Source organism: Mercenaria mercenaria, chromosome 3 (assembly GCF_021730395.1).
Source record: "Mercenaria mercenaria strain notata chromosome 3, MADL_Memer_1, whole genome shotgun sequence".
Lineage (NCBI taxonomy): Eukaryota > Metazoa > Mollusca > Bivalvia > Venerida > Veneridae > Mercenaria > Mercenaria mercenaria.
In genome coordinates, this window is record NC_069363.1 from 59,255,811 (window position 1) to 59,544,168 (window position 288,358).

The window sequence follows — 288,358 nt, forward strand, 5'->3', positions numbered from 1 at the left end:
ATAACCATTTAATTACTTGTTCAGATTGTGCGCTTTCATGCCGTTAACTGCACGTAACAAGAAGTGCTTACTTGAAGTTTGGTTTCATAGTTCCAGCAACTAAAAGTCTGTCCAACAGATACCACTATAGAAAATGGTGTTCCATCAAGATAGCGCATCCAGCCATACATCTAAACAAACACTGGACTATCTCCAGTCTTATAACTGGAAATGTGGATTTCTTAGCTACCGCAATAAATCGATTAGAAAATCTTTATACACTGGCTCGATAGCCTATGATATATGGAAAAGACGAGAGCAGACGTGCCTACTAATTAAATTATTTGATGACTTAAACTTGATCTCAAACTTGATCTTATGGACGAAGCTGGACTTATTAAGTATTAATACTTTGCCGTCTTAATCGTAGTGATTATTTCCTACTGAAATAGATATCATAACAATTAATTCAGATCACTGAAGATATATGCATGTTTGTAATGTGTTCAAGTAGAAGTAGTTGAACACGTCTCGTATAAGTGAAAGTTTATGTAACATATTTCATTGCAAAGGATATGTTAGAATTAAGGATGAATGATATTATTGCCAGCACAAAACCTATTATAAAACATGTGACAGTACCTGTTTCGATAAAAGTATGTGGCGCTTATATAAAATCAATGTTCATTGAAACTTATGTACCAGCTGTATCATTGAATAGAAAATAAAATATATTTCAATTTAGAAAAGTACAAGCTAGAAGATGCATACATTGAAAAATTGCGTGCCTGCAATTTTGTCAAATAATGCACAATCATATGGCCGATCATTAAACAATTTTATTGAAGATGCATATTCAGTTCCTTAATCTAAACTTGCTTTTAAAGACACATCTGACAGTACCGTGCATGTGCAAACTTGTTAGAATAAAAATAACAAGGACCCCAGATTTCTCAGGATTGTATAGGCAAAACATTTCCTACGGACAGAATTTCTTTAAACTTTGTTTACTGACTGAGAATTAAGTTTAAAATTGAAATATGTATTAAAAATATAGGTACCGGTGCTTGGTCTTGAATTATCTGCCCTTAAAAATTAGAAAATATTAAAAAATCTCATTTTCAAGGGCAGATAATTCAAGATTAAGGCAAGGAAACTGTGCATTTTAATTTATATTTCTGTTTTAGTCATCATGTGCATTCAGTAAACAAAGTTTAACGAAATTCGGTCCATGGGAAAGACGAGGACTTTGAGGCATCATTATGTCATGTTCATAGTCAAGGACATTTGCCACAGTGTCTATATTGATATGGGGCAAGATTTTCTTACGGATAGAATTTCTTGTTTAAACTGTGTTTACTGACAGAGAATCAAATCAAAAGCAGAAATATAAAATAAAGCAAATCATAGGTACCCAGCCTTGATCATGAATTGTCTGTCCTTGAATGTCGGAAAATACTGAAAAATCTATTTTCAAGGGCAGATAATTCAAGATCAAGCACCGGTACCTATGATTTTTAATACATATTTCCGTTTTAAACTTGATTCTCAGTCAGTACAGAAAGTTTAAAGAAATTCTGTCCGTAGGAAAATTTTTGCCTGTATACACATAGGAAACTGTTAGATGTGTCTTTAAGTTCAACTTTTCTTTTCCAGATTTAACATAAAAAAGAAATTTGTATAATAACAATTTATCAAACAAGAACAATCGTCCAACTGAAAAAGTGACATTAAAAGAACACTGGCGCCCATTCATTACTTAATGTCTGACTTTTTTATCTTGTACTTTATTTGGATTTTAAGCTATGTCAAAGGCGCGCTAATCATTGAAATCATGGCAAATTACCACTACGGGAATTATGAGATTTTTTTTAATTACATCAAATATTATGGTGTAAAATGTACAATAAAACCACTTCCACTAATAGAGATTTTCCACCCGTACAATTAGTACAATCCTGAGAAATCTGGGGTCCTTGTTATTTTTATTCTAACAAGTTTGCACATGCACGGTATGGATTTTCCAATGAGTTATCTGGTAGGTCGATATGGAAGCCCTGGAGGGACAATTGATTCCCGTACTTCCCACTTCTGACGTCTAACTTTTGCACTTCTCACTTCCAACTTCTTGACTTCCTACTCCCTACTTCTAACTTCCACACTTCCGACTTCTAACTTCCACACTTCTGACTTCCAATTTCCTGACTTTCGACTTCTGATTTCCAACTTCCACACTTCTCACTTCCAACTTCTTGACTTCCTACTTCCTACTTCGAACTTCCACACTTCTGACTTCTAACTTCCGCACTTCTGACCTCCAACTTCCTGATTTTCGACTTCTGATTTCCAGCTTCCACACATCTTACTTCCGACTTTTTGACTTTTAAATTCCCTCTTCTAACTTCCGCACTTCTGACTTCTAACTTTCTGACTTTCGACTTCTGATTTCCAACTTCCACGCTTCTTACTTCCGACGTCTTGGCTTCTTACTTCCCTCTTCTAACTTCCGAACTTCTGACTTCCACACTGCTGACTTCCAACTTCCTGACTTCCGACTTCCGCACTTCTGACTACCAACTTTCCCTCTTTGGAAGTCGGAAGTAAGAAGTGTGGAAGGCGGAAGTAAGAAGTCAGGAAGCTAGACGTCAAAAGTGCGAAAGTTAGAAGAAGGAAGTAAGAAGTCAAGAAGTCGGAAGTGGGAAGTACGGAAATCAATTGTCCCTCCAGGGCTTCCATCGGTCGTTGCCAAAAAACCTACATGGTTCACAAACAAGTCTGGATCCAGCTTGATAAGAGGCAAGTAGCTCATCTTAAAACGGCTAAGTCATTTTAAAGAAATTAGGTGTCAGTCATTCTTCCTCTGTTGCTTAATTGTCAACAAATCATATGAAAAAAAACCAATGTGATTTGCGATAATAATGATTACATTGCCTATATAATATTGTTCTTTATTCAATTCTGATACGAAAATATCAAGCTTTGACGTAAGAATGTATAAAATTTTCTGGCATATCACCTGCCATTTGATAATCACGAATTTCTCTTTAGCCGGTAATAGTGGTGGGGGAGGTTGGGCGGTGGCTGGGCGGGGGAGTGTGGGGTGGGGGGCGTTGTCTGCGTGAGGATATCTTTACCTATCATGTAGTGATTCTTTTTCGTGTAGTTCTTATAACCTTGTTTAGGTAAAATTGAATGGAATACATGATCCCCTAAGATCATCATAGGATTTTCAAGTGACTGAACAGAAATGTATTTGATACAACAATTATATAACACCTAACCTTACTTACATTTCAAGTTCGAGTTGATTATGTTGACCCTATTTTATTGACTTCACCAAGAGGCAAGTTCACAGCAAAATGGCAAGACTGAAGATATAGACGTGAAAAATTGTATATCTAATGTTACTCATCATTCTCAAATGAATTATTCATTAACTTGGTGTACGAAAGTAGATCTTGAACTTTTAGACCGTTCTTAATGTCATAATTTCAATGTGTACCATCACATTTCCATATAACTGATGAATGTATTTACATTCGCAAAATGTTTACCTCATATCAGTATTTAGAGTAATCCGTTCGATTATATTATGTATCATTTTAAAATACACTATTGTCTCCTTATATGAATGTATATTTCTCATTCATAAAAACGAATAGAAGAGATTTTACAACTGTTTCAAATTAATTCATCAGTGTATGATGCTCATGTGATTTTGTTGTGTTTGAGGTACAACCATGAATTTTTTTCCCGTATGTTTTTCCTTTATCCTGACGACGAAAAATATAAGAATTTAGTAGGTACGAGTAGACAAATCCAAAATTATTTGCATGTAACATGGTATTGCATGTAACATGGTATTGATTTGATATCTTATTGTTTCACATAATATCCATCCATCCAAGTTCATCAATGATAATTAACTGAAAAATGTTTATAATTATTCTTAAAGATATCATATATATGACTGATTATGGTAAGTTTAAAAAATCGCTTTGTTTCATGACATCCATCGGGGAAACACGAAGACCAGCCTATTATCATATCGATCATGTAAATTACATATATCTTGGACCCGAAGAGTAATATTACCACAGTGGTGGTAATCGTGACAGCTTATCTTTAAAATATATCAATGGTTTAGGGAGATCGAAATAACAATGACCGACATTATATTTTAAATTGTTCCAAATGTATATTTGAATACAAACGCGTCCTTATAGTAAACATTATACTATATTTATATTTGTAAACAAACGCGTCATTACATTATATATTGTACCAAATTTATAGTGTATACAGACGCGTCCTAAAATACTGTATAATGGCCACGTCACGGACGAGATGTTTTAGCATTATTGTAATGCACAATAAGTATTCAAATTTTATTACCAATATATCAGCTTATTAGATTCATCCCCTGTTTTGACTAATTACAATACTGCAAATTGCTCTAATTAATGTCAGGTGATTGAAGCAATAGGTTTGGATAGAGAAAACGAGAGTTTCTTTTATTGTTTTATTTTTTGAGTAAACTGTTGTTAACTAGAGAATAGAAAAACCTTTTTTTAAAAAAGATATCGAACTGGAAGATAGGAATAACAGAAAACCTTTCATTAAACCATGAGTGATTTCCCACCCTTAGTTTTATCTCTCAAAAATCTTCATATGCATTGGTTTTGCAAGTATCTTGGTTGTACATGTAGTGTGTAACATAACTAAAACATTCATAACAATGGTTTTGCTGGAAATTTTGTTGTTTTATTGAACTCATTGAAGTCAAATAATTTCTATTGTTTAAATTTATTGTTGGTAATGAGGGCACCAAACCTTAGTGCAGTCCAAGTGTTGTAGTACACCGAACAACCGTCTAGTTATATGGACAGGGATTATAAGTTATGCAGTTAATAGCTCAATCACTGAATTTCATACGTTGCCTAGTTATCCGGAAGAACTTTAAATACGATTAATACTTTTCGCAAGTATATTGATGTTTTACTTAAATAACACTTGACAAATCGTCTTCCAAAGCTATTGTTGTTTTTGTTTCTTTAATAATCGAGAATATCAATTTCAAGATTTGCGAACCTTCAGTGTACAAAATGTATTTGGTGGAATTTAAGAAATCAACAAACTGGTTATTTCATTCATTCAACGACAATAACAAGACATTGGAATAAGTACTTAAAAGTCAGCAACCTTAAGATTATACCATAAAATGTTAATATATGCATGTCCTAGCGGAAGTAAAATTACACGGCAACATTTGCTACAAAGTGAATGCTTTTGTACAGCGGCGTTAACTTACTTAAACACCCGGTGCTACTTCGAAATAACATGCAAACCACATTCGATTTATAATATAATTATATATTCCTATTTCGCTGACAATTTAATATTTTTGTGCTAAAAATCTGCTAAAATCGTCCATTCGTCAGTAGAACAAACAGATATTTCAGCTGTTTTAAATGTTGGAAGACCTCAGGTGCTCATGCAGAACGGGATCTAGTAGGATTAACGACCGTCCGAAAGCCGACTGGATGGCTGCCTGTCATGAAAGTATTCTTCATCACTAGCAAGGTTTCATGGACTATAGCATGCATTTCTACTTCCACCATCAAACCGAGCCTACAAAAATTTCATTTTTGTCGTGTTGGGCGACCTGTGGAGTTTCCACTTTTTTCTATTTCAAACCAGCAGCGGCGAGGAGTAAATGAACTTTATTGACACAATAAGCTCCCCACTTAATGATCGAGATGGTATGATATTTGTCCCATGTTCGAATTTGCTGTGCCTTACTGACGTTTTTCTGTGTGCTTTTGTTTATGTAAGTTTATTGAGCACATAGTTCACGATATCAATGTTTTTCACTTACCTATCTTTATATGAGCATATTTGTGTTCCTGTGGTTAGTGTTGCGTGAGTAACTGATTCTCCTGGCGGTAAGTAGTTTCATTTTTGATACTTAAATTATCTTATAATATGGGATCATCGTGGGGGTTGATAATTCCGATTTGGCCCCAGTAAACTAAATTTAACTTCTGAGTGGTGCTGTTGCCACCGACCGTTCTAAGGCGGTATCCTGCTGATTTCCTTCTGCTGTTTGAGCTGCTGCGTTCTCCGAATGTGACGTTTCTTGTTCCTGTTCGACTTCAGTACTTGTTTTTACCATCCTAATATGGACACTGACCTTCCGCTAATGACCCATATAATAGCCAAATGTTGCAAATTGAAGTATTTTGGATACCTATGTTCTTAAATAATACATGTTTATTATTATTTAAAGTTTGACTGCTGGTAGTGCCATAACACCTTCAAACAGTTTAAATCAACAAAGTTACACAAATTCAAAAGTGTAATACTAGTAATATATATCTGTCTTCATTGTTTTTGTTTGTATAATAACACATAGAATATCAGTTGACCGGGTAACTATGGAAGAAAGGTTACATGTTAAACAAATAGAACTATTACGCCACTTGCAGCTATCAGATGGTGATTTTCCACCCGTACAATTAGTACAATCCTGAGAAATCTGGGTTCATTAATATTTTTATTTTAACAGGTTTGCATGTGCACGGTAAGGATTTTCCAATGAGCTAACTGGTAGGTCAATGACAAAAACACCTACCTGGTCTACGAACAAGTCTGGATCCGGCTTGATAAGAGGCCAGCAGTTCATCTTAAAACGGCTAAGTCATTTTGAAGAAATTAGGTGTCAATAGTCATACCTCCTCTGTTGCTTAATTGTCAACAAATCATATGAAAATACCAAAAGTGATTTGCGATGATAATGATTGCATTGACTGTATAATATTGTCCTTTATTCATTTCTGATACAAAAATAACAAGCTTTGACATAAGGAATGAATTAGGCTGGTCGCGGTCGCCAGGTGGTCGCTATTCAGGCCTTTTTATGAGCATTTTTCTACGGGGGGACCAGAGACCGGTCGTGTTCGACAGGTGGTCGCTATTCACGGGTGGTCGCTAGCACAAGTTTGACTGTAATTAAAATGTACTTGTTGGATTTTTGAAACAACCGTCTACAATATTTTTCCGTTACAGCATTATTTTGTTGTGGGCCTACGATGCATGGCTCTATGGGTGTGTTTGGGGTGCTCGGTGCTTCCGGGAAATCTATCCTTACCTTTTATCTTTTAAAGATATAAGTTATAGACTGATTATGGTCAGTTTAAAAATCGCTTTGTTTTATGACGTCCACCGGGTAAATACAAAGACCAGCGTATTACGTGGGTCCTGCAAAAAGTTCTGTCACTAATGGGCTTCAGTAGTTTAATCCCAGGTAGTTTTTAAGCGCTTCATTGCACCTGAATGGTGCGTCCAGTAGCAAACGATATCCGTTTATTTCGTGCAAATTGCTTTTCAAATGACCGAGTTATTTCAAATTGAAATACATGCAGTCATATACACTGACCAATTTAATTGTCACATTGTAAAATGGACGAAAAGACCGTAGCTATATTAAATGCCGCATTAGGCTTGATATAGATTCAAAGCATATATCTGATGAATTATGTGGTATATATGGATCTCAAGCCATTTCAATGCGCACAGTTGTTAGGTGGGTTAAAGCTTTTAAAGCTGGGAAATTATCTGTCGAATATGATACCCGTTCTGGTAGGCCTAAAACCTCCGTTACCAAGGCAAACATCGCTGCTGTGAAAGCTGTGGTCGATCAGGATGCGCGATTGTCGGTGAAAGATATAGCGAGTTGTATTGGCATATCAGACGGCAGTATGCAAACAATTCTGGAAAAGCGTTTGGATCTGAGAAAGGTTTGCGCTAGGTGGGTACCTCATTTGCTCACTGCGGAGCAAAAGAAACAGTGCCTTTAATGTGCACGGGATCTTTTGAAAATATACAAAGGCTGTGAAAGTCGATTTATTTCTAACTTGCTAACAGGTCACGAAACCTGGGTGCACATGTTTGAGCCACAGTGAAGGGCCGATAATAAGCAATGGAAGAGAAAAAATAAAAAACGCCCCTGTATCGCCAAGAGAACGATAAGTTCGAAAAAAAGATGTTGTACGCAATTTGGCCAGTCGTTCAAGCGCCTTGTTCATCTGGTCATACAGTCACTGGACGATTCTACAAGAACTCTAAACTGAAGAAAGTGAAAAACATTAAGAAATCCGAACCCAATGACAGAACTTTCTGCAGGACCCTCGTATCATATCAAACAAGTAAATTACATATATCTTGGACCTATGTGTAATATTACCACAATGGTGTTATTCTTGACAGCTTATCTTTAAAATGTATCATTTGTATAGGGAGTTTGAAATAACAATAACCGAATAATTTCGAGACGTAACTACCCAATGTAGAGCATCGATACACGACTTCGGTCACCCGTGCGTTATAATTAGTAGTGTTTAACAGGGGGAAAATGAATAGCATTTCAGAAATAACGGTTGCTCTGTGTTTTGCAGTCCAAGTGTTGTAGTACCGAACAACCTTCCAATTATACGGATAGGTATTATAAATTATGCAGTTAATAGTTCAATCACTGAATTTCATTCGTTGCCGAGTTATCCGGAAGAACTTTAAATACGATTTATACTTTTCGCACGTGTATTGATGTTTAACTTAACAAACACCTGACCAATCGTCTTCCAAAGCTATTGTTGTTTTTGTTTTTTTAATAATCGAGAATATCAATTTCAAGATTTGAGAACCTTCAGGGAACAAAATGTATTTGATGGAATTTAAAAAACAAATAATTTTATTCGTTCAATGACAATAACAAGACATTGGAATAAGTACTTCAAAGTCAGCAACCTTAAGATTATACCATAATATGTTAATGTGCGCATGTCATAGCGGAAGTAAATGTTAAGAGTACACGGCAACATTTGCTACAAAGTGAACGTTTTTGTACAGTGGCGTTAACTTACTTAAACAGCCCGTGCTACTTCGAAATAACTTGCAAACCACGTTCAATTTGTAATATTGTCGTATTTTCCTATTTCACTGACAATTTGATATTTATGTGCTAAATAATCTGCTAAAATCGTCCATTTATCAGTAGAACACTGTTTTGAATGTAGGAAGACTTCAGGTGCTCATCCGATCATTATTGCAGAACGGCACTTAGTAGGATTTAACGACCGTCCGAAAGCCGACTGGGTGGCTGCCTGTCATGAAAGTATTCTTCATTTAAAGTAAGGTTTCATAGACGGTAGCATGCATTTCTACTTCCGTCCATAACCGAGCCTGCAACATTTTCATTTTTGTCGTGTTGAGCGACTTGTAGAGTTTCCATTTTTTTGTCTATTTTAAACAAGCAGCGACGAGGAGCAAATGAATTTTACTTGCCTTTAAACATGAAAAAAATATGTTACCATGGAAACACGAGTCCCGCGACATGTATCTTTTAAGCTTTTAATAGAAGCTAGAGACTTCTACGAAAACTGATTTAAGCTGAAACATCCTTCTTTGTTCTTTAATTTAACTACGTTTAGAGGCCCATGTACTTCAGATATACGAAAGGTATAGAGACAAACAAACACGAACTTTTAGCAGCTAAAACACTGTACAATGAGATTTATTCTGTACTGATTGTGACTTTTATACCAGTGTCAAGCTGTATTTGTGCGGATTCCAGGTCAGTAATATCTTTTAAAGCGGTCTGTGAACTCTCATCACCTGATTTTGTGTTACTTATTACAGCAAACGTTAACATTTCAATTTTATTTTTGTCTTTATTTGTACTTGATGAAACTGAAGATTCTTCGTTAATGGCGTCCATACTAGGAGCTGGTGTTATTTTTGGCATTGGAATAATAGAATTCATGCGACTGCTCTCTTCATTTATCGTTGTTGGAATGCTTATTGTCGCTTCCATAAAAGATTTCTTGTGGTATGCTTTATCGTTATCAGTATTTTGATTTTGAAAAGTTGGTTGGTTTATCAAAACTTCATGACAATGTCTTGAAATAGGAATCTTCTTTTCACATACATGATCATTGATAAGTTCCTTTCGAAACATATCTTTATAATTTCTCTGTTGGTTATAGAAATCATTATTTCTGTTAGATATTCTTGTCGATGTTGTTGACTTGAAACTCGTGCGATTAGATCCCGATGTTGACTTAAGACTGTTATTGCTCGATCGGGAAAATCTTGATGCAGGTTTGGTTGTGGACAACATCCGGACGAAGGGTCGTCTGGTTAGAGCTGTTGTTGTGTTTGGATTATTTCGTGTACATCGCACTATCATATTTTCCTGAAAAGTAAAAAATATTTGTTAAAAGACTTTTAAAAAGACATGTATGCATCAAAACCCTTTCTACATTGCAAGTTTTAAACAAAGATATTGTTTTTCATTAAAGCATCCCATGGTCTACGTCTTAGCGCTAAATACAGTGCAAAATCAGGTTGAAGCAGCAACTGTAGCGAATAAAGAAGGCAAAGGTTAAGGCTTCTCAAATGTAAAAACATGAATGCCAATTACGTAATGTTCTGCATACTTTATAGACACACTTTTGTAGTTATTGGAAATGTAATATGAGTATTTCTGAAAAGACAGCTCGAACTCGCCATCTTCTGTGTTTTATTTCATTATATTGTTTTTGCCCTAAGAAATACCAAAAAACACCTTATTCGACCAAACGCTTCCTTCTTATTGCATTTCTAAAGTTTTACGGGTTTGATTGTGTAAGCACTGACATTTAGCCTGCTGGTGGTAAGTGATTCTGCGTTTGCGACCAGCGTAGACCAACATGTGCAGGCTGATCAGGGTCTGCACTGCTCGCTATTCAGTCAGTAAATGTTCAGTGAACACCCCTTTGAATAAAAAATGGTACTGCCGCCTGAATGATGGACCAGTCCATTTCAGAAACTTCGCAGAGTAAAGGCTAATTTAGTTTTCCTATAATTTTTTCATCATGCCAGTAATACGATCAGATATTTGCAATGTAGTTAATCTTTTTCAATGAATAAGTATTATACACATTTCTGCATTTCTATGACGATTGAGAAATGTTTAACAAATAGATTGAAGTATATCTGAATAGACAGCTCATTCTTGCCTTTTAATGCGTTTCATTTTAATATATTTTATTTTTGCAAATAAAAATACAAAAGGACTTTTGTTACTTAACGCTTTCTTTTAAGTGCATTTCCTAAATATTACGACTTTTATTTCTAATCCCTTAGACGTAACTAATTAATTTTTCGTGTAACAATTTCGTCATGCATGCTTTTCAGTTGGAAGACATAGTAAGATCAGAAATTTGCATTGTAGGAAATCTTTTTTCTGGGTATAAATTTTAGACATATTTTTGGACAATCAATGTGTGCTTTACATGTATTCTGACGCAAAATAGAAGGTTGAAATTTATGTCCAAATTACCTTCCTTTCATTGACTGTTCATTACTTACTACGGAAATTTAATTATGGTGCACGCAAATCTGGAACATGGCTGAATATGAATTATATACACTTAATTGCTAGTGGTTGTCTGTACGTTTTGTTAGAAGGCTCACATATACCATTCCATCCCTTTAACAGGGTAACCATGCATTAACTGAGTTTGTTTTGAAATCATTTTTTCTTTCAAGTGTAATATCAAAAAAGAAGATGTAAACAATTGAGCATGTCATGTTCACCTTAATTCTTTGCGAACTGAAGATAAACACTGTTCATACCTGACACACTGCAATTTCATTCCTCTCAAAACGCACAAAGCAAGGAAAACGGAAATGTTTGAACGTGAAATCATGTATGTTTACGTTAAAGTAAATTTCGGGCTTTCACTACATAGAAAAAAAAAGCCGAGATACTTTTGGAAAATCGGGCAAAATAATTTTATCCCACTGCTACATTCAAATATTCACGTGCGTTACATGAACGCAATAAAAATATTATACAAATGATATAATAATACATTACTTGAACTTTCAGAATTCAATATCCTTTGAGCTACCATAAAAATGACAAAGTCTACACTTATACATCAGAATTACCTGTCGGGCAGGCTTAAATCTTCGACGTCTACACTTGAACATTCTCAGTAGAACACAGCGGAAACTTTTGCTGGAGTAGAAGTATAAAATTGGATTTAAGGCACTGTTGGAATGTCCAAGAAAAATAGTGTAAGGCAATGCTACAAGCAGATGTGTGTGCTCAGGATAAAAATCCAGATAAAGACTAACGCAGTAATATGGTAACCAGCAGATTGCGAAGAGCACAGCAAGAGCTATCAACATTTTTGCCACTCGTTTTCTGCCCTTCATCATCTGTTTGGCCATTACTTGACTTGTGGCGGACTCCGTCCGTTTCAGATCCTTGTTTTCATTAAACAGTTCACTTCCTATTAGTCCATAGCAAGTACATATAATACAACCGGGTATTATATAAACTATTGCAAACAGTGCTAAATCATAATGCTGTCGCTGGGCATCGTCTGACCAATGTTCTCCACAAAAATATACAGGTTCGGTAGGAATGATATCCATCACTGAAATTTCTCTCACAATCAAAAGGGGAACCATAAGTGCTATGGACAGCAACCATACAATCAGTATGAGTTTAATTGCCACGGCGTTTGTGCTGAGACGTCGGAATAGCATTGGGTGTCTTATGGCTAAATATCGGTCTATGCTAAGAAGTGCAATGGTGAATACACTGGCAGCCACTGTTACACCTGGAAGGAAAAAATATTAGGAAATTTCTGTTAAATATTTGTATTAAAATCAAGTGAAACATACAATTCTTTAAAATAATATTTTATTCATCTGTATATATGTGGATGTATCTGACGGGTATTAGATATACAGTACAACCAGTTTATTGGCCTCACATTTTCAAAAGAGACAGCTTACCATCTATTTAATACAGTCGATAAATTTCTGTCTCTGGCAATGATATTGTTAATGTTTATTACAACTTGTTTCTTTCAAATAGCACGGATGAATTTAAGGCTTTACTGTCGCTTTGATTCTTTTGTTAATGATACTACTGGGGAATTTAAATGTTTGTTCAAGTAATTGCAACTACTATTAAGAGATATAAAAGCTTTTATTATAAATGGCAATAACGGCTCTTGAAACAGACGATGCAGAAACGTTATATCCGTTGATAATCGTCATACGACAGTCAGTATATAACGCGTTGTCCTTCAAATGTCTGTGTGTTGTTTCTGAAGTCAACAAATGAAATAGTTTCACAAAAATTTATACCCGGTCCTTCCAAATGAAACTTAGATTCAGTGTTGTTATATTTTCTTGGTCCTTTGGGATCATGGAGTCCATTCAACATTTGTGTAACAGAGTTCCACTTAAGCCGGTGCTAGGGAGCATGAGAGATGATGCAAATTTCATTACCTCTCATGAACAGACTAAATTAAACCGAGTCTGCTATTATTATTCTTGGTTGCATTCTTTGCTTCCGAAGGATCTTTTTACTGATTTTATTAAGATTAATATATCACATAAATGTTTGTTTTCAATTCATTTTTTCCGAGACAACAAACAATTGTGGCAGTGGCAAATCTTTTAGTAAATCATAGTCAGAAAACATATCCATGTGCTAGAGTTATTTAATCAGGTCAGATTATAATCACTAGAGAATGGAGATTTCTTTCGATAGTAAAATCGGTTCGGTGCTCCTGTGATTGTATTCACAATTCTCAGGATACCTCTCGTAATGTAGAACAAAGCAAAATGTTAAGCTGTCCACAATAAAACAAATTAAATTGAAAAAAAAAACAAGTTGTCATGCATGTGTAAACCCTGTCTTTAACCTTCTTTACCATTCTAAATTTCTAAAATGGACTTATCCATCATTCGGTTTGGGCAGCATCACTTATTACTCGAAGGGGTGTTCACTGAAAAGTTACTGACTAAACAGCGAACAGTGCAGACCTTAATCAGCCTGCACTTGGTCTGCACTGGTTACAAAGGCAATTAAACTACTTGCCACCAGCAGGCTAAAGGTTAAAGCAAACATCGAGTAAAGCCCCAAAGGCAGGATTTAAAATGTTTAAACAAAAAATAATAATTTATTAAATACAAATAATTCCAAGTAAACGTGTGTTCACACCGACTTTTTGATTGTTTTTCAATGATTTTGCTTTCCGTGTGAAAACAACATTTTTTTTTTATCAAATTTTGAATCGAAACCAATGGCATTGGATAGCAAAGCATAAAAAAACGTACTGATATTTCGAATATTACTCATACTGGTTTCGGCATTGACACAACGCTGAAATATGTGCTTGCAAAAATGATTTTAGAGGCTCATCAATTATGAACGTTTAGGCTTAAACAGTTAAATAGCTTTTATTAATAGATATTGGAAATGGTGTAATGTAATTTATTTAGACTTGTATATACATGTTATCGTTCAGTTTACATCTGTGCACCATACATGATGTCGTTTTGACTTGCAGGTGATGTGACAGCAGTACAAACTCAATTATCTTACATTTCTTCAGTAAAATATTCTTTCATACAATAGTATATATCTGTTAACATTTGTAGCTGTCGTTACTTCGGAAAAAAAAATGATGATTTCAAATATATTAATTTTTGACATACAAACGAGAGTAGCCTTTGAACGATTTTGTTAATACATCTGGATAAGAAATTGGCAGACCAATTCATACGCATCTTAATCCATCGTTATCATGGTTATTTACCTTGGCAAAAGATTACTAGGACACGAAATATCATAAAAAAGATAATAAAATTTTAAACTCCGGGTGAAATTATTCAAACAGTATTCATCATTTAAGTACATGTATGAAATACTAAGAATTATAACACAAGTTTGATTATTTTTGGATTAATTAAAGACCCTCCATGGAAATATGTTGGATCAGTATGCTAAATCATAATCTGAGTCCCCCTTTTTCTTATGCTGACCCTACATATTTGGATGGTCACTAACAAACCCCATAACTTTTATATTTTATCGACCACTTATTTTCAGCAAACAACATACGGAATGTTGAAATTAATATTTAAAGTTTACGTCAGAAAGATTTGAAACCAAATGTTATATCAGACAATTCTGTAAAGAAAAACACAGATGCTATGGAATAGTTCCATGATGACCCGGAACAGTACTGGATTCAATGTATAATGTTAAGTACTTCATTTCAGATGTCGATACCTTTCAGACAACAAGTACAGTTGTCTATAAATTATATACACAGGTGTTCAAATTTACAAACTGAAACTGAAACTGAAACTGAAACTGGTTTATTTGCTTAAACGCCTATTTCTACATTTAAAACATATTCAATGGCGTTTTACAATACAAGTTGAAATAAAATATTAAATATAAAATATTTTAAATAAGATTAATTAAAACGAATCAAAATAGCAATTATTAATTTAAAGTCAATGATAATACTATATTTTAAAATACTACTAACATACAATTATCACAGACAAACATTAAATTTATATCACTGTCACCAGCATCATTGTTTAAAACTCAGTCAAAACTTAGAATAATGCAAAGTAGTCTCTGAAGAAATGCGTTTTCAACCTTTTCCTAAAGCAGTCAATTGAAGAACTTTGTCTGATGTTCAACGGCAAATTGTTCCACAACTTTGGCCCTATAGTACTAAAGCTTCTATCACTAAAAGTTTTTCGCTTGTTGAAAGGGACGATGTAACAGTTAACTGATGACTCCGAGGATCTGAGGGAGCGCTGGGGGATTTTCGGTGTTAAGAGTTCAATCAAATATGCAGGCGCATTTCTAACATGGCAATTGAACATGTACGTCAAGATCTTAAAGTTTATTCTGGCTTTGATCGGCAGCCAGTGCAAATCGTAGAGTGCCTGCTTAGAACTGTCTCTTCTTCTACGATTCAGAACTAACTTCGCACACAATTTTGAATGCGTTGCAGTTTTGCGATGTCACAATCAGAAATACCGTATAAAATAACATTACAGTAGTCTAAATGCGAAATAACCAGCGATAGCACTAAGGTTTCAGTTGCATCCTGAGTCAAATATTTGCGAATGTTTTTGATTCGGAAAAAATTCAACATTGCCGTTCTACACTTTATTTTTATATGCTCTTTGAAAGTTAAAGTTTCGTCCAAATAGGCCCCCAAATATCTGATGTTACTCTGTCTCTTGATTTTATCACCACAAATATCTATCTCGTGAATGTTTAACTTATTCAACTGAGGGGCACTTCCAAAGGCAATATGTTCAGTTTTTGAGGAATTCATTTTTAGTTTGTTACTGTTCATCCACTCATTTGAATCTGTAGCAAACTCCTCTAGTTCACCAATGGATTTAGCCTCGATGGATGGTTCGGGCTTAAAACGTGTGCTTGCGGTGTGGTCGTCGGCAAAGCCAAAGACGGAAATGGACGGGGGAACAATGTCAAAAATCGTTCCTGCGTACGTGAGATAGAGCCACGGCCCTAAACAGCTTCCCTGGGGGACACTACACGTAAGCTCACGTGCTGATGACACTGTTTGATTCACACTCACGCGGCAGCTCCGTGGCCTCAGATATGAGTTCAAAGTTCTAAAATGGAATTCTCCTAAGAGGAGACACCAAAGCTACTTTAACTAATCTAAATGTCTATAAGTGTACAAGTATTGCTGAACAAGCCAGATTTCTATCGTTCAGTTTTTAAAGAATATAAACCAGTTTACATTTAAGTTTCATCACAGGCCTTGTGATTTGGTCAGAGACTTCAAGAGTAGCGGTGGAGTTGATTCAAACTTTCACTAATGGTTCTGCATATTTTTGTAATTAGCATGATTCACATCGACTACTGGCCAATTATGAAAACAACCGTGACGCGAGCGAGTCGAGACTGCAAAATTATAATAAATCATATACCCCTCTAAAGAGCTTTTTTTGTTAGTCTTAGAACAAATTCAGTCGTCAGAATCAAAATGAAACGAAGCTCTCCGAATCAAAAATGTATTTCTTATAAATTTCTGTAAAACCAATCAGAGAACCAGTAACACAAAAAAACCAACTGATGTTTATTAACGGTGCTGTTGCAAAAATCAAGAGCTGAGAAAAATATTGTACACTCGTCAAGGATTAGGCATGTGTCATCGATTATCAAGTTAGAAGATTGACAGAAAGATTGTCTAATATATCAACTGACAAGATCACAAATGTTTCAAGTGAGTTAAACATAAGATCATAAAGACTGAGGCCTTTGGAATTTTAAACACTCCAGCTTAATATCTCCATAAGGATAACCCGCAATCCTCCATGAAAGAGACGCATTAATTCAGTTAGCGCGAGATATCAGAGACCGATATTAAGTAATTGTTGCTGCTTGTACGTAACTATGAACAAACCAAGTTACATTATATCCAACGTCATAGTCACCATGATAAATTTATGAGATAATTACAGCTATTATATAACTGCAATTACCACTTTAACGAAGACTGTGTGTGTCAATACATGTATTTAATTTGAAATTCCTTTGGGAAGTCTATACGGTTAACTTTAAGCTGCTGCAGAAATTACATGGACAGACTATAGTTTATAGCTATTTCAAATGTCTGAAAAAAGAGATGTACCCATTGTCACAGTAGAATCCATAGCTAATATATACCAAAAGCATTTAATTTAGTAACTCTGATTTGATATATTTCAATCCGTATGTATACATTTTAATACTCAGTATTCTGTCATCCGAACCCATACAAAGCACAAAATAGCGCAAAAAGTGTAAATGACACTGGACGAAGAACACCGTTAAACCTGTTTTGCATACTGTGTCAAGATATAACAAATATTTAACTAAAATTCTACGTACTTGCCTCTATGAAACAAATAATACAGGTCACATCGGTTCGCAAATAGTTGAAGTCTAATCACTGATACCATATCAAATAAATATCAGCAGTACCTTTATCTATATAACAACTGACTGTTTGACAATATTGTGTTAAACAAGAAATGGCGGAAAATGTTTGATAAAAGTAATACATACGTTTCAAAATGTTACATTGATATGCCCGTACATACTGTATCAGAAAAGTATATAAACATTCAGCTGAAGATAACGGGCATTTCAAAAGATACAAAAAGGCAAAATCTACCAACAGAAACATGTTTATTTTACCATCATGTACAATGGCGTCTTATAAAGCTTTCATATTCTATCCAGCATATGGGAAGTAATACATATTGATTGTTCCTACAAAATTAATTATAGATAATCACATCTGTACAGCCTCACACTGATAACCTAATAATAGACATTTGCTCGTAAGAATACTTACATCTCAAATCTGTCTTACAATACATCAAAATTTAACAGCTTCCTTGTCATATTAATAATATGTGTTAACGGCTTTATTTTTCAATGCTTACTAATATTGTACCTTCACGAAAACAAAGTAATATCTTATAAGTAGCTGGAGATGCTTATGACACTTTTTCTGTCTTTGGAATGCTAATTGTTTTCTCATCAATATTTTATCAAGTATGCACTTCAGGAATAATGGAAGTCGTTGTGAAGCTAATGAAGCTTTGCTGAATAACAAAATATATCAGACAGGAAATTAGACCGTCAAGAAATACACTTTGCTTTCTAGAGAGAAAGGCCTAGACACCTGAAAGCACCGAATGCTTTGTCACCTCGTCAGCCTTATAGTCCCGTCTTTGAAGTGCAAAATAATGTCAGTGAAGCATCGTCCATAGGTTACACAATGTCGTTTAAATGTATTCTTGGACTAGAAATAGAATAAGTTTATGACAGAAACTGTAATGGTGTCCTTGGCGATTAGTTGTGCTTTTTGTGCCATTGCAAAAACACAATACTATCATGAATAAAAAAGTTGCATGTCTACATGATAGATGCTTTTAAATACAATTTTTATTCTTGCATTTTTATTACAATATATATCAGAGCAAAAGATATATTAACAACAAAAGTAAGATAGAAGCTCGAAGAAATGTGTTTATAATTAGAATGTACCTTGAAGAAATCCTGTCATTTTACACATAAATTCTCCATAAAGCCATATCCTGTACAATGCCTGTCCAACCGCCACAGGGATACAAATTATTGTTACTGAAATGAAAAAAATATAATATTTAAATTTTCTACCAATTGAGACTTTACAATCTAAATCCCAATATATTTATATGACGGCTTTTGCAGTATTCATTCAAATCGTTTTCCCTCCAATCATGTTTTATTTCTTAGAAGTATTTACTCGAAGAATTGCTCTTTTCAAACTTGGATCACCATATGAGCCGTGCCATGAGAAAACCAACATAGTGGGTATGCGACCAGCAAGGATCCAGACCAGCCTGCGCATCCGCGCAGTCTGGTCAGGATCCATGCTGTTCGCTAACGGTTTCTCTAATTGTAATAGGCTTTGAAAGCGAACAGCATTGATCCTGACCAGACTGCGCGGATGCGCAGGCTGGTCTGGATCCTTGCTGGTCGCATACCCACTATGTTGGTTTTCCCATGGCGCGGCTCATATATCGTAATCTCGTGTTCTGCTTCAGAAGCTATTACGAATGCATTTAGTTTCGGAAGTATATTTAGCCTTAGGCGTACAAAGGAAATTACCTCTCCTAAACGAAACAAGAATAGAAATGCCAAATGAGTTACTTATTGATTCAACATTAAACAAAGCTAAACAGCTATAAAAAGTATGTCAAAATAGCAATGCAACCACGGGTTTAATATTTCCAGAGCATTTTATTGCCTAGCTCGGCCTCCGATAGCCCCAAGATTGGATATTAGAAACTTAACCAAATGTCTTTCCTAACATGAACATATTAAAGTATTTAACGCTTAAGTAAAGACTTTCATGTATACTTATTATTCTGTATTTTGAAAGCGGGGCATGACAAATCCTTTACTCTTACAGAAGGTAATACAAATTAGGGCATGCCACAATAGATTGTTGTAAACATTTTATTTATAATAACAGTTATTTTAACTTGGTGTCAACGTAGCAAATACTACTTCACACATTTTGAAAACTGTAATTAAAGTACGATGGTCATGAAATATATATTAAATAAATCTATATTTACATTTGTAATGCATCGTATTGTTGTATCCTTGAAAATGCATTGAGCATATATGAACACATTTATTTCAAGAATTAAAAACGTTTTTCAAAAGATATGTTTCGTTCTTTTTGTCTAGGGTCCATTGACGAGATTCATTAAGACACAGGAACTAATAGGTATTATTGCAAATGACTTGTTCATTTCCATTTCTGTATGACGTCATTGTCAAAATGTAGCATAAACTAATTTTAAAATAGACTGTGATATTTTCTTTTGAAATGTACAGCGACTGTTGACAAATATCAAATTTTAATTGTCTGCAAATATTTTCGGAAATAGTCGGGCATCTTGAGGGCAATTATTTAAGAAATAATAAGTTCCCAAACGTAGTTCAAGGGGGGTATTCGATCTACTCCTTACCATGGAAAAAAAATGGCGGCCAAAACTGAAAATGTGAGTTTTTCTTACATTTTTTCTTTTTCAAGGATATCTAGACAATAACACATGTCTATCAACCTGCTCCACTGTTTTCTCTATCTACCGGGACCTTTCACTTTGGAAACAGTACTGTAATTTGTCTGGAATGCTGGTCATGAGATTCGAATCGATGGAAAATCCTCCGGTAAACACGGGATAAGGAATAGTGCGACTTGCAAAAATGGTCTTTTTTACCTAATATACCGCAGGTTGTAAGCTGTTTTTCCGATTTGAAGGAATATTACCACATACTTATCTAATACTGTTGGTTTTGAGCAGATCACAGTTCGTACTTTCACAAAAACAAAATTTTTGTCTGATGGTAAGGAACAGTGTGCGAAAATTAGAGGATAAGGTGCAGTGCAATTTTTTTTCAAACGGATTTTACAGTTTTCTCTCATTGTTTCTGAGATAACCAGTTGACATTTCTCTACCATGTAATAATTAAAGAAGTCTGAATCGTGACCCTTGCTGTTAAACTACATTAATACTGCAGATGAACCATAGTGTAAACCCTTCCCTCGTTAAAAGTCATGACAAACAATCGAGTGTTCATTATTGTGGTCGTTTAAAAATAGGCTCCAGAAGCAAATTAAACATTCTGTAATTTCAATGAATACATGTTTATACTTGTTACCTAATGTCAAATGGATTTATCTGATCCATAATCCAAAAAATGTACTAGAGACAATTTAAAATAATACATACGTTACTGATGCCATGTGCAAGTTTTATACAAAAATTCACAACGCTCGATCGCTTTTATAGTTAATGATGGATTTTTTATTAAATGCAAAGAATACATATTCCCTAATTACTAATAACTGCATCATAATATGTATGTTTGTGTTATTACAATTCCTAAACAATAAAACAGATATGACGCCGATGAAGGGATACTTACGTTATGGATCTAATTCCTACTATGAATATATGAGCTTGACATACAAAGAATAGCGTTTTTATGTCTTTAAAGGTTATTTCTAACATGTTATAACATTTGATACAAGATACACTTAGTAGTGATATATTTTTCACTTAAATCTTCCATATGTAAAGATTCCACTTTCTATGATACAAACGTTACCTTTATTCTAAGACATTGAAAATCACAGCAATTCATGTTGAGCTAAGAGTAGTGTTTTTTTTTTCACGCCAAAACTGTGCACGCATTTTCAATAAATCTATTATGAAGCAGAGGTCCTTCTTAATTTAAATGGCATAAGAAATGGCAAAATGATACGTGATCGATACTAGCGTTACCAGTCTTATTTAAAATAACATAAACAAGAAAGTGTCACTCAGTTTTAATTGACAGTGTCATCAGTTTGTATCGTCTACGTCATAAGATGCAGATTTCACACATGTAAAGTCGCACATTTGTCCTTGAAGACGTGTTGTCTTTTTCTGAAAATGTTCAACGGGCTCCGCTGGTAATGTTCGGTTTATATAGGAAGCTAATTTGATATTCCTTAAAGTAAAACCTATTTGTGATTATATGACAATTATATTTTTTGTTTCAATTAAATTTATGTTGTTATACATATTGAGTACGCCATAAACACAGTACAAACTATTGATACATACGTTACGTATGGTAACGTATGTATCCTTTCGTACTTGATATCTTACTGACTGACCATTTTATACAACATGAGGCTTCTTTTATTTTTTGAAGTCAAGGTTCCAAGATAAAACGCTCGAGCGTTTTAATTTCCTGAAAAGTTTTGTTTTTATTACTATTTTTGTTCAAAACGTCATGCAAATTCTATTTTTAAAATCTGATAATATATGCTTTAATATTAATTTCTTGTTAAAAAAGTTTTGTTTACAGAATTGGTCGTATGTCATAGCATTTTCATCATTATCATAAAGATAGATGCTTGACATTTTTTTTGAATACAAAATGAATGGAAACAGCATACCATTGGTACCCATAGCACAGTGATCGGTAACGCATGTATCAATACATAGGTTATTGGTGTAATGTGTGTGTATATCAGTAATAATAACTCACTGTTGACTTGGGGTTACTGTTAAGGTAAAAATCTTACAGTAAAAGGGCATAAAATTTTGTTCCAACCGTGATATATCTTGAAATATTTTTTACGAGACTGTAAATATATTTGAAAAAGTCTTTACTGTAAAAACAGACTTAATAGAACTGTTAATTCTGAATGAAATTTAATATGTAGAATTGTCGGTTTCTGTTGATGCTTGGTTCATGAATGTTGTTGTACTCAAATAAAATGATCTTTTCTTCATTTTTTTGGAAAAGTTCCGACACGGTGACTTGTGGTTACATTTAAATTTTAATATTTGAATAAGCACTTTTTCTTCTTATATACAACTTAATGTTGTGTGATTCATGGATTTAATGACAAAAGCACTTGTTATAAGGGCTGCCACCTTACAAATATACAAGAGAACGAGATTATCAACGCCGCCTTTGAAATTATGAATAATTAATTTGACAATCGTAAGAAATAATTAATTTGAATAATTAAGTATTTGTGCTTTTGATTTACAATGGTCGGCTTCAATTTGATGGCAATCTTGAACACGGATTTTGGTGCCCGAAAATGAATTGATTCGTTATTCTTAATTTGCGATACATACGTTACCATCAGCATATTTCTGATCAGATGGTTATCAAGATTGTACAGTCATATTGTGCATAAGATTATGCTGATTATATGTCAACGGTTTTACTACAAAGGAATAACCACAATATTTGTTGTTTAAAAGTATTATAGTAAAGTTGCATATTTTATGTTTTGACAAGTTTAATACATGTTATAGTTGATTGACATAAATGTTTCCAAGAAAAGCTTGATAATTAAATGAACTTAAATTCGTGGTTTAAGATGCATAATGTTGGTAAATAACAATCATATTGCCGCATATTAAGCCTTACTTGAATGTATTTTTTCTCATACCCATGTAATTCAGTGTAATGATACGTTACTTTGGCAGTGCAGCTTAAGATACAAGCAGGACACATAAAATATTCAGATTGCTCTTCCAAATGTATATGTTAATGGCATCATAAGAGTATATATATATGATTTTATGAGCTAATTATGTTTGCGATTTGCCTTTTGTCAATGTTAAATATGTATTGTAACGGTTAAATGTTCGTTCAATAATCTACTAGCGAAACTTGCGAGGTAATATCCCGTAATAACTCTAAGCCAACGTTAACTTATAATGTAAGATTTAACCATAATTATGAAAAGTCGTATGCATAGTTAAAGCTTCAACCACGAATAATTTCTTGTCTGTATGTATCCATAAAATCGTGAATTAGTGCGCCTTAATGTCGCATAACGTATGTATACTAACGCAAAATTACAAAGAAGAGCGGTATATTTCAACAATGCATAACGCCAAAACAAGTTAAGTGGTGTTGCTGATTTTTCACTATCTTTATAAGTAGAACACATTGTATTTTAAGTAGGTTTAACTTTTTAAGACAAAAATATTTCAACATTTTTGTAAGGCAATTGCTTGTTATTAACGACTTTGGGCGTTATACCGAATAGAAATTTATAGCTACTTAAATGTTGGCGAGGGATACTATATTAAGTTCTTGCTAAACTTTTGGCTTTCAGTACATCACGTGTCTGATAGGCAGGCGTATACCTTTTAAATCTTCCTACATTAAACAAGAGATAGTTATAAATGATCACCAAAATATTATTGTAACAGAATTTTACTTGATTGTCTCTGAAAAGAGTGAAGAAAAAAGTCGCTTGAAGAAGTGAACTGCACCTTATCCTCTAATTTCCGTACACTGTTCCTTACCATCAGACAAAAAACTGTGTAATTTAAAATTACGACTTTTAATCGGCTCCAGACTAACCATGATGGAAATATATATTGAAATTTTACTTCTTATCAGAAAAATAGCTCACAACTATTTGAATAATTAGGGAAAAAGACCATTTTTGCTAATCGCACTATTCCTTATCCCGTGTTTTCAGGAGGATTTTCTATCGATTCAAATCCCATGACCAGCATTCCAGACAAATTTCAGCACTGTTTCCAAAGTTAAAGGTACCGATAGATAGAAAAAACAGTGGAGCAGGTTGATAGCCATGTGTCATGGTCTAGAAATCTTTGAAAAAGATAAAAAGTAAGAAAAACTCACATTTTCAGTTTTGGCCTCCATTTTGTTTCGGTGGTAAGGAGTAGATCGAATACCCCCCTTGGTAGTTGATCGTAGAATAACCCGAGTTTTGAGTTCTTATGCGTAAGAATATATCACGAAAGTCGTAGGCCTGAGTGATATATTGTTTCGCATAAGAACGAAAAACTCGGGTTATTCTACTATAAATCACACTTGGGAACTTCTTATTTCGATTCTAACACATATTAGTATCAACAGTGTTAGAAAAAATGGTAACTACTTTTTACGACCGTGCTACGCACCTGGATCGGATGACGTCATTGCATGCAAGTGGTTTATTGCAGAATAACCCGAGATAGATTTTACTCTACATGTAACTATGTAGGTTATTTGCTGGTCGTGTTAGAACAGTAATGAATACGCATTGAACTGTAGATTGTCAAGTGTGTAAGGCAACTGAGAATGATTGTGTTTATAATATATTGCATGACTCTCTAATATCTTCTCTAGTTATTGTTAAAACATGTGCTAAATTTTATTTTAAAAAAGTAGGCAAGTTTGATGAAATGCCAGGTCTTGAAAATGTACTCGTCTTCAACATGTAAAAACATTCGAATTTTGTAAATACAAGATAGCGATTTTGTATGACACGAATGATAAAAAATGCTTCTGGATTGTTGGGGAATATTTTCTGCGAAAGCAAATTTTGTAGCTACCATCTTTTGCAGCTAAAAGACAAGAAAATTATCCTCAAAATCTCTCCAAATTGCAATGCTAACATAGCCTTAGGTACATTCATTTCTCCAGACTTACAATAAATTATAGGCTTTTATATATCTTATTATGGAAACAGACAGATCATTTAACAAGACACTCGTTGACTGAATAACCTCTTTGAACAACAATGGACATAACAATGTGTAAATGTCCACTGATTGATTAAACCAGATTTTAACATGTCAGGATTTTATTCCAATTGATTTCCGGGGTATATGTCCAACTTGTTAATTTTGTTAAATGACATAACTGCTTTTATATCAAACAATGTTTGTTATTGAATATGAGGATAGACGATTAATGACCTTAGCAAAAGGAGACAAGAGTTTTCGTGTTAAATATATACTTAACACCCAAATTTAGCTACAATCGGACAGCCGCATGGGTATAAAATCGCGAAGTTTATTATTCAATACTATTACATTTTATTTTCTGTCAAAGACTTTGCAAGCGTAGATATGTATAAAGATACTTTGAATAAGTGGAATCGTGACAAATTTACTGTCAGTTTATCTGTAGTATGATATTTCAGACAGTATTATAGAGCTTCACACTAACCGTTCTCTCAATCAAACACTTCAACATATGAAGTTTTATCCATCCATCCACTCACCCACCCGCCCCGTCAATTATATAACTGTTATATTTCCCCGTATTGAAAGTTTTAAGTCCTGTATAATACCACAAAAATACAGGGAATACAAAATACAAATGTAGTTCTTAAGAGCACAAAATAATCTCTTTCACTGCGATAAGGAGATGCTGTTGATTGATGTTTTCAATCCAGCGGAACTGTTGACACGAAACTTTCCTTCATTACTATGATAAGGCTTGAAGACGAATGTTAATCGATGTCATTCCCTGACACAGTAAAACAATAAGGTTCACATGTACATTCGATTGTATGACAGTCTTTTTACAATTCTCATTTGTCTTTGAATGTAACCACTTCTGTCCAGCAGTTTAATTAACTGATGAAATAAAAAGATGAGAAAACACATATGATACTTTTAATTAGTGCAAAATATCCTTGTGAATCACACTTAGTATTCTGTTTTTTACTTCTAAAGTTTTCAAAACAGTAGTGGGTTCACAGGAAAAAGGTGCAAATTCGTGTGCTCAAGCTGTAGAGCGTCCGCTTTGATTGCGGGAGGTCGTGGGTTCGATCCCCGGCCGCGTCATACCAAAGACTTAAAAAATGGTACTAGTAGCTTCATCGCTTGGCGCTCAGCATTTAGAGGATAGTGCTAGGACTGGTCAGCCCGGTTTCAGTATAATGTGACTGGATGGGGTATCATGCCACGTGTCTATGGCGGGATATTCCAGTGAGGCAGCACTATAAAGTTGGGCATTGTGCTCACTGCTACAAGTAGACACCGTCGTTTATATGGCTGAAAAATTGTTGAAAAAGACGTTAAAGCCGAACACACACACTCACAAGCTGATGAATATCATACTATAAGCCTTCAGATTTCTATATGTAATGCACTAGAAACTAATCATTTTCTCCCAATGATATTATCAACAGTGCTTACAATTCGTAATAACCAGTTATTTCCTAGACTATATAGAATTCTTTTATAAGTTTTTTTTAAGTTTATAGGAAACATTAGTTTTCAAGTGGATAAATTTAGGTTTGGAGTATATGCATTTCAATTTGATAAAAGATTATTGGTATCGACATAAATACACGTGTGATATTTGCTTTAATTTATATAAAATTAAACATAACTGGTTACATGCACATTATGACTAAATAGGAAACACTCTAGCCACTTTAACAAGCAATTATGTTAAAACAGTTTTTCTTTCTTTCGAAAACTCGCGACTGGTTGTGTTAACTTGTTCTGTAATTTTATGTGTCGTGTTGACTGCTAGGTATTAATTTAACGACTTAATTGTCTTTTGTTTCCATTGACATCGTATTTGTTTCAAGAAATGTATTTCTACACGTGTTTTCTTTGATTTATTTTATTTCTGTCGAGTTAAAAATGTCGTGGTAAATGCGGAACCTTGATTTATGCCTAAGATATTTAACACTTTTAATAACATTTTTCAATAATAACAATACATTTTTATATGTAATCTTTAGCATTGAATTTCCTATTTTTACTATATCTAAATCGGCACTATGTATTTACTTCTTCAAGTTGCAGTTTAGCAAAAGGAATTGATTCTTCATTTTTAAAACATATTTCTTACGTAATTTAAAGATTTAGTGTTATGGTGCGAAAAATAAAACGCGTGCGTCTCTTTAACTATCTACAAGTAGTTTGTCACATTGAATTCTTTTTCTTTAATAAATGATGTTAAATTATTTTGTTTATTCTATACGTATTTTCCTCTCCTAGTCCGTAATTCGCATTTGTACCATGTAATGGACAATAAAAATCCATATTGAGTACAATATATTCCATATTCGACGGCCCAAGTGGTTCTGTAGTGGATGTAAAATATTCTAAATGAAGAACTCATTATCTTTTAAGACTGAATAGAGTTGGTATAGATCTAATATCCCTTTACTCGACTAAAAGAATTTTCCCATTTATTTTCAAAGCGATATCATTTCAACAAATTTGGTTTGAATTTCCAAGTTACAATAAATATAAAAGCTTTTGAGCAATAAAATTCAACATTTAATTTAGAAGACGCTGCATGCGATGCTTCTGTATACGCGTCAAAGATGAAACCGTGCCTGTCTGTTCTGCAGTTTTTTTTTCTTCTGAGAATTAATAGCTTGAAATAGAAATATTATTTAACAGTGCCCTGAACAATACTGACATATTTGGATTCGTACTCATCCGAAAAAAAACAACATATTATATATTTCGATAAACACGGTATTGATAGTTCTTACAACGTTTCCATCAGCATGATCAATGTCGATATTAAATCACGAAGTCCTGTGTATTCTACATTTTCTGCCAATTATTCTTTTTATGTATAATTACTTTTATTTTACTTTTACTTGAGGAATTAAATAATATAATTGAAATTACGTTACACGTATTTAAACAAAACGCATGTTTACCGAACAATAATCATTCAATTAAGGAAAAATAGTTCTGTTCACACAATTCATAATATTCATATAACGTTAAGACTTTCAAATAAGTTCTGAATGAGATATAAAACAATTATCAACAGAGATCTTACCAGATAGATCTGCTACCGCCAGGTTACAGAGAAACAAATTTGTCAAATTCCGAAGTCTTTTTTTACTCAATATAATCATGGTAAGAAATCCATTTCCAAGTAGTCCAGCTATGAATGCGGGTATATACAATATCACCAGGCCGTAAGCTACAGATTCTTTTAGATTTACGTGTGCCAAAAGGTGGTCTTCTAGTAAGTCTCGGACTAATGTTTGATTTAATGTAAAATTTAATGTTGATGAATTGGAAAAATTGCTGAAACCAGTTTCCGCAGCGGAAATAATATCCTGAAACTCCATATTGAATTTTCAATTTTGTTTCTTTAAAAAGCAAAATCCTAAAGTCAGTTCAGCCTCCTTGAAACATCCGTGCCAAGGGATTCTAAATTAACAATGTCCAAGCAGGTGTATCAGTGATAAATGATGGCCTCCTATGTAAAGATTTCCGATAGTGAGTGTGGTCAGATAGTGATCTGTCTTCACAATTATTTGCTCTGCCATATTCCAGTATCGGAAAAGGAATAAATCAGTGTACCTACTAGTAGTATATTCCGAGCAAATTTCACATAAGATACAGAGAGGCAAATCAAATAATTGGTTTTCAGTATCTATTGACTTTGTTTTTTTTCACAAATGACGAAGCAATATAAACTGGGGTGAGATATAAAAAGTCTTGATATTTTTTCCTGGTCCTAATGATATCTGGTACCGGTTTCGTTTTGTAGAATTAGCACTCGGTATATTGGCGTTAAACACATTTTTAGTGTTCCATTAAACCTAAATGAAGTAATTAATGATTTTAATGTACAAAAAGATTAAAAAGCTTATTCAAAACTTGCAGAAGCATGTTTAAAAAGTTTCTTTTAAAATATTTATTTTTGCAAGAGACCCTGCTATTCAACGGCTTACCGGACTCCTTTACTTTCAAGTTTTTTTTATATAAAAAAAATAAGGTACGTGGAACACAGACAAGACGGATCAGGTTTCAATACATTTAATATAATACCGACGTTTCGACTATTCAATAGTCTTCATCAGGCTATATTGTTAGAAAGCATAATTTATACTTTAGTGTGTGTAGTTAAACAAGTTTCACAAAAATATATATAAAAAGTATTTACACATTTTTACAGTTTCGTCACCTTGTGAAAATTGCTGATTTTTTGACACATTTTACACGTCTGGTTGATTAAGAATTGCCACAAAAGAAAACAGAAATTAAAAAAATGTTGGGATAACATCCCCTAAAGTCCTCTTCGTTCAACTGTTATAAAACATATATGGATTGAAAACATCAAGCGATATTTATTCTGATTCATTTTTGTTATTGAACCCGATATTTTAGACCGTCGCTCTTGTCTGTCTATTGTCTGTAATTGTTCTACCGAGATTATTTATTTGACGCACTTATCTATGTTTAATAACTTTTGATTAAATAACTAACCGTTACAAAGAAGATTTCTTTCTAAATATTACCATTATTTTCTATTGTCAGGTCACATGATTTATTAAGATCACCTTATCTAAAGTAATATTATAGTTGTGATATAGTGATCAGCTTGTGTATAGTTACAACCATTTCTTTGAAGTACATGCTAACCTGATTGTGCTTGGGAAGGTTTTCAGAAGGAATTTATGAAGTACATTAAATGTCTTACAGAACACTATTAGTATAACAATTCATACCCATGTGGCTCAGTGTATGTCTGAATCTGTACTTTTATGATGGAGACATTTTATGTAATTTCTTTTTAACAAAATTACATAATGGCATTGGGAAATTTATGTATCCATTTTCATGAACATTTCACTAATATAGCTACAAAATATAAAGTATGAGTAAAATCCTAGATGTAATTGTTTGCTTGGTTCGGATGTTATTCCTTTCTTTCAACAATAGTTCAGTTTTATAATGGCAGGCAGTTAACCTGCGCAATGTTCCTGGATTCTGTACCAAGACATACGACCCAATCGGGAATCGAACTCGGGACCCCGCAAACCGTAGATCAGCCACTTCCTATTGAACAAACCGCTAACGGGTCCACAAACATAGTTCATACAACAATTCATCAAAAATAAAAGATTACAAAGCGCAACAAATCAAAATTTAAAATATTCTAAAACTTTATGCTTTCATTCTAACATACATACACCAACCAGGTCAAGTTTTTCTCTAAATTCATAAAACGTCTTTCATATTACACTTTTTTTTGTCAATGAGTGATATTGAAAACTCATTTTATCATGTGCAACTCAAATTGTATATATAATTATGCACTGTGAAAACAAACATACGCTTAGACCTCTTTACTTCCAAAACGGAAAACGGGGACAACAAGAGGTGCTCTATTTTATAGTTCAACGCAGCCACAAAATGCCGTAAAAAACCAGATAAGATAAACCTTAATGAAAAGTATAACGTTAAAACGAAACGATAAAAGGTAAAATAAACCCAAAACGGTGTTGACAGATAAATTTTATCATTTATTAATAATTTTCGTTATTTGGCAAATTAAAATTTTTCAGAGTAGTTCGTTGCCCTCTCCTTCAAGTCTTGTATTGTTTGAAGATTACCTGGAGAAATGTTTCTCAATATATTGCTATAGGACTGTCATATCTTAAGTGAAAATAAGTAAACACGTTCAAAGCTGCTCTCTCATTTACGGGAGTCTGCAAAAACGACATATAGAAAACAAGATTGGCAAGGATATATTAAGGACTTGTAATGTCAATAGCATCACTGAACATTAATCTTCAGATTATTTCCATTACCATAGTTACAAGCAACAATTATCGTTAAAAGATTATTATAATATTTTCTTAAGGTCGTTGCTACCAATCAGCAAATAAGATGGAAAGGTAGATGACCAAAATGTGTGTCACTGTTGACACGTGTATAAAAAGCTCATTGTTTGATCAAACATTTCACAGCATAACCTTTACAAAATGAAACTGTTGATGCCGTTATGGCAATGAGCTTCGGACACCTTGAAAAATAAAATATATACCATTCTCCATATATATTTATAGAAGAAAGTTTTCCTGTGGACTTAAGTTATTGCATTTAATTTTGTACCGTAAAATCATTTAATTTCGCTGGCATTAAATTCCGTTGATTTGTAAAAAAACGCACTATTTCATGTGTACATGTTTTCGTGGATTTTAAATTTTTAAGATAGATAGAAAATTTGCTTAATCGTCGGGAGTTAATTTTGTCGAAAATTAGTCCCTCATGAATACTTTGACTTCACAGTGTAGGATTCGTACATTTTTAACAGTATATGTTGCAACAGAAATGTTGATTGCAAAATTAGTTTTGATTTTGCAATTATGGACCGTACTTTCTGCTGGCATGAGAAATCTTTCGAAGAACTCTCAATGCGCACGTACAATCAACTATTAGCATAACTCAGATATTAACAGAAAGTTTTTCTTGTAAAATTAAGTTAGTTACATATGTTTTGAGTCGAATCATGTCCTTGTTAATCAAAGATATGATGACACTATTGAATATTTTGTCAGCTTTATGATGTAATGCAAACATCTGGTACTGAGAATTTCTGTAAGTTCAGAATACTGTCAATGATGAAAATATCTATTTAATAGCTTATATCTTTGTATGTATGTTAACGTTTTTACCTTCGGAATTTAAAAGCTTTTATAAAACTTCATTGCAGCTTTATTTGCAGATTTTTTTTTGAAATTATGCTTGAAAAAAAAAACGATGTAACTCACTGCAGACTTGGAGCGGTCTTCTGCGCATGCCCGAAAGTGATTGTCAATCGTAGCGCACGGCAAAAATATGCATATTTTTGCATGTCCGCATGCATTTAGTGTACAATATGCATAAAATACTGACTAAAGGTTAGGGTTAGTATCACCATGGTTACAAAATATATACATTTATGATATTTTCGTTCAAATTTAGTTAATCCGGTATGTACCGGAGTCTGTAATTTATACCGGCGCTCCAAGTCTGCATTGAGTCACAGTCGAAACAAAAACAACATTCATACGACTATTTGTATTTTTCATTCTGTTAGTGCCTTCTTGTTCAGGCGGACAATAAAGTGTTCATTTAATGAATGAGGAAGAAACAAAATCTCAAAATAATAAATTTCTATAATCGTTTTATTTATCACGAGGACTCAAGTAATTATTTTAAGATATATGTGTTTTAGGTTTCACGAAAAGACTATACAGTGAACAAATTAAATCTCTTTCAGAACATTAAGCGCCTCATATCTCGCCTACATAGTAACGTTTTTTTTCCTGGAGCTTTACATTTATAATGGAAATGTAATAAGTATAAGCTGGAAAAGTAGATGTCCGCAATGTGGGTCACTATTGACACGTGTATACAAAACTCATTGTTGCATCAAACATTTCACAGCATAACCTATACAAAATGAAACTGTTGATACCGTTGTGATGATCTTCAGACATCGTAAAAAAAATAAACATATACCTTTCTATAGATGTATTTATTTATTTAAGAAAGTTTATCTATTAACAAAATTAGTTTTGATCTACGTTACTTATACTAGTTAAATTGTCATAAAGAATTAAAGTGATATTTCGGTACAATTCAGGTATAATTGCATTACATATTTATGTTTCTCACTCTGCAGAAAGATACAATTTAGAAAAAAAATGAAATTTTGTTTTAAACATATTTTATTTCCAAATAATGATGTACATTTTAGATAATAAAATACATACATGAAATTGGATTGAACTCGAAGCCAGTAGGCTTATTGAATTCCTCTCCATGAAAATGACATTTTGCTTCGATAATCACAATATAAATATATTTGAAGTCACAAAGACATGTGCAAAATCGCCTGAACAAAAATGGACATGATTATGTTTTGTCTATAGTGAAAATAAATAGTTTTGAAAAAAAGTGGTTTAACGCACTGGCACCAGAACAGAAAGAAAATGCCTCTGTGCATGTTATACCCCACCCCAAGGTATTCTATAAGAACCATGGTCATGAACGGGAAAATATACTAACCCGTTTCAATCGTACATTTCTCAACTTAAACGCGCAGTTCGGTGAATGGGTACCTAGTATATTGAACAAGCGATAATTTATCTTCCATCGTGCACCAGTCACATAGTCTCAATATTCCATATTGCTGAAGCTTCACCAGATATGTCTCTAAACACATTTCTTTCATTTCAACCCATTACTTCACTCAGTAAGTACCTGTTTCCAAACAAATTACTATAAAAAGGATCTACTTGAATAATATTTGATACCGCATATATTTTCGCAAACACATGGAACATAACAATGGAGCAATGGAAAATATTGTTCTTTTCAGAACATTACAAGTATTATATTGTCATCTATATGATGCTGAAAGATCATCTGCTATAAATATTCGCGTACTTTTTATCTTCATTTTCGCTTAATGTATGATCCAAAACAGCAATAATAGTATGGAAAAGGTAAGGACAAAAAAATATATTATGTTATAGTTACGGACACCTCTTAGAAATAGGCAATAGGACTTTCAACGCGTTTATGGATAAACCAGACGAACATGGCGTACGTGACAAATAGAATAATCGAAGAAACAACTTCTCTGACCAAACACCCTGTTGTATGAAATGGAAAATATATTAATACAATAAGAACAATATAATTCAATGTTAAGGCAAATTGATATAATCTGTTTAATCAAATTAATCAATTTTAGTTTTAAATTATGATAAATAAGAATATAGAGACAATTTTATTTTATCCTGTGCTCGAGTTATTGCTCATTATTTTGTTTTTTTCTTGACACAAAAGTGAAAAATGATACAATTATATGAAGTATGTCGGGTAATATATATATGTATACCTATGTTATATTATATATATGATCTGGATGGTTAGTACAGATGTCAGAATCTAATATTTTATAATCGCCATGCATCGGGTAATCAATATGGGTCATAAGAATCATTTTTATTATTAATTGTAGCATAGTACAAAATTTCCAGAAAAGTCCGTTTTTATAAGAATGCCATGTGCAAAGAATCTAAACACGGGACTTATCTGAGAGAATGGTATTTTACTTGCAGAAGCGGGGGCTCGAACTCACGACCACTTGTTTTGTATTCCAGCGTGTTACGACTTGTGTCCACCTTTACAAAACCTAGAATACCTTTATTCGTATTTAATTTACCATTGTTTACGTGGGTAGAGCAGACTCAGCATAATTATTTAAGTTCTTTGTCGATCCCAACATAAGTTATATCTTAATAATGAAATGACAAATTGCTTCTCTAGTTTGCATGTATTGCAATCGAAAAGTTTCGTGTCAACCGTCACGATTTAACACTAATGAATGGGTTTTGTCTACTTATAATAATGTCACAACATCTTAAGACATTTATAATTACGAAGCACGTAATCATCACGAAAGCCTTTAATGAACACACAAAGGACATTTTCGTTTGAGAGACAGGTTTTTATTGTACCACAAACTATTATATTCGCTCTTTGCTACCTCCATCCAGATCACGTTCTTGAATCGTTCATTGATGCAATTTTATCTTATAAAATTTGATTTCACCTGCATAAAGTGTTATTTGACATAAATGTGAAATAATTGAAAACTAGTTTGAAAGCATTTTTACATTATATATACATTTTTTGTACTTGACAGAGTAAACCAATATAATTAAAGACAGCCGGTTGCAAAGCTGTCTTTATTTACATTGACTGTTCAAATTAAGTGACTACTATGTTTTAATATATTTATGTGAAGTCGACATCACTTAAATTTAAGAACATATCTAGAATTTATACCTTCCACACGATCGATCATGGACAGTTATAACAACCTACAGAATATACTTATCCGGGTATGAAATATTTTTGAGGGAGTTTATATTTTGCTACATTAAACACATTAAATATAGTTAGAGTAACAAGAACCAAAATATACTTTGCTAAGAAGATGTGATAGTATAAAGCCAGTTGACATGACAACATCGTTGTCAAAAGTAAACGAATTACAAATGGACTATGCTCACCGATAGAATAACGTGCTTCAGTCCGTAAATAAATAGATAAAATAAAATTATCATTCTTCAACCTGGCTTGCCCGAGATAACCAAATATCTACAAGGAACACTCAAGATGCTCCTTTCATTGAATGTTGTTATATGTTGAATAGTGCTTCATTTGAAAAAGTGTAGCTGAACGTATAAGAACAGTTTGGAATTTTCTGAATTTTGACCTCTTAGATACTTATCTTACACGTAAGCGAAACTGTAAAACATGAAATTGCAGTCTCTCTAATGTTAATATTTTTCCATTTTTATGATTTAGACTGAATACAACGAAAAAGCGTTTACATCTTTTTTCTTGAAGTGTCTAATTACTCGTAGCAGACAGCTATCAGACAGCGATAACTAGTTTGGTATTGCAGGCACTTGTCTGTTTTCTATTTGGTAATTATTTTGATCGGCTGCAGGAGCAAGTACTTGACATTTGGTTAACGTTAAATGAACTAAATATAATCATCGGCCAGACAAGCAGTATACCTAATGTCATTCTTTCTTCGACAGCATTTTTATGTCTAGCAGTGTGAAGAATAAAAGTTGATACGGGGTGAAAAGCTTGAAATACTGTTTCTTTGAATGTTTGTCTAGATCAAGTATAAGTGTAACCTTCAAAATGAGTAGAAATAGTTGTCAGAATTTTAAAGATAATTTAACGGAAAGCTCAAAAAGCTGGTTCACAGCAGTACATATTACTGCAATAAAAATAGATTAAAATCTAGCAGACATGTGAAGAAGTACTGATTAGGTAACATTTGCAGATGTTTCTAAGAAATGAGCGAAATACAAATTCTAAATATTTCTGAATTATAAGCAAAATCACAAACTTAACAAAACAGTGATTTCCTTTAAAACAGCGAAGTACAAGTCAAGCCAAAATATCAGAACTACAATTATCTGATTTTCGTTATACTAACATTCAATCATACTAATATGCAGCTTGTATCCGGGCATATGCCAGAAAACAATGAATACAGAGTATGTGATCTAGTCATGTAGTGACTCAGCAGACGTCATGTGCATACAATGACTGTAAAGATGGAAACTGATAGTTCTTAACAGTCAAAATAACATTGCATCGTCTTTTGCATAAAATGTAGTTTCCTGCTGGCGTCTATTTGATTTCTGTAATTTGTTATTACTTACTGATATATAGATGCTGTGCCATATTACCTAGATCAATGGGTCGTGAGTTCGATCCCCAGCCGTAGAGTTTGTTCTTCTTGACGATAAAAGACATTTTGTTTAAAGTATTTTTCGTCCTCCAACTCCGATTCATGAGGAGAAGTTCGAAGTTACTTGCGGAGAAAAGGTTGCTACTGGTAGAGAATGTGCGACACTGGACAGGTCAATTGCCCGCCGCTAATAATATTTTGTTGAAAACATGGCGCTACATAAACCAAATATAACCCCTGTAAAATGATTTTATTTCAAAGTCACTAAAATAGTCTTGTTTGCTGATTCGTGTATTCATTTACTGGTCGAATATCTTTGTAATTTTCTGGATGCAAAGGCTCATGTGAGTGATTTTCAATTTTCAATCTTCTGATTGTTTGATTTTCTTGAAGTTCGAAATTAAATAACTGTAACAGTTTGAAAATAACAATATCGAGAAAAAACTGTACCGTTTAATTCGTTCTAAACACATCCCTTTATTATGAAAACATGACGTATTTGAGTAGGAAGTCCTGACGGAATATATAGTAGAGTCTAACATGTTTAGTGTCCTTTGGGAAATTCGTCCGCATTCAATTAAAAAAAATCCTTCAATGATTTTATCCTTAAAATTGACGTAGACCTGCCTTTTTGATAAATGTGATAATATTTGATATTTTTCAAGACGTTGGTTAATAAATTAGGTAACTTGTGCCTCTTCTTTTGTTTTATATGCATGAAATTGTTAAAAAAAAACCTTGCTTGTTTTCTTTCTTTTAAGTATTATTTCTGCGATTTACAGCCACTTATAATGCTACATGTAATTGTTATTAATACTGTGTTCTGCATTGGTATTAGAGTTCTGCGAGAAAATCGCATAATAGTCATCAGAAATGACATCGAGACAAATCACAGAGTTCCAGAATAACGGCAAATACCACCATAGGGCATGTTTAGGATGTAATATGCAACAGATAACATAAAAGCATTAATTTAAGTCTATTATAGATAAATACAACAAGGCAGTCTGAAAGACAGCTAAATTCCCCGCCACTGCTATGGATAGTGAAAGGGTAAACCTTTGATTTTAGCTGTGACCTTTACCTTGAACTGACATGGCTGACTCATACATTCTGCACAAGGTCTTGATGAGGTGATTATTTGACCCAAGTTTCATGAAAATCCTTCGAGGGGTTTAGGAGATACAGAGCTGAAACCTTTGACCTTCAGTTGTGACCTTGACCTTGAGTTGACATGGCTGACTCATGAGTTCTTGATGAGGTGACCATTTGACCAAAGTTTGATGAAAATCCTTCAAGGGGTTTAGGAGATACAGAGTGGACACAAAATGGAAGGCTCAAACCTTCGACCCTTAGTTGTGACCTTGACCTTGAGCTAGCATGGTTGACTCATAATTTCTGCACATCGTTTTGATGAGATAATCATTTTACCCAAGTTTTATAAAATTCCTTCAAGGGGTTTAGGAGATTTAGAGCGGACACGAAATGGAAGCTCAAACTTTTGACCTTCAGTTGTGACCTTGACCTTGAGCCGACATGGCTGACTTATAACTTCAGCACATTGCCTTGATGAGGTGATCGTTTGACCCAAGTTTAATGAAAATCCTTCAAGGAGTTTAGGAGATATAGAGCGGACACAAAATGGAAGGCTCAAACCTTTGACCCTAAGTTGTGACCTTGACCTTGAGCTAGCATGACTGACTCATGGGTTCTGCACATCGTCTTGATGAAGTGATCATTTGACCCAAGTTTCATGAAAATCCTTCAAGGAGTTTAGAAGATATAGAGCGGACACAAAATGGAAGGCTCTAAACCTTTGACCCTAAGTTGTGACCTTGACCTTGAGTCGGCATGGCTGTCTTATGGGTTCTGCACATCGTCTTGATGAGGTGATCATTTGACCCAAGTTTTATAAAATTCCTTCAAGGGGTTTATGAGATATAGAGCGGGCACAAAATGGCAGGCTCAAACCTTTGACCTTGAGTTGTGACCTTGACCTTGAACCGACAAGGCTGACTCATGGGTTCTGCACATCGTCTTGATGAGGTGATCATTTGACCCAAGTTTCATGAAAATCCTTCAAGGGGTTTAGGAGATATTGACCGGACACGATTTTGTTACGGACGGAAGGACGGACGGACGCAGACCATTCCTCCATCATCCCTCCGCCACGTGATGCCAGTGAATTGTTTACTGATATATATATATATATATAATTATAATATTCATTTATTTATTTATTAGGGTTTTACGGCGCACGAACACAGTATAGGTTATATGGTGCCAATCAGGACTACAAATTTTGGTTTCACATCTCATTTACATCGAAATAAAAACATGAGGTATGGAAACAAAATGTGCATACCTGCTGGAATCACAGAGTTACAGCAAAACCAAGTGTTAAGACCATATTAGTCGCCTCTTACGATCATGCAAGGGTAAGGCAGTGGTTCAAATTCTTTTCATACACAGATAGTCCCAGAACCACATTGGGCTATAATTATAATAATTGTGTGCTTTACAACAAAAGTATGCAAAACCTCATATAAATAAAGGTTCATGTAAAACACCTTTTACAACTTTTTTCCCTTGCAATATTTTTTTTCTCATTTTCCCTCATACAATGCTTTTGTTAAATCAGTGTACAGACGACTGCTAAATAAAATATTTTTATACTTTTAGAAATGATGTAAGCAAGGCGCTGTGGGTGGGGGGGGGGTGCGGTAAACTACATTGATTGACCTCTTTTCTTTAGTACATGTACAGATCAGCTCTCGCGAAAAACCCACTTTCCGTTTTTTCTCGAAGGAAAAATCTTGCATAGCGAGGAATTCCTCCGAGTACTGCCTAGTTCTGACTCGGAGTACCGACTGTTATAGTTTTATTACTTTAGCGGAATTTCGTCGAGTCACTCCGAGAAATTACTTGACGGAACTCCGAGTCGAAATTATACTATAATGATTTCAGGTATTTTATGACCACTCCGCGCGACTCCGAGTCTGTAATAAACAATAAATCGGTCATTTCGAGTGCCGCGAGATGATTTGACGAAACTTCGAGGCAGTATTTCCTTACTTGGATGGATTGTTTTTGTATAATTAGCTTGTTCTTTTAATTGAATGTATGAAACTCTTGTGAATTTTTATAGAAGTATATTTGTGTATAAAAAACTAAATTATTAATCATACGAAATTAAACAAACTTTCGAATCACCGCCGTTAAAGGCAAATCATTTGTTAAATTTTGATATTTAAATAATTTCTGACATTGCAAATTAAATTTAGGAAAAAAGTCGTGTAATTATTTATGCACTAAATTAATAATAACTTATACATGTAAATAAAAAGAACGTTAAAATAACACCCGCTAAAAGTAAATTGTTTAGTATGATATTCAAAAAACATGCAAATTAGATTTAGAAGTAAATTTATGTAGAATGTTCCAAATGAGCGCCGTTAAAGGAAACTGCTTTTGATATAGAAATAATTTTTGACTTTGCGAATTTATTTTAGAAATAAAGTCATGAAAATGCACTAAATTATGAATAATTTATAACTAGATAAACTTTAAGAATACGCCCGCTAGAAAAGTAAAATGTTAAGTATTAAGAATTATTTAAAACTAAACACAATTTCAAATAAGTGCCGTTAAAATAAATAGTTATTTGTTAAATATTATATTGAAATAGTTTCTGACAGTGCAAATTAGATTTAGAAATAAATTGATGTAAAATGCACTAAATTAGAAACTGTATAAGAGTCTAGATAAACGTTAAGATAATGACCGTGAAAGAAAATTGACCTTTATTAATTAATGAAAACTATAGGAGAAATGATTAATTTTCATTATGAAAATGGTACTTCTTTTATTTATTTGGAAGGAATTATAAACAGGATAAAAATACTACTGCCGTATCCGCTCAAAAAGTGATAAAATAGTATAAGTAAACAGAAAAAAATTGGTTTATTTAAAGAACGATAAAATACTTCAGTATTATTTTTATTTACAAATTCTGTGTTATTTCGCTTATCACTATGTAAAATATAATCACCCTGATTCGAGTAATTTGAAATCTGTCCTCGAAGTTACTCGAAGGCCAATTTAAATTTGTATAGGTAATTAATTATTCGTCTCGGAGTCACATGAAGGAATTCCGTCAAGTGACTCGGAAACAAAAGAAACCAATACAGGTGTGTATTCCGCTAATTGGATTTCATCTCGAGTCACTTCGAGGATTTCCTTCGAGTGACTTCGCATAAATCCTCGGAGTCAGATAGCGAAATTCCTTGACGGAAAATGGCTGACTCGAAGAAACTTCTTTGGCCATCCTCCGAGGATCGAGTAGAATCGGTTTTCCGCGTGAGCTGATCTGTATGTTAAAGGAACGCTCTTGACACGCATGTAGCGATCAATAAACTCATGTTAAATCTAAACATTTCTATAGTGGTTATAACTGTGGTAATATACTTTAAGCCTACATTTATTAAAAATGACATTACATTCACCATCTAAATAGGCAATATATTAAGCATTTTTTGCCTTCACGCAATTGTTCTACAAAAGTACCATATCCAAGTGTAACAGGTTATAGTTTACAGCTAATTCTGTTAAACAATATAACTGTATTTCAGCTAACAGGATTTGAATATATTTTACTTGTTTGTTGCAATTATTGCGGTTTTGTTTAAAGATATTTTATACTAACTAACCGCTCAATATTATTTATTTCTTGAAATGTTTTTCATCTTTATAGGACAAATCTGATAAGACGAAAACATTTTATACTTAATGTGTCTAAGGTACAGTTTTTTTTTCACATCGATGTCATTAAATTTGGCGTAGAGTGTGTTCACGAGATTAACATCGGGAGAATTTGTCTGTAATTAAGAAGTTTCATAATCTGCTGCCTCAAGGGTGTTGTAGCAACTTCATTGCGAAACATTTTGCCACGGGAACACTTTGAGAAGCGATATACTTCTAATTTAGCTGCTAAGATGACATACGTATTGTAACGTTTTCCCACTTGGACAATTGTCTTGACGCAGTACTGTTAATGCAAAAATGTAGTAATATTAAGTGTCAAATGGACTGTATATATATTCTTGAGTGTTAAATAAAACAGACAGTCAGAAGTTTGTATGACTTGCAAATACATTTCAATATGTTTGCTCCATTATGTCACTGTCAACCAATTACAGGAATTTAGTTACTGTTATCTATGTCACGGCGACATCTACGGTTGTTAACGCTTTTCGCTTTGCTTTAATTTTCATCTTTCTTATATGCATATGCAGGTAAAGAAATCTAAATTATGGACACACGATAGTGTGGAAAATATATGTCTAAAATTGGTGACTCGGTGTTTTAACCTAGTTTACACCAGTGTTTGTAACTATTCATAAGATAACAAGAAGAAGATTTATTCCATAATACACAGAAGCCGCTTTGAAATTTAACTATTGCACTGTTGCAAAGCTATTGGATAACGTCTCAAGAACTCATATTGCCGTGGGAACAAATTGTAAAACAATGAACTCTAAATATAATTCCTAAGAAGATTCTTTTGACTGTCATTGTCCTCTAAACAACTTATGCATGCAAAACAACTTGTCGAAATATTATTTTTTGGTGTACGTGGGAGATACTGCTTGAAAATCAGGAGTTAGGTCAGTTGGCTGTTTCGGTTTATTAACTTTGAAACTCGTGTGTGATTGTTTGTTTGCAAAGGACGGTATTTGACATTTTATAAGATATGTAATGTGATATAAGTAAAATTGTTCTTCATCCTTTTCATAAAACAAGTTTGATATGCAAATAAAAATCTACATGTGTGTATATGGAAGAGAACAACATAATTATATAAACACCATTGTGTTTAATTTTAGAAAGTAATGAAGCTGTAGACTGCTAGGTACAAATTCTAAAGTTTGACTATTTTTCCAAACAAAACTGTTTAAATGGCCTGCTAAAGATGTAGTGTAACACAAAGTACTCAAACACTAGAAATGAATTAATGAGAAAAAACATAATTGAGCCTAGCCTTGTTTCAACCTAAAAACATTTACAGACATATTTTCTTTGAATCTGATGTTTAATGAATATATACGATATATAAAATAATGGAAAAGGTATTCCGAGCGCCGCTAGAAAATGGTTATTTCAGGACTCTCAAAGATTCGTGCAGAAGCTAAAGACATTTTTTTTTTCGTTGAGACTGTGTCCATAGTATCTAATAGTTTGTTAAATAATGAAGCAAGATTATTCATTAAGTTTTCCAGTGTTAGTAAAATCTTATAGTCGGCTTATTATGTCTTTATACCAACATTACTACAGATGAAAGTGTCTTGTTTAACTATCAAAACCGAAAGCTGAAATGCCATGAAACGTAACCCAAAGGGGATCATTTTACATCCTCGCATTTGTACCTGTTTTGTGTGTTGTAGACCACTGTATCTGCAGCGTAAGTGCACTGAACTAAGCAAATGTTATCTGAGCCAAACTACGCATCACAAGGCCGCTATTGCATCGACATTTTAGCAAAAGAAAAAAGCGTATTGCTTTTTGTGTCTATCAAAAATATACATATGTATCATAATGAAATAGAAATACAGTAACAATATATATTCTTATTTCCTTTTTGATAATATTAATGAAGGGAAGCTGGAGTAAGGAATTAACTTCTTTCATTTATTTCAAAGAATTGCAATGGACAAGCATCTTTTTGGATGTCAATAGTGTAGTTTCCAGCTTTGTTATCTTTCGACCATAAAAGCTTTTAAAACACACACACTAGGAAGTTATTTCATGGCAGCGAGTACTACTTCCTATTTTGTTTGAAAATGTTGCCAAAATTACTGCCTCATTGAACGCTTCCTATTGCAACTGAAGACATTCCATTTCCTTTGCATCACGATTTTATCATTATGCTACATCTATATATAAATGACCCAATCTTTTCAAAGTAAACACAAAATGCAGCATTTCTGTTTCATTTTGTTACTTAAAAGTCTGTTTTTACATCGATTTATTTGAATTAAGATTTTTTTAAAGAATTTAATGAGACGTTGATATTATCATTTAACTATGCTCTCAGACTGAAAACATTAGCACGAAAATAAACAATTAGAAGAAATCCATTGTAGAAAAAAGCAAACACGCAAACCCGACAACTAAAAAGTATTAACATGAGAACAAAATACCAGAAAGGGAATCGTCTGTGACATTTGTTGTGTGATAGTGTCCAATAAAAGTGCACTTTGAATTTAACATCCATTTTAAATAACACGAGACAAGATGTTACCAGGAGAAAGTAATTGTGTGAATCATTGCATTCACTTGTTTATAGTTTTCACTCGGGAAAGAGGTGTTTGGGGCGGGGATGTGGACTTGTGGTTGCGGTAATATAGATTGACAAGTGCAATAATTAAAATATTCACAAACCAATAGACAAGCAGCTATCTGATTATTTAATCCTGTATGAAAACCTTATTTACGTTTATATACTGAAAGTCATCAATAATTATACTTGACTTTCACAAACTATAATCATACACAATATAGACTTTGGCTATTTCCGTTGGAAACATTTCTGTTGCCAAAATCAGATGCTTTCTTAAAAAAGATATTTAGAGCATGTGTAGGTTTCATAGTGACACATAAATAAAAGAAGAAGACATATTTGCTTTAACACCTAAAATGCTCTTGCATTCAATATTTCAATATAAATCAGTCAAGTTTTGTCCTGAATGCAATATTTTCATACCGGACTACACATTATACTAAACACAAGATATATCGCATTGCAAATAGGCATATGCTCGGAACTAAATTGACTATTTGTTAACATATGTCCGTTTAATCTCAGTTTATAAAAAAAAAACATGAATAAATTATGTCGTCAATGACGGTATACGCTTAGTGACATTTGTACTATATTTAAGACTCTAATCTACACTATAATCCGGTTAACGGTACAACTGTATTTAAATATAACAACTATGTATAACAACTACATGTACATATTTGTATTGCGAAAAAATTCAACATTTCAAAATTTGATAAAATAAGTATTTACAGACTTTTGGTGTACATGTCAAAGTAAAACAATATGATGAATTCCATTTCCTTTTACATATACCTTTAGTTCATTTTTAATGCACTTACTGCTGAAAAGCAATATCAATATTTGTTTCAAGTAGAAAGAAAGAAATTAAGTATAGATTCCATGATTTGCATCTAACATTTACGAAACTGCTGTAGTTCCGAGCATATGCCTCAACATGTTTTCACGGGTATTTGCTAAATAAATAGTTTGGCGGTACGAGTCAGATATAAACATAATAATGGCCAGCTCCATGATCAGCTAATCTTATTCATAAATTCATAACTTAGATATTTTTTTTCAATAACAGCTATTCTTTAGGAAAAAAATCATCTTTCAGCGTTTTTGTGGAATGGTAACCAAGATAAATGTAATTTATCTGAAGACAATTACTTATCAACATATAATGAATTTCTTTCTGTTTTGTTTGCTTTGGATATTGCGCGCCGTTTTTACAGTATTTCGAATAAACAACGGCGGGCAGCTAACCTATTAACAAGACTTAGTATTCTTTGATTCTGGGACAGTACTAATTTGCTTTCATGTAACTGCCAATTTTGCCAAAGCATTTGGGGTGGGAGTGGGGCGAAATGACATAAGAAATAATGTCTTTTATCAAATCGTCACGGTGAACATACGCCACGCCCGGGGATTGATCTTTCCATTCCATAATCGGTTAATTGTTTTACAATAAGTTCTTCGTTTTAAAACCCTTTCAAAGTTTTGCTTCTAGCTGTAAGTCTACCCACAAGGCAAGTGCTCCTTCGAATCAATATCATATTTATCATTCCATCGAAGAAATATTAAAGGAAGTACCGACAATGAAAACATCAACAGACAATCATTGATTGATCTACCGCCGTTTAGGGAAATTTAGATATATCTTGACAAACGATGCTTGCCAACCAGGATGGTGTTTACGGTGATTTTACCTATGTCATATACCATATGCCATATACACATAAACCGGAGCTTTGTTGCTGTGCGTCCCTGAACCGTCTTGACGTCATTTCTGTTTACAGACGTTAATTTCTCGCTCCTTGTTTAAATACGTTTATTTACTATGAAATAAGAAAAAGTGCTACAAAGGTAGTATTGCGTTTGCTTTATTTATTGAATAGATTTGTAAAATACGGAATACAACAAATATAATCTTCCACTGATTGAAGATGCAGATGGGAATATCCGGCTCTCGAGTAACTAACCGCATCTACAACAGGTCACAGATTATTATATAAAAAACGGGAAGTAACACGTCCCGCGGAATAACTGAAGAGTGCGTTGTTTTCGCGAGAAATAGCCTATACAGAGTGTGTGAATTAGGTTAAGCACCATTCTGAAACGTCTTTTATATAAAATAATAATTTAAATGTATTCGAACTCCTTCTCGGTATCTGTATGACGCCAAATATATGTCGATGTGACGTCAATTGTCTGTGTTTTCACGGAAATGTGTATGCAATTGTCATATTGTAATAAGTGTTATTTTAGATAATCTTCTCAATTTTCGAGAAATAGAAACTGAAGGGGATCGGTGCGTATTAACCGGTTTAAACTCTGACCGTTCTAAGACAGAGCACAACTTTGTTCATTTATTTACTTGTGTTGGCTTTACTGTCTATGAATTTTTTACTTTGTCTATTGTCAGTCTGACATATATTACTGTAAGGTTTTATTAGGAGTTTGCTGCGTTCCTGAAGCTAGACGGGTCCTGCTGTATATTTGTCCTTGCTTATTTCAATTCGCAACTGAAATATATTCAGATAGCTTAATGCCTTACAAATAATTCAGAAGAACAACTAAGAAGATTTGTTCTTAAAATATGCAAAGCAGAACACATTCCTTAACAAGTTAAGTCAGTTCCTTGAATAAAATTTCGTTAGTGGAATTACCTTAATATTATATATCCGTATAATAATTGTAATGTAAGACTTACAAAGCAATACAGTTCTTTTGAAATTTCAGATCGCTTGATAATACTATACCACAACCTCATAAATGCCTATTTCCTTGACAGAATAGATTTACTAAACAGCTAAGAATAATACAAATAATAATATGAATGTATTTCAGCGTTCCATCATTCTCGCATACCAGAGATTCCTTAGCTGGAGTTCGTCTTGGAATTTTACTGAGCCTCGGAAGGATAAGAATAGCGCTCCGCGTGCATATGATACCTGTATTACAGATTTATGCAAAGAACACTGTATTAGAATATTATTTAGAAGTAAACCTAAATAAAAATAGTTTGAACGTAGGTAATGTAGAAAAGTATTAAGTGTGCAGATTGAAGTGACATAAATGTAATATTTATTTTAATTACATTTATCCAACAATAATGTGATTTTGAATACTTTTTCATGTAAAATATTGCTCCTCTGTAAAAAGTTGTTTTGAAGAAAAACGCTTAAAGAAAAGAATTTCTTTGTATTAAACACAATAAATAGAGTATCCCAATGTGAAACTGCTAAATGGTACCGCTTTAGATACATAGCTACTGGTACAAATAATATTCCTTCTAGTTATAGATTTTTTGTCTGGTGCCTTAACATTTGTTTTATTAATACTGTCAAAATTATTTTTGACATTCCAGCTTCGACCAAAATAGATCACACATAAATCTAATGCAATACTTGGTTGAAATGAATTCAAACAGAGGAAAATAATTGTTACGGTATATTAGAAGTGCAAAAATCATTTATAGATATTAGTTTATTATTTCCGCCTGATGATGCATATATCTATGTTGATGTAACACTTTTGTGAAATCTTTGCTGAAGTCAATTGCAATAAATAAACTAGTTTAAATTAATGATAAATCACCAACATTACACTCGCTTTCTGTAGAAATCATATTATCAAACTGCAATGATATGTTTTAATTTTTTTTTAATTTCAGGGTCTACTGAAAATTAATCATATGTGGTTGATTACACTGTTTTCCATTCCATAATTTTCACTCGTACGGAATTAATATAAACGCGAATGGATATGAATATTCTTTCAAAATTACACACCAGTAAGTGCAAAGATCTATATTAAATTAAATTATTACTCTTAAAATATCATCATATCATCACGTCATGACTTTGCGTATGGCGTTGCAAAATGGCGTGTGATTAAGCGGGTAAACAAGTATAATTTGTTGGTTAAATCACTGAAAACAGCTTTTACTCGATTAAACCAGACTATCAATGTGTGCTGCTCGTGTATATACATGTACTGTATCCAATGTTTATTCAGTTAAAGATACACCGACCCATCTTTCAATGAAACAAACAAATATCTTCTATCTAATTTGGGAAAATGCGATCTAAAAACTTCTTTTATGATATGTCTATGTTGGTCAAATAGGATTCGTCTTGAATATCTTTATGTTCGATAGTAGGTTCTACATGTAGGTTATTAGGCAGATACAATTTTCTAATGATAAAAAAAGAAGAACTTTCCATTTCCAAGACAATTTCTGCGGTAAAAGGTAATAGAATTGTGCAGAACATGTAAAATACAATAGTTGCATATTATAAATGGACACCCTTTATCCTTCCGTCAAAAGATATTGCGTATGTAGGAGGAAGCGAAAGAAATGACGACGACATATTTTTTTATTTTAAAGACATGTTGCTATTATACAAAGAAACAACTATGATATTTCTATAAAACGTTTGCGTCAAACAATGCAACTTTGCGTTTACAACATTACTGCCAAGAAATGATAAGAATCCTCTGATATCTAGATATTTTCATTCCACAATAAGCTTTTCTATACTGAGACATCACTTAAATATTATAAAAATATATTTCACAATGCTGATGTAATTTTCTTTTGTTAAAAGGTATGTAATTTAATTTGCAGTTATTGGTGGTGTTTTTACATTTAAGACGTCAAAACGTGGACTGTTCCGATAGTACTTTGTACTATGTTTATTAAATAACCTATAGTTGTATGCTGTGTAATGTCATTCTACTTTAATAATTACAGTAGCAAGTGGACATGTTATTGGTTATAACGGCACCAGTTATACTATGTTGCGCATTGAGGGGACAAAGTTATTGCACCAGTCTACGTATTAACTGAACAACCCTCGTGCGAATATTGTAACCATTGTAAGTTTCCAGTTATGGCTTTGAAAATCACCATGGTAATGAAATACTGTGTTACATCATACTAATATTGCATCTTTTCCATGACACATTCAAAGGTGCTTTGCATTCGTATACACACATATACATATACAGTCAAAGGCGCCAGATCATCCTCTGTCAGTGCAGTTACAGAGCGGTCTGACCAGAGAGACAAAGCGAGACAAAGTCAACAGGACATACTGAGAGAGACGTTTGAGATACAGAAATGCTCTGCGAATATGACAAAGCTCCTTATGAATAGAAACGTACCCGATGAAGAGCAACTGTACCCGCCAAGCTTCTTTCCTGGGAAGAACCAGTACTGGCATTTTAGGTCGGGAGATCGAGAGGTCAAAATCTATGCGATAATGATTCAACTAAAACATTTTCCTGTAATTCCACTTATTTCAAACTCTTAAATACTTTCCAGTTTATTTCTGTACGTTAATTGCCCTGAGATGCATGTGATATTTCATGATTCTGCTTGGTTATCTTGCTCTCATTTTCAAGATGTCATGACTTGATACTATATGAAAATCTCATGATAAATGATTCCGAAATAGGTAGTATGTCATTAAAAAGCAAGATGTTTTGGTAAATGTCTTATCGGTCCATTGATTTATTTTTGTTTATATGTAATTTTATTAACGCTCAGAATGCTAAGGGCATGTTTTGGTATTATTCTATCAAAACAATCTGTTCGGACTCATTATATGTTTTTATTTGTTTAGTTGAATGAAACTAAAGATAACTTATATATCATTTTCACACTAAAGAAAACAATCCAACATTTGTATAAAATTATTATTGTCGTGAAATTGATAATACGTACTACGCAATGCGTGGTAATTTACTTATTTCGAAAACAAACTTCAAAGACATTTAAAAATTTAAGATAATTTATATAGCTCATTTTGAAATCCCAATTCAAAGACACTTATACTTATTCTATAAGGTAATCTATTTAGATTATTTCGAAAATCAAACCCAAAGAAATTTTATTGATGTACAGAGGAGACGGCAATAATTACTTAGCGATAATTTGTTTCCCGTTTCAGACACTTGCCTGTATTCAACTCTTAATTACGACATCTTGCCACGGGAACACATTGAGAAGTGATATACTTCTAATTTAGTTGCTAGGATGACATATGTATTGTAAGATTTTCCCATTTAGACGATTGTCTTGACGCAGCACTGTTAATGCAAAAGGGTAGTAATATTAGGTGTCAAATGTTCTGTATAGTTTATTTATTCTTGAATGTAAAATAAACCAGTAAGAGGTCTTTATGACTTGTAAACACATTTCAGTATGTTTGCTAAATGAGGCCAAAGTCAACCCACTGCAGGAATTTAGTTCCTGTTACCTATGATAAGCGGCGACATGTAAGATTTTTTTTTTCGCTTCGCTTTAAATTTCATCTTTCTTATATGCAGGGAAAGAAAACTAAATTAAGGACACACGACAACACATTTGGAATATATATGTCTAAAATTGGTGAAAAATTGTTTTAATCTAGTTTACACCAGTGCTTGTAACTATTCACAAGATAATAACAAGACGATTTATTACATAATGCACAGAAGCCGCTTTTAAAATTAATGTGATTACTTGCACTGTTGCAAGAGGTATTGAACTCACATTGCCATGGGAACAATTTGTAAAGCAATGTACTCTTAATATAGTTCCTAAGAAGATTCTTTTGATACAGTTACTTCTGAAGCGTCATTGTCCTCAATGCTTCTTATGCATGGCTTTGAAAATCATCATGATAATGAAATATTTTGTTACACCATATTTATATAGTACCTTTTTCAAGACACGTTCAGATGCTTTGCATTCGCATATAAATATGTACATACTATGGCAGTCAGTCAAAGGCGCCAATTTATCCCCTGCCAGTGCTGTTACAGAGCGATCTGACCAGAGGGACAAAGCGAGACAAAGTCAGAAGGACATACTGAGAGAGACCTTAAAGATAGAGAAATTCTTTGTAAATATAACATAGCTCCTTGTGAACAGACGGCCTGTTTTTTTAACGTGCCTGTACCCGCCAAGCCTTCTTCATTGGAAGAACCAGTACTGGCATTTTAGTTCGGGAGATCGAGAGGTTAAAATTTACGCGATAATGCTATTGTTAGCTCTTCTCTACTTAATAAGCAATACGCGGTAATTTACTTATTTCGAAAATAAACTTCAAAAACATTTCACAATTTAAGATAATTTTTATAGCTCATTTTGAAATCCCAATTCAAAGACACTTATACCTACTCCATAAGGTAATTTATTTCGAAAACAAAACCCAAAGAAATTTTATTTATGTACAGAGGAGACGGCAATAATTACTTAACGATAATTTGTTTCCCGTTTCAGACACTCGCCTGTATTCAATTCTTAATTAGTTCGATCGGCTGACATTTGGTAAATATCATTTAAAACCGCCTCATTTATATATAGAAAATGCTCAGGAATAAAGTAATTTGTGAGAATTGTTATCAACATCGCCAAAATGTAATGTAACAGAAAAATATCTGCACTGCACACATCAAGAGCAGAAACATTCATCAAAAACCAAAAAAAAAAAAAAACCCACTCGCAAATCGATGTGATAGATATTAAGATATAAACAACAACTTTGCGTAACTATAATAAAATCAATATAAATGTTTGTGGACGCTTACACCTTCAACACACACAACAGCATAACATACGAAACGCTTACACCTTCAACACACACAACAGCATAACATACGGAACGGAATGCACAAAAAGTCAGTATCATCTCCTTAAGAGCAACAGTAAAAAGCAGGGGCAGAAGTAATTGACGTGCAATATGCTGAACTAAAAATACCTAAAATTTTAAAAGTGTTAAGGCTTCGTGTCATTTCAGCTTAAATATTTGTCTTGCTTGTCTTACAATTACACTAAAAGCCAAAACATTATTTTTAGTAATCTTAAAGTCTAGCATCTAGGTCTACAAAGGGGTTTAAATTTTTTTCGTTTTTCAGATTGACGCCCTGTCATAAATTTCACGGACTTACTGTGGATCATTTAATAGGGAATTTAATTATAACTGTATTTTGCTGCATCGAATTATAAATCTCAATCAGTTTGAGATAAGAGTATTACTAAGTTGTCTTCGATATACAACGTGTTCTCCACAGAGGTTTGATATAGCGTGATTCATGATGATGAGAGGCAGATACAGATGTGATCTGAAAGTTATTTTGTATATTAACATCTTATTGATCATCAGACACCAAAAGATATCACGCAAGGTTCACTGTCTTGTCTGTGTCTTGGTAAATTAAACAAAGTCAGTGTTTTCTGGGTTATGAATATGTGGATTTGGTAATATCCGCGTTGTGTTTAGTAAGAGATTTCATTAGGCCAATTACTTTCACTTTTGCGGCGTACGCCGTTTCGCCGCGGAAAACCAGCCAGTCCCGACACTGCCCGGGTCTAGCGATAAGCGCCAAATCATATATTTTCGCGATATAAAATCGTGTAAACATCCAGAAATTTTGGTATATACCAGAAAAGGTAGAAACACACTGCAAGAAATATTTTGCTTACTTATTATGAACAGGCCAATATAGAAAATCATAATAAATTGGATTTTTTTTATTATTTGCAGCTCACGTGGCCGAAGCGTTTGTTTATTAATAAACCAGCAAGATGTTTTTTCCTGCCGCTTACGTGACCGGCATGTCCCGGGTTGAGTGAAACGAATTGGCCGATTATAAGCAGCATTATTTCTGGTGTTAAGAATTCATGAAACATGACTGAGATTGATATTCATGTACAGTATACATCAGGAGTGATTTTTCAACATTGTACACACCATCATTTTACTTACTGAATGCATTTAAAGAAAGAGAAAACCCAAAATGTCAGTTTTGCCTCTGTTTAAAAGTGGTTACACAGCTATATAATTTTATACTGAACAAGTACATTTTGTACATGTACTACAGTACATTTTGTACATGTACTACATATGAAATGCCTAAAAGTATCTGAATAGACAAAAATGAAATATAACTTTTTGTTAAGGCATTTTCATCGTTGTATCTTCATTTGTGTAAATGTTCATATACTTTGCCTAAAACATTTCGCATTGTGAATTGCTGAAATACCTTAAAACCAACCTCTGAGCTATTTATTGTGCATGGCTATTAAAAAAGACGTTCTTCGCGATTCGCTCTTTTAGGTTTTGTCTTCAGTATTCTGTTAATTGAAAAATTGTTACGAAAAGTCCAAATATCTTAATGTAGGCATTTACCAAGAGCATTTTATTTTCAAGGGAAATAATTGTGGTCTGACAGTATTATTTTGAAAATCACAGTTGAGATTTTTTATGTGTGCACCGGTACAGTTTTGCGGGGAAGCGAAAGTTGCCATGGAATTTTGTCTTCTTCTAAAAACAAGGTAAGTTGACAGTTTTTGTTGAAATATATATCTGATAGCTGACACATAGGAGAATGTTTTGGTTTATATCCATCTTACAGACTTTTTTGAAAATGAAGAGAAACAGGGGGAATTCTGTAAATTTCTTCTTATATGCAAATGAGCTGAAAATGTATTGAAATGACTAGATCAGAAGTTTATGCCTTTCCAGTAAGTTTTTCCTTACCTTTGACGATAGTTATTAAAACGTATAGATATCAACCCCTTTGCTGATATTAGTACCTAAACTTTTCAGCCTGTGAATAGCTGTGGAAATTTGGGACTTCCTTTTTTTGAAGATATAAATAGATCTAAGCTATATGTAGACTAAAGTTTTTTTTCAGTATAACAGCATGTAGAGAACCCTTACATACAGTCAAATATTATTGATATTGCCAGGAAATATAATGCATTTTTCAAGTGCTTGCTGTTTCTTATGTTGTGCATACTTGATATAGGTCATTGTCAATGTCAACTATCATTATACTGACATTTGAAGTTGTTGTTTTTTTCTAAATTACCTCCCTTATATATGCATTTTTCTTCATTCATTTTATTGATAATTACTTCCCTTTATGTTTAGCAAAAATTCTCAGATTGCATTTAATTAACTCCCTTTATTTAACATGAAAAATTCTCTTGTGTAATGATTATTTGTATATTTTACTTACAGTGTCTGATACATGTAGTTGCAGTCTGTCTGGAAGCTGTAGAAGTAACAAGAAAGAGGCTGACATAGTGGTATAGTTTGTTTTATATGAAGTTTATTGATGGCATTCATGTCATGATGATATCATTAAAATACAACATACATTGATTTTCTGACAGTCATGTGTTATTACATTTGAACTGAGACTGTTTTATAATCAGGTTCATGATACTTTTTTTAATATACATTGTATACAATAGTTGCATTTTTTTCAATATTAATTGCAGCTTTATAAATTAGAACACTTCAGGTTCATGTTTGATATAGTTTATTAATGATTATAATTTTAATCATACAATGAGTTATGAGATATTTTATTAATTGTAATATATTTAGATTAATAAATGTAAAAAGTCTGTATTAAATGCATAGGTCATCTTTTGTACAAAAATAAAGGAAAAAAAAATGTTGTATAATTTTCATTTTCAGTTTTGGTAGGGAAAAGTTTGAGTATGTACATGTACAGTTGTTTGACCTGTCTTACCCTGTGGCAGTCCAAGAAGATGTTACCATTATGAAAAATGCAGGAGGTATTATGCTTTTCTGTGTTAAACAAAGGTCTAAGAGCATTTATATGCTGTATGGCTACATTCTTGCTCCTGAAATAACTGTACAAGACAGCTATAAGACTGACATTCCTGACAAGATGTGAACCTTCTGGACTTTATGTCAGCCTGGCATAAACATTTCTTTCCTGTAGCTTTGTGTATCCCTCAATTTACTAAGTACATATCTCCATTAAAAATAATGATAATAGATATGGTTTAGTAATAAATGTGTTTGTAATGTCAACATTTCAAAAATAGAATGAACATGTACTTTGATAATAAATATTGAAATACAAATTTCAGTATATTGTATCAGTCAGCAAGAACATGAAGTACATTTGTATCTTTTTATTAAGATAATTAAAACAATTATATTCAAATGCTTTGACACTGATTTTATGTTGATTTCCTAGATTGTGTGTGAATTAATGTTTTACAATATTTCAGATCTTTAAGACAATGGTTAGTGCAGAAGGGACATAAAAGTTATGACAAAAGTAACAGATATAAATAAGGTAAACTACTGTGGTAAAAAGACATGGCCAGTGCTGCACATCACAAAGGCAATATTTGAATTTAATTTTTTGTCACTTATGAGTTCTGTAAAGCTGATTTTGCAATATATATAAAATGATTAGGATTATTTTTTTTACTGTGATCTTTTTTTCACATGATTTTGTCAAGACTGACAATTTGTTCATTGGAATAAGATAGTTAAAGGCGGCATTGTGTCACATAAAAATATGTCTGCATAGTTGCCTAACATTAAATGTCAAATTGTAAACAAGGAAATTCTAATTTTGGAAAATCCTTTGATGTTTTTCTTCATTTAGCTCAGTTGAAGGAGATGAAGTTTGAAGCAATTTTCACAGTACAACCTCTGCAGAGTAGCTCACTCTGAAGCAAAAACCTCTCTATAACAACATCATGAGAATTTCCCTAAGCTGAAATATAACTATCAAATTTATTTCTCCAGAACAACAACCTCAAAATAACTAAAATATTTGTATATCCCACAGGGTATTGCTCTACAGAGTGCATTGTACTTATAATATCTATGATTTCAAATGCTTTAAGAAAAACAACACTTTCAACAAGGAGAAAAGTGAACATATATTACTCATAAGGTGAAGTTTTGGCAGTTCTCAAGTTCATTGTTTTTGCATGCTATATAAATACACTTTAGGTAGTTTTTCATTATTACATCATATACTAATCAGAGGTTGTAGGTTGTTGTTGGAGCTTTTAGGTGAGATCATAGGTGAACATCATCAGATTTATCTGTTTATTTTTTTCACCATTTTATTGAATATGTACATTGAATGTTATAAAATTTGCAATCTTTTCAGACAGTCCTATTAAATAACTTGTCATTTAATGGATCTAAGTATATGTAAAATTTAAATAAAGCAGCAAGCCAAGTAGCAACACAATCTTGCTGCTTAAAACAGGTAATTCCTTAGACAAGTTGAAATTAGACAAAATGTCAATTTGTAGAGTTACCTGACTTGCTGCTTGATAATATATTTCTAAGATTAGAATATCTGCAAATGTCTAAAATGATGTTATAATTGTTTTAAAAACTATCATGTTTTATTCTCTTTATGTAATAAAGTTTTACATTTGTATTTCCAGAAGTGCTACAAGTGTGTTGTCATGTGAAATGGAATTTACCCCAACTGTGCTGCTAGATGTATATTCAAGTGCAAGACAGCCATGCACCAGCTGTAAACTGAGATGGACCCATATAATAAATATATTGACTTTTCTATGTATTATCATCTGTACAGAATGTGTTCATGACAAGACTGTATACATATATTGTTAAATCATTTTTTATTTCCATTATTGCACGCATGTAAGAAGCAAGCATTTAACAATTGCATTCATAGAAGTGTTAAAATGTGATCAATCTAATTTAAAGAAACACATTTAATTGGACTTTTTAAGTTTCATAGTATTTGTGGTGGAGACTGACCCAGCCATTCAGCAACTTTTACTGTCTGTGTGTCATTTCTTGTATGTTATAGTTTTCTTAATAATACATTAAATGTCAAAGTTATGGTAAGATGAACTCATTCATCACTTGTAGATTAATGTTAAAGCAGTTCAACATTTTACCATAAGTTAACTAATATTCTATTTAACCAGAGTTGTCACATATTTTCATATAAATATTTGTACAATACAGTCTAATCTAATCTACATATGATGTTCCACAATTTTTTAGTTATATTTTATGTTGATATTTTATGTTGTTTTCATGTCTCAACATATAATTACTAACATCAAAGAAACTTAAGTATTTTACAATTTGGTTGGTATAAATGGTTGTTTTGTTTATATATTTTATCTTTTTCCATCCAGGAGAATAAAGAAATATACATTTCAAAATATCTCATCAATCCAGATAAGTACACTACATAATCAAGATAAAAGAAAAAAGAACAAAATATGTTGGTGGAATTTTATTTTCAAAAATTTGATATACAGTCTTTGTAGTATTTACTTCTTTAGATATGCTGGACTGAAATGGGAATAACAACATACTTTAAATTTTTGTAGTCATAAGTTAATATGGGAATTATTAACTTAACTTAAAAAGATTTTATCTCACTGTTATGCCATCTGAGCTTTAATATTTTTCAACATTGTCATTGGCAACAAGGCTTAAAATTATTTGTTGTGTATACCTTGCATTCATGTGTGATAAATGCTTTTATGGTATTCTTTAATATAATTTATGCTTTTCATCTTACCATGGATTAAAAAAATATAAATTTATTTGTCTGAAAATTAAGGTAAAACTACTGACTGATTAAATTGCAATATAAGAAAGCTTATTTGAGATAAAGGGAGGTAATTCCATAAACAAATATGTAGAATGTAGATGATAAATGTAACGAAGGGAGGTAATAAAATATTGTGAAGTTATTAGTCTTCATTTCTTTGATGAGCTAATTAATTGTTTTACATTTTGGTTTATTAACTACAAGTATGACCTAACATGTGTACCTGTCCTGAAGGAAAATAAAATAGGTTGTTTGATGTCCTTGTACTGTGAAGTTGTTCCTGTATTTGTTTACATTCCATGTGTGAATGAAATGAAGAAACAGACTTTAATGAGGGTATCCCGGGAAAATACCTAAGTTTATTTTTATATCAGCAAATTTGATGAGATAGTCATTCAGGAGTTGTCTATCCTATTTCCAAAAATGCTATGGGGACTAAATTTTTTGGAGTAAATATCTCTTTTAAAAAAAAAACACAGCATTTTAATATTGTATATATATTATCTGATGCACTTAGCAATATATATTTGGAGTCAAAATGTTAAAAATTCCGGTTTTAATTTTTTAGTTATAATGTCTACTTAATGTTTTAGAAAATGTTAAACATCGAAACAAAATAAGATTGAGTTCTCATAAGCTTTTAATTGAAACAGGAAGACACAGAGGTATAGACAGAAGTCAAAGAATATGCACATTATGTAATACGGGTGACATAGAAGATGATTTCCATTTCATAATGATATGTCCGATGTATAGCGATTTGAGAATTATGTATATTTCAAGGTACTTTACTACTAATCCTAGTGTTCATAAATTGATACAATTGTTAAATGAAGGTAAAAAATCAGTACTGCAAAAGTTAGCACTATTTTGGTAAATTAAACAAAGTCAGTGTTTTCTAGGTTATGAATATGTGGATTTGGTAATATCCGCGTTGTGTTTAGTAAGAGATTTCATTGGGCCAATTACTTTCACTTTTGCGGCGTACGCCGTTTCACCGCGGGAAACCAGCTAGTCCCGACACTGCCCGGGTCTATCGGGCGTTCGCCGATGTGCGCCGGCAATAAGCGCCAAATCATATATTTTCGCGATATAAAATCGTGTAAACATCCAGAAATTTTGGTATATACCAGAAAAGGTAGAAACACACTGCAAGAAATATTTTGCTTACTTATTATGAACAGGCCAATATAGAAAATCATAATAAATTGGATTCTTTTTTTTATTATTATTTGCAGCTCACGTGGCCGAAGCGTTTGTTTATTGATAAACCAGAAAGATGTTTTTTCCTGCCGCTTTCGTGACCGGCATGTCCCGGGTTGAGTGAAACGAATTGGCCGATTATAAGCAGCATTATTTCTGGTGTTAAGAATTCATGAAACATGAGTGAGATTGATATTCATGATTATTTTGAATTTGCGAGTGGGTTTTTTCGCGAGTGTTAGTTTAAGTAAAACCATCGCGAATATTAATCAATGTACTGTATACATCAGGAGTGATTTTTCAACATTGTACACACCATCATTTTACTTATTGAATACATTTATAATTTTATACAGAACAAGTACATTTTGTACATGTACTACAGTACATTTTGTACATATACTACATATGACATGCATTTCGCATTGTGAATTGCTGAAATACCTTAAAACCAACCTCTGAGCTATTTATTGTGCATGGCTATTAAAAAAAGACGTTCTTCGCGATTCGCTCTTTTACGCTTTGTCTTCAGTATTCTATTAATTGAAAAATTGTTACGAAAAATCCAAATATCTTCATGTTTTAGAAAATGTTAAACATCGAAACAAAATAAGATTGAGTTCTCATAAGCTTTTAATTGAAACAGGAATAGCGATTTTGGAATTATGTCTATTTAAAGGTACTTTACTACTAATCCTAGTGTTCATAAATTTATACAATTGTTAAATGAAGGTAAAAAAATCAGTACTGCAAAAGTTAGCACTAATTTGTATTAGAGCCTTTGAAAGACGCAACAATGAATTAGATTAATGTTTCTTTATTACTATATGACTTTATGATATTGTGTTATTGACATGCTCAGGTCCCGTTTTTCTATTATTATTATCATGTATTCGCTCTCCCTCTGTCTCTCTCTCTCAACGCATGCATTGTTATTTACATGTATAAAACATGTTGTTATGACGATGAGTATTGTGCTCAAGTCTAAATAAACTATATGTTCTGTTCTGTTCTGTTCTGTTCATGCTTGTATTATGTTTTTAGCTGTTTCTCACTTTAGTTCGTTGCTTTTGTTTTTGTAGCTTGAGTTATTAATTACGCTTAACCTCAATGCTGTTATACCAAATAAATTCTATCAGCAAAGAAAGCAACCAAGAAAAACAACAATAGAATCAGTCCGAATGAATCTGTTCATAAGGCCTTAGTTTCAGCACGTAAGTTTTCGCGGTACAAGAAATAAGCATGAATATGCCTACTGAAATTGGTAACAATGATGATAATTTAAAAATTGTTAATGTATTATATGTGTTAATATGTAGGGTAACAATTCTAAGAACACTTAATTGGTTAAAGTAAACGATATATCTATGTAAACTGTATATTGAAAGTTAAAATAAAAAGATATACCCAAGCATAAGACATATTTGCCAAGGAAGAGAAAAGCAAATATTCTGATCTAAAAGTGGTAGTTTCTTAGACTTCGGAATTGATCGTTTTTATTTCTATGCATAGGTTTTACCTGCAAAATCTATATATTGACATTTCCCAGAATTGTGAGGCAAAACATCATATAACTTATTAAGTTTTAAACTTTTTTTAAATACACATTTAATTATTACACTACACTGACTAAAGATTCTATTTTCCACTGACATAATGTGTAACAACTAGACGTCCGGCCTCATATTAAACCCGCTTTTTATCTGAACAAGTGTAAATTAAGAAATGTTTCTGACAATAGTCTCTAAGAAAAGTAGGTTTGGCGTTACAGTTAATAGAATGTTGCCTAGAATGCTAAGGTTATGTTATTGTGTAGAAGATCAATAAAGGCAAACAGGAACCATATCCTTCTAATTGAGCTCGCTAGCACAATAGGCGACTAATTGTCTATTAATGATTAATGTATTATCTTACATTACGCTCAGTTAATTATCGTTGTCATATTTATAGGCTATTCAATGATTTATTATTATCAATAAAACGGACTGGCCCAGATGTTTGCAGGCTAAAAGCTCTATGTTAACAAGACAGTATCGAATCTGTTTAATTCTTAAAGATCCACCACAGAATAACTGTATCCCTTTGTGTTTGTCCATTAGTCATCTTCTAGTATAGTATTTTATCAGAATGATTTCATGAAGTTTATTTTGGGGAAAGAAGGTCATTAGATTGTTGTGGCTCTTTTATAAGAAGAAGGAATGCCGTTAGGTAATTAATGCATCAACAAAAGCCACGGCGCGAGGTTTTATTACTTAAATGTAAATAAAAAAGAAAAGTTACTAAATTATTCGCTAATGTAAGCCTGTGAATATGCATTTCAATATTTGTTAGCTTCCTGTCATACCGTTATCTACTATGTCAGGGACGTAGCGTGATCAGTTTAGATGTTACTCAAGGCAAGAGTGTGGGGGAGAGGAATCCCCTCCTCAGGCTGGGTCCGGGGAGCCTCCCCCGTGGAAATTTTAGAGTAAACCTACAGAATGGGTGTTTTCTGGTGACTCTTCTCACCAAAACTATGCTTCCTCAGTTTAGAACAAAATATTCACAAACGGCTCGGAATGTAAAGAAAGGTCTATATAAGTTGATGAACTATACAAATCGGGGTCGGGGAGAGGGGTGGGGGCTGGCATTTTGGAAGGAATTGAACTAGGCTGTTTATTTATTCAGGACGAAATTTGTTATTCACAAATTAAGCAACATGAGCTCTTTTTCCAAACTTATTTGTTGTATACAAAATTTGCATCCACTATACATTCACTATACATTTTACTATGGAAAGACAAAAGAGTTAAACATTGCTGTAATAATATCAATGACGGCCCTTTCCGCGAGATTGCACGCGTAATCTGACGTCCTTCACCAAAAACGTAAACAAAATGGTCTCGTTCCAAACATTCTTTCAAAATTGGACGCCAAAACATTCAAAAAGAACATTTAATAATAGCTTTAACTACTTTTTCTGACGTCAAAGATCACAACTGAATGATACGACTGTATAAATTATCAATGGAGTTAAACATATTTTAAATAAAAACCAGGAACTGTAATTTTATCGGAAGGCGAATTATAGTTGAACGTGGGCGGGTCTTTTTACTGTGACTAGAAGATCGATATCTTGACATTTATTTTGATTTTCTGATACTGGAAAGCAAATCAGTTATTTTATAGCAATCTGTCGTAAAATTGAATGGTATTTTTGTGCGTTTATATGGGCATGAACCACACTGGAAGGCTTCATTACAATCAATCAAGAGAATCGCTAGGGCCTAAGCGCGATTCATGAACTGCAAGAAGTCCCAGAAAATGGCATTCAATTCTTAAAGTACACATGTGTGCATACGTTTTACAACAGAATATATGCAAATCACCTTGCAATAAATACTCTAAACTGCCTAGGAACGGATTTGACTTTATACTTCAGCCTTAACATCTGTCACAGGACTTTTGTCTCTGTATCATTATTTACTTGATTTCCAATGATGTAGACATACATTTCACGGAAATTGTAAGTTTTGAAAATCAATATTCATGGCAAGGGCGATTGTTATATTTAAATGCAACATGCAACTTGTAAACATGCAACAGATGGCTAAAAAACCCTTGGTCTAGAAATCAATACAACAGTTACAACAGTTTTCTTTAACTGCAATATTTACAAGAGAACTTACCGTAAATGCAAGTTATGAGCATTTATTACATATGTGTATCCTAGGTTTAAAGAAATCGAGGTATTACCGTATTTCAAAGGTATTGAGGTGTAGGATGTATAATTATTTCAAGCGTTAAATAATTTTGATTGATGTATTTTTCCGGCAATAAATTTTGGGAATTTTGGTGTCAGGGCAAAAGAAGAAGGTGACTGGTGTTGTAACTTTGTTTCTCTATACCCTATAGGAATTGAACCACGAGGGCGTTAGCCCGAGTGTTTAAATACTGAAGCATCTGAACCGTGGTAAATTAGACAATAAATCACAACATTTCCTTCTTTGTTTAACTGGAAATCAAAAAGAGCCATGTTAGAATACTTGAGAATTCATAGATGTTACAGATACAGATACAGTTGTTTATCCTTCTTAATTTTACTAGTGATGGACAATTGCCATTAAGCAAATTATTCTTATGGTCAATAGCAGCTATAGTATATATGCATCTGAAATCATATGTGTATTTAGAATTTTAAATATATTTAGATTTAAATAGGTATTTACAATAACAAGTGCAACTGGAGCAAGAAAAAACAAATTTTAGAAATTTTGATAGAAATGTTGATAAAAGAGCAACAGCAGTCTGCCGTCACAAAAATTATAACAAAGTCAAGGACCAAGACAACAGCAAACTCATATGCTATGACATTGTCCCTACCTCCATACGTCCATACCTACTCCTCATCAGTTTTTTATTGCTTCTGTGGCGTTTTTAGCCTTTCTATTTTTTTATTTTTCGATCTTAAATGATACTCAGCTGAGTAACCGAGTATGCCACGCTACGCGCATGTTATGCCAACCTATTTTTGTCAAAATATGCCTTTAGCATTTCTCTTTATTTATTTCAATGAACGCGCCATGTGAACAGAACATGTGCACATTGACTATATAGGACTAAAGGACATGTACTTTTTACCAGCACAGTGCCTTAAAAGAAAGCACGACAAAAAAGAAAATGTTGCAAGTTCAGTGTGATTGAACAAGTTCATAGCCGGAAATGCATGGTATCTTCCACGCTCTCTCGCCGAATTGCAAGTTTCTGTCCACGCCCTCTCAAAGTTTTTTATTATTATTATTATACCAGATTTATTGAGCGCCCTTGACATATGAATTATACGTTCAAGGGCGCTTTACAATTGTGACATATCGCAGATATGTAGGAAAATCACAAAACATGACATATGCAATCATAAAACTGAAACAGAATAATTTTATTAAACATCTATTTTTATAAATGATATATTCAATGGCGTTGTACATAATAATAATAATGATAGCTATTATATCAATATTAATAATGACAATGATAATAATTATAGCCTTATAGTTTATACCATAAGTATTATCAAGTACTGAACAGAGACTGGAATACAAGTAAAGATCTTATCTTTTGAACTGTGTTGTATGAAGAGAGTGTCAACCAAACGTACGTTTTGAATATGAAGTTAATTTCGAATAACAGGAAAATACGTTGCTGTGTTCACCAAGAGTGTTTTATCGTCTGAAGCAGGTAACATGACAGCAATACAAGACAGTGAAAGACTAAATCTTTTCCCGGAGCCTAAAAGCTCCAAATTGTAGAAGACTGATATAAGCCCAATACGACACACACTGAGAATATTTAAAGTTAAGTAAATAAATAACTGGTGATCTAAAATACGTTCATTGCAACCAGGTTTGGATTGATATGTCTTTGTACTTTTTAATACGTTTCTTCTACCTTTAAATATGTTTTGAATACTTTTCAGTTTAAGCAGGTAAATCCAACGTATATCGAAACCAAACGGCTGTTTAGAAAAGTCCGCAAAAAAAGCGCATCTAAAGAAAACTTTAATTGTTACGTGTATAGCCCCATTTAATACGTATTTCTACGTACATTTATATTGCCGTTTAACTACGTTTCGAAAATGTGATAATACCTAGCCCTTAAAGGAGTCTAAGTAAATATAACCATATGAAAATATATCTCATGATCCGATGTTTGCTTAAATTCAAAATCAATTTCTGGGAGTGTTCCATCTTGTTTTAAACAAAAAGCATTTAAAGTGGTTTGTGCGATTAACTTATATATTTATGCCTGACCTGTCTTTTAAGCGTTATACCCGAAATGTCTCTAAATAATCAAACTCTTCATTTAGAATTTTTTCATTTCACTTTATTTATAGAACGATTCGATGACATTTGCTACATCACATATTTTAATACTAATAAATAATTTTAGAAACACCTATAGGTTATTTCGTAGTGTAGTAAATGTACCTAATGTAGTAAAAATGAATACAAGTACTTAGTGAACAATTACTTATTGATACATATGTTAGTTTTTTTATCAATTATTCGTTAAATATTGACAATTCCGTGTTCGATCTCATCATATTAAAGACTAGCTTATAATAGTAATAATGATAATAATAATAATGGCAATAATAATAATAATAATATAACTTCCTTTAAATCAAATGATTCTGCCACCCACGGTCATTGATTACAATCTGGACAAAGAACAAATAAATAATATCTACATGGACATATGCGTCTAACAATGCTTATCTTTAGAATACTTTAAAAATGTTTCATAACGCTATACAAATGTCATGTACTTGTTTACCCATCCGATCAAACTAATTATCCACCAGGAAACAGACAAAAACTTAGTTTCTAAATCAACAAACTAATTATCAGTGACAGATCGATCGCTTTCTCCCTAGCAAATTGAGATATGTCTGGACAAAAGAATCAAGCTCACGTTTGATTTGTTTTTAGTCTGAAAGGTCAAGAGAGTGCAGTCCATAGATTTTGTTTATTCAGTTTGCCCCAAAACCCTTGGACTTTTCTTCTTTAACTAAATAATTTTGTGTGCTATGATAAAAAGGTTTCCTTGTGCAAAACGCATTGCGTTCATCATGTTTTCATTCGTTATCAACACATATGTTTACTTTTGGTAAAGGTTGTTGTCATAAACACATTATAAATAATGGCCGTCACAATATGGGATATAAGTATTAAAAATAATTTCAAGCAAATGTTGAAGATTTAATGTGTGGTCTATGGAAATGTTACTTACATATTTTACTGTTTCCCAAAAATATTTTTAGATATATTCGGTCAAGAAAAAGATCAAGGATTTAATATGAAAAGTCTAGTATATGAGCGGATAACAAAGAAAGTAGAAAACGTAGGATCCATAAAACGGCTGATGCCAAAAGCCATGCAATGAAATGGTCGATACAATACAGAAAACTTGTTTTGTCAGAATATTTGTATATTTCTAGGACGTTTGAAAGCCATTATTGGTTTGTTTTCATTTGAAGCACTGACTGCAGAAATTGGATAAGAAATCCAATATTTCAATAGATAAAAAGTATCAAAAGAAGATTTAGTGTTATGTATTCCGATCCTCTGTGACCACAGAGTCCATTCAAGATCTGTGTAATAGAATTCCACTTAAGCATAAAAGGTTTGTATTATGTATAAGAAAATGGTTTACTGAGAATTGAGCAAAACATATCTGCTAGACTATCAAAAACGTAACAAAAATCATTGGCCATCATTTAGATATTATAGTACTATTGATCAATCAAAAAAATTGCAATGACACAAATAATAATTCTACCTGCATTTACCTTTACTTGCTTTTTTCTTGCTTTTATTTATGATGCGTGACATAATACAAATAACATTTTATCTAAATTTCAGCTTAAATAGTGGATCTGAGTTTATTTTATAAGACTTAAAACATTTTCTGTTGTCATATAATATGCATGTATTTGAATACCTTTTTGTATTGAGATAAGTTCTTCCTGCAATAATCTAGTAATAATTGGGGTTTAAATATTTATCAAAGGCTTGTTAGGCAGGACTATGGATATCGAATATTAAGAAGTTTCTGACAATCTTAAATAACTTGCCTTAAAAAGATCGTCAAAACTTATGTATTGTACTCGGTCTTAAATGTTATATATAAGCATAAGCAACCAGCGTTAATTTTTAATCTTTTTTCATGATTTAAGAGTTTAGGTACTATCTTTACGTCATAGAGAACCAGATATGGAGCTTATTTGAATCTCGCGTAACTATTATTATAATAATGACCCCAGAATGTTCTCTAAAATAGTATTGTTCATTTCATTACTGCAGTATCTTGTCATTGGCTGCATATTGTATTTCTTGATTCTGCTTGAATAATTAAAAGCGTTGCCACCTTATTTTCTGTTAAGCGTCTAAACAATTAATATATCAAATTACCGAAGAACTTATATGAGCCGTGCCATGGGAAAACCAACATAGTGGGTTTGCGACCAGCATGGATCAAGACCAGCCTGCGCATCCGCGCAGTCTGGCCAGGCTCCATGCTGTTCGCTTTTAAAGCCTATTGGAATTGGAGAAACTGTTAGCGAACAGCATGGACTCTGACCAGACTGCGCGGATGCGCAGGCTGGTCTGGATCCATGCTGGTCGCAAACCCACTATGTTGATTTTCCCATGTCACGGCTCAATTATGTGTTTCATTTATTATATCATCTGTATATTTGGATGAATACAATTGTTGATTAATTTGGATATCTTTTCTGAGATATGAAACCAGATTTCATTTTTCTTTTATATATGATGTAAGACACTGAGCATACTTTCAGCAGGGTCTAAGAAATCTGGGAGTTGATTGGTAGCAAGCTGAGCTACCGAAATCATTGCAATTTTGATTTGTTTATTGGTTGGGCAGGGCTACACTACAATCACCAAAAACATACAAAATAAAAGGCGTAACATATAAAACGGAACGGACAAAAACAAAGTTTAAAACAATTGGAGCTACACTTAATATACAGGAGCAGAAAACAGTTTAATGTAAGACATTCCATTTATAAGACTGTTCTACGTTTCTAGAAGAACATAATGCACTTTTAGCATTGCATCAACATTAAAAAAGATCGGCCAAACGTGCTTTAACTAGAAAAAATGAGTTACGTAATATACAATTGAACCAACAGCTAAAAATTATTTAATCGAAAGCAATTATTTTCAGTAATTAAAGGACTAGAATCGAGGCCTACAAAGTTGTCATTAATTCAGTTCAATCACATTATCCGCCTGTTATTAAGTTCACCCAGGAAAACATTATATAATGCAAATAACAAGATCGGGTTGTGAACGTAAATCGATATGAAAAATGGCCATGCAATTTAATATTGTTGCATCTTTGATATAGAATGTAATGATCACCTTGGAGGTTTATTATGGTACCATTCAATGCATGATTTCCGGCTGACAAAGACGTTACATGAGAATTATTCTGTGAAAACCATCAAGCTGATCATCAGACGCCAAAGGGCATCATGTTACGTATGGTATATTTCTGCTAATTAATTAAACAGAATTCCTTGTGTTTTCTGGTTTAAGTGAATAATTATATGCCTGGAGTGAATTTTCTACATTCTTACTCTAATTGTACGTATTTTAGAATATAAAACCCGACACATTAGCTTCACCATTGTTCAAGATGGCAATTAAATGCTTAATTAAAAAAGCAGTATATGGCATGTTTTACATAGCATATCTAAATAAGCAAACAAAAGAAAAATGAAATAAACATTTTATGGCACATAACTATCTTTCTGTTTACATAATCTTTGGCTGAAACATCTCACGTTGTTCATATCAAGCATAGAAATTCTTTTACGTAATGTGTCAGTCACACTACACCGTATAGCGTTAACGGACGCCCAACGTATAGAAAAATTGCGGCAGAAAGTTATCCGGTGAGAAAAGGCATCCCCCGCTGCTGCTCGGTGCTCTCGCGATAGATGTATGAGGCGCATAAAACGCACAATGACCGCAAGATCACCGCACATATACAGGACGAACAACGTTCAATTAACGGACACCGTACTTGTAACGGATTTGTACCTCGTAAAACGTAGGCGCAACGCATGAGAAACTGAAACAACGTTCTTCGAACGTTTGACGAATGTATTTCAGTTATCGTCAGTTGAACATACGTTTTATCCGTTGCATGTCCGGTAGTAGTCCGGCCGCAAATCAGGTCCACCGGACAAGAACGGTTGCGAACCAGACAAGTAGAGAATAAGGAACGCACGAGTAACGAACACAACGCATACCAGCGCATTGCTACCGTACATCTAACGGACAACTTTGTCCGGTGGTGTACGTTCCAAATTTTGAACATGCTCAAAACCTTCCACCGGATGGAATGAACATCGCAAGACAAGTAGCGCAGGCGCCGCATGAGAAACGGAAAACAAACGCATGCGAACGGACAAGAACGGATTGAAAATTTTGTTATACATTGGACGTCCGTTAATGCTATACGGTGTAGTGTGACTGACCCATTAACATTTTAATCATTGTCTCAAACATTGACGTTTTTGCCAGTCACTGTTGCATTGCTTTGTCGTCTCTAGCACTCTTTTGTTTGAAAAAGGGGTTAAGGCAGCTGATCAAAAATTGAGAAAGAGTATTCTCCTATGACGTGTAATGACAACATGTCAAAGCATTCATCTGATATTATTTAAAAGACATACTGTCTAAGTAAGTTATTTGCATAAACAGTTTTCTCTATCTCTATTCTTCACTTTCAGATGGGTCATTAGAATAAATAAATCATTACGTTTTGAGAGAGACCGCTAATGTTCGATGTCAATATGAACAACTGTTACAGCATTTCACTGCCACTGTCACTAAAATGTAAAAATAAATAAACAAAACCTATCTTTATGATCTTTGAACTGTTTTTTTTTTTGCGTCACAACCCTTGCATTGACGAGTTTAGTCAATTGTGAACAAGAATATTTTCCATTTCTGTCTGACAATAAATATTTTTTGTAGCATCATGAAATAAATGCTAATTTGCAGACCAACATTACGAAAGTCTCGGAATGTTATCGTTTGTGACACGCAACTTGTCATTCAGATGTATCCTAGTAAGCATGTCTTTGTCTTGGTAAAGAAAGACAATCAAATGCATGATATACAAATGGGAGATTATTTGACTTTGGAATTAAAATCTTTGTAACTCCATTCTGACAAATACATCGCTTTACTTTCACTTTCTAGGGTCACATTATCTTTCAAAACCCTTACAAAATAAAAAAGAAATCTGATTAGTTTTTGTAGTAACTACAAAAGTGGAAAGCCATAGGTCGCTCAACACGACATACACGAAAATATTAAAGGCTCAGTTTGATTGAACCTTTTCACGGACGGTAGTGGAAATGCAAGCTACAGAACTCAACATTTACACATGTTATAACTACCGGAATATAATTTAGAGACCTCCGCAGATGTATTCATACGGCGATGCACATGGAACCTTCAATGATGCAAAGAGTGCAGCTTATGGTCCCAAGATATAATACTGGCTTTTCCCTAACCGAGAAAACAATGGGCAGAACTTAACAAAATGGAATTTAGAGAGTGATCTGTGGTTACGGAGCCTGCATAATTATCACAGAAACTGCCAAAAGACAAAACTTAAAAGCAGGCACCATAACCCCCTTATTATTCAGGTTAATAATATCATCGTTCTTTAAAACGCATACTTTTATACTGAACATCTTAATCGCGTTCACCTTTTTGTAGATTTGTTTTATATTGTTACCGAAGAGGTTTGATGTTGAGCAGTTCTCCTCATAAAACTAATAATTCTAAAGCTATTTGCTTCTCTTTTGGTTTTACATCTCTCTATATCTAAAACATTATTTTTCATCTAGACAGCACAACATCTGATGGAATGTATATGGTAATAACAGATTTTGTCATTACTATTTTTGTGTTTTACATGTTATGCTTTTTATTACATTACTTTTGCCTGTGTAAGAAATAAACTTGACGGCGATGACTTTGATTTGCACTGTCTTGTATCTGGAAGATGGTATTGAGTAAGGTTAGAGGTTAAAGAGTAACATTTGCAGCCAGTACACTAGTTTAAACTTTAAATGCGATGCCTTGCTCTGTTTCTTCTGCTTTATCTAAGATGTTTTATTTTAGCATTCATTTTATGCATTATACTTGTGCTCCGTGAGCTTGCACATATAAATTTTACATATATCCCTATTTGCAGTTTTGAAGCGGTCTTTAATTATAGGAATTTCTCGTTCTTGTTTGCCTTATCAAAGGTACGATATGATCGCATTGTTACGATTTCCACATTCATAATTGTGTCCATACTAAGGGAAACATGCTTTATAGATACGTGTAGGAAACGCAAGCTTCCAAGTCTTATCGTCGATGAAAAGCTTTGATAACAGAACATATTTATTCTAATATTGCTAAAAGAGAAAGAGGACTTTATTTTCAATGAAACTGACTAGCATTGTAAGTGTCTATTTTTATGTTTGCATTCAGTTATGATAAATGTGAAATACCAGTCGTATGAATTAATTTTGTTTTCTTTTTCATAACACCTATTATTAATAAACGATATGCGTTTAATTTGCTTTGTGCTGGGGATGATTATAGATGTGACTTATAAATGATTTGTGTTTCCCAAACAAGCAGACGCAGCTGCTTGCAGCTTTAAATTTCAAATTTATTGTAATTTCCTTAATAACAAAGATAAGATAAATTTGTTCGTGCATAATTTATATTAGACAGCATCTTGTCTATTTATTTGTTAAACCTTTCGATGCCGTAATTGCTCAAAAAGACACCACGTGCCATCAAAAGAAGCAAGGTTTTACCATTATTAAAAATGAAACAAAAATAATCTTCACAGGCGGCCGATCGTAATAATGAAAATCTACTCAAATAATGTTCATGTAAGATCAACTGTAGAAAATAAACACAAATTTTATACAATTAGTTTACGATCATAAAAGCTTGAAAAAAATCAATTCATTTGTCAAGAAACAATTGACTGTCTCCATCAGACAACAATAACTTCGTGATCAACTTTTCTAGGTTTTTTCCAGATTACAACTTAATTTGATTGCTGTAGAAACAAGTGCTTGACATTTCATAAATGCCATGCAAACTAATTATAAATCATTTAAGTAATAATAGATAAGCGCTGCTCAGACACATACATCAATGTGAACTACTTCGTTCAAGTTCATTTCATATTCCTTTGTTCCCAAAAGAGCAGTACGAGGTTGAACGCAATACTGTCGTAAGTCCTTCTTCATTTAATAGGAGTTACTACAGTATTGCGTTCAGCCCTCGAGTAGAAGAAACTTGTTACAAGGGCTTATTGTTTATTTGCTATTTTGACATTTCTGCGAAAAGATGTTATAAAATATGAACTTTGGTGTTTATGCCTGTATACTTTTTGTTATGAATTAATCTTTTCATTTCAAACGTTGAATTTAAAAGAGCAAGAAATGGATATTTCTGTTTTAATTTTTATCTAAAAATCAAAACAAACAGTGCTTAGTTATAACAAGTGAATGAAGTAATGTCATGCAACTTGAAGGCACCTAATTTTCTCTACAGTAACTGCAGTATAACATAATGAGCTGATATCCGTCAATGATGTATACAAAATTGTACTATATATACAATAGGTTATAACACAACACTTGGATTACAATTTGCATATACAAAAATCTGAAGTTATTGATTGATTCACATCTATAAATATATGAACATTTTGATTTTCGTTTTGAAATTGATGGGGAAAAAATGAGAAAAAAAATACAATGAATCATTATATTAAAGGGAAGTAATTCTGGAGAAAATACACAAACACAATGTTTTCGTTAGGTCCATATGACACATGAGCTGACATAAAAATATTTTACAGACAGGACATGAAAAGATCAATGTTGACTTTTGACCATTAGGTGTGACATTGACCTTTGCGTTAGAGGTCTGCTATTGCACAAGACACATTTTCTCGTTATGGGGGAAAAATATTAAAATTCCCTTAATTGACATAGTTATGGACCAGAAAGGATAAAACTTCTTATTGACCTGTGACCTCTGACTGTTGTCTCATTATGGAACATCTGTGCCAAGTAATGTTAAAATCCCTTCATGGATGACAGAGTAATTGACCAAAAGGAAGAAAAGTATCTGCCTTTGACCTCCAAGTGTGACCTTGACATTTGAGCTAGGGGACTGGGTATTGCGCATGACACGTCGTCTTACAATGGGGTACATTAGTGTCAAGAAATATTATTATCCCTATAAGGATTGTTGAGTGACAGACCGGACAGGACAGCTGTTGGCCTTTGACATCCAAGTGTGACCTTTACCTATCAACAAAGGGTCCGGGTTTTGCGTATCATACGTTGCCAGGAAAAGTTTTGAGCAAACCCATATTTAAATCCTGTTTTGCATAAAAAAGATATGTACTGGACAGGAGAAAAGCCTATTTGTACACGATTCATGCTTATACTACGTTATCAAAGGTACTATTTCTGTAACTGTTCATGTTTCCTAAAGTAATTAAGCATGTATATGTATAACATTTTAACGTTTACCATTCACATATTCCTACATTTACTATATCTGCAAATAGAGACAAAATAGCCCAATAATGTAGTTTACTGTACTGTTTTGTTTTGTTTTTTTCATGCATAAACACTCTTTTATACATGAACAATGTGTTCAGACATCTGTTATTTAACGATTAATAAATTGTTGAAACATTGAAATAACTTGCTTCTATTTATTGACAAGTAAAAGACACTGTTATCGGCAAATTAAACTTTTATTTCTACGTTTATGATTCAACAGTTGACACTGCAAACGCCGCTTCAGAAAATGGGAGACAATGACAAAAACCAACATAGTGCGTTTGCGACCAGCATGGATCGAGACCAGCCTGCACATCCGCGCAGTCTGATCAGGATTCATGCTGTTCGATAATGGTTTCTCTCGTTTCAATACGCTTTGAAAGCGAACAGCACGGATCCTGACCAGACTACGCGGATGCGCAGGCTGGTCTGGATCCATGCTGGTCGCAAACGCACTATGCTGGTTTTCTCATGGCGCGGCTTAAATAATTCACAATGAAAACCTGTGATTTTTTAGGTAAAGAGTAAAGTGCAAAAATATCGGAAATAGCTTTTTAGCAATGTGCGGCCCGGCCCACCTTTTTCCTTTTAAGTATATGTATATTTGTTGTCTTCTGTTGATGTAAATAGTAAGCGATAAAATTATAATCTAGAGTACCGAAAGAAGCATCATAATTATAAATGTCATTGTTCTGTCTGACATTTCTTTGAACTACGTCTGACAGAGTGTTTGTAAATGACAATACATGAAAGTATCGGGAAGACAACGTTTACGCTAGATAAGCATTGCAATGACAAGTCAGTTTATCCTTTCAGCTCCTTTGAACATTTAAACATCAAGCGCCTTTAACAAACTTCTTACTTTTGAAAAATTGAATAATTATGTTTCATTGTCATTTAATGATTAAAACAAAAACTGAGATTTTATTATCTTAAATGAGCTTGAAAATTAATCGATCTAATTCCTCTATAAAAATTATTTCTTTGTTAAATCTAAGCCATCTAATACTATTTGGTTTAAACCTTAAGCTTTGTTATTGATCACTTTTGACTGATTTGTTTAAAGTTTTGTTTCAGCTATGATGAAGAAAAATGTCGAAATGAAATTTAGCTAAACATTAAAATTGAGTTCACGACATGCAGATAAGGTGATTATGTATACCCAAATGATTGTTGACAACTAATACAACTTGGCAATGCCGCACGCCTAAATACCTGTAATTAAATATCATAACACTTTCAAATAGGGTACTACATGCATTACAATGGTACGATAATGTTATTCATGTCTAGGCTATATTGTGAACTCTGATACCTTATTTTCGAGACGGCAAAACATCATGTTTACTAACTGGACTATGGGTAGTGTTTATATGTGAAAAAGCAAGAAGAATGAAAGACAATTACTTAAGCAAAAATAGAGCTTCGATACTAGGAATTAAGATGGACTCTTCATAATCGTTTATATTTTCATTTGTGCAGTTCGTCTCAAATAATTATCTACTTTATTCATCTTTCATTAACATATTTTATTACTTGATATAGCAAATTCTCATCTAATACGTTTAATTTTTATTACATACACAAACGTACCATCTGTTTAGAACACCAATAACATTTGCTTAAGATATGACAACCACTTCCTTGCCTTCCACATACAGATGTTTATAAGCCTCAGAATCATTAAGGGAATCATGTTTTAATTATTCACCACAAGTTATAATCATAGATGAATAAAGTATAATTATGTACAAGCAAAGAATAGTTGCTGCCAGTGCATTAGACATGAATATGAAGAGGTAAACGACAGAACTATTAACACAATTTTATTGATAATAATTTGTGTGGCTTGTTCTTGCATAAGGTGTAATGTTGAGCCAGTATGTGTACGTCTAAATATTTCTTTGTTTGTTGTTGATTCACAATGCAAACCTTCATTCACAGTTTGACAAAAATGGTAATAAAAGACAAACGTGATACTAGTTCGTATGGATATTTGAGCTTCAATATTCAAAACGAGTAGCTTCACAAATATTTGTATCTAATACGAAATAGTTTTCTTTTTGTAAAACAACACATATATTTGTTAGAACAATGCTAAATGTTTAGGTTGCAATGCATGTAATATCCCTTGTTCAGTAACTGAACTTTCTCGTAAAAACGGCATTCCTCTTTTACAGAGATTAGATGATCATAAAAATAGTTTAATCAGATTGGCAAGCGCATTAGAAAGGAAAGACATTGCATCAGAGGTTCAGCATAATCCTAAGACTAACCAGGAAACCATGATAGACGAGCTCGGGAGTAGGAGATTATTATGCCTTCAGCCGATTACGAAAGAATCTCATCAATGTATTTTCATAAAGGACTCTGTATTCCCGCTGTGAAATATAGCATGTGACAATTACTTTAAAGCAAAATTCTCTACGATCTTACTTATCGCATTTTATGCAAAATTCTCTACGATTGTACTTATCGTATTTTATGCAAAAATTCTTGACGATTGTATTTATCGCATTTTATGCAAAATTCTCTACGATCGTACTTATCGCATTTTTAATATGCAAAATTCTCTACGATTGTACTTGTCGTATTTTATGCAAAATTCTCTACGATTGTACTTATCGCATTTTATGCAAAATTCTCTACGATTATACGGATAGCATTTTAAAATGACTTCATGCATTATAGGAGGAGACTTAAAGAGGGATAAGAAAGATAGATATTTATTCAGGTTAAACCATACATTTACAAATTATGATCACGGTAATTTACACAGTAAAACAGTTATTGAATTTAAAGCATTTAATATTGAAATATTATTAAAAACACATTACAAGAATAAATTGTAAAATGCCTAGATATTAATCACCTTGGCAAGGACAATGACTGTAAAAATATTTGTCTAATAGTAGCTAATTAGAAGGACATTGTATAAAAATAGACGTTTACAGTATTGTACAGCTGCGTCAACTAATTAATACACCCCCACTCCGCAATATGTCGAAACGAATTGCACACCTCGACTATTTTCGGACAAAAAATATAATATACTTCTTAGACACATAATGAGACGTTTGGGCGTTCAGTTTATTTAATGACATTGCGAATCCGCCTACAGACAGCCTCTGTGGGGACAGCGGAATACAATTACTTTACAGAGTGGGTAGAACAATTCCCTATCCGTGTATCTGGTGTTTAAAGACCCTGATTCTGGAATGCGAGGTATGTGGCCCATGGTGATGATAAGGTCTGCGTATTGGCGGTAAGAGCTAATACACATGACTGGAACATTGATAGACTAGCTTCTGTTTATCATAATAGGCTACTGTATGGCTACTGTGTAGTATACAGATTGCATGTGATATTTCTCACCTTTATAGCAGTCCAGTTCTCACCTTTATAACGAGTTTAAAAAGCCTGATTAAATTAGGGCTAAACAAACAAAGTGTTAAGATACAACAGTATTTTTTTGTTTATAAATCAAGTTTTATTACAATGATATTCTTTAAAAATGCAACTGAACGCTTCTTTAATTTCTAATGAAATCCGCAATGATCAATTTTTCTGGCTTTATTTTGTTACTTAGATAAAAAGATCATAATAATTGAATAAAAATATACTTGTCATTTCTCTTTTTCAGTTTTAAATAATTATTTTGTTTTTATATCAAATAAAGGTTAGAGTTTTCTAAAAGGGTGAGAATGGCTTTGCTGTAAGAGCTATAATTTAATAGGTCTGGACATTACTCAACATGACTGAGCAATTACAATAATAGTATATTATCAACTAAAATAATTTTAGGTATATTCTGAAAAAAAGCTGCATTTCAATCAATAAAGTGCAAAACACAGGAAATAACCAATTATCTGTACATATATAAATTATGCTCATCTGACACGGACTACATGTCAAGTCTGCACGGGTTTTATGGACCCTTATCAGACTGGACCAGCAGGATCCTGTTTATTGGGGATTAAGATTTCTGGCATTTATGGGGTGGGTGCGTGGTGGGGGGAGCGGTTACTTATAGAGGAGATTTTCTTTGCCTTTAACGACATTTCATAGTGTGGGGATGTGTCTGAGGAGTTTAGACTTAAGAGACAAAACCGTTATTTTTTTAAAAACTCGGTTTTTCTCATAAGGTAAGAAACAGTGAAATTTCAAACAAAGTTATGAAGATATACATGTTTTAAAACCGATGATTCGTTCATGGTAATTGTCAATACAACCAAATACCATTAGTATTTCAATAGTGGTGCAGGATATTATAGAATACAGACATACATTTACAACTTTGAAAACCCAAGGCCGTAAAAGTGAACATTCGATTTATTAAAGATAAATAAATAAATAAAACCATTTTTTTGACTGGCATCTAATCCAAATCAAAATTCAGTATATCATTACAAAAAAAAAAATAAATAAATAAAAACAAAACAAAACATGATAAACATTTTTCATATTTGCAAATAATAATAAATTGGTAACATTTATTAATTTTCTTTGTTAAATCAGCGATTTTTGAAGATGACAATGGTGTGCAACTTGCAATGTTTTTCGAATTATTACAGAGATATGTTAAGACATTAACGCAGCTTTTGACTACTTTAATACCAGTAAAATGCAATTTATGATAATATGACTCTCTGTTTACACTCACGAAGACAATAAATGTAAGGTAATATCAATAAATATTCTCAAGTGTTTGTGTTTTCTGACTTGAAATAAAGAGAAATGCAGTCAAAAGAATATCTGATGTAAGTAGTGCACTTACATGCGTTTTTTTATTATTATTTGTCAATTCTTAAACTTCTATTTCTTCAGTAGCTTTTCAACGCTTCCTATATTCTTCTTTGGGCTATGTATGTTATGTACCAAAAGAAGAACGATCTGCTGTTTGATCCACCTAATTTGTAACAATAATTTTCGAGAAATATGGCTTTATTTTGCAAAATTATAAATGTCTCTGATGTTGGTAGAAGGGTGTTTTTTAATTTTCAAACATCTTTGAAATGTAAATTGCATTCTGTCTATTGTAAAAATTCGATCAAAACCTAAATTCTGAAAAACAGTCAAGAAATCTACTTTTGTCCGTGCACCAAGCACAAGTTGAGATTTTAAACTGGTCATTGTTCACCAGACGCCATTGTTGAGTTTAAACCCGGCATTGGTGTATCAAACATCACTGCATTTAAACCCGTCGATGATACATTCGTAAATATTACCAGAGTCACTCAAATTCCCAATGTTCTAAAGTTACAGGACAATATAAACATGTGAATGAAGTATTGCCATGCAATACAAAGTCCCCTACTGGAAGACACCTAATTTTCTCTACTACAGTATAACATAATGAACTGATATCTATCAATGATGTATAAACATCATTGTTGTATATATACAATATGTTATAACAAAACACTTTGATTAAAATTTGGCTTCTAAGTGTGACCTTGATCTTAGACCTATGGCCCGGATTTTGCGCATGTCATGTTGTCTTATCCAGGGGAATATTTGTGCAAACTGATATTCAAATCCTGCTTTGCATGATAAAGTTATATTACATATTCAATAAAATGATTTTAGAGGTAACTCTTTTGGATGTTATTTACAAATAATGCAAGAAAACCACAAGAAAACTCTTGCCGCAGAAGGGTATTAAGAAGGTTCTTGTCAAGTAGTAATAACATTTTAGTTTACAGCGAATAGGAAATCATTAAAAATGAAAACTGATTTCATTATATAAATTTGATTTCACAACTAAGATTAATAGGCTGCATCTAAATATGAATTACTTTGCACCACTGACCCACTGATCATGATGTTTTCATGGGTAATTATAATGAAACAAAATAATTGTAACACTTCTATAATAAAGTAAATTAAAAATGCACATTTGCTAGAGATACCTCATTGCCAAAACACTTTTTTCAAATTCGTATTGCAGGTCAGATTGTGAGAAAATCACAGTAGAACTAGAGCTGATTTTGAGAAAAGCGCATGTCTCCCACAACTGCCTAATTATCTGGATAAGTATTTATCTGAGTCAATCATGCAGCAATGAGTTAGAATGCGGATACTGGCATCAACCATGGACCAATCACTTAGAGTGCGGATACTGGCAACGATTTTTGGTTCAAGGGCCAAAATTCCGAAGTGCCCGGCCTATTTGACTAGTTATCGAACTTGGCCGAGGACTTATTGGCAAACACATTTTGTTAAAGTTTGGTGAATATCGGATGAGAAATGTTCGGCTTAAGAGTGTGGATAATATTTGTGACAGACGGACGGACACACAGACAAGTGTAAATCAATATGTCTCCCACCACAGTGGTGTGGGAGACATAATATTTCTGGCAGAATAACGAAATATGATGGCATAACTAGAGAAAACACTAGAGGCAGATGGTTTAAAAATACAAGTGTATTCTGTCTGAAAATTATTTATTTTTACTGTTTTGCTTTAGTCTATAATGCTTACTTTTCACACGAAACATTGTGTAATGCCTGCATGCATGTTTTCTCGTCTATATAGGTACATTATTTAAAGTGCATCATATCATGCCTTTTCTTCGCTCAAAGTAATTAAATACCATAATAAAGCCATTAACACTTTCTTTGATGTTAGCAGACATAATTACTTAGAGCAGTTTATCTCTTTAAAACTGTAAGATAAAAGTGTAATCATTACGACACAGGAAAAGATGATTTTCGTTGAAATGACAAGAATGACGCGACGAGAGCAATTTAAAGCCTCTGTGTTAATGTCAAAAGAATTGTTTTAGGGCACAAAGTTTAGCAATTTAAGTTACTGGTCAAGATTATGTCAAGATTATAAACATTGCTGGTGACGGTGACCAGTTATTTACACTCCTACAAATACATTAGGCATATTTTCATAAAGCTACAATTTTGCATTTTTATTACCAGCTAAATTACAGATGTAAAACTTAATTCGATCTTTGTGACAATGGTCGTCTTTCCTTTAATGGATATAGTAAAGTATGAGGGGTGTCATTTACCTGAAAAGTTGCTTAATCTATAATATGGGGTATGTACAATCAGATTTCTCAGTTTTTAACATATCTTATTTGCGATGTATGCAACCTTTGCGAATATGCTCACGTTTCATTTGACTATGGTTTGTTAACAATTAGCTGATGAAATTGATATGAAGATTTAAATAGATTTTAATACCTATAAAAAATTAAGCAAATTCAATGTGACTACCGAAATATGTGTGTGACTTAGAGGGTCAGTTTAAAGGGTCTATTCAGATTTTTTTATTTTGACTTTTGTCTCTGCATTGTAAGTATTTATTTTAAAGATGCTGTTGTCTTATGTCTTTAGGTAATGACTTTAACAAGCGAATTATTTCAGCTAGGCGGAAAGAACTAACATATTTCCAAGAACACGATTTTCATCTAAATAATGTTCCAATAAAACTCCTTACACCTCTCTGACTTTATAAAAGATACCCTTTCAATAAAATGCACAACACACGACATTTCAAGCACGTTGTCTTAAAGCTTTAACCGAAATGGCATTTGAAACTTAATCTGTTGCTGTTGCTGGATTTAAAAAGATAGGATTTGGCTTTGCTTTGAAACAATAAAACTATGTATTTACAAAATGCAAACTCGTTAAATATTGCATCAGTTTTAACAAGTTCATTTCATTCGACAAGTAGGTTTATCTATTGTCCACCAATTTAATGTATTTCATTTCTTGTGGTGTTCTTGTCTTTATTTTGACTTTGGTTATAAAAGTCGATTTATCGCTAAACATAGCTCCGTCATCAACAAAGAAGAAAACGGGAAACATTAATGACACATCGTAAACCATGATTAAAACTTCATTCCTATATCAACTTAAAAATCATTTACAACTTTTTATACCCGTGAAAACCCTGCTGACGATAAATTTAATGTAGCAAAATACTTTCCCTTATTTTGATCACATTAGTAGTTGATTGTGATCGCTGAGATGATGATGTCATTCAAAGAGTTATTCTGTAATTATTAAATGGCGAACAGGAGTCTGATCTATCAATAAGTTATCTTTGACCTGGGCTTATTTTCAATGACGTATATATTATTTCTCTACATATAGTAACGTCTTATGTGCAAATACATTATTTCCGTATTCAGTTTGAACTTTAACTTTACTACAGTTTTAGGCATAAAAAAGAAATTATTAGAAAGGACTTTTTGTGGAATGGCATATAGCAGAAACAACATTCCTAGCGTACTGTGAGATGCAACATGCCATTGACCTGGATCTGAGCCTAAGCTAAGTTTAAATATATTTATATTTCAATTGTAATATCTGCGCAGATATTTTCATATGCATTATATTTAACAACAGAATGAACATTGTCAAAGGGAAACATATCAACTTCATTAACATGATTTACAAGGATTTAAATATATAACATGAATCATATACAAGTATACCTCAAATAATTTTGCAAGACTTAGAATAAACCGGTGCTAGGGGGCGTGGACAGTGTTGCATTTTCCATTACTGCTCATGAACATACTCAATCAAACCGAATCTGCAATTGTCACTGTTTGCCTTGTTCTCGGTGCTTCCGAGAGATCTACTTTCTAGATTTTATTAGATACTAGGCGTATGTTCCGGTAACTGGCCGTTTCGACCAAGTTATCTCAATGTCAACCACCGAGCCGCACATTTATATGAAAGATTCTCGTGAGCACTCAGTCTTACATTTACATAATTGGTTAAGCAAATCATGAAAATACAGCATCTGATACGTATCAGTTTGAAGATCAAATACAAAGATATCGAAAGGTATATCGCTGAGTGTCTATAAACGGCTGTGGATGTGTCTTCTAACCATAACGGTACACCTTATCGGACAACTATGACCTTTGGTATGCCAATATGACACACACTAGCCGTATCAATGAAACTGTTTTCCACGTGTTGAAAACGGGAAGTTTAAAATAGTTTTTTAAAAAGTTTTCAAATTACATATAAAATTATATTGTGTTGCTTACCGGACAGATCAGCAAATGCTAGATTGCACAAACACAAATTGGTAGAATTGCGGAGACTTTTCGTTCTGATAATAATTGCAACAATGAAGCTATTCCCAAGCAATCCGGCAATAAATGCCGGAATATACATCATAACTAATCCAAGGGTGATTGTTTTCTCTTTTTCCGCTGTGTCCAGTAAATGGTCTTCCAGTATATTCCTAACAGCGGTGGCGTTTAATGAGCTATTAATTGATTTCCCGTCTGATGTTGTGATACTGTATATGTTTTCCACAAAACTTGCATTATTTTCCCGTGTATCCATACTTCCTGAATTAAGATTATTACCAGATCAATAGATCAAAGTCAGATAATATCAAATCTGTTGCTTAAATCCAATATCTTTATGAAACAACAGATATTGCCTTTTTCCTAAACTGATTTTAGTTACTAATTTACCTAAAGCAACGTAACAAGTACCTTCTTTTATACTTTATTTTGCCAACATAATTGTATTTTCCAATAACCATTGCTACGAACTGACTCTCTCTCTCTCTCTCTCTCTCTCTCTCTCACTCTGTCATAAGATAACAAAATAAAATTTAGTTGAAACTAACAATATTTACTGCACAATTGCTAAACACTAATGATTTTTATAAAGACCCCGTGAATACGATAAATGACAGTCTGAGAACAATGACAGTAGCGTAGTAATTACAGCCAGTCACTTGTCACTATACAATACTTTTGCCTTCTTATTGATATCCAGACATAATCACCTGGTTGGTCTGGTATAATTAGTATTGGTAAGTTATATAGATGTTTAACAGTAAGTTCTAGACTTTTAATTACATTACCAATTTTTGTCGTCATTGTATTAGAATCTGATAAAACAAAGAGCTCAATCAACCGTTTTGGTTTTGCTTGACGAAAACGGAGATAAATAACGGACAATTTAAGCCAACAACCCTTCAGCTACTGTACACAAACATATACGTATGTTTGCAGCATTGTTTCTTTTGTAACATGTTTTTTTTTCGACACAAAAACTGTCACAATTCATCAAATTTTCAATATACGTTAATGGCTTCTTCGTGACACCTCCAGGTTATAAAAACAAGATATAACAAAAATTAAAATCCTTTACACACAATCTGTTTCGGAAGAAAGTTACAGTCTTAATTTGCTGTCATTTGTAAGTTAGTTACACTTCATCTTTCTGTCCAGCGTAATGGTGAACAATAACCTGTATACAATTCAGCTTGTAATGATGGAACAATATTTCATTTTGTGATGGTACAATAACCTGTTTTCAATTTAGTTTGACACTACAGTAACAAATATAATATTTTAATCCTAGATATTGAGATTATTCGTCTTTGTACTTGAACACCATTTATCCTTATGATTGTTTAATCTCGTCTCAGTCCTTGAAACATAGCAAAACAATAAAATATACATATTTTTGGAAAACAGTAATTTCGAACTCGAAGTGTTTCCAAATTTGTTTCCCAAACTTGAATTTAAAAAAATGTAAATTATAAATATTTGTAAAACCGTTTGATGATGACGTATACATTCCTGTAAGCTGGAACCAATGTTCGGTGATAATTATTATAAACACGTTAACTTAAAACACACAAAAGTCATTTATATTTATTCAAAATTGTTTATACCAATATTTCACTTCACGAATAGTTTGAATGAAATAATATATGAACGATCAAGCTCCTTAAAGGCAAATACCGACACCCAAGAATTCTTCCATACATTGTAGGCAGTTCACATTCTTTACTAAAAATAGAGCCAGATTTAAGATACATTGCTGAACGGAAACTCACAAAAACAGTTAGTAATCAGGTTACCAATGCTGAGAAATACCACAAGTTGAGAGTTCTCATTTACAAGTTTTATTTGCCAATTTGGAATAAATATATTTGCCGAATATTACTTTCCTGACAGCCTAGTTGTTATAGTATGTGACATAGGAGATCTATTTTCCTGATAAATATTGTACGAATATTTTTTTGAAATTGTCTCTTGTCCATACTTATTGTGACATGAATTAAAAAATCACTGTAACATATGGGTCTAAGAGAATATAATATCTTCACTTATTTCTAGATAAAATAACTTGATCTTGTTGATTTGATGAAAGGACTGTACTGGTGGTAATTCTCTGGAAAAGATCAATTCATACGAGCTATTAGAGTAGTAAATTAACTCTTTATAGTCTTTAATAACATATTCTTAAATATCCATAAAAGTTGCAATTAAAGGAAACAAACTTTAAGTTTGTACATATTCAAACTGTATTACCTCGTAAAACTGAATATATTTCAACGAAATGTCCCAGTAATACATTGTAAATATTGCAGAACAAATTAAATGACATTCTTGAAACATTCAATTATAGAATGATCCACGTAAAAACAATCGTGAAGCGAAAGTACCTCCCCACAAATGCATGTTTATTCTGACTACACCTATCAGAAGTGCAATAATTTCAGATATGTTTTGTTATTTCCCAAAGCGTCTTGCCGTAATATTACTGTGTTGTGACAATTACTAAGACGAAAAAAGCACATTTTGTAAACTGGCAATTAACCTGCGGTGTAAATGAACATATGAATCACCCACGAACCTTATATAATCAAGTAATACAGGCGTCGCCAAAATGTTACGGTGTTCTTGCAGGTCAAATATTCATTTTTACTTTAAAGGTTTCAATGGTTACAGCTGTACAAATGCTTGAATATAATTGAATGATAATTTATAGAATGCTCAATGCCATTTAATATTAAAGTAGGGCTGTTCAAATATTATCATAATGTAAATCCAGGCTAGATTTTTGTAATGTAAATGTTAGTTAGAACATTGCAGAGCGTCAAATATACTGCAAATAAGAATGATATTTTATAATCATGATAAATCAGTTCTCTTGCTCTGCAAATGGGTCTTTGACTTGGAGAAATAACATCAATCAATAGACCGTTAGATAATTGCTCTGGAACTGTGTTGGCGTTTTCAATGGGAATACATTGTTACCTTTCGACGATATTTAATTATTCTTGGACATCATAAATGTCGTATTTTTAGGGGAAAATGAGAGTATATTAACCTTTTAGTCAATGCGTGGCCTTTTCCAAAGAATCTTGTCATAGATTTTATTTATGTATTCAGACAAAATTTAATTATACCCAGCTAAATCGAAAAGCGTCTTATCTTTTAGCGGAAAGATATAACCTCAATTATTGGTAGAAGAAAAGATTTTTTTTTCTTAGACGTAGTCAATTACAGTATCTATGTTTAGATATTTTTCTTAAGATACATTATATGGTCTACATGCATCACAAGAAACAAGGCTTGTCAGATTTTACATTACATTTATATGACATCAATATTTTTAGATCTTTGTATTACAGAAATGTTATCGCACTTTGCTACCGATATCGTAAAAATAAACATTTCACAGAACAAGTTTAGCTTCTTCCCGGTTTTAGCACTTACATTGTACCACTTCTGATGATGAGAATGAGCTTGACACAGATGTGCTTAAAAAATAAAATAATCACTATGGATCATTATTTTTGCATTATTTTAAATAAAATTTAGTTTATGGATGAAAAGTGTTGTGGCCAATTCACGTATCTGTCACAGTGATCGATTGTGAATATATTTCCAAGTAAGAACATGTATGTTCTTTCCCTATACAGACACAACTTAAACCTAAGATAGTATTATTATTTTACATTTTGAATTCAAATGGCGTTTAGATGCGCTAGACACTGATTTATTCTGATCTCACATTATTTGAGAGTTAAACTGAAAGGTATTTTAAAAACTTCCGTTAATCGTCATAAAACTATACATGTTAATAATGCTAAACGTGACTGGTCGAGAGGGCTAAGGCGTTTTCCTACGGAAATGAAAACACATATTTCGATTCCTGGCTTCTTCCATTGCGGTGTGTCATTGGGCAAGGCAATTTCTCACATTCGACCCGGCTCTAAATGGGTAGCAGTGTATTCCTGGGGGTAAGGTATAACTGGTTTTAAATGTTCTTTAATAATATAGTCTCCAAAATGCTAGACAGAGCTTTTTTATTGTTTCACAAAGCGTTTCCTGTATCTTTACTTTTTGGTAATACTTAATTGTCATAGGGAAATCGTTTAGCCTGATTTAAACTCGCAGTATCTAAACGTATAAAATCACTACCTTTACGTTTTTGTAAACAAGAGGGTCATGATGACCCTGGATCTCTTACCTGAGTAATATGAGCTACATGTTTCAATATCAAAGTGATGCTAAAATATTAAGAAAGTAGGTCAGCAGGTCACATTCGTGGTCACTGAAAGTCAGTTTTAAGATCGGTGTGCAAAACAGTACATGTCAGCCAAATTTCAAGGCTGTATCTTAAAAACAAGAAAGTAGGTCAGTAGGTCAAGGTCACAGTTAGGTGAGCCCTAATCACTTGGTGTTATCAGGTAATTATAATTAAACAGTCTAGGAAATATGATCTGATATTTTTTAAATATGTTTTCATATATAACTCATATAAGTGAACACACACCCCCTCCGGCGGGGCCTCTTTTCACCCGAGGGGCATAATTTGAACAATCTTGTTAGAGATCCACTGGGCAATGCTATATACCAAATATCAAAGGCCTAGGCCTTGAACTTTCAGACAAGAAGAATTTTTTTCCTATGTAAGTCTATGTTAAACTTTGAACACCCAGGGCAGGGCCTCTTTTCATTCCAGAGACATAATTTGAACAATTTTGGTAGAGGACCACAAGGCAATGCTACATATCTTGTGGTTTCAGACAAGAAGATTTATAAAAGAATTCCTATATAAATCTATGTAAAACTTGGGACACCCGGGGTGGGGCCTCGTTTTACCCCAGGGCACAATTTGAACAATCTTCATGGAGGACCATTAGATTATGTCACATGCCAAATATCAAGGCTCTATGCCTTGCGGTTTTGGACAAGAAGATTTTTTCCTTCCGGTTGCCATGGCAACCAGAGTTCTGTATGGAATTTACTTTTTTGAATAATTTTGAAAGGGGGCTAGCCAAGGATTATTCCTGTAAAGTTTTGTGTAATTCTGCCCAGTGGTTTTCAAGAAGATATTTTTAGAAAATTTTGACGTACGGACGACACACGACGGACGACGGACATTGAACGGTCACAAAAGCTCACCAACATGAGCTTATTTCAAGCTATTAATGTAAATTAAATTATCTTTTTTTACAGGATGTTCTTTAGCGCTTGACTAATTTAATGTTAAAAAGTTACAAAACGGTTCTCTTACACAAAAAAATAATAGTGCATGACTTTCACAACTGTGTAGGAGTAAATATTAAGAATTTTGCAGTACTGAAAATTAGTTCCTTTATTTGGTTTATTAGACGTATTTTGCAGACTGCAATACTTGGACTTCGGATTTAACAAAACTTTATATAGTTTTCTGCAGCAATGGCATACTGGATATATACAAGTTACGCAGAGGGCAATTTTTATTTCACATATGGCAACCTCTGGAGTTTCGTCGATAATAAAAATATTTGAGAACAAGAATTATTTTCTAATTATGAAATATATTAGGTTTTTTTCCCTTAAAAAGGGCTTATAGTTGATTATTTTATTGAATAAAATGTAAAGCAGCCTTTAGATACGGACATACATTAAATTTTGTGAATTCTTTTTTTTTGTAAGTATTTGGGATCCTCGTGGCATGTCTTGATTTTTAATGAATGCGTTTTCTTAAAAAAAAACAAGTAAATATATATACATTCTAGAACAAAATACAGTTGAATCTAGGTATCTCAAATTCCAAAGATTCGAGCGTTTTACTTCAAAATTCGACTTAAAATGGTACTTTGTGCGCGTGTTTTCGAAACGGGACTTGCCTTCGAGATAGCCGGAATATTGAGTTAAGCTGGTTTTACGTGTATAACTCACTGCTTAGTTACTTAGCAAATGCCGTTTTAGTCTGTATCTATATCATTGGTTTACATAATCAAAACAGTGAGAAGGTCCCCAGTACAAGTAAAATTAGAGACTTTTTACTCAGGAGCTGTTAAGTTACATAAAACTTTAAGTATATGCATGCACTTACAATATATGTTGTATAACGTATACAATACTACGTAATTACAAAATGCTCATGAAGCAGGTAAAAACTTATAAGTCAAACCTGTCTGTAACGTCTACTCTTTGAAATGAAAAAAAGTGGTCTTCATAGACAAGTGGTCTCACAACACAAGTAAATTTTCTTTATTTATAGCTAAACAGGAAGAGAAAAATATTCGCCTATTTAAAACGGTTTTATAGTAATGACCTACTCAGAGGTGGCCTTTAGCACAGATTGCCATCTAGACATGAAAATAATGACATTTACCGTCATTGACATTTGTCAATAATTGTTTGGTGTCTTATGTTCAAATTAATATCAAATACGATATCCTTGTACTGGAGAATTTTATAGCACCATAAATCGAGCAACCTGTTCATGGATTCATAATATTTGGTGGCGCATTCAAATACATGTGCTATTTCTTTTAATCTAGCGAAACAAAAAAAAAAGATTATTGTGAAAGTATATTAATTATTCTTATGGAAATACCTAAAATGTTTTGTTACACTCGTGTGGTATCTATTCATGATACTTAACAGAAGGTATCATTAAAAGTGTTTAATAGTTATGGTAATGGGAATTTATGAAGGGAAATTCATGTAATAATAATATAAATATCACATTCTTCTGTTTTGTTTTTTTTGTTTTTTTTTTTTTTGGGGGGGGGGGGGGGGGGGGTGTCACAATAACTTATCAATACTACACAATTATTCGATATTGAGAGTGGCTAATTACGTGCGTTGATTCTAATGTAAAAGCTTTGTTTCCTTTTATATTTATATATATTTATGTTTTCTCATGCAACACAGTGGTTCACTCAAAAAATACAGTGGACAAAATCTTAACTAGCAAAACAAATCACTCGTCTGTTTACTTGTTGTGATCACATGATATCTGAGTAGAGATAGTCACAAGATTATTCAATTTCAAAATTGACATTTTGATCCATAACGCTTTATAATAGACGTATTAGTGGCTTAATATTTTATTTATCGGAAGAATGCCTTTTTCATCGTTTATATTATTTCTACTCCTTTGTGGTCGGAGATTAAATTCAATGCCAGTTTGTATTAGACATAGGCATTTAAGAACAGCTTCACTATATCGAGTCTTCTTTTTGTTTTGGTGTTCTCTGCATTGAAGAGAATTATTTCTAATATCGTCTAATAGATGTGATTAAAATAATGCATCATATATTTTACTTTTCCAATGTATTAAATGTTCTTTCACAATAAGAATTTACTTGATAAAGATTGAAGGTCATCAAAGTGAAAAGTGAACACTCTTGCTGATTAATGAGCCGCACCATGAGAAAACCAACATAGTGCATTTGCGACCAGCATGGATCAAGACCAGCCTGCGCATCCGCGCAGTCTGGTCAGGATCCATGTTGTTCGCTTTCAAAGCCTATTGCAATTAGAGAAACCGTTAGCGAACAACACGGATCCTGACCAGACTGCGTGGATGCGCTATGTTGGTTTTCTCATGGTGCGGCTCATTTGTCTTTTCTTGAAACAAAACAATCTGCGTTAAATTACAGTTGCGTTTTTGCTCAAAGCATTTACATTTACGTAAAAGCTTTCAAATGGAGCTATATAACATATACAAATAACAAAAGACTTCTCTGCGAGACTTCTCTGCGAGAAGATTTGGCGACTGTGTTCAAGATATTTGCCATATAATTGTGATTTATTCTATGCATTAGATAAGTACACTCTTCTTTTAAAAGCGTAAACAAACATATGATCGCTGAATTTGTGTCATATGATAAATATAAATATAATGACTTGGAGGCACTGACCTCCAGATCGTACGACAACACAAATGGAAAATATTTAGTTAACAGAAAATTATTGCTGTATGAATCAAGAAGGCTGGACTTCAGTTCCTTTAAAATGGGGTTTATTGTAGAAAATGTTTTGCTTAAAAATTCTAGATAGTTTAGTTGAAAAAGTATCAAAAGAGCAGCCATGCTGCTACTAATATTTACAGTAGAAAAAGGAAGCCGTGTATATAAGAATGTGACATAATACTGCACTCTTTCTAGTATAAATTATTGTATATGCGGCTATGAGTTAACCCGAATGAAAGTATTGAAAACGGCCAAAATGCTTCCTAACCGAAGAAATATTTGAAACATAAAGTGCATACATAAAAACGTACAGATGTCGGTCGGCCGGATGTAGACCTAATCAGTTTTATATTCAACATAACTCACTATAGATTGTTTTTAATTTTGCTTGCAAAATACCCTTAACGGAGAAAAGTATACTGTCCAGTTCAAAATGACATGCGTTATAACATTTTTATGATAATGTAATGAGCTAGGTACTATCTTGTATATGTTACCAGTTGGCTTTCTGTTCTAGTCTGTTCCATTACAGGAAAAGGGAAATTCATTCCAATAAAATGCTATGATGTAGATACAAGGTCTACCAGAAAATAACACCCCAAACTTTTATGAATAGAAATTTCTTTCTTTGATGCTCTGCTTTATATAATTTAGCCACATGAGATCTAATTATAAAGTCTACTAACGTAAGAAACATAGGTTTACAACACATTACATAATATTATAATGCTGCTGAAAACGTGCATGGCATGTATCCCCCACGTTGCAGTGCTTTAACATATTAAAAAGACATTCATATCCTTACACGTAAATATAACCAGACATGTTTCCTGATAAACAGACAAGATAACATTGATACAGAAGACAGAACAAAAGATAACTGACATATATACTGTCTAGACTGTCTTAGCAATCACACTGGTTTCATGGTCTTACTACACTATATGGCATTAATACGTTATGCTGTACAATCCGCCAGTTTATATGTTTCACTAAACTCTTTCTTAAGCCATTTTTACTCAATTCACTGACAAATATTGCATATTCCCTTCTAATAACGACTTTACAAATTGTTCATAGCATTAAATCATCTACCAGGCCTACGTATTGGCATAGAGTTTTCTCGCTACCTTTATTATCATAATCAGTAATCTTATCACTCTACTCGCGGTTAGAAGAGATGTCACCGCCAATTACTTGACTACATGATTTCGCGATAAAGAAACGAATAATCGGATAGGGATGCCGACGACAAAAAAAGCAGAATGCTTTTTACATAATTTCATAGAAAAAGAGAAAGAATTAGACTAAAAAACTGTAAAGTGGCGTTTTACAAGTTACCAAGAAGCGCCGGTATCGGTAAAATAAAAGCAACACAACCGACAAATCGAAATATAAAGTTTTAGACATGTATACGAATATCGTAATGTTACACAGGTACGTCATGACAAGGCGCTACCAAATACCATAAAAACCGGCTCATGATTTGTCAATAAATTGAATATCCTTATTAAATTTCCGCATCCATAACTATCTGAGAATGAATTGGTCATTTCTATGTTTATTATCTTAAGGTCATTAATTACTTAACCGTTATTATGCTGGGCACGTTTGATTCTGCCTTTACAACCAGTGTAGATCATGATCAGTCTGCAAATCCGTGCAGTCTGATCATGATCTACACTGTTCGCCATTCAGTCAGTATCTTTTCGGTATGTACCCCTTTTAACAGTTAATGGTACTGTCCAAATTGAAAGATGGACAAGTCCATTATAGAAATTTAGCAGGGTAAGGGTTAAACAACATCGAAATGAATTAAATAATTTAGTAGTTTGAGGCTGCATATATCTCTCACACATAATATCGTCTGATTATTATACTGATCTGTCTTCGTTGTTTATCGCTCTATCTCAAAAATAGTAAAGTGAATTTGAAGCAAAAAAAAATTTAAAAAAAAAAAAGGTTTAAAAAATGGTAATTGGGCAGAATCTACTAAACAACAGGAAACAAATCAATCTTTTTTTCACCATTTTCAACCTGCAGTGAGCAAAATATGCTGATATATCAAAGTTTCTGATCGATTTTCTCAAAATGTTGAAAATGGTTGATAGAGCAACGTTCTACTCAGGCGACGGATGACTATATACGGGTTATCACGTTAATAAGTTGTGAAATAGATTTATACATCGTTTGACCTGTTAAGGTACAACAAACAGTTTAAGATAATTAATCTTTAGCCTGCTGGTGGCAAGTGATTCTGCCTTTGCGACCAATGCAGACCAAGATCAGCCTGCACGGATATGGTCTACACTGTTCGTTATTCAGTGAATAAATTTTCAGTGAACATCCCTTTGATTAATAAGTGGTACTGCCAAAATTGAATGATGGACCAGTCCATTCTAGAAATTTAGCAGGCTAAGGGTTAATATACAAAGTCGGAAACATCTTATTTACTTACAGTAAAGCCTCAGTCATTTGATTACAACTTTCCATTGATAATTGTTTGTTACAAGAACGGCATGTCAAAACACTTCCAAGGACGTTGTTTACATATTAATGAAACTCCCTGGACTTTCGTCAGATTTTTTAAAGAAGTATCTGCCAATTCCGATGCACAACACGTAACGTGTCAAACACTGCATCATAGAAATAACCTGAATTGACATTTGGAATTTAATGTTATGCTTGCTGCGGAGATAGAGACATTTCGACGTGCAATCTTGTCTCTGTAATTGTTTTGTATGAAAATGTGTTTTTACAAAATTTAAACTCTTAAATCATATATTCAGTTAAAATTCACCATTTAATAAGCATCACTTATGTAACCCATCGAATTTATATTGCACTTCTTATGGTGTTTCTTGACATTATCTTGAGATCATCATTGCTGTTGCATTGTTTTTATGCTATGATTGCAATGCAAGCATTTGAATGGGTCAGTTAAGGCTGTTTTGTTAAGTGTTTAAAGTCCTTGTCAATGGAATCACTTGTCTCTCTAATCTATAAGTTATCGCCACGCTGTTAATGATATGAAATTGATTTAATTACAAATATCTTTATCAACGCTTGAAACGGACTGTAACAAGTTTCATTTTAAGACGTAACGATAAATAAAACGATTTATCACATGTTTGACGTCGTGGTAGTGAAATAAAGCCATTACATTAATTTGATAATACACTAGTGTAATAAAACATTGACGTTGACGTCGTTTATTGATAGGAGACGTTTTTGTCTGTAATAGGTAAAGAAAGAATACATTTTGATGTTTGTTTGTTTGTTTTGGATTTAATGCCGTTTTTTCAACAGTATTACGGCGGGCAGTTGACCTAACCAGTGTTCCTGTACCAGTACAAACCTGTTCTCCGCAAGTAACTGCCAACTTCCCCACATGAATCAAAGGTGGAGGACTAATGATTTCAGACACAAAAATATTGATGTTTCAACAGGAAAAACTTACATGTGATAAAAAAGGATATTACATTTGTGTCTTTCCACATTGAATTTATTATACTCGTTGAATAAAATTGATAATTGCAGTCAGTGATATTAGTTTATTCCAACAACATCAGAATATGATTATGTTTTACTACGTATTAAACTCTCACGTCATTGAACTTGTTGATAACTTAATACGCAGAATATTTAGCAAAACTGCACACTGTAAGTAGAAATGGAATACTGGCGCATTACTATTTTCATTATTTGTTATTACTAGTGACGATATTAAAGCTACAGAGTGCACAGGCGGAAACAATCCTCTATTCCAATGTAAAAAAGTTTGTGTTTATTCATCGCATTTTCCCGACATTTTAATCATTTAGATTTGGCCCCCCGTAACTCTATCAACACTTGTACGATACGGATATTAGTCTCATTTATTAGTACGTTTGTACTCAGCAGTCCACCGGAATGTCAAACAATTTCACAAACGGACTGCCATGTTTTCTATGAACGGAGTTCAGTAGAGATATTAGTCAAGACGTTTTCGTATCTACAATGTCATATAGATCTGTTATTGCATCTAATAACTTGTAATAAGCACAAATGCTATTGTTTATTTCTTTTCCTATTAGGCGTAAAAAATTGTCTTTTTCCGGTATCCCGACCTACCCTAAATATTTGGCCCGACCCTAAATGTTTTTGCTAAATGCCTTGGAGAATATTTTTTCAACAAAAAGTTGCAAAACTGCACTTTTTATGCTTTAAACATGGTCAGTGATGTTAGAAATCAACTTACTGATGCTCTAAAGGCATAACCCCTTTATTTGTATTCAATTTTTTACACAAAAATAATTTCCGAAAAGTCTCACTTAATAAAAAAAATAAAAAAAAATAAAAAAAATTCCGACCTACCTACCCTAAATTTTTAAGCATGTTACAAAAGAATTTTTTTAGGCCTTATTAACGACATTTAATATTTCATTAAGTATGCCTTTAAATATGCTACGACAGTGGTCAATAGTCCTTAAATAAAACAATGTCAGAAAACTGAAACATGTTTGGAAAGAGTGAATACAATGCAGTCAAACTTGTGGGTATTGCTTGTTTTTCCTGACAATGTATAATACGTATGAAAGTTAATGACGTTTATATTGGTCCATATCATTTTGTTATGAAAGGAAATATCAAATGTATTCAGACACTTGTTTAGGAAAATAAAAGCACTCTTTCAAAATATGTATAGATTAACATACTTTCTTGATATAAAAATAATCAAAACTTTGATGATAATCGAACTATATCTAATCAAACATTCGTAACCATTTAAAATTTTATTGTAGGCTTACCTTCCCATAACACGACGAAAAAAAAAAGAAATATATTTTTTAAAGAACTCCAAGGACAGGAAAACCACCCTAACCCTTATCCCGCTAAATTTCAATAACAAACTTGTCCACCTTTCAATTTGGACTGTATCATTAACTGTTAAAAGTGGTGCATACTAAAAGGATACTGACTGAATGGCGAACAGTGCAGATTATGATCAGACTGCACGGATGTGCAGGCTGATCTTGATCTACACTGGTCGCAAAGGCAGAATCATTCATGTCCAGCATGATAAGGGCTAAACTTGAATCTGGAGTTTGCACACATATGTTAAAGATATACTAGATTCAAATTTATAATTGAAGATATGGTTAATTATTACGTAGTATCTATGTAATTTCAACAGAAACTAGGGATTTTCTTGTGTATAAACAATACAATGAGTGTTAGGTTTAAAGAAGTATGTTAAAGTAAGCGTAATATAAATGTATATTGCCAATTAAAACATTTGGAAGTTTTTAACAAATGTATGTGATATATGAAATTTAATTTTGAATGTAGTTTTCCCTTTCACAATTATTTTATGTATTAAGTTAAGGTATTAGATCACTAATAGTAATGTTTACAGAATGGCCTTTGCTTGGTATATTCTGAAAGGTAACCGTGTTTTGCACTATTTAGCAATTTTTAAACAACTTTTACCGTGCAGTTTTTTTATAAATTTCGTGTAACTTATGGTATCTCTCAAAGCTCAAGTAGAGACAAATTTCAAAGTAATAGCCACTATCCAAAACGTTTGCAGAGAACTCATTTTACCATTAATTTTAATAAAAGAAACATCAAATTATTGGTAAACAATTATAAAACACAAAATAAAAATGTCAACATCATTTTTTCTATGGTGCCTCAAGTAAACGGATTTAATGAGACAGAATTCATACTTCAACATTGAAAAAATAAGGTCGAATGCTAGTTTCTGTTTTGAATTTTGCTTACTCCATTTACAAATAACCTTAGGGCAGACGTAAAACCCACCTAAATTTCTTACACAATATATAATCTAAGAGTGAAAGCAAAATAGAGAACTTTTACCGCGCGTAACTCAATATTTTTAAAGATGTGTAACTCTTCCCCTTCTGTTTAAGTAGTAAATTCACTTTGAACACCAAGAAATCGCTTATAAGATTCATCTTTTTCCATTTTTGTACAAGAAATCAATAAAAAGTCTTGAAAGAAGTAAAAACTTACTAGAAAAAAAAGGAAAATAAGTAGAAAAAAAATTGGTCCCAGTAGGGCTTGAACCTACGCCCCCATAAGAATTGCAGTAAAAGAAGGTTTATCCTAGGAATTGAATACTCTTCAAAAAGGAGGTTTTCTATTAGTGACCTAATACCTTAAGCTGAATATATTTGATGAGCTTTTTTTCCATTAGACGGAAATATCTAAAAACAAATTATTCCAGTGGAAAATACACTTTTGATATCTTAATCTTGTAATGTAACGTGTAATTCTTTACTCCAACCTATTACTGGTAAATAAGTAAAATAATTAACGTCCGAGATAGAGTGATGACGTAGACTTCCCAGTATCATGGATAATAAACCAGGATCGATGTCCCCTTGAAGATTAATTAGTTTTCTCCAACATGATCCCAGACAGATGTATAGATGATATATTATCAGAAAATAAGAACTTCCTTGTAAAGAAGGTTTCACAAAAAGAAGGTATACAGGAATTACTGACTTTAATCAAAATATCACAACGGGATGATTGCTGTTCTAAATTGGTTTCCTAAACGCCTGCGCAGAAAATAAATGAAGATAATTGTCTGAGAGACAGATAATATCATAATAATCTTATACTTCCTGGCAAAATAAGTTGTCTTCAAGCGACTTTACCTGAAACAATTCTGGGCAAACAATTCTATAGAAGAAATTTAGGTGTAATTATACCGTTTTATGCAGTTGTTGTTGATGATATCTTTATACACTCCGGGTGTTTAGGCGCAGTGTCAGAAGCTTAAATTCTTTAAGAAGCTGATCAAGAATCGGGCTGCTTCTAATATTACTCTTACTGCATTAAAGTATACATATATAAGTTGTCACTGACCATAATATATTACTGTTGAACTATGGAAATTTTTAACAGATACAGGTCCTGTAACTATCACTGTCATGTTGTGTGACAATGAATATCATGCAATAATTTGAGGTCATAAATATTCGTACCAAATTCCATATGTAAAATCGCAACCGGGGTTTAATTCTGTTATTTTATTATTTTAAAAAAAAACTAGCACGTTATGTTAGGGAGTGAGCAGCATTTTCGCCAGTATAGTTGTTAGATATATATTTTTAAAATGCACGCTTTAAAGCAAAATTAAACACATCCGTTTAAAGTAATAGTATACCAGTATTGCTATCACTGTTACATGGACAACGTGTGCGTGACATACAACTTAATTAAGAAATAATGTATAGAAAAACCGCGTTTTAACATTATTAATACACGAAAGGTTATACGTCCGCGGAATACTTTCAGGGCCCGAGTGAATTACGTATAACCGATTTTGAGTGTATTAATTTAAGTAAAACACGATTTTTCTATACATTATTTCGATTCTGTTGTGCCCTTTATCTTAAACAGTAGATAAAATATAGAAGCGCTCTTTCTTGGTCGCAACTAAAACATTGACGTCATCACACGTTAACGTTAGCGTAAGCGTGGCTTAATAGAAACAAGCGTATTAGACTGAATTAAATCCTACCACAGGGTGAGAAGAACACATACTGGCTACTGCATAAAGAGGTTGCCTGAGACACAACCAAAGATCCACATTATGTCGCATGCAGTTCTACCTAGTGATACAGGAGTACTAGTACCCGTTATATCAACATTTATGAAATGAGAACGCATACAACATAAATTCACTGACCGTTTCAAAAAAGATTATAACATATCTAAGTTTATATAAAGAGGATTATAAAATGGAACATAATATTTTTTTCATTAAAACATATTTTGGAGAAAAAAAAGTCAGGACCAAGATATAATAAGAAATGATAAATTGTAATCCGCTGCCCCCTACCCCCGCCCTCATCCCCAGTCCCCTCCCATCAACTGAAACCAAATGGTAGAGTAAGTTTGTATAAAAATCACATACATAAAAGACACAGGTAAAGTATAAGCAGACAATGAATCCATACATGCGGTACTTATATGTATAATGACGGACAATAATCTTTTCGATCATTTATACTTACATCTACTGGGAAATATCACGCTTTCAATATATGTTTCAATGAAAAATCATTATTGAGGTAGCATATTCAATAAATCAGTCATACTTTGCATGTTATTAATTAGATATGTTTTATTAATTTAAGAGATATGTGTAAAATTATTTAAAATATGACGATTACTTTTTATATATTTCAATGAATACTAAACCCCAGTTTTATCAACAGACGTATTTTTAAAAGCTTGAACATGTAAGTATATACTTATCTGAAATAGCTGAAAACTAATGCAGTAATTTTGTAACGAACAGTTATGGTCACGTACGTCATTGAAGTGGTGTCCAATACGTAATATGGCCGTTATTGTGGACAAGATAATAATCATATAATAATTTATATTATATAACATTATATATCTTTTTTCTGAAGTACAATACATATTATAAATGTACGCGACTTTCAATTTTGTAAATGATATCAGTATAATAGAAAAAAGTTAAATAATAGTGTAAGAAAATATAATTTGATAATAATGTATGCCATTTTCAAAATTTAGTGTGTTCTGGTCTGTACTGTGATACTTTGGCTGCACTCGGTCTCCTAAATGTTAATATGAATATATAATCTACAAAATAGGTCATCGACGATTTTTTGCAGCAAATATCACGATATATGTATTTTAACCAGTCGACTAAATAAAATATAGATATCATCCTAACCAAGTTTAGTGATAGCAGAATAATGTCAGATTTAAAACATATTAAAGTTGAATCTTAGTATCTCAAATTCCAGGGGATCAAGCGTTTTTCTTCGGGATAGCCATAATTCGATTTAAAATGATATGCATATTGTGCACGGGTTTCTCGGGATGGTACTTGAAAAAATCGTCTCCGAGATAACCGCAATTTTGAGATAATGGAGTTCGAGATATGGAGATTCAACCGTATATCCAACTTCCGCCCGTTAATTAAAGAATGTCTAAGTCATCTTTAGTTATTGATCTGAAATTGTAACATTATATGACTTACATAACCCAAGAATAATAACCATAGGCAATTATCTGAACAATATTATATCTACTCGTTTGCAAAAAGGATAAGAAAATAGATTTTTAATGTGCAATGTTTGCCATATAATGTTTCAACTAATTTTTCCTACCAGTATGTCTAGAACTGTAGCATTAAGATCCGCCGAGAGTTGATTGCCGAGAGACCGATGATTACTTTGACACCGCGTTGGCGTTTTCTGTTGTTCCAGAAAGTACTGAAACATAGTACTAAATTTGGATTGTTTAATTTTATTGCCAGACAAACCAATAACGCATGTTAAGGAATAAAATGAGGACATAATTGTGTTACTTGTATTAACCTGTCAGTGTATACATTGGTTTACTTATTTCGGGAAATTGCAATGATCAGTTAAACTAAATAAATTGTTGTTATTTTCAGATCTAAAATTTACAGCATTCACAACTAGTGGAAATTACAGAATTTTGTTTTTCAAGTCATTGCATTTTTTTTCATGCTATAAGTATATACAAGAGGGCCAAGATGGCCCAAGGTCGCTCACCTGAAAAACACACCATAACAGTGTAACATGTTTGACCTAGTGATTTTATTATCATTAAAATTGGAGCAAAAACCTTGTGTATAAACAAGTATTTTTTTTATTTGACCTAGTGACCTAATGTTTGACCCCAGATGACCCATATTCGAATTTGAACTAGACTTTATCAAGGTTAAAATTCTGACCAAATTTCATGAAGATCAATGGAAAAATTCAGCCTCTATCGCATACACAAGGTTTTTATTTGATTTGACCTAGTGACCTTGTTTTTGATCTCAGACAATCCATATTCAAACTTGACCTAGATTTCATCAAGGCAACCATTCTGACAAAATTTTATGAAAATCCAGTGTAAAACGCAGCCCCTATTGCATACACAAGGTTTTGCCTTGATTTGATCTATTGACCTAGTTTTTGACTCCAGATGACCCATATTCAAACTTGACCTAGATTTTATCAAGGTAATTATTCTGACCAAATTTCATGAAGATCAGTTGAAAAATACAGCCTATATCGCATACACAATGTTTTTCTTTGATTTGACCTAGTGACCTACTTTTTGACCCAAGATAACCCATATTCAAAGTTGACCTAGATTTTATCAAGGCAATCAATCTGACCTAATTTCATGAAGATCAATTGAAAAATATAGCCTCTATCGCATACACAATGTTCTTCTTTGATTTGATCTAATGATCTAGTTTTTGACCCCAGATAACCAATATTCGAACTTGACCTAGATTTCATCAATGCAATCATTCTGACCAAATTTCATGAAGATCAGTTGAAAAATATAGCCTATATCGCATACACAAGGTTTTTCTTTTATTTGACCTAGTGACCTAATTTTTGAACCCAGATGTTCAATATTTGAACTTGACCTAGATTTTATCTTGGCAATCATTATGACTAAAAGTCATGAAGATGAATTGAAAAAATACAGCCTCTATTGCATACACAAGGTTTTTCTTTGATTTGACCTAGTAACCTAGTTTTTGACCCAAGATGACCCATTTTCGAAGTCGGCCTAGATTTCATTTAGGTTATTATTTCGACCAAAATTTATGAAGACTAATTGAAAAATACAGCCTCTATTGCATACACAATGTTTTTCTTTGATTTGACCTAATGACCTAGATTTTGACCCCAGATAACCTATTTTCAAACTCGGCCTAGATTTAATCAAGTTGATTATTCTGACCAAAATTCATGAAGATAAATTGAAAAATACAGCTTCTATCGCATACACAAGTTTTTTCTTTGATTTGACCTAGTGACCTAGTTTTTTACTCTAGATAACCAATTTTCAAATTCGGCCTAGATTTCATCAAGGTAATCATTCTAACCAAATTTCCTGAAGATCAGTTGAAACATACAGCCTCTATTGCATACACAGGCTAAATGTAGACAGACAAACGACGGACGCCGACATCGAGCGATCAGAAAAACTCACCTGAGCATTGCTCAGGTGAGCTAAAAAGGCAACTTGAGAAACATTAGATCGAAAGTTCAATGACGGCAAAAATGCTAATGAATACCTCCTTTATCCTTTTCATGCAGTATTATAATAGCATAAATCATACAGAATGTAAAACAGTCTGCTAATGTCAACAGTTTAGCATCCGGTTGTGTATTTTGTATTAATTACTCATACCAGTCTAATTGCAGTCTTTTATATGTGTAGTCTTTTACATGAAGTATTACAAATGGTAATTTTATGTGGTAATGCGTTATATACCCTGCAGCAACTTTGATATTCAAAGGTGCTAATTTTATGTGGTAATGCGTTATATACCCTGCAAGCAACTTTGATATTCAAAGGTGCTAATTTCGTGTGTAAAGACTACATACAGACTATATGTATACTGATGTAGCACAACAAACATAATATGTGGTAATACGTTATTTACCCTTAAGCAATTTTAGTAGTCAAAGGTGTTAATTTCGTGTGTAAAGACTACATACAGACTATGTATACTGATGCAGCAAAACAAACATTCTACTATAAATTACTTATTCAAAATGTGCATATCTTTGTATATATTCTACATTGTTTTAAGTCAATAAGTCACGTCACAACATATATCCATTAAGTCCTGTTTGAAATTTTGAATTTTGTTACCTAAGTGACTAAAAAACAACAACTTTTTACGTGCTGTTTTATGTTGTTCTCCGTGTGTTACAAAATTAAGATGTCATTTCAGACAATACTCTTGCCTTAAACAAAATAGATTTAAAATTACCCTTTGTTCTAAACATTGAACTAAAGTAATACCTATTTCATGGAACTATATAAAATTAAGTATTGTATAGCACTTTGAACATTTTCTACCTTTACGCTTTATAAAACATTTAGTTCATATCAGTAGACCGCACTTCCCTAACTAGCAGAAAGCATTATTCATGTGTTTTTTCCAATATATAACACTCAAAATTTGTTCAATGTGCGATGATGTCCACACGCAACTATTAAGAATTACTTATAAACTATAATGGAATAAGAGCTGCTCAAGGAGCGGGTAAAACAGAATGAACGAAGACTTTTTTGCGTCTCTTGCACAAGATTTGTATAATTGTGTCTAATCTATTGCATTCGATAATCAATTTATTCGTCTTCTGAAAGCATTGTTTACAAACACGTAACCTTTGAAACTGTACGTAGGTTATCATTAGAACAAATGTTATTAACGCAGTAACTTATAATTTGTTCGGGTTAAGTGCCATCCTCCTACATAGTTTAAATGAATTTAAATTATACGTAGATTATCTTTAAAACAAATGAGCCGCGCCATGAGAAAATCAACATTGTGGGTTTTTCCACCAGCATGGATCCAAACCAGCCTGCGCATCCGCGCAGTCTGGTCAGGATCCATGCTGTTCGCTTTTAAAACATACTGCAATTAGAGAAACCGTTAGCGAACAGCATGGATCCTGACCAGACTGCGTGGATGCGCAGGCTGGTCTGGATCCATGCTGGTCGCAAACCCACTATGTTGATTTTCTCATGGCACGGCTCAAATGTTATGAGCGTAATAAACTTGTTAGGAGTTCGGGTTAAATGCTATCGTTCTGCATAGTTTAATTCGATCCAAATTATACGTAGGTTATCTTCATGAACGTAAAAAACTGGCAATGAGTTCCGATTAAATGTTAGAGAATATCTATTTCTAAGGCTTTGTTATATATCATCTGGTCATAAGAAAATTTCTTTAGAAAGTTTGATTTCATATACAATGTACTATTACAAGAAATACATAATTGTAATTGCACATTATCCTTATTCAAAGAAAGATGATTTTGCATAGATCTGAAATACCATCACATTTAAGAGGTTATGCAAAATATTTAAACAGTCATAGGTGACTGGACTAAGTAAATATAATGATTTTAAAACACACAATTTATGAACATATTGTAAACAACAAATCTATTGACAAAGCGAAAAAGACATTACCAATATATTAGCAAATTAACCTCCCTCTTTTTTAACGACTTAATACGTCTGATACACTTGGCTGAAGACAAGAAATCTAAGTCACTGGGGAAATCTCTTTAACGAGACTGGAAGTACGTGAGACATATCAAATGCATACAATACATTGCAGATTCATACAAAATAACAGCAACGGTAAATATTTCACAGAGTGATAGGTCACACAAACCTAAACAGTATTCTCTCTATATAAAATTGGCATTTTTCACAGAGTTGCTACACATAACAAGACCCATTTCAGAGTACATATACTTGCATTTTGGCATAAAATGAAGAGAAAAAAGGGTCATTTATCTTCCGAGAGAAATTTCTCTTGTCAAATTTGCCTACTCTAAAATGACATCAAAATCACACGGCTGTGACCTTGTAGTACTACTAATACTATAGCTGACTTTCTTCACTAAATTTAGAATTCGCTTCCGTGTTTCCTTCCAAAAGGTCAAAAACATAATGAAATTCAAATAAACAAAACAACTTTAATGTAGACCTCTATGACCATATCAAGTGCAAACTTAGTGTTCAATAACCTGTCCACTATTACAATGATTCCCGCGCTTGTTAATTTAATATTGTAATACCTATTAGATATAATACATACAGTTATTGAGTAACAGCAACCAAAATGGATTCTTTATGTCCGTCAAATATGTACATAATCATCAGCTCAAAAAATATAGACATTTTATTATTAAGACAGGTACATTCCCGAAAAGGTCAAGAGTGTCTCATGTAATGGCTATATGAAACATCTTTGCCCAGACACATGAGAACAAGAACACACGAAAAATCAGCACTTTTTAGTCCTTTTGTGTCTTCGTGTCTTCATATCATCAGCCTGGTTGCACGAAGACGCGAACTTGGAGAATTCACCACCGTAATAATATCATTATCATAAGATATCAACAAGAAGTTTAAATATTCAATTATTTTCATTGCATTGTGAATAACCAAATGTTAACATTATGATATGTGCATTCAATGTTGTTCTGGTCCTCTAAAAACATGAGATTCATTCAGTATCCGTGTATATAGAATTGAGACTCAGTCAGTGCTAGGGTGCGTGAGGAGTGTTGCACTTTCCGTTACCTCTCAGGAACAGAGGCATTCTAACCAATAAATCTATTAGTTTTGTTTAGTTGCATTGTATGTTTCCAGAGAATAATTTCAAAGACTTAACTTTCATAAACCCTTAAGCAAAATTTAAAATTCGAAAGGAATGATGAATCTAATAAAAGGTCATTTAGTTTATCAGAAACGATAGAAAAACTAGCATTCAAGTAATTTCATTGACGAGCACGTGGAGGCATCATATGCCCTGAGCAGAAATGTTTAGCTATATATAAGATATTAAACATTAAGAAAATGTTACTCAAACTTCCGTTTTCGAATGAAATAATTAATTACTTTAAATAGTACTTGTCAAGTCGTATGTTAAATTATAAAGATAGTCTTACAGATTTTGTTGTTACGGCATTTTTTGAAATATAAAAGCAACAATTTATCAATATTTTGTTCCTAACACTATTCTCAACGAATATAATTATTGTATAAAAACATTTTATAATGTGAATATTTGTGTAACAGTTTGCAGAATAATTCATCTTTTGACGAAGACGGAAATCTTCTCTTGTATACTTATGGCTGACCTGCACAGCTCCGGTATTATTAATCTTTATTCTCAAAATAGTATTGCAAGTTAGATTCAAAGAACGCTTCTGACAGCAAAATGTGATAACTCGTGCAGCTTAAAAGATGGCGCCAGTTGGTAAAAATATAATGTTGGTAAATAACTGATTATAATCATTTTTTCATCTACGGATTATTGACAAGGAAGCCTTTGACATTAGGTTGTAATTGCATTGTGCTATCTTTTCGCATGCGTATTGTGTCAGTTAGAGAGCACTCACAATCCTAAAATGCTTTTTGCACTTCAATAATGTTTCTATTTCAGTTCTTGGGTTGACTTGGATTTGATTTTATGTCTTTAATCAAATAAATAATAAAATCTGTAAGACGATCCTTTGGAAGCATATGGTGCAACTACGCAAAATAATAGCAGTATCGGTTTGATCTGATTGTTCATGAGCGGTAATGGAAAATGCAACCAAGCACTGTCTTAAGCATTTTTCTGTTACATAGATATTACTCATTGTATGAAGCCTGCATCATAAAAGTAAACGTAATCGCCATTTGAATTTTATCCCTTGCAGTTATGTTTCACCTTCCAATTTGTCGCCCTATATAGCTTTCACTATTAATTGATAATATTGTACATTTGATAAGCATGTTTGTCTAAATTAGTAACTTCTGCTACCACCATCAGAATTTGAAGTTGTATGTTTAACTGAGTTAACAGCCGATCTAGCGAGAAGAAGGCAATGATAACGGGAAACTAACGGGAATGTGGGCTCGATTCATACAACAGCGGGCTAGCCCGATCTCGTGATCGGTACATCGAAATGAGCCTTAACATTATATGAAATTTCAGTTTGTATGTATAAACGATACCCACTTTAACTTAACTGCAAGTCTGACATAGTGTCAACTGAAAAAAGCCATTAATATATAGCATTTATACTTTGCGTGAAATGATTTATCATTTAATATCATAGTTTAAAACTGCAAACTTTCAAACATGTTGAAAGAAAAACCATATCCTAGACCTGAATGTTATGCTACCATTTACAAATAACCTACTTCTGAGATAAACTAATTTACTGGTATTACTACTAATAAAAAGCAATCAATATTTCTTTGATGACTGAATAGTTTCTCTTACATTACTCTAAATATAATCTGTAACCACTGATACATTATCAGAAAAAAAAAGTTTATAATTATTACAAGAGATCCGATTTTCTGACTTTAATCAAATATCACAGCATGATTTATATAGTTCTAGACATTTTCAAAGCCTATGCAGAAAATAAATTATTATTCTCACAGTTACTTTACATTCTTCAGTTTCTGTTTTCTAATACTAATTTAGCTGCAGAACCACAAGCCAAAATGAAATAAAGATCATATGGTTCTTTATACTTAATACATATTGTATTTGACATTTTGGAATTGCTCGTTTGCAACTGGGTGGATAACTTCAGGTGTCTTCATTTACATAAATTTCCTGTAAAAAATATATCTGACATTGTAAAGTTTGGTACTAGTAACTTCGTCGGTTGGCACTCAGTTTTAAATGGATAGTTCTACGGTATCACGTGACTGAGTGCGGTATCATTCAATATGTCTACAGCGTGATACCCCAGTGAGGCAGCAGTCTAAAGTTTTCATTTTGCTCACTTGTATAAATTAACGCCGTCGACTACATGACTGATAATTTAAAAGAATGTTGAAAAAGACGTTAAATTAGAACACGTGCGCATCATTATAAAATCACAAAAAAATAATGATATGACTTTTAAATTCTTTACAATTTATTTACCTTCCAAATTTTACAAGAAATTGTTTATCATTACAGAGTTATAATAAATGTGTCAAATAGAATTTGGCATCTTAGTAATAGTTACCATCATCTTTTAAAAGAATAGAATCGTTTTGCTGCTCGTGATGCAGCAGTGGCTTTCGCGACTCTTAGAGAGTTTAATAACTTCAAAACAATTTAAAAGAGCGTTTTCATGAGCCGTGATGCTAATCAACTTACCTCACAACATGATTGTGTCTCACGGAATAGGAGGAAGTTTCTATAATAGGCAGTTTAAAAGTTTAAAAGCTAACGATAACTGTGCTGGAGTGTAATAACTTTTTTCTGGCACATTTAGTCGTTTAGTCCTTAATTGTTTTTCTCCTGTTACTCACTCTGTCTTCAGCAAAGTATCGGACCGTAAGTTCTCACACTAGCATTTTGTTGGTTAACATATAACTTTTACCCATAATATTATAGGATTAATTCTTTTCTTAAGCTTTCCATCGGATGAAAGACGACGTTTCCAAGAAAAGAAGAAAACATTAAATCTTTAGCCTGCAAGTGATTCTGCCTTTGTGACCACTGCAGACCAAGATCAGCCTGCACATCCCTGCATGTTCAACACTGACTGCTGATCAGTCAGTAAATTTTCAGTGAACACCCCTTCAAATAATAAATGGTATTGCCCAAATTGAATGATGGACCAGTCCATTTTAGAAATTTAGCAGGGTAAAGGTAATTTAGAAATCGTCTTTAAGGACTGATCCTGTCTCCTCTAAAAGATTTTTTTTTACATTTTCAAGAAACAGCTTAGCATATAATTACTACAGAAAACGTCAGTCTCTTTAATGGTTGTATGGTTGTTTTGTTAAACTTTCTATCTGAAAGAACGTTTTTAAGAAACATTTTAACATTTTAATATATATTTACGATTGAAAACGTCTTAAATAGTTTATCTTTTCTAAAGTATGCACTATAGAAATTGCATTTAAGGACTGAACATTTCTACAATATTCAATCAGAAAACGAAGTTAAAGACGTTCCAAACAAAAAGATTATTTAAACATAAAATTACTATAATAGAATTTGTCTTTATGGATTTTCCCTTCCTGAGGCATTCCATTCGTTCGAAAGCAAATGACGTTTTGAAGATACAGTTTAAAACTATTACTAAAGAAAAGAAATCGTCTTTGAAAATTTATAATTTCTAACCCATTCCATCTGAAAACAAATGGCGTTTCCAAACAAATGAAACAATAAAATAAAAACAAACACTTTAACATGACATTACTTTAACTTTGTCTTTATTTTTTATCCTTTCTAAAACTTTCTTTTAGAAAATAAATGATGTTTTCTAAAATACGTAATGGCCCATTGTCAAGAGACCGTCAGAACATTACTCTAATTATGTCTACAAGGAAGAAATTTGTTCAATTTATTTTGCACTTTCCTAGTAGTTCGATGCCTTTTATCCAGCCAATGGAGACAAAGTACAATTGAATGTAATTTTCAGTTATAAATTCCCTAGTAAGGAACAATTCGTTAACAAGGAAATTTCTGTCAAAATATATTTTCATATATACTTCGAAATATATTTCGAAGCATAAAAAGAAATATACAAATCTTGTACTATTCTTAATAATTTTCCAAACTTTGCTCTAGGAAATCGGTAAAATTTTGTCAAAACCATCTAAATGGGCACGGATCTATGCTTATGACTGTGTGCAAAACTAAGAGTAATTGTAAATGAATAAAAGTTTTCAAGTCGTTCAATGCAGAGAAATTTGAAAATTATGATAATGAGTCGTGTCCCATATTCCTTTAAAAGATTTGCAATAAAACTGTGTATTCGATGTTAGTTCTTTTTTCTTCAGAAAACCAGTTTCAAAATCTTTGAATTACTGTATCTTTTTAATTATAGCAACAGCACATATTGTGTGATCCTTACTATTGATTTCCCGTCGTTTATATGACTGACTGAAAAAGTGTTGAAAAAGACGTTAAAACCGAACACATACATACTATTGATTTCTCAATATATAAAAAAAAGTCAGGCGGCGTGACCCTTCGTGTTATCGTGTAAAAAATATCAATCTTTAAACAGAAGATATCATCAGTCTAATATTTCTTAAATTCCGAAAAGTGAATCAATAAACTGTCCGTCCCTTTTCGGGTGCATTCTATCTTAGACATTTATAACTAGAGCTATCACTAAAAGTGACTTATATCCTTATCAAAGGCTTATCTGAGACGACTACATAAAAGACATAATTTATCAACATTTATTACAAAACTGCCTAAATATAACCCCTTTATAGCTTATAAAATAATTGTCTGAAATGTAAAGCCTTTATGACGGAATAAGAACAAAAAGGGAAATAATTCTAAAGTTATTCAAGATAAAGATAATATGGTTACCGCGCTTTACACTTCTATCATTGTTTATGGAACCTGCATTAGCTTCAAAGGATTTAAAATTCTTGTTTTAATATTAATAAGTGTAAACAATTAAGTAGAAAAAAGGTATATAAAACTCAGTTTTTACGAAATTAATGCTCTACTTGTCAAATCGCTGCAATATTAGACTCTATCAAATAATATTATAAACTAACGATTGTTTGAGACGTATAATGTCATTATATACTACCCATATTTCATCTTTAAGGTGGTGTGTGGTATGTTTAGGACATGCATTTATTTCTTTAATTAAATTGTTTTGTCCGCACGACAGCTTATCTCGAGCGCACGACATCTTATCGCACGAAATAAGATATTCTGCACATGAGATTGCCGTACGCACGAAAAAAGATGTCGTTCGCACGAGATAAAATGTCGTGCGCACGAGATAAGATGTCTTGCGCTCGAGATAAAATGTCGTACGCTCGAGATAAGATGTCGTGCGCACGAGATAAGATGTCGTGCGCTCGAGATAAGATGTCGTGCGCACGAGATTATTTTATCTTGAAAAAATAAATGCATGTCTCAAACTTACCTTAGAAACATATTATCTTAGATCTTAACGTAAGGAATCCCTAAGGCTTCCTTATATTTCAAGTCGTACAGAATGACTTCCAGGATCTACATATCATTCCTTAGTAATAATTTAATTGATAATAAACAATTCATATAATAGCTAAAAATCATATCGAATTAAGTAAAACCATGACACGTGTTGGTAAAAGCCAGAGGATTAAAACTACTGCATTCTTACTTGACTACTTAATTTCATATTATACAGACAATGTATATTCTTTAGCCGCACCTTAAATATAGTTCTATTCGGAAACACAAGAAAGGAGACAATAACTGAATTAGAAATGCCAAAAATCATCACATAAGTTATCTTTCAACAATCTTTTCTGCCAGACAAGTTGTATATAAGTGTAACTAAAGCTTAAATCTTTATCATTGAGACAATTTTCCACGAGATAAATAACAAAATCTGCGACTTGTCAAAACTTATATTAGACGATAGCAGTATTAGAAACCTTTGTATGAAATTTATGGTTTTATAAGCAAAATAAATCGTGGATATTATAAGTAGTTTCCATGCGTCTAAAAATGTAACCAGGTATTTCATACTCGGACAGCTATTTAATATATATTTTTATTTTTAGTTCACACTATCTCAAATAGTCTTGTGTTGCGCCGTTACGTAATATCGAGAGTTCATTGAAATTTCAATTCTATTTCGATTTAAATTGCAAGAATACATCCCATTACTTACTTTAAGTGGCCTTAACGTCAGTAAGAAATGTTCTCAATATGTGATCAAACAAAATCGATGGTTCTTTTGCATTACACAAAATAAACCTGATTTCAAATCATCCAAAACATTCAAAACATTGAGCTAATGGCTACATATGCCTATATTATAAACGTATTTTAAGGTATTTGGAACATTTTCTTCTGTAACTTTGTTACATGTTTATCATAAGCAGATCAGTTACCCGAATAAAACGTGCGTGCTGCATCTATTTGGTCAATTTACTAATGACTGTTTTACCTCGACACCGCTTAAACTGTATGCATAATGGTTACAACACACTAAATAGCTATTCTTCTTTATTCTGTATAAAATTGACATATTTCCAATGGCTGCAGCACACATCAGGAACCATTTAAAATGTCTGTAAGTAACATTTTCATGAAGAATATTGTCAGTGCTGATTAAAAACGAAAGAAAAGTTGGGGTCATGGGATGCAAGAAATATATTTTAAGCCAAACACACAAACTGCGCAATCAGCTAAACAGAAGACCCCAAATTGTAGCGGTGGTGTATGATCTAAGTTTCCATGACAAATTCTGTCATGTTATTATTTCATTATGAAAATGCTACCTACATGTCAAGCATAAATCAGTAATGTGATTTCAGCAAACAAAATAAGGCTAAAAGCTCTACAGAGCAAAAACAAAAAACAAAAAAGCACTGGGAACTATTTGAACCCGCCATTATGCGAATACCATTTATTTCGCGCCAATTTTGCTATTTAATGTCTGTATGCCTAATCGGGCCTAATTATGACCAAACAATACTGTTTACATAAGAAGTAATGATGACTAAGATTGCCCAATTTTTCTTTTGTAAAAAATACGAGACTGAACTATTGTCACGTTGTTTAAGACGTACTTGATTCTGCAACGTAAATGTCAACACTGCACTTGCCACAAACCAAAACAACAAAAGTCATACGAATTCTTATGTATACTGTCATGTTATAAATGAAACGAAGATGATGTTAGAATATAATCTCCTTTTGAACATTAGTGAATTGCCATGTTTACAAATTTTCCATTCACTCTGCCAAATATTATGTCGCTCTAATGAATTAATCACAGGGGCGTTAACGCTTCATGAGTTTTATTTGCTAAATCTTCATAGCTTTGTACATTTAACTAATAAATAATGTACATAAAGTGTGTAAACCTATATATTTTAATAGAAAGATATTTTTGATCTAATATTGCAAGAAGTATGTCCCCATTTTTACTGAAATTACAAGCTAAAATTTGATGCTCTTTCGCTCTACTGATTGTATTAGTAAAAGTCAGAAACAGTAGTTACAAATTATCAACCATATCATATAACACTAGGTCATAACTTGCACCACTGTTGTATGAATTATGCCCAAGTTTTACGGAGGTTTAGGCTAGGATTTTGATGCACTTTTGTATCTATATTTATACTAAATGGATTTGACTTTTCCAACATTATCATTTTAAATCGGGAGTATTAATCATTCCTGTGATAACTCTAATTTCCTCAGGTATACACTATTTCACTATCATACTGTTTTTTCTTCAACAATTTACGTCAAGTGTCCTTAAGGTGTCCTCAGATTCTACTCCTATAGAGTTTCAAGCTAACTGAGAGATAGACCTGAATCGGAACATTTCCAAACACTTGAATTTTCGCATATTTCCCGACTGTTTTTGCGAATCAGTGACTTCTGTAAAACTGTTGAAAAAAAACCTATGCCGTTAATATCCTAGTACCGAAATCAAGGTTTATTTTGAGGAATTATTTCTTCTGCTTTTAATATCCTAGATGTTTATATATAGTAAGAAAAGAATGATTTCTCTGTAGTAAGAAATCAGTAACGGAAGACATTACCAGATTTACTGACTAAACAAACAGGATATCTGGATAAATCAGAGCCTATAAACCTGTACAAAAAAAAAGAAATGGAAGCCCCCAAAATCATGGTGTTTTTAGTTTTTTGCGACAGCAAAACTATTTTGAAAATTTTGAAATGTTAAATATATATAAAAGGTATGACTATATGAGTCTAAGTTATTAAGAAAATATCTGTTCACTGCGATGGTGTTTCCGACTTAGATGCATCCTATCGAAGACATAATACAATGAATATCCTGCTGGGGAAGAAGAATTGGAAATAACATTTGTATCTTAATTGCTGTGTTATTGGTATTTAAAACAATGATTTCCAGTTATTCTGACAAACGTACAATTCTGCTTTATTCTAATAAAATTGGAAACAACAAGCATAAAAACAATGTTTCCGTTTATTTAATAGATACAATTATATGTATTACACTAAAGTTGTTATTATCTATGATGCGAAAGGTTTTTCTTATGTAATAACGTGTGTATACATTACAATTATACAATTATACATAGATATTATATTACCACTTATCGGAAAGATCGGCAAATGCAAATTAGACAAATATTTGTCTGTTGCATTGCGGAGACCTTTCATTTTGACAATGAATGCTACAATGAAGCTATTCCAAAGCATACCAGTAACATGTATTATGAATATACCAACAGCAATTGAAGTGTTCAATAAATAGTCTTCAGTCAATCTCTTATGTGTCTTTCATAAGCTATTAGTTGATGTTTCATCTGATGTTGTGATAATATATATATTTAACCGTTCTCCCTTTTATTCAAATATCATTAATTAATTGCAATAATCAATCATTTACACACTGGAGGGAAGTATAGGATATTATTCCGGAAACACATCCGACATCATTTATAAACAATTAACAGAATAACCATTGCGTAACATAATTTCAGTTACCAATTCATCGCATACAACTTCATCATCCACTTTCTATTGCTATGAACTAATAATGTGTTTTGCAAAATTATTAAACACTAATTACATTAACGATTCGCCTTCTACAGACACCGTCAGGAATTCGAAACAAAACTGAATACAATAACTGTTGATATGACACTGGAATAAAAGTAAAGCACTTGTAATAAAACAAAATATCACATTAATAGATCTTATAATAATTCACCTTAACAATTGCCAACACAGGATTTGAAGTAAAACATGTCAGTCTTGCTTTTAATTACGTTACGAATAGTCAGTATCACATGACATTGTGTAAATTGGCTTTCATGGGCATTTTTGTATCCCTTTTTAATACGATTAATGTACTACCAAACTATTACCTATTATTCACGAATGCATCATCCTAAAATCAATCAGAGTAAAAAGATTCTAGAATATGAAGGGCTGTTTAAAAGAAGGAAACAGTTTTGAAATATTTGTTCTATTACTCAGTATAATTCTGCGCAAATAGAAGGATGTGTAATTAAATATCCAATATTTAATACAACTTTGTCTACACATTGTAGGAAAAACTTAAAATGTAACCTAAAATAGATGAAAATTGCATTTTATTTGAAAATCCTACAGTTTTGTTAACTACTTTGAACTACTGTTTTTATTTCTTCTAGTCCGTTGGGATTATGAAGTCTGTATAATGAATCGCCACTTAAGCCGCTGCAAGGTGCTACAGTATCAATGTAGTATTTTCATTACCTCTCATGAGCAGACTGAATCAAAGCAATATCTTATTATTTTGCTGTTTGGTCGCATTTTGTGCTTTCAAAGCACCTTCTTATAGATTGCATTCCAAGAAGATCTGTGAGGAAAACCGGGCTGATTATAATTTCTGATTGTAACAAATGACAGGGTAAAAACTTTTAACACATCTGTGTACCAAATGAAATTGATATTAATCTGTGTGTTTTCAATTTGTGTCTGCAAATATTAAACCTGACAGTAATTTTCTTGTAGACTAATTTATAAACAGTTCTCTGCAGAACGTCAAATCATTACTTAAACGCTTATTCCATTCCCTCGTGAAACGACGTCTCCACTGCATTATATCTGCATCCTTAAATACTGATGCAATGAAATAAACATATACACTTTATTTATGTTTACGTATACATTTAAATGGGACAAATTTCAGAACATACAAACATTTGCAATAATGAAGATAATGGTAGGGTGGTTAAGATCGCTGACATTGAATCACTTGTCCCTAGTCGCGGATAGACGAAAACGCCGTATGATGTCACTTCTGTATTGGCGGTTTATTGATACCCAGTACTTGCATCTATACAAGGGTAACTTGATATTTCATATCTATTTGGCAAACAACAATTATATTTAATGTAATATAATATTGTGACATTTATAAACAATTGATCTTTAAATCATAATCTGTTTGTAAACATTACTAAATAGATTAAATTCCATTAGATACTTTTGCTGACTGTTTTTGTTGATGACTTTATTTTTCCATTATCTTTTTGTTCAAATATTGCATTCATCTAATATCAATATGAAGGTACATTATTTGTCCTACACTAAACTATTTTCAGCATTTTGAACATTTTCGTCCTTAAAAGGGTTGGTTTTGCAATTTTAATTTCTGATTTACAGTAAAACATATCCTGGCTGATATACAACGTTATCAGTGATGTTTTATAATTGAATCAATTCCAGATACACAAAATTGTATAATATGTCCTAATGTATCTAAAATGTGATAGGAAACCATTACAAATGAAAATTTATTTCGAAGTACATGTAGAGTAACACACGACCATCACGCCTAGACAGACAGTTAACAAATAGGGAGAACCGGTGGCGTCTCTGTGCAAAAGGTTTGTTTCTTAATATATAAATTTGTGATTTATCTAGTACTTTAGAAACATAAATTCTTCATTTTCTAAAAGCATCGCAAATCAAATCTTTTAAGTTATATGAGCCATGCCATGAGAAAACCAACATAGTGGGTATGCGACCAGCAAGGATCCAGACCAGCCTGCGCATCCGCGCAGTCTGGTCAGGATCCATGCTGTTCGCTAACGGTTTTTCTAATTGTAATAGGCTTTGAAAGCGAACAACATGGATCCTGACCAGACTGCGCGAGTGCGCAGGCTGGTCTGGATCCATGCTGGTCGCATACCCACTATGTTGGTTTTCCCACGGCGCGGCTCATATATAGGTTTGCAATAATACACTGGGGTTTGATATATAATTCTTTGCCTTGAATGCTTTCCTCCTGGATAGTTAACCAGAATTCAAAGCAACTAAGTGTTTTGCCACATAAAACTGCTTTGCCTTGAATGCTTTCCTCCTGGATAGTTAACCAGAATTCAAAGCAACTAAGTGTTTTGCCACATAAAACTGCTTTGCCTTGAATGCTTTCCTCCTGGATAGTTAACCAGAATTCAAAGCAACTAAGTATTTTGCCACATAAAACTTCTTTGCCTTGAATGCTTTCCTCCTGGATAGTTAACCAGAATTCAAAGCAACTAAGTATTTTGCCACATAAAACTGCTTTGCCTTGAATGCTTTCCTCCTGGATAGTTAACCAGAATTCAAAGCAACTAAGTATTTTGCCACATAAAACTGTCATACTTAGGTGAAAGATTTAAAGATGGAATAAAAAGAACACTATGCATATACAGGTATAATTAATACTGATCTGCTTTGTCCTTGAGAACTGCAAGCAAACTGGCTGTTTTATGTAATATGCCTAACAAGCGGCTATTTTTATATTTTAGAAAGTAACAATATCATGAGAGTGTCTTCTGGACAATGTATACAACCTAGTTTGAAGTTCAACCATATCCTGGGATAATTTCTCCAAATAGACGTATTATGTTTCTCAACTAAAGATATTTAATCAAAAATCTAATATGTATTTTGGAAAATGTTAGTCTGAAAATTGCGATGCGCCCTTGATTACTTAATGACCATGGATACAAACACAGAAAATAATGAATAAGCTTAATATCTGCATTTATTTATCTAAGACAACATCTTATTAACGTTTAGAGACCGAAATTAAGACTTCTCTTTCAGTCGTGCACTAACTTTGATTATAGTGAACCAGCCTATTATGCCTCCTAAATATTTTCTTTTGCCAAAACGTCTTTATTCATGCAATTTTTGTAATACAGTATATTCTCTTATAGTAGTAGTTTGGAGAATCTGAAGTGTCTGCAACAAACCTATTTCTATTTATTCTTGTATTAAAGGTAACAAGACCATACTTAGATTCCAATGCTTACTTTAATCATGCATAATTATAGCGTCTGATGCAGAACGAAATTTTATTTGTGCACGCAGACAGATTAAACAGAAATCAATAATTTTACATTAGTGAATTACCGTCTTTTTATTTCAGTAACGAGCTTTCTCATCATATATACAAAACTAAGAACTGAATGAAGACTATTTAGCCCGTAGGGATATTCTAGGTAATGAGAGTTTAAGTAGCTGGATCTCAACAACCTAGCAGCACAGAAACAAAGTTAAAATTGCAAATTGATGCAAAACAAAATCTAGTTAATGTCACATATTTTAACTCGAATGTCAACAGTTGGTCCTCATAAACAACGAAAAAACAATCAAAAGTGCATTCTTTATTGATATGAAGGTAAAAGTGTAGACAAAAAAATATTTTACAGGACCAATATATGCATTAAAATGGAGCTACCGTGGGAAATATATAGAGAATAATAGGTTAGTGCAGTAGATGAGAAAGTTTATCTGGTGAGGTGGAGGAGGTTATCGGGTGAGCCGAAGGCGAACCTGATAACGTCCGGAGCCGAGCCAGATAAACTTTCTCCATCTTAGGCACTAACCTATTATTCTATTTATCTTGTCATTACTTCATTTTCCGATATTCAGCAATTTATTTTACAAAAATAAGTATGCAACAACCACTTTAATGAAGTCATATTCGTAATGACGTCACTTATATAATGACGTGAGTACCGGCAAAATCGCAATAACCTCTTCGTTTTTGAATAAAAACTCATTATTTGACCACTTATTTTCTTAGTTCGGACATTTCTAACACAATGATTATGGTTTCGTTGAAAAATTTCTTATGACAACAATATCGATCATAAGGTCACATGATCAACTGATGGTTTATCAAGAAAGATATACGGCACCCTGATATCGGGTCGAAAATACTGCAAGTGACAGGATAAATTGCAAGTATCTCTATTACAGTATTTCAAAGATAATTCGGGGAGGGGAAATTATTCATTTACACTTTGAAATACAAATAGAGAAATGGTGTGCACCTTTTTAGCTGTTCCATGTCAATGACATTTATTTGGAAAGCAATTTTTTCCTTAGTAAAAGATAGAACAAAAATGAAATTAATATTTTATTTTATATATTACATCAACGTACGTATGATACAGAATGTAGAATTAGTTGCTGGTAGAAAGCAGTGGTTAAATTTTACGTTATCAAGGCTAAGGAACTAAAATCATGGAAAACAGCACATAATAAAACCCATCTGTTTCCATGATGTATATATTCCATACACAACCCAGTTTATATAGAGGTTATTACATGAGTGTGTTTTCATATTGAATTTATTAAACGAGTTGAATAAACTGATAAATTGCGAGGCTCTGTCGAGTATTTCATCAGTTTTATTATTAATAAACAAATTGAATAAATTCAATGCGGAAATACATAAATATAATAATCTTTTTATAACATGTAAGCTTTTCCTGCTGAAACATCAAAATTTCTTCATTCTTTGCCTATTATAAACCACGTCAATTCGATTAATGTTTCCTATACTTAAAACGACGTCAACGTGAAAGCTTTATAACACCAATGTATTATCAAAATTTTGTTATGACTTTATTTAACTCCCACGAGGTCAAACATGTGATAACGTCTGTATACTTCATATTATGATTGAATGACTTACCTGTCACATTATATCTCTAAACCAACTGCGTCTAAAGGAATGAAAAATGCTTTCTCAGACACCATAAACATTTAAAATATGTTTTCTTATTCACTTACAAATGACTGTTATGATGACAAATTCTTCAGGGATTGGAGAACACATTATATCGTCTTTTAATTGTCACAAAAGAAAACTCTTTAGTGCTACTTCGGTTTTATAATCTATTTCACCGTTAGTCTTAATATTACACTGAGCTGCTTTAAGAAAGGTATAAAAAAAAAACATGCTGACACATCATGGTAGACTGGTCTTTTAGAATGGATGAAGAAGGAACAAACTTATATAATGTGTCAGAAAACTGAATATTTCCACTATATTTCAAATATTTCAAAAGCTATGAATGTCATCTGTATACATCATGTGTCAGAAAACTGAATGTTTCCACTATGTTTAATTTTCAAAAGCTATGAATGTCATCTGTATACATCATTATTATTTACGTACTAATTTATGGTTATATGAACAGAACAGTAAACATTTGCATTAGAGGAAAATCTTTCTAGGCTTTCTAGGAAAGCACGTGTAGGGATACATGGTATCAATTAAATTTTTTCTGTATCTCCCGGAACACGTTATAATATTATAGATTTCGCACTACCATGATGCACATGTCTATACTTCATATTAGACAACTACAGTAACTGCTAATGCTAAAACAGATCACGATCATTTGTACAAAATCTCAATGAAAATATCTCAACCACTGCCGATTTCTTGTAAGTACTTCACTGTATTTTCAAAGAATGGCAATTTTATTAAAAGTGCATTCTGTAAGACAGAAAACAAGAAATATACACAATGCTTCTCATCTGAAAAAAAACAAAATGCAGCAAAATTGATTTGTATATTCCTCCTGTCATAAAGTTAAGGGTTTCAGAGAAAGATGTACAGATATAAATCAATGACAATGACAAATAAATCAATGCTGCAGAGATGAAATTAGCAACTCAATTCATCTATCATTGCACTTAAGTGAATTGTCTGCTTTTAAATTTCCCCTTTGGCATTAAATTGTTACATCACCGACAAAGAGAGACAGTGCATAAACAAACAAGCAAACCAGTGGATGGTGTGATTTATAGTGATGGACTATTAAAGGTCTAGTGTTCAACATTTTATATATTTGCATTTATTTAACTAGTTGCCAACGTATTGCGTTTAGATTAAAGAAATAACGAAGGAAGGTGCATGCTCTACGTAGCATTTCTTTAGTCAACTTTGGCTTTGTGGGACATGCAGGGTGTTGCACATTGCATAATTTCTAATGAACAGACTCGGTTGACTCACTACGCAATTTTGTTTATGTTTTAGTGAATGGTGTTAGGTCACCGTGCAGTCTCGCGGAAACGGTTATCCTCGATATAATTGCACCGATGTTTTTAACAAAAATATATATTTCGTTTACTTTCTATACAAAATTCACAGTGAATGTAACTATTGTTTTTATGATTCATTGTTGATATGGTGATTCACTGTTGATATGGTAAGACAAAAAGACTTCGTGTTATCAAATTAATGTGAAATTATTAATTCTATGCCTATACTCGTATATATATTTTTCCTAAAATTAATTGTTCTCTAATGATAAAATGATTATGATTGTGGCCGCAGAACATCTTGGTTAAGAGGAAATTAGAGTTGACTAAATTCTGATCATTACATCTGGAGAGAATGAAACAATATCACATCAACAAAAAAAATGGAGAATAAATGAATCTGAAAACGGATACATAAAAGGCCACTTTGGTACTCGTTTTGAAAATGTTAAAGGTAGGAAGAAACGACACGTAGTTTCATTTTTTAATAGGGCATATAAGGTGTTGCACATGTTAAATAAAATATCACAATGCGCAGCACGAAATAGAAAATGCAATATTTAAACAACTTTATTAACAATTGTTCGTTCATACTCGACATCAGTGTATGTCAAATCCCAATACTAAATCAAGTTTAGAAACTGTTGCTACTTCTCTACAATTGTGTTCCATTCAGTTATTCCTCTTTTACATTGCCAATACTAGCAACGAGACATAGGGTAATATCTAGTAAAATCCGGTTTATTGCAAGTTGTTGAACAATGCTCTCTTCTGTTTACAATTTTCAAAAAGAGAAAAATGAAATTCAAATTGATGTAAATCACTTTTCGTGTATGCCCAAAAAGTCTGTTATACACCCAGTCTTTGTGATACCTACGTTAGATAAGTAATGTAAGTAAATCTAAGACACAAAATCACCGACCGAATATATTCCAAATATTTATCAAATAGTTCGAAAATAATTGACAGGATAGGAGATGACACTGATAACCTTTCTCAAAACAATGAAGTGTACGATTGATAAATGCACATGATATAACATGTACTGATGTTGTAATACGACAACCGCTTGTCAAATCTATCCTGTGCGCATGCATTTGTGCATGCAAAATTTACACAAAGAATAATGTCTTTGAAAAGTGTAGGCAAGTAATGGTTGGAAACTGCAGGTGTTGAAAGCAGAATTTTGCTTTTGGCCATAACAAAATCTCGATTTGTTTTGTTTTTGCAATTAGAATAATGCCTAACACTAAACTGACATATGGCAAACACATCAATTTCTTGTCCTCCCTATAAAAACGACCATATATTAAAGAAAATTGTTGAAATCATGTCGTTTCCTTGTTTCAGGCACAATACTCATATTTTGCTGGTGTAACTCAAAAGACCATTGAAAGGGAAAGGGAGACAAAGTCTTCAATCCTGATAAGAACTTTGATCAAGAGTGAGTTAGAGAAGAATGAACAAATTTCATATGAAAAAAAATCATATCCTTATTCAGGTATAAATATCCGTCATTTTGTGACAAAGAAGCATTACTTTAAAATTCATGAGCAAGACAAGATGCAATACAGTGATATCTGTACGACCAGGTTACATTTGTTTTATTTGGAACTAATTAAAAATTATTAAGTAATGTTGTCAACGCTACGTGGTATCTAGAGTTTATTGTCATTCACTAAAATACCGCTTACGTTGTCAGATATAGTATATTACATTATTTTACTTTAAGACATACGTAGTCCAAATCAGCAAAGTCTTGTAAAATCGCGAACATCAATTTCTGTTTTCATTTTTACATCAATTATGCCACGTCTACATTTCAAACTGATACTTTCAGTTTCTTCGACATAAACAGTTTTTTTCAATACGTAACAAAATATCGGCACAATGCAGAAAATCACATTCAAAATAAATATTTCCTGTGTAAAGTGGCAGACATTTGACACATGTGCAATAAATCTTCATAACAGTTTGTCTCTTAAACTATATGAATCAAATGACTATTGTATATATAAGTGCAATACATTGGGGAACAGCTTCGTTTCAGAACTGAAGAAACACAGGAAAATTGGAGCCTTTTATATATAAAACACGGAGAATACCGTCATATTTTGACTTTTAGGCCACGGCTTGCTTATGCGCTTATTGAAAACAATATGCATAGTGTAGTCAAACGTTTCATTTATTATTATTTTGATCTATATTGTATACACTTTGAATATGAAATTAAGCTATGTCCAATCTTCTCATCTATAAAACAGTAAGTTATTGGATTCAGTGTTGTTATATTTTCTGGTCCTTTGGGATCATGGAGTCCATTCAATTGATGTGTAATAGAGTTCCGCTTAAGCCGATGCTAGGGGGCGTGAGAGGTGTTGCACATTTAATTACCTCTCATGAACAGACTCAATCAAACCGAGTCTGCTATTATTCTGCTTGGTTTCATTCTTTGCTTCCATATTTATAGATTTTATGTCTAAACTTCAATCTTTTATCGTACAAGCGTATAATCTACACGTTTTTAATATTCTAACGTGAATAAAGGGCTTCGTAATCTCTGAACACATTATTTTTCAAACATAGTGAAAAAAGAGAACCAGATCCATATAAACTATAATATTAGACCAATTATTTTACTGTAGCTGGTAGGATAGTTTTTACCATTTTCTTTGTAGAAGTACTAAACTATTTCCATTCTGCTATTTCCTATATTTATATGCATTTTATTACGAGGGCATGGTTATTTTACCTTACTCTCTAGAAGAAAAGCATAATGACGCCAATCTAAGAAACAAAATGTTGGAATTTTCGAAAACAAAACATTTTGACTGATCTTGATAGCATGCGGTTAGCAGAATAAATTTGAATTTTCATCGCTTAATTTACTCTTGAATGACGTCACTCGGACATATACTTGTCTTGGTTTTGTTTTTTATGAGTACATGATTTCTTTTTGGTATTCAGCTAAGCTTTGAATAACTCTTTGATATGTCCTATTGTGATTGCCTAAGGAGATAAAACTAGAATGATTGTTACTTTTAAGATAAGACCTTATAAGGATATTTTTCCTTTCACAAGAACTTTACAAAACGTCTGAAACGATCATACTGATTGTTGAAACAATTCAAAAGAAATACCCTTATTGATCTTGTAAGAATTACAAGTTACCAGATATTTTGCATTTATTGAAATAGAGAAATGCTGTAAAAATGGAAATCAGCAGAGGAGATTCTAGCAGTTTGAAAGTATTCAGATATTTTCGGACTTTAAAATATTTTGTTTTAAACGGAGATATTTACACAATGTCTATAGAACTTGGAATCGTTTTTATGTCGAATAATGTAAAACGATTGTAAAAGAATTAAGCATACAAATATGTACATTTGATTTGGCGATGATTGAAAACTTGTAAATTTACGACTATTAAGTATTTCCTAAATCACCATTTGGGACAATTTACAGACGTAAAAGCTGTATACTTTATATAAATTTACAACCCTCTGAGATCTGTCACACATAGCCATGCCCAATGTGAAAAGGAACTACGTATCTGATGTTCATAAATGACCTGTAAACCACAAGAAATACCAGGAAAAGTATGCGTCATGCACCTTCTTAGAGAGATCAATTGACTGAAAGGTTAACACTATGGAACATTTTCCACAATTTGGATATGAACACATCTGTAATAAGGTTTGTTTACATTTCTATAAACGCAAAATGCAAAAACTCTTCTTGAAAATGTTACCAAAATGTCTAGACTAAGTATTGGTTCATAATGAAATAAAAGTAGAAACTGGCTTACATAAGACATGATAATGCTACTTTAAGTGGGAAAAAGTTGTGGATGAAGTAAAAAAAATACAACGTGTTTTAAAGAAATTCCACTTTGTAAAACAATATTTGTTTAAAACGGGCATATTCGACACACACATTCTAACGTGAAAAATGGCTTATCGATACAGTACAGGCCTTCAAGTCACTGATACAATTCTTCCATGCCAACAACTAAAAATTAAAAGGTGCCTGGTCTGAATGACTTGACAATTGAAAGGATTTTCGGTTTAAACTGATGAGGCGTGTAGAAATACAGTGGATAGTACGTCTACTATAAATGTTTGTTTGCACTGATGCTCTTGTTTGTAGTAAAAAAAAAAAGCGGAAAACCACCGGTCGCCCAACACGACATAAACGAAAATGTTGCAGGCTCGGTTTGACTGAGCCAGTTCATGGACTGTAGTGGAAGTGCAAGCTACTATTCACGCCATTTAGCCCCGGGTTGAGCAGAACTCAACATTTAGTACCAGAGTGTAATTAAGAGACATCTGCAGATCCGTAAATCGATGTTCAGTTTTTACTCGTGACGTAATATCAAATACGTTCTGTGTAACAATTTTCTGTTCATCAGATGCAACGAATCATTTTCCTGGATGTCACATTTTACTGAATCTTCAGAATCATAGCTTCTGCATCAATGTAAAAAATGTAGGATTACATGAATAAAACAAAAACACCTAATTAGCTCTCAGTTTGATAAGTCATTTTATTTCAGTACCTCGTCACATTTTAAAATTGGTTTTCGTTGTAATACGCTTACCGATCATAGAAACATAACGATACCACTCTGCGAGATATTTAAAGGCAGCATTGCGTGACAGAACGCCTGTATTAAAGTTTTAGTCACCAGTTTTGAGAGCATCGCGTAAGTGTGAATTGTTCTCATAGATATCGTCTCAATTTGTTTGGTTTTAAAAGGGCTTGAACAGTATGATGTTAAATAATTTCCTGTTGTTGCAGTGTTGCATTCTTGTACTTCATAGAAATAAAGATATGAAGATCATTATAGCTTATTTTTGTTCACTTCATTACACTTTAATGAAGAAAACTCGTTACCAAATGGAAAAGATTATCTTTTCAAATCATAAAAAAAAAACACTTTAAAATGTATTAAACAAGCTCTCATCTATACTCTATTTTACCTATGCGTACAGAGTTGTGAACTTGTTTCCTTGCACATCAGGGGTTTCCTTAAGGGCCAGAGCGCGGATTTACACATGCTATAGTGGTCTCAAGTCCCGGCTTCTTTTCCAGTAGCAAATAAAGCTCTGAATGGGAGGACTCCCAGACACCGCTTCTACATTGCAACTTAACCGTCTACTCTAATCATTAATGAAACTCATGCACATTCTGAGCATAACTTCACAGTCAAATACTCGCTCGACAAAAGTTCAAATTAAGAAGGCACGCCCTTTAAACAGTTAGTAGCCTTTACACTTTCCCTATATTTTCCCTCATGTTGATTTCTAACACCATAAAATAATAAAAAGGTTAGTCATCGAACATGTGCAATGTTTCACGCTATTACAATTGCATTCACTTTCAATATTGAACTGAATTGATTTTGTCTTATACATGTATTATCAGTTATTGTTCCTTCTCAAGAGAAGGAACACTTATGGTGAACATGTCACACTTGACTGAGCATGTAATGGATACAAGGGTATCGTCAAAGGAATCCGTTTACGCATAATCAATCTTTATTACAGTCTTTAAATAGTGCAATACAACTACGTCAAATAACAGAACAAGAAGACACAATAATAAAGTTTAAATCATGTAACTCCTCGATTAAATATATCATAGTAAAGAATCGAGATTAATGAAATGAGTATGCATCATCTAAAAATAGACTCCCGCCAAAACAATTACGTAATAAAATTGTCCGTGGTCACGTGATTCATTTAGCTTCTAACTTTTCAAATTTGCAAGTCATTTCTTTTGCGTACTTTTTTACTTCCTGATTTTTTTTCGAATCGTAAACGCATGTACGAAATTTCTTTGTGTTAAGTGTGCGGGTACTCGCTGGTGTAGTCGCGTGATGAAAATATCCGGAAGTGAAATACAGACTGCAAGACCAATGCTTCCAATAGCATAATATGTACTGCACTTGCTTATATTAAAAAAAACAGCTTTGGGTTATGATAAAACTGTTAATACTTACTAGATTAGTTCTTAAACAGATCTAATTAAGTTTGCACAAAAAATGACAAATCATATTTGTCTCATTGCATTATCAAACATTTGTAACATTATGCTAAAACAATATCCCTTAAAAAAGAATATTTTATATGTGCTAGAAGGAACCTTTTGGTAAGCTAAATCTTGTACTCCAATTATATTCACTTTCAATATGTTCGGAACTGATCTTCCCTATATTATCGATATTCTCCCATAGCATTCAGAATGATGTGGCCGAATATAGAAACGACCTGAGCGATGTCTTGTATCGAACATATAAAATTTGCTCACAATCTTACAAAAAATGTTGCATAAATAACATCGTATACTTCTTGATGGAATACAAATCTTCAAGCTCCCTTGAGACGTTATTCATGTAGCGTAATTTATATCGCGATGTTTGATAAATTAAATGAAGTTCAATGTCGTATTTCCTTTAAATATCATCACAATACTTCGGTGAATCAATGAAAACTTCAATATTTATGTCAAATTTGCTCAAAAAAAGACGCATTTCATAAAATCTCATTCACATCAAAACAGGATAAAATACCTGCTATAATAGTTAGCTGTTAGTCCCAGTTCGGATGCATTCTACTTGTCTTTATGTTTTATTGCAAAAGCTTATCAATTCGACCACGAGAAACGCAAATTACATTTATTACAAAAGTCTTTGCCAACCTGAAGATATCTTTACACGAGCAAACCTATTCATCTAAAATGATTTATTAAGACCTGAACAGACAGCCACAATTAACATATCTGTCTATCGTGATATACAGAAGAGATCACATGCCTGAACTTTCATTAATGAAATGTAAAAGTAACTGATATTTCTCAAACATATTCTACAACCCAAGCAACTTCTCTTTGCATAGATTGTGTTTTATTTGATATAGTGCACTCCTATTGGTTTCATAGATCCTTGCCTGGTTCAGTTTGATCGAAATATAATCTGTATAGCAAAAACTACCACATGTTAAGGTATTTTTGAAAATGTCGTATTTTAAGTAGTCAGTGAAATATACCTATGTACCAATATTAGATACGTTCAGGTTAGTCAGGATGTCCTATCATATAAGAATGAATTAGCAACAGAAACATCATTAATGTACAAATATACGTGTATTTGTTGAATCGACTGTTCATATATCGAGCTCAGCGCTTGGCTACGGAAAGATGATAAAAATGATGAAACAGCTTTAAGGCTTTTTACTTCTAAACGTACGTAAATAGTTTGAAGTTTTAATTGATATACATGTACTGTCACAGAAGGTGGTGCATTGTTCCAAGTTAGGCGTTCTGTGTTTCGACGGCAAAAGATGAAATAAACTTTCGAGTATTTGAAAGTTTGATATATTTTTATTTTGAACAATTTATTAGATGATTTATACATTTGGTTTTCATGCGCGAGACTTTGTCATTTGTGTTCTTATATACTTGATAAAATATCAGGATGTTTGCATCAGACTGTTATGGTATTATTGTAGAATGCGGTAAGCACTTGGCTGAAGTGTGGCAAATACTTTTGCAATAAATGCATGCATACGTATACCACAATTTTTGTTCTATTGCTTTTAAAAATAAAATCAAAACTTTTTTCCTTCATATAAAAACTATTTCTCTTTGCACAGTGTTACAATAAATGTTGTAAAGCTTATATTATATTATATTATATTATATTATATTATATTATATTATATTATATTACACTATATTATTACCTTTATTGGCAGAACATTTCGTTCATAAAAAGATTCAGAACAGAGCTGTATATTCTTTAGATTACTGTTTTTAAGTCAAATGCTTCTGATATTCAAATCATTCACATCTGAAAATAAAGATGTTTGTATCAAGAACCTATGAGCCGAAAACAGATAGCATGTTTCTTCAATACATATATTATTCGTCTTTCACGGATTAAAGTACGTAACGCATAGTTTAAGATACGGTTTTTATACAACAACATCTTGATTTGACGTTTGCCAATGTCAGAATTATTCTTACTGGTACATGTATACTACAAATTGCCATTCCTCCGCAGAACTGACATCATTAGACTGAACAGATATGTCAGCCTTAGGATAAAAGGACAGTAAATCTGATTCTTTTCCAGACAATGATATCAAGAAAAGTCCTGTAGGCATTTGATAAATAATGACGATCCAAAATAGTTCTGGAATGATTGATTGTTGTATATAACGTCACATCGACACAACTGTAGGTCATATGGCGACTTTTAAGCTTTTGGTGGCGGTGGAAGATCCCAGGTGTTTCACCACGAATGGGCATCTGGGTAAATCACCGACCTTCCATAAACCAGCTGGATAGCTTCCTCACATGACGAATTCAACGCCTCGAGCGCGGCTCGAACCCATATCGGTAACAGGCAAGTGTCAGCAACATTAACCACTCGACCACGGAGGCCCCCAGTACTGGAATGAAGCAGTGTAAGTGCATTTTTAGGAGCTCCATTTAGCAAATATGATCAATGTTTATTAGGTGGTGAGATGTTTGCAACGGATGTTTAATTTGATTCTATGATGACAAAAAAATTCAAATCAATCCATATCTTTGCTGAAACGCACAATTATGTGGGGATGTTACAAACATTTAACGGTGTCGGGCCAGTTAAAGTAGGTACACAGGCTGTTTGAACAAAGAAAAGCAAGACTATAAGTTTTCCTTTTTGATTTTTATATAAAATAAACTAATATATACAAATATTATCATATGAAAATACTGCCGTTGTTACAAAACAAACAACAAATAACAATTAGAATACTTAACATATATGGGCTGAATTCATAGGATCATAGGTCTACCATCCGTTCGTCCTAAGAGAGAAGTATTCTCGTGTATCGGTGAACTACGTCGAACCGACTGTCTATTCACAAGGAGCTGGGCTAAGTCAGCGGGGCATACCTGTATCTAAGCTCTAAATATAGTTCAGCATATAAATATAATAAAACAGAGAAATTACAGATTATAAAACAGGATTATACACGTTTTCTGGATTGTTTTGACAGTAATTTTAAAGTTCAGGCCATTACAATAATATTGTAATATCCTATCAATAACAGTAGACAGTTTTAGTATTCAGACTTAATTTTACTGGACAACTGTTTGTCGTAACACTTTATAATCAATTCCTCCTTATGTATGTTTTAATCTGTCGTACATAAATGTTGTCGACTATTATCATGTTCAAAGAAGACAGTGGCTTTTGGTTTAACAAGTTTTTGCGCGGTTACGGCTTACATCCCTGACTAGTATTCATTTCATGGAGATTATTTAAATCAGTACTGTATCTATAATAAATGTCACGAATGTAATATGACTTCTGTCGTAGACTCACTTTAAAATAAGCTGTTCCTTCCATTCCAGGTGGCGGCGTTCGTCGTCTATGTTTTATAAGAAAATTGACAAAGATTCAAAAGAAATAACCATGTTCCAAGAACACAGCCTCTAACAGCAATGAACATGTGTTATGAAAGTCTAAATGGTTGATTTGCATTGGTTGAAAAAAGTAAACAATTAAATAACAAGGATATTATAAACAAAGACAAGGACTTACAAACTCAAACAATTTGTTGCTCGCCCTTATAGGTACTACCATCATGTAAAAACTGGGCTGAAGTTCAGCCTGTAGATATGCCAAGCATTGGATTTAACAGACGTTGCTTAGCATGATCGCATGTTTTTAACATCGTCACGTGATTTGCTTGGAGGCAGGGATAAATATTTGACAACAATCCTGCGCGGAGGTTGAAGCACTTAGTCATCCATCACCTCGGAAACATTTGCATTCTTTATTTCTTATTTCAAATAATTAGCTGTACTTGAAAGAGGTTATGTTCTCTGAAACGATAGCGAATGTAATACAGCTATTATTTCCTAAAGAATAATAAGATATATAGTCACTTAATTTAAGCTTTAAATTGTCATTAAGGAATATAATCGTGCTTTTGCACTCCCATATACATGGACAATGCGACGTCTGAATTTGTTAACAACAATTTGAAAAAAATAAAGTGTTTGCTGTATCATTTTTGAGAACATATAATATGTGCACACTTAATGACTACATGTGAATATCTTGAATTAGCAATTAGTGTATAACAAACGTCTATTGATCAAGAGGCGCAGTAATCATTCACCCATAGAAACGTATTAAGCCGACCTCATTGAACTGACTATCAATATTCCTTGTCAAATAACTTTTAGGGCTTTTTTGTGACGTTTCGTACTTTGTTTAGCAAAATGAGCAAGACGTATATTTTTCTTGCAACATTTAATTTTAGTTAAGTTATTTTAGTATCCGTGTCCGATGAGACACCATTACTACAACGTCTCTTAGACTAGCAGTGTAACATAATATGATTTGCTTGTACGACTGCGTGATACCATTTTGGCACTTTTCTGTCAATACAAGTCATGTTGTGGATCACAAAAACTATATTGTTTATGGGGTTAATTTGTGCTGACATTACTTGTTACATGATGATATGTTAAGCATTCAAAAGCACGATACATATCATTTGTTTTACATTTTCGAGCGACATTTGGACAGTGACCTTTGAAAAATCAAATTCATTTTGTTATATCAACTAACTGAAAATCATGTTGGAAATATTTGAAAGGCATTTTTGTAAACATAAACAAACAAAAAAACTAAAAAAGGAGTCAACAAACAAAAGATGTTGGAATCCATATAAACACGGTGTAGTTTATCTAGATTTTCCCTTTGATTTAAATTTTTTCAAAATTACTAAGTTATATAGATTGGTAAATATTATACGAATTTAATAAATACAAGAATTATATAATATCGTTTGGACATTTGATTTTAGGTCAATCTTATTAAAGGTACAGTAAACCCCACATTTCATATTTAGGCCTTGAGCTGGACAAAAAATTGGTACCATTTTTCTGGCAAATTCTCTATGTCACTTTTTGAAAGATATATATGTGCACTTATAAAAAAATTCAGGGGGGCCTGTCTACGGCACAGCTTAAGGTCTGAAATCAAGCGATTTCAAAATGGCTTCCAAAATGGCGGCCATTTATTTGAAAATGTCATTTATTTTTATATTCTACCTACCTACTACGTCTTAATGTCTAAAGACATATTCTTGATAGTTTTTAGCACTTATTGATGTGTTACATACATTATTACAAAGAAAGCAACATTTTGACTTTAAAAAAATTGAATTTCTGTGGCAATAAATTAATACAACAACAACAACAACATAATTTTTCATCAAAATAGTATATTTTTTCATTTTAGATATGCTGGTAATGGTACTTACCTTGATATTTTAACTGAATATGTCAATTAGGATTATATCTGGAGAAAAACACCACTTATTTCAGCTAATGAGGTCTTATTTTTAGTGAATCATGCGAAATAAATGTGGGTGGGGTAATCACATTTAAACACTGTTTTTACTGATAGTATATATAATTCAGGTGTATGCATATGGCTACCATTTTATTTCCATTTAATTAAATCAATTAAGTCCATAAATAAGAAAAATTGATTTTTGAAAAATGTAGATGAAGTGTGAAGACAAGAACGGAAAGTGTAACAGTCTTCGGATAGTATATTATCCGGATTTTCATGATTGATTGAGGCATGTTCTTAAATAAGTCACTTTATTACAGTAAACATTGTATACTCATTTGTACATGCATCTACCGCACGGCCTTTTCTTATCTATTTAAGACTTTATGTAGTGAATATTAGTGACAACAGATCAACAAATACCAGACTTTTCAGGATAAAATGGTACAAAATGTATATCATAATTCATTACAACTGCACTTTATGAAAACTGTATTTGCAATTGTTGAGAAAAAAATCTAAGATTGGTATCTGGTGGAAAAATATAAATTTTGCTTAAATTCCAAGTCCAGAACTCCACCACTAGTTATAGAAAACGGAGGCCAGCCAGCAAAATTATGCAATTATGAATTGAACAAATTAACACTTCATTGTTTGAAAGTAACTCATAACTACATAATAAATTATTATATTCTAAACAGTTTAATATCAAGATGATAATATTATTTACTATAATGTCTTGAAACACAACAAAATAAAATAGTTAATATAATGAGTAGATTCAGAATGTTTCCCTAAAGCAATCTTGAAATTAACTTTAAACTCACATGTTCACGTGAATGTACAATTTCCACATATACAAACTAAAAAAATGTAGAGTAATGAAGGAATGTATCTTTAACTGAATTGTAATTCATCAAAGACGAAAAATTATGGAACACTGTAAAAAAATCACTCCAAAATTCTATTTAAACGTATTTTCCTAATGATATTTTGATTTCTTATACCGATTTTGGTATCATTCCAAATGTCCATACCAGATTACAAGTAACCCGCTTTGACCGTTCAACATCGATACTATTTCTTAATTATGTTTCTTTAACTTTAAACGTCTCCAACTTACTTCTATTTCAAATGCTGTTTAGAATCCCGATACCCTTTCCCTGCCCTATATCACAAATTGTTTATTCTTGTATTGTTTTTGCATTTCTCACACTACCTTATATCTTATATCAAATATTGTTTCTAATAAGTATTTCTAATACCCCAACCACACTTCTACCTTAATTTCTCTTTCCAATGGCTTGTTTCGTCATTTTGATTCTTAGTACTTCAACCCTGCATTACACTCGGTTTGATTAAGTACGTTTTTGAGAGGTAATGAAACTTGTAACACATCTCAAGCCCGCTGGCTTAACCAGAATTCTATTACAGCAAAATTAAATAAACTTCATGATCACATTCATAAAAGTGTCTAAGACATATTTATGCTAAAAATCACCCTTGCAATTTATGAAATATGACTTTATAGGTGTTATCAAACAAATTAAAAAATGTTTCAACATGAACTCATATTTCCACACCAACAATGAACTTTCGTATAGACTAGGACAGTGAAATTAAAGTTTTGTTTCGTTAGGTTTAGAGTCACACTGACAAAATTTAGGTTATATGGTGACTTTTCCAGCTTTTGATGGTGAAGGAAGGCATGTGTCGGTTGTCATATTGGTAGAATGACCGACCTTATGTAAGCCAACTGAATACTTCTTCGCATAAAGAAAACATACAAAGCGAACCCAGATCAGTGAGGGGCAAGTGATTCGAGTCAGCGACCTTGAACACACACGCAACCAGACAAATAAAGATTTCCGTTTCCGTCTTTTATATGAATCGTTATCACTTTTCATAAGACCTAAGACCTATTCAGTTAAACATTTGAGTCATACGTATCTATTATTCAGATCTTCGATATATAACAAAAAGAGATTTTTTAAACAAAAATATGTAGCTTTCTTTGTCCCCGTCCCAATCTTTTAGGGTGTGGTGGGGTTGAGGGTACTTAGAGTTGCCCTTGTCCGTCCGTCTGTTCGAATTTAAGTTATACGTATCTCAAAAGTATTTGACACCGAGTCATCAAATCTCAGAGTTTATCATTCAGCATGTGAAGTTGTGCACCTGATGTTTTGACTGGGATTTCACACAACCAAACCAGAGTTGTGACCCTTTACTTGGTTGAAATATGCATTGAAAGGATCTTTAAGTTTGTGTTGCATGAATATGTAACTTGGAAAAAAAATGAATTATGGTCCTTTACTTAGTAGAAAAATAGTCAGTCCTTATATCTGTTCTAATTTGTGCTGTGCATAACGTGCATAACGTATTTGATCCAGAGTCATCCTCAAAGGACTGTCATTCAGCATGTAAAATTGTGCAATTGGTGTTTTATTTGGGATTCTACACAGCCAGACCAGAGTTATGGCTCTTTACTTGGTAAAAAATTTGCAAATAAAGGGTCTAAACATTTGTGTCGCATGTATCCTAGAAAGTATTGGACCAAGGATTATGTAACATTATAAATGCTATTTAGTGTATCACGCTGTGCATCTAGGATTTTGTTTGAGATTTCACTCAGCCAGAACAGAGTTTTGGCCCTTAACTTATAAAAGTTTGAGTCACAAGAATCTTAAAACGTATTCGAAGGAAGGTCACGAAACATAAGAGCAATATCATTCAGCATGTGAAGTTGTTTACCTTAGGGTTTGTTTGGGATTTTCGATGGTCAGACCAGTGTTATGGCCCTTGATTTAGTCAATAAATATACATAGAGCTCATACAAGTTTGTATTGAATGTATTTCAATAAGAATTTGACTTAGAGGATTGTTATATAGGATCTGAAGTTGTGCACCTTGTGAACTGAACACTCGGCCAGTCCAGAGTTATGGTCCTTGACTTCGTGAAAAATTCACATAAAGTGCTTATACGTTTTTGTGTTGCGTATATCTAAAAAAAGGCATGAAATCATACAAGAATATTATTCAGAATTTATGCATCTAGATTTAGTTCTGGATTTCACTCTGCAAGACCAGAGTTATGGTCCTTGGGTTAATCAAAATAATGCAATAAGTGCATTAAAGTTATTGTCACATGTATCACAAAATGTTTAACCTAGAGACTTGAATGTTAAGAGGATTGTTATACATCATGTGAAATTGCGCTTCTGGTTTTCTGTTTGCAATTTCACTCAGCAAGATCAGAGCTATGGTCATTGACTTGGTGAAAAGATACATAAAGTGCTTTAACATCTTTGTTGCATATATTTGAAAAAAAAAAATCATCTAGAATCTCGAAACCATGTGCAGTGGAAGAAAGTGGAATCACCAGTGTCCTGTGGATACACAGCTAGTTTGTAAATATTAACAAACCATGTGTATTTTGGCAACATCTCTTACAACAAGAATACATGTGTGGAAAAAGCATGTTATTACCGAAACAAACTTAGCTAGGTTTCAGTGTTCATTTTTCAACTTTAAGATAAACAAGTATATCTATTTATATTTGATGAGATATATGTCAAGCACTCTTTTCTGTAAACAAAATGATTTTCTAAATCTCCGTGTGAAAGAAAACATTTTTGATATTACACTTTGACAATTAATAACAGTTGTTAAGTTTAAATTGTTTAAAATAGATAGACAATGTATATATTACCAATTGGTAACGTATTGTAAAAGAAAGTACGCTTTTGGATTTGTAACTATGGATATTTACATATACTAATTAATGTTCTTTTTGTACACAAATCAGAAAATGTAAAAGGAAAATAAAATAGTTATAGTTTTTATTTCTGTTACTTTTAAGTAGGGTACATATTAATCATATGCGAAATGTTTATTTCTTAAAACAAATAAATGTCATGTAAATCATAATAATGAAGGGTATTAAAAGCAGTTCTTTCAGACGATACAATTTTATTCATACCAAAAGATTAGGCGTATTTCTGTAAAATAAACAGTTCATATACAACTTTGAATATTAAACGAAACCAGTGCCCAATGTAACAATAGTAACGTAAAATACCAAATATGTAACACATTCAGCTCAGTTTCCATAATTCACTTCATGGTAACGCATTGCTTTGATAAATTGCTATGTACAAATCTTTACAAAACAGTTTTGGTCTATAAATATTAATTTTGAATCTTTAAATGCTAGTTATATTTATAAACTTTTACTTGATAAGGTTAATGTGAAACGAACTTTCTATAAAAAATGACTGATTATTACATTGAGTTTATTGTTCATATCATTTTGTAACGGAATATGAAGATGATGTTTCATAATGATACCTGAATTCATAAAATGATAAAAACTACTTCAAAAGTTCTAAAATTTCATTTTAATAGAATTGGCAAGATTACATAGAAATGTGACATTTGTTATTTTGGTAACGTATTTTATTTAAGTTACATTGAAAAATCCATTACTCTAGAGTATAATATATATTAAAAATATGTTTTTATATACAAAATATAAAATACCTCAGGGAACTATAAAATCACCACAGTTACTGTTATGAAGAAATATTATTAAAATGAATATGCAGTAATATGTTTATTTCTTTAATAAATAATTGTCGTGTAAATTATATTAATAAAAAGGTATTAAGTATTTGTTTACTCGTGCAATTTTGTTGATGGGATGTGATGAAGTGAATTATTATAAAATAAACAATTTAAGTACAGCTGAAAATTAAAACATTGCTTTGAACATAAACTTCAAAGGCAATTTCCATTGTATAAGTAACGTTATATGTTTAGTCACGTAAATTACAAAAAATGTGTAACATTTTGACTCGACTTGACATTTTTATTTTGCAAGAGCATTTTGCATCTAAGTAAGTGATATATGATAATATATATACCTAATCTTTACAAAATTATATAGAAATTTTACATCCAAAATATGATAGATATTTTTCTCAATATTTTAACAAAAATTATGGTTGTCATAGAAACACATAAAACTCGGTCACTAAGCTGTGCCATAGAGAGGCCCCCCAAACTTTTTCAAAGACTACAGACATGTATCTATCCAAAAAACACTAAAACTTTTTGCCAGTCTGATTGGTACCAATTTCTTAAATTTGGGGTCTTGGCTCACGGCCTAATTTGAAAATATAGATAATTACTACTGAAAAATAAGACTAACAAGTGTATGTGTATAAACAATTCTGAGAGGAGCACACACTTGTAACATGTGTATAGATTTTTCACAGTCGACTGTAACTGCATGACTTTTAATCATTACAATAAATGCACATATAATTAGTAACGTTAATTACACTTGACATCAAAATATATATAGATAAAGTATCTTTAAGAAATGGAATAATTTAGAAGCTGGTAATTATTTCAAGTTTTCTGACACAACTGCATTTAAATATAAGTGAAACCCAAAAAAGTGAAAACTCTACAGGTCGCTCAACACGACAAAACTGAAAATGTTGCAGGCTCTGTTTGATTTAGCCTGTTCATGGACGGTAATGGAAATGCATGCTACCGTTCACGCCCTCAAGCCCCGGGCTGAGAGTACTCAGCATCTATACATGTTGAATGTACAAATATTTAATTTAGAGACATCTGCAGATGTTATCATACGGCGGTACACGCGGAACCTTCAATGCTACACTAGTGTGTAATTTCACGAAAAGCAACATATGATTTCCAGTTAAAATGGGATTGCCTTAAACTAGAAAACACTGTGCAGACTAAACTAACAAGAATTCTGAATGGAGATCTGAGGTTACGGAGCCTGTCTATCACAGAAACTGCCGAAAGACAAAATTAAAAAGAAGGCACCATATCAAAGGGATGATTAAACACTACCTGTTCATTGACGGTAGCGGAAATACCGTGCACGCCCTCTAGCCCCGGGTTGAACAGAACTAGACATTTACACAAGTTAAAAGTATAAAAAGTAATCAAAACAAAAAAATGTGATTTTATTAGTGTATACAAATTATAGTTTAACCTAAAATACTAGCAATACATCATGTTTTGTTGAATATTTTGGCTTAACGGTTCTTTCGTGTCTTTTCTTCTTTATTAAGCTGTAATACAATGTTATTTAAGAAAGAAATTTCCATACGAAAAAATGACGAATCATTAAAATCTAGTCTTTAAAACTACTGATAGAAATAGATCATGCCGTGAACTAAAAGCACTTGAACTAACTAATGTGACAATTTCCAGAATTTGCTGTTGTTGGTTGGCTGGAAATCTGACGTTTATTACGACTATAATTGTCTATTCGCTCTAGTGCATTTGTTCGTAAACTGTCAGAGTCCGTTTCCGCTGTGATTCGCTGTCTATGTCGCAAAAAATAAATCATGTCAATCTGATTATGTATAAAGATTTAAAAACACTCTTCTAAGGTCTTGGTGGCCAATTTTCAGAGCATAACTTTCTAAATGAATGGTTCTTGCGGACATTGTCTGCTTTTGCTTTGCTTTAACAATAGCTCAAACAATATGACGTACATTAATACCCTGTTATTTGGTACTGCATATAGCCTTTCATAAAACCAAAAACAATTATAAACTCTTCTTGTTTAATTCAGCATACACTGACGAAGGAAATTTGACGACAGAATTAATATTCTCCGAACATAAAAGCATGTAAAAATATCAAACAAGTTCCATTGAGAGAGTCATTGCTCTCTTTTAAATTTCTGTTTCCTTTGTATAGGTTACTGACCGTTCTATGGTGATTTCCCTATTTCTAACTTGTTTTGATTCATTTCATACTATTTGTTATGTATATTGTCTTGCTTGTGGTGTTGTTTTCCTAATTCCCACGCCTCTGTCTCCCACGTTTACACCCACCTTACTTTTTCCGTGTGAGGTAAGATACCTACATTTACCGATTGTACGTAAATACCTGTTGGTGATTTTGCCACCTGCTTTCTCTGATTGATGCCCCATTGTTTTCCTTGTCGTATCTGTCTGTCTAATTGTTTGTGTTATCATTTTCCCCATACCCCAGCTTGTACTTAGACCTTTTGTGGAGTTTTGAAGCAAACCACCTGCTTAAGGATGTAGGAACGAATTTTTTCTAACGTTAAGAATTTTTTCATACTCTGTGAGCTTGAAGAACATTAGTTTCCAAGACAAACAAGAGAAAAAAACAGGTCACCGAACTCGTTTTAATTTTATAGGGCATTTTCTTCACCCACTGTTTAAGCATTTGTAAAATTTTGTAAAATTGAAAAAAATGGTCGTACTTTATAAAACAAATAATAGCCAATTTAGTGTTATAGGGATTTCATGTCTTAAATCTCTTTCATTTTTACATGTTGACATAATTACCCCACCCACTTTATTTTCAATGGAAAAATAATGTATTTAGATCTACAAAAAAAAATTCTGACGGTAAGATTTTAAAAATATTGCAGCTTTAACGACACACAAAAATGCTTCAAAACGGAAAGAAAAAAATTGGGGTCACCATGCATCTAAGAGATTAATTAAGAAAAAACTGTCAAAAACTGGTGAATTTTGATATTTTTTGTTCTTTTTGTTTTAATTTATATTTTCTAGATAAAATAAAGTGCTATCTTGAAAATGTTTATTTCAATCATAGCTTATTATTATATGTATCAGTTAGGAAAATATCAAAACCAAACCCGATCTACTTTCATAGATATCTGAAATTACTTACCCCTACCCCGTTGTAAAACTTACGTCAATTTTAGGCAAATGTCAGCCAAAAATAAGGGTGAATTTTTTTTTTCGCAAAAAGCAGAATCTATTTGGTTAAATGATACATTATTAGCCATATTTTAATTATTTAGCATTAATTTTTGGCAAAACCTATGTTAGAAAGCAATATTCGAAGAAATATTTTTCAAAATGGCGGATATCCTGAAAAAAGCGCTCGTACATCCTTAAGACAAAAATCAGTGGATTTAAGAAAATATCATCATTCGTATCTGGGTTGTCATCACATCATAGAAACCTGCTATCGAGATTGCTTACAAAAGATTATTCAAGACGTTATAACTATAAAGGTGAACTGATGAAAGCATGTGATGCAAGAATAGTTCAGGTTTCGATATCGATGTATAAGTAACTACATATAGCTTCTCTAGCATTCTTAACAAAATTATTTGGTCTTTGTTCACCATTTTCTTACTAGTGTCATTTTCTACAGTCATAATTACTGCACAGTTGCCAAAATGATGACACACGTGGCAACAGAGAGAATGTTTATCTCAACAGGAGGAAAGGACAGTTAATCTGACTTTTATCCAGACAATAGAATCAAGGAGGTCACATTACAATAAATAATATTCCCTATATGTTCTATATAAAACTCACTGTTTCAAAGAGCTACCAAACATAGCTAGACCCATTTCAGAGAACAAACCCTTACCTCATTTTAAAGATTTATGATAAAACTATATAAAATGAAGAGAAAAGTAGGGGTCATATATCTTCTAAGAGAGATTTCTCTTGTCACATTTGCTTACTGTAAAATCACATCAAAATCACACTGCTGTGACCTGAAAATACAACTCATACTAAAATTGTGTTTCACTTCACCAAATACAACCTCCTCTCTCATTTTTTCTACCAAATGTCAAAAATTCATCCACAATGAAATTTAAACAGAAAACAGCTTTAATTTAGACCTCTGTGGCCATGCCAAGTGAAAACTTAGTGTTCAAAAACCTGCCCGCTATTACGCGACTAGACCAGATGGCTCCCACACTGGTTCCTTTACTATAGTTAGGCCTTTAAGAAAAACGAGTTTTCTGTAATACTCTCAAATTCATTTGTATAGTACCAGTAACATATCTGCATGAAAAACACCATGTTTCAGCTTGACTGAATCAGTTTTGCACGGTTTTATGGCATTTTAAGTAACGCGTGTCTCTGCGACAATTTTCCTCCACAACTGGTGTCGCGACATGATTTTAAACCAGTTCTTCTATCCTGAGCATGTTTTTGCCCTATTTTATATATTTTTACAATAATTTGCAATCAAATTACACACTAACATTTTGAAATATACCAAACGTCCACTCTGAAAGCTATAAATGGATAAAATTTTGTGTGCAAAATGTGCATTTAAAAAAATACACCCAGAACAGTGAAAATGTGATTTGTTTGGTTTTTATCAATTTTTGTAGCAAAATGTCAATGAATAATATTCCCTATATGTTCTATATAAAACTCACATTTTTAAAGAGCCTTTGAGGATGACCAGACGGCTCCCACACTGGTTCCTTTACTATAATTAGGCGAAGGAAAGCTCAATGGATACTTGCGGAGAAGGAATAAACAACAATGTGCAAACGAATATGGTAATGCACTCAGAGGACCGGATTGTTAGATATTCTTGCAATACACATGTTTCATCGATTTTTCAGACATGCTTTACACATAATCTTTGGAAAGAAAAAAAATTATATATTTCTTGAAATCCTGGTCCCAGTTTGAAACATATTACCCCGGTATAAGAAAAATTTATTCTATTTCCACAGAATTATATACAAGTTTTTGTTTTAATTCACAGAAGTTTAGCTTCGGCGGATTATCAAAGGTAATAATAAGATGCGGAATACTTATAAAAGAAAGTCATCAACTTGAAGCTGGCTTATGGAAGGTAATCCATCATCAAAACCTGTAAAGCTCATCATATGACCTAATTAATCTCGGTGTGACTCTAAACCCAGCAAAATAATAATATGAGCCGCACCATGAGAAAACCAACATAGTGGCTTTGCGACCAGCATGGATCAAGACCAGCCTGCGCCTCCGCATCTGCATCCATGCTGGTCGCAAAGCCACTATGTTGGTTTTCTCATGGCGCGGCTCATATACAGCCGATTTTGATTTGTTCTTTTTTATTTTCTTTCAATATATAATATTTAAGAAATAATTTATAACAAAAGAGTGCTTTAACACTATTTATGCACGATGGGCGGTTATACGTCGGGCGTAATAATTTCATGAGGGCGCAGCCCGAGTGAAATTATTTGTACGACGTATTACCGCCCGAGCGTATAAATAGTGTTAAAATATGGTTTGGCTATAAATTATTTCAATTCTAATATGCCTTTAATCTAAAACAGTAGATAAAATATAGGAGCGCTCTTTCTTTGGTCGCAACAAAAACGTTGACGTCACCGCACGTTAACGTGACGTCATTCTAGCCTAAGTGTGTTTTAACAGAGGCAAGTATATTAGAATTTGTTTTCTTCTTTGGTAACAACCCTTTTCTTTTTAAACAATGTTCTGTTATGTAATTTAAAATACATAGAAAAGCAAATAGGCAGATATTAAAAAAAAGTTCAATGAAGCTACTCTTAACTTTCTCTTTGGTTTGAACTTATGCTTCTAAAATAAATACATGTAAATGACATAGTGATAATGACATCTTTATGTTTTCAGGCAAAATATCAGTAAAAAAAAACGAAAACCTATTCAATCTTCCAAAGCTTGTTGATGCGGAAATGCCGATTACATTTCGTACCTAAAGAAAATGACTAAAATTTTGTCTAGCTATTTTAAAGTTTGGTATCTCTATTACATATGAAACTGAAGAAATAAATGTTGGCGGACGCTTGAAAGGAATCAATGTTGCCGTCTTCCAGTATTTTACATACAGATTATTCTCTTTCACATTTGAATATTTATTTATTTATTTTGTTGGATTTAACGTCGCACCGACACATGATAGGTCATATGGCGACTTTCCAGCTTTAATGGTGGAGGAAGAACCCAGGTGCCCCTCCGTGCATTATTTCATCACGAGCGGGCACCTGGGTAGAACCACCGGCCTTCCGTAAGCTAGCTGGATGGCTTCCTCACATGAAGAATTCAACGCCCCGAGTGAGGCTCAAACCCACATCGGTGAGGGGCAAGTGATTTGAAGTCAGCGACCTTAACCACTCGGCCACGGAGGCCCCTACACATTTGAATATATAATATTATTTAATTGAAACAAGTATCAAAGATCTGTTTAGAGTTTGGGCTAAATATTGAATGTTTTTATAACTGTACCATTGCTAGAAGGGTATACACCCCTCTTCCAAAGAGATCGATTTTTTTTATAAATGATGTTAAACGAAAACAAATTCTAATAATTCTAATACTTTATATGGTTGTTTATTTTTTTTTTAAATTATTGCGATAATGAGGTTTAAACTTATGTCTGTTTCCTTCTTTCCTCAGTAAAGACATATTTCCTCTTTTATGTAGACACTTATTTTGTGAAACGTGTTTTAATGAATATGTATGAGAGAAAGTTATGATCTAAAAGCTAAAATTATTAGTATCAAGTAGGAAGTATTTGACATTAAGCATTTGCAATTTTAAAATTATTAGCTGATCTGTGTCAACATGCTCTAAATCAAAAGTGTTACAGCTCTTTTTTAATATGTGCATTGTGTTAAGTACATGGGACAATGTCATACATTGATGATTTCCTCAGACAATATTACTGGTCCCGCCATTTGTTTTGAAAGATGACAAACACATTATGGTTAAGCAAAACAAATCATCATTTATGAATAAAAATGGCTGATGTCTTCCTATCATTTTGACTGTTATTAAAAATCTTTTATAGAAAATTGCAACCAGCCATTTTAAGGAAATTCTTCAAATCTATACCATCACCAGATTGAAATATTGCCTTCCGACAATAACATTATTAAGCAAATGATGAAATATCTAAACTTTCAAGCAAACATTGCAGATGATTTACTGAAAGCAAAATTTAATGTATAATGCATTACTCTCTTTACTCTCTTTTTACACACATTAAAAATGTATGAAATTCTACAACATATAAATATCTCAAGTTATCATTCATCTTAAAATTCTGAAACATTTACAAGTAAGATACTATATAAGCTCAATTGTCTCTCATGAAGTACCTTATGTAAAAGCTATATTTTGTTTTCCCTTAGGTCGTCACAGTAAGGTTTATTGCATAAGTCGTGCATTTGACAAAACCTTAAGTAATGGAATTTGTGTGTGGAATGTGGTCATTTCAAAATCAGTTTTCCTCATATTTCATACGTTTGAATAAAAAATAGTATCTATCAAGTTATAACGCGAAACACCACTTTTTCCATTAAAGTGCTCTGTGTGCTATATTAAATGTTTAGAAAAATTGAAAACAATAAATGATTAAAGCGATTCTAAATACAAACAATACAAACAAGTTACGTATGCCAAATTATATATTGTTTTATGTAAATAAAGCAACAAATAGTTTTGTATTTCTATGCGATATAATTTCAAAAATAGCTTTTATTTTGATTTAGGAAGGCATTTTTGCTTAAAATAAATAATGTACTCTCTAATACTATCTGCATTGTATGAATTTGATATTTGTAAAGTTCACACCAAGGAGATATTACATTCCTTCTTTTTCACTTTTGTACCTTCTTTGTGTATGATATTGAAATGGAACTCTCCAGACAATGTAATTTCCCTTTAATAGCTAGGGAATAATTAAATGCATTTAAGAGCACAAGGTTATATTTTAATTACATCTGATATCTCTAATTTTGCAGTCAGTCTGACATAAATGTGCTTGTTTAAGATATTTTGAAAAAACCAGTATCTCCCAAGGATGCACTACTGAAATTTATTTGTCATGTCTGTACCATAGAACCACACACAAAACAAAAATCATGAAGAGGGCCATGATGGCCCTATACCGCTCACCTGAGTTTAGTTGCTTGCTTGAACAAATTTCTTTCTCGAGCTTCAAAAATATATTGAAACAAAAAGTTTTTCCTACATAAATATATGTAAAACCAGTGAGCCCCAGGGCGGAGTCAATTTTGATACCTGGGGTATGATTTGAAAAAAAACTTGATGAAGGGCCACTACATTATGCTACATGCCAAATATCTAAACCCAGGATATTACGGTTTCAGACAAGAAGATTTTAAAGTTTTCGTATAGAAGTATGTAATTTATGCTTATTCAAGAGAATTCATTCTTACTCAGAAGAACAGTACACTGTTTAGCATTTTTCTTCTCCTTATGCAATGTTTAGCAAGCCTTTTTTTCTGTTTTTAGCTCTAGCGGTAACTAAAATTTGAACGAATTTGGGAGAAGGCTATATATTTATGCTATAGGCAAAGTTTAATGCAGATCCATCAAGCGATTAATTATAAAGCACTGATGAAATTTCGCATTTATGAAAGCAACATTATTACTATTCTGCCTAGCCATTATCCGATAATGATTTTATTAATAAAAGAAAATAAATAATGATAATTTGCACGGCTATTTTATTAAATCGTTGACTGTCGTTATACATAAAACCTATTACATGTGAAATAATAATACCCGCTTTCAGTAATAAGGTAGTATAGCATGCACCCTTCAACATTTTACAACTAGCTAAACTGCGTCTAGCTGTTCTATCAGAAAAGGGTAGGATTTTCATAAAATGCAATTATTTCCAGAACACATTGCTGAACATTCAGATGAAAGGAATCGATCAATAATCGAGAAAAACTTATACGATTTCGTGTAAGTTTTAAAAGACACCATGGCTTGTTTGATACTATTCCTCTTGCATTCTCGGAAGACTCTTTTAATCAATTGATCATCACGATATTAGAACATTGCCTGTGGAATCGCAGTACAAGCGAAAATTGCAGATGATTTATTGAAAACCAATATAATGCAATCTTTACTATTTCATTTCTTACAAGCTTAAGATTTATGAACTTCCATAAAAGATAAAATAAGTTAAGTTATCGTTCATTTTATATTCCTAGTCTTCTGAAACTTTTATAGGTGAGACAGGTTAATGTTATCTTTCCTGAAGTAAATATGTACCTAAAAATCTGGAACAAATGACAATATGGTTTCTCCTTTTTTACTTTTTTGAAGCTGTTTGCTAGTACAAATTGTGCCGTTGGAAATATTAAAAAAATAGTGCACTAAATGCCACTTTATTCCCTCAATAAAAGTGATAAAACTTATGCTGTATAAAATTTGTTTGACGAAAAAAATCCATATGTCTATTATATCGTATTTGCTATAGCTTCGGTAATTTTACTGTGAACAAAGCTATATTTATATTATCAAGTTTGCTATAGTCTCAGTAAAGTTACTGTGAACAAAGCTTTATTTATATTATCAAGTTTGCTATAGTCTCAGTAAATTTACTGTGAACAAAGCTTTATTTACATTATCAAGTTTGCTGTTGTTTCAGTAAATCTATTGTGAACAAAGCTTTATTTATATCATCAAGTTTTCTATAGTCTCAGTAAATTTATTGTGAACAAAGCTTTATTTATATAATTAAGTTTGCTATGGTCTCAGTAAAGTTACTGTGAACAAAGCTTTATTTATATTATCAAGTTTGTTATAGTCTCAGTAAGTTTATTGTAAACAAAGCTTTATTAACATGATCAAGTTTGCTATAGTCTCAGTAAATTTACTGTGGACAAAGCTTTATTTATATCACCAAGTTTGCTATAGTCTCAGTAAATTTACTGTGAACAAAGCTTTATTTATATCATCAGGTTTGCTATAGTCTCAGTAAATTTACTGTGAACAAAGCTTTATTTACATTATCAAGTTTGCTGTAGTCTCAGTAAATTTATTGTGAACAAAGCTTTATTTATATTATCAAGTTTGTTATAGTCTCAGTAAGTTTACTGTGAACAAAGCTTTATTAACATGATCAAGTCTGCTATAGTCTCAGTAAAGTTACTGTGAACAAAGCTTTATTTACATTATCAAGTTTGCTATAGTCTCAGTAAATTTACTGTGAACAAAGCTTTATTTACATTATCAAGTTTTCTATAGTCTCAGTTTTATTGTGAACAAAGCTTTATTTACATTATCAAGTTTTCTATAGTCTCAGTTTTATTGTGAACAAAGCTTTATTTATATTATCAAGTTTGCTATAGTCTCAGTAAAGTTACTGTGAACAAAGCTTTATTTACATTATCAAGTTTGCTATAGTCTCAGTAAATTTACTGTCAACAAAGCTTTAGTTTACATGTCCTGTCATTCCAGTTACTATCATACTGTACCTTGGTTAAGTGAATTTAGTTCGTTTTTAAGAAAGTTTGTAATTGATGTTTAAAAAATCAAAATATACGAGAAAAATTACTGTATAAGTAAAAATGTTGAAGTGTGTGTGTAAATACATTAACAAATCATATTGAATTAAGATTAAAGAACGATTTCTGTGTCTTTGGCATAATAAGATTGCTCCATGCTGTTTAGGCCGAATTTTACTCTAACTACAAAAACGTTACTCACGCTTTTTCATATTCACACAATTCATTGCAGTAAACTCATTTAAATTCAACTTTACAATTTACCATCAAATAACAGTATGTTAAAGAATCCTCGCTGAATTTATTTGTTGGAAATGTTAATAAAACTGCTTCAATTCAGCGACATAAATAAAAAACTTAGCATTCATTCGGTAATTTTTATGCCGATTTTTTTTTTTGTGAAAAAAAAACAGTTCTAATTAGAATTGTGAAGGTCTATGTTTAATTAAGGGAAAAACATGCGAGTTCGCTGACTTTTAAAAGATTTTTAACCAAGACTTATCCAGTCTGCAATTTGAGATTAAACCAGGCTTATGTTTTTATCTTTAAGTTAGCAATCCATTTTAGAATTTTAGGATTATTCTTCAAGGTGAATTAACTGTGTTTACATCTGTTTGAATAACTTTATATAACCAAGGATATAAATGCTTGCATCTTTTGTATAACAGGAATTCACTGAAGATCTACATAATGAAATATGATAACTTCCCAGTATGGATTATTTAGGGAGACAACAACATAGGTATAAATGAATGTTCGCTTCCTGTTCACAGACATATTTCCAAGACATCAATCCATAGGTCAGTTGCTTCCTTCAATAATGCTATAAGTTTCCTGTGTTATCCATTCAATTAACAAAGAGTTAAAAAAATTCTCCGTGATCAAAAATCGTTTAAATCGTCTACTCGAATAATAAACGATTATTTGAGAGCCATTTAAACAAAAATCGTGATGCTTCAAGCGTGCATGTCATTTATAAGATATTAAACTATGATATGATTGTCAATTATCTATGTGGTGGCTTGGGATTCTGAACAATGGTTTGTACCAAGTCATGCAATGTTTTCTTGCAGTCGATGCAGTTGATGAGTGCATATAAAACATGGCAACTTTGAAATACAGATTTGTTCCACTGTTCAACTTATTGTCAACTTAATCTAATACTTTCATAAAAAATGATGTTAAATGATTATTATCAACACTAAATTTAATTTGAAAGTAAAAAAAATAATGTACCTGTAAATTTACATTAAGGTCCGCAAGTTATTTAAACATGCATTACGGAAGGTCGGTGGTTCTACCCAGGTGCCCGCTCGTGATGAAATAATGCACGGAGGGGCACCTGGGTTCTTCCTCCACCATTAAAGCTGGAAAGTCGCCATATGACCTATCATGTGTCGGTGCGACGTTAAATCCAAAAAAAAAAAATAAAAAAAATAAACATGCATTATTGTAATCAGGCTTGCTTATAATGTGAGAGGACATTCTGCACATTTTCATTTTGAACTGACCTGTTACTTTTAATCTGTATACGTCTGCAATATGGGCTTGAGCACATAGAACTTTAATGGTGTCAACAAGTTTCAATTGACAACGCGTTTGTAAACGGATATGAATTCTTATGGATGTTTCCTCTTTATGGAGATGTGTTAAATACATGTAAGCTTACCATTTCGGTCAAATTGACCTGTTTTTTTTTAAAAAAACAACAACAAATTTTAAAATCTTTGAACTTCAAAAAATAATAAATAATTGAAAGTGATGAATGAATAAAATCACACTGGATATATGCACTTGTGCTTTCAAAAGTCTTATAAAAGAAACATGTTTTATTGCTCATTTCAGTATCATTCTCAAAACTGATTTTGTTTTGCATTAAGTAGAGATTTCTGCCAAATAAATAATGTGCACTGTAATTTGTGCAAAATTCTTTTTCTAGCGATTTATTGATAAGATAGTGGTATTTGTAATGTTATTGCATTCCTGTTCTTTTTTTATTTCGATATAAACCGTTCTTTGGGTACTGAAATCGAATTCGTTTGGAAACCATTAGATGAAATTAGAGAACATGTTCAGCATCAGTTCTATTTATCACATCGAATATTTATAACTTTCAGCCAGAATGACATTCTGACATGTTTACGTACAGACAGGATCTCCCTAAAAATGCACTATTGATATTTCAATGTCCCTTTACAATTTTATAATATCTAAATGTTAAATCAAACAAGTGAATGAAGTATTGCCATGCAATACAAAGTCCTTTACTGGAAGGCACCTAATTTTCTCTACTGCAGTATAACATAATGAACTGATATCTGTCAATGATGTATAAACAATATTGTACTATATATACAATATAATATAACAAAGCACTTGTATTAAAATTTGCATATATAAAAACGTACGGTTGTTTTCATTTGGAATTTTTTTAGCCGATCATACAAATGTTATCATAAAAGTTATTTATAGTAACAACAAAGTGAAATTAACCCTAAAAAAAAATAATAAAAAAAAATCTATAAAATATAAGTCCACAAGAAACTCTTTACCAGGCAGAGATAGATCAAAATACACCTAAAATTTGGATGTACCGTGCATGTTGTACCATAGAAAAGTGGTCTCAATTTTTCCCTACGGCCAGTAATAAAAAAGTTACAATATAATCTATTTATAGTAACAACAAAGGGACATAATTCTAAAAAAAGTGTGCCTCATAGTGGTGAACATTTGTGCCAAGTTACATCAAAATCCCTCCATGCATGAAGAAGAAATGCTCCGGACAAAGTCATTCATGAATTTGACCTTTAACCTCTGAGTATGACCTTGACCTTAGACCTAGGGACCTGGTTCTGGCGCGCGACAATTCATCTCATAGTGGTGAACATTTGTGCAAAGTTACATTAAAATCCCCTCAATGCGTAAAGAAGAAATGCTTCAGACAAAGTCATTCTTGAATTTGACCTCTAAGTATGACCTTGACCTTAGACCTAGAGCCGGGGCTTTGCGCATAACATGTTGTCTCATCCAGGGAAATGTTTGTGCCAACTGATATTTAAATCCTGTTTTGCATGACGAAGTTATAGACCGGACAGGAAAAAAAATCCTATTGACCTTTGATCTCAAAGTGTGACCTTGACCTTAAAGCTAGGGTTCTGGGTGTTGCGCATGACACGTCGTCTTATCATGGGGAACATTTATGCCAAGTAATATTGTAATCCCTTCATGGATGACAAAGTTCTGGACCGGACAGGAAAAATACCCTATTGACCTTTGGCCTCCAATTGTGACCTTGACCTTTGAGCTAGGGGTCCGGGTTTTGCGCAAGACAGGTTGCCTCATCATGGGGAACATTTGTGCCAAGTAATCCCTTCATGGATGGCAGAGTTATGGACCAGACAGGAAAAAAGCCCTATTGACATTTGACCCCAAATGGTGACCTTGACCTTTGAGCAAGGGCTCCGGGATTTGCACATGACATGTTGTCTCATCATGGGGAACACCTGTGCTAAGTAATATTGAAATCCCTTAATGACACAGTTATGGACCGGACAACAGACCCTGTTCATTACATGTTAACATATGACTGCTAAGTGTGACCTTGACCTTTGAGCTAGGGGTCTGAAAGTTGTGCACGACACATCCTCTTATTATGAGGTACAATTGTGCCAATTGATATTAAAATCCCTTCATAGATAGGAGAGTTATGGACCGGACAGGAAAAAAGCCCTGTTGACCTTTGACCTCAAATTGTGACCTTGACCTTTGAGGTAGGGGTGCAGGTTTTGCGCAGGACACGTCGTCTCATCATGGGGAACATTTGTGTCAAGTAATATTAAAATCACATCATGGATGAAAGAGTTACGGACCGGACACGAAACAGACCCTGTTCATGCCATGTTAACATTTGACTGCTAAGTGTGACCTTGACCTTTGAGCTAAGGGTCTCAAAGTTGTGCATGACACATCATCTTATTACGAGGTACAATTGTGCCAAGTGATATTAAAATCCCTTCATGGATGGGAGAGTTATGGACCGGACAGGAAAAAAGCCCTGTTGACCTTTGACCTCCAATTGTGACCTTGACCTTTAGGCTAGGGGTCCGGGTTTTGCGCATGACACGTCGTCTCATCATGGGGAACATTTGTTCCAAATAATATTAAAATCCCTTCATGGATAAAAGAGTTATGGACCGGACACGAAATTGCGGACGGACGGAATGACAGAATGACGGAAAAGCGCATTCCTATACTTTTCAACCAGTAGGGGACTAACAAGGTAATATCAATCCAGTTGGTGGTTGCAATGTCTTATTAGCAGTCATAAATTTCTTACAAAAATGTTTCAACAGGATGTTTAATGCCTGCCATCTATTTAAAGGCGGTGTTACAACCGCAGTGAGTAGTGTCAGTTACTGAAGCGCAAATAAATCAAATTTATAAATGCCACGTTGTCCGTAAGGTAAATGTCTTGCAAAATTTATTTTAAAGTACTAGAAGGCAAATGACAAAGAATTCAAATTGTTAGACTATGTGCAAACGTCAAACGATTGAAACAAATCATGAAATTAAAGGAGTTGTATTTTTCGTTTTGGAATTGGAATTAACACGAAAAAGTAGAAACCCAATGCAATATTTTAAAAGATATAATTTTGATAGTTTTGCTATATTTTCTGGTCCTATGGGGTCATGGAGTACATTCATTTTATACTGTAAAAATCCAGTGGGGAGCATGAGGAGTGTTGTAGATTTTATAACCTCTAATGAGCAGACTCGATTATGTTGCTTGGCATTGTTCTATACTTCCAAAGAATCTTTTCACAGACAAAATAGATAATATAAAAATATATTGTAGACCTCATTTTAAAGTGTCTCTAGAGGAATTCACTTTGTCCTTTACTATAAGAACATGGTTGGGATTTAAGTGAGTGGTTCTGCCGCAGATTAACTAGTTTAAACTCCTCTATGGTGGTGTAGCCTCTAAACTATTTTATACGGTGTCTTGCTTTGTTTCTTCTTCCATTTGTCACTTCTCTGTCATTTTTCAAGAACTTCAATAAATGTATTCGATAGACACATTTACCTATAACCGATATAATGTACTCAATAACCCTAGTGTTTTAGCCCGAGCACCCTTTTCGTCGACTACTTCACACACCTCTGCGCACCTTTATTTTTCAATTTTTGAGAAAAGATGCCAAAATGAATTAAATCAATTTCCTTGACTTTGCTTATTAGCCAACTTCCGAGGTAAATAAATAAATCATCAGCTTTAATTATGCCAAAAAGTATGCTTAAGAACTAAACATGGTGTTTACGTGTTTAACAATTGTTAAAAATGACCGTCGTCCTGCATTGACAAAAAGTCATAACATGAAAATATTGTCTTAAGTCATACTCATACTTCTAGTCAATTATGTTAACATGATAAGCTTCACAAAAGTCAAAGATCGTTATTGCTGTTACATTGTGATTAGACTCCTTCAGCTTGATTTACTTTACTTTACACCAAGAAAGAAAACTTAAGTTTTAAAATATGTGCCGTCAATACTGATGAAACTTTTGGACATTTTTATACACAATGCAACATAGAGCAGCTAAATAGTTGAAATTATTAGGGAATCATTGCTCTACATTTACTAGAATAATACATCAAACTTTTCGTTTTTAACTGCCTATATACTGAAACACTATGAAAACACATACCTACTTATATATGCGTAAATTTGAAGTAAATAAAGCTTATCTGATGACCTAACACTATTACTCTTTCTAAGTTATGGGCAAGTTCATAAAAAAGAAACACCTAATCACATGTGTGTATTCTTAAGAAGACAATCACGATTAAAAAAAAGGTTAAAAAGTGACACAACCTTCGTTACAATACCGACGCGGGGCAGATCAGTAGTTTATGAAACCAGTAGTCAAAATTAGTTTTCTTGTTACAAGTATAATTATATCAAACAGGTTTAAAGTAGATTCAGTCTACATTCGTGTATCATAAGCACTTTTGTTATCTGTTTTTAGAATGAGACTTTAATAGAGTATAAAAGCAGGTTTTGTAGAATAATTCCTCGTGTGCATTCACTTTTAAGTTGATTAAATTCACCATTTAAATGATTTATGTTAAATGAATGGCGTATCTTCCAGTCAGGCAGTTGTTAACCACTTTTACCTTATATATCACAAAGGACTCATCGCAGATCAAACTACATGATTATGTTGCTAAATCATCCAATTCATTTTCATTATTGCTTTTCAAAATAAAAAATTAGGAAGATGTACGTATTATGTCTAAATTTATCTTGTTATTACACACTTTGAACAAATTTTGGAAGAAAATCGTTTCCAAATCGTTTTTCACATCTTTTCATTGTATAGATGGCTGGCAGTTTCTATAGTCTACTTACCCAAATTGAAAACTGAACTATTTCAATTCTGTTATCTCCAAGAGCTTTAGTCACGAAATATTGGATTGATAAGAAATATTTAAAACAATAAGATGCAAAACTAAATTGAAGACTGATTTCATTTTCGACAAAATGATGTAATTTTCATATTAATCTTTATGTGCATTTACATTTAACGAAATTGCTCAAAAATGAAATTACCTTGGATCTGAGGTATATATTCAACAAGTTTTCTAACTTTCCTTTCTGTAAGACGTTGACATATTTCAATGAAAACTGAACATATTACATAATGATAAAGTAAGTTGATCGATAACATATATGAATAGTTAAATTAAATTAAATAAAACAACGATAACAGATGGGTATAAATTCATTGAGCCGTGACGACTGAAATAAGATACGTCACAAAATAAGTCAACTTGGTGCTGGCTGCCATGCGACAAGTAGTGCCATCTGTGGGATTAAACAAAATTTACTCTTCAAAGGATAGAATATTCTCTTATCCTGTAATTGGATACTATTTTTGAAGTGTTCATTTATATTATCAGATTTGTGTCAAGAATATGCACGTATTCTGCACTTCAGATTTTGCCCGTTATTAGCGGCGCAATATAATCCGCGAAAAACCGAGAGCATATTTCTCGATGCAAAGCTAATCATCTTTTTGTTGCATATTCATTTTTTTACTTATAAAATATTAAACATTTTCTTTGTTTGGTTGATACTGAAAATATTAACGGAAGATCCGCTTCATTATTAATAATCTGAATTTCAATTCAACACGTTCAAAGTGTATTCCTTTTTGGGATTTATTGATAATGTTACTTTACCTTATATTTGGCTTAGATAAAAAAACAGGTGTAGAGTTGTAAACGTGGCTGAACTGTGAATACGGTGTATAATTTGCTTGGTCAAATTAATGCTATAAGAAAATATTCTGATTTGTTTACATAGCTGATACATATCTTTTGGACCGTTTCTATTCATTCTTTTGCCTTGTCGCATAAATGGTGAGCGACAGCAAATTGTTTTTTCATGCTTTTTATCAAATGATCCGGGCAATAATACAGAAAGCAAGCATTCCGATGCTTTTTAAGACTGAACGTCATTCAATCGATCTATGGCCCAGACGTTGAAAATACATTGTTTACATAGTCGGTAGCCATAATCAGTGACAAATGACTAGAGAAAATCTGTATCATTAGAATGAATGTGGCCGAGGCAACACATATAAATAGATTCGTATATGTCATTAGCGAATGAATTGCATTTAATGGAGAAAATGACTATGTAACTTGGCAACCAAAATATAAATCTATCACAAGATAGCAAGTACACTAGAAATTTATTATTACTAGAAAAATTGCTGTTAAAGTAAAATTTCAGAACAAAAAGATAAACTAAATTAAGGAGTATACAAAAAAGACTAGAAGCCAAATTTCAAATCAGCGCAGTCCCTGTGAGCTTTAAAACTTCATGGAGACTTTTACCTGTAACGTGGAACACATTCAAGTTGTAAAGCCTAGCATTTTAATGGGAAAGGTCTGATTGCCAAATATGCGGTGTATCTCACAATAGTCGGCTTTTAACCTTTTTTGATAAAACTTTTCATAACCTTACCAAAAACAGTTTGAAAATTTCCATAACCAAGCCTCTGTCAAAAACATCCCAATAAAAGTCAAATTTGGACAGACCTTGTCGCAGAAGTTTGTTTTCAGATTACCATGAAATTGCATGTCGATAGTAAACTGTAGTAAACAACTTACATAGTGTGATACGTAATACCTATGGATGATAAATTGATTACGTTCATTGAAGTCTTCTACATGACTACACGCTCCTGCCAAGCTAAATATGAAACATGTAAATACATTCAACTATTACACAGGATTTAAAAGGTATACTGTAACAGTGCCTAATGTAAAATCGTCAACCTGCGTTTACTTAATAATATACACCTGTAATTTGTCGAAATTGCACACCACATTTTAATAATGATATACTGTTTTTGATAGGCATTTAGGACAGTGTAAAATGTTTGGTTTTGTTTATCTTAAATGAAACGAATAATCAACTCGAACATCAGCGATGTATGACCGTATTTTTAATAATTAAGCAAGAATTCTTTATTTCATAAGCTGTCTACCTATATGGTTTTATTTTAAATTTTAATGTTTCACACATTCGGGGCAGTATAACGTCATAAATACTGATTTCGTTTATTGTAAAGGTTTTACTCCTCGGTTCCACATGCTGGGACGTCCTAAACATTAAAATGAGTTAGACTGGAAATTCATCAACCAGCTCTGTGAAGCAATTTTTATATGAATAGGAAAATAACTGCCTCTCAGAGATTGTCTGAAGATAGAATCCTCATGCCGATAAATTGTTTGATTTGAACACCACAACGTCTTTTTTTTTACCTATTTTTTATAGAGCAGTCAAATTTCATTACAGAACAAATATTGTTATGCTTGTTCGTGGTCTAATGATTTTGTTTTCACAATTGAAGTTGTGAAATATGTTAAAATCGGCTAACTTTGCAAGATTTCAACGGGAAACACCATGCAACCGCTAACTGTAGACTACGACAATTAGCAATTATAAAAAACGCATGCGCAAACATAGATAATGGTCTCTACAACCATGGCATTGCAATGAATCTTAGTCACTTTGCCCTATCTCACTTTTAGCGCCTGATTTTAGACTTGTCTGCATTTGTACATAAATGCTTTCTCACTATCTGATTTGCTTGCATGAGTGCATGATACTTTTTATGAGTTCCAAGTTATTACAACTTTGCATGTTGTGTTACATAGAAAATAGAAGAAGACTTAACCGTATAGTTTTATGATGTTAATTCAGGCGTAATATGATGGAATTACTTGTAACTAGATGATATGAGTCGTGCCATGGGAAAACCAACATAGTGGGTGTGCGACCAGCATGGATCCAGACCAGCCTGCGCATCCGCGCAGTCTGGTCAGGCTCCATGCTGTTCGCTAACAGTTTCTCCAATTCCAATAGGCTTTAGAAGCGAACAGCATGGAGCCTGACCAGACTGCGCGGATGCGCAGGCTGGTCTGGATCCATGCTGGTCGCACACACACTATGTTGGTTTTCCCATGGCACGGCTCATATATCAGGCATTCCGAGGCTAATAGAACAACTGCACAATACATAAAAGCGTTTTACCCTGCTAAATTTCTATAATAAACTTGTCCATCTTTCAATTTGGACAGTACCTTTAACTGTTAAAAGGGGTGCTTACCAAAAAGATACTACCTGTAGTACTGACTGAACAGAGCAGATCATGATCAGACTACAAGTTTGACGTATCAATACATTTGAGATCCACGGCGGTTATCTATGAATATGTAAGCTAATGAGGTATTATTACAATATTTGTTTAACCAAAACATTTTGCTAGTAAATAACACATTTGAATGGAAGCAAGATACCATACAGAATAACAATTTATTTCTCAAGTGGATATGTATTTTAATATTTTTTCATGAAAGAAGTTCACATATTCATCATATCACAAATGAGTTATATGGCATGGTAAAATTAGTTCCTTGTGGGTTGTGAGTACAATAATTATATAAATGTACTGTTTTTTCATTCAAGTGAGAATGTGTGTCATGATAACAAAGTGCATATACACCAGATGTCACAAAAATACGCCCTTTTTACTTAGTTTAATAGCCTCTAAGACAAAACACGCGATCATAAAAAGTGCGTCACTAAACAAACCATTAAACTGAGAATAACCCGTCAAATGTTAAGGCGGGTTTGAACAATCGTGTTTTCCAAGTCAGACGGATATCAGTACTGCGCCTTGCAAATATATCCTTTCCTCGGTGTTCAACATTTTTCATTTTAGAACTCCTAGTAGTGCATAGTTGTATTATTTTGGTTGTCATATATTTGTCCTTTTGTTTTTCAATTCGATATAATTCTTAATTTCAGTTTTGCTTCGCATCGGCTTCTGCATAAATGCAAGTATCGGTATTTGTGCAATTCTATTTATTCTTATAATATTGAACAAATCAACGGATACAACGTCTTGAAATGCACAATTCTTTTTCATAATCTAGCTATTAAATGTTGCCAGATTAAATAAGACAACGATCTGTATCAAGCAATAAAATACCGATACAGTTTGGAATTAAACCTCTCATACTAATATCTTTTTTAAATCCGTCCCAACATATTCGCAGTGGAATAGATACAACTAAAGACTTAACGCAGCATCATCCAATACTTCCCAGTGTACGTCATCATTTAGTGAATTATTTGACTGCTACCAAAGTAAATTCACCAAGTTGACGCATTTCGCGGTTAAAATGTGTGCTCAAAAATGATTTAAAATTGCCTGAAAATACAACAAATTCAAAAACAATGTGTCCAACTGCTGAAACTGAACACCGCTTACTTCCAGAAGGATTTACGAATAACAGCCAGAGCCATGAAACAAGAACTCAGTCTTAAAAATCCGATAACCAACAACATTTATGTATGGATGTGTAGTTAGCCGACTCGAGAATGTAGGAACACAGTTGGACGTAGTACTACTGGCATAGTTTTATCACCATAGTAAGAAACAGGAAGCGTTTATGCATATGCGCGTGATCCAAGGTACTATGGTTTTTACTAAAGTAGGGCATACCTGTGTATTGCCGGATGTGAAGAAGCAGGTCATTTATGCCCCCACCCCTCACCCCCGCTTCGAAGAAGGATGGGTATATTGTTTTGCAGATGTCGGTCGATCTGTCGGTCGGTATGTATAGACCAATCCGTTTCCGGATGATAACTCAAGAACGCTTTGGCCTAGGATCATGAAAGTTGAAAGAGATATTGGTCATGACCAGCAAATGACCCCTATTGATTTTCAGATCAGTAGGTCAAAGGTCAAGGTCAAAGTGACCCAAAACAGTTAAACGGTTTCCGAATGGTAACTCAAGAACACTTTGGCCTAGAATCATGAAAGTTGATAGGAAGGTTGATCATGACCAGCAAATGACCTCTATTGCTTTTGAAGTCAATAAGTCAATGTCACATTGACCCAGAACAGTTTAACGGTTTCCAGATGATAACTCAAGTACGCTTGGGCCTAGGATCATGAACGTTGATATGGCGGTTGGTCATGACCAGCAGATGACCTCTATTTATTTTATTAAAAAGCGGTACCCATAGAAAATAGGTCAAAGGTCACGTCGAGACACAATTCTCAATGGTCCCTCTGTTCCACCTATCCTTTAATAGCAATAAAGAACAATCACTTTAAATAAAACTCTGAAATGCTGTTACATTTTCTAACCTTTCACAGTCAATTTCAAACTAGAAGAACCATGCTCAACCGTTAGTTTAGCTAACGTTTGAAATAATAACGCCATATCCATTTACTAGAGTCATTTCAATGAAATTAATAGTCAAACTATAGGTACAATAGTAGGAGATCAAACTAGGCTACCGTCAGTAGCAAACCCACCTTCAAAAGGTTAGAACGGCTATGCGCAAACAACCTCACTCTCAACCATCAACATGTTCTAACGGACTGTGCACATAAAAGCCGTGAAAGGTTAATCGTGCCAAGTCTACAAATCCTCTTACATAACGTATATTAATGGCAAAAAATGTTTCATTATTACAACAAATACAAATAGGTCAAAACTCATTTAAAAACATATTAAAACAAGTATTTTAAAAGTACATGATCTGATTATATACTAAGTAATGTGAGACAACTCTTCAAACGATAACTTATCAACGACTGGATTATAAACATATACCTTCGTAACTGATAAAGAAACTGATGTCCAAAAGCCAAATCTATGACAATGGGTGTCCCAAATGTTTCAAAGAGATATATACATCTGAATATTGTTCAAGGATAAGAAACCGAATAAAAGTAGTTATCTCTTCTGGAGTAACTGTATCATGCAAACTTGCAAATACCGGTTGATCAGTTATGTCTTCTGTTTGTCAATTTATTTATAATAATTTATTTATTTGTTTTGGGTTTAACGCCGTTTTTCAACAGTACTTCAGTCATGTAACGGCCGGCAGTTAACCTAACCAGTGTTCCTGGATTCTGTACAAACCTGTTCTCCGCAAGTAACTGCCAACTTCCCCAAATGAATAAGAGGTGAGGACTAATGATTTCAGACACAATGTCGTTTATCAAATAGTCACGGAGAAAATACGCCCTGCCTGAGGATCGAACCCACGATCCCTCGACCAATGCTCTACCTACTGAGCTAAGCGGGCGGGGCGGGCTCAACGATATTTACATGTAATTGCTTGTTAATTTTGTCTTTTGGCGGTTTCTGTGATATGCAAGCTCAATTACCTTAGATCCTCTCTCTAAATTCTATTTTGTTTAGTTCTGCCCAATATTTTCTTGTTTTGGCAATTCCATTATTTTAACTGGGGACCATATGTCGCTTTTCATGGAATTACACACTGGATCACTGAAGATTCCATGTACGCCGTCTTATGAACACATCTGCGGATGTCTCTTAATTGGATTTAGAAATTGCGCCACTCTGTGCCCTATGTACAATCAAGTAACCCCTGGGTTCCATGTACACCGTCGTATAAACACATCTGCGTATGTCTCTTAATTGGTCTTAGTACTTGCACCATTCTGTGCATCATTAAAGGTTCCATGTACACCGTCGTATAAACACATCTGCGTATGTCTCTTAATTGGTCTTAGTACTTGCACCACTCTGTGCATCATTAAATGTCCCATGTAACCGTCGTATAAACACATCTGCGTATGCCTCTCAATTGGTTTTAGTACTTGCACCACTCTGTGCATCATTAAAGGTTCCATGTACACCGTCGTATGAACACATCTGGCTCAATCAAACCGTGTTTGGCGATCTGTTGATTCTATTTCATATCAAGATTTTTTTTTTCAATTTCTAATTTAAAACTGTTATATTTGTGAATAACATTTTACTTTTTCATTAAAACACAAAAATCTCAAGTAAAGATTTGCAGTCGTAGATCATGGAAATTGTGCGTGCAGAATTTCAAAGATTTAAAGAAAATGAAATTATAAATCATTTCACTAGGAAAATATCTAGATGATTTATTGATGAACACTTTGATACTATCTTTATTTCTAAATGTTAAATGGTAGTATCGTTTTTCGGTGATGTTTGTAAATTGACATATATGGGGTTTTGAAACGAAGCAACTTGCTCTCTAATTTTGTAAAGAAAGTTGCGCGGACAGTGACATTTTTGTGCCCCCCCCCCCCCATGAGTGGTGGGGGCATATAGATTTGGTCTTGTCCGTGCATCCGTGCGTGCCTCCGTCCGTCCATCCGTCCGTCCGAAGTTCGTGACACACCTAGCTCAAAAAGTATTTGATATAAATTCATGAAACACTTGCGCACCTCCTATTTTTCATCTGGCTCCGCCCCCTATTTTTAGAGTTATGGCCCCTGAAATAGTCAAAAATGCACATTATCACCTTGTGACGCGCCTAGCTAAAAAAGTATTTCATATAAATTGATGAAACCTTGCATGAGTCTATATCAAGATAGGAACTTGCGCACCTTCTATTTTTCATCTGGCTATGCCCCCTATTTTTAGAGTTATGGCCCCTGAAATAATCAAAAATGCACATTTTCACATTGTGACGCACCTAGCTCAAAACGTGTTTGATATAGATTCATGAAACTTTGCATGTGTATTAATCATGATATGAACTTGCGCACCTCCTATTTTTTGTCTGGCTCCGCCCCCTATTTTCAGAGTTATGGCCCCTGAAAAAGTCAAAAATGCACATTTTCACCTATTGACACCCCAAGCTCAAAAAGTATTTGATATAGATTCATGAAACTTTGCTTGAGTCTTAATCATGATACGAACTTGCACACCTCCTATTTTTCATTTGGGTCTGCCCCCTATTTTCAGAGTTATGGCCCCTTAAATATTCAAAAATGCACATTTTCACCTTGTGAGGCACCTAGCTCAAAAAGTATGATATATAAATTGTTGAAAACTTGCACAAGTCTTTATCATGATATAAACTTGCAAACTTCTTTTTTTTTTTTTTTTTTTTTTTTTGGCTGGTTCCTCCATCTATTTTTGAAGTTATGGCCCCTGAAATAGTAAAAAAATGCACATTTTCACCTAAGTATGTGCCTAGCTCAAAAAGTATTTGATGTAAATTCATGAAAACTTGCTTGAGTCTTTATCATGATGTGACCTTGCACATTTGGCATTCTTCTTGAGAATCTTAGTGCTTATTACAGAGTTACGACCCTTGATTTAGACAAAATAGTGGATTTTTTGTTTGTGATGCTCATAGCTTGAAATGTATATGGCCTATAATAATGAATCCTTTTCATAAAATGTTTGTTGAGGCTTTACCCCATTAAGACTGCAAACATTTGAATTATTGCCCCTTATTTGTGACAAATGTATCAGTGGGGGGCACACCCTGTGTCCTACAGGCACATTCTAGTTATTGTTTCAATTAGTATAGAACCATACTTGAAAAGCATAGCCTCCATTCAAAATTGAAAAGCGTTTATAACGGGGTACCGGAGGTAAACTGCCTTAATTAAAGCTTCATATTTAACCATCGGTAAGGACGTGTTCCTCTGTGGCATAGTGGTCAAGAACGCAGGGACATTTTTATTTAAAGATGGTTCAGAAACAAAATGTCATGTTCTTATATCTATAATATGACAGAAGTTTTATTCTAAAGAAAAAATATTTTAGTCCAGTCCTTTTAAACCAAACCTTGTTAAAACAAGTCGCCTGATTGATTCAAATGAAAATAGAATGGTGCAAATAAAAACAGCAATATTGGAAATCCGATTATAAAGAAAGATAAATTTGAATGGGCTGTCATTCGATCTAACTTTTAGGAAGATCGATTACTTTAGTCAGATTGATATTACCTTATTAAATGTATCAACTTAAATAACTTTATAAAAGATTCCTTGATTTAAATAAAATGCTATGTTTTTGGTAAGTGAACGACATTTCTTAAAATGTACTTACTTCTTTCATTATTCCAGGAAATGATGAAATTTATGCTTTTAATTGAAATGACGTAGTATATAATATACATAATCAGAAAAGTTTTCAATTGTGAGCTTATATTCATTCAGCAAATATCCTACGCAAAAGAAGTGCATATTATGTAAATATATAATTGGTGCTGCAAGCTGCAACGGAAAGTTATATTTACATTTATTCAGTCATGAGAAAATATAGTGCAGAAAATGTAGATAAATAATTGGTCCTGCAAATGAAGGACATACAATTGGAATACTTTGCAGAATTCATCCAGATATTTGCAAACCTGAAATATATATTACTTAACCAGATATCAATCGTGTTTTGATTTATTTTTCAAATTTTACTTACGGCTTTGCTTTAGGACCGCCTCGGTAGCCTAGTGGTAGAGCATCCGCTTCGAGTGCAGGAGGTCGTGGGTTCGATCCCCGGTCGCGTCATACCAAAGACGTAAAAATTGTATTAGTACCTTCCTCGCTTGGCGCTTAGCATTAAGAAGATATTGCTAGGACTGGTCAGCCCGGTGTCAGTATAATGTGACTCGGTGGGGTATCATGCCACGTGTCTACGGCGTGATATTCCAGTGAGGCAGCACTATAAAGTTGGGCATTGTGCTCACTGCTACAAGTAGACACCGTCGTTTATATGACTGAAAAATTGTTGAAAAAGACGTTAAACTCGAACACACACATACACACACACACACACACACACACACACACACGTCTTTGCTTTCAGTGTTCATTTGGTTTAGAAATTAGTTATGTACATCGGTTGTTATGCTTTATTCAAAATAGAATGTACTGATTTCAAAGTTGTACAACTCTATTATATAGTATGATGCAATATCAGTAAAAAAAAAAGTTTCAGATCCAAAATGGAACGCTTATTGATGTCTTAGTTCAACAGCTGTATTTTGACCATCTGCTTGCCAGTGGACGTTTGTTTAATTTAACAATAGCTCACACGGTTGCTTGACTGGTCTTTAAAGTGTGTACCAAAACATTGTAAAAATATATAACATTCGTAATTTCTGCATACGAAACAGCAAACTTGAACAAAGAAATACAAATGGTTTGAAAGTTCTTAGATGTAATTTCAAGAAAAAGTAAAATAGAATTCCAAAGCCGCGTGACAACAATAATTTATTACATTACGTAAAATACGTCATTTAAACAATTCTTTACATAAAAAAACGTCAGACGTACTTTGTCCATTATTCGCTGTAACATCACACACTCCACATTTCAATCTTAGAATAACAAATGTTCTCCTTCAGTTAAGACCTTATTGTGGCCCATTATTTCTTTCTTGTATATCTTCTTACATTTCTAAGCCTTTAATTTTCTGACTGCAATGCTAATATGTCAAACACTGGACAATTTAGGCGATAGAGAATGTGTGCATGAATAGCATTTTCAAAATGAAGATAAATGAAAGTCTTATTTGTTGTTTATAACAAAATTATGTAAATTATAAGATGTTTGTATTATCTTATTATAACTCAATGAACTTGTTTCTAAAATTTCGAAGTATACGACCAAGGTTTGAACACATCTCTTCGAAGTCGGGTACACCATACAATAGTCAAGTATAGAGAACGAAAACCTGCAATTTAAAATGTGTTAACAAAGAAGAAGTTCTAACAAAAGATATAGAATTTAACATTTACTTCTATTCTTTTCTAGAATTTTCTATAAATCCTGAATTATCGAAGAAACCATGATTTTGAAATATAACCCTATCTTATGGAAGCACCCGAACCTGGTAATCCCTATCGGTGCTTTCTCCAGGATCCTTTCCAGAATTCCAAGAATAACGAATTGGAGATTCAGGATAGAACGTACAAAACCGTAATTGTAGTAGATTTTTAACTGGTTTTAAGACTAAATATGTCAAAGTTGATTTAAAACAAAGACAAACTCAGTTACTATCTCAAAAATAGTACTCAAATTCATAAATACATAAATAGGTAAAGATCAACTCGCGATAGATGCAAACAAAGAGTTTTTTCAATTTCAATGGAAGATTTAATCAAGTCTTAGAAAGTGTCGACTCTTTCCCGCGACACTGACTTTTAAGCCTGCCTTTGTGTTGATACATGAAACATTAAATCCTGCGTTCCCTCTTTCGTGCGATAACCTCATTAAGGTATTTAAACCGTATTAACTATCAGAATTTTCCATGCCGTTTATTTGCAATTTCGGTATTCTGTGTGCTTAAATGTAAAGCATCAAGCCAATGGCTTTCCATAAAATCAGAGAATTCCGATATCGTATGGTTATGGTAGTGCACCCTAATCGTAATCGGCAATTTCACGGAATTCTCCGTAAGTGACATCGGCATTTGCCGCCTGGCATGGCAATCCGCTACAGTAATGGCCAAAGAATACTTAGAAATTAACTATCGCACTGAATGAGTTCATTGCCTGTGATAAGTAGTTTGGCGTTTACCTTAGGTAAGCAAATCGGACGTCTAGGAGACAGAATACATTAAGAGCTTTTAGATGGAATACAAACTATTTTCTTATGTAAGAATCAATAAGAAAATACGAGTACATACTGATAAAAGAGTACTTCATCAAATTGATCATTACCTGATGATCACAGTAATGAATTCATGGGTTTTAAAGCCACACCATTTCAGTAATGCAATCTAAGGATCAATTGTATGCTCAGACTTGAAAATGTCATTGTTCAAATGGAAACAATTGTTGTGAATATACGACAACATTTATGTCAAGCTAAATGTGTTTGTACATTCAAGCTGTATGGTTTTTTTATCTTATGTCGGCTTTGATGCTTAATAGTGAAAATTATGTAAAAATAAAGGAGAATGACCACAGACACTCTTCAACAGTATGAACACGTCGAGGGAATGACTTTACTATTAGTTACTGCGCAAATCTGGAATGTACCTATTTCGTGGGATATTTTATATGTGAGGCAATCTTAAAATCCGTTTTATTGCTGAAATGATAACTTACAATGAAATAACTGATTTTGTAAGGAAGATAGTCGGGTGTAATGTAGATATTTTTCTATTTACATACCGTGATGCTAAAATAGTACATATTTCAGTAAGAAATACTGATGTTGTAACCTGGATTAATGTTGCCATGGAATAGAATGAAAAATACGAGGATGAATATCCAAATGGTAAAGCCACATTTAAGGTCCAATTAAAAACACATTTTACTTGATGTTTAGTGAGTATCGTTTCAACGCCTCAGCCTCACCTGGTTACACCGACAGACTAATAGGTCATATGGTGACTGTCTCTCTTTTTGTAGTGGAGGAGGACCCCAGGTGCCCCTGGGCATTATGTCCTCACGGGTGGGCATTTTGATAGAATCGCAGGCATGATGGCTTCCTCAAATAAAGAATTCAATGCCCCCAAGTAAGGCTAGAGCCCACAATGGTAGAGAACATGTGATTTGAAGTCAGCAACCTTTACCACTAAGCCACGGATACCCCTCACGTGTCATTTAATTACCTGCGGCCAATTACACTCGTCCTTTACGTAGAAAATAAGCATTTGCTGAAAATGTCAAACATATTATTTGCCTTGTTCAGATGAACAATTGCGCTGAATTATAGACCACAGATATTTCCTAAGCGCCAATATTCTACAATATCGGCTTGTATTTCGGACAGTATCTGTCAAATACTCCTCTGTGCATGGAAGCACATCTTGTCAATGATATAGACAATGTTAGTGGCATGCATCTGGGTAATCCAAAGGAATTTCTTGCGAGTCTGATTGTCAGTCGTAGAAGATAAAATAAATTGCCAAGTCAACACGATCAGCTTCGTGTATTCCCACGGGAAAGAATATAAGACAGACAATATATTTATATTTAGACTGATATATTGAATGCAAATGAAGTAGTGCTTTTAACTCCGTGTGGAGATATCTGTTTTAATTTGTAAGTATTTTGTACCGTTGGCTTGTTTAATATACTGTGCAATACAAATGATACATACTAGACTCTAGAAAACCAGACAGTAACTCAAATTCTGTAAACTTGTTTATTTTATTGTGACAGTGTTTGCCAATTTGAATAATATGAAGTTTTTTTCGCGATATTAGATAAATGGCAATATAACTGCTGCTTAATTTCTGAAGATCCGCCCAAATAAAATTTTTGTCAGGCATTGGCTTGAAACGAAGTTAGTAATTTCGGAAGCCTAGAGCTGTTGTATAATATGCAATATTCTAACACGATCCGCAGCAATTGCTATATAAACATATAGCGAAATCGCCTATACATGAATCTACGATAAAATATGGTTGGCTGTTACATTTCACCCCCTATGATTGTAACATAAGAGATTCTACTTTAGTTCCATTACATACGAATTATTTCAGGGCCAAACGGTTGAAAACAGCATTTCAAAAACATAAATATAATAAAAAGTCATACTGACCTATATGTAGGTTCGTAAAACACGCTCTGATCTCTACGAGCGAATTCAATTAGCTTAATTATGATTCAGCGGTGACGTCATAAATGTATGACATAAAGTATGACGTCATAATGATGTGACGTCATATAAAAGTTAATCTCGTCACTCGTAATACAGGGTCAACTCGCTTATTTTGATGATTCTGGTCATAATTAGTTTGCGAGCTGTTAGATTACTAAATTATATATACTTCTCAAAATTCTAATAAAAAATATACAAATATATATACGTTCCATCGGCTATGCAACACTTTCTAACCATAGGGGGTAAATTGTAACAGCATATGACCCGAATGACGTATTACGCTGAAAATGTAGTACTGTAAAATGCGAATTATTTGCGTTGTTAGAATCGAAATAATAAATATGTTCCAATAATTTTATCAATTAATAAAACATGGGCAGTCGTTTGGAAGCGAATAATTAAATCACTCGTGCTGCGCACCCGTGATTTAATTATTACGCATCCAAACTCCTGCCCATATTTTATTAACTGATAAAATATAGGAACAGATTTATTATTTCTTAAGTATATTTGCATTATTTGAACGAGGTCACACAAAATACAAAATAAATATGGGCTGTTTCGTGAGAAAACCTGTATATTATATTTTAGGTAAATATTTAGCAAAAGAGAGTGCGACAAAATAGTTGTTCCAAAAAAATGATTTTGTCATTATGCCAAGTCATCTTATTTTCCGAGAATGTTATTGTCAGACCTTTCCAATTTACCCTCGCTGGCTTATCCTAATTACTGAGTTCACTACAACATAAACGACTTAAACGGTCCAAATTTCTATCTGTTGCTCCTTAAAAGCGAAGACACTATTTTTGAAAACGTAGGCACAGGTCATTGTCAAGTGAAGCAAAACATAACTCATACTGCTCTGAAGGATTGTAGACGTTTATTGTTACAAATAATGTTACAAACATTTCTTTATTAACTTTTGTACAAACTAAATGATATATCTAGGTTTATGAACTAATGAAGATGAATTAGAAGATGAATTATTGGGAGAGGATGTTATCATTTGACATATTTTATTGATATGCTCTTCTTTAGTTTCAAAGATATCAAGTACTAAAACCCGAAGCTGATTCTATCTTCTGCGACGGCCACTCAATAAATGACGTCACATACCTTACTTTTTTGGAAATAAAGCAATCTTTTACTCTACTCTGACCTTTCTGTTTTCCATCAGATCACCGCTTGTAATCTCTAGCATCCAAGCAATACTTTCCGTAATGTGACGTAAAATTAAAATTTGGTTTTGAATACAAATATTTCGTAGTCGCAAGGGAGTTAGTAAAATGCTCTAGTAATCTAGAAAAGCCATCGGTGCTCGAGGAAGCGTCTTCTTTGTTTGTTCACAATGTGGTAGCTTAATGCCCTCGCAATTATATCGTTGGATCATGTAGATTTTTCAAATTGTTTTTTTTTTTATTTGCGCGTGCGAGTTTCAGGAACGCTCGGCTTAATATATTCTGGTTAGGTCAGATTATTTTTATCCGTATCACAGACTGCACAGGAGCTATTATTTACACCTTAATGATTAGCTTTTATTGTAAGTAAGTCTTTTACAGTTGCAAAGTTTCGTACGATAATGGTGCTGGAGACGGTGCTTAACAACGCATAATCATTTTGTATTGCTACATATATACGTATACATAGAAGATTTGATTCAAAGTTACATGTAGAAGTTTGCATGAAAAGGTTCGGTCTGTTCTTTGACTGTGGTATGTAGATACTACGTCTGATGGCAAATCATAACACCAGTGTGAAAGTTTACAACATTTAACAAGATACTCAAATGACATCAAAATAAATGATTGTGCACTACTAAATAAAATGTCAAGTGCACAAAATCGGATTGCAGTCAATCACTAGAAGTGTCCAGAATAAAATAGATATGAATCCGAACCAAAATAGATATGAACAGACTCAATCAAATTTAGTCTGCTATTATATTCCTTGGTTACATTATATTCTTCAAATGTATCTTCTTATAGATTTTTACTACATACATAAATACCTTTTATCTAGAATAAGTAAGGCCCTAACCATCATGAGGCACAACAATTATTCACATCTCAAACTTGAGAACGATTGTCCGGAAGAAAAATTGAAAACCCTCGTTAAATGATCACTACTGATACATGGATTACTATGTCTGCGGAAAAAATTAATGTTAATGCCTTAACTTTGACATAATATTTCAAACCGATTGAAGTGGGAATTCCGACAAGTCTAGAATAATATTTGAATGTCTGACCACAGCATTAAGGGCATATACAGACAGCCTAAAATGACATTCGATACTTTCATTTTAACTGTTACATTCTTCATTATTTCGTGAAAGTAAAAAGTTAACTTATTCATACGAAGTATTATTTCTTACAAAACATTTTTTTCTTTTCGTATATTTATTATTATTTCATACTACGTTTTTGTGAAATGTTATATGTATTGCATTATATTCTTTTTGAAATACGAAATAGTTCGTAAAAACGAAATTTAGTTAAAAAATTCTGAAGTAATGATACTTTTAAACGCAGAATATGTGTCGAATTGTGTGTTATCACATTCAAAATAGCCTGAAACTAGAATGTTTTCCTGTGTACACCTTATGATGATATCTTGTGGTCCCTAGTTGCCCACCAAAGAGATGATCTTTATTATATTCTGATTATGTCTTAGCCAAATAGGACTTATTGAAATGATTTATTACATGTATCTTTGTTAAACTACATTTATATAGGTTAAAAGCAGAATATGTGTCGAATTGTGTGTTATCACATTCAAAATAGCCTGAAACTAGAATGTTTTCCTGTGTACACCTTATGATGATATCTTGTGGTCCCTAGTTGCCCACCAAAGAGATGATCTTTATTATATTCTGATTATATCTTAGCGAAATAGGACTTATTGAAATGATTTATTACATGTATCATTGTTAAACTACATTTATATAGGGAACATTCCAGTCTAAATTCATTGACATACTGACAGTACCTCTCCCTTTTAAATAAATGACCCTCTTGGTGTTTGCTTCTGAATGACTCGACTACAGCGACTTTCATTGTATATCTAAATTAATTTTTGTCTGTGATCTTCAAAATAAATAGTCAGTTTGTTAATGGAGGTAACTTATGTCAGTTTATCTTTGAAACCTGTGCGTTTTACAAACCTCTCTTGTTTATTGTTCCATATATAACATCAGAATAGCTGATATCGAAAAAAATCAACACATCACTGGGCTAATATCTAGACTTATGAAATCATAAAACTAGGAGAGTATAGTCTTCCACACTTGGATTATATATGTGCTTCAGTAACTGTGCACTTTGTCGGTCATACGTACTTCATAATATTATATACAAATTGTGAATATAATCTAATTGTGATGAAGTATGAATATTGTAGGAAAACTCGGAAAGGAATTTATCTCATCTTCCAAATAACCCCCAGCAACGTCGAATGGATGGATTAAACCACGATTTTGCTTGAATGAATACTTTCACTATTTTTTCTCTCTTTTCTTTTCGGTATAGTCAGTCTGGAATTTGAAAATGACATAATGCTGAGATTGTTAGTGAAAACTGTATCAAAAAATGCAGCTTTGTTTGAGCATGTTGAGGACTTCTCTTTAAAATTTGCTTTGTAACATGAAATCAATCTGACTAAAGTACTTGATCTTCTAAACGAAGATCTGAGAACGACCCATTCACATTCGTCTTCTGTATATTTTGGATTTCCATTATTGCTATTTTTTATGTTATCCAATCAGGCGACTTGTTCGATTGTCAAAGAGTAAGAAAAATATGTAGTTATTCCAGGACTCGAACCCGGGACCCCTCGCTTACAAAGCAAGTGGCCTACCGACTGAGCTAACCGGCTATCTGATACATTACGACATAAGAATTGTAAATATCAAAAGTCAATGCTAGAGGTAGATTTGCAAGATGTTGTAAGCTAGGCTCTGATTGGCTAGTGAAAGGGCCGTCAGAACGAGGCAATGAATAGGTCGTTTTCAGATCCTATGCGTAGCGTAATAGGAGATGTACTTTAGTCAGATTGACATGAAATAAAATGTACAATTTCGTCGGGTTTTCAGCTTAAATTAAGTCAAAATACAGTCAGTTTTTATTTGATTTTCATGAAGCTACTCGTGTTGATTTTAAGGTATTTCACCGGAAGAATTGGCGAAACGTCAGTCATCCAGACCTGGATTGGCATACGGCAATGAAAATCAATGTTAAAGACAATAATTATGTTTATTTACGACTGTGAGAAGTTTCATTAAATCTACATTGTAGAAAATTTTCTGTTAGCGAAAGTGTTATCAGAAGTGTGTGTCCATGATGAAAACTTGTGTGATGTTCAAATTTTTCAAAACAGACCAGCAAAGAATCAAATACTCGGACCTATGTTTTTGTTTGCCGAATTTTCTAAGTACATTCTGAAGTTTTGAAAAATCGGGGTTAAATCAAATTCTAAAATGTAAACTAATTTCAATTTGATAGATAGTATGATGCAATATTAGTAAAAAGTTTCAGTTCCAAAACAGAACGCGCACTGATTTCTCAGTTGAACAGCTGTATATACAGTTCTTACCCAACGTTAAAGTATGCGTGCAGTAAACAAGTATTGCAATTCTGACAGTCGACGAGTTGGAGCGAGAGCGTTCTTTAAAACAATCCTCAATGTTCATTTCGTACAATAAAATGTGACCATTTCGAGGTGCCATAAAGAATCATTTATTAATAACAGAATACATGTTGTTCACGTTAACTTAATTTAGTTATCATATGATTGTTTATCTTTTATTTTGATGCCAATCTATTTTAACCATCTGCCTGCCAGTGGACGCTTTATTAATATAACACTAGCTGACAGGTCTTTAAAGTGTGTACCAAAACATTGTAAAAACATATAACATTCGTAATTTCTGTATACAGCAAACTTGTTATCATATTACGTAAACATACATCATTTAGACAATTCTTTACATAAAATACTTCAGACATACTTCGTCCATTATTCACCACACATTCCACATTTCGCTATTAGAATTACAAATGTACTCCTTCAGTTAAGACCTTATTGTGGTCCATTATTTCTTTCCTGTATATCTTCTCACATTTCTAAGCCTTTACTTTCTGACTGCAATTTTTTTTTTGACTGGTGATTCAGTAAAGATATATTTAATTAATTACAAGGAATAAAAATCGCAAGTTTTGTTATAATTATAGACATAGAATTTTCAGTCGCAACCTCTTTGCATGTTATGTATGGAGAAACCAAACTGCACCCAAATGTTCGTTTGCTAGATGCTATAACCTAAGGAAGATACTAAATTTTGTCCCCGTCTATCCTTCGCTTAACCTATCAAGCGCTAACGTCAGTTGCTGAAATAAAAGGGGACGATATCTACTTTTGCTTCAGGGCCACTTAATGTTAATTGTGATGATTTCCATATTTGAATCAAATTCAAAAGCTTCCTATTAAGGTGAAGGGTCAGTAATTAAAATCAGCATTTTCCGTTCTAAAATACGATATCGGAATTCTCTGGTTTTATGGATTTTATGGAAAGCCATTGGCTAGATGCATTACATTTAAGCACACAGAATGCCGAAATTGCAAACAAGCCAATTATTAATACGGTTTAAATACCTTTATGACGTTATCGCATGAAAGAAGGTCTTAGCTGCTTTAAACGCAGGATTTAATGTTTAACACATTTTAAATTGCACGTTTTTGTTCTGTATACTTGACTATTGTATGGTGTACCCGACTTCGAATAGATGTGTTCAAACCTTGGTCGTATACTTCTTTTAATATGCCGTCAGATACTTCTGACAGCGGAGCTTTAGAAGCAAGTTCATTGACTTATAATAAGATAATAAATACAAACATTTTATATATTACAAAATTTTGTTATAAACAACAAATAACTTTGTTTTCCTATTTCATTTACCTACATTTTGAAAATACTATGCATGCACACATTCTCTATCACCTAATGTGTCCAGCGTTTGACACCTTACAAAATCGAAGAAACGTTTGAGACAATTCACCTCGTAATGAATAATGGCAACAATATTTTTCGTAGTAGAATATCTCAATTTATCAAACTTTTAGCCAGCAATAATTATGGGTACTTGTTTTAAGCAGAATCATGTAATAAAGATACTGTTCCTTTTCCAAAGCAAAGAACATGACACCGATAAAGAAAAATTAAAACATTTTGTAATTATCGTTTAATTCATTTAGAGATTAAAACATTTTAACCTGTCATTTTTAATTAAACATCTCTCAAACAGACAGATAAAATGCTACAAAAAGTCTTGGAATGGATTATTAAGGTTATGGTAGTGCACCCTAATCGTAATCGGCAATTTCACGGAATTCTCCGTAAGTGGCATCGGCATTTGCCGCCTGGCACGGAAATCCGCTACAGTAATGCTACAGAATTCTTAGAAAATTAACCATCGCACTGAATGAGTTCATTGCCTGTAATAAGTAGTTTGGCATTTACCTTAGGTCAACAAATCGGACGTCTAGGAGTCAGAATACATAAAGAGCTTTTAGAGGGAATACAAAACTATTTTCTTAAGTAGGAATCAATTAGAAAATACGTGTTTGTACTGATAAAAGAGTACTTCATCAAATTGATCATTAACCTGATGATCACAGTAATGAAGTCATGGGTTTTAGAGCCACACCATTTCAATAATGCAATCTAAGGATCAATTGTATGCTCGGACTTGAAAATGCCATTGTTCAAATGGAAACAATTGTTGTGAATATACGACAACATTTATGTCAAGCTAAATGTGTTTGTACATTCAAGCTCTATGGTTTTTAACCTTGTATCGGCTTTGATGCTTAATAGTGAAAATTATGTAACAAGAAACGCGGCAATGCCACGAAACCAGATTTTCAACACTTTTCATAAGAATAAACAAGAGTGCCAGAACAATATACGCCCGTCACAGCAAATTTCTTTACTCTAGCACCTGTATTTGCAGATGTAATTTTAAGTTTGTGGTTGTTTAGTAATCATTGTAATTCTTATCTTTTTCTAAGTCCACAAAAAAACTCCTTACCAGGTAGAGATACCTTAAGATACACCTAAAATTAGAAAGTAACAACTATGTTGTACCACAGAAAAGTGGTTTTGGTTTTTCCCTACGGTCAGTTATAAAAAAGTTACAATATAAGTTTATAATAACAACAAAGGGAAGTAATTCTAAAGAAGGGAACAGCGCAAGACACTTCGTCTCATGATGGTGTATAATTGTGCCAAGTTACATCAAAATCCCTCTATGCATGAAGAAGATATGCTCCGGACAAAGTTTTCATCCTTGTATCCTTTGACCTCTAAGTGTGACCTTGACCTTAGACCTAGGGACCTGGTTCTTGCGCATGACACTTCGTCTCATGATGGTGAAAAATTGTGCCAACTTTCATCAAAATCCCTCCATGCATGTAGAAGATATGCTAACCCTAACCCTAACCTAACCCTAACCCTATTTTTGGTAACAATGACCTTGATCTTGATCCCAGAAACCCCAAAATCAATCCCAAGCTACAACTTCATATAAGTTTTCTATACACCAAGTTTCATCATGATAGCTTATTCCTAAGTTAAGTTATTGACCGGAAACCCTTCTTCTATTTTAAGTGACCTTGACCTTGACCCCAGAAACCCCAAAATCAATCCCAGCCTTTGCCTTGATATAAGCTACATACATACCAAGTTTTATTCAAATATCTTTAACGAAACAAAAGTTACTGACCGGAAACACCAGTTTGACGCAGCCCGCCCGCCCGCCCGCCAAACGACATACCCCAATCTAATAACTCAGGTTTTCGTTGAAAACCTGGTTAAAAGTAAAGGAGAATGACCACAGACACTCTTCAACAGTATGAATACGTCGAGGGAATGACTTTACTATTAGTTACTGCGCAAATCTCAGACTGGAATGTACCTATTTCGTGGGATATTTTATATGTGAGGCAATCTTAAAATACGTTTTATTGCTGAAATGATAACTTACAATGAAATAACTGATTTTGTAAGGAAGATAGTCGGGTAAAATGTAGATATTTTTCTATTTACATACCGTGATGCTAAAATAGTACATATTTCAGTAAGAAATACTGATGTTGTAACCTGGATTAATGTTGCCATGGAATAGAATGAAAAATACGAGGATGAATATCCAAATGGTAAAGCCACATTTAAGGTCCAATTAAAAACACATTTTACTTGATGTTTAGTGAGTATCGTTTCAACGCCTTAGCCTCAGCTTCACCTGGTTACACCGACAGAATAATAGGTCATATGGTGACTGTCTCTCTTTTTGTGGTGGAGGAGGACCCCAGGTGCCCCGGGCATTATGTCCTCACGGGTGGGCATTTTGATAGAACCGCAGGCATGATGGCTTCCTCAAATAAAGAATTCAATGTCCCCAAGTAAGGCGAGAGCCCACAATGGTAGAGAACATGTGATTTGAAGTCAGCAACCTTTACCACTAAGCCACGGATACCCCGCACGTGTCATTTAATTACCTGCGGTCAAATACAATCGTCCTTTACGTAGAAAATAAGCATTTGCTGAAAATGTCAAACATATTATTTGCCTTGTTCAGATGAACAATTGCCCTGAATTACAGACCACAGATATTTCCTAAGCGCCAATATTCTACAATATCGGCTTGTATTTCGGACAATATCAGTCAAATTCTCCTCTGTGCATGGAAGCACATCTTGTCAATGATATAGACAATGTTAGTGGCATGCATCTGGGTAATCCAAAGGAATTTCTTGCGAGTCTGATTGTCAGTCGTAGAAGATAAAATAAATTGGCAAGTCAACACGATCAGCTTCGTGTATTCCCACGGGAAAGAATATAAGACAGACAATATATTTATATTTAGCATGATATATTGAATGCAAATGAAGTAGTGCTTTTAACTCCGTGTGGAGATATCTGTTTTAATTTGGAAGTATTTTGTACCGTTGGCTTGTTTAATATACTGTGCAATACAAATGATACATACTAGTATCTAGAAAACCAGACAATAACTCAAATTCTGTAAACTCGTTTATTTTGTTATGACAGTGTTTGCCAGTTTGAATAATATGAACAGTTTTTTTTCGCGATATTAAATAAATGACAATATAACTGGTGCTTAATTTCTGAAGATCCGCCCAAATAAATTTTTTGTTAGGCATAGGCTTGAAACGAAGTTAGTAATTTCGGAAGCCTAGAGCTGTTATGTAATATGCAATAGTATATTTGCATTATTTGAACGAGGGCACACAAAATACAAAATAGATATGGGCTCATTATGCCAAGTCATCTTATTTTCCGAGAATGTTATTATCAGACCTTTCCAACTTATACTCGCTGTCTTAGCCTAATTACTGAGTTCACCACAGCATAAACGACTTAAACGGTCTAAAGTTCTATCTGTTGCTCCTCAAATGCGAAGACACTATTTTTGAAAACGTAGGCACAGGTCATTGTCAAGAGAAGCAAAATATAAATCATACTGCTCTGAAGGATTGTAGACGTTTATTGTTACAAATAATGTTACAAACATTTATTTATTAACTTTTGTACAAACTAAATGATATATCTAGGTTTATGAACTAATGAAGATGAATTAGAAGATGAATTAGAAGATGAATTATTGGGAGAGGATGTTATCATTTGACATATTTTATTGATATGCTCTTCTTTAGTTTCAAAGATATCAAGTACTAAAAACCGAAGCTGATTCTATCTTCTGCGACGGCCACTCAATAAATGACGTCACATACCTTACTTTTTTGGAAATAAAGCAATCTTTTACTCTACTCTGACCTTTCTATTTTCCATCAGATCACCGCTTGTAATCTCTTTAGCATCCAAGCAATACTTTCCGTAATGTGACGTAAAATTAAAATTTGGTTTTGAATACAATTATTTTGAAGTCGCAAGAGAGTTAGTAAAATGCTCTAGTAATCTAGAAAAGCCATCGGTGCTCGTGGAAGCGTCTTCTTTGTTTGTTCACACGTGAAAGCATAATGCCCTCGCAATTATACCGTTGGATCATGTAGATTTTTCAAATCGTCTTTTTTAATTGCGCGTGCGAGTTTCAGGAACGCTCGGCTTAATATATTCTGGTTAGGTCTGATTATTTTTATCCATATCACAGACTGCACAAGAGCTATAATTTACAACTTAACGATTAGCTTTTATTGTAAGTAGGTCTTTTACAGTTGCAATTTTTCATACGATAATGGTGCTGGAGACGGTGCTTAACAACGCATAATCATTTTGTATTGCTACATATATACGTATACATAGAAGATTGGATTCAAAGTTACATGTAGAAGTTTGCATGAAAAGGTTCGGTCTGTTCTTCGACTGTGGTATGTAGATACTACGTCTGTTGGCAAATCATAACACCAGTGTGAAAGTTTACAACATTTAACAAGATACCCAAATGACATCAAAATAAATGATTGTGCACTACTAAATAAAATGTCAAGTGCACAAAATCGGATTGCAGTCAATCACTAGAAGTGTCCAGAATAAAATACAGTCAAATACCGTTACCTCGATATTCAAGGGACTGTAAAAATTGTATCGACGTATCCGAAGTTCGACGTAACGATATCGACTATCTGGGACTACATTGTACTTGTGTCGGACGTCTATATTGTCATTATATCCAATGTTTTTTTGTTTTTTTCAGGGGGCTTGAAAGGGGAAAGAAATAATATAAACCGTAAATACGATTTTAATTTTATTGATTAATAAATCATCCAAATTAAATACATACAAACAACTTTTTAATTTTTGAAAATATACGTTTAAACATCAGCATTTTATTCCTTCCCTAAACAAGTCTGAATGCAGCGATAATGTTCCTAGTTGCATGAGCAGTCATTTTGACTGTGCTTCGATAACGAAAATTTGTCAGTTAAATACGCATATTTTTACTCAATCCTAAATGGCAGACTTTTACTCCGTCAAACCAAAAATATTTTAATCAAATTAGTTGTTATATTGGAAAACAGTTTTCTTGCTTGCACGGTGTTTATCAGACTAATTATTGAGAATTAAATGCAAACTTCCTGACGTTTAAATTGGATTAAATATTAAATAACAAACAAAACACACCGAAACTAACTTGAATATGAATACATCGCCGGACAACAATAGGTTGATTTTCACACCTTACAAATAACATGAATATTTTTGTCAAGCTGTGATATCGACGAAACCAGTGTAAAAACAGTATAGGTAAGTTGACGGGACTGGAAAATCTCATCGAGCTAAACAAAATATCGAGCTAATCATATCGAGGTAACGATAAATAATTACATTAATGTAAATAGGGAAAAAAACGGGACCGATTCAAACACATCGTGCTAACCGGAGTATCGAGGTAACGATATTCAACTGCACATATGAATCCGAACCAAAATAGATATGAACAGACTCAATCAAACCTAGTCTGCTATTATATTCCTTGGTTACATTATATGCTTCAAATGTATCTTCTTATGATTTTTACTACATACATAAATACCTTTTATCTAAAATAAGTAAGCCCCTAACCATCATGAGGCACAACAATTACTCACATCTCAAACTTGAAAACGATTGTCCCGAAGAAAAATTGAAAACCCTCGTTAAATGATCACTACTGATACATAGATAACTATGTCTGCGGATAAAATTAATGTTAATGCCTTAACTTTGACATAATATTTCAAACCGATTGAAGTGGGAATTCCGACAAGTCTAGAATAATATTTGAATGTCTGACCACAGCATTAAGGGCATGGCATATACAGACAGCCTAAAATGACATTCGATACTTTCATTTAAACTGTTACATTCTTCATTATTTCGTGAAAGTAAAAAGTTAACTTATTCATACGAAGTATTATTTCTTACAAAACATTTTTTTCTTTTCCGCCCAAATAAAATTTTTGTCAGGCATTGGCTTGAAACGCAGTTAGTAATTTCGGAAGCCTAGAGCTGTTGTATAATATGCAATAGTATATTTGCATTATTTGAACGAGGGCACACAAAATACAAAATAGATATGGGCTGTTCCATGAGAAAACCTGTATATTATAATTTAGGTAAATATTTTTCAAAAGAGAGTGCGACAAAAAAGTTGTTCAAAAAAAAAACGGTTTTGTCATTATGCCAAGTCATCTTATTTTCCGAGAATGTTATTATCAGACCTTTCCAACTTACCCTCGCTGGCTTATCCTAATTACTGAGTTCACTACAACATAAACGACTTAAACGGTCTAAATTTCTATCTGTTGCTCCTTAAAAGTGAAGACACTATTTTTGAAAACGTAGGCACAGGTCATTGTCAAGTGAAGCAAAACATAAATCATACTGCTCTGAAGGATTGTAGACGTTTATTGTTACAAATAATGTTACAATCATTTCTTTATTAACTTTTGTACAAACCAAATGATATATCTAGGTTTATGAACTAATGAAGATGAATTAGAAGATGAATTAATGGGAGAGGATGTTATCATTTGACATATTTTATTAACATGCTCTTCTTTAGTTTCAAAGATATTTAAGTACTAAAAACCAAGGCTGATTCTATCTTTTGCGGCGGCCACTCAATAAATGACGTCATATACCTTACTTTTTTGGAAATAAAGCATTCTTTTACTCATTCTACTCTAGCCTTTCTATTTTCCATCAGATCACCGCTTGTAATCTCTTTAGCATGAATGCAATACTCTTTACTAGGCAACTTTCCGTAATGTGACGTAAAATTAAAATTTGGTTTTGAATACAAATATTTCGAAGTCGCAAGGGAATTAGTAAAATGCTCTAGTAATCTAGAAAAGCCGCCGATGCTCGAGGAAGCGTTTTTCGCTGTAAGTCTTCTTTGTTTGTTCACAATGTTATAGGATAATGCCCTCGCAATTATACCGTTGGATCATGTAGATTTTTCAAATCGCAGATTTTTTTTAATTGTGCGAGTTTCAGGAACGCTCGGCTTAATATATTCTGGTTATGTCTGATTATTTTTATCCGTATCACAGACTGCACAGGAGCTATAATTTTCACCTTAATGATTAGCTTTAATTGTAGGTAGGTCTTTCTAATGTTGCAAGTTTTCGTACGATAATGATGCTGGAGACGGTGCTTAACAACGCATAATCATTTCGTATTGCTACATATATACGTATACGTAGAAGACTGGATTCAAAGATACATGTAGAAGTTTGCATAAAAAGGTTCGGTCTGTTCTTTGACTGCGATATGTAGATACTACGTCTATATATAACATCAGCGTGAAAGGTTATAACATTTAACAAGATACTCAAATGACATCAAAATAAATGATTGTGCACTACTAAATAAAATGTCAAGTGCACAAAATCGGATTGCAGTCAGTCGCTAGAAGTGTCCAGAATAAAATAGATATGAATCCGAACCAAAATAGATATGAACAGACTCAATCAAACCTAGTCTCTTATTATATTGCTTGGTTACATTATATGCTTAAATGTATCTTCTTATAGATTTTTACTACATACATAAATACCCTTCATCTAGAATAAGTTAGGTCCTAACCATCATGAGGCACAACAATTATCACATCTCAAACTTGAGGATGATTGTCCCGAAGAAAAATTGAAAACCCTCGTTAAATGATCACTGCTGGTACATAGATTACTTTGCCTGTGGATAAAGTTAATGTTAATGCCTTAATTTTGACATAATATTTCAGATCGATTGTAGTGGGAATTCCGACAAGTCTAGAACAATATTTGAATGTCTGACCCCAGCATTAAGGGCATATACAGACAACCTAAAATGACATTCGACATTTTCATTTTAACTGTAACATTCTTCATTATTTCGTGAAAATGAAAAGTTAACTGATTCATACGAAGTATTATTTCTTACAAAACATTTTTTTTCTTTTCGTAATTCATATTTATTATAATTTCATACTACGTTTTTGTGAAATGTTACCTTGTATTGCATTATATTCTTTTTGAAATACAAAATAGTTCAGAAAAACGAAACAACGAAATTTAGTTAAAAAATTCGGAAATAATATTTCATTTCTACGAAACGAAATGATACTTTAATAAGTAGAATATGTGTCGAATTGTGTGTTATCACATTCAAAATAGCCTGAAAATAGAATGTTTTCCTGTGTAGACCTTATGATGATATTGTGTGGTCCCTAGTTGCCCATCAAAAAGAAGATCTTTATTATATTCTGATTATGTCTTAGCGAAATAGGAGTTATTGAAATGATTTATTATCATTGTTAAACTACATTTATATACAGAACATTTCAGTCTAAATTCATTGACCTACTGATAGTGACTCTCCCTTTTAGATAAATGACCCTGTGAATGACTTGACTACAGCGACTTCCATTGTATATCTAAATTAATTTGTCTGTGATCTTCAAAATAAATAGTCAGTTTGTTAATGGATGTAATATGTCAGCTTGTCTTTGAAACCTATGCGTTTTGCAAACCTCTCTTGTTTATTGTTCCATGTGTTACATCAGAATAGCTGATATCGATAAAAATCAACACATCACTGGGCTAATATCTAGACTTGAGAAATCATAAAACTAGGAGAGTGTATTCTTATTATTATTATTATTATTATTATTATATTGTTATAATGACATTATTATCATTATTATGTACAACGCCATTAAATATATCATTGTATAAAAATAGGCGTTTAATCAATTTTTTTAGTTTCAGTTTATAGTCTTCCACACTTGGATTATATTTGTGCTTCAGTACCTGTGCACTTTGTCGGTCATACATACTTCATAATATTATATACAAATTGTGAATGTAATCTAATTGTGATGAAGTATGAATATTGTAGGAAAACTCGGAAAGAAACTTATCTCATCTTCCAAATAACTCCCAGCAACGTCAAATGGGTGGATTAAACCACGATTTTGCTTGAATAAATAATTTCACTACTTTTTCTATCTTTTCGTTTTGGTATAGTCAGTCTGGAATTTGAAAATGGCATAATGCTGAGATTGTTATTGAAAACTGTGTCAAGAATTGCAGCTTTATTAGAGGACTTCTCTTGAAAATTTGCTTTGTAACATGAAATAAATTGTACAATTTCGTCGGGTTCTCAGCTTAAATAAAGTCAAAATACAATCAGTTTTTTTTTTATTTTCATGAAGCTACTCATGTTGATTTTAAGGTATTTCACCGGAAGTAATGGCGAAACGTCAGTCATCCAGACCTGGATGCAATGAAAATCATTTTATGAATTAATGGCATTCCATGAAAATTTAAATTTATAAAATATGAAAATGTTATTTTCTTTTTAAAGACAAAATGTGATATCAGAACGTTTGATTTGTTAAATATGTCAAACTATTTTCGCAAAATCAGCTTGAAATATGCGGATCTCTTTAATCATGGCTAATTCAAAAACAAGCACACGGACATAGGAATTTCATTTCACATTGTTAAAGACAATATGTTTATTTACGATTGTGAGAAGTTTCATTAAATCTACATTGTAGAAAATTTTCTATCAGGGAAAGTGTTATCACAATTGTGTGTCCATGATGAAAACTTGTGTGATGTTCAAAGTTTTCAAAACAGACCAGCAAAGAATCAAATACTCGGACCTATGTTTTTGTTTGCCGAATTTTCTAAGTACATTCTGAAGTTTTGAAAAATCGGGGTTAAATCAAATTATAAAATGTAGAAAAAAAAATTGATGCAGTTTCAGTTTGATAGATTGTTTGAGTGAGAAGAATGAGTGAATGAATAAAACAATGAGAGAGAGAGAGAGAGTGATTGATTGATTGATTGATTGATTGGAAAATGAAGGAATGAATAACAGTTTAAGAGTTTAACTCATGAGGTAACCTCAAGTTTGTGAGGCATTCCGAAGCATCCGCTCTGGTCCCAACACGCCACCCCCTTTAACTTCATGAAATTAATTTTTACAATATGGACCTACTGCGTAAAATTTAATTTAATTACGTTCACATTTACTTGTGTGAAGACTCTAAATTCATATAAATCATCAGATTTATTTCCTTATCATTTCATTAAATTCTGGATTATATGAAATTTTGATTAATTAATTTTCTTTTCTTTAAATTTGGGATTGTATGAAATTTCGGTAAATTAAATTTCTATTTATACAGACAGTGAGTGCAATTCGATCAGTGGCATTCAAAATTTACTTGCATGAAGATCCACTGAATTCATATAATTATAGATTCACCATATTTATTGTCCTAAAAATACAATTAAATCGGAAAGTTTAGCGTTTCAAATCTTAATGTATCATCTGCACAATTGCATATTTGCAATCGCGGTAAGAGAGCCAGATAATTATTGCAATAAACATGTAAAAATATTGCGATAACGTCTGCGTCTGCGAATGAACATAGACGTAGCTGATTAATCAAGTTTACAAAAAGACAACATCGGCGAGTCCACCATTTAGAGTTCCACCATGCAGAGTTCCACCATTTAGAGTTCCACCATGCAGAGTTCCACCATTTAGAGTTCCACCATGCAGAGTTCCACCATGCAGAGTTCCACCATTTAGAGTTCCACCATTTAGAGTTCCACCATGCAGAGTTCCACCATTTAGAGTTCCACCATGCAGAGTTCTAAGCATTACTTTCGCCTTATTGTTCCAACTGATTAAAAATATTGATACTGAAGAAAGTGTTGAGATATTAAATGTGCTCAATGTTTGCAACTTGATTGTCTTTTACGTTAAAATACGTATAAAGAACATAATGGTTGAAATGGTTGCTAATTCAATTACGAATGAATGTTTGTATATGTGTCACTGACACGTAATTAAATTATTTGAATTTCGCTTATTACATGGTACTTAGATAATGGGAATACTGATTACATAAATGAATCATTTGGCACCATGGCACGCTGGGAAGGACACAAAAAGAGCCATACAAAAGATTGTTGTATGTGATACAAAATACGCATTACTTCATTAGAAAATATTAGAATGATTCCTCTTACGTTGTATATAGATTTTAATACCAGCACTAAAACTGGTCATACACTGAAACAGTACGTTATATTCCAGCAGTGTTTTAACAAAAGAGTAAATGTGTGTTAACAAAGAGTTGCTCTCGCTCACGTGCTGTGAAAACAACATTTTTTATACATGTGCGTTAACGTATAACGGCTCCATTAACGGATGATTCAGAACGTGATCTAACAACGCAGACATTCCCACGAAAAACATGCGTTATCCCTACATTATATGATCTGAAAATGAAATAAACTATGTAGATTTAAAACCAACAAATACAGATATGATATTTTAAAGATCCCGGTCCAATGGTGCAATATATATAAGTGCACTGTCCGTTATACATGTATCACTGTCAAGAAAAATATAATTAATAAATCACTGCATATTTTACTTTAAAATTTCTGTCTTTTAGGTGAAAAAAATCCGTAAGGCCTAAAGAAATTGTTTGTTTCCGGTTTCCCGACCGACCCTTTATTTTTGGTCCGAACCCTAATGTTTTTATGGCCTTGGAATTGTTTTTCAACTTTTTGTAAAACTGCACTTTTTATGCTTTAATCTTGGTCAGTGATGTTAGAAATCAACTTACTGATATTCGAAGGGCTTAACCCCCTTTGTTTTCATTTTTGACGTCAAAATAATTTCCGAAAAGTCCCACCTAATAAAACAAATACTGACCTACCAACCCCAACTTTTTTAGCATGTTATCGGAAACAATCTTGTTTAGCCCTAAGTGGAAAATAAGAAAACGAAAACACCAAAAATAATGTATTTTCAGTAAAAAGGTCTAAAAGTTTGTTAGATTACAATTTCACAAATTATTTGAAACAACAAATCATATCAATCAATTTCACCTAAATTGCATGTCTCCTTGACATATTTACGATATTTCAGGAAAAGTTGTCGGTGAAGTAAAGAACTTTTCGCTGGTGAGATTGTCATTTGAAATGACGGATGCAGTTGGAAAGCCAGCAGGCGCACTTTCGTAATTACTTTTAAAGCGTAGATGAAGAGGCAAAACAAGGGAAATGAACAATCTAAAGTAAATGTAAAATCAAACTAGTAATACACCATTGGCATTTTGTTCTTTGCCATGAATAGTTCATGATTTTGGTTTGTGCTAGAAGTAGTTTTGCTTTATGAGGGATTACTTTGTATTGTTTTTGTTTGCTTGTTTTGGGTTTAACGCCGTTTTCAACAGTATTTCAGTCATGTAACGGCCGGCAGTTAACCTAACCAGTGTTCCTGGATTCTGTACCAGTACAAACCTGGTTCTCCGCAAGTAACTGCCAACTTCCCCACATGAATCACAGGTGGAGGACTAATGATTTCAGACACAATGTCGTTTATCAAACAGTCACGGAGAACATACGCCCTGCCCGAGGATCGACCCCGCGATCCGTAGACCAACGCTCTACCTACTGAGCTAAGCGGGCGGGCTTTGTCTTTGTTTTAGCTATCTTATATGTTACAGTAGTTGAGTTATATTGCGACTGACAACCTTTTTTTCTGGGCGACTCAAGAAATGCTGAAATCCACAAACGGATAAAAGGTGAATAACTCAAAGTCAGCAAACAGAACCAGTAGACACAATAGCAATAATTTATACCTTAGATATTACTGAAATATAAAATCAGTTTTCATAAAATTTCAATTCACTGATATACAAAGTTTGCAAATGCCTTTTGCAACAGATAAAATGACATTCACACTGGAATAAAAAAAATCAAAATTAATGCTGCCTTCCATTAGTTGGCGATTTTTAAAAGAAAAAAAAAATGATGTGATTATTATGTGCAAAACAAAGGTTTCTGAACTTCAAACAGGTGTCATGTAGTCGACAACTGTATTGTTGGTACCGTGATATAGCGGAAACATCTACAACATGAAAACGCCTTCAAATGTTCACGTTTAAGAAATGTTTAGAACTTTTAGTTTAGTATATTATACGAAAAAATACAAAACACCTATAACTTTGGTCCTTTGTGAACAAGTAGACCTCATGAGACCATATATAAAGTTGGCTAGTTTTTATCAAGAGTCAATATATTAAACTGGCCACCAGGAATGACTCCCGATTTAAAACGTTGTTCTTAGTGGTTTTCACGCTAGTTAGAGAGCATAGATTAGGTTATGATGATTAGCAGAAGCGAAACTCTTATAAATCCAGAATCATTTTGTTATGTTTTGTCAGTTTGTTTGTTTTGGGTTTAACGCCGTTTTTCAACAGTATTTCAGTCATGTAACGGCGGGCAGTTAACCTAATCAGTGTTCCTGGATTCTGTACTAGTACAAACCTGTTTCTCCGCAAGTAACTGCCAACTTCCCCACATGAATTATGATTACTGTCTTGTTTACACTATGGTAAGAAATGTATAGTTATTTAATGTATCTTGAAATAAGTAGAGACTTAGACTGAATCAGTTACCTAAGTTAAAACTGTCGTTAAAGCAATGAAATCAATAGTTTTAAGTTAGTAATCCACCACGGAAGTATATAGCGCAAGCCAAACAAATAAGGAGGCTTTTCTAACCTTGCATTTATATTCACAGGGCGTTATGATAACAAACCTTATAATCAATGACATCCTAACCCTTATGGTGTTAAATTGTGTTCAGAAATGTTAATAACATGTATGAGTAATCTGTGTTAAAATATACATTCTCACAAAATTAACTTGCGTGCTATAATAACTGTGTATTGAACAAAATGTTGTTTTTTTTCTTTTTTGAAATTATATACATTCGACTATCTAATCCTTTGAGCGATATGGGCCTGGATAGAAACAACAATCGTCTTATCTGTAAAACTAATGGAACGAAAATCAGGAAACGGGAAATGCAAATTATATAGTAAAAGCGGACAAAAGACTGGTTGATAAAACTGTAATGTTGCAGGCTCAATAGGTTTAATAGAGCTTGTTCATGGACGGTAGTTTAAATGCAAGCTACCGTCTTGTAAGCAAGTATTTTGAAAAACTAGAAAAGGAAGAAAAAGAAATACATATGATTATATAAATATCGACAATACAATGGATTACTTGCTTAGAAGAAAATAAATGAACACGATTAGACAGTACATAAATATTAGGGTGGGAAGTGTGAAGAGGTAAATGAAATATTTCGTAAATATGGAAACAATTTTGTATCTATAAACTTAAACCGGATAAAAACACTTAATTTGAAAAGTTGTGTTTTTGTAATGAGGGATAAATGGATTAAGCTTAAACCTACCAGACTGAGTGAAAAGGAATGGGAAACAATTCATGAAGTTCTAGTCCCAGAGTTGTGGACCTTCTCATTTATGATATATTTGATACTGAGAAACAGCATTATAATAAAAAGTGAATCTGCAGAGGGTGAACGTACACAAACAATTGAGCGTAAAATGTAATTTCTCAATGAACTATCAGTACCCGTGCTATGTATATGATAGTAGTGACGGCTAAGAACAAAGTCCAAAACGAATACAGTTGGTAATTCTATTTGTCGGAGGGGGGCGCTTTTAACACTGTAATCAGTAAGTTTTTGAAATTCTTTATGAAAAAGACATATTTCATGAAATACCGAGTTATGGACCTTGTAATATATAATACGGTTATCGGTGTCAAGTTTATATAAAATAGACTGAATAATAAACAAACATGAAACGAAAGAACATCAAAACTAAAGCTTGTAATTCTAAATAAAAAGAGGAATGATTCAAAAAGTATTTTATAAATCTTGTCAAAGAGGCTGTAAGTGATGGTAGGGAACAAATATATTGTTTGAATCAAATCTATCGAGTAAAAACAGAGATAATATACATAGATAATTTAACATGAAATTCCAAATACAAAAGACATACTGAATAATTATTATTGGTGTAAAAGTTATTTATATTGTTTTATGTAATGCAAATGATGGTATGTGACCACTTTATCAAGTTTTAAGCAAATCCAAAGACTAAGTGTTAACGAGAAATTTCTTCACAACTGTAACCAACAATATTAAGGCCAGTGTCATTAGGATATCTCTCCTTATACTTTGTAAAGTCGCGCTAATTTTGTCAAGATCTTAAAATATTGTCAGCTTATATTATTCACGTTACTTTAGGAAATTAACTTATTACAAGTCAATGCATTTTAAGTACACAGAACAGGCACTGTTCTCACAAGAAACCAATTTCTTTGTAGTGTTTACCACGTGGGTAAACCAATAAACAAAAACACAGGAACATTTCCATTACTGACGAATTTTCCAGCAATTCAAGCTTTATTTGATAATTCATCGTGAATTTAGATATTCATGGCATAGATGTTGTAACAAAATACCATTCTTGTCCGCATGTCATACTTCTTTTACATTCTTTCTGTAAAAACTGGTATTTAGCTTTTCTTATTACACCCCATTAAACATTGATGTTTAATTTGATAACTGTTTAAAGCATTGCTACACTGAATGTTATGCTTTTTATTTCTTAGGTTTCAAGTAATTACGATGCAATTTAAGTCATATGGCGACATTTCAAGTTTTCATGGTTTAGAAAGACCCCGGATACCAATCCCAGTATTAATTCAGGCATAGGCAGGTACCGGGCAAGAACCATTGACCTTTCAGTTGGAAGGCTTCCTCATATGAAATACTCATACATGCTAAGCGAAGTTTAGCGGCAAGGGGCAAGTGACTTGAAATCAGTGACATCGACCGCTCTGCCAAAGATGCCCATATTACTAAATGAGTACATCATAGCAGCTTTGGTTCTGTCTACTTTAAATAGTACATAGAAATGGAATTTCGTTCTTTTTTGAATGTCAGAAAATAGATACATCAATATATTCTAACATTACATTTTACAAGACAATAACTTGTGCGATACAGATCATGTGGGCAGAATTTATTCTTGAATAAAAACGTTAATAAATATTGTAAATATTACAGTTTCTGTTTAAATGTTACCAAATTTCATATATAAATTGAATTGAGAGTTCTTTCATAGGCAACAGTAGAAAATGATATAAGGAAACGGACGGTTATTGGTATTATAAGGAATAATGTCTGTATTTTCTTGGTTTGATGCAAATTATAATAATTGCAAAATAACGTACAAATAACATTAACTGGTTTGAACTGTATTCCTTTTGCATGTGATTTTGTTTTTTATGCCTGCTTAAAACCCGGATTCCTATGATAACGTTTTCAGTGACGTTGTGCAAGTTAAGTCAGTTCACTACTGAAATTCTGAAATATTTCTTGTAGCAACGTTTTATGCATGAACACTATATACTTTGTGTTTGGAATGCATAATGATGCATACTTGTATATAGTATTGTCCAATTTATTTGACCTGTCAAAAAATGGACCCGGTTTTTATTATATTCTGTTCGAGCCTATACATAAGATTAACATGAAAGCCGGGAACATGTTTTGACAGGTCAATTAAATAGCACAATACGTATTGATAATGTTTTGCACATTACTATGGATTCCTAGATTACAGCCTGCGTCCTTAATTTCCGGTCTACGTATCGTCCTGCCGCGGAAATAATTGTTGCGAAGAAATGTTTACGTTGACAAAATACGGACGGTACGGTTATTCAGTTAATTGTAAAGCAACGCCATACTGTTGGCAGGCGCTTCAGATTTAAAAGCACTACCTGATTATTTGAAAATTGCTCCATAAACAAAAGTACCTATTACTTGCAAAAGTTATTCAAAAATACATGGTTCGTCTTTAAATGCAAGAAAACGTAGTTTATCTAGATGGTATTATTGAACCGACTAGTTTTTGTAATGGAATTCTATGACTTTATGGCTAAAAATATAGAAAAAAGTCATCAAATGCAGTTACAGTAAATTCTAAAAATTCTAACTGCAAACAAGAAAATGTTGTATATAATTGCTCATTTTGGGACAACTAAACAACCGGTTCAGCGCCATGAAGTATAATACCATTTAACTTATAAGAAATGAAAACCTAGAAAATATTGATTAGGCTTACTACATTCTTGTTAAGTCTAACTTTGTTTTTATAATCATTTTATTTATTTGTTTTGTTATTGCTTTTTTCTGTTGTCTTTTTTCACGTGGGGGATGGCTGCTTTTTCCTAACATTTTCCTTACTTACACGCAAACACAAGTAAATAATGTTTTATGTTTCTACATTTGCCGGCCGGCCCAGTTTTGCACTAACGTCTGAGACGGTAATGAATCGAAACAAAGCCGAGCTATCGCCTTTTTGATATTTGACTTAACTAGTTGTTTCCGTGACAAGAGTGTTGGACAAATAGAATTCTACAGCAACAAAGGTCGTAAAAGACAACAAAAACGCATTATTGCAGTCTTACTAAGAAACATTAGCAACATTTTAATGGAAGTTCTATCTGAGGAATACCGCTTTAAGGGCATTATTTATTATCATCGCATCAACATTCAAGTGCGTTGTAGAAACCGTTTAAAGGATCTCGTACTAAGCCGCAGTTTTTTTTTATATTTTCTCGATCTTTTGCATAAAAAAGTGCTTACAACTTTTTTGCATGATATACCTCCACTTAAGCTGGCGCTAGTTTTACGGGGATAGTGATGGGCGGGAGAGGGCATTAGGGAGGGGCGTGCGAATTTTAGCACATTCTAGTATATCTCATGAATAAATATAATTAAATCGTGTTGCGTTGGATGCTTCAGATGATCCTCAAATATATTTTAATGTCAAATGTATTTATAATCACTGAGACATAATTTTTTGTGGGCAAGGACGTATTTATTTTTATGGTATACAATTGTAGGCTCAAAGCAACAATCTACATTATACTACATTGATTTCAGTTTTTTTTTTTTTTTTGATGATGCCCGCTTTTTTGCCACTGATTTTTCTAAAACGGTGTCCCATACATGTAGATTTCCTGCCTTTGTTTGTTTCGTCCCCGTCTTTGTTTTATTATGTCATAAGAAATGGTCCAATCACCCGAAAATCCATGGAATTATCATCTTCATGCAACTAAAGAGCACGGTGACTTTATATATGTAAAACATATGTATATTAATAAAGATATACCAAATAATACAACATTAGATCGGCTCTTGTCTCAAATGCATTGTAATCCTTATTATATGCCCGAAGGGATGTATTATGTTATGACGCTGGTGTCCGTCTGTCCGTCCGTCTGTCCGTTAGCAATTTCGTGTCCGCTCTGTAACTCTTGAACCCCTTGATTGATTTCAAGGAAACTTTACACAAATGTTCACTACATCGAGACAATGTGCAGAGCGCATGTTTTGGATGTCTCGCTTCAAGGTCAAGGTCACACTTAGGAGTCAAAGGTCATATCAGTTTGTTTCGTGTCCGCTCTGTAACTCTTGAACCCCTTGAAGGATTTCAAAGAAACTTGACACAAATGTTCACCATACCAAGACGACGTGCAGAGCGCATGTTCCGGATGACTTGCTTCAAGGTCAAGGTCACACTTAGGGGTCAAATGCCATATCAGTTTGTTTCCGCTCTGTAACTCTTGAACTGCTGGAAGGATTTCAAAGAAACTTGGCAGAAATGTTCACCACATTGTAACAATGTGCAGAGCGCATGTTCCGGATAACCCGCTTCAAGGTCAAGGTCACACTTAAGGGTCAAAGGTCATATATTACTTTGCTTTGTGTATATTGCTCTGCAATGCAGTGCTCTTGTTTTTATTTGGCAGATCTCTTTTTTGTAATTACAATATTTTTTTTTAATTACTTCCCTTTTATGTTACTATAAATAGCTTATTTTGAAACTTTTTTATTATTGGCTGTAGGGAAAAACCGAGACCACTTTTCTGTGGTACAACATGGATGGTATCTCCAATTTTAATGTGTATTTTTACATACCTGTACCTGATTAGGATTTTTTTTGTAGACTTTGAATATTTGTTTGTGGACTTAGATTTGTTTTTTGAAGTTTTCCTTTTGTTGTTCCAGTCCTTTGGGGCTACAAGAGTCAAGTTCTTAAAATTTTGCTCCCATCCTATGATGTAAGCCTTCGGGCGTATATTGTCCCGCTTGGCGGCGCTCTTGTTAATTTATCTGTTTTCTTGATTTTATTTCAGCTGCCATACATTTCTATTTCTATACAATCCAGCTGAGAAGTCATATTCAACTGTACGGCTAAATGTATATACTCGGGGAATATAGCTTTACTAACAATAAAACAAATATACTTGAATACCTGTGTAAGAAATCACCGGCAGTTGATCTTCGTGTACACAGAACAGTGCTTTATTTGCAGTATCTGACAAGGGAAAACAATATGTTGCTGAAATTGGAGGTCTGAAGTTGTCGGGCCGCTAGGTCGCAACATACAACACGACCTGTCTACGACATGATTTCATACGGAAAGGAATCCGATTTTTAACAATACAAAGAAAACATATTTCAATGAAAAGTTACATTGCATTTGTTAGCTGATGTACTTTACCGAACACAAAATCTTGTCACATTGTTGCTAACAAGGTTATGGCTAACTACATCTGAAAAAAAAGCCAAGGACAAAAGTTTAAAAGGAGAAGACACATTCCGGAAACGAAGGCACATAAACTGCTTTATTAGGATTCTCTTTTAAATTTAGTTTCCTGTTATTGTTAACGCAGAGGAGCAAAATAAACGTTGTTTCGTTTTCCATAATTATATTATGTTCATTTGCGGGGTAAAGTAAAAGATATACTAAATTTTAAGAAGTGAAATATCTGCGTCATCTTACGAACAATGGCGCACCCTTTTGCGTTATTGACATTTAGTTTTTATATACAAATAGAGCTTAGCGGTAACAGGTAACAATGCAGTCTTTTCTGGTTATTTTGATAAATGTCTGAATCAGGTATTAGCAGAAATACTTATGAAAGGCATTTATTATCAGAATACTTCAAATTCACAATTACAGATCATTTTTCTATGAAAACTTGGGTTAGATACACAATATCACTTTCTTCATTTATATATTCTCTCGAGAATAGCAATGTGAAAATATTTTATTCAAAGGTTAATATGACCACATTACAAAAGAGAATTCTATGCTTAAGGTTAACGAGAAAACAATGATCGGAAGATCTCCCATAAATGTGATAAAAGTACTTTTGATAGACATTGTTATAATAATTCACGACCGATCATGAAAAGAAAGGCGGTACTGATTGAAATGTATGGTTCATACAATGCAGTGTTAAGGCAAATACTATATTTAATATTAATCAGATAATAACGGTACCACAGCGATTTAAAAATCTTTACTTGAATAAGTAAGTCAAAGTTTTGATACTTTATGAATAATGAATATATTTGGTATCTCAAAGTTTCGATAAATTCTTGCGCAAATTTCAAATAAGGTTGTTCTAATAGTAATAACGACATGGCACGGCCGAGAAAGTAACATATGTTACATCCTATGTCCCCTTTCGACGTCTTATTGACCTTATTTAACAGAATGAATAGTCTGCAGCACATCGTGTATTGTTTTATAGTAACGCCATATGTACAAAGCTACAAAGCTAAAACAAATCGAAATAAGGGTAACAGAATTAAGGTTTTTAGAAGAACCTACAATGTTTAAAACATTTTCCTTTCCTCCCAACATTCTCATTTATACCCCAGTCACACATACGGCGCGGATAGCTACGTCTAGCTACGGACAGAAACGTAGTAATCCGTATCGGTCCGTACCTGAGCCGTACCTCAGAGTAGTCATTCGTATTAATCCGTACCAAAACGTGGTCAAAACGTATTCAAAACTTATTCCAAACTTTCAAGTTTCAACTTTTGAACATGCACAAAAGTTTGAGCGAACCGTAGCCATTTGAGCGTGGCTTTAGTCCAACTTGGCTGAAACTTATTCATCCGTAGTTAAACGTACTTAAACGTAGTTATCCATACAGTTAGGTACCTCGCCGTAGCCGAACGTAGTTATCCGAGGCTGCTCGTACTTAAGCATCGTTCAACGTAGTTTACCGCAGACCTGTCCGTGCGCTGGGCAAGTTGCAAGGCGCAGTAAAACGTAATTCAACGTAGTACCTCGTACCTATCCGTACTTATTCGCGTCCTGTATTGATTTCTTTGTTTCCTGTTTCTGATCATTTTTCCCGTACTAAGACGTACTGCTCCGTAGTTATACACCCACAGACTAGTCCTGTCCGCACCGTACCCCAACGCACGGACATATCCGTATGTGTGACTGTAGCTTTATGGTTACTTTGAACCAGAAAATTTAGACTAACTCGAAATAAAAATGTTATGATCAATAACAGAACATTATATCTCATGACTTTTGTGTCAAACTGATGGAGATCTTGAGTAAAGGAACACATATATTTTGACTCGCACATCGCAAAGGCATCATGACAAAATTGTCTCAATTTCAGATAAGGGTAACAGCGTAGAAGCCAGTTAAGAATGTCATATTGTGAGACTCATTTTACCAATCCTGAAACGAACGTACCTTTTGTGCCAAATATAAATGATATTGGAATTTCGGTAAAAGTGATATGGCCCGGACAAGACGTTCTTCAGTAGAACCAAAGCTTTAAAAATACGCAGGGTCTTAATGAATATTGAGACAATATTGATCTATTTTGACATTGTGAAAATACTTGACAGTCACATTTTTTAAACATGAGGGTGATATATATTCTAACACGATCCGATTCATTTTCCTATTAAACAAAGAAGGCTGGAGACAGTGATTTATTAAACAACAATTCACTGTTCTGACGTCACAACTATTACGTCATAGCGTCAAGCGGCGTAACGGCGCGCTGGAAAAGAACCCGATTGAAAACGCGCAAATATTTAATGCATGCCGACAAGGTATACTTTAAAGTCCTTGATAACGTGTTACAATCGAAATAATATATCTCATTTAGTGATTTGCTCTTGAATAAATCACTGTTTGTCGTTCAGATGCGTAGCATTATATCACTCGGGCTACGCCCTCGTGATATAATTCCTTCGCATCTGAACTCCAAGCAGTGATTTATTCAGCGACAAATCACCGGTGAGATATATTATCTCTTAAATGTATAACCTTTTTTCACTTTTTAGAAAGTGAGGGTATTTGTTAAGCATACTTTAAAACTGTAATATATGCTTAGACCCACGTGCTGTTAAAAATAGGAGTATATTTTAAAGAGTCTAAATTAACAGTGTATCTATTAGGAAGACCCCATATTTCGAAAATCGGCAGATTGAACTTTTCCCTTTTAATGTATCCTGACTATAAGCTATTTAATGTTAATGATTTACAGACAAAACAAATAGTTATAATAGATATCTTAGTATGTAGTCTGCTAAAAGAGATCCAAATTCTTGCTTGATGTACTGAAACAAAGAAACCATCTATTCTTTGTTTTGGACTTCTTTTACTGATTGAAATATATTGTCTAAATGAAACAGACATTTTAAAAAACAAAAAACAAACTATCTTAGTCATGTATAGGATTTTGCAACGCAAGCAAGTAACATTATAAAAAGGTATTGTTTAGATATTCGAGATCTAATATGTTGTTATAAATTGTGCAACAAAATAATTAAAATAATATTCAAAATGTAAATTTAAATGAGAATAGAAAACAAGAAGAAATATCCAGACATGATAGGGTTTGAATCCATTGAAAATCAAGTAAAACTGCTAGTCCAGACTCTAAATCACAAGACCACAAATGCTACAGATGTGTAGGTGTCTAACTGTAGTTAAATACTATTTATAGCAAATTAAGAGGATGTTTTCCGTTTCGACGTAATGCCTTAAAAGTACAGTTCACTTTCCTTTAGAATAATACAGCAATCAATGTGTTAGTGTAGATGACCATTATGGCCATAAATGAGTCCTTTGACTTAAAGAGACTAATGATAATGATGGGCTTTGGCGCAAATATATCTCGACTAAGCAGTTCATTAGAGTTTATATTTATAGCTTCTGATAGTCTGGCTAATGACACGTTTATTGTACAAACATGTATTGGTTGCTATACAGGGAACAAAAGAATTATACAAATAATTCATTCTAGCTGACATTCATGGCTGGTGGTATGCAATCACCCGAATTCCTGTCCGATCCAGCATAGTTCTGATGGCAAGTCTGAATATTTACTGTCCGAATTGTTACTTAATTTTAAGCTAAGATAAAATGCACAGCGCATGACTTAAACTCATTGTTCTAACATTTTAAATTCGTTTTTGTAGTGATTTTTTTATATTTTCCCGGGATTTTAAAGAAATTCGTACAAATGAAAGTGGATTTACAGATTGGTGTTTATTCAAGTAAATACATTATATATAAATTAATCAACCAAGGTATTTTGATTATATACATCAACCATATTATTGTAATATCGTATAAAATCATTCAGTTCAAAGTAAAAAAATATCAGTATTACATAATGCTATTTTACAATATTGTTTCGGCATTTTTCATACTGACATTTAATCTGTCTAAAATCCTTTAAATGTCGTCTTACATGGAACTGTGAAGCCGGTTAAAAATGCTAGAAAGCTGTTTTAGTTTTTCAAAGGTTGTTTTCGAAAGCACCCATTCTTGTTTTTATAGAATCTGTAAGTAGATCCCTGAGAAGCATAGAATGTAAGAAAGTGAATTAAAAGCCAACACGATTTGACTGAGTCTGTACAAAGAGTGTAAAGTGTGTAACACCCCTCTCGTTCCCAAGCACCGATTTAAGTGGACTTCTATTACAGTAAACCTTTACGTACCCAAGTTCCCAAAGGACCACAAAATATAACCACACTAAGTCCAAGTAATTTTTTCCTTTAAAAAAATGTTTTTACTTTCTTTTTTTTTTCTTTGTTTTCCATTGTACACATTAGGTACTGTCTAATTTTAACAAAATTTAGGGGTGGCAATAGAGATACATTTTAGGGTATATGTCAATTTATAGGGACAGCTCTTGTTTCTTTACGGAAATGCGCTGTTTCAATTTTACCATTAATACAATATTGGCCTTATAAAACCTTGATATATATTGATACTGCGCGGCATGACACTGTTCATAAGCTGTTACACTAGTGCTTCCAACGTTTCAAATAAGTTCAGCAAGGTTACAGTGGTATTGCACATATTTGAAACCGATGGCTTATTGATCCCGATGGTTTATAAAGTGATTAGGTACAATGTAACGGCCAACAGATTATATCAATAAATCACCAGACAGGAAAATGCAATAAACTAACAGATCAAAATAGGTCAAATGCAACATTGATTTTATTTGTCTATAAAAAACTATTTCAATGAGCTAGGGTATCATCTCAAAGGAATACGTCCGGCACTGGTATGTTCTTTTCCCCCTTATATATTAAGGAAGAAATATAGTGTCAAAAATGTCATCCACCAAAAGGTTAAATATGTTTTAAAACAGTACATACTATTAGTCTGTTTTACGTAATGCAAATAAGAACAGGAAAATTCCCATGTGTCACCAAATGATATTAATATACAATGTAAGATAACAAAGAAATATTTTAATGTAAGGCACCAAAGACGCCTCATGTGTAATTATAATTATTATGCAAGTTAATATCTTATTATTTGTTACCCTAAGGGACTTATTTTTACTGTTAAATTCATTATAAACAATGTAACTGAAATGCAGTATTTAAGGTAGTATACCCATAATGACATTCGGCAGTTTCCGTGTGATTACGTAGTCTCGTTATGTAATTCGGCAGTCCTCGGAGTTAAATGTAGCTCACACTGCCGAAATCGCATACGGAGAATAGGTAATTTTCCAATTGTCAATACCGGTTCACTACCGTAAGCAATGAATAATTTCATTAGCCAGTAGTCTTGTACACAGCAATCTGATTCAATACGTCACATTTTGCAGTATCTGGATAAAAGTACGATTTTTTAAGTATCGACGGCACAACCAATTTTCGACCACTGTCCAGTTTTGTTCGCATGCAAGTCCAACTCTTTGGTCTATTGCCTCACACTCTCTATCAGCATAAATGCTATAAAAGCATACCATTTAAGTTTCAATTTTCTTACTGAATCCCTGGCATGAGCTCTAATTTTGAAAGTCATCAGAAGGAAGTCTTGCTGGAAACTCTAAGTACACTTGCCTGAATTGGCAGCTAGACTAAAAGGTGTTGGGAAAATTAAATGGCAGGCAATAATTTGTGCATTATCTAAATTATGCATTATCATGTGTCCATTAACTCGAGCGAACCTAGGTGTCACATCTGCTACATTGATAACTGTCAAAAATGACAATGTATTACTTAACTGCTAAGCTTTTGAATCTCTGAATATTTGAAAATGCTCTGTAAAAGGAGAAAAATGTTGTAGTCAGGCATCAGAATCGCATTGGTATAATAATTTTGTATGGTAAGCTTCACAATTTTGGTAGCAAACATTGGTTAAGGAATAGTGCAAAAGACATGTAAATAATGAATATTGGTTTAAGTAAGGATGTAGTAGCCAAGGGAACATGCAGGTTTTTTGGTAATAAGAAAAAATTCCTGAAAACATGGTACTGCTACATAAAAGGAATTTATATAAACTTCCAAGTATCAAAATGGAGGGAGAACAGGTTTCTAACATGTTCTGTCTCCGCTGCAAACAATGAAAACCACGACTGATAAATTTGGCTGGTAAAGATTTTTATCATACAAAGTCTTAGACGGTGGTCTGAAAAAGGTTGTTAAGGGATACTACTAGCCAAACTGATATTGATCAGGAAAACATAGTGGGGATGGTCACTGATTTTCTTTATTGACCTGACATTGATCAAGTAAAACATTTCCGTTAAATATATATAAATCTACGGAAAATATCAACCAAATTGTGTAAACAATGATAGCAACCAAAATCATTGCATACTGTATGTACCCTGTTCGTAATTTCAAAAAAAAACAACAAATACATGGGTTCGTAAACTTGTTTAGGTATGCTTGAAACTGTAATATTGATTGTCTTATATAGAGGATATTTACATGAATGTCTTTTCTGCCAAGCATTTTATCAATTTCATTCAACGAGTTTAATAACTTCGATGTGAAAAGTCACTAATTAAATGTAACTTCTTTCTTTATCTGTTATAAACAAGTCAATTTGACAAACGTCTCCTATACTTTAAATGACGTTGACGTCAAAGCGTTATTACACTTAGTCTAGTGTATTATCAATATATTTATGTAATGGCTTTATTTCAATCCCGCGACGTCAAACATGTGATAAAATAGTATTCGCAATACGCCAGGGAGCCAAAAGTGCGAAAAGTGCCTAGAAACAGGATTTACCTGTCCGGTCATGCTATAGTCAGTTTCTATACATATTATGAAAGTTCAAAGTCTTGCGGATCAAAAAAATCGGGCCTGCAAAACAAAAGCTCTTGCGAAATTTGAGAATATCAAGGGGAGATAACTGTGTATATTTGCAGTTTTTTAAGATTCAATTCGTTTTTAACAGGACTTTTCTTTAGTACTACATCCTCACACCATCTGAGAAATCTTTACTATTCACCGCCATTAACTTCCTTACTGATCAATTATTGGAAAGATGTAGACAAATGGCATACAATATAAAGATAAAGAACTGCATTCAAATTGTCTATAAAAACGGAATCATACTACATTTGAAAAAAAACTTTTCCAGTAAATATAACTTGCAGTTATGTAAATATTACCTGATTCTTTTTAGTTAAGGAATATCTAATACAATGTTTCTGGATTTTAAAGTTTCATATAAGTTAAACAGACCAGAAAGTGTTATGGACGTATGTGTGACCACTTTAATGTAGGAAATATTACTCCATTTGCGATTGTTTTCCGGATTGTTTTCCGGAAAATTACGGACACTGACGAAAATGAAATTAATTTTCAAAAAAAAAAGCAATAGTTTATTGTCGTTCATAAACAATATCTATAACAGTTTCCAAACCTGATTTCTTTTACTATTATTAATAAATTGTTGCTGCCAGCTATATTGCAAAAAACGGCGTTCCATAAATGTGATGGGCCAATCGCATATCGGTAAAAAATCATGCAAAACACCCATGTGCTACACTACTTGTTGCTTTCCAATATACCTGCAGGTAATAAATTACTTGAGACATTGTATTATATGCACAGCAACGAAGATATATGGTTAGTTATGACGCCATGTTTTATTGCTGTCTACGTTCAACATTTTTGTTTTGAGAGACACATTTACGTTTATGAATTTTTAGTATAGGAATGCAAAGAATAAGAATCCTTCCAATCATCCAGCGTAGTGTTGCTCTAGGTCATAATCCACATAATTTTGACATTTATGTTTGCAATAATATCGTCTCAGGAAGATTTAATGCAAGCTGATATTGTTTTGCGAAAGTGCCGCTTTGATAAGCTGCCAGTGAGATAGCTGTTCAACATTATTAGAGTATTGCTTCAAGATGAAATAATATAAAAAGGAATGGAATATTTTTCTTGAAGGCATTACACTAAACGAACATAGGACAAAGCAATAATCAGTAAACAGTTAATAACATGGTCAAGCTTCATTAATTGTATAAATGTCACAAACCGTCTGATCAAAGACGGCGACCAACTGTGTTCTTTTATTCGTTTGTTTTGTCCTCGTTGCCCGTTTGTTGTACTTTGTCTATTTATATTTGTGTATAAATGAATGATGTGTCATGCATGCATAAACTGCTGGGCCTTCCTACACGGATAGCTGAACACTTGCCCCTCAGCGCTTTGGGTTCGAAACCCTGCTTGGTGTGTAAAATGCTCTCATTGGAGGAAGCCAACTTGTTAACTGACACGGATAATCGTAAGTTCTGAAATTATGCACAGAGGGTAACGTTTAGTCTGCTATGAACATCACTAAATTGGCAATAGTCATATGTCCTGAAATTGTGTTTGTGTGCAATTAAACCCACAACAAAACAAAATTATATAACTATACACTGGTATCGGGTTTTGTTTGTGGTTTACATTTTCCCAGCGTTTTTTTTTTCTCACATTATATGAGCCGCGCCATGAGAAAACCAACATAGTGGGTATGCGACCAGCAAGGATCCAGACCAGCCTGCGCATCCGCGCAGTCTGGCCAGGATCCATGCTGTTCGCTTTCAAAGCCTATTACAATTAGAGAACCCGTTAGCGAACAGCATGGATCCTGACCAGACTGCGCGGATGCGCAGGCTGGTCTGGATCCTTGCTGGTCGCATACCCACTATGTTGGTTTTCTCATGGCACGGCTCATATATTTTCTTATTATAAAATATAACAGCATGTGGTTTTACAACTTGATAAAGCGTAAAATCTATCAAAAATCAGTTCATAGTTAAAGAAAATGAGCCTTATCATCTACAAATAGTTGACAATAAAACACAAATAGATTTGACCTTTATTCTTAAGCTGAAACAAAGCGACTGACATCAGCGAAACAGTTACGTGACATTCACAACGGAACATCAAGGTGAAATCACTGTGATTATTTTGTTTCCATGTCTAGAAATGTCCTAGGTAAACTTTATACTGATGACTTGTACATTGTTTTCACATAATTTATGAAATTCTACAAACACAAATAGAAATCATGTTATTTGTGTAAAAAATCAGTTTCTTGATTAAACATAATTTTGTCTAGGCCTCATACATAAGCACTCCAATGAATACATCTTGAACCTTTAGTATAGAAAATATATGATGTTAAGATTATATCAACTGCCTACACACATACAAAAATTTGAGATTTGTGCTTCGGTAAGCTCAGTTATACATTGTAAGGCAAAACGATTTGAAATGGTGTGTCAGGTTTTTTCCTCGCAGGTTTACAGTAGATCTACGACTTTTTGTCGAACCATTCAAATCTTAAGGTGGTACAAACATAGAAACAGAGGTATTCAAAGGCAATGAGAAAAAAAGGATCAAAGTACTACCAGCTTGAGTTATATGCATATTAATATATATTTATTCGTCACAAACAAGAATATATTGAATCATTAAAACAATTAAATATAAAGTTTTGCGTTACAAAAGCATTCCCTGACGGTACAATCCTAGTGTATGTTTTCACTCTTTTGACTGAAGCTTGGTACTCGGACGAAAAACAACATCATTTTGAAACTTCTGACTTGAACCAGAATGGATATAAATTACTTGTCACAAATAAAAAAATTCAAAAAGGCGGTAATGTTGCGATCACTTGTAAAAACACGATCAATATGCGAAGGGTAACTCACTGTACTATTCGAAGCTTTGATTATGGTTTTTGGAAACCCGTTTTCAAAAATTTGACCACACACGTAGTAGGTGTGTATAGACCCCCGGCTCTGTCGACTTATAAGTGGGGATTTTAATTTGCATATTAACAGTAAAAACAGTGCTATTGCTAACTTCAAGGACTCCCTAGTAGCAATGGGTCTGGAACAACATATTGATTTCAGTATTCATAAAGGAGGTCATAGCTTGGATCTAGTCGTAACTGAGTCACTTAATGGTGTTCATGTAAAGAATGTGAGCCTGGACACTTTTTTATCTGATCATTGTGTTAAGGTTCTCCTAGATGTTAAAAAGGGACTATTACTAGTAGGAGCGTTTCATTTAGAAACTTTAAAAGTTTGTACAAATCATAATTGAATTTTCCAGTGACCTAAGTGCAATAAACGTTGATTCACAGAGTATCAACAAGTCTGTGAGTGAGTTTGAATCGGAAATAGAGGATGTTCTGGATAAGCACCCTCCTCTAAAAGAAAAAACTATAATTCTTTACAGATTCAACAAATATGTAAACCAAAACAGTCTTTTGCCTAAGAAACAGTCTGCATATAGGTAATATTACTCAGGAAGTCACGGCCCTTAATGCAATTGACTTAAGTGCTGCATTGACACTGTCGACCACGACATTCTGTTAGATGTCCTAAAAGCACAGTATGGTGCCTGTGAAACAGCTCTTCAATGAGTAGACTCCTACTTAAGGCTTCGTACTTGTAAGGTTAATATCAACAATGCATATTCATCAGACCGCCGTGCCCCAAGGCAGTTGCCTTGGTTTGTGGTTGTATCTCACCTATGATGGAACTCTTTTTGATGCCACTCCCAAATCCATATCAGTCTACGGTTTTGCTGATGATCATATTGCAATTAAAAGCTTTCGTCCCACATCTGCTTCCGTAGAATCACAAGCGGTCGAAGACCTCGAACGTTGTACAGTTACAATCTAGAAACAAACTGAAAATGAACACTTCAAACCTGAATTTATTATGTTTGGTAGCAGACATCAATTTGACAGTTCCAAACAAGCATTGTATGACTTATGTTGGTTGCCGGTGAAAGCAAGTATTGAGTTTAAGATACTTTCGTGTATAGTTATCACATTGGCAGAACACCTATGTATTTAACAGAACTGCTTACAGAGAATGATTTTAGAAGACAAGGTTTGAGATCGTCAGAAAATTCTGAATGTCGTTATGTTGTTCCGTACATTAATGATAGAAGTTTCTGTTCTACTGATCTTAAACTGTGAAATGAACTGCCGTTAGTACGACTCAAAAGTAAATCACTTGATACATTCAAAAAACTTAGGAAAGTGTATTTTAGAGACTTGGCATTGTTTTAGATGTTTTGATAATTGTTTTATATGCGATAACAGAAAGTGTTAGTTTTTACATTTCATCATTAAATAATTTTATATTTTTAAGGTTTGTTAAATTAAATGTACAACGCCATTGAATATGTCATTGCATAGGAATGGGCATTCAGTTTTACAATGGTATGCACAAAATGTATAAGAAATATTCCAGTATAGTCAAATTATGACCGTACAATTAAATGGTATTATATTGTCAGGTGATTTTTCTGCTGGACTAAAGCCTCATTTCTGCAGTGAGTTAAATTAAGTTATCTACTATGAATACTATTTGCTGTCCATAATGACAAGCTTTTAAGACATCGACAAGTATTTAAATATATATAGAAATGGTAGACCCGCGAGCAAAACCCGGTATATCAAGTTATTTCTAAGCAGTTTTGTAACGATATCCTTGACAACAAAATGAAAAGAGTTTTGGAAAAATTGTGGGCGACATTAGAACACTATAAATGCCATTCCCCAGAATTGACAAGATTATCCTATGTCGATACATTATTATCTAAGCCAGGCATACATGACGAATAATTAGTTATTTTTTCAAAAACACATTACTTATGATATTAAATGTTGTGCAAATATGAAAATATATACTTTCAGACAAGAAAATAATACATGATTTTCATCTGCGCACTAATTGTCTGACTGAGGTGTGTGCTGCACGCGTTTATCCTAGGTTATGGTGAAAGTATGCTTTGAAGAGACATAGATAATCATAACCTTATTGATATTTACCTGCATGTTTTCTCAAAAGGAATATAGAAAAGTTATATAGTGCGCATTGTTATAAAACGATTGTATGTAGATTTTAAACAGACATTTTATTTTTACTGGTTACGAAACCTTTCTCTCCATTGTTTAAACCTGTATGCATGGCCAGTGTCTTCACTTTAAAAACAGTTCATAGACTTTGAAAATAGTATGTCCTCTCCTGAATGGAAATGCTTCTGAAAGTGATTCATTATATTAATTGGCATAAATTGTGTACGACATTTAGTGTGTTTCATTATTTCGTCATTTAATGTGTTTCATTATTTCGTCCTTTTGTGTGTTTCAATATTTTGTCATTTAATGTATTTCATTATTTCGACATTTTGTGTGTTTTATTATTTTATCATTTAATGTGTTTCATTATTTCGTCTTTTAGTGTGTTTTATTATTTCGTCATTTAATGTTTTTCATTATTTCGTCATATAATGTTTTTTTATTATTTCGTCATTTAATGTGTTTCATTATTTCGTCATTTAATGTTTTTCATTATTTCGTCATTTAATGTGTTTCATTATTTCGTCTTTTAATGTGTTTCGTCATTTTTGATTGTCAGCGCTATATAGGGCGGTCTCAACTATGCTTAAGGTCATTGAAAACATGTCCATAATATACAAAATACTCTTATGTAGAAAATCAACTTAAAATCCAACGGTCATTTATATTTTATTTCCAATAAGTATGTTACTTAAAAATGACGTGAGGTATTTAATGCCGACTGGTTATCAAAAAGGCACGGACACGTTTAATGTTTGATACCTCTCCTCAGGTGAATATTCATTGCTAGAAATTTATACCTTATAAACTATATACAAAAATTTAAAAAAAAACCAAAAAAAACTTTTCTTCAAATGTCACCTTCTTTGAAATATCTATTTTGTCTGTCATAACTTGTACTTCAACTGTCCGTCGTATGTTCTCTTGTCTTTGCGATGTAATATTTAGGCCTGTAAAGGCACAAAAGCTAAACCTTAATAACTGGGAAATGGCAAAGAAAAACTTCATGTGCTAGCCATTGGAGAATGTATTGTATACCAAGTACGCATGCGTGCATTTACATCCGGGAAAAATTAAAATCTTCCATAAACTGATAATATGTTAGAAATTGTTAGATTGATGAATGCAATTAATAATGATGTATGACTTTTTCTATGTATAGGATCGGGCTATAAGGAAATAGGTTCAAAATAATGACATTTATTATACTTAAATTTTGGAATACAACGAGTAAAGTGTCTGTGGAGTGAAAAGTTTACCATGTGATTGGCGTCATCATGACGTGTTTATAATAGCCTCTACATCTTCTAAATACTATCTTTATTAAAATCTTTTAGTTGATTTAGTGAAATATAACCTTTAAACTGATTCAGTGAAATAATCAATCTATACGCGCTAATAATGAGGTACTGCACTATTTCGTAGCGCCTTCAGTCTACATTTTTTATGTTCTAGTTACAATGTTGGAGATTAATAATAAAATCGCGTAGAAAAATAATCACATTCATTTTGACATGGTAAAATAGAAAGTAATTTAAAATGAAAATAAAGTAATTTAAAAGAACGGTACTGACAAATCAAATAGGCATTTTGTCACCTGACAGAAACAGCATCCCTATCGCAATCTTGAGCCGTTACAGGGAATATTCACCAAGGTTCCTCACAATTTGCGCCCAATAACGGGGTGCAATGCACTGATAGCATTTGGACAAAATTCGAGATCCCATAAAGCATATGATATAATATATATAAGCAAGTCAATCATTACCAGCCGCATGATTTGTTACGACAATTATTATCGACGAAATTTCCAGCCACGCAAGGTATATAAGGTTTTATAGAAAGGTATCAATTGAACCTTCAAGCTACGCAACACTTGTAGATCTAATTGTCATATCCATAACAACTGATTTATTTGATATTCAAACTTCTGCAGATTCTTCCGTAGCTTAACTATCGCAAATCTAACTCCATTATAGATCTAGTTTTTTATTTTATTTTTTTTTTGGTGGAGTTTACGTGTATGTGAATTTATGTAAATCCAACAACTCGACCACGAGTCAGTCGCATTTTATGATTATTGTAAAAAACTAGACACGAGATACATTATTTAAAAGAAAGGTCTGCAGCAAAAAGTACTGAAATTTAGGCAGAAAAATGCCTCTAATGTATAACGAGGGTGTCTTTTTTCACATCCACGCTACCTAAATGTAGTGTGCATTGTGGCAAGATTCATTTAAATTTTAAATGAAGATTACATCTATAACACCTGTTACACCCGTTCGGGCCGTTCCAAAAGTATTTAAATCAGCATTTTATCTTGTAAAATTCCCGGTCATGCAGCCAATGTAAACAAGTTCATTCAGTGTATTTTTACTCGTATCGGAAAGGCGGAGTTACCTATATAGACGAAATCCAAAAATAGCTTCAGCATCGCTGCATTTGTGACGTAAAGGCATAAGTCTATCGATTTAAAAAAAGGCGAAAGGATCTGCAAACAGTAGTAATAATACGCATCTGAACGACAAACAATGATTTAATTCAAGCGCAAGTCATTAAATAAGACATATTACTTCGATTCTAACATGTTACCAAGGATTTTTAAGTATATCCTTGACGACGTCCATCAAATGTGTTTTGTTGGTTACTTTTCCAACGCGCCACTGTCCCGTTTGTCGCTATGACGTAATAATTGTGACGTCAGAATAGTGAATTGTTGTAAAATAACACATAACTTTCTTTCTTTGATTGGGTTTAACGTCGCACCGACACAATTATAGGTCATATGGCGACTTTACACATAACTTTCAGCCCTCTTTGTTGAATAGGAAAATGAATCAAGTCGTGTTAGAATGTCGCCTAATGAGAGATATTTGAAACTTAAATGACAAAAATGCACTTAACAATGCATTTGGCTTATTAACGGGCTGTTATTACAGACAGATTTATGCAAGATAATGGTTGACATATAGATATATCTACGTGTCAACTGCAGTAAAAATGCTGTTAGTTCTGCCATTTTGATGTAATACTAGAGATGACATGTGATATGTAGCGTGTAATGACTGTCATATACCGGTATTACTGGCGAGAAAAAATCACGTCACGGATATAAGAGGGGTGTTACATAGATACACAGAAAAATGTTCTCATTTCTTCAAGTATCATAAGAAACCATTAACTTTTACATAATGTAGCTAATAATATTTCTCTTTGATATGAAGAAATCTTATCATATTTCTAGTCCCCATGGCAACGTAATGACGTTATCCGTCCAATGTTTTTTCTATTTGGCCTTCGCCTGAATATCAGTGTTGAATAAATTATGGAATAACCTTTTTTTATCAAACATCAAGGAAAAAGACAAATGCTTTGCTGCATAAGATTTAAGGGACAATATCCTGAAAAAATGTTCGATCATTGTTATGGGAGGTTTAATAGTTGTCAGGAGAGTAACAGTGATAACTAGCGGTTATTACATCAGAAGACAATAACAGTTGATCTTCTGTTCTGAAAATATAAGAGCTCCTTACAGTGCTTCGCCATTCTGTTTCACTCCATCGGTACCACAGCAATATTACAGGGTTTTATTTCGATTAAACCGAGTCTGCATCATTTACACATTTACATTTTTGTCGTGTTTGGTGATCTTTGGACTTTCAATATTTTTATTTATTTGTCGGTTTATAAGGTGTGAAAATGCATTAAATTTGAGACAAAGTAAACCACTAGTTATCATAAGCGCAATGACTATTTTATTGATATGCCCGTATCATGATGACAATGGGCCGCATTTGTGTTAGTGTCGTTGCGTTAGAAAGGTGAATGAAAAGTGTTCATGTTCTAAAATCAGAAATTTAAGCATTCAAGTTTGATATGCATTTATCCATCATATATTCAAATTTCAGCAAAATATGATCAGAAATAAAACGGAGAAATATCCGGGTATTAAATGAAGATAAGACGAACATCTATATAATTATGTTCGTAAAACAAAAAGAAATGAGCATTTATTTCAAAGTAACTTAACCGAGATACAATAGTTTGTCTAACGACAACCGTCTTGTAACTGCAAGGTGTGCATTTATACAGATAAGAAGAAGGAGCAATTGAATGATATAAAATAATAAAACTTAATAAAACTGTTTTAGGCTTTCATATACATGTACAATATAATTGTTTCTGTTGTGTCGTAATCTCGTTTTCTCTGTCATAGGATTAATGCTGTATTCATTTCATTTCATGAAATATTGCCTGCTAAATACACCTTGAAGACGTAAGACAGAAACTTGATCTAAAGTTTATATTTACGCCATCATATCTTTCAAATACAAAACTTTAAATTTAATCAAGATCCGAGGACACGAATTAGGCGTCAAAACAAAAATTCATTTCGAACTGCTACCATTTTAATAAGTCTCAAGCTTAAAGACGCAGTAAGTTATGGACTATGAACCTCCGAGATAATAAGAGATATATTTAAACTTCAGAAAGTTTATGCTACCATCTGAATACCTTCTGGACCAATGCAAATTATTACAGGGGCCGAAATATATGCTAATGCATTTCCTGCGTATAGCTAATGCTACGCCAATGCCGTTCGCTTAAGAAATTTGTTCTCATACAGTTATGACGAGTGTACCTCTTTAATGTTTCAATTTGCTTGCTGTCAGAAACAAGTAGTTGCTAAAAGCATATAGTTAAACAATTTCATCACATCACACAAATCTTTTTAAAGTCTAAAGACACAATCAGTCTTTTAGATAGCAGTTCATTGTCTCCTGGCATTTTGTAAACTATTGAAGCTCTTCGGATATTTATTTTCGGTACAATCATAACATATGAAAATTTCGTCCAACTGAAAGGTAAATAATGACTATAAGTTGCTTATACGGATGTTAAGAACACTTTTAACACAGTCCATACATAGCAAACAGCCTATGCTTAATTTTCGAAAAGTATGCTTGGCTGTTATATTTTACACCACGATTGTGTTATAAGATATTTTATCTCTATTTCCGTTATATGCCGTTTATATATCATTTCTTTAGTGCTTAATGATAGTAGATATAAAATACATCAAACTGACATATATTTAAGCAGGTAAGAACCTTGGCCGCTCTAGCAATAATTTGCCTACTTTATTTACATTAATGAATAGGCTCCTCAACAATGTGGGTTCCAGTCTCGCTTGAGGCGTTGAATTCTTCATGTTTTCCTCCACCAGCTGGAAAGTGGTCATATGACCTATGATTGTGTTGGTGTAACATAAAACCCAACAAAACAAAAAATCATCAATTAATAGATTTGTGTCTGACCGTGAATTCTACTATTTCTCCAGTGTAGTTTCTGCAGGGACGTTACATGTCAAACTCTATAGCAATAAATAATTGCCATATATGGAAGAGGCGCTTTTAATTTCAAAACTCTTGAATGCATTATGTGATATTGCCAGTGCATACTATTATGAAATGAATCATATGATAAATGGTTGAGAAAATGTCGATATTTTTTGTTATATAGATCGAATGTCTGATAAAATAATAATTACATAGATATGTATTACTGATATACACGTTATGCAGTTACGTTTAAAATTCATGGCATATAAAATTGCGAACATATTCGAAGGTTGTAAGAGCTTTTGTGATAACTACTTTCTCTATCAACATAAAAGAAAACTTGATACATTCTTATATAAAGTATTTCAGCATCATGAATGTCACTATCAAAGCGGGGGGACCAGCATTTTATCACAGGTATATACCCTGTAAGAACCCAATTTGACTTAAACTGTTACATTGTTGAAATATCTTGAAACTAATACGAAAGTAAGAAATGACAATTTTCTGTTTCGTGATTAGTTTTATTTTCTCAGCAGACTACATTTTTAGTTAAATACAAAGACGCAATAATAGAAATTAAAGACTTAAGTATCACTAATAAGGGGCCGAACATTAGAACTTGTGTGATCTGAGCTAGTAGCTGAACATAATATTTCGGACCAAGCTCCTGTTGTAACTACCCTTGTATTATTACCTCCATGTACTAATAAGTATTTTGCAAAACCGAACCACATAGGTACAAAACGGGTGATATATTAAGAATACGTTTGGAACGCCATGACATCATTTCTGTTTACACAGGCTGGATTCCCTTGCTTTGTTCACACACGAGGTTTATCGGTCGAAAAGCATGTAACATGGTTGAAATGACGTAGAAAATAATAAGGCTGGTTATTGTAACTTTTTGGGTTGAACTAATTCCAACACAAACTTTTTGGTGTGGAATAAGTAGTATGTAAGGAAACGAAACACAGAAAAAAATCCTGAAAAATATCATGGAACATTTTCGAGACTCTGAAGTAACGTCTAATACATATTGTGGCATTTACGGCGAACCCTACTATAACATAAATGTTTGCTTTCAATATTAGAAAAAAGATCTTTTGAGATTTCTAATAAATTCCTGTAGGCCACGTTTAGTATTTTACCATCGTTGTCAAAAAGCGTCGGGTGCCAGAATTCAGAACACAGAATTTCTAACCAAATTTATACATACATTATCTAAAGTAAACTTGTCGGCATTTGAGTTAAAAAGAGGTTAAACACAAAACATGTGTATCTCAAAGTCAGAAACAATAGAAACACATTCATATGGGATTCGTAAAACAAAAGTATAATTACAATATCACTCCAGATGGGAGGGGTACTTGATAACATCAACATTTGCTCAGAATTCATATAAACAGTTACGGCAGTTATTTATAAAATCCTCCCTTGAACTGCTTTATTAATGTAATGCATGCACGCGAATAAAGAAATGGTTTAATTGATTTTATTTTAGATAACTTTGCAATACTTTGCCCATAAATATCACCTTATATTTGGCTTGGATTTCTTTTGAGGAGTTTTTTCATATATTGCACAAGCAACTAAAGATTATAAATCATCAATAAAACTTAATGTTGGAATTAGTGTAAGGTTCTGACATTATTTCTAGTAATATAACTGACCTAAATGTAGAGCGGATGAAGTTGGCAAGTGGTAACACTGTCTGACTACAAAATCAGGAGTCGTGAATTTGAGCCTCGTTCCCCTAATAAAATACTTATGTTGGAATAAGAATACAATGCATGGGTGCTTTACACCAAGGAGGGAGGTCTTCTGTGTCTTGCACTATCCTCCAAATAACATTACTAACGTTGCCCATATGGGGTACCAGTGTCCACTGTAGATAAGCTTACATACATACATACATACATACATACATACATACATACAGAAATTAATAATGTTATCATCAGAAGTTTGTCATTGTATGTTAAAATGATCTATAAGAATTGTCTATTTTTTGTAAGTTTTTTCTTTAAACTACATACAGAATTAATGAAAAAGTCCAGATAAACGCATGATACTGGACTTGATTTCAAATAGTTCAATACAAAATGTGTTCGTATTTATTTGTGAAAAATAAGCTGTATCATCACAGATTCTATGTAGGTGTTTAGTATAATAAATCATTCTTGCGAAAATCGTGTGAAAGTCACCGGGCCTTTGAGCCTTAACTATGTCTATGCTACTAGTGATCTTATACACGTTTGTGACTAGTATCACTTAAAAGTAAGCATAGATGTTTGATACAAGATTATCTCTACTGGAAATCTTTCTTCAACACTTTTCCAGCAGTGTTTTAATAATCATTTTACGCAAATGATGTTCTGTCTTAATGATGAACAAAGAGTGGTATGTAATAGTTAATTGAAACATCAATTGTGTGCTTTCCATACTGTTTCAGTTAGGATTTTCCACACTCACGTTCAAATTTCATATAAGGTGCGACGATATTTTCAGTTTAACAAAGGCTAACAGCTTTTATGTATATAACAGCAGTAAATTTTAGAAATGTATTTAATAAAACGATAGTTAGATTTTTTAACAAGAAATATGCACTTCATCTTATGTGGGATAATATTCTTACAGTTGTGCAACATTTCCGCTACAAAACGTTCACAGATCTTATAACCTATAAAAATATACTAACACTCCTCGTAGATAAGCAAAAAGTCGGCGCCTTAAAATTTCACCAAGATGATATCAGATTAAATTAGCAAAAGACAACCTTTTGTCAGTAAGTTTCATAGCTTTATCAAAAGTTGACAGTGTGCCCTTCATACTTCGAAGTTTTACTACATGGTAGAAATAAAACTTTTCTGGTGAAAACAAATCGCAGCAAGGGAGAGAGTTTCTAAAAAAAAGCTTATAGCTTCATACTCAATCATCTATGTTTGTATATTTGTAAAACTGTAACAATTGTAATTATATCAATAAATACTGAGCGTCCGCTCCGAGTGCGGGAGGTCGTGGGTTCGATCCCCGGCTGCGTCATACCTAAGACGTAAAAAATGTTACTAGTAGCTTCCTCGCTTGGCGCTCAGCATTAAGAGGATAGTGCTAGGGCTGGTCAGCCCGGTGATAGTATAATGTGACTGGGTGGGGTATCATGCCACGTGTCTGCGGCGTGATATTCCAGTGAGGCAGCACTATAAAGTTGGGCATTGTGCTCACTGCTACAAGTAGACACCGTCGTTTATATGACTGAAAAATTGTTGAAAAAGACGTTAAACCCGAACACACACACACACACACACACACACACACACACACAATAAATACTGTTTAAACAAAGTCGCAGTAAAAAGTAAGGTAACGAATTCAATGGTTTTGAATTTGGACTTATAGGATACTTGTGACATCGATTATCATTATACAACATTTTTAACTGAATTTGTTTATAAACCTGCTTTTTTTCCTAACGAATGACATTTTCTGTAGACAATATGTTATATTTACACATGTAGAATTTGCATAGCTATGTTTTTGAAACAAAGTATTACTTTTAAATGACATGTCCTTCATACAGAGATGTCAAACATATTTTACCAAATATTTTACACGTCCTTTTATGTAATCCGAAAGGTAAAGTATTCATTTACGCCCCCATTCAGTTGTTTCTTTTGCTTTATTATAATCATTAACTTCCTACCGATACATAATTCATTTTACGAATGGCTTCACATCAAAGGCTCTCGGTGTGCAATTGTCTCTGAGAACGGAGAAATGAAAAAATGTTACATCTAAATTAACACTGCTTTGACATATTTGTCAGCATGACATGTTGATATATTAAGAAATGTTTGAAAATTAAAAAAGAATGACATGTGCAGGAAGTTATACACGTACGCTAATCGTTTTGAAATTATACCAAAATTGAACAATTCTTCAGCCATAAGATAGTACCAAATGACTCTATGAAATATGATTACGATGTTATATATATATAAAAAAAACTTATTAGATGGCTTGCCGGCCAATAGACAATACTATATTGCCAGAACGGCACGCTATAAATTTATACCGAGAGTATGCATCTCACAAGTATACTACATATATGACAGAGTTACAAGCCCATTTTGTGTTTTATTTCGTCTAAACTTGTACTTTTACATTAAAATTATAAGTATGTATATGAAGTGTATATCAAATCCCTTGCTTAGACTAGAGACTTGTGTCAATTTTATCTTGTACTGATGAAACTATGTGTCAAATAATATTAAATGACAGATTTTTGGACAAAAACCGAAGTGTGATTGAAAGACGTATTTCAATGCCCCTTATTTGTTTGTGGAATAGGAAACAATGACACAGCGTTTTCTTTTTCTTCATTTATGTTCATACTTCAAAGTTGTATCATTTAAACATGTCAGAAGATGTGATATTGAAATGCCAAATTGTAAGAGAACTAGAAAATTACTTGCGTGTAACTACATATACTCTCGAGAAAATATGATCGCATTTGATACTGCACACATTTTAAGTCCCATATGTAAAACTAACAAGAAACTGTACCTAATGTCTAACGCAGTAGAAATGATATAATGCTATTAATTAGGTAATTTCATAGCTGTTTTCTTATTTGGGTTTGAACTTTTGTAGTGGCATCTATCTAACACTATTTTATTAATAAGTTTTATGATTTTATTGCAAACGGAAACGTAATCGTCTTTCATTATCAAATTGTGATGTGTACAAGAAAATAGAACAAAAAGATAACTTCACCTTTTACGATTGCAGAATGTAAACTTCGCACTGATTTAAAGTCACAATTACTTTCAAAAGAAGAACAAGTTGAAACAACAAAATTAAAAAAAAACATCGCCGCAAATTTAGCAAGTTCAAGTTATAATGCAACCAAGAAAACACAATGCCTGGTTATTTTTTTTCCGGGGACAGCGACACTTGATTTATAAATGAACCCCGTTTACTAATTCCGCGGTCTGGAAAACATGACCCATTCGTATTCCTTCTATTAAATCAAAATCATTCATAAATGACAACTTTCTAACTTCGTTCAATTGTAATCATATGATGAACGTGCAAATATTGTAAGGGTATTTACTACTAACGGATTATCAAAAGAAATGCAGTATTTGCTTTGGGATTTACGAACTAAACATAAAGGTGTCTGCTTCCTTGCCATTATTATAATTCAGAAGCTGTATCGCTTTAGACGAGATAATTGACTACTGGAAATCCGTATTGCCAAGAAGAACAAAATTATTAAGAACCTTGTCCTCGATAAAGTAATGTGGTATACTGGCACATTCTAACAGACCATGCTAATAACCTGCCATATTGTAAGCAAAATATAGCTTGGTTATTCTCATAAACGACCTTGATTGGGTTGCATACCGTGTTGTTGGCTATGCTGTGGCGTAGCACCAGTTGTATTATACGCATGATGAATAATATCCTCTGAATTCCGTCTAACGTTTTATTGAGTAAGTCGGTTAGAATGAAAAATAAGATCTAAATAAAGTTTTCGTATTGAAACAATACAAAATTAAAAAAAAAAACATCGCAGCAAATTTAGCAAGTTCAAGTTATAATGCAACCAAGAAAACACAATGCCTGGTTATTTTTTTCCGGGGACAGCGACACTTGATTTATAAATGAACACTCGTTTACTAATTCCGCCGGTCTGGACAACATGAATCCATCCGTAGTCCTTCATAAATCCAAATCATTCATAAATGCAACTTTCTACTTCGTTAATTGTAACATATGGTGACGGTCGCAAAGTATTGTAGGGTATTATCTACTAAGTGATTTATCAAAAAGAAATCAGTAATTACTTAGAGGTATTTACGAAACTTAAAACACAAAGGTGTCTGCTTCCTTGCCAATATATATAAATCAGAAGCTGTATCGCTTTAGACCGAGATATTTGACTACTGGAAAATCCTGTATTGGCCAAGAAGAAGCAAAATATTAAGAACCTTGTCCTCGTATAAAGTAAGTGTGGTATAATGGCAATTCTAACACGACCAGCTAATAACCTGCATACTTGTAGAGCAAAATATAGCTCTGGTTATTCTGCAATAAACCGACCTTGAACTATGCTGTGCGCATACCGTGTTTTGGCTATGCTGTGGCGTAGCACGCAGTTGTAATTTACGCATGATGAAAATACTCCTCTGATTCTCGTCTAACGTTATTTGAAGTAAGTCGGGTTAGAATCGAAATAATAAGGATCTAAATAAAGTTTTTCGTAGAATAACCTGATTTTGATACTTATTATTTCTTGCGTAGAAATATATCACTTAGGCCTTCGGCCTTCTTGATATATTCATACGCATAAGATCTCCAAACTCTAGTTATACTACGATAAACCTAATTTTGATACTTATTATTTCTTAAGTATCAAATCGTTTCTTGATAATTTTTGAGACGGGTTGGTAAAACTGGCAGTTGATTTGCTATATATAATCAAATGAAGTAGTGTAGTAAATACCTTACTAAAGTAACTGTTCATCTGACAACGTGTAGCACATCATTTAATACATTATGTACCATCAATTATCTTATTAATACGTAATTCCTGCTAAAAACTTCTACATCACTATCTTGAAAAATCTAAATGAGACAATAACAAAGACTATGTCTGGGGAAAACATGACAATCTTTTATTTAGGTCAACGTTTACAATGTCGTATGGGGGTGCAAATTACACATTGTTTTGAATACTACAAGGGTTTACGTGTATAATAAACATAGTAACTACACAAATTGTTTGTCAAACATATTTTTCTTAAATTAAAATTCGTTGGAATTTCAACCAGAAAATGAAGAAAACTCATATGATAAAAGTATATTTGTCAATACAGCCATCAAAAATTATATTTGTACAAATAATAAGTTACCTGACAAGTCAGCGCAAGCCAGATTACACAACAACAGGTTGGTTATATTCCGAAATCTCCTTCGAGCAAATATCACCAAAGCCAGGAGCCCATTACCAATTAGTCCCGCCAAAAATGTCGGTACATACAAAATAACTAATCCAAGCGCAACACTTTTGTCTTCTATTCTATTGCCGAGGAGGTGCCTTTCCAAAAATGCCCGTAACAATGTCTCATTCAATGTTCCGTTTAAGGTACAGTTGTCTATAGAAAAACATTCATTCGGTTGTGCCTCCATGTTAATACGTCGGCTTAATCATATCACTAGTGAGAAGTAAGAGCTGCATCTGCTATGGAAAGGCAATAACATTTACATAACCAAAAGCTCGGACTGTTGTTTTATAAATTTCCAATAGCAAGCTTTAAGAGCTTTTGTGAACAATAACTTTACAGTATTTTCGCATCTGTTTATTTTCTGATACGATATTACGAATCAGTTTTAACAGTCGCGTTTATCTAACATAAAATATTAATTCATATGTAACAAAAATCGTGGATTTGAAAATAGACAGTTAGCAACATGTTATTTGTAACTACATTTCCTTTACAGACGATATGTAAAATTGTAAATCAAAGTGGAGGAAAAAATAAAGTACATAGTGAAAACGAATGAAAACTGAATACAATAATTCATACAACACACACAAGTGACAGCTAAAAACTGTCAACAATACAAAACTAAATGATGAACATTTTGAATGTACATGCAATCTTTCACTCTTCGGTGATATAAAATATCGTCTGATGTAATAAGCAAAGGAAGATAAACTTAATTAAAATTAATATGGCACGTAAATTTTCCATGTAAAATGAGGAATTAATATTTCAAACCTTCACTCACATAACATAAAAGAAGACACTTGCAGACTTTAAGTATTAATTATGTGTGCACTAATGAATTACTTTTTGATTGCAAATAACATGTGTGCCTAATTAAGTTGTCTAGTGCTGCACTCATTACATCACTACTGAATGTTTCTAGATTTAACACGGCAGCCTAAAATGAGCCGTGCCATGAGAAAACCAATATAGTGGGTTTGCGACCAGCATGGTTCTAGACCAGCCTGCGCATCCGCGCAGTCTGGTCAGGATCCATGCTGTTCGCTAACAGTTTCTCCAATTCCAATAGGCTTTAAAAGCGAACAGCATGGAGCCTGACCAGACTGCGCGGATGCGCAGGCTGGTCTGGATCCATGCTGGTCGCAAAGCCACTATGTTGGTTTTCTCATGGCACGGCTCAAATGTTCTTGAAAAGGTTAATGTAATTATACGTCTGCATTTTAAAACCTCATTTGCAAATTACACCGAGGAGTTGATAAATGTAGTTCATAAATAGCATGCACGAATAATATCTAAATAGTATGAAGGAAAAATGTGTTTTGCAATGTTTTATTAACAAAGCTTTTATTTAACACCAGACAGTGCTGTAATTTCTAGAAAATATTTTCTTGTAAAACAATTCGGTTTTTCACATGCAAATATATGTATTATTACTCTGACCAGTTTGGTAGATCACTATGTTTTTGCCAACACAATATGTACCCGTCTCGAATAGAATACACGTTTTTCAAATTTTGTCTAAATGACATACGTTTCAATGGTATAATTACTTTCGCATGATATATATATATATCCTTTCCTCGCCTGTAACGTAATAAAACGTAACAGCGTCTGATGGCCCTTTCACGCTTCCGTAGAATCAACATTTGTTACACGAATTTCATTTTGAAATTATTTCTGAAATGTCTAAGTCTGCATCTCTCAAATACGGAAATATCTTACATCAGAGGTATATACTGACACTTTCAGACAACATCAAAAACGACCTTTTGAACTATTTGACAAAGTTCCAAAACCTCCATATATCCTTGTTTCGTTACGGACCCCTGTGGGATTCGTGTTTCTTTCGAGTTCACATAGCTTTCCGTAGGTAGAAAGCTGACATGTCGTGCTAAAGCCCAGGTATTTTCAAAGCGTCAGAAAGTGCTGAAAATTGAATCCCCAATAGCAAAAAAAAGTCCACGCGCATACATTTTGTACCTACCCAAATAAATCAAAGGGGGACAACTCTGAATTCACCAATAAACTGAAGCCAACATTTAACATTGATCAAAAGTGAAAGAAAAATCAAATAGGTCCTTATTCAAACAACTTATCAGGCAGACAAAATATGACCTACATTTGTTTAAAGCCCTGCTCCCCGGCTATTCAAATTCTTTTGTGTGTATGCAACCCATGATAACAATAGGTAACTGTTAACGGCCACGTGTCACACTTTAGCACGCAAAACCACAGGTACTTCATATAGAATTTAATATAAAAAAGGCTCTATTTTGACAAGCGTCACTTTCATAGTCAGGATTTTCATGCTTTTTCAGTGACAATTTAAGGTTAAAAGGTAGGACGGGAGCAGGGCTTTACATCCCTTTGTATTCAATATACAATATGCATGCTTTTCTCATGACTTACACAGACAGTTATTTTGTAAGTTGTAGTGAGGCCCTGATAGAAAGTTTAGTAATGCATGAAGATGATATAGAATAATGCATACATTCATTTGAAGAAAATTAACGACATTAAGAAACGTTATTAAGTTTTGATCTTTTTAGCCAAAGTTATTTATTTATTGGTCTCAATGGTGATACATTGGTTTACACAACATTTATGTATCAAAATGTAAAATGTATATATCTAACAATGAGAAATAACAAAAAAAGTTAAACTGGTGACACAAAAATTCATTGTCATCAAATATAATTACAATGTTTTAAGGTAGTGGTTGTAATTTCTACATGTTCAGGTAGATGATAGGTAATGACTATATGTAATGTATTTTAAGCAATTCTCAATTTAAACATTCTCTGGAGGGAACTAGCACGATCATTTGCTTTTTTTGAAAAACGAATAAATGCTGAAAAATCGTATGGAGATTACTCTATTTGATGATTTTCGTTACAGGTCAACTACCCTAAACAAACTATAAGGTGTCTTATTTATTGTTGAAAACAAGTAATCGGATAACTTCAGATATCAACATTAATTTAAAACTTAAACTGTTTACACAACTTGAAAAAAGGTTTTTGTTGGGGCCTGTCATTTACAAATATATCAACATTTATTACCTGAATCGAGTGCATTCATGAATGGAAAATATTGATGGTAAAATGGTGTAGGGGTTTGTTTACAATATAAAATTTTTAATAACTTCTTTAAGGTACATTTTTGGTATGTTTTTGGTAAGCTTATAATAAAGAGCATGTCATTCTCTTTCACTCAGAATTTTTTCAAGCGTTTAAGACTCTTGGCTAGTCATGGAATTTGACTTTATTAAAAGACAAAAGGAAGTTCAGTATAGGCTCTTTCAAAATGTTGAAAGTAGAGTACCCTATTGAATTTATTTAGCTGTAGGAGCTTTTGATATAGACTATAATTGGGAAAGTCCTAAAATCTTTCAAAAACGGTCAATACAAGAGTTGTCCATTTTGCTTCAGATATTTTGAGAAAGTCATTTTTTAGATATCAAATATTTCTATTTTTGACATGGAGAAGAGGAAAACCATAAATATATTTAGAAAATTGGTGCACTTAGCTATCATTTCACTCTGAAAAAACCTGTAAAGATGAATTTGAATTTTTTAGGTACCATCTCTACATTTTGACGGGGTGACCTCTGCGCCTGACCCCTGACTATCGTTCAATGTAAATGCGACCTTCGTTTTCAAGTTTAGCCTGTCTACTTTCAATTATCTTTACTTCCAGAAATAGCTGAAGGTCGAGTGACGTCATTTTCTGTGTCTATGCCTGGCGGGATTGCATGAAAATGTGCCTATACTTGAAAAATAAATCGTCACATGCGCATTTGGTGTTCTTGTTGCTTGTTACTTTTTATGAGCCTGCTTGGAATGATACGACTTAATTTTTTTGTTCTGGTTCTACTTTGCCGAGTTCTAATTGTTGTATAAAGTTGTTATTCTGTCTACTACAAAGACATAGAGTACATATGTATAATAGTTCTTTAGGTTTTCTTTTATTACAATTATTTACAGGAGCACGTCGTGCCTTTTGTATATAAGGAATTCATTGATGGGGACTGCTTTTATTACATTACATTGCAATACACTCACTTAACTTCAGAACTTGATTGGAATTAAGGTATCCGGTCCACTTATTTCTATACAACAGTGCTATTAAAATATAACAAATATTGATGTCTGGTAAGCTCATATAATTTTGGTATCATCTAAAAGTGTATTGTCTATTGCAAAAGAAAATATACATTACATGACAAAAATCTGTTACAGAATTTTATTTTTAAACTTTATAGTTTTCAATGATACTTCAACAGAAATCAAGTTATTACAGTGTAAGATTTATCTTCTCGCAGTCAAAAAAAAAAAAAAAGATTGTAGTGATTCGTTTATATTATTATGTTCAACTTATTGACTTATTCTTGTTCAGAAGACACAATTCTTTCAAATGATACAAAAAACCCCACCGGGTCACCAAGCATCTGAATGTTATCTTGGAACATCGATTTCACTATTTTATATACGATGTATATTGTTTGTATTTCAATCAAACCAATTTAAGCATTCTAGTTGGGATCTATTGTTTCCTTAGGAGCTTCTAACAGAAATATTTACATATCACGAGAGCGTCTTTAAGTGCCAACTTGAGGACGTTAAAAGTCGCCTACTCTTTGACTCAGTGTTGTTATACTTTTTTGTCCTTTGGTATGAGGTAGTAAATTCATATTGGATTTAGAATAGTGTCTCACGTAGGCCGAAGCTTTGAGGAGTGAGGTGAGTTGTATAGGTGGGCCGGTGGTCTAGTGGTAACACGCTTGACTGTCAAACCAGAGGTCCGAGGTTCGAATCCCGGACCAGACACTGGAAATTTCTGAGATGCTCTTGAGTGTCTCCCACCTAACTTAGAGGCCTGTACTGGTTCTTCCCAGGAAAGATGGCTTCGGGTGCCATACACCGGGCACGTTAAAGAACCAGACTGTGTATTTGCAAATAGCTAGGCTAAGTTAGCCGGACAAGTCTGTATCTAAAAAGGATTTCTTTCTATCTGTTCTGGGGGCTTTATCTCACTCTGTCCCTCTGGTCAGATCGCTCTGTGTCTGTACTAGTAGAGGATGAATTTCGCGCCATGTATGGCTGCGTTTGCTATATGTAAAGCGCCTTTGAACGTGTTTATCGTGAAAAGGGTGCTATATAAATCTGGTTTAATAATAATAATAATCTCTTATGAACTTATCTAATCAAAATGAAACTATTATCATTATGTTTGGTATGGTAGGCTCTCCCAATAAATTAACTTCTTTTTCAAATATTGACAAATATGATATCGAAATTCCTTTACTATAACTATACACATTTAACAACTAGTATTATGTCAAATATAGTTAGACAAATGCCTCCTTTAAATATTTGATAGAACAAAATTATAAACTCCGAAAAATTGGCTAAATTGACTCTAGATAACATGGGCATGTCCACTTGATGTTGATGATGTATAACAAGTTAATTTCTATTGGATATAAAATGTAGGAGGAGTTCACAAGGTAGAGATGTAAGTGTAATAGTGTTAATTCCAAACATAATGCATAACTCAAGATATTAATTTTTAACATTTTTGCATGTCCATTTCATGTTAATAATGAATACCAAGTTTTATTAGCATTTGGATGAAAACAGTAAGAGTAGTTGAGTATTCTGGTATAGTTTTAATATTGTCTATATATTAAAGGAGACATAACCCAACATATAATCATATAATATATAACATTAGAGGACATAACTCAAGAAATGATAGTCGGACATGAAAGTCTTGAAACTATGTGCATGTCCGTATCATATTGATGATGTTTACAAAGTTTCTTTTAATTGAATGGAAAAGTAGAGAACGCAAGTTTCAAGCGAAGTTATAATATTCCGTCCAAAACCGAGGCGTCACACAAGAAAGGGACATGGAAGTCTCGACATAATCCTCGTGTCTGCTTCATTTTTATCATGTTTACCAAGTTACATTTGAATTGGGTGGAAACTGTACAATATACTAGGAAGGGTTACAGACGGACAAATAGTTCAAGAACTTTATGTACCAGATCACGATTTTAAAAGCAGTTATTAGTATAATGTAACATATCCTGACGTGCAGCAGACTGAAGTAGATTGCAAGACGAGACTATAACGTTCTGTAAAGCAAGTTCATAAATAATTTTCCAGCTGTCAGATGTAATAAGCGAATGTTTGACACTTTCGCCAGAAGCAATCAGCCATTAGAAGTTATAACCCAATGAAGATGCAGATAGGCTCTCTGAGATAGTTTTCACATTGCCATGGAACAAGCAGTACATCAAAATATCCTGACAATGAAAATGAATGCGAAACGATATACTGACTACGTGAACTGTGAATTTGTCATTTGAGCCGCACCATGAGAAAAAGAACATAGTGGGGTTGCGACCAGCATGGATCAAGACCAGCCTACGCATCCGCGCAGTCTGGTCAGGATCCATGGTGTTCACTGACGGTTTCTCTAATTGCAATAGACTTTGAAAGCGAACAACATGGATCCTGACCAGACTGCGCGGCTGCGCAGGCTGGCCTGGATCCATGCTGGTCGCAAAGCCACTATGTTGGTTTTCTGATGGTGCGGCTCATTTATCCATTCAAACAGGAAATGGCATCATTAGGCCATGGACTGTGTCATAGATTATTGGATATCTCTAAATATAAATTTTTTTCATATCCTTAATTTGATTTAATGATGTGCTGAAATCCTTTCATATCCTAAAATACATTTAATGATATCAATTAATCATAAAAGGATATCTCAAAATCTGTTTAATTTTATTTTTATCCTTAAGTCGATCGATGGATATTAATAATTTATACAAAACAATACTATTGCACGATTTTAACTTTTTAATGCCATCATGGTATAAATATTAAGATATCTAAAAATGGTCTTTACTTTTTGTCTTTTAGCAAAAACTGTAGTTGCAACAATATGATATGCCGTCCACTAATGGCAGATCGGCTCTTGATTATATACTCCAAGGCACACTTCCTCGTCGCGAATTATACACATACTATGCACAATATGTACACATCCAGACCTCCATGAAATAGGACCGCAAACTCATGCTTTGTGTTTGCTTAAAAGGCGCATTGTAAGAATATATTAAATGCTATTAAATGGGTTGCTGTTAATATTCAATAAATAATATATATGTCAGTATTTTGTTTTCCTTAAGTGTCATAATTTCTGTATGATATGATTATATAATGATACGACTTTATCTTAATATTGTTTATGCTTTCTCGGTTTCATAATTTGCATTATTCCCATTTGACAATATTGTATACCTGCAAGTGATGCAGATACAGAGAAATGTTAACATGTATATATCCTCCTGAAACTAGTATGATATGAGCCGTGTCATGAGAAAACCAACATAGTGGGTTTGCGACCAGCATGGATCTAAACCAGCCTGCGCATCCGCGCAGTCTGGTCAGGATCCATGCTGTTCGCTTTTAAAGCCTATTGGAATTGGAGAAACTGTTAGCGAACAGCATTGATCCTGACCAGACTGCGCGGATGCGCAGGCTGGTCTGGATCCATGCTGGTCGCAAACCCACTATGTTGGTTTTCTCATGGCACGGCTCAATTATATACTTCATGATTTGTCTTTATTGCATTTCATTTTATTCATCTACAGCATTGCTTACAAACGCAAAAAATATAAGGAAGTGCATGACTTGTTTAGTAAATTAGCAAAGACTCTAACATTTCCGGCTGCCAGAGAGACAAATTCATGTGACAAAACTATTACGTTTTTATTTACCCTTTTCATGCTAGACACGATTAAATCTGCCTTTGAGACCAGTTTATTTCATCCGTGCAGTCTGATCATGTTCTGCACAGTTTGCCATTCATTCAGTATCTTTTTGGTAAGTACCCCTTTTAACAGTTAATGGTACTGTCCAAATTGAAAGATGGACAAGTTCATTATAGAAATTTAGCAGGGTAAGGGTTAAAGTAATCATGATCAGTCGATAATGTCTCCCTCTCATAGGATTGTAGATCCAATCAAATAAAACATATAGTATATTTATTATTAGAGGTTTTTACGCTTTTATAGAAGAAATCAGTAGATAATATCGTTCTATTTAAATTGAAACTCTTATCTAATTGAAATGCATATTTTCATTTTCTTCTAATTTAAAACCAAATTGTTTTATCAAGCAAGTATTGAATTAAAACAAAATATGAACAAGTTTTCAAGACATTTTGCGTTTTACGCAAGTGTTTTACTTCACACAAATATAATCAAATTAGGTCAGAAAGGTTATTAAATCAAATAGAAAAAGTAAAATGATAACACGGCGATAAACAGACTGTTAATGATTTATTTTCAAAATCTTCAAATGTCATATAAAAAGGGTATTTTTACAAAAGGGACCTTGTTCACTAATTTTTACATTACGATTGCATGTTACTAAGCAAGCTGAATTGAAACGTATCAACTTCGATAAGACTTGTCCTACAATTTAATTTTGCCTCAGAAGGAAAGATATTTGTACTAGAGACGGATATTTGTAAAACTGTGTTGATCAGCTCAGTACATAACGTGCTGCCTTTGGAGGAAATAATTAAAAGCAGTATACATTCAATAAGGGTGACTGTGCTATTTATTACAGCGTAATGAATTGTAAATTTTGAAGTACAAAAGAACTTTATCTTGCTTGGTTGCATTCTGTCCTTGCAAATGATTCCTGCAGACTCCAGCTTGCAATGTTTTAGCATATCTTTTAAAAACTGCAATCTAAAGTAATTACAAAATTTGCATTCTCATAGAAAAATAACATGATTTAAACATTAAAGTAGCTTACCCTCTTTTATCACAGAAAAAAGTTTCGACCAGATAAGATTTTTGATTCATTCTTTTCTCTTTATTTCACATTGTTTTAACTTGTCTTTTCGACTTAACGACAAAATCTCAACTGGCGGCTGCTGATGAAATAACAAACTTCAAGCGTTGCGTAAAAAAATCAGTAATGGTTATATGAGTGTATCTTATATGATGACGGATGTATGTTATCAAAAGTTGTTACGCCACATAATACTTTGCGTTTGTTTGAAACATATTCATTTCGTTTTGTGACTTGCAAGAATATATCATATATTTTACTTTTTTTAATTTTTCTTTCTACATGATAAATTCAAAATACTCATGAGGTTTCTTTGCTTTAAACGATTTAGATTTTGATTTCAAATCATCATTTTGTTCAAAGCATTTCATTAAGTTAATGGTTATAATATAAGGAAGTTTATAAAACTGTATTATTAAAGTATTTTTAAACACTCGAAACAGTTTCCAGAAGAGAATATTATTGCAAAATCTAATTCATATCAGTGGAATATGTTTCTCAGACTAACGTTCAGCTTTTTGTTAATACCAGAAAATCTTATATGTAGAAGTTGTTGTATCAGCAATAATGTCTCCAAAGCACGCAAAGCGGCCAATAAAAACTCAAATATAAACTGAATTGGAAAAAGACAAGTATAAAAATCGAGGAAGCTGTTCGCTTCTTAATACGTATACTTTCCATTTTGTTTCGCCTTCTTCTAAAAGCACCGTAAACAACAATAAGTTAATTTTGAAATAATATATAATTATGTTAACTTTAAAACAATTGCTATTAATGCAATCACTTGATGTAATGTCATTATAGTGTTGCCTGAATTGTTTGATGGAACCCAAATGAAGAAGTATGGAAGTATTTTAAAATAAAGGAGTGTATACATATTTTAATCTGATATTCGTTTTTTCTAAGGGGGTGAATAATAGCTAATTGTTTTGTTGCTTTTTTAAAAAGCGGGCATCTAATGTTGCTGGTTCATCGTAAAAATGTTCATAAGAAATTGCGAAAGAAAACTGAATGCTCACTAAAGTAAGTTTCAATCAAAGATATTACGTATACCTATGTTCAGTTATTTCAATACCCGGTTAATGGTTAAATCTCCCGATCGGTTGATTAATTAATCTCCCTTTAACACGTGCTGCATCTATTTGCTAAATTGACTGATGACTTTGTTAGCTCCACACCTCTAAACCTGTATACATAATCGGACTTAATCATGACCAGTTACTATTGTTTTCTCCAAAATGCCTGGCGGTCTGTATTAAATAGGTTTTTTTTTCAGCATAAAGACTTTATGACAATGATAAACAATGTTAATGTTAGGCAACAGAAAAAAAGAGAAATTTATATTTATTGTATCAACACATGACTGCATCTTACACTTTCATAGAACTGTTGTTGCAATCGTTATCAACAGAAATATGTTTTATATATAACTGACTCATATAAAACCAAATTAATTCAATTTTTTAAGAATGTTTGTATAAAATTGTCAAGTTGCATAATTAAATAAACGACTTCGCCCTTTCACACAGCTAATTTGGTCTGGAATTAGTCTAGCACGTGTGTTTATCACTTACCTTTTGCATTGCTTAACATTATAAATGTAACATTCAGCGCATTTCTTATACAATATAACCTATATAGCAATTAAATAAATTGTGTTGCCGCTAATAGCATAATGACCAGTCCAACCATCACGATTTCTTCCATATTTTCATAAAAAAAGGATGTCATGATTATGATAGTCTGGATTAATTAAGCGATTTCGCCCTTTCACACAGCTAATTTGGTCTGGAATTAGTCTAGCAAATGTGTTTAAATCACTTACCTTTTGCATTGCTTAACATTATAAATGTAACATTCAGCGCATTTGTTATACATTATTACCTCTATAGCAATTAGATAAATCGTGTTGCCGCTAATAGCACAATGACCAGTGCAACCATCACAACTTCTTTCATATTTTCATACAAAGGTATGTTATGATTATGATAGTCTGGGTTAAATAAATAACAAGACAATGAAACAAGGTAGTCATAGTGCCGTCCTGTATTACAATTAAATCAATTATTATTCGGTTTTAAGTTACTTTTTATATCGATGCATCACAAAATAAAGGGAGATAATTTCGTTTTTGAAATTTGAAATCCACAAATTCATGCTCCTATACTCAAAAATATTGGACTTTAAATGTAAATGTGAAAGTGCTTATGTTACAATAGTTCATTCTTTACTTTTGACATATGGCATTGCTTATGATGTAGACATTTAATCATGGTTTAATTGTGTTCAAACATTTTGATTTCACTGCAGATAACTGGCAATTGTTCATGTTCTTTGAAATTAAACATGATTATTAGAAATTGTATTTAATCTACTTTTAGAATTAATATTTTTTCTTCAAACAATTCTGCTGAATAATCCAAAAGGAATAGAATGGGCTGTAATTCAGTGCATTAATTAGTACTTTTTTGACGTTTCTTGAAGTTAATCAAGCGCACTTTATTAGACAAATTATGAAACATCTTCCTTGTATACTGAATACATGATTTAAACCTGTTGTTGTCAGTGTCACGTTCATTATGTTACAAAACCGTGATACGTTCATTGTGTTACAAAACTGTTTTACGTTCCTGGCGAGTTTCAAAAAGATTGATGTGCATTTTTTGTAAATGAACATATAAATTGAGAGTATTTATATAGGTAGGTCATTTATACATACTAATCACCACCACAATATACCTGATCAATTTGGCCAATGGCCTAGCTGAACAAACGACCGTGCATATTTCACAGCAAGTCAACAAACCCAATAAGATTAAGTAGTAGTAGTAGTAGTAGTAGAAGTAGAAGTAATAGTAGTAGTAGTAGTAGTAGTAGTAGTAGTAGATGTAGTTTCCAATAAGATTAAGTAGTAGTAGAAGTAGTAGTAGTAGATATGGTTTTCTTTACCCTCGCACCGGGTAAACCCATATGGGTGAGCGTTTTCTAAGTTGTTATCTTCTAATGTTGCAGTTTCTCTAAGTTGTTGTCTCTAAGATGATTATCTCTAAGATGATTATGTTCGTTTAAAGTTAAGCTGGCTGATGTTATTATCCTTTACATCTCATGGTATTAATTACATGACCGACTTTTGATGTAATCTTCGTCTTCTGTTAACTTAAGATGTTGTACTGCGCCATTCTAGTACTCTAAGTTCAACGATCTGATCCGCTGGCCCATATGCTCCGAGTCCAAGGAGTGCTGACGTTAAACATGTCTTCTTCCATCGTCGACAACCAGCTGAGGCAAACATCTACCAGATAAAAATGTTGGCAATCCAGTGTCGAGTCAGGAGGGTGTCATGGTACTCCAGGTCCCGTGTTCACAAAACATTTTTCGGACTCCGCTGAGTTTGAGTTGGAAATTTTAATATCAATTTTATTAAAACTTTAAGGTTAAATTCCAACTGAGACTGACCATCAATACTGAACAGCCACTTGAAAAAAGTTATTAACTTAAAATTTAGTTTTAAACATGCTATTTAGATATTAATGGCAAATAAAGTTTCATTATCAAACTCAGCTGAAACTGAAAATGTTTTGTGAACACGGGGCCAGCCCACCAAGTTCCCGAGTCGTGATTCATTGTTGTTCATCGCTCCAGGCAACTGTCTTGTCCAAAGTGCTGGCTTCCAGCAGTCTTCATTCCGTCGTTGACAAGAACTGTTGGTAGTGCAAACAATATTACAGATCAGACGTCTAGCCGCACATAAATCGATTATTTTTCCCCTTTTACGGCCACTCTCCTTAGGGTTAGTGATGTGACGCTAACTAGGCCAGGCGTTTACCTAGTTAGGGCGCTGACCCAGGTAGTGCTATATGTGTCCTCTCCATGATGTGCACATACCAAGGTGCTCAAAGAAGTTTCGATGTTGCTTTATATACACACCCGAATTTTACTACACATTCGTACTGTTTCAACATTTAACTCTGTTATCATGTCTCACAAATCAGCAGTGACTTTTTAGTCGTTTTTACTGATTCGGACCAGAGAAGCTATATTTTCTCTCTCTGAAAGTTAACTGGATCTCGAGAATACATCTCTATAGAGATAGTTTGCATTTAGAGATATAATTAGATTCAGAACAGTTGACTTTCCTGTACGTGAGATCCGCGAGGATACAAGTTCGCAATATGTATTATCATATATTAAGTAGAGGATTTATACGAACTAATCACCACCACAATATACCAATCCAATTACGGTAAAGCGCCTAGCAGAACAAACAACCGTGCACATTTCGCAGCAAGTTCACTAACCCAATAACATTTGCACATTTCACAGCAAGTCCATTAACCCAATATATATATTATGCACCAACTGACTAGGCAAATGGCAGTAAATGTTACAGTATAATAGCAGAACTGAATTTGAAATTGTATAGAATATGCTCCACCCGTTGTTAATTGATATTAACATATTGGCTAATGAAGTAGACTGGCTGATAAAATTTGCCTGCGTCACATAGTATCATTAAAAATGAGTATTTACGAAGTAAGACACACTGCAGCTGAGTTTGAAAAGCTTAAACAATGTTATTAGTTAACTATACTTATAAGGATTTCCGAAACACTTTCCAGTTGTTGAAAGAAATTTCTGTGGTCACAATCGAATTGTATATCTAGATGTTTGTTTTGATAGTGGACAAATACCTATAATCGTTTTTAAATATTAAAGCAACAAAATGAAAATATCACCATTTATAGATATGCAAAGTAAAGAACGAAACATGACGGTTTGCTTTGACGAAGTGCGGGACAACTTCAGTAACTTTGCCTGATACTGCTTATTTCGTGGCGCAATAACACATGGAAATTGCTATTAAATATCATTTATCACTTTTCGTTTTTCATGTTTTCATTTTACAATAGACATTTAACATTATTAGTGTTGATTGTCATATTCATGATGGACGCTTCCTTAAAGACGATAAGTTTATCAAAAGGAACACATAAATGTTGCCTAAATTAAAAACCCACCAGGCAGTCGAGAAGTATTCGTTTTTGTCCAGTGACGGAACATGTTTTACAATATTCATGTTTTCCATACCCCATTCTATTTATACTGGCTTGAGGTTTACAAATTTCAAATCTGTATAAATTAGCGATATATTAGGCAGAACTCCAACTTTGAATTTATGCAGGAACAATTACTTCATAGTATCTATGTTAACATAAAATTAACATGTTTTGTAAATAAGCGGTACTGTGTGGGTTCGGTTTTAAATAGTAAACACTTATACAGTTTAAATGTGTAGTACCATTTGATTTAATAAATGGCGGGTTTACTTGTGAGTGTAGCTCTAAAAAACTATATATTTAGTGAAGTCAAATTAATCTGATGAGTACTTTCTATATTTAACATATATCTAGAACTGAACTTTTAGTGAAAAATGTGCATTAAATACCTTTAAAACAAGTACATTCGTTTGAAATCGTTGAAGTGTTCTAGAAAATGATGAAATTTGTACAATAAAACATATTTTAACTCCTTATAATGTAGAAAATATTTTTATCCAAATAGTCCCAGAACCTTTGAAAACTTGTCAAAAACAGATTGACGGACAAGGCAAGTAGTATAGAAATTGTTTCCTGCATCAAATCAATTTTAAGTAAGTGATCTGCTATATGGGGGAAGAAACAGTGCGTTGGTGTTTATAAAAGAATTGAAAAGCATTTGTTCTCGCTTAATGCAGTTAGTCTAAGCTAAAAAAAGCCAATAAAAGACATCCAAATCCAATCAAGTAAAATCTTAAGAGTTCTTTGTTAGAAAATACGGGTTTTCAACGTTTCTTAATTTAGAGACAAGCATTTTTATACTTCAGTATGTTAAGTGAAGCACAAAGATGAAACAAAACATCTGCATGTCAAATATGATTCAAATCTGTACCAAATATATTATACAATATCGATTGAAAATTGGAGGAAGTTTTTCCTGAATAAGTTTGTTTTTACCGTAAATGAGACTATTCATTTGTTTTCTGCAGACACATATTCATTGAAATTTTTATTTTTATTTTTTTGTTGATTTCCAGTGTTCCTGGATTCTGTACCAGTACAAACCTGTTCTCCGCAAGTAACTGCCAACTTCCCCACATGAATTATCAGAGGTGGACGACGAATGATTTCAGACACAATGTCTTTTATCAAATCCTCCCGGAGAACATACGCCCCGCCCGGGGATCGAACTCGCGATCCGTAGATCAACGCTCTCCCTACTGAGCTAAATGGATGGACGATTATTCATTCATAGATGATTAAAGATGTATAAGAAGGTCTAAAAATTGTGTAAAATAGATACACTTATGACGTAGTATTTTCAAGAGTGGTAACAACACATACAAAACTTTATTCATTTCATTCGATTATCGCTTAGCTTCTTTAAAACGTGACTTAAAATGTCAGTTAGAAATACTTTTTTTTAGTTATCTAGTGATAACTCGTTTATTTTCCATTCCATGTAAAACTGTACATCAATTTAAACAAAACCACAAAGTCATGTAAACAAGGAATATCATTAAAAGCTAATGTAGAGATACCTTTTCAAACTGAAAAAAACAAATTATTAGTAAAGAGGTGTGTTCTTGATCTTAGCTTGTACTGCTTATGGAAGTTTTTTTCAAGATATTAATATTTAAAAGAGTTACATAGTGAATGAAGTGAATGGAGGTTATGTTTAAGAAGTTGCCCCAACAAACCGACATCTACTCTCACAGCTCTATATGATCCCATTTCATGTAATGTGAAGAAATTTTTCCTTTTACTGTTGCAGTATGTTTTTCTAACTCTTTTCTTTCTTGAAGGAATATCAAAACGGTCTCAAATCTAGAGACAGTAAACATTAATTTGTTTTTGAAAATAAAGTATTTTGCTAAAATTATTATATAATTAAACAAACAATGTTTTAGAGCTTGAGGGATGTTTAAAATGTCAAAACTAATACTACGGAAGTTTATATCGATTTTCAAATTATATTGTGAAAGAAAGTTTAATAAGTTTGACCAGAAATTTTGAATATATGGACAATCCCAGAATAAATGTTGGAATGTTTCTACATGCATGATACAAAAGTCACAGAGACTGGACTCAGCAATATTACATTTATGGAGACATTTGTTGGTTGGAATAATCCGCATTACATATTTATATTGAAATACTCTCACCTTAGCCTCGACAGTAGTCTTAAAGGGTGTCATATAGATACTTTTCCTATTTAAATTTACAAAACATTCGTTCCATTTTGTTCTGCTGTTACGAATTCATTGTTTGTATTGTTGTTTAAGTATTTGATGTACAAGAGTTTGCTAGGTTTTTTCAACTGCATGATTTTATTTAAAAGATAGTATGCTTCTCCTATGTTTTCATTTACCTTTTCTGACTATATTTTTTCTTTCCAGGCAGAGAGGATGTTTAATATCAGGGAATGGTAGTAAAGATAATATTTATTTTCAAATTCATAAGAGCTTGAAATTCCTCAAATTTGTAGAATCATTTGTTTTCATAGCTACACAAATCTTTGATCATTTTTACCCCTTTCCATAACCATGTTTTATAGAATATTGTTTTGCCTGGTATCTTGATCAATGAAGTATTCCATATGATTTCTGTGGATAAGTTTTTTATTTATTTTTTGTTCAAGAGTGATGTTAGACCAACTTGGGATAACGTCTTTAAGGAAAGTGTTCTTGATTGTAATATCGGAGTATATGAAATTGCATTCAAAAAGCATTTTTCCACCAAGTTTATTATTTTCCATTAAAAAAGACGTTTTCCAAGCACCTTTATTGTCTGAGTTTAAATTTCACCCAGCTACCTTTTTTTGCATTTACAAATGCTTGCACATCAATCAGTTTTAAGCCACCATCCTTATAACCTTTTATAATTGTTTTTCGAGATATTTTGTCTGGTTTTCCATCCCAAAAAAATGAGTAGAGGCGTCTAGTTAATTCTGAAAAACAATTATCTGGTGGGTTTTCTAACATTGTTAAGGGAAAAATAGCGTCTTTATTACTGTTATTTTTCCTAACAAACTCAATTTATGTTTTTTCCATTTATTTCGACATTATTCAAATTTTTTGTCATAATTTGATTTTATTCGTTCAATTCTTTTATTTGTAAAAACAATTCCTAAAGTGGTAGCTTAGTCTGATGTCCATTTAAATGGTTTCATTTTACAAAATATTTTTTCAATGTAACGCAAAGGACATGCTCTTAAAACCGTTGATATTTTTTAATTTAGTTTTAGCCCCTATATGAGACTAAATTTTTCAATGACACTGATAAGTGTAGAGAATGATTGGTTTGAACCATCTGTGTTAAATGTTGCGTCATCTGCAAATAAAGAGTTTTTATTTCTTTACCTGACATTGTTATACCTGTAATATTTTTTTCATTTAAAATGGCTAGAGACAAAATTTTTATAGCAATTATGAACAAGTAAGGATAAAGTGGACAGCCTTGGCGAACACCTCTTTCAATATTAAATAGTTCTGACAGATGTCCGTTATTTGACATACATCCTTTCATATCGCGATAAAATGATTTTACCCAGCATTTAATTAGTGTTTTCAAAAGAAACCTATAGTCAAGACTATCGAAAGCTTTTTCAAAGTCTGCAAAAAATAATAACCCGTCTATATTGTTGTCGTTTCAGTGATCTTTTCCATCATAATATATCAATCTGATATTTTCTCTAATGTACCCACCTTTAATAAAACCTGTTTGACAGTTACAGATAATAGCTGGAATTATTCTATTTGCTAGTCATTTAGAAATGCTTGATATTTTTACAAATCGTCTGAATCGGGTAGCATAACTAACCATAACTAACCATTTTACAATAAAAGTACATCTCTGTGATTGGTATAAAACACAAATCTATGGTTCATTCGTTAATGATCCGTTTCGTGTCTATAACAAACTACAAATTTGAAGCAATATAACACATACTTCCATAGACTCTTCAAGCTCTTTAAACCGAATAGCAAAAACTGAAAAACTATATATTTTGGTATTTTGGCCTACCTATATTGACGCTAATGTCATGCTTAGTTTGTCCAAATTCATTTCCTTCATTGCCAGGGATAGGAATTGATTAATGAAAATAAAAGAAAGACTTTTGTTTGAATTGCCATGTCATAAAAACCAAAGTTCTCCAGCTGCTAGAGATAAATATTGACATAAGAAATCAGCCTATGACGTCTCCCTCTTAGGATTGAAATTCTAATCCATTACAAATGCACACATTATTTATCATTTTCTTACATGACAATTTTATTCTATCAAAGTGTTTAACCTTTATCCTGCTACATTTCTAAATTTTAATGGACTGGTCCAACATTCAATTTGGGCAGTATCACTTATTATTCAAAAGGGTGTTCGCTGAAAATTTATTGACTGAATAGCAAACAGTGCATACCATGATCAGCCTGCACGGATGACCTTGGTCTGCACTGGTCGCAAAGGCAGGATCACTTGCCGCAAAGGTTAAAAAATACGAATGTTAAAAAGGATATATTCAAGAGATTTAAAATACTGCGCAAATTTTGTATTTGTTACGTCATTTTCAAAAGAAATTAGAACTAAGATTCGTCTTACGGTTTGTGCAGTTTAATCTAAACTGTGATAAGACTTCGGATCTGAAAGTCTCTCAGAAATTTATGATTTACTTTTAAAATGTTCAAAATGTCAATTCAAACGCTTGTTGAGTAGTGTAAACATAATTATGCCTGTTCTACTTCAGGCAACAGTATATTTTTCTGGTACGAGACAAATATGTAGATTGAGCGGAAATGTATCAAATTTTAGTAAGATTTGTCCTTCGATAAGAATACCTTGCCTCAATAGAAAACTATTACTAAATCTAGAAATGGATCTTTGCAAATTATCTTTATGCGTACATTAAAAACGTGTGTTCCAAGGAAATGTTTTATTGTTTCAAAATTGCATATGAGATAAAATTATATGAAATTTTAAAGTTTATGGTTAACATTATGTTATATTAAATTGTTAAGATTACTGATGGGGAGAAATGTCTAGAAATTTCTTCGTATTTTTTGCTCCTCCGAAGTTACTATATCAACTTTATAAGCACTTGAAAATGCAACTGAAGAATCTGTATTCTTTTTGCCTCGGTTTTGATTTTCATTTCTGAATGTTAAACAGACACTTACGTATATTCTATGGACATTCAAACATTAATAAAGCCACCATTTCTGTTTTATATGTTCTTGTTACCAAGATTAGAAAATATTATACTATTGTCATGATGTAGACCAATACTAAATATTTTTTAAAGAAAGCACGCAGCCAACCCAACACTTCCAGAAACTACATAACAGTGTATGTATAGACATGCACATGCACAAATACGTAAAGATACACAGATAAGATAAAACATTTAGGAAACAAGGGCGGAATGAGCTTATAAAGGAATACAATGAGGCAGCGCCTATGGAAAACAACACTAGGAAGCTTGATTATCTATCATGAAACCGAAACTGCTATTATCTTACTTGGTTGCCTTCTTAGCATCCGAAGGATCATTTTATAGATTTTATTAATTATCAAAGCAAATGAAAAAGTATTCAAGATATTAAGTTTACATTTCTTGCAACTGTACAGGACTTTAGATGATATACGATGTGTTTTATCTGTCCCTTTTAAATTTTGGTCTGACATGACTATTGATGATTATGAACTTTCTTGAACAAGCTATATTTTTAAGCCCCCAAAATTAAAAATGTGGATAGGAAGGAGAACAGTTTATCTGTGTGCACAAAATCTTTTCTGACAGACAACCTTTTGCACCTTGTCAGATCTTGAAATTATATGGCATCAGTAACCACCATAACGAAAAACACCTAAATACCATCAATTACTCACAGGAATCACACTTCTGTTGCCTAACATCGCATAATCTTCAACTAGTGACACAATTCTTCAACTGCCGCCGTAGGCTGTTAGACATAAGACAAGTAAACATCGTTTTTTCCGGCGGTCTACTGCATTTTCTGATAATTTGTTTAACAACATGGACCATTACAACGTGACAATAAGAAATTATGTGTACAAATTTACTAGTCACATGTTTATTTAACATGTTATGCAAGTAATTATTTTGATGTGAGTTTTCATATTAGATATCTTTGTTTAAACAAAGGTATTTTTATAAAGTTAAATTAAAGTAATTATCTATTCACTAATTACAACAGGAGAGAGAAAACTGCGTTTAATGATTCGGGATAGCCCCATCTTAACTTGGACATAATGAGCCCAGTGTTATAACAAGCTTTTGTCATGCAATATAATTATCATGTCTGATATTTCTGTACAATTATTCAAAGCATTTGAGAGGGATGAGTTGAATTTGCACATTTTTTTTTGTTCTTTCACATTTCACGTGCAATATTGAACGCTTGCCTGTAATATAATAGTGTAAATATAATAGTGTAACCCAACCTGGCTAAAATGTGTTTTTATGTAAGCTGGTATCTCAGTAACCACATATTTCATAACTCTGTTTTGCTTTTTTACAAATTATGCCTCGTTTTGTCTAAGCAGGTTTTGGTACATATTTTGTTTGTAAGCTGATATCTCGGTACACGCAAATGGGAATGGATTGAAACTCCACACTCTTGTTCACTGTGGTATTCGTACTTACAATGTACAGGTTTCATAACCCTGTTTTGCTTTGTTACAAAATGATGCCCCTTTTTCGACTTAGTAGTTTTTGGTTAAGTTTTTGTATGTAAGCTGGTATATGCTTTTCTGTTGTTCTTGTAATACCCTGATATTTTGTCTTATAAGAAAAACCTAGGTTCATGTTTTCAACCTTTTGCCGACTTGCATGTACTAATGGTGTGTCGAACGCCTTTATGGGATGCATGCCATCAAGTTTTTATACATTGCTGCGAATTACACAAAACGGTTTCAAGATGTAATAGACGGTGTCAAGTTGTAATTAATCTTTTCATTTAACAATGCAAGTACTCATGTTTTGTTAAACGGCTTCATACTTAGTCTAGGCTGCATAGCATCAAATTTTTATACGCCGCTCCAAATTGCACAAAACAGTACCAATATGCCTTAGACGGCGCCAACTTTTTAATGAATCGTTTAATTTTATACTGCACGAACTCATGTTGCGTTAAACGTCTTCACATTGGACTGCATGGCATCAAGCTTTTATACGCCGCTCTGAATTACACACAACAATTTCAATATGCATTAGACAGCGTCAAGTTGTTACCAGTCATTTCACTTTATACTCACGTTGGTTTAAACGGTTTCGCATTCATGTTTTGCTGAATGATTTCATATTTCGGTGCATCGCAACCAACAAGTTTTACAATACATCGTTTCGTGTTTCAATGGGCGGCATGAAGTTTTGTATTAAATGGTTTCAAAATACAATGCGTTAAATGCAAATATATTGGACGGGATGGACGTTTAGACTAGACGGCATTGAATTGGTTGAAAATCTTTCACGTTAATAACATCGCTTCGGTACGCAGTAGGTTATAATGTGTGATGGTACAATAAGTAGACTCTGATGACATTTCAGTTGTGACATTCAAAGAAGAAGAAATTATGGTTAGCCTCTGGAAGACCACACAGACACACAGATGATTGAGAACTATTTCTTTTTGTTATAACGAGTGCAGGTTAAAGTTATTTCAGAACTGAGCCTACCATTTTCTACCGCCAACGTAGAAATATTTAAGACATTTAGGTACGTTTATAACAACAACATCAACATATTCTGAATCAGTAAGAGGACTAATAAAAGGTGAAGAGGATATGTATATTTATTTGATATTCAGTGTAAGATCAAATGCAATATCTTCACGATTAGCATAGCCACGAAAGGGAAAATAAAAATCTGGTTAAGTCGAGTGTAATATACTTCAAGCATTTACTGAAACAAACGAATGTTCTTTACATTTCATAACTATCAAATTATACCAGTTTTACTGGCACAACATCACGCGAGATGCGCACCGTATTACACAAAATCACGTCACAATGTTAATATCATGGCAAAATGTTTCATAATTCTTTTAGAATTGTTTTATTTCGTTCACATTTTAAGACGTGGCAGCGTATATCTTTTTCTTATTGATGGTGCGCATGTTCTTCTATACTGTTTTTCATGTATATTTTGAAAAGAATTAACGACTACTTACAATTCATATCTTTCGTGTTCAAGTATAGATTCGTTCCAGTGAAAATTAAGAAATGAAAACAATCGCTGTGTTATTAATATAATCCACCGTATAATTCATTAAACTGCTGGGAAAAAATGACATAAAAGTATATCACTTCTAAGGATCTTTCGTGCAGTTGAAACTTTCGTTTACGCATGATATGTATTATTTTCCAGAGTCGCTGTTTGATATGCCAGAAACAATCAGAAAAATAAGACACAAGGATGTTTGGTTTCTCGGAATGGATTGGTTTTGCCTTCAAAATTGCGTATAGAAAGGTTAGGATAATTTACGTGAGATGGTCTTAGTTTCAGGGTGCCTTTTTTCTACAGTTATTACAGACAAACGTCATGACATTTGCGGTTGCAAATGCAGATACATATATATATGTAGGAACGCTAAAATATAAAATTCTTGATAACTACTAGCACTGTGTAATTCTTACTTAAGGCCGTTACAACAATGTGACAACATACCATTATTTCAGCAGCATTAATTTTAAACAGTAGAATGCCGTTTTCCGAGTCTGTCCAAATATCTACTTCGTCCAGTTATACATCTTATTTTCTCTGGTGCAAATCTAGCACCTTACATTTTTGCATTTTGTAACGTTCTGAATGCACCAATCATCACCATTGTCATACAGTGTGTATACATAGCTTCAGTGCAGTGAAGAAAGTTCTCGATTTCTTTTTCAATTTCTAGAAAATAAAGAGTTTTTATTACGATAACCCGAGATGACTGCTTTAAGCGGTTTATTTACGAAACAAAATAACTTGTGTGCTCTCTCATTATATTATGAAATCACCATTACTGTTGGAATTTTGGTGTTGCTTCTTTCGTGGTTAGGTTTATCCAGTTCATGAAATTAAGTGCGAAATTAGAGATGAAATTCCCGTATATTTCAACTTTAAAAAATCAAATTCTACCAATTCATGTTTATTAGTGCAAATATTACGGTATAGTTTGGTTTCTGTGTTGTACATAACGGCTTCGATTTTATTAATTTCAAAAAACAAAAAACAAACCATTTGTCTTTGCAACTGTTCAGCTTTTTGACAATTAACAATAATTATTAAAACGTTTATTGTGTATCTACATTTAAAACAATATCTTCTCTTTTCTGCTGAAATATACACGAGTTACACTTAAACTGATCAGAACGCTTATTTTCATTTCTAGCTATTACATTGAGTATAACTTTGATGCTATTTCAAGCGCGTTTAATAGGACAGATATGATATGTCTCTGTTGTAGAAAGAATATATGGTTTAAACTTGTCACTGTCAATGTCACTTTCACTATGTCACAAAGATGCGTTACGTCACTCATGTGTTTTATAGATGTACGTGCACATATGCAAAAATGGCAGGTTTTGATATCAACCGACAACCTGTATATCACTGGCCTTTTGACATGCACATAATCTTTATAACTACTCAAACACGTTAATAGAAGTGCAGAATATCAAATTCGAATGTAAATGTTGAATTAATTTTTTCAAGACTAATTATTCTGAACTTAGTGAACCTTTCATAAAACATGTTGGTTAATGAAGAAGATTTGCGAAAAAAAAATGTCTCTGCAAAACTATGTTATTAAAATGAACTATCACTACGAAGAAAGAAACTGTACTGTTATGGTTTTACAAAAATCAAAATCATACATTCCTACATTATTGTATATTGTTTGAAATAAAACTGAACAACAATGCAGTATAACCAGTTATAAATATCATAATCTTTAATACACTTGGCACATCTCCCGTTACGTGAATTGCTTCATTTATTATAAGAATAAAAGAAACGAACACGTTTTTTAAGGAAATTTTGTGGGATATAAACAGACAAAGATTATTTACAAGTAGTGCAAAGATTATTTACAAGTACTTACAAGTACATATCTGATAAATTTCTGTATTGATGAAACAATGTGCCCTGAACTCACTGATAGAAGAAATATTTAGTAGTTTTTGTATAGATCCTGCAACCCCATTACGGTAAATAGTACCCAATCGGAAGATACGCCCACATTGTATAAGGCAGAAGAAGTTATAGTGCTTTATTTGCAGGAAATCATTACTGCTTAAAGACAAAGTTTCAATTTCAAGTTTCTGCTCAATTTAAAAATAAAACAAGATATGATAAGCTAATATACGTAATTTAGAAGCACACAAACTACTTTTTAATGCACCATGTAATAGATTTCGAAGGGAATGTCTTGTCTATTTCACACTTTTCCTCTATTAAAGTAATCTAGTAGCATAAAAGCTTTCTAACATATCGTCTGTAAGAAACAATCTTTTTATTTTCACACACGAGTTCTATCTAAGTATCGTTCAAGAACCATGACCCGCTGGCAGAAGCTTTTGAACTGTCCAAATTTGTGCCTTCCTGAATGTTAAAGAGCGTCAAATTAGCCTAAAATATGCTCATAGAGTGCAATGGCTGGTGCCGTATGACTGCAGGATATCGTATCGTTCAGATGCTCAGATGAGGAAACCAGATTGCAGCTGATTCGAAGAAAACAAAATTTGTAAATGTTATTGTAGTATGAATCTAGTATTGACTCAAATCATTTTTTGCAGCACAAAAGCGACAGATATGTAGCATGCCTGCAGCGTTATACTTTATGTCATTACTTTTTAAGTAAATGCATCAACTTTGCAGTACCTACTTACAGTATTTTTGCATTTGCTGCATAATCATTCATCATGCCGGAAAACTACTACCAACTGCTGAATATAAACAGTATGTATGCAGCATTAATGTATTATCTACTGCTTTACAATATATGCTGTAAGGGTGTCCAGCGTTTTTGACTCACACGTATAAACCAATGAATTTTTATATGTCTGAGCTAAATATTGTTTACTTCGCGCATGAAAATATCTTTTGTTTTTGATTTATAACAAAAGTCACAATTCTAGACCACCCCTCGCACAACTGCGGTTTCTATAGCGTTTTTGTTTTCAGTTATAGTACATGTTCTAAAACTGACAGGCAAAAGCGCTGTCAAACACATATAATCTGTGAATAGTTAAAGACACATGTCATGTAAATATAAAGACAAATTTAATATTACCTGACAGATCTGCGCAGGCCAAATTACATAGGAACAGGTTCGTTATATTCCTAAACCTCCTTCTTGCCAATATTACAACAGCTAGTAGTCCGTTACCAATAATTCCCGCCAAAAATATCGGTATATACAAAATAAGTAATCCAAGAGCAACAGTGCCATCTTCTTCTCTATTTCCGAGGAGATGATTTTCTAACAAAGCTCGTAACAATGTTTCATTTAATGTTTCATTAAAAGAATTATTACCTATAGAAAACTGTTCAAGAAGAGCGTCCATTTTTAAACGTTTGTTTACTTTATCAAGAGCGCTACAGAGTAACCAACTTTAGCCAGAGAGAGACAGAGACTGATCTTTGCTGAGCCACAAGCGCCGGACTGTTGTCCTGTGAATTTCCAATAGCATTTTAAAGGAATTCTAGTTAGCAGATGATATTGACACAAGTTATAAGATAAATTGTTGTGTCACATAAAATCAGTTCATTTGACATTTGACTAAATGTCATTTTTTATAAAAAGGCCACTTAGATCAGCAAATGAATGTTTTAGAGAAGTGGTCATTTATATTGGAAAATATCTGTTTTCAAACTCGAAGAAAAATCATATTTCAATTATTGTATTGTAAATATTGTTTGTCAGTAAATATGAATATAAAATACTCTTGTTCGAAATTGTGAAGAGATTCATCTTGCGTGACTTTAAATATAGCGTTTCTACGTTCAAAACAAAGTCCAATTTTTGGTTGTAAGAACGGAAGCATACGTCCGAGATGAAATGTCAAAATAACGAAAAAAAAATTTTTCGCCAAAGAACATAAGCTCTGTATATTTCAATTAGATCTATACAAATAGACATTCTATGCGCTAAGTGCAAAATGATGGCCATGCTTTTTTTTATTTGATGTTTGTACTGTACACAACTATCAGTCTTTATTGTCTGTTTGTTGAGTTAGGCAAGCGGTATATGGTTTATAAAGTTCTGTATGAAAAAAATAACGTGTAATTTGTTGTTTTTCAGTCAGTAGCTATATGCATTTATGTGTATTTCTGCCGCTTTCGGTATGATTATTATCAGCCTGAAGTGGGTGTTTTCAGCTTACTTTATTTGAATTGTTGACCCATTAATTTCAGTACATGACATTGTGCTGATCAATTATACACCAGGGGCCGTATTCATAAAGCATCTTAAGTATAAGTTTTGACTAAAGTTGAAGATTTTACTTAAGTTTGTGGTGATTTCAGCTTAAGTCTAAGTAAAAAACTTAAGTCCTATTCATAAAACAGCTTAAACTTAAGATACGTAAAAAATGCCTTAAGTCAGAAAACAAAATGGCGTCGTGAGTACGATATTATATAAGTGTTGTTTTTCAGATAAAAGCACTTTAAACATAATTGTGCATGTTGTATCTGTCTTAAATCAATGGGGTTTTTTTTAATGTTTTCGTCCACAATAAAAGTCAAGAATTACTTACTAAGTGGTTTTAGGAATAACAAATATACTTAAGTAAAATAAATTTCTTACCTAAGTAATACTTAAGTAAATAATCAATTTCTTATACTTCTACTTAATATGCTTTATGAATACGGCCCCAGGGCCCGTATTCATAAAGCGTCTTAAGTATAAGTTTTGACTTAAATTGAGGATTTTACTTAAGTTTGTGGTGATATCAGCTTAAGTCTAAGTAAAAAACTTAAGTCCTATTCATATAACCGGTGTTGTTTTTCAGATAAAAGCACTTTAAACATAATTCTGCATGTTGTATCTGTCTGAAATTAATGTTGTTCTTTTTAATGTTTTCGTCCACAATAAAAGCCAAAAATTACTTATTAAGTTGTTTTATGAATAACAAAATTTTATATACTTAGGTAAAATAAATTTCTTACCTAAGTAATACTTAGGTAAATAATCAATTTCTTATACTTATACTTAAGATGCTTTATGAATAGGGTCCCAGGTCACAACCTCTGGGTTGTTTTGGACGGTACTGTAAAGTAGCACTACCAAAATTGATCGGGGAGAGGTTTTCTATGATGATCATAAACCTGCATATGACCAAAGTGTTAGGTACATCTTCAACAGTCGTTATATTGGTGTGCTACAAGCTTGTATTGGTTATACATGTACGACTAAGCTCAACTATACTTACAACCAGTCAGCTAATCACGACCAGTCGTTCGGCTGGTCCTTTACAATCGTAGCTAATGTTAAGTGATCGTAAGACAAATCCGTTTGAGGTATTGCAACCAGAAGTAATATCTATGCGCTTTAAGATGAAGACTAGTCACGGCGAACAGGCGTTAAGCTGAGTTCACAGAAAAAATTTCCAAGATAAAACGAAGACCGGCTAAGGTGTCACGACTGACGTTGTAAACGGTTTGGCACATTGAATATTACTGAGGCATTAACCAGTCTAAGAGTTTTTCATGTTATCTATCATATTATTTTACATCTCCCTCATTTCGCCCTTACTTAAATGATTTTTCCATGTTTAAATGATTTATCAAGTTTCAAAACAGGAAATCTACTTTCATACTGTTTTGTGACTATGATGACATGAAAATGTTTGCATTATTTCAGTAAAATTACAGATCAGATAAACATAAGATTACATAATTATTTCCTTTTTTGCGAAACACGAATGTTTTTCGTCTTAGTATGATTATGCACGTAAACCTGTGATTTAAAGGCGGAATAGTCGCGGCAGGATTTGAAGCATCTATTTTAAAAGGAAACTGTGGGCGAAAATATCTTATTTTGTATCTCTACTTCGACATCTAATACTGATGTTATCATGTTTCGTCTGGCACTAATCAAGTAAGCATTGAGTCTAAATTCTATCTGTGGGATTATGTACCTAATGTCATGTCATTTTTTCATATCTTTTATGACATCAGTAAGGACAATTTATTCAGCTTTTTCATGGTTTCGTGTCATTTTCATATCTTATATTTATCAATAAGAAAATGAATGACTTTGTACATATATCGATAATACTTTTTATGGCTCTTAGCTGATGTACATGTATATATTTTACTATGAGTGTAGCGTTACGGACGTACGTTTCTTCCCTTGAACACAAGCAACAAGGGCGCGTGAATGGTAACGGCACATGATTTGAGATGTGTCGTTAAAGCCCTGCTCCGCAGCTATTCAAATTCTATTGTGTGTATGCAACCCATGATTACAATAGGCCCTGTTAACAGTAAACACAACGTTTTGCCGTTAACAGTTAACGGCAACGCGCCACACTTTAGCACGCAAAACCACATGTAATTTACTGGGAATTGTATTAAATACTGAGGTATTTTGACAGGCGTCACTGTTCATGGTCAGGATTTTCATGCTTTTTCAGTGACAATTTAAGGTTAAAAGGTAGGACTGGAGTAGGTCTTTAAGATTAAGTCATTCAGAAATCTAAAGAATATGGTCGGCATGTACATTTCTGCTGATATATCGTAGATGTACTTGCATTATTATCGATTATGTTATTTTATGTTAAATTACATACATATTCTGTGCCAGCTTTCTTGATTTACCTTTATTAACATACTTTAAGCAAATCTAATAGATTGTTTAATAATTAAATATTTGATATCAAAGTATATTGTTGGTAAATATTCGCAGTAGCAGATGTCTTTTACTTTCATACTGACTATGTAATTACTGACGTTATTTTGTTGTATATTTTACAGATACTTATTTGACAGTTTAACAAGGTGTTTATAAATTGTACGTTAGTCTAATCAGGCTTGCTACTGATATTGTTTTGCATGCCTGACAGGAATTTTCCCGTGTTATTCAAATTTCCAGCAGAGATAAATCTGACAACTAATTTGGTCAGTTTTTGATTTGTTTGCGTCATTTATTAAAAACAAGTGAATGAAGTATTGCCATGCAATACAAAGTCCCCTACTGGAAGGCACCTAATTTTCTCTACTGCAGTATAACATAATGATCTGATATCTGTCAATGATGTATAAACAATATTGTACTATATATACAATATGTTATAACAACACACTTGGATTAAAATGTGCATATATAAAAACCCACAGTTGTTTTCATATTGAATTGTTTTGGCTGATTATAAAAATGTTATCATATAAGTTATTTATAGTAACAACAAAGGGAAATTAATCTTTAAAAAAAATCTATATAATATAAGTCCACAAGAGACTCTTTACCAGGTAGAGATAGGTCAAAATACACCTAAAAATTGGATGTAACATGCATGTTGTACCACAGAAAAGTGGTCTTGATTTTTCTCTACCGTCAGTAATAAAAAAGTTACAATAAAATCTATTTATAGTAAAACAAAGGGACGTAATTCTAAAAACAAGGGTGCCTCATGGTGGTGAACATTTGGTCCAAGTTACATCAAAATCCCTCCATGCATAAAGAAGAAATGCTCCGTACAAAGTCATTCTTGAATTTGACCTTTGACCTCTAAATATGACCTTGACCTTAGACCTAGGGACCTGGTTCTTGCGCATGACAATCCGTCTTATGTTGATAAACATTTGTGCCACAATCCCTCAATACATGAAGAAGAAATGCTCCAAACAAAGTCATTCTTGTGTCTGACCTTTGGTCTCTAAGAGTGACCTTGACATTAGACCTTGGGCCTGGGTTTTGCGCATGACATGTTGTCTCACCCAGGGGAATATTTGTGCCAATTGATATCTAAATCCTGTTTTGCATGACAAAGTTATAGACCGGACAGGAAAAAAATTCTCTTGACCTTTGATCTCAAAGTGTGACCTTGACCTTTAAGCTAGGGTACTGGGTGTTGCACATGACACGTCGTCTCATCATGGGGAACATTTATGCCAAGTAATACTGTAATCCCCTGATGGATGAAAGAGTCCGCGATCGGGCAGGAAAAAAACCTTATTGACCTTTGACCCCCAATTGTGACCTTGACCTTCAAGCTAGGGGTCTGGGATTTGGCATGACACGTCGGCTCATTATGGAAAACATTTATGCCAGGTGATATTAAAATTCCTAAATGAATATCAAGGTTATGGACCGGACCCGAAACAGACCCTGTTCATGCTATGTTAACATATGACTGCTAAGTGTGACCTTGACCTTTGAGCTAGGGGTCTGAATATTGTGCACGACACATCGTCTTATTATGAGGTACATTTATGCCAAGTAGTATTAAAATCCCTTCATTGATGGGAAAGTTATAGACCCGACAGGAAAAAAGCCTTGTTGACCTTTGACCTCCAATTGTGACCTTGAACTTTAAGCTAGGTTTTGCGCATGACATGTCGCCTCATCATGGGAAACATTTTTGCCAAGTAATATTAAAATCCCTTCATGGATGGGAGAGTTATGGACTGGACAGGAAAAAAGCCCCGTTGACCTTTGACCTCCAATTGTGACCTTGATCTTTTGAGCTAGGGGTCCGAGATTTACGCATAACACGTCATCTCATCATGGGAACATTTGTGCCAAGTAATATTAAAATCCCTTCAAGGATGGGAGAGTTATGGACCGGACAGGAAAAAAGCCCTGTTGACCTTTGACCTCCAATTGTGACCTTGACCTTTAAGCTAGAGGTCCGGGTTTTGCGCATGACATGTCGTCTCATCATGGGGAACATTTGTGCCAAGTAATATTAAAATCCCTTCATGGATGACAGAGTTATGGACCGGACACGAAATTGCGGACGGACGGACAGACGGACGTTCCTACATATGGATACTTATGTGGCTACTCTTTTGTTCTCTCTATTGTTCTTTTAGCCACGTAAGAGAAAAATAGCCACATAAAAGCCTTACGGAATGAATGACATCAAAGAAAAAGTACAGTTACCTATTGTTCCTATAGCCACCTAAGTATGCAAATGTGAGCTCGCACGGACGGACGGACGGACGTTCCTACATATGGATACTTATGTGGCTACTCTTTTGTTCTCTCTATTGTTCTTTTAGCCACGTAAGAGAAAAATAGCCACATAAAAGCCTTACGGAATGAATGACATCAAAGAAAAAGTACAGTTACCTATTGTTCCTATAGCCACCTAAGTATGCAAATGTGAGCTCGCACGGACGGACGGACGGAATGACGGAAAAGCGCATTCCTACAGTCCCCGAAACTGGTTTTCAACCAGTAGAGGACTAATAATTGTTGTTACGTCAAAATGAATAAAAATATTTTCCATTTAGCTATTTCATTAAGATATCACGCTTCAAAGTGTGGGGAAGACACAACAACTAATACACACACTCGGTTGCTTTTATAGTATCGATACCAAGGTACCTCCCTAAATTTTTTCGGCGTTTACTTGTCTATTTTTGAAGTCGATAAATTCTTTTTTATTGCATTAAATACACTCAATGCATTTCAAAACGTCTCATTTAATTATTGAAAAGTTTAATCTGTGAAAAATTTGAAAACGTTATATTAATCATACCTGCATAAAAAATTAAAGGATTCAAATTCGAAAAGATTCACAAAAATATCTTATCCAAATTTGGAATAAGACGGCGTATGACGAAGAACTTCTAATGTTCAAGTCCTATTATTATGAATACAGTTCTATTCTGTTCTAGTATTCCTATTTAATTGGGCATTACTTTAAGTTCTCATGAACTTTACGTATAGAATAGATAAATTTTTTCCAAGTACAATACAGTTAAATAGTCTCTTTTTTATCTCTTTCACCCATGAGAAATCAGACGTCAATAAAACCGTCGACAACGACGATATTTGTTCTCTACCGCTTAAATGTTCAAAATTGTGGCTCTTACTAACTTAAGAGTAATATTGTTCTTTTTCTATGCTTACAATTACGGTATCCGTACCATAACGAACCTTTCAAAACATCTGATTACAGAAAGTAGAGAAAATCTGAAGGCGACAAGACAGTGTTATTCAAATAAGCTGCTTAATGAGAAAAAAAGCATTACAAGACCACTTTCTCACTTAAGTAACTTCTGCATGAAATACCAGTCAACAGCCATTAAATTTAGAAAAAAAGTTCGTATAGTTGAAAAGAAGCCAAAGGCTGCTGCAAGCTTGAAAACACAATTTGGAATTCATTGTATTGTTGCATGCTGTAATTTGATCTGGGCGAAGACAGGTTTAATCAGGCACAGGGAGGACATTGACTTTTAACTTTTCTAAAATGGGTAATTACGCAAAGCTGAAAAAAGTAGTTTTCAGGTTAAAGGTCACATATTTAAATCTTTCTTTCTTATATGTAAAATACGACAACTTCACGTCTTCTTTAGGCGTCATTTTACAACATCACTTTTTCCTACACATTCGTTTAATGTAAGCCCTGTAAAAGAACAAATAACAGAAAGAAAATTGTTCCTATTGAAATGCCAGTCAGTAGTAGACCTTTACAACGGACACTGAGATGTACATGTAAGTGTAGACGTACTATGTACACTGGTCAAAATCCGGGGGATATCTCAATAAAATCTGTAAAAAGATCCTTTGGAAGCATAGAATGCAATCAAGCAGAATAATAGCAGACTCGGTTTCAAAACATAAAAAATGAAACTAGTCAATTTCAATAACCACAAGGATGTTGTTGTATTTTATAAACAGCGGCCTTAACCGGAGCGGCTTCAAATAAAGTCACAAACTGGGTCCTCATACAAGCATGTTATATGCCATGTTTGGTGGCCAATATGTCATTCTAAGCTTTACTGGTTGGCCGAAAACTGTTTTTCATCTATTTTTAGTAATTGTGTAGTTGAAATTAGCCCGAGCGGCCCTAAATACAACCCAAAGCAGCTTCGTACGTGCTAATATATTTCATTCTTATTGAGGGTTATTGGGCGGAAATTCTTTTTCTGTTCTAAATATAACTATATTAGTGTTTATATTATACTATGACTATACTATACTCTGTTCAAGTCAACTTTATTGAATAACCTTCTGTTCCGTTCTATTTTAAGTATTGACGGTCCCACTAGCTTTCTACAGCAGCTTGCTATATACACAGTTTGGAGACAATTTTTTAATTCGAACATAAAAGCTATTGACCCGAAACTAGCTTGACGATCCAATTATTGAGCGAATTCTTTTTTTTTACTGTGACATTGACCACATTGACCTCAATGACATCAACATTGCCAAAACAAAGTAAGGTGCCAACCGGGATTTTAACCACTACTCTTCAAAATTCCAAAATGCAAACATATAATCTTTACCAGTGCCTGTACACTTTAGTGTTTTTCAGGTACAAGTTGACAGCACAGTTAGTAATGAACCCTCTGGCTCCAAACACAACTAGTTCCAGTCATGGTTTTTATTTAAGCTACCTGTAGGCAAAGTTTCATTCTAATACAATTTTATTGAGAGGTCATACAATTTTATTGAGAGGTCACACTTTTTAAAAAATATTTTAGTAAAAGTGATATTGAATCTAGCGGCAAAACACAATCCAAACCTAGGTCTCCATATAAACTTGCTATACAATAATTATTGTGCAAATTTGCCAATCTGAAAAGTTGTTGACCAGAACCAACTTACCCAAAGCATGTGATAACCAGGCGTTTTCTATAACGGAACTATTTTTTTTGTAATCTTGCACGATATGCTGTAATAAAAATATATTCATTAAAGTGCACATTAATATGTACTTATATATGAATGGCTTAAATATTAAGAGGAGTGCAAGAAATGCGATAAAATCAAAATTGAGATATGAGTACCATTTTATTACTGTGACTGTATCACTAATGACGTCACAAGATTTTATAAAAGAGTGCTAAGTCCATGGTAGGACATTTTTCTAAACTAAACAGATTAAAGCCACGAAGACATACTTGGACTGCAAGTCATGACATTTTTTGACTAGTTGCTAGAAAGTTGTGACTTATAATAAATATTTTTTTCATTCAAAATATTTTTGAAATAAGGAAAAGTATTTTTTACACAACATTTGCTGGAGTTAAACCCATTCTTGAATACCGGGAATTCTGAAAAGTGCTTCTTGTGAATATTTTATTCAAATCTGGCAGAAATTTACAATATTCTTAATTTTAATGTTTATACAAACAGTATGCTCATTCAACGACTTGAACAAATACCTACGCCTTCAAAAAACAGTTTTGAGATGACCCCTCAAGTTTGCCTCAGGTACAGAGTACATGTACGTTTACATTACCATGTCCGAGTTCGTGATAAAGGTCTCGTAGTATGCTATATGTACCCTAAAATGATGCATATTTGCTCCTGCGCTAACATCAACCCCTTTTTTCTACGGAATCCTGTTTCCGCCATCGACATTTTGACCAGATAGATACGCGAAAACTTGAAATTAGGCATTTTATTTCAACTTGTGGCGCTATAAATTTTCCGCGAAAAGTCGAAATCTTGAAGTTTTTAACACGACAATTGTCTCACAAATTTGAACTTCTCGGCCAAAAATTTACCAAGAAAAGTAGAAAATAGGAGAGCTAATTTCAACTTCTAAGATATTTCCTCGAAAAGTTAAACGCGACAATTGTCGTGCAAACGTCAACTTGTCGACTGACTTTGTAGGGCGAAAAGTAGAAATTTAAGTCTTCTACTTTTCGTGTAAGTTCTTGTTTCCGCAACAAAGCGATATTAGAACTCTTAACTTCAAGTTGTCGCAGTAGGATATAATTTCGGCAGCACCATTTATCTTGGGTGTATCTTATCACCTCACAGAAAAAGAATATGCCATTTGGTACGCGTAATTTTAAGCAACTTTTAAATCAAACCTTTTTACTAAACTGAGAAAACACAGACTTGAACATTAAAGATCAATATCATATCAATGGGAACTTAACAGATCAATCACATAATGTAATGAAGTTGTTTTAACTTTCTCTGAAAGTATGCCAAGAAAACACATACGTCTTTAAAATATTTGGTAGAGGAGATAATCAGTATATCACTACTTTTAAACGTTCAAGGCGTAATATGCTAACAAGAAAGAAAACGTTTCCTGTGTAGACTTTATTGCGGAAATATCAATACGAACGAAATGATATGGAATTGTTCATCAATTTGGTTATAAAGAGCACATTTATCTTTCCCTGTGTTTTCCTGTTCCTAACATTAATACATGTGTGTAATAATAACCAAATATAATTAGTGTTTAATTAGGCGTGTTGGGGTAGAATATCCGCTTCATTGATAACATGATATGGCATATCAGTCATTTAAGGTGTTCCGTTAGGGCCATCGTGGTTTCGCGCTGTCGTCCTAAGGGCGAAATCGCGAAAACACGATGCATTGACGCGAAAACACGATGTGATTAAGCGGAAACACGATGCGATAATTTAAAAGCGAAAATACGATGCCAAAAATATCGCGTTTTTTTGCGCTTTTAATATCGTGTTTTTGCGTTTTCGCCATACTGACCGCGAAGGGGAAAACACGAAAACACGATGGGAGATCGAGGGCGAAAACACGATATTAATAGCGCGAAAACGCGATATTTTTGGCATCGTGTTTTCGCTTTATCAAATCGTGTTTTCGCTTTATCAAATCGTGTTTTCGGGTCAATGCATCGTGTTTTCGCGTTTTCGCCCTAAGGACGAGAGCGCGAAACCACGATGGCCCCAACGGAACACCGTAGTCATTCCTTACATCTTATTAATTATGATCAAAAATTAATTTTACCTCCTTCACCACACGATCATTTTTGCATCATCACGCAAACATATTGGGTATCAATGTGTAAGCTTTTAGAATTTATTCAATTATTTAAGTATTTATTACAATAATACAGCCAACCTTTGCGCGTTGAAAATACAACAAGTTTGCTGAAATAGCCATTAATGTAATTGTCGGTTCGACTACCCGGTCGAAATCGTATGTTTATAGTGAGAGAAAACGGTACAGAAGGGACAATGCTGAATTCAACCGTTGATCAAATTATTGACTACGTATTCAATTCTACAAACTGTTTAACACAAAACTGTCCTAATTTCTTGAGAAAATATGTGTAAAATCCTCGTGAAATAAAATCAGAAAAAAATGCATGGTTGGAAAAGTCTACTATTTCCTTAACTGTATGAAATACTTTAAATAAATCTTAAATTGTTGGTTAACCGTAAAAATGATTTTTTTGCACTTTTTACTTTTAACCTACGCTACTTCCTGGAAGACGTTACCCAGCACTAACTCTACTATACATTTATTTATAGGATAAAACAGTTTGAAATTCTTGAAGGAAATATTATGTTAAATTTGTTTGATGCCAATGTAGCTTCCATACTAAATTATTCATGTGAAGTTTGGGGTTTTCTGAAGGCAGAAAACATAGAACGTGTGCATAGAAAATATTTAAAGTCATTGTTAAATGTTAAAAATTCTACATGCAGTTCAGCAATATATGGAGAGCTAGGTAGATTTCAATTACAAATAATAAGGTACATTAGAATTATAAAATATTATCTTAGATTGCATCAGTAATTGTTTGTTAACATGTATGTTTGAAAATCTCAGATTAGAGGCTGATAATGACAGACATGTGATGAACTGGGCCTCAAAGGTCAGGGATTTATTACAGAGAACAGGTTTTAATGATGTATGGTTATTTCCAAATTCGGTCAATGCTAAAGTATTTTTGCCATTGTAAAGGTGCAGATTATTAGATATGCACATTAATGACTGGAGGCAAGATATTTCAGTGAAGTCTTCATTATCACTTTATAAAGAATTAAAAACGAACCTTGTAATATCTGACTATTTGTTAAAACTTAGTAATGTTAAATACAGAAATGCCATTGCACAGTTACGATTATCTTCTCATCAGTTAAATATAGAAACTGGAAGGCACCGTAATATCCAAAGAGACGAAAGGAAATGTACTCTTTGTGAGAAAAAAGATATTGAAGATGAGTTTCACTTCATTCTTATATGTCCTGTATATGATCATTTGAGAAGTATACATAGGTACTAGAGTAGACGACCTAACATGATAAAATTCATAGAATTGCTCAATGTTTCAAATGTAAAGATGTTAAATAAATTAGCAGTATTCTGCATTAAAGCATTTAAGCAGAGACAAAACTGTTTGAATCATCTGTATGATAAATGTATACTCCAATATAAAAAAGTATAATCCATATGTTAACGATGTTGTTAAACATTAGAGATGTATGGTATACTTAGTAATAGTGCATATATTTAGTGTCTACACTTGGGGGGTATTGTAGCTAAAAAGAGAAGTAACTAACGGCGTGAGAGTTATATGTAACTTTCAAATAATGCAGTCTTACATGATACTGTTTATGTCTTATACGGTACTGTCCGCAATCTCTATTCACTATCAGGTACGTATGCACTTGTATTGGTTTTAACCATGATATTATCAAAGCATAAAATATAGCCTCAGATAAATCTTAACTTTCGTTTCGCAAGGTTTATCAAGTCTAGGCAACTCTGGGCAGAACCAGTTCTGTTTTGGTAGTTGGTAACCCTTACAATTTCGTTTCGGTAAGGATTAACACTATTGTTTAATGTAGTTTAATTATACTTTTTATTGAACGGCGGCGTATCTCATAATATTATTGCATTCTTGGGCTCGGTGAGCTCATGGTTAATTTATTGGTATTAACAAAGTAAAGTAGTTTGCTTCTCTTCTTGACTTTGATACACCTAAACACAAGTAATTGATGATATTGTTAGTTTAATTGTGAAATTTGAACTCATTCACTGATATGTAAAATTTGGCATTATACCATATATAAACACTTTGCTAAATTTATCAATGTCAAAAAATTATTAAATTAATTGGTACTAATTTGGTAGCATGTTAAAAATTAAGAAGTGCAATTTGAACAATTTCAGCATGTTTTTAGTTTATTTTATTTCATATGTATATATTGTTATACACTCTCGTATACACGCATGCATGTACAGTTTATGTGACGATGAACTTCTATGTTCAAGTCAAGTTGTTAATAAAATTTCTGTTCTGTTCTTTTCTGTCCATATTATGTTGCAAGCGTTTTTAGTTATCTTGTTTTATCAAGTACAATTTCCCCGCATAGCTATAACAAAAACAAACTTCCGCCCCATCATTTTCTGAAAAGTATGATCTGATTTATTGGAAGCTTTATAGTTTGGAAGCTTGTGTCAATAATTATGAAGTGAATTGTATCTGGTAGCATTGGCTACAAAACAAAAACAATAAACCATTTCATAACGTATGATGTGATGTATCTGTTACTGTCGGACAATATTGCTTATAATTGTAAAGTGATATAGTGATATTCTCTGTTGAAAATGAAGTTGAACGTGAAGTAAATTTGACAGAAGCCTGGCCCCAATTTCATTGCTGAGCTTAGTCTTCAAATGCTTGTTTTTGTCCTTTATGCGTCTTCAGTGTTGACTATTTCAACTATATCAGAACTTAATATGACTATTTCATAGATCAAAACAGAACAAATCTGAATATTGCAGGAAACGAAGTATAGAAATAAGAAATACACTTAAGCAAATACAAAAGTTTTATCTTGCTTAAATAGAAATGTTTGCATTACTGAAATAAGTACTGCAGACAAATACTAATAACCATTATAAATATATTGTTATAGAAAAAAAATCAATTTTAAATAACAATAACTCAAGCAAAAGCACGATTGTGAAATAGCAGACTTAACTTAGTAATTACTTAAGTTTTTTCGTGAAATTGGGACCAGAAGTGAACGTTGATGAAAAACGATATCATGAGATTTAAATTTCAAACTAGGCAGATCGGAGATTATGTGTGGGTGTAATGTAGTCCAAGTCTTGTCATAATGGTACTATATAAAACGCAGACATATCTTTTATTATGCAGTTCTCTTAGATAATATCATCATACAGCATACATATTCTGGCGTGGTATATTTAAAGATGTTCCATTCTAGTAGATTTACGTGGTAATATTTTATTTGTTTATGATGAAAATCAACCAGAACACGATATAATTGTTCGCCATAAAACGTCATAATGTCACTTCTATTTAAGGTCGTAAATTTCCCACGACTTGTTTAAATTTCATTTAATTGACCATGAACATTTTACGTTTGAGAATATTTGGTCAGTAAGCTAGTGACAAAGAAATTAAAAGGCTTGCTAAAGTTCGCCTTTCTTTTTTTCTAATAGTCACATACTAACCTTAATTAGTCAGCTATTGTACATGTAACTCATATATTATATTTGGACATAACCAAAACGTAACAAAAAATGGGTAACCTTAATTGATATTAAATATTGTTAAACAGAAAGTTAGTGGTTTGTTATAAAATTCGACAAACCTTTCAAAATACCCATTAAATATAGATTGTGTATTTGTCATACCTTCTTGTGCCATATATTTTAAAAGCTGGCCAACATCACATGGACAAAATTTCGTACTGGAAAAAAAAATCATTTTCACATTCATTTTGTTTAATATATTTTACTATATAATTAGCTAAACCTTCAATAGGTAAAACTGACATACTTATTTCATCAGTAATGAGTTCATTTTCCTTTGTTAAACATTATACAACAATTTTCGTCTTATGATTTTGTATTTTAAGTAAGTTTCTAAATATCTGTAAGTGGTGAGTCAACAATTATCCAGAGGTATCTTTTTTACTGATCATTCCGGGGTTGTGCCCCACTGTGCTTCTTAACTTGCACGTCTTGTCTGTGCTGTATATGTACTTATGTGTGTATTTTTATAATGTACACATCCACTGGAACGTGTTGTTATTATTTTATCTTTTTCCTTTTTATCTAGATCATATGTCATACTTTCATTGAAATGCTAATTTCGCGTTGATTACTATCAGTAGTAACCACGAAGTATTACGCGAAGAATCATATAATTAACGTCGTACATGTATTTACTTTGCACATAATTCCCAGCCGTAGTTATAGTCATTTACTCAAAGGTGACGCACATGCACGTGTTATTTAAACATGCTCAAGCCGTGAAATAACATGTTTCTGTCAAATACCGTCATCAAAATCACTGCAAATCAAGGGTTTTCTTTGTGTTTTGAGGAAATGGAAATTGATAATCTAACGGATTTCTTCGCAGCTAAATTGAAAACAAGGACACTGCTTCTTAACGAAAATCTTTTAGGACAAAAAAACTGAAACATACGTTCAGATACAAAACATTTTAGGAATGCATTTGATGATATTAAATAAAAATCTATACAATTTATGGTATAACATTGTGAAATTAATCTTCGGATAACAGAAATATTTCTATTCTGCAGGACAATTTGTAAATAAATCTCTGAAATAGCTTGTTTCTTGTTTCTGTCAATCTCTCCCTCTATTTTGATGTCCATAGTCTGCGACATTCTCGATGTAAAAACGTATATGATAATTCGGGTTTGCAAGGTTTGTGACAGTTATTTTATAAATCACAATATTGCTTTTGCGTGTAACAGAATACTTTCTTGTAGTATTAGACGACAGCATGGCATGTCGAGAGGAAGACTGTCAAAACTATAATAAGATTTGTCTCTCAGACAAGTTTATGTTATCGCTGAAAGATGAAATTCAGTAAAGTATTATATTTGCAAATTGTCTTTATGTTGCGTAAATGACAATGAACAAGTTCCTGTGCTTTGATTGAAAGTTGTGTATTTCTGCAACACGAAATATAAATTACACATAAACAGGCAGTAATAAAACTAATTACTGATGGTAGCTTCTTACTCTTTTGTTTAGATTAAATACTTAATTGAAAAGGGAACTCCAAGGACAAGACAGAAATTTTACCCATCTTTTGATGGTAACAGTATCATTTACCCTATCATTGGTAGAAATGAAATTTACATGTCCCTCCTTAATGCTTCTAAAGTATTTCTTCCTTTTAATATTATCGTAATTACATATCTTAAATCTAAATATAAACATTTGAATTACAGTATGGTGCCTGTATATATCTGGTGGTATAGTGACAAACATTATATGGAGGAATTTACTCCAAAATATCACAATATGTTTACGTTTTCGGAAAACAGTTTATTTAGAGAACAGTCAAAGTAGACCAATTTGAAATCAAGTTTCCAAACATAACTCGACTAATAGGTAACTCATGTACTTTTACTGGTTAAACGATTACAACCTTATACAGTTTGTTTTAATTTTTAGGCTGAATGAAATCTTGTTATTGGCTTCGTGCCAATACTGTACAAGCAATCACAGACAAGAACATTATCTTAATGAAGGTATAAGGACGACACGGAATATCCATCATAACCATTCGTTGTATTCAGTTAGCGTATTTTTTGTTTTCTAAACCTTCAAGATCCCACTTTTCTCTTCACAATACTCCGGTACTGTTATAGATAAAATTATTGTTAACCCTTATAACTGAGATGTTGTGTGTTGCGGCGTGAAGGAGCATATTAACGTCGAAAATTTTCCATTTTGTCCGACAGAGTAGTAAAACGTGTATTATGCCATAATTCAAAAGGAATATTCGATAGAAAAATCATTAGATTTACTTGGATAAATATGTACTATTTCGCGGATAAATATTGCGAAGATCACCTCTGCAGAACTCGTGCATATACAAATCTAATAATTTACTAATGTCAAAATAATGACATCTTCAAGCTCTTAGTCACATATAAAGGTAGTCGCAAATTTGTTTAATCATGCAAAAATTGCTACATAGCAACCAGGTCGAAGTTGTAGTCTTTTATTATGTGTTAATCTGATGTAATTGTAAGAGTTAAATCAATTTATGTTCGATTCTTTCTACCGTTATGTGTCATTTCAAATGAAAAAGTGTGCCAAATTGTCATTGATTTATGTCAATATTTGACAGAGATATCCGCGATGTAAATAAACATTTCCTCCTGCACTCTCCAGAGAAATATACTAATGCCATTTACATATATATTAGATAATATTATTTCGGATATGTTTACAAAAGTAAAGAAATGTCTGACAGCAGTATAACTTGTAATGTTTTCCAGGCACAAAAATAATATCAAGGACTATTGAAGAATATTCACCCGCAAAACGGTAAACAAATTTATAAATATCTCTTTTTTCTTCTTTCTGTTTCTGCTAAAACGGTCGAGGCATGTTCAAAGGACATTTGATTTCTGTGAAAATGCATCATCTAGTATGCCTTGGTATGATTTACAACTTGAAATTTGATCAAACTCTGAATTTTCAAAATATACTAAGAAATTTCAGCAAATAAAAAGATAGGGTTGCATGCTTGATGTTTTGCTAGACTGATTTGAATAATTTGGAACTCGCACAATTTTTTCATAACTGGAGTCTATGGGAAAACCATAACTTTCATAACATTTTCACGAATATAAATAACTCTACTATGTAGAGTTTAATGAAATTTCTTACAGCTGTAAATAAACATATGGCCTATAGTGTGGTGAAATGAAATGTACATGTCCGTGTGTTTATTTTTTAGATATTTGAAAATGATTAAAGTGAACAGCACATTTCACGCTTATTATTTTGAATTATTTAACGTGTCAGATGTTTTAATATCATATTCTAACTTTAGAAAGACGGTAAAGGTTGCCATTAATTCATAGAATAATTTTTGTATCCGTACGCTGAATCCAGGCTTTAGACTATGTTTTCCGGATAAATGACGTTACGCCATCACTTCCGATTTATCAAACGTACAGAATGTACATCTGACTATTTGATTATTACATTTCATTGGAATACAATGATTTAAGAAATAATCTATAGCAAAAGAGTGTTTGAACACTATTTATGCACGATGGGCGGTCATACGCCGGGCGTAATAATTTCACGAGGGTGCAGCCCTCGTGAAATTATTTGTACGACGTATTACCGCCCGAGTGTATAAACTCTTTCTTGGTCGCAACAAAACATTGACGTCACCGCACGTTAACGTGACGTCATTCTAGCGTAAGCGTGTTATAACAGAGACAAGCATATTAGACTGTTAAATAGTGTGTCAAACTACTTTCATTGAAATAAGTCAATATTTGGCAGAGATGACAACAAAGGAAAGCTTGCAGTTAGAAATGTTGTAATATGTTTATGTAATAAAATCTTGTTCTATGTTATTTTGTTATTGTATACTTTTTCCGTCCGTCTCAGTCAGAACAAACAGATAGATACATTAATAACTTCAAAGTATAAAAATATATCTTGTTTTTCAAAATCATAGTTTTCTGTATTTCTGCAATGCTTTTGTTACACTGAAGCAATGATTTACATATTTTCGCATTATGTTTACTTTTGTTTGCTTATTTTTGTTGTTTTTTTTTAGTTATGTTTTATTTCTATAAAATATAAATTCCTATTTAGTTTTCTTGACTTGAACAGACTGTTCTGTTTCTACAGAAAATATTCAAACAATGACGGAACATGAGAATGTGTTAAATAATCATATTTCTCTCTGCACAAACTGTGCGGTTGTGCGTTTTCAAAGCAGGTTGAAAATGAAACAGAGAAAGGAATGTGCTATGATTTAGATTTCTAAAGTATTTCATTTTGTCGCGATTATTTTAACTGCTATAAATAACTGTTACATGGAAAGTGTTGCAATATATTCTGTTTCAACAATTCAAACACTTTTTAACATTTTATATTAAAATGGGTTAAATCCTAATAATGTAGCCTCTTGTAGCAGTATGCTTTTGTTCTGGTGCTTGACAGCTTGATAGGTCAAACTTAAGGAGGTAGGTTACCTTGTTACTAGGGTAATTTCAAATTAGTTGAACCGCGGCAATTTTTGGTAATTCGTGTAATTTATTGTTTTAACTGCTACAATCTCAATTTCGTTTATCTCTGTCCCTTCAAGTACAATTTTTATCCAGGTTTGAAGTGCATGACCTTCCAAAGGTATTTTATATTGAAATAAGAAGGAAAATACGGGTATTTAACACTTTTTAGTGTATTTCGGTTTAATTGTCATCCGTAGAAGTCTGCATAACTGATAATTTTTCTAGTATGCGCGCTAGCTTTCTAATATAAGCTTAAAATAAATATGTCTCGGGGCTCGTGTTTCCATGGTAATGCATTTTCTCTCATTTTTAAACAACTATAAAAACGGGGTTTTCGACGTCCTCAGTGCCATTCTGTTAATGACCAACATGGAATATTTGGGTAATATTATTAGCAAAATACCAAGCACTTTACATGGTACCATATTTTTCTTAAAGTTTAAAGTAATCATGACAACAGAGATGTTTAAAATAGCTTATATCTTGCTTTTAATCGTAATTTCTTATAAACAAATACTAAATGAAATTATCTTTCTTGTAAATGTAGCTTTAAAACATCTTATTTCTAACGTAAGTAATATTTTCGTGTTATTTGCATTTATTAAAACAAATTTCACAGCTTATAATACTTACAGCAGTCTTACCTCGTCTGACATTTTTTTATGGAAAAATCGTTCTGCATGCTACTATTATTCTCATGGATATTGTTGAAATGCAAATAAAAAGCCGAAGCTGTGTTCCTTAAATAGACCCGTGTCAACGCTTTGAATTTTACATTTAGATACTATTATATAGGTCACGGGCTTCGTTTCCATGGTAACATCAATTCAGTTCAAGACACCACAATTTTCTACTGAAATTTGAACGATTGTAGAGCTTAGTTTTAGTATATAAGTAACAAATTATCAACGGAAACTGAAAAATAGGTATTACAAATCAAACTGCCCAATTTTTATTTGAAAATGGCCGTAATTAGTAACCTTTCACCCAACTATATTCCCAGTAACATCAGTTACCATCATCCATTTTCTTACATTCTCCATAACATTTCAATATAACTACATAAAAGAAGCAAATATTGATAAGCGAAAGACTCATAAAAATTATTTCAGCAAATAATGGCGGTTTAAAAATAGTTCAAATAAAGAAAATGCACAGAATTACGTACTTTCAAAATAAAAGCTATTAATTTTGCGCGATAACTGACACGTAACGTCAAGACGTCAATGACGTCATTTTAAGGCAACAATGTTTTGAAGCATTTCTCTGGCAATTTATTCATTATTTCTGCATTATTATACCATGTAGCATCAGATCGGAGACAGGTTTATGATTCTTTTTCGGAAAATGGATATACAAACACATTTAGTTTGTCGTAAACGTCGTCGTAAATCGTGACGTTAGCTTTCGGTTGGACATGCGCACATACAAATAATAAGGTAACCTACATTTAATATGCATATGGATTTCTTGCAAGAAATGAAGAACAATTCAGTCTGAGGCAAATATTTCAAACACGTCAACATTGTCTGGAAGATAAAAGTAATATGGCCCATAAAATGAAGGATGGTTATTCAAAAGAGAAAATAAAATATGTAAGAAGATCATTCGAAGCATTGAATGCAATCTAGCAAAATAATAACAGACTCGGTTTGATTGAGTTTGTTAATGAGAGGAAATAAAAAGCGCAAAACCCCTCACGCCCACTAGAACCGGCCTTAAAAGGAATTATATTACATAGATATTGAATGCTCTCCATCAAATAATCCCGAAGGACCAACAATATTGCAATTTGAACCAATGTTCCACAATACTTTTGCTCGAGACACATTTGACCTTGACGGTCAGTACAAAGGTTCTGAGTTCGAACACATATCCAGGCACTGAACATTTCTTACTTCCTAAGAAAAAAAGGCTTTACGTGCCAAATGAAACAGGCTTGAAAACAGATATCAAAAAAGCTCTGTCCCAGGGTGATTCAATAATTAATTATTGAGTCATATACCTGTTCACAAAAAGGAAAAGCGTAGCATCAAATCACAAAAAGGTTAAACGAATGCAATGTATCTCAGAAAAGGCTGACCATAACCTCTTTCGATAAAACGTTTTAAAACTTTACTAAATGCATTTAAAAAATTGCCATTATCAAACTCCTTTGAAGTTTGTAAGCAATTTCGACATAAAAATCAGATTTAATATGCCTTTTTGCAGAAGTGTACTGTTGAAATTTAAAACCAAATCTGAATAACGGTAGTAAATTTTAGCAAAATATTAACGCAATATTATATGACAGCGATACCTCCGCTGAAGACATTTTTGGGGACTTTTACAAACCTGAAATTGAAATAATCCCTTTTGCCTTACATTTTGTACGATACGGATGTAAATCTTAACATGCTACATCTAAATTGCTAGCTTTATTGATATGGAGTTCCTGGGGGATAAAAAGTATCCCCAAGAAGCAAGTAAAGAAAACTGTTTAGAAACAAAAGGGTCAGTATAGACTGATCATCAATAATTTAAATGCCCTATTCCCAGTCTGGTAAGTATAGTTGCAAATTAGATATAACTTAATACATTTTGGTGTAGAAGAAACGTCCTCTTATACAATTCGATCTTTTAAGATGAGCAAGTAAGTAAGTAAGTAACTTAAGTAAGTAAGTAAGTAAATTCCTTATTTATAGAGGGCAACTCATTTAGTTGATGCTAATCTTCCACGAAGTCCTATTATAACACGGACTTATATACAAATATAGTTCAAACAAAAAAGACAACAACAACAAATATCACGATAAGTACGAATTGAAATAAAATAAAAGAACATCAAAAATACAAATCATCTTAATTTCGAAATCATTTTAACATATTTATTGTATGACATAGTCATCCAGTTGCTACACTTTGATTTAAAACACTGTAGTGAGCTAGACGATTTTACATCTATAGGTAAATTGTTCCAAACAATTGGACCTGAATAAAGTAAGCTTCTTCTGAAAAGTTCTGATTGTGTTTTAGGTATATAAAAAGTCCTTATTTATAGAGGGTAACTCATCTAATTGACGGTAATCTTCCATGAAGTCCTATTATAACACGGATATATACAAATATAGTTCAAACTAAAAAAAGACAACAACAACAAATATCACGATAAGTACGAATTGAAATAAAATAAACGAACATCAATAATACAAATCATCTTAATTTCGAAATCATTTTAACATGTTTATTGTATGACATAGTCATCCAGTTGCTACACTTTGATTTAAAACACTGTAGTGAGCTAGACGATTTTACATATATAGGTAAAATATTCCAAACAATTGGACCTGAATAAATTAAGCTATTTTTGAAAAGTTTTGATTGTGTTTTATGTATACAAAATCCTTATTTATAGAGGGTAACTCATTTAATTGACGTTAATCTTCCATGAGGCCCTCTTATAACATAGATATATACAAATATAGTTCAAACAAACAAAAAACAACAACAATAAATATCACCATAAGTACGAAATGAAATAAAAATATAAACGAAAATCAAAAATACAAATCATCTTAATTTCGAAATCACTTTAACATGTTTATTTTATGACATAGTCATCCAGTTGCTACATTTTGATTTAAAACACTGTAGTGAGCTAGACGATTTTACATCTATAGGTGAAATATTTAATACAATTGGACCTGAATAAAGTTATTTTTGAAAAGTTCTGATTGTGTTTTAGGTAATACTATATAAAATTTTTCTTCGTGTTTGACTGTAATGTCAAAGACGTATCATTTGTCCCTTCTTTTTGTTTGTAGATTTCACATAGATAGTTTGATAATAGACTATTTGCGATTTTAAACATAAAACATGCTTTCTGGTAAAACAGACGCTGATCAAACCGTTGTATATTGAGAGCTTGATTGAAGTCGGAGTTATTTGATTCTAATATGTTTTTGCAATCTTATGAGAGGAGCTGTATCCGAAGGGAGCCACAACACACATTTCCAATAACGTCCAACAGGTTCAATCAAGAACAGCCTGCAATATTTTTACTTTTACGTTGCGAATAAACTTCGTACTTTCAAATATTCAAATCAATTCGTTTGTACTATTTCATTTAATATATTTTATTTTTCGTCCCTGACACAAAATCTTAAATCAAACTTAATATAATGCAAACGTTTATACGTAAAACAAAGCATTCTGGTCACAAGATTTATCCTTATTCACAGCCAGTTTTACATAACAGAATATAATAAGTCTCAATATTTTGATTGCATGTAATATGATACTTCGTTCTGGTATTAGACAGTTTGGCATGTCGAAAGAAAGCATATCAAAAATATAATAAGATTTATCTTTCAGGTAGATTGATTCTGTCTGAGTAGTACTTTGTTTTACATTTTCCGTGAAGGGTCACTGACATACCAAACACTTACTTATAGGTGGATATAAGCAAATCGCAGTAACTTTAGTTTAAGCTTATTTATTTTAGCTCGATTGTGATAAAAGTTTCAAGCTTATTTGAACCACTCTCGAGTCCCCTTCCTGGAAAAACCAGTACTGGTGTCGTATGAAAAGTCGTGGTCGTGACCCCAGTGGGTTCGAACCCATGTTCCCTAGGTTGAGCTGCCGACACCTTAAATACTTGACCATCGCTCTCCTTTTAATAACAGCGACATTCTTTGATTAAATGTTGCACATTTTTTCTTTAAGCACTTTGAAGTAGAAGTGTACAAGAAATAATTAAAATAAGTCATGTTCCATTAAGATAAGTTTAGTTTCAATATCAAAGGGAAATGAAAACAATGGCCCTAAAGAGACAATTCTTTTGACACAGTAATTAAACAAGTTATACAATTTCAGATCAATTTTTCCTACACTATAGAATTTCAGATTCAGTTTCAACCCTGTTATTTAGAAACTAAAGAATATACTTAGACAATTCGGCAAAGGAAAAAGATTGGATCGTGTACTTGAATTTTTGCTAGGTTGATTTGGAAACAAATTTGGACCTCCCACACGTTGTCATAATAGGAGCCTATGGGGAAATTACAATTTTGATGATATTTTGCGATAATATTGTTTACTACAATGTAGATTTTAATGAAACTTCTTACAGTTATAAACTAACTAACGGTCTATGGTGAAATAAAATATATAGCTCCATATGCTTATTTTATTTGAAGTTATCTGTCAATGATTAAAGAGGTTCATACATTTCAAAATAATTTAAGACATTATTTGGAATTATTCAAGTTGCCAAAAGTTTTAATCTCATATTTCATCTTCAGAATGATAGTAACGTTGCCATTTTATCCAATTTATTAAAAGGTTTCCATTACTTCTATCCATATGCCGAGTCAAGACTGTATTCTACGTTATCTGGATAAATGACGTTACACCATTTTATGAAACGTGTAGAATTACTTTAAATATAATGTTAATGTCGAGCCGTTTTGTTTCTTTAGCATCTATTCCTCATAGTATTATCATAATTACAAAACTTATTAGAAAGTGTAATAAACAAATGTAGATTTCATAGTGTGCATTAAACAAGTAATTTGCGTACATATTTGCGAAAAAAATGTGCAAATGAGCACAAACGTAAATGAAAACTAAATAGCGCTTTTGAAATTAAATAGCTTTCATGGCAATTAGGTATATTGTAACAGTGCCATGTTGGAGTTGGTAATTCTACATGTGAAGACATCTTGTCTTTTTGTGTTTAATCATTAAAGGAGGCATAAACTTTACAATATCGGCGTTGATATGATGGAAGTTGGAAGTTCAGATTTCCGACGTTATTGGACATCAATATAGCCATTAAATTGTCAAAGCAGGCCAAAATGAACTAATGTAGGCCATTACAACAAATAAAACAATCTCGGCTAATATGTAGCTTCTGTACTCTAAATGGAATGTGAAAGGATGTTTGAACCGAAATATTATGAGAAGAAATTTTCTGTTGTATTTTTTTTCGCTATTCTACATTGTGAAGGAAGGACAATAAGGAAGCGATGTGATGATACTTCCGTTTAGTTTTCTTTTTTGGTTTAAAGTCACGCCGACACAAACAAGGTCATATGAAAACTTTTCCAGTTTTCGGTTGTAGAGGCAGGTACCAAGTGATCCTCCGAGCACCATCACAAGCATAGGCGGGCCTCTGGGTAGAACCACCGGTCATCCGTTTACTGGATGTCTTTCCCGTTTTCGAATTCGACAACTAAAGCGTGCTTTCGAATCCACATCAATTGTAGGCAAGTGATTCGATGTCAGCAACCTTAACCACTCGGTCACGGAGGTCCCTCTTTAAAGACTTTAATCAACTTCTCTTCAAAAGTTGAAATATCATTCTCTAGACCAGGGTTTTCAATCAAATTATATCAACTGATGTTTTCGCCGCGACCATCACTCGGTATTGTCTATTTTGATTGCAATTCTAATAAAACATAAATGCAATACAGAAAAATACCACAACAGAGCAGTAATACGTAATAAAACATACTTTTGACTACGCGATCTATATATATAACTATGATTTATATGTATTAAAGCACACGGAATCAAAATTGATCCTAGAAAGGAAAGTGATGTGATTTAGCATTGTAATTGCAGTAAATACGCAGATGCAGTCTTCAGTAGTCAGATATTTATTATCAATTTTGAGATTCTATAGTTTTTGCGGCGGGCCGCTTGCGGCCTCTGCCGCTTAGTTAACACTCACAGTTTCAAAGTGTGTCATCGCGCGGAAGATCGAAAATTGGAGACAATCCGAATAACACATCAAATTGAAGCGTAATAATTCTTGTAAAACGGATAGTTTAATGAGAAGAAGGGTTGGTGGTTACTGCGTGATGATTTATAAAGTATTTATGTCTTGTATGGTAAACCTATTTTATACAGTAATAAACCCGTCAAACTAGTTCAATAATAGAACTATTTGACTTCGCGGAATGTCATTGGACAAAACCAAACAACACACTGAGACAAAATAGTCCAAATTTTCATTGTTATTACACCGTAAAAATGCATTTGATGAAGTTTGTGTAATATCCTACTTTCGTGCATTTTAATAAGAATAAAGAAGAAAATCTAGGCGAATGATATTTTTTGTTTTAATAGGTATTACCGGACTTCTTTAATTATTGTTGTTTATGACGCCATCTTGTTTTTGTGAATGAAACAACAACAACAACTTCTAAAGGACATATCTGTTTATGCGGTGATTTTTTTTATGAAATGAGCTTTTAATAGGAACGTGAGACCGTGTCAGGGTGTCACTAATATATAGCGTATGCCTGCCGTATTTGCAATAGACCATTTCACGAAGTATATGCGCATGCGCAAACTGATTACCGTTAATCCGTGAATTAACGTGATTAAACGATAAGACAAAAACTGGGGGCTAAGAGATAGATAGATAGATAGGTTATGTACAGCGTGTTAAGTTTGAGACAGTTTTCTTCATTTTTGGATCGAACTACGTTGAGACTAAACAATGAAATAGTCTGTATAGCTGAACGCTTTACTTCAATGTCTTACGATAGCTGACCAACCGCTGCGTCTGTAAATTATTGACAGGTGTAATGAGCGGGAATTTCAAACACAAGTTGCGTCCTTAATAACTTGTTTAATTAATAGCAAAAGCTGATCTTCACCCGATGTACAATTATTGAAAAGGTCAAATGCACACTTTTTACGCAAATGGCGTCGAAAAATCACGTTTTAGCCTAATTAGTTTTGACGTTGCTGTTTTTACAGAGATTAATTTAGTTTCGGGCGCCCATTTCAATCAAAAAGAAATTTATTTCATTTATTATAACAGGACCGTTGAAACCTATACGATAATGTAAGTTTCAAATATGTACTCCGACTATTCGCCGAAGGAATTCTTACTTCATGCAAAGACCATGCCAAAATCTTTCTACGAAATTATTATTTTCGAACGGAATGACTAAGTAATGTGTAAAAACCATTCCATAGAATTAAAAAAAAAAACTAAACTCGTAATACAAATTTATTTTACTGAAAAATGAGAGATAAAATGCGGGGGTCTCCGACTTTGTTTTCACTGTATTGTCTTCAATTTTCCCCTACCATCCTTTTTACGCGAGATTTAGGGAAAAATACAACCAACAACAAAAATTTCATTTTAAGCGTACTTCAATTTTGTTAGCAATCCTCCGATTTCTTTCCGATTTTTATTGTCACACTTGTATGCCTGAATGCATGTTACACACACAAAAAAAGCGTAATGAAAAAATGATACTTTTTATTAAACATTTTACTGCTCGTTCTCTCCTCCATAGAATTTTAGAAATTTTCTGAAAATGATCCCCGAGATGTTTTTGAATAGAATAAGATAACAAAACTCCTTGACTACCGGGTTCATTTTCACGCTACAGTGCTAAGAAAATTAGGAAGTTAAAGGAACATTAAACATGTCTTTTTCCCGCATTTTCCAACCAAGTTCATATTGTCTGTTTGTGGAATTTATTAATTTATTTGCAGCCTTTATTTTACGGCTTGTAGCGTTATTAGATAGTGTTTTTTTTTTTTTTTTTTTTTTTTTTTTTTTTATTTTTTCGTATTAAGTTTAAGCCCGTTTCAGCTGTTTCATAAATAACTAAATGCAGTTTTCTCCGGTATCCGGAGATGTTAGTTCGGGCCCGACTTCCTACAGCACTGCATGAAGTGGGAAAGATGTAAATTCTTACGGAGAGTAGTTGTGTAAGCAATCCGCCGTGACAAGGTTGTTGAGAAACGGCGTAAACCCAACACAAATAATGGACATCAAATGGATAAGTACAATAATCTATTTAATTCATGTCCGTAAATTTTTACGTCTGACATTAACTTCTTGTCGTTTTGATTGTGCATATTTCGACCAACTTATAAGGGAATAATTATTGTTTGTTTAGGGTTATACACCCGTTTTCTTCAACGTGTTATTTTTTTAATATTTTTTTTTTTTTGCAAGCACTAAACTATTTCCACAGTAACTTAAACTTGTCCCATTGATAAATAATACTTACGGATAGAGCGGCCGTACCAGACACCAAACATGTGATCGCTCGACTGACGGGCGAACGATCCAACCAGTGTGTAATTCATTCCGGGCGGGGGTAATTTTTGACTGGATGAATGAGACAAAGACTATTTTTAAGAGTCATTTGTATTTGAAGTTTCAAAACTGGAATTATTTTAAAATCTGAATTGCACGTATTTGTTAACAATGGTTTAAAAGGTTCAATCAAATATAATGATTAAAATAAGAAAACGAAGTAAGCAGGTAATTGTTTAAACGCGAAGTCCATTGTTTTTTTTTTTGTTCTTTTTTGTTTTTTTTTTTTGCCTTTTGTTAGTGCTTCATTAAAACAGACTCTAGGGGGTGACACGGGTCTAAATTTTTGCATTAATATTCACGTTTCAAATTTGATAAAAAGAAATACACATACTGATAAAAACGGTGGAAGGTTTTATCAGAGTGTTCGATATGAATACGGTCAAATGTTGACAAAATCAAAAACCATATTTTTACTCTAAACAGTCAGATAGGACTTGGGTTTTCCTATGTCAATATCAGTCGAATCAATAAACACTAAGTGAAAACCCTTTTTCACCGATTATGATCAGAAAACTTTGCTGCAAAAATCGATAAATAACTGAAGAGCCCCCAGTTTTTCAAATCTCGTTGCGTCTCGAGAATTCTCGCTTAGAATGCGTCTACCGATAAAGACTTTTCCAATGCTTAGACGCTTGCCGTGAAATGGTCTATTACCACAAAATAGTTTTTACAACGGAAACGTTCGAAGAAGCGGAAAATGACTCATCGATAGCATTATAGATTTCTGCACTAACAGTTTAAAAAAGTCTCAAATCAAGGAATACTGCATTTGGAATGGAATGTTATTGAGGAAAAGTTTATTATTTTTCTATCAAGCACGTTAGGGCTTGTGTATAGATTTAAATCGGCCTTACGTTTGCTTGGTAAGAATGGGTTTTCCCAAAATTGCAATTTAGCAGAACTTCGGATACTTCACAAGTTTGGCATCAAATTAAAAGAAGATTTCTACGTCATTCATGTTCAGCGGGACACAGATTGACAAAAGGGTTTGTTAGCCATTGATTTTTGCTTTTATTTCATGATATTTGGGATTTTTTGTCAGGCTATTTTTATAAAGGGTTTAAATTTAATTTGTGGGGTGTTTTTGATTTTTAGCAAGGAAGTGTCTAGCCGCCCGGTAACCGACGCAAAGGGGTGCGTACCGTTCTCGATATGTATCGAATCCGGTATTCGGGTTCGATCGAAAATTTGGATCGACGTTCCGGGTATCGATCAAAATCGATCAAAAAGCTAACTACATGGTAAATGGCCTCATTACCGCAGATACATATGTATAATGCGCAGCTTTTTGACCTCCAGGCCCCACCCCGAATCGGGGGCGCACAGTTATACACAGGTATAGATGATTTTCCAACTTCGAAACAAGTTTGTTTCCGATGGTCGCCATTTTGGTACAGGAATACTCTCCGCGCTAATGTCCCCGCTAAAATATAAGATTGCCGTTACGTTCCGTAAAAGATCGAATGGTTTAATTTTTTTTCAAAAAAAATTAATTTAAACAATTGAAAGTATTTTGATTAAAGAAATATTAATAAATCACAAAATTATGATACAAATTTAAAAGATTGAGTATTTTTTTTAAACCGAGATCAAACTGTGAACAACAAAATTGACAGAGGTGACAGCTAATTGCTGGCTATTTGATCATAACAAAAAGACTATCACACCTTTTTATCATTTGAATTGAGAAGCTCTGTCATTTTGAAAGATACCATTCTGAATAATTGAATCAGCTGTTTCTTCAAATAGTTAATTAAAAAAAGGTAAAACAACAATTCTAATATGCTTGCCTCTTTTTCCCTAAAGAAAAATGTATCCAAGTCCTGTGATTTTGACTCAAAATAGACCGACCTTAGAAGTGAGTATAAAGTTCATTTTGGGCATTACTATAATGGTCTTGTACTCTTGTTATTATTCTGTTTGAAAATATCATATGATATATCGAATATCGATCATTTTGTTCGATACAAATTTTCGTATCGATCATTTTGACCGATACGCACCCTCCCGGGACGCCTAGCCTGCGTTCTAGTCGTCCGGTTACCGGACGGCTAGCAAATCATCAGGGATTTTCTAGTCTTTGGTAATTGATTTCTTATGAATAAGTAATGATTTTAATAGTTTTAAATGTTATTACTTAAAATATCAATACTTATCTGATTTTTCAGTCGATTAAGCAAGAGATCGTGTTTGTTTACAAATCCGTTGATATTCTATTTTTAGAAATGATTAAACATTGAATCCCCAAATTGTCCATATGCTATTTTGTAAAAGTGATGTTTTTTTCTAACGGCCTTAAACTTTAATATTAAAACACAAACTTTTTGAAGAATGGAAACCCTAAAAAAAGCAATTCTTCATTATTTTGATATAATTTTTTCCCAAAATAAAATGGATTAATTATGAACGCTTAACTATTGACCATATCGACATTAAGGTTTAAATCCGTTTCCGTTTTTTCTTAAAGTCTTGAACATCACACTGCCACTTTTGAAATTAGATGTCATTTAAAACAGTTATTCATTAAAAAATGGAGAGATCGCCGTGACGTCACGCGTTAACATCGGGTTTATCTGGTGGTTGGCAAAAAAAGTTTTTAACACCGTTTGCGTATTGAATCAGAATTTTTAATTTTTAATAACTTTTTTGCTCATTTATGGATTTTCAAAATTCAAAAGATTTGAAATACTAACGATCTTCATTTTTTGTTATCCAAATATCTTTTTATGCCCCGAAGGGAGGCAATATTTTTTGAACCGTCGTTGTCGGTCTGTCAGTCTGTCGGTCTGTCCGCATTTTTCGTGTCCGGTCCATATTTTTGGGTCATCGATGGATGGATTTTAAAAATAACTTGGCATGAATGTGTACCACAGTAAGACGACGTGTCGCGCGCAAGACCAGGTCCGTAGCTCAAAGGTCAAGGTCACACTTAGACATTAAGGTTATTACTTTGATGGGCGTGTCCGGTCCATATCTTTGTCATCGATGGATGGATTTTCAAATAACTTGGCATGAATGTGTACCACAGTAAGACGACGTGTCGCGCGCAAGCCCCAGGTTTTGTACCTCAAAGGTCAAGGTCACACTTAGACATTAAGGGATAGTGCTTTGATGGGCTGCCCGGGTTTCCATATCTTTGTCATCGATGGATGGTTTTTTCAAATAATTTGGCATGAATGTGTACCACAGAAGACGACGTGTCGCGCGCAAGACCCAGGTCTGTACCTCAAAGGTCAAGGTCACATTAGAATTAAGGGATAGTGCATTGATGGGCGTGTCCGGTCCAAAATCTTTGTCATCGATGGATGGATTTTCAAATAACTTGGCATGAATGTGTACCACAGTAAGACGACATGTCGCGCGCAAGACCCAGGTCCGTATCTCAAAGGTCAAGGTAAACCTTAGACATTAAGGGATAGTGCATTGATGGGCGTGTCCGGTCCATATCTTTGTCATCGATGGATGGATTTTCAAATAACTTGGCATGAATGTGTACCCAGTAAGACGACGTGTCATGCGAAAGACAGGTCCGTAGCTCAAAGGTCAAGGTCACAGTTAGATGTTAAGGTCTTTTTCATGATAGTGCAGTGATGGGCGTGTCCGGTCATTCTTTGTCATTCATGCATGGTTTTAAAAATAACTACGCATAAATGTGTGACACAGTAAGACGAGTGTCGCGCGCAAGCCCCAGCCCCGTAGGTCAAAGGTCCTAAACTCGAACATGGGCCCATAATATTCATTTAAAGTGCCATGGGGGGCATGTGTCATCCTATGGAGACAGCTCTTGTTTCAAATAATAACCGTTTTAAATGACATATAATTTTAAAAGCGCGTAGTGTTTTTTTCACAACCTTTAGAAAAACAGTGTTAGTTAAGCGTTCAAAATTTAAATCCATTTTATTTCGAAATAACAATTAAAAATAATCAATAAATTGCTTGTTTTATAACCTTTCCATTGATCAAAAAATTATTATGTAATTTGTGTTTTAAAAAAGTTTAGACCGTTAGAAAAACTCACTGTTTACAAAAAAAAACATGGACGATCGGCTTCTGCCAACCCGATCACTGTCTTTCAGTTCTAAAAATAGAAATTACACCGGATTTGTATAAAAAACACGTTTCTTCCTATACTTGAATACTAAAATATGAAATTGAAAGTACTTCAAAACTGTTTTAATTTTGAAAAATCAAGGGGAAAAGTTTTTAAAAAATTTAAAAAATTCCGATCCATAAAAAGCCTCCAGATGAACAGATTTTAGTAAGAGACGCCACGTCGATCTCGCCATTATTAAGTTGGGCAAACTTCCATTTTATCATCTGAATAATGCAATGATTTATTGTAAATGTTTATGTATGTATTTACACAAAAATTTTTTTTGCAGATAAGTATAGATTTTAAGTAAATAACATTAAAATATATAAAATCACGTTCTTATTCATTAGGAAATCAGTTACGGACGACTAGAAAATCCCCTGAGGATTTGCTAGCCGCCGGTAACCCGGACGACTAGAACGCAGGCTAGGTGCCCGGTTACCGGACGGTTTAGACATTTCCCTTTTAGCAAAGAAGTATAACTATAAATATACAAAATTTCACAGTGGAGTTCATCTCCGCAGGCACGTATCCCCGCGATAACTGGTGTTATCAACTAAAGGGTTAATGCTGACTTGACCCTCCGGATCAAATCGATAGACGCTTTTAATTTAAAATGGTGTACATGTACGGCCGTTACCTAATAAACCGAATCAGGTCCAATTTCAAACGAGCACTGTTGATTTCTCAGACTTCCAATCATAAACTCATTTTTTCCCCTGTGAATCTTGTAGAAAATACTAACAACATTAAAAAAACCCCATTAACATTATAAAAAAACGATCTTAAAATAGAAAGTTTTTCACGATACAAATTTTTATCCTTTGCTTTCTGTTTCATACACTGGAACGGCTGACCGAATCGGGTCCAATTTTCAAAAGACCACTTTGAATTTCCAGACTTCCAATCATAATTTATTCCTTCCTTCCCTGGTAAAAAATACTAAAAAACAATATTTTTATTATAGACAACGGGGCCCTCCGGAATTTTGATAACTCAATCGGTCCGAAACAAAAATCCTGACATCGGGGGACCCCCCCCACTGCTTTCCCCAATATTACATATTTTGTAAAACGTGATAGAGTAAAGATATAATCATGTCATGCATTAAAACTGAGTTCCCGGTCACCGGGGTTTTTTCCATACAATGAAGACAGTTATTCAGTGTTATGTGTGATTTTTACTTTTTTTAAATTTCGATTTTTTTCCGAGAAAATACTTGTAAGGATAAAATTACCGAGGCCTTGACACCGTGTGGTAAACTAGTCTAAAACCAACGCACGTGACCGGTCCCGTATACAGGGAAGATACTTTGTGATGTTTCCTCATTCTTTGAATGAATTCTATAAAATACAATTACATGACACATATTTCTGCTAAACAGTCTGGGTATTTTAAGAATACTCTGCCGCGGACCGAATGTGTACTTATATGAATGCTGAGATCAAATTTCCCGCATGTATAGTACCAAAAGGTCACGCGTGTTTGGCCAGGGATATTTCATTTAAACTTATGTTGTACTTCAATAAGCAGCTACATTTTAAAGTTATATGTTCTCTTCTGATGTAAACAAAATTTCATTTTGAAACGTTTTTTAAAGCCCGATTGATAAACAGCACCACTCCGGTTTTTCTTTATCATTCGTGTTTGCCAGTCCATTTTTTTTTTCTTTTTCTTTTTGCACCGTCGGGTTGCAAAGACGATTTTCTGCACTTGTTTCAACTGGAGCCCCAACAAATGAATCTTGTAATTTTTTCAAATCAAGTAATTATAAAAAATATTTTGATTGGTTTTCCGTGTGATGTCTCATTAAATCAAAGACCTATAATGTACAATTATAGCTCTTTGATTAAATCAGTGACCATTTGTTTTTTACCATGATGAAACATAGCCTTTTGAAAAAAAACATCCGTCGGTTTTTAAATAAAAGAAGTGGATCCCAGTTAAAATGATTTGGATCCAGTCAGACATATTTGGAAACCAGTCAAAATTTTTAAATTACTTTGCGTCGGCTGTCTGCAAACATTAAAGGATGTGCCACGCTAGTACTGATTGCGTCACATGCTAGTTACGGACCGATTATCAAAGTGACAGTCAGACTGTTTGACACTTTTTATTGATTATCTGAGGGTGCGACCAACAATTTCCTGCTTGGCAGTAGATGGTGTATTGAGATATCAGACAGAATTTTGTACTTTTCTCCATTTTACGGGACCGATTTTTTTTGTTTTTTCACTTTATAAAATGGGTTTCTGAAAGTAAAAAATCGGTCCAAAACCGACAAACCGGCAAATTTCCGAAGCCCTGATAGTCAACATTAAAAAACACCATTATCATTATAAACAAACAATCATGACAATCTAATAGAAAGTTTTTCATGACAAATTTTATCCTTCAGTTGTATGGTAAAAATTTCATACATTGATAAAAACGAGATCTCATTCAGTTACCACGTGATGTTTGCGAGTTTTGCTCTATGTGCCTTTCAAGTTGCGGGTCTGTTTATTCTTATTTGGCTTAGCGCTTTTTTTTTAGGAATGATTAGGGGTCAAGGGCTCCAGTACCGACATCTAGACAAGTTCCATTTATCTCTGGACAGATGAATTAAAAAAAAAATAATAAACAATGTTTTCTTTAGTATTTAAGACATGGATTTTGCTCATGAAATTTTGAATTGGTTAAATAATGGTGGACAGTCGTTAATTGCTGTTAAAATTTTCTATTCAATATGCCTCAGACCTTCGAGTGAGAGCAACATACTGTAATTATGATTATAAGATAAAAAAAATTAAATGAAGGCAACTTTAGGCTAGGCTTAATATACTCATTTGGGTTTTCTGGGATGATTATTTTTTGATATGTATTTTTTTTATCCCTCTAGCCTTACCCATATCAGCATTTAATGTTAGGAAAACGAAGACATTTAAAAAAAAAAAAAAATGTCATATATACTGCTCAGACTTACTGTACAGTACTTAAACTTAATATATTCATGTTGAAATTTTAACTAATAATTTAAATAACAGACATAAATCAATATAGACATAAATCTATATAATAAAATGTAAAAAAAGGTGTGAGGAGATATTTACCCGACACCTGTTTCAATACGCACGGACGCGAACAACACTAACTTGCAGAAAGAAAACACATTATACATTAAAAAAATGTCAGTGATGAAATTTTATGCTTTAAAGTCACCCAACAATCAGAGATGTAATCTATACAAATACATTGTACATGTCCCGAAAACATTCACAACGGATTTCACTGGGGATTTCTTAAGTTTGGACGTGACGGACAGCGACAGTCAGATTTTTAAAGTTATCACGCTGTCCCAAACGTTTTGCTTTATGACAAGAAATCGAAAACTTTTACCCGCAATTACCTTATACACAGTAATACAGTACATAATAAATTAATAGTAATGTACATGTTGTAATTGATGCCCGGACTAGGGGTGTAGCGATATGCTTAGTCACAATACAAATACATATCATGTGACAGAATTAAAAAAAATTAATGTTCTTCTCTTTAAAGTACTTGGGAAAATTTTGCTTTAAAGTTAAAGAAAATTGTAATAAATGATACATTTGTTTAGTTGCTATCTTCAACATGATTGTATGGAAGTTTTTATTCAATGTCGATCTCTACTTTCCACTGTATCGTAAAACAGACCTAGATACGATACGCCAGACTATAATATATATAATGTTTCGTGATACAGTGAATTTCGATAGGTCGTTAATTACACCCCTTTGCCGGACCTAGACCTTAATGTATTTATTGTGTGAAGTTGTGCATTCCGTTTTGCTAAATGAACATGTACTATGATCCATAAGACATAACGTGAGAAAAACAAAAAACTTAAAATATCATAAAAAATGAATTTAAAGGTAATATTTAAACATGTTATACTAAGCTACTTTAGAAGTAACACATACCTGGATACCAGCTGCTAGTTTCTCTGGTTGTTGGGAAATTTTATATTAAATCAGACGATAAATAGAACAGTAGGTTTTTATAGTCCCCCACAGGTGGAACACGGAGTGGATTATAGGAATGATGCCTATTAGAGCGCAATAAGTAGATATTCATGTACTTGACTTATGCTTATAGGTCAAGGTCAGTGTCACTATTGAAGGTCAAGAAAAAATTTTTTTTTTGCTGATGGATTATCTAGTGCTACCAAAAATGTTCCCCATGATGAGACAGTGTGTCAATGCTTTATCTATGCTTGTCAGTTAAAGGTCAAGGTCACGTTCAAGATCATGTAAAAATTTTTTTCTGCTACATTAATTGCATCAAAGGACATTTTTAGTTTCTACACAGAAATGTTCCCCATGATTTTGCTATAGTCGCGCACATGACCCATTGTTGTCGGCCATAGGTCAAAGTCATTATTGAAACTCAAGTAAAAAAAAATTTTCACTGGTATGGGACTTATGTATTGCCACGGCTATACTCGGTCACTTGTTCATACAGACCTGGTGTCTCAAGTGTTTTTTTTCAGACATTTTTCATCAACTAAAAAGTTTTGTTTCTTAAAAACTTTTTGTTTGATATTATTGCTATTCAGATGCCATATTATCTCATATTCTGGCGGATGATTTTTCAAAGTTATTGTCCTTTGATTACATAACATAGTATACAAAAGTTCCATTTACTCGAAGAGGAAATGTGATATTTCTGATGTTCAACTTCCAGCCAGATGATTTTCACTGACTTATTGCCTTTGGTAATTCAACTAAGTTTACTATAGTACCATTTTTTGTCCAGAGTATTCCTCAGCAACCACTGGCTGGAATTTATAGTAGCTTTATAGGAAGCTTCACTGCCAAGAGGAAATGCGCGTTCGAGTCAGATGATTCACTGACTTACTGCCCTTTGATAATTCAACTTTAGTACACTTAGTACCATTTTTTGTCCTGGACTGGGAAAACCCTAGAAACTTCATCGGAAGTTGCATATTATCTTCATGTTTGTCGAATGATTATCACTGAGTTACTGCCTTTGATTGTTCAACTTTAAAGAACTATAGCGCCATTTAGTCGGATATTTCTTGGCAACAAAAGGTGGTGCGCATTTTTACTCATTGAGCAAAAGTGCTCAAATGTGAGCTTTTGTGATCGCTCTGTGTCCCTCGTCGTCCGTCTTCTGTCTGTCAGTCGTCCGTTGTCAACAATTTGGGCTGTTAACCCCTTAGAGGTCACAATGTTGGCCCAATTTAATGAAATTTGGTCAGAATGTTACCCTCAATAAATCTTGGATGGTTTGATATTGGGTCATATGGGGTCAAAAATTAGGTCATCAGGTCAAATCTAAGATAAAGTTGTTAACACTTAGAGGTCACAAATTTTTGGGCCCCAATCTTAGTGAAATTTAGTCAGAATGTTACTCCAATAAATCTTGGAAGAGTTTTAAAATTGGGGCATCTTGGGTCAAAAACTACGTCACTAGGTAGATCAAAGGAAAAGCTTTTTAACACTCTAGAGGTCACAATTTTTGGCCCCAATCTTAAAGAAACTTAGTCAGAATGTTACCCTCAAAATAATCTTGACGGTTCGATATTGGGTCATCTGGGGGCAAAAACTAGGTCAAAACAAAAGGGAAAAACTTGTAACACTCCAGAGGTCACAATTTGTCCAATCTTAATGAAACTTAGTCAAAATGATTTCCCCCAATAAATTTTGGACGGTTTTAATATTGGGTCATCTGGGGTCAAAAACCAGGTACAGGTCAAATCAAAGGAAAAGCTTGTTAACACTGTAGAGGCCACATGTAAAGGGCCATATTAATGAAACTTGGTCAGAATGTTTATCTTGATGATCTATTGGGGCAAGTTCAAATCTGGGTCAGGTGGGGTCAAAAACTAGGTCATATCAAAGGAAAAGTTGGTTAACATCTAGATGCCACATTTATGACTGTATCTTCATGAAACTTAGTTTATATTGTTTAACTTGATGATCTTTAGGTCTAGTTCGAATCTGTGTCATGGGCACTTCAAAACCAGGTCAGCGGGTCAAATCAAAGGAAAAGCTAGTTAACATTTTAAAACCACATTTATGACCATATCTTAATGAAAACTTGGTCAGAATGTTAATCTTGATGATCTTTAGGTCAATAGGTCAGGTGAGCGATACAGGGCCTTCATTGCCGTCATGTATCTTCATCTTATGGTGGATATATTCCAGTGAGGTTCTTAATATTTTATTAATTCAACATGAGTATTTTTTAAACTATATCTGCCCAGTCAGCGGATTCCACTTTTTAGCTCACAAGAGCACGAAGTGCTCAAGGTAAGCTGTTGTGACCAGTCATTTTGCGGCCCGCGTTCGTCATGCGACATGCATCATCCATCAACATTTACCTTGTTAACACTCTAGAGGCCATCTGTCACCCAATCTTATGAAACTTTGTCAGAAAGTTGTCTTGAAGATCTCTTGGGCAGGGTTTGAAACTGGGTTTATGTATGGTCAAAAACTAAGTCAGTAGGCCAGATCAAAGGAAAATTTGTTTAAACACTCAAGAGTCCACAGTTTAGTTGGAAAATTTATGAGAATTGTTTAAAGGGGTTTGTCTTGATGTCCTCTAGGTCAAGTTCGAATTGGGTCAGGGGGGATCAAAAACTAGGTCACCCGGGCAAATCAAAGGAAAAGCTTGTTAACACTCTAGAGGCCACGTTGTAACCCAACCTTTATGAATCTTGGTTAGAATGTTTGTATAGATGATCTCTAGGTAAAGTTTGAAACTGTGTCAGTTAGGATCAAAAACAGTTTTGCAGCCAGATCAAGGAAAATCTTTTACTCCATAGTTAAGTTTGAAACTCATAAGAATTGGTCGCATGTTGTCTTGGTCAATTCGAATTGGGTCATGTGGGGTTTAAAAACTAGGTCACCCGTCAAATTCAAAGGAAAAGCTTGTTAAAACTCTAGAGGCCACAGTTGTAACCCAATCATCATGAAACTTTGGGCAAAGTGTTTGTCTTGTGATTATAGGTCAAGTAGAATCTGGGTCATGTGAGGTCAAAAAACTATGTCAAGAGCCAGATCAATCTGGTGAGTGTTATAGGGCCATCTGGTCCTTTGTTTCTTTTAATATGCAATAATCTTATTTTTGGTGAGCATCCATTGGGTTTACCATATTTTTTGTTATTCTATTTCCTTTTATTCTCGGTAAAAAGGAAAAAAAAAAAACAATCAAACAGACATGAAACTCCTCTTTTAGACGTTATGTAACATGCATAAGTTGATATTCTGGGCGGGTACTTTCATTTGGTTTATGGCTTTTAGCTCAACCTGTCACAAAAGTGACAAGGTGACTTTTGTGATCGCGTGGCGTCCGTCGTCGTGCGTCCGTGCGTGCGTAAACTTTTGCTTGTGACCACTCTAGAGGTCACATTTTTCATGGGATCTTATGAAAGTTGGTCAGAATGTTTTATCTTGATGATTCTAGGTCAAGTTCGAAACTAGATCATAAGCGGTCAAAAACTAGGTCAGTAGGTCTAAAAATAGAAAAAACCCTTTTGACCCTCTTTGAGGCCAAAATTTTTCAAGAGTTTTTCATGAAAAAATTTGGGCAGAATGTTCACCTTGATGATATTAGATCAAGTTCGAAACTGGGTCACGTGGGGTCAAAACTAGGTCAGTGATCTAAAAATAGAAAAACCTTGTGACCTTTTAGAGGCCATATTTTTCATGGGATCTTCATGAAAATTGGTCAGAATGTTCAGCTTGATGATATCTAGGTCAGGTTAGAAACTGGGTCACGTGGGGTCAAAAACTAGGTCAGTCGTCTAAAAATAGAAAAAACCTTGTGACCTCTCTAGGGTCATATTTTTCAAGGACTTATGAAAATTGGTCAGAAAGTTCACCTTGATGATATCTAGGCCAAGTTCGAAACTGGGTCACGTGCGGTCAAAAACTAGAACAGTGATCTAAAAATGAAAAACTTTTTGATGTCCTAGAGGCCATATTTCTCAATGGAACTTCATGAAAATTGTTGGAATGTTCAGTTGATGTATTTAGGTCAGGTTCGTAACTGGGTCATGTGTGATCAAAACAGTCAGTAGGTCGAAAATAGAAAAACTTTGTGACCTCTCTAGGGCCATATTTTTCACGAGATCTTCATGAAAATTGGTGAGAATGTTCATCTTGATGATATCTAGGTCAAGTTTAAAAAGGGTCACGTGCTTTATAAACTAGTCATTAGGTCAAATAATTTGAAAACCTTGTGACCTCTCTAGGGTCATATTGTTCAATGGATCTTCATGAATTGGTCAGAATTTTTTATCTTGGGTGATATCTAGGTCACATTTTGCTCAAAAACTAGGGCACTTTGTCAAATAATAGAAATAACGATGTCATACTCAGTTCAACACTGGGTCATGTGGGGTAGGTAGCGATTCAGGACCATCATGGTCCTCTTGTATCGTTTTGCTAACATGCAGATTAGAAAAAAAAATGTTCTAGTCAAATACGGAATAATAATTGATCCAATACAGTAATATATTGGACAGTCAGTGGTACAAATGTGATTCGCTGAGAAAATATGTATTCAATGATATGTGTATATTCTAGATGCAAATTATAATTAAAATTCAAAATTCATGTTTTGAGAAAAGAGAAATTTTAAAAAATAATCTTCCATTATATTTCATGTCTTCTATTTAAGCCCGCCGCATTCAGCACTTTTAGTGCTTTGATTATATGTAAAGCGTCGTACATAATTCTGTGTTTCAAATCAAAAGAAGAATCTGTTATCAAATCGTGTTCACACAGTTTGACATTTCAAATTGCAATAGCATAAATCTCAATATTGTGATTTGATATAGCAATATGTTTTTGTTCTTATGCTAGACACATTGACAGGTCGAACTAAAGCGTATCAAAACTTTAATATGATCGTGTCCATCAAGCAGATTGACTGTTCTTAGCAAACTCTGTAGGCGGATAATTGTAATCATATTGATGTTTATACTACTATGAACTATAGATGTTTTATACTACTATGAACTATTGATGTTTTATACTACTATGAATGGTACTTAGTTTGTCCACGAAGACCCAGTTTGCCATTAGTGAAACCTCAAGGTACCTTGAAGACATTTTAAACATCGACAAACAATATGTTTCAGAAATGGAGAAAGAAATTCAGCTTAACGAAGCAAATACGTCAGTTCGAGTCATTATTTTCGGACCTACATTTAACAATTACAAATGATAATTTAGAAACATATAATACAAAGGATGATTATAATGTATAAATTGTAAATTTTCCCAACCTGCACGGACATGTCCATCGAGCAACATTATATGTTGTCTATATATCGCAACTGATTTATTTTGCAAGAGCCTGCTCAAATTTTGAAAATAAAATAATACAAACATTAAAGATGTCCAATTGCCATCTTTCACTGAAATATTTTATCTTTAGAGATTTACTTCGAATGTATAAGATGCTCATCAAATGTATTTAACTTAACTAAATATATAAATTAAGTTTGCATATAGAGCTACATTCATAATTTAATGTCATGCAACAACATTTGATTGTTAATAAAACAGCCAGTTTTTTAATGTTAGTTCACACTTATACTTTGTTTATCTAAATGTGTACTGTTTTAAACTTAATGCATGGAATTGTTAATACACATAAACTGGTTAATTTTATGTTTACATACACTTTATGAAGTAACTATTCTTGTTTTTAAATATTAACTTTGGATCTAATATACTTTTAAAAGCTTCTTAAACTTCTTGAAAAGATAAAACGTACGCTTATATACATGAGTATACGTCTGAAAAACGCATTATCTAGCGATATTAAACAAGAACAGTGCAGGCTTGATGTTAAAATGAATACTGTTATCAGATATTTAGTATCTGGCCAACGTTTTTGTTATTTTGCTATTCGTAACTTTCTTGTTGTTGATATGGTAAACAGATAGGGAAATTGTTTTGTTTAAATTGGAATTATGCACATTTTTCAAGTAAAAATCCAGCTGAAATAGATGTGTGTGTGTAAAAAGGGTGGAGGAAATTAGAGCTTTTAACCCAATATACCAAACTCTTCCTGTTACCAGTACGAAATAATCTTTCCAAATATGACTTTCTTATTTTGACTTGGGCAGTCTTTTTAAGAAAAGTCAAACTGCACGCATGAGTTGCTTCGCTTCAACTTCAGAAATTTCTACCTATAGGTAAGGGTGATCACTGCGTAGAAGATTGAAGAAAAAAACTATTATTTCATAAGTCCGATTTCTTTATTTCTAAAGCATCAACTCCAAATACTTATGAGGCGTTATCATTAATTTTAAACATTTAAATGTACAACAACCGAAAATTTCTTTTATAAAACATTCACCAAAAACACACTATGTGCGTGCAGTAAGATGCGCATAATGCCATTTTAATCATCACGGAGTTCTCTTTTTGTATAACGAAGGGTTATGACGTTGTTTTTATGTTTAATGAACATTCACGCAAATGAAAGAAAAAAATCCGATTTTGATACTTATATTTTCTGTCCAGAAACGAAATCAATATTAGTCAGTCTTTTGAGGCACGAGCTGATAATTTAACACAGAATATTGTGACAGAATGTCTTCAAAATACATTTTAATCCTTGCAGTCCGCATGCTTAACGAGAATTCTATTGCTCCTGTGTCTTTTGTCTCTAATCTAAACTGGATATATGAAATTAGGATCGGTTACGTAGTTAACTGCTATTTAGTATTTCAGACAATATTGATATATGAGGGTTTCTGCAAGAATTCACTATTGAAATTTTATTAACATCTCCAGAGTTATGACAAATTTCGCACGAAGAGACTGACCATTTGAACTTCTGGGTGGGAGTGCGTGTGGGGGGTGGGGGGGAGGACGGGCTGGAATTTTACTTCGAGCTATGAGTTTTTTTGTAGGAAGTCCGAATGGTTTTTATTTTTTCAGAACAAAATATTTTGTTATACTATACTTATGTTAAACTTATGTTATACTTACGTTATTCAAAACTAACGCGTTAAATACATAATATTAATTATTATATTCTGTATTGAGTAATTTGCCTAAATACGCAAGAAATAGCTGAATGCAAGTTTCTTTGAATTTTAGGACAGTAGTAAACTTCTCTAAGCAAAAATGAAATAAAAATGGCTTTTAATGTTCATATACATTGATAATATAGTTGATATTTAAAAGATAATTTATGAGCCTAAAGGTGCAAAGCTAGCCGAAACTGGATTTTGATTGGGACATATTAGGGGGCTCGAAGTGCATGCTCCCACAGAAAAAAAATGAATTGCAGAACAGCTCTGGTGCATTTTGATGTATATTTGGAGATATTCTTTCCCCACTTCTGTAGTTTTTTTTTAATATAATAATTAAACCTGTCAACATCATGAGCAGACCCTTGCCTTTGGACCTGTGTGGCTTATCTGATGAAAATGCAAGCAAAAATATCTGATAAAGTTCACCAATAAATTTGAATAATAATTGCCTTATGATGACGTTCTAGACCTAATACAAGGTACAAACAGTCTGAAGGGTAGATAAAGGGAGAAAAAGCAAAATATCTTGTATATAGAAGACAGTGGGTCTGTTTTCTGCTCTCTCCTGGACTTCAGCTAATTAAAATACTACCCATACCAGATTTGCAAACGCAGTGAGCGGGATGTTTTAATGCTCTGAGCTGTACAAAATGTATGCTTGCTGTTTTTAAGACCAATGGTGCGGTGGGTGCATCCCTGACTCATATAGGGTATACACAGTATTACATATGTGTGTATGAATACTCAGGGTTGGAGGGTAGGGGAGACTACTCTAGGAGGAACCCCATCATGCAATATGTTTGTATTTTAAACACTATATCCTGCATTCTGTTGAGTTTTAAGAGAAAGACAATTCTGTCATTAACTGAAGGTTCACAAGATAAATAAAGTGTTTTACTGAAGAAAATATAATATTCAAAAGATGGTGCTCCACTCCCAACATCCCTGCTCTTACTGAAATTATTAGTATAAGATATTGCAACAAAGAATCAATATGGCACTCTTCTTCAGCAGTGTCCAATATCTAAATATTGATAGAAATGCTGATCCGAGAAAGTGTTATGATGTGATATATAAATACTAACCTTGCTATGTAATTATAAAATATCAAATCTAAAAGCAGATCCGAAAGAAGGAATATTGCTTTCATAGTAATGGATATTTTTTCCAAAATCTGACTTGGAGCCTGATATTTTTATTCAGTGATTTTTTTCAGTATGTCGGAGCCAGAATATCTTTTTCATGCAAAACCAAAGACAGGATTTTTTTAAAATCCCAGACCCCCACCCTCCAAAAACCAAAAACCAAACACACACACAATATCAAATGGTCCTCCCCTTTGTGTGCTGAGGCTTACAACACATGTGAAATATGAAATGCACAACTGGATAGCAATGAAACATTCAGCAAAGGTAAATAAACATGGAAGACTTCACAATGCTACTCTGTTGATTTTTCTCCCCTTCCTTCTGTGCATCTTGCTTCAACGATTATCGATATTGCCTATACAGTGTTCTTTACTGTTCTGAATAATTGCACTTTTTTGCCTGAAACAAATCATTTGGAAATAGAATGCATTCCTTACTCATCAAATCAGCAAGGTTAATGAATGATAAAGGAATATATTTTGTAAGACAGATAATTATCTAATAAGACAGAAGTACATTGAAAGACGTTACCGCATATGTAACATAACGCATTTTATATTGATATACACTCTGTATTTCATACACTTGCCTTCGCCATTGTGAAGATGAAACCTCAGTTAGGGTGTAGATTTCCCAGAAGCAAAGAGAAACACAAAATCAACAAACAACATAATAAATTTAGAGACTACAGACAAACAAAAAGATATAAAACATAAGGTAAGGGTAGATTTCCCAGAAGCACAGAAAAACACAAAAACAACAAACAAGATCATATCCGCAAAAAAAGCAGATATGTTGTTCTTTTTAGGCATCAGAAAATATTAGAAAACACTACAGTCTTTATTTCAGTCAAGTCCATACGTAGCAGCAAATCTGTATAAGATAATCTGTGCGCGCTATCTGTCTGATAGAAATATGCAAGAATGTGCCTAAAAATCAAGAAACATTAGAAAAAAACGTAAACGAAGTATGACGAAACTGTGTAACATTTAAATGTTGGAAAATGACTTGCTATAATTACATATCTGTATTATGTTTGACCAAGGAGATAATCTAAGAATGATATAAAATTTATACGAATTGTCATTCGAACGGTAATCAACTTTCTACGTTTTTTTGTAGTAAAAATAAGGATAAATATCAAGTAGGAAAGGCAACATTAAAAATAAAACAAATACAAGTGTACATGTATACGGATATATAAATGATTATTATTGTGTATTTATATAAACGAAACACACAAATACAGCAACACAGAGTAAAACAGTAATTACAACACCTATTTATAAGTTTGTTAATTTTATTTATTGATCATAGATTAGGCCAATCAGCAGAAAATGATAGAATGATTGACATAGAATTTGACTTAAGGTAGTTCCGCACGTTTGATAAACCAGAAGTGATGGCGTAACGTCATTTATCCGGAAAACGTAGAACAAAGTCTGGATTCGGCTTTCGGAAATGAAAGTCAGTTTATGAATTAATGGCAACCTTTGAATAAATTTGTTAAATTGTAACAGTTACAATCTTTTAAAGTTAAAATATGATATTAAAACATTTGACACGTTAAATTATTCAAAATAATGTCTTAAATTAGCTTCAAATAGGCGGTTCACTTAATCATGGCCAGATATCTCAGAAATAAGCAGATGGACCTATACATTTTATTTCACTATATTATAGGCCATATGTTTATTCACAACTGTGAGCAGTTTCATTAAAATATACATTGTGGAATTTTTTCTATTCGCGAAAATGTTATGAAAGTTGCTATTTTCCCATAGACTCCCATTATGAAAAATTGCGTGAGGTCCATATTTTCTTAATCGGTCTAGCAAAAAATCAAGCGCACGATCCTATCCTTTTTATTTGCTGAATTTTCTAGGTATATTCTGAAGTTTAGAAAATTCACTGGCACAGCTTAATCAAATTCTACATTGTAGAAAAAAAGTTAGATTCAAACGTGCAGAACTACCTTAAATGTAGCAATATATATCTCTTTATTTTTTCCGCAAATATACAAAATTTCGTGTAATTTTGAACTATGACTTGCATTTTATTACAATTGTTAGAAATCCGTTTACCTTACGTCTTGATGCAATATTTATAATGTATTTGCAGAATCCGCTTGATGATACAACATCTTCCTAAGACTAAAATAGTTGCTAAGTAGAAATTTCTACTGGCATTAAAGTCAGCGATAAATAGCTTTTAAAGCAAACACATTTATTCTTCATTATTCGTTAATTCTAAAAAAACGGATGCCAACTGTACAGATTTGACATGATTAGAGTGAACATTGTCCTGAATATTTGCATATAATTTGCATAACCGAGACACGCCATGAATAAATCTTGCTTTCCTTGAATGTTAAATATTTAAAAGGTTAATGCCATTCACTTCGTATTATTTCTGCTTTCCTCACTCGTTACTGATGTTTGAAATCCAAGGAAAAAAATCATTTCCTGGAAAAATTCATAACTGACCAATAACACTTAGGGACACTCTAAACTGTAGCCTAGCATTTATTAATATCTTTATACACATTTCATTTTTAACAAATGAGAAAAAAAGTTTGTCTGTTATCTTCAAGATAATAAAATGTCACAAAATCTGTAACAAAGGTATTGGGGGTTCATAATCATCTGAACTCGCAACCGATAAACCAAGCACAGGCATTGATTATTTTGTCATTCAAGCCGGTCAAAATTATAACTTCAGTTACATCATCAAGTGGCAGGTCTAATAAAAAGGATATATTATATTTTCTAGAATGCCTGGGCAATAACTAACTTGAATTAATTAAATCGGTTGAGATTACGTAACTACGATGTATTGAACAACTCATGCAAATGAATAAGTTTATTTTCTGCTAAAACTTGCTAATTTGTACTACGATAAATTCTTCATTTGGCCTAAAAAAGATTGTTCGTTTCCGGTAACATTCTTTAAATCAAAGCACTAAAAGTGCTGAATGCGGCGGGCTTAAATAGAAGACATGAAATATAATGGAAGATTATATTTTAAAATTTCTCTTTCTCAAAACAGTGAGATTTTGAATTTTAATTATAAATTTGCATCTAGAATATACACATATCATTGAATACATATTTTTCTCAGCGAATCACATTTGTACCACGTGACTGTCCAATATATTACTGTATTGGATCAATTATATATTCCGTATTTGACTAGACAATTTTTTTTTCTAATCTGCATGTTAGCAAAACGATACAAGAGGACCATGATGGTCCTGAATCGCTCACCTATCCCCACATGACCCAGTGTTGAACTGAGTATGACATCGTTATTTCTATTATTTGACAAAGTGACCTAGTTTTTGAGCACATGTGACCTAGATATCATCAAGATAAAAAATTCTGACCAATTTTCATGAAGATCCATTGAACAATATGACCTCTAGAGAGGTCACAAGGTTTTTCTATTATTTGACCTAATGACCTAGTTTTATAAAGCACGTGACCCATTTTTAAACTTGACCTAGATATCATCAAGATGAACATTCTCACCAATTTTCATGAAGATCTCGTGAAAAATATGGCCTCTAGAGAGGTC

At 33.1% G+C, this 288,358-nt stretch overlaps 1 protein-coding gene and 1 long non-coding RNA gene across 4 annotated transcripts; one reads left to right on the top strand and one right to left on the bottom strand.

Moving 5' to 3' along the window:
• Positions 1-8,681: 8,681 nt before the first annotated feature.
• On the bottom strand, positions 8,682-216,303 carry LOC123524618 (QRFP-like peptide receptor). 3 transcript variants are annotated; one of them, XM_045302938.2, is made up of 4 exons: positions 28,535-29,079; positions 18,935-19,030; positions 11,974-12,653; positions 8,682-10,231 (listed from the first exon to the last, which is right to left on the bottom strand). In XM_045302938.2, exons 1-4 carry the CDS (start codon positions 28,830-28,832, stop codon positions 9,551-9,553), a joined length of 1,755 nt encoding a protein of 584 aa, XP_045158873.1. In that variant the 5' UTR covers positions 28,833-29,079; the 3' UTR covers positions 8,682-9,550. The 3 variants fall into 3 exon arrangements, with proteins under 3 accessions (XP_045158873.1, XP_045158872.2, XP_045158874.1); XM_045302937.2 differs by lacking the exon at positions 28,535-29,079 and adding an exon at positions 81,903-82,425 and having other exon boundaries at positions 8,683-10,231; XM_045302939.2 differs by lacking the exon at positions 28,535-29,079 and adding an exon at positions 215,377-216,303 and having other exon boundaries at positions 8,684-10,231.
• On the top strand, positions 54,147-57,750 carry LOC128555654 (uncharacterized). Its single transcript, XR_008370246.1, has 3 exons — positions 54,147-54,186; positions 54,584-54,684; positions 56,338-57,750. It is a non-coding gene; the product is annotated as an uncharacterized LOC128555654 (long non-coding RNA).
• Positions 216,304-288,358: the final 72,055 nt, after the last annotated feature.

Excerpts from the sequence above, each read along its gene's own strand:
- LOC123524618 (XM_045302937.2), bottom strand. The coding sequence starts at position 82,206 with ATGGATACACGGGAAAATAATGCAAGTTTTGTGGAAAACATATACAGT. Across the intron at positions 19,031-81,902 it reads AGCATTTGCTGATCTGTCCG|TAACAATAATTTGTATCCCT; the intron begins GTAAGCAACACA and ends TTTTCATTTCAG. Across the intron at positions 12,654-18,934 it reads AATGACAGGATTTCTTCAAG|GTGTAACAGTGGCTGCCAGT; the intron begins GTACATTCTAAT and ends TTTTCCTTCCAG.